This window comes from Bufo gargarizans, chromosome 6 (assembly GCF_014858855.1).
Source record: "Bufo gargarizans isolate SCDJY-AF-19 chromosome 6, ASM1485885v1, whole genome shotgun sequence".
Classification (NCBI taxonomy): Eukaryota; Metazoa; Chordata; class Amphibia; order Anura; family Bufonidae; genus Bufo; species Bufo gargarizans.
The window spans coordinates 39,581,691-39,870,048 of NC_058085.1; the positions used below are offsets into that span (position 1 = coordinate 39,581,691).

The 288,358-nt window shown below is 44.8% G+C and overlaps 4 protein-coding genes, 4 long non-coding RNA genes and 1 pseudogene across 11 annotated transcripts; all 9 read right to left on the bottom strand.

Annotated features, from left to right (window-relative positions):
• Nucleotides 1-2,786: 2,786 nt before the first annotated feature.
• LOC122941953 (oocyte zinc finger protein XlCOF6.1-like) lies at nucleotides 2,787-23,224 on the bottom strand. The gene is made up of 3 exons (XM_044299448.1): nucleotides 23,200-23,224; nucleotides 22,579-22,635; nucleotides 2,787-5,756 (listed from the first exon to the last, which is right to left on the bottom strand). The coding sequence occupies exons 1-3, from the start codon at nucleotides 23,222-23,224 to the stop codon at nucleotides 4,654-4,656; spliced, it is 1,185 nt and encodes a 394-aa protein (XP_044155383.1). The 3' UTR covers nucleotides 2,787-4,653.
• A 230-nt stretch (nucleotides 23,225-23,454) lies between these two features.
• Nucleotides 23,455-23,823, bottom strand: LOC122939882. The gene is made up of 3 exons (XR_006390202.1): nucleotides 23,781-23,823; nucleotides 23,575-23,698; nucleotides 23,455-23,495 (listed from the first exon to the last, which is right to left on the bottom strand). It is a non-coding gene; the product is annotated as an uncharacterized LOC122939882 (long non-coding RNA).
• Nucleotides 23,824-24,184: 361 nt separating this feature from the next.
• On the bottom strand, nucleotides 24,185-28,584 carry LOC122939877. Its single transcript, XR_006390198.1, has 3 exons — nucleotides 28,536-28,584; nucleotides 24,437-24,557; nucleotides 24,185-24,239 (listed from the first exon to the last, which is right to left on the bottom strand). It is a non-coding gene; the product is annotated as an uncharacterized LOC122939877 (long non-coding RNA).
• Nucleotides 28,585-49,605: 21,021 nt separating this feature from the next.
• Nucleotides 49,606-58,241, bottom strand: LOC122939864 (annotated as a pseudogene).
• Nucleotides 58,242-61,742: 3,501 nt separating this feature from the next.
• LOC122939876 lies at nucleotides 61,743-79,928 on the bottom strand. 2 transcript variants are annotated; one of them, XR_006390196.1, is made up of 4 exons: nucleotides 79,882-79,928; nucleotides 79,548-79,668; nucleotides 74,111-74,235; nucleotides 61,743-61,887 (listed from the first exon to the last, which is right to left on the bottom strand). It is a non-coding gene; the product is annotated as an uncharacterized LOC122939876 (long non-coding RNA). The 2 variants fall into 2 exon arrangements; XR_006390197.1 differs by lacking the exons at nucleotides 61,743-61,887; nucleotides 74,111-74,235 and adding an exon at nucleotides 75,632-75,798.
• Nucleotides 79,929-90,257: 10,329 nt separating this feature from the next.
• LOC122941954 (zinc finger protein 436-like) lies at nucleotides 90,258-125,842 on the bottom strand. Its single transcript, XM_044299449.1, has 6 exons — nucleotides 125,770-125,842; nucleotides 124,960-125,016; nucleotides 121,489-122,582; nucleotides 96,883-96,979; nucleotides 96,107-96,235; nucleotides 90,258-91,213 (listed from the first exon to the last, which is right to left on the bottom strand). Exons 1-6 carry the CDS (start codon nucleotides 125,840-125,842, stop codon nucleotides 90,363-90,365), a joined length of 2,301 nt encoding a protein of 766 aa, XP_044155384.1. The 3' UTR covers nucleotides 90,258-90,362.
• A 16,453-nt stretch (nucleotides 125,843-142,295) lies between these two features.
• On the bottom strand, nucleotides 142,296-145,942 carry LOC122941955 (oocyte zinc finger protein XlCOF7.1-like; the record flags this gene model as incomplete). Its single annotated transcript, XM_044299450.1, has 4 exons — nucleotides 142,296-142,960; nucleotides 143,081-143,118; nucleotides 144,987-145,224; nucleotides 145,306-145,942. Coding segments are annotated over 4 exons (1,578 nt in total), but the record flags the coding sequence as incomplete, so codon positions are not given.
• A 15,635-nt stretch (nucleotides 145,943-161,577) lies between these two features.
• Nucleotides 161,578-164,192, bottom strand: LOC122939881. Its single transcript, XR_006390201.1, has 3 exons — nucleotides 164,079-164,192; nucleotides 161,755-161,889; nucleotides 161,578-161,625 (listed from the first exon to the last, which is right to left on the bottom strand). It is a non-coding gene; the product is annotated as an uncharacterized LOC122939881 (long non-coding RNA).
• A 63,451-nt stretch (nucleotides 164,193-227,643) lies between these two features.
• LOC122939850 (oocyte zinc finger protein XlCOF22-like) lies at nucleotides 227,644-261,925 on the bottom strand. 3 transcript variants are annotated; one of them, XM_044296039.1, is made up of 7 exons: nucleotides 261,785-261,925; nucleotides 251,065-251,214; nucleotides 250,756-250,935; nucleotides 250,550-250,673; nucleotides 250,351-250,466; nucleotides 233,335-233,437; nucleotides 227,644-229,478 (listed from the first exon to the last, which is right to left on the bottom strand). In XM_044296039.1, the coding sequence occupies exons 2-7, from the start codon at nucleotides 251,140-251,142 to the stop codon at nucleotides 228,229-228,231; spliced, it is 1,851 nt and encodes a 616-aa protein (XP_044151974.1). In that variant the 5' UTR covers nucleotides 251,143-251,214; nucleotides 261,785-261,925; the 3' UTR covers nucleotides 227,644-228,228. The 3 variants fall into 3 exon arrangements, with proteins under 3 accessions (XP_044151974.1, XP_044151971.1, XP_044151972.1); XM_044296036.1 differs by having other exon boundaries at nucleotides 227,644-229,481; XM_044296037.1 differs by lacking the exon at nucleotides 261,785-261,925 and adding an exon at nucleotides 253,254-253,375 and having other exon boundaries at nucleotides 227,644-229,481.
• Nucleotides 261,926-288,358: the final 26,433 nt, after the last annotated feature.

The following is a 288,358-nucleotide window of genomic DNA, read 5'->3' on the forward strand; positions in this document are numbered from 1 at the left end:
GTAAAGCAACAGGTAGAATAAAGAATAAATAGGTGGAGTCAGCAATAGATGGTTTATGCCTATTTATTAATAGTAATTATTAATATTAACTCCAAATATTAATAATTACTATTTCCTTTAACACAGGATATAAAAGCAACACATTTTGAGGCCAAACTGGCCCCTTTATCAGGCATATACCATATACAAACTAGAGTTGTCACAATACCAACATTTTGATTCGGCTTCGATACTAAGAAAAAGTTTTGGAATACTCGATATCATACAAAAGAATAAAAACCTTTGAAAAAAAAATTACATTTTCTTTGCTTCGCCATCTGGGATAGCCAAAACGTTTTAATTTTTGGTCTACAGAGCGGTTTGATTTATTTTATTTTTTTTGCGGGACAAACTACATTTTAAGGGTACATACAACTTTTGATCAACTTTTTGGGGCAAAGTGACTAAAAAAAATGGCGAATTGCCTGAATAGCTTACAGCTATCAGCCTACAGCAAGGCATGGTGGGAGTTGTAGTTTTACAACAGCTGGAGGGCCGCTGGTTGAGCATGTCTGATCTATATGATGCATGGTGTATTATCATCTTATCGGAAGCAACTAAAGCTACCTCCATATCATCCTACTCACAGAAGCACACAGCAGCAAGTCGGTGTTCCCATGTAGTGATGGACGAACATCTGCCGGGACGGTTCGCGAACGCGATCACGTGAACACGCTCAAATGTTCGCGAACAGCAAGTTTGCGGCGGGTCCCATTCATTTTAATGGCAGGCGAACCTGAAAAACCTTCAGCTCATATTTGCAGCCAAGAAATAATTACTAGAAGTGCACAAATAGTCGCACAACATGGACAGTGACATACCAGATGTATTATTCAAATTTGCGATCTCCATTCATTATTTTTTCAATGCGAAATATCAGCAATATAATTTTCACGTACACACAAATGCACTATACAGTACTCAAATGCACTATAAAGAAAGTATATAGGTATATAACACCCCGCTTCAATCTGTTTTTTTGGGGGGGCGTCTGGTATATCACACCAGTAGAAATTATTTGTCCCAATAACGCTTGTCCCTCTATATACCTGCAGTATCGCAGCAGAACCGCACACAACTGCCGCACAATACAAATGCACTATAATATACCGTATTTTTCGCCCTATAAGACGCACCGGCCCATAAGACGCACCTAGGTTTTAGAGGGGAACAATAAGAAAAAAAAAATTTCATTACACCTCAGGTCAGACCACCAATCAGACCCCCAATGTTAATAAGACCCCAATAAGACCTCAGATCACACCCTCATGCCTCATATAAGTCCTCCATGCCTCTAATCAGCCCCCAGCCATATATGTAATCAGCAGCCCCCAGCCATATATGTAATCAGCAGCTCCCAGCGATAGATCACAAAATGAATAAACCCCTTACCTCTCCTGCTCCTGGACGCCGCCGCTCCTCTCCTCCAGCACGATCCTCTTCCTCCTCCGTCGGCTGTGCTGTGAACTGGTGCACACAGCGTGAGGTCACAGAGAGCCCTCACACTGTGCGCAGAGCCTTCACCGCTTCCTGGTCCTCCGGTACTAATAAGCACTTCCATTATGGATTTGCCCCATAAGACGCAGGGGCATTTTCCCCCCAGTTTGGGGAGAAAAAAGTGCGTCTTATGGGGCGAAAAATACGGTACTTTCTAACATAGAAAGTATAATATAATATTGCACAAGGAAGGCAATCCATTAGAATATACATAAAGATAAAACGTAACCTTTAATAATGTTACTATGAGGGTCCATTCACACGTCCGTAAGTGTTTTGCAGATCCGCAAAACACGGACACAGCAATTTGCGGACCGCACATCGCCGGCACTATGATAGAAAATGCCTAATCTTGTCTTCAATTGCGGACAAGAATAGGACATGTTCTATTTTTTTGCGGAAACGGAAGCGCGGATGCGGACAGCACATTCCGGCCCCATTGAAAAAAAATGCGGAACGGATGCGGACCCATTTTGCGGACGTGTTAATGGAAAATATATCCCTCAAAATGAAAATAAATTTCATTATTAAAGTTAAGCAAAAAGCGAGATGTGGTCGGCAATAACAAGTACTCGGCGGCTCTAAATCAGGTGCTCGGCGGCACCAAATCAGAAACCATATCTCCTACCACAATCCGGGGGGTTCCAGTGCACATCCATGAATCCCGGAGGGAAAGCAAAAACCATCCATCCCTGGGCTACATGATGATGTGGTATTGAAGGACAGGGTGGGCAAAGAACTGTCCCTGATATTTCCATACAGGGGGGGCTATTCTGGCCCTGATAGCCTAACCACAGACCACCCACCCTGATAAGAGCGACCCCTCCCGGAACCTTACCATATATAAAAATGGCCCTTGTAAGCCCCTAGCCCCCTGACTTCCAGGTGATCACTATATAGATCTATGTGTTTTTGACTCAGTATAAAAGTATATTATAAGTATATCGCACCCCTCAGTGTATCACATATATCGATAGCACACCTATACTGGTGCTTAACAGGACTTGGGTGGCCCTATTAGCTAGCGTTTGGTGTCCCTAACAGCCTGTCCCTGCTCCACACAGCAACCTCTCCCTACACTGGCAAAACACTGAATGTAAAATGGCGGCCAGATCAGGTTTATTTATAAGGTAGGGGGTATGTCCATGTGCTGGAACGTCTCAATTGGCTGTCCTGTCCCACCTGATGGATGTGTCATGGGTCAAAGTTCTTCATAATGTAAAAGAATATGGCGGGTGTGAATATCTCCATATGTTCAGCGAACGCGCAAAAGTTCACCGCGAAATGAACGCCAGGTAAACCGCAAGGCCATCTCTCTTACCATGCTCCCATTGTGCATGCCGACACACAGGAGAACAGTAAGAACGAACGTTGCTGTGGGAGCAGAGGTGAACGAAAAATAACATTGCCAAAATCTCTGCACATTGAAGCTAAACTGTATTGGAAAACGAGACAGTGGGAGCTGCTGAGAATTAATGCTCCCAGATAACGCATGCAACAAGTCTAGTTTAGACATCCATCTCAGTATTGTCTATCAGCATCGACATTTAAGATAAGGAAAGCACGGTGGTGGATTGTAGCCACCGAACACTGGCCAATATAAACTGGCTCTATAGCATAAGGAGGAAAAAGGGGTAATTTCACCACTATATTAATTATTGCTAACAATATTTAAGCTAAAAATAATATAGAAGTGGAAAGACAGTCACGACAGTTCTGGATTAATAACCGAATATGAACCAGTAGTGAACTGGATATATTTTTATACCGCATTAATGAACAATTTTTTAAATTCTATTTGCGTGAGCTCCGCAATTAGATATAAATTAGGGACCATGATTGTGAATCATTGATGTTTTTATATATATTTTTAATTTGGGCAAATATTTGTAATCTAAAATTTTTTTTGTTTTCTATGGACCGTGAGCCAGCCTTTTGTATGTAATGTCATAATTCATGTTTTTATGATTTGGTAACTTAGTTCCAGGATTTTCGGCCTTAGGAAACTCTCGAAATAACATAGTGGTTGAAATAATTGTCATATTTGTCTTTCGTACACCTGGTTTGATAAAAATATATTGTACAAGTTTCCAGTCCTATTAACCCTCTACGCGTTAGAATTGTGTCATACAACTTTCCATTTTTGTATGTAGTTAGCCAGCCTCTGGAGGATGAAATGGTGCGGCTAAGACATTTTAAATATCTCATACTGTAAAACATGTATGGTTAGATTCAGGACATGCAACACATGTTTTGCGGAGAATCTGGTTATCAGATCGGTTATTCTTTTATTTTACCCCTTATATTTTTATAACTGTTTCATAAAATTTGGGATCCATGGTGGCTTCACAGGTTTTGAGGCAATATGTTAAAATCTAAAGAATAAACAAAAAAACACAGCGATATACATTATATCTGTCTATTAAAAATAGAAAATGTCTATTAGTGATAGGCAAAAAGGTTACAGATGGAAGAACAGAGAACAGACCGTTCCCCCATCTGCGCCTCAGGTTTGTTGCAAGAATTTATCTAAAAAAAAAATAAAGATTTTTAGAGGCTGCTGATTAGGGATGAGAAAACTTCTGTCTTAGAAGTTCGGGTTCCGTTTACCACAGAATTGCGTTACGGATCCCCGTGACCACGGTCCATAAGCTATGGTCCATGGTCACAGGATCCATAACGCAATTCTGTGGTAACCGGAAGCCTAACTTCTAAAACAGAATTTCGCTCATCTCTACTGCTGATAGCTGACAAACCTCACCAACTAAAAACAATATAACCAATCAAATGTACTGTCATGCTGTTATATAAAGCCCCACCACTGGTTAAACCTTCATTTTGTTACATTGCACAATATTCTAATATTTGAGAATATTACTCATTACTTATTTTCACTTTTAACTGTATTTGTCTGTTGATCATTCAATACATCAGATCATGTGCGCTCAGAGACCTCTCACAGTGGCCCCGATCATTGCTCCAAGCCTTTAGCTACCTCCGGTAGCTGAAACCAAGGTGCTGTTTTACCTGCCTGGGCTATTTTATTCTAATACAGCACTATAAAATGGCATATCTATTGGAATAAAGAAATTTAGTGACCACTGTAAAGACACGTCACTAACAGGCCAAATATGAAAATGGCTTCTCCCCTGTGTGAATTCTCTGATGTCTAACAAGAGCTGATTTAAAGTTAAAACATTTCCCACATTCTGAACATGAGTAAGGCTTCTCCCCTGTGTGAGTTCTCTGATGTACAACAACAGCTGATTTCTGGTTAAAACATTTCCCACAATCTGAGCATGAGAATGGCTTCTCCCCTGTGTGAGTTCTTTGATGTGTAACCAGATATTTTTTTACAGCAAAACATTTCCCACATTCTGAACATAAAAATGGCTTCTCCCCTGTATGAATTCTCTGATGTTTAACAAGAACTGATTTATCATTAAAACATTTTCCACATTCAGAACATGAAAACGGCTTCTCCCCTGTGTGACTTTGTTGATGCTTAAAAAGATTTGAACTATTTATAAAACATTTCCCACATTCTGAACATGAATATGGCTTCTCCCCTGTGTGAATCCTTTTATGTATAACAAGATATTTTTTTACAGCAAAACATTTCCCACATTCTAAACATGAATATGGCTTCTCTCCTGTGTGAGTTGTTTGATGTCGAACAAGATATTTTTTTAAAGAAAAACATTTATCACATTTAGAACAAGAAAATGGCTTCTCTGCTGTGTGACTTTTCTGATGTTTAAAAAAATTTGAACTGTCTACAAAGCATTTCCCACATTCTGGACAAGAAAATGGTTTCTCTCCTGTGTGAATTCTCTGATGCGTAACAAGATCTTTTTTTACAGAAAAACATTTCCCACATTCTGAACATGAAAATGGCTTTTCCCCTGTGTGCGTTCTCTGGTGTGTAACGAGTTGTGATTTATAACTGTAATATTTCCCACATTCTAAACATGAAAATGGCTTCTCCTTTATGCGAGTTGCTTGAGGTTTAACACCTCTTCTGTGACTTTTATTTTGAGTTACAGTCTGTGATGAATCAGAAGATCGGACCCGTTTAAAAGGATCACATGAAAGATCTTTGCTGTGAAGGGCTGAGGGTATATCTTGATTATTGACATGCTCTTCATATATATCTTGTGTGACACCACAATCATCATCTGAACTTATGAGATGTTCCTTTGAGTTCCTGATACAGTCATCTGTCAAGAATGCAACACATTTTATGTTTGTTAAATCGTAAAACCATAACATTTTATGAATATTTTATAACATTTCTACATAAAACAAACCTTCCATACAAATTACAAGGTATCAGTTGACCAAAACAGTGGTGGCCAAACAGATCACAATCTAATAGTAAACCCAGGGTAGCAACTAGAAAAGGCTGGCCCCAACAGCAAATTTTTCAACAGCCTCCCCAAGCAATCTCCCCTCCTGCAGCTAGTCAAGACTGTCTTTGCTCACCATATCACCCTGCACCCACTCATTCAAGTAGAAAATATGAAAATAAAACACTTACTGACGCTAGATAAGAAGAGGAGTAAAGTGTTTACTTGACAGTGTGCCGCCTAGGTCCTGTGTGGCCTGTTAGTGCCCCACACACTAGTTGTTCCCCCACACAATAATTATTCCTCCTTAGTGCCCCCACACACTAGTTTTTTCCCCTTAGTGCTCAACACACTAATTATTCCCTCTTAGTGCCCTATACAGTAATTATTAGTAACACAGTACATAAGGCCGAAAAAAGACATTTGTCCATCCAGTTTGGCCTGTCATCCTGCAAGTTGATCCAGAGGAAGGCAAAAAAAACAACTGTGAGGTAGAAACCAATTTTCCCCACTTAAGGGGGAAAAAATTCCTTCCCGACTCCAATCAGGGAATCAGAATAACTCCCTGGATCAACGACCCCTCTCTAGTAGCTATAGCCTGTAATATTATTACACTCCAGAAATTAAGCCAAGCCCCTCTTGAATTATTTTATTATACTCACCATCACCACCTCCTCAGGCAGAGAGCTCCATAGTCTCACTGCTCTTACCGTAAAGAATCCTTTTCTATGTTTGTGTACAAACCTTCTTTCCTCCAGACACAGAGGATGTCCCCTCGTCACAGTTACAGTCCTGGGGATAAATATATGATGGGAAAGATCTCTGTACTGACCCCTGATAAATGTATACATAGTAATTAGATCTCCCCTCAGTCATCTTTTTCTAAAGTGGATAACCCTAATTTTGATAATCTTTCAGGGTACTGTAGTTGCCCCATTCCAGTTATTACTTTAGTTGTCCTCCTCTGAGCCCTCTCCAGCTCTGCTATGTCTGCCTTGTTTACAGGAGCCCAGAACTGTACACAGTACTCCATGTGTGGTCTGACTAGTGATTTGTAAAGTGGTAGAGCTATGTTCTCATCACGGGCATCTATGCCCCTTTTGATGCAATCCATTATCTTATTGGCCTTGGCAGCAGCTGCCTGACACTGGTTTTTCTGCTTAGTTTGCGGTTTATTAAAATTCCTAGGTCCTTTTCCATGTCAGTGTTACTGAGTGTTTTACCATTTAGTATGTACTAGTGACTTGCATTTTTCCTTCCCATGTGCATAACCTTACATTTGTCAGTGTTAAACCTCATCTGCCACTTCTCTGCCAAAGCATCTAATCTATCCAGGTCCCTCTGTAGCCGTATATTATCCTCTTCAGTGTTAATTACTTTACACAGTTTAGTGTCATCTGCAAAAATGTATATTTTACTGTGCAAGCTTTCTACACGGTCATTAATAAATATATTGAAGGGAATAGGGCCCAATACTGACCCCCTGAGATTGTCGGTATAACCAGGAAAAAGGGAGGGGTGGTAAACTCCGTTCTCCTTCTGTTCCTTTACCAATACCAAGAAACCCGTTCAAATAAGGACACTGACACTGCTTTTCTTTTAACCACTTTATTGTTGTTGGTTGGTAATCGGACACAGCTAATTATTCAAACGGCAAAAACCATAAACACCAGAACCGTGCAATCTGCCAGCCGCTGGTCTCCCAGCGGGCAGTTCCGCCCATTTGCCGCCAACACCTCTCCGTTGTATTAACCTGCCGCCAGCTGTGACTTACAAATTTAACCAGGCATGTACCTTGCCCACATAAAAGATTCCAACCGAAACCACATATGAAGCCCCGAAAAATTGAAAAAGTATAAACATAACTGCCAACTTCAAGGGAGGGACACAGTGCTCCCACACACTAATTATTCCCCCTTAGTGCCCCCACACATTAATTATTCCCCCTTAGAGCTCCCATATTGTAGTTATTCCTTCTTAGTGCCCCTATACAGTAGTTATTCCTCCTTAGTGCCCCTATACAGTAGTTACCCCCCCCCTTAGCACCCCTACACAGTAGTTATTCCCCCTTAGAACTCCCTTATTGTAGTTATTCCTCCTTAACGCCCCTATACAGTAGTTATTCCTCCTTAGTGCCCCACACACTAATTATTCCCCCTTAGTGCCCCCACACATTAATTATTCCCCCTTAGAGCTCCCATATTGTAGTTATTCCTCCTTAGTGCCCCTATACAGTAGTTTTTCCTCCTTAGTGCCCCTATACAGTAGTTACCCCCCCCCCCTTAGCACCCCTACACAGTAGTTATTCCCCCTTAGAACTCCCTTATTGTAGTTATTCCTCCTTAACGCCCCTATACAGTAGTTATTCCTCCTTAGTGCCCCACACACTAATTATTCCCCCTTAGTGCCCCACATACTAGTTATTCTCCCTATCCAGTAATTATTCCCCCTTAGAGCTCCCTTATTGTAGTTATTCCTCCTTAGCACCCACACATACTAGTTATTCCCCCTTAGTGCCACACACACTAGTTATTCCCCCCTTAGTGCCCCTATACCGTAATTATTCCCTCTTAGATCTCCCTTACTGTAGTTATTCCTGCTTAGTGCTCCCACACACTAATTATTCCCACTTAGTGCCCCACACACTAGTTATTCCTCCTTAGTGCCCCACACACTAGTTATCCCCCCTTAGTGCCCCCACACACTAATTATTCCCCCTTATTCCCCCTTCTGGGGGGTGATCACCAGACTGTGCACTCTCCCACTCATCCCAGTAGGTTAAATTACATCACTGCTGCTGGGGAATGAGGCCTGAGCTCTAATGGATGACAGACAGCAGCCGAATTTGAGTCATAGATTGTAAGCTTTTTGTTGAGTAGGTTGCATTGATTTTGTCTGCGCTTGTCCCCCCTGAAATCCTTCCTTCCTAATCCACTCCTGGCTTTGGCTAAACATCTGGATAAAAACAGCAGCCGTGAAAATAGCATTATATAATTTACTAATGATGCTGCCATCAATAACACGGGGGCACAGGGGGATGTGACAAAGGTATGTACATATAGTAATTCCAATGTCAGCAAGGAGACTATTTTTCTTGAAATGTAATTGCTATTGATAACAAAGTGCTGGTGATTACTTACTTGGGTCAGGATATCTTGATGTCTTTATTGACAGGCAGGGAGCAGCTAATGCTGAGTAGTGAGAGTTTATTTTATTAATCCTTTAGCCTGCAGCTCTTCCCGATTACATAGTACCCAAAAAATAATCCAGTGACCCAAACGCCAAAATCATTACTGCAGCTAGAACACTGTGCACACCAAGGTATCACGTCTGGTATGGCAGGTACCAGACGTGCGGCGCAGAGGGAAGGGAAACCGGGTGCCCTAACACAAGGGAGAGGGAGGAGTGGTGACCCCTAACTCACCTAGCACCGGCACCTGGCTACCCTGACGTCCCTAAACGGGTTGCTCACCCGTACGCCGATCACGTGCCTTGTCCCTGACTTACCCTGGATTAAGCCCTAGGTAGTGAGTAGGGCGGTAGGAGCACTAGTCCTCACCACTGACACCTAGGATAACAACAGGGAGTGGACAAACACCACATATAACCCAGAAGGGAGACAATAAACAGTATACAAGGATAACAGTTTTACCCACAGATACAGGTAGGTCAGTGATAAAGTCCATCGATAGGTGTGTCCACGGCCTGTTGGTAACAGGGACCCTGCCAGATGAGTATGAGAGACTTTAGCGTATGCACAGGTTGTACAGGTGGACACAAAATCAACTACATCCTGATGCAATTTTGGGCACCAAAAACGACGAGACAATAGCTCCGAGGTTGCCCTACTACCTGGGTGCCCAGCGAGTGCAGAGTTATGATGTTCTCTTAATATTTTAAGGCGCAAGTTCAAAAGGCAAAAACAACTTTCCTGCGGGGCAGGAGACTGGGGCGTCCCCCTGAGCCTCCAACACCTTCCCCTCCAGGTCTGAGTGTAACGCAGAGACAACCACCCCCTTTTGTAAAATCGGAACCGGATCAACAACCTCACCCCCTCCAGGTAAACTTCGGGATAACTTATCAGCTTTGGTATTTTTTGCCCCCAGACGATAGGTGATAACAAAATTAAACCTGGTATACCTTGTCTAGGGGTAAGAGGTTTAGCAGACTCAAGGTACAACAGGTTTTTATGTTCTGTAATCACCGTGACGGTATGCGCTGCCCCCTCCAAAACGTGATTCCTCAAATGCTAATTTAATAGCTAAAAGTTCCCTGTTGCCTATATCATGATTTCGCTCAGCTGTCGACAATAAAAAAAAAAAAGAAAGCACAAGGATGCCATTTACTTGGAGACGGACCCTGAGACAGTACAGCCCCCACCCCTACTTCTGATGCATCAACCCCCACAATAAAAGGTTGAGAAACATCCGGCTGGATCAGTATGGGTGCCGTGGTGAACCTCTCCTTCAGAGAGGAAAAAGCCAGTTTAGCAGCGTCAGACCATTTTAAAAAATCAGTCCCCTTTTTAGTCAAGTCAGTAAGGGGTTTGACAATCACCGAATAGTTCTGAATACATTTTCTGAAGAAGAACCCTGCAGCCACAGGTGAAACGAGGGTCTGATATGTCCTTTAGCCAGACTCTTGGAAATATAATCCTTTATGGCTTGTCTTTCGGGGCCAGAAAGATTATATAACCTGGTCTTAGGTAACTTTGCTCCAGGGAGCAGGTTAACCGGGCAATCATACGGACAATGGGGTGGTAACTCTTGACAACCTTTCTCAGAAAAAACATCTTCAAAATCGTTCACGAATGTTGGTAAGGTTGTAATGGAGGTGGCTACTTAAGCAGTTGTCCCTACAATGCTCACTTGACTCCAATATCTCTCTGGCCTGCGTAGGCAAGAAATAACCTCATTATGTAAGGCCCCCACCTGAAGACAAATGTTATGTACAATGTGTGTCAGGTTCCCCTGAGTAAGAGAGGAGCAGAGTCAATAGCAAATATTCTGATAGATCTAAGTAATGGACTAAAAGAAAAACCCAAAGTCCAAGCAATCTGAGCTTCTACCAAATTGATCTTAAAAAAAAAATATTATATATATATATTTTTTTTTCAAAAATAAGGGCCAGATATAATATCACATCTGGTACAGCAGGTACCAGCCATGCAGCACAGAGAGAAGAGAAACCGGGTGGCCTAAGACAAGGGAGAGTTGTGACCCCTAACTCACCTAGCACTGGCAACTGGCTACCCCGACTTCCCTAGATGGGTAGCTCACCCGTATGCCGATCACGTGCCCCATCCCTGACTTACCCTGGAAGAAGCCCTAGGTAGTGAGTAGGGCAGTGGGAGCACTAGTCCTCACCACTGACACCTAGGGTAACAACAGGGAGTGGACAAACATCACAAACACCATATATAACCCCCGAAAGGAGACAACAAACTGAAGAGGACCGGAGATCCAACCGCACTGGTTCCAACTGCTCCAGCAACTCCACAGCAACACCACCTGAGGCCAGAATAGATAATCTGAAAGGAAGGTCTATATTTGGCAGCAAGGGAAGTAGGAAGAGAGACTAAATAGTGGCTGGGAGTGGCAGACCAAGAACAGCTGAAAGGAAAACTACCGATACCTAGATAGGACAAAAAGGATAGTAAACCAAAACAGGAAAATCTGGACCGGAATTCATTCCCACAACTAGGTCATGGAGCGATCCCTTAAAAATCGGGCTAGTAGCCACACGCTGCGAGCTTCTGACCACAGGGTCAGCAATAGGTTGTGACACCCTCGTGACACATGGTCTCTCCAAATCTCAGTCCTGTCATGGCCTGCAACAACATATAGTATTGCTGTTTCCTGGATTTATAGCAAGTGCTTGCAATTTATATATACAACCCATCCAACGATAATAAACATGCATCACTAGAGATGAATGAGTTTCTTGAAATTCAACACAGGTGTAATTCTACCTAAAAAGTCAGAAGATTTAATTAGGGAATGAAAAAGTTTAAACAAACTGACTGTTGGGTTTGTAATGCTTTTTAAAATTAAATAAACGTTTCGAAAATTGTCCCTTATTGGGAGCAGATGGCTGACCATGTTTATGCACACGGTGATATTGTAGAAAGCAGTGGCTTAAAAAATTCTCCCTTTTTTCGGGAGCAGCAATACAGTGTGAAACATGATGAGCAGGCAGACAGCAACAGTGGCATCTTTCGGCAGCTCTGGCTTGTGAATAAAGGAAACTATAAATGTGGCCATGGCAAGTGCCTCTGCTGTGACCACACAAACAGACAGACATCAGGTGTGAAAATGGCATCTATGGTGCAAGTATTTGGAAGTTCAATGTGTCATGAGGAAGGACCGCAAATTACTGATGGTCTGAAACGCTTAACTGAACTTGTCCTGTGTCTGGAAGATTTTAAAAACCGCAAATAAAGCTACGATTTTCCCCTATTCTGGAGCTGGATTTTTCTTCATTTTTCTTGCTACATTATTACCAGATCCAGGTGTGCCATCCGAGCTCAGCTAGTGGAGGAGAAGGTGAGAGCTGCCTCACGTTTTTCTTATAGATGGCAAACTGGGCCAGTTCTGGCCACTGTTCCAGTTTGCCTCCCAGAGGTTAATGAGGTTAGGTAACAGGATTTGCAGGAGAAAGTTCAGGTACAACCTGGTTGTTCAGGCAATGCGTATCCTTCTGCTTACATTCGTCAGGTTGGCAAAGAACAAAATCAAACCTGTTCCAATTGGCTACTGCGGCTTGTTTTAGCTGTAGCGCCAGCAGAAAGGGCAGGAGGTTGGTGACTCAGAGAGAAGCGGAGAGGTTCCTCCAGGAGAGACATGCGAGTGGCAGATAGCGTAAAACTTTTTCCTATTTTGCTTTGACAGCGGGAATCTAAAAGCACAGCTACCCAGTAGTCGTCACTTTGATTGATGCTAATGATAAGCTTGTCAGCAAGTAAGCAACCAAAAATAGCTTGGTTCGTTCATGTCTAAGGGCTGTATTACACTGGCCGAGGCTCGGTCAGATAATTGCTAACAAGCATTCGTAGGAATTCTCGTTAGCGATGATCTGCCAGTGTAAAGGTGCCACCGATTACCCGATGAACGAGCAAACGCTTGTTCATCTGGTAATCGCATCTTTTATGCAGTCACAAAAATTATAATTTTCTGGTGACAGATCATGCTGTCTAATCACTTTCTGCTGCCGGCGAACAATGATTCTGTATCAGGATGAGCAATGGCAGTAGCGATCGCTCCTTCCCATACAGTTTTTTTTTATTAATTATCTTTATTAATCAATATATCAAAACATTACAAATAGAAAAAAGGATACAATTCCCCCCCAACCCCAATTCCCTAACCCCCCCTATCTGTGGTGCGTCAAAAAAAAACAACATTTTTTTTTATCACAACTAATCAAGTCCTCCAACCACCCCATATCTTAATCCACTTCTCCTCAGCTTCCCTCTGTTTATACGTGATTTTCTCATAATTTTTTACCTTATCAATTAGATTTATCCATGTATTTATATCTGGAGTATATCGAGCAAACCAGGTCCGACTGACCAACACTCTGGCCAACATCAGTATCCTACTCAGGAGGATCTTTTGATACTTATGATTATTTAGTTTGGAAAGATCATTAAGCACGAATACTTGTAGTTCAAAAGGGATTCGTATTTTTAGTTTATACATAATACAGTTATTTATAGTATTCCAATAGTTTATAAGTTCTGGACAAGTCCATATCATATGAGGAAAATCCGCTCCTACAGTGTCGCATTTAGGGCAGTTAGACGTGTCTCTTAATCCACATTTATTCATCCATAAAGGAGTGATATATAATCTATGGCAAATATAGAATTGTACTAAAACATGGTTGAAGTTCTGGGATAGTGAGCCTAAGTTCCCAAAAATATTCTCCCACCCTTCTAGTTGTAAATTCGGACAATCCACCTCCCACGCTCTTTGTCCTGGTGACTGTGTGTCACTAAACCGTGCCTTAAGTAATAACTTATATATATTTGAAATCTTTATTCTAGACAATGTACCCCCTATCCAATCATTCAAAAAAGATGAATTATCTATATCCAACACCTTGGATGATACTTATTAACTAAAACTACTTTACCATCTTAAAACACATTTAAGGCTTACTGTTACCCATCTTCGTTTCTGAGGAAAAAAGTGAGGTGGCTACAAATATAAAAGGAGTAAACTATAAAGTATAAGGTGGAAAGTGGAAAAAGAGAGAAAAAAGGGGAGAAAGAGCATAAAGAAGAGGAAAAAAAAAAAAAAGGGGGAAAGGAACACAAAATAAAAAAAATAAAAAATAAAAAAGAAAGGAAGGGGGGAAAGAGGGAGAAGGAGTAAAAAAGGGAAAGGAAAAGAAAAGGAGAACAAAGAAGAAAGGAGAGGGAAAAAAAAGAAAAAAGAAAAAGAAGAGTTACAAATATAAAAGGAGAGAAAGAGGCGGAAAAAAAAAAAGGGAGGAAAAGGAGGAGAAGAAAAAGAAGGAATAAGGAAAGGAAAAAAAAAAAAAGAAGAAAAAAAGAATACAGAAACAGGGTATGGCTCCAAAAGCTAGTAGGCGCTCGGTTGACCTCTCAAGTCAGAAATTGGGGTCCAAAACTTTTGAAACAACAAAAATAGACCAGTTCTTGAGGTCTCCGAGGGTTAATACGAGGGGCGGACAAAAGGAACTTGTCACAAAAAAAAACGACGATTCAGAGGTGACCGAAATAGAACCACAAAAAGCCTCCAGATACCCCGAAGAGGAAGACGGTATAATGGGGGAAGTTATCCCTAATGACAACTCCTCTCCATTAGAAGAAATACTGCTAGCGGTCAAACAAAATGGGGATTTAATACAGGCTGTTACAACCCAACTTGGGTTTATCCAAGCTGATGTGGGACTAATAAAAGATGATTTGTCAAAAATGCGAGACAGAGTTAACAACCTCGAGAGCTCCGTTGCCCTGATACAGAATGAATCCAAAAAAATAAACACTGAAGTCTCCACACTTAAACTAGAGTGTAATCTTCTGAAGAAAAAGGTGGTGGACCTTGAGGATAGGTCACGAAGATATAACGTGAGAATAATAGGGATTCAAGAGGTTGCGGAAGAGAAGAACCCAACCCAATTTATACAGAAGTTAATTTTTGAGAATTTTGGGAAAGATTCTTTTTCCCCTTTTTTTATGATAGAAAGAGCCCATCGGGTCCCAGGGGGTAAACCAATTCCAGGGAGACAACCTCGGACATTTCTTGTTAAGTTACTGGCCACAGGGGATAAAGATATCCTTTTGAGAAGGGCGAGGGAATGTTCACCGGTTGTATATAATGGTAATAGATTGGCCTTTTTTCCAGATTTCTCAAAAGACATACAAGAAAAGAGACGCACATTTATGACTGTCAAAAAGAGGCTAAGAGAAAGGGATATTAAATATTCTCTTATGTTCCCAGCACAATTGCGGATTATTTTCAATGACACCTCGGAAGAAGCCGTCAATTGGCTTGAACGAAATAATCTATGATTTAATTGTTTGGGATGTGGTGGGAACAATAATTGTTATAAGGGGCCTATACCCCTAAATTTCTTTCTCTTCGCTTCCCAATAGGGGTGGCCGAGTGGGGGGAGTGTGGGAGGGATGGTCATAGGAGAGAAATCTACTACAATGTGGTGGATTACCTGTATGGGGGGTTGGGGGTGGGGGTTGGGGTTGGGCTGTGGTGCGTCAAATTATATTTTTTTTATGTTTTTCTTTTTTTCCCATTTAACCGCTGTTGATAATGTTGACTAGAATTATTGCTTGGAATATACGCGGTTTGGGGGATAGAGGAAAAAGACAAGCGGTTTTTGACTTGAGTCAGGTCCACTTACCAGCAATAGTATGCTTGTTAGAGACCCATCTCACTGAAGAGACCTCTAGGGTGGTCGACAGGGGATGGGCTGCGCACACGTATCATTCTACCTTCTCCAATTACTCGAGAGGTGTTACTGTCTTGATACATAGACTTATTGATTTCGTTTGTGAGGCATCCTCTGTTGACCATCAGGGGAGATTTATCTTTTTATATTGTAGGTTAAGGGGGAAGATATGTATTTTGGCCTTTGTCTATATTCCACCGCCATTTTCCTTTTCGGTTCTTAATTCTTTGGTATTATTTATGGATAAATGGCCAGAGTGTCCAACACTGATTATTGGTGATTTCAACTGTATCATTGATCCTCTACGTGATAGGGTCTCTACGAGTGTCAGGAGTGATAGTCCGGTTCAGGGGTCTCCCCTGGCACGGTTTTGCCTGGAGGCTGGTTTTGAAGATGTTTGGGAATATCTAGGACAGGGGAAAAGGGTTTTTTCATGTTTTAGTAAAGCAGGTAAATCGATGTCTAGAATAGATCTTGCATTGATAAGTAGTAAACATGTGAAATTGGTAAAGCGAATGAAATATGAAACGAGGTCAATATCGGATCATTCTCCGTTACTACTTGAACTCTGCTTGTCTCAGGAAAGATACACACAAAAACCTCCTTTTAGACTAAATCCTTATTGGCTATCCGTTATAAAGACACATGAAATAATCCAAAATGAAATTGGCCGATTTTGGGATAATAACTATGGCTCAGCAAAAATTCAAGTGGTATGGGATACTTTCAAGGCGTATATGAGGGGATTGATGGTTAGTAACATCGCGAACCTCAGAAAGGAGTACGGGAAAAAACAGAAAAATCTAGAAGAACGTGCATCACTGGCGACAGAATCCTTTTATATGAATAAGACGGAGGAGAATAGGGAAAATATGCAAAGAGCCACACAAATATACTCAAATTTTTTATTGGACAAGGCCCAACAGAGCCTTTTTTTTAAAGGGCAAAAATACTTTACGGAGTCAGGGCGACCTGGTAAATTTTTGTCCAGAGTAATCTCAAGCCAACAATCTAAAAAATATATAGATAAGGTTCGATTGATTGATGGTAGGATGGTCACTAGACAGGGTCCGGTAGAGAAGGCCTTTGTTGACTATTTCCTTGATTTGTATAAAGCTGAATCCAAGATCACAGATGATAAGATAGATTTTTATCTTGACGGGATCGTCTTTCCAACTATTACTGAGGCACAAAAGAGAGCACTTGAACTAGAAGTCTCAATTCAGGAACTTGAGGGAGCTATTAAATTATGCTCAGCCAACTCCACTCCTGGTTCAGATGGACTCCCATATGAATTCTATAGTAAATATGGGGACTGTATTCTCCCTAGACTGTTGGAAGTCTTTTCTGAATCAATGGAGGATGGGAAGTTGCCAGATTCAATGATGGAAGCTGTAATAACATTAATTCCAAAAAAAGGCAAGGACCCTTTAGATCTAGAATCTTATAGACCAATCTCACTGCTTAATGCAGATGTAAAGCTTCTTGCGAGGGTCCTGGCTACAAGGCTTTCTAGGGTCATTTCCTCTATTGTCCATCCGGATCAGAGTGGCTTTATTCAAAACAAGGGCACACATCATAATTTACATCGGCTCTTTTCTAATATTCAGGCCCCTGGGGGGACCGCTCGCTCCATCCTGTCATTGGATGCCTCTAAGGCTTTTGACAGGGTGGAGTGGCGCTTCCTCTGGAAGGTCCTGGCAAGGATGGGCTTTGGGGAAAAGTTTATAGGTACTCTCAAGCTATTGTATAGATCTCCAAGGGCAAAATTGAGTCTTAATGGAATCCTGAGTAGTAGTATTGATTTAAATAGAGGCACGCGGCAGGGCTGTCCACTATCCCCCTTGTTATTCGATATTTATATCGAACCCCTTGCGATGGCCATCAGGCAGGACGATCAGGTTAAAGGATTTGGTACGCTAGGATCACAAGACCGTATCTCTTAATATGCGGATGATGTTCTTTTTTTTATAGACCATACGGAAATTACTCTCCCTAGGATTATTCAAATGGTTAAAGCATTTGGTGAGGTATCCGGTCTTATTATAAACTGGGCCAAGACCAGTTTGATGCCAATAGACCCCCTGCCACAGAAAGAGGTTCTTGTGACACAGTTGGACATTGTTGACACTTTTCAATACTTGGGTTTGACTATATCACCCCGGGTTGAAAATTTTGTACAACTTAATTTGATCCCCATAATGGTAAGGAGTAGAGCTAAAATAGGGATCTGGCTGAGACTTCCCCTATCCAGAGCTGACCGAGTTTCACTGGTTAAAATGGTGATATTACCACAATTTCTTTATGTGCTCAGGAATACACCTATTTGGATACAAGATACAGACGTGGACAAAATTGTTGGTACCCTTTGGTCAATGAAAGAAAAAGTCACAATGGTCACAGAAATAACTTTAATCTGACAAAAGTAATAATAAATTAAAATTCTATAAATGTTAACCAATGAAAGTCAGACATTGTTTTTCAACCATGCTTCAACAGAATTATGTAAAAAAATAAACTCATGAAACAGGCATGGACAAAAATGATGGTACCCCTAGAAAACACAGAACATAATGTGACCAAAGGGACATGTTAATTCAAGGTGTGTCCACTAATTAGCATCACAGGTGTCTACAACCTTGTAATCAGCCATTGGGCCTATATATATGGCTCCAGGTAATCACTGTGTTGTTTGGTGATATGGTGTGTACCACACTCGACATGGACCAGAGGAAGCAAAGGAAAGAGCTGTCTCAAGAGATCAGAAAGAAAATTATAGACAAGCATGTTAAAGGTAAAGGCTATAAGACCATCTCCAAGCAACTAGATGTTCCTGTGAGTACAGTTGCACATATTATTCATAAGTTTAAGATCCATGGGACTGTAGCCAACCTCCCTGGACGTGGCCGCAGGAGGAAAATTGATGACAAATCTAAGAGACGGATAATCCGAATGGTAACAAAAGAGCCTAGAAAGACTTCTAAAGAGATTCAAGGTGAACTTCATGCTCAAGGAACATCAGTGTCAGATCGCACCATCCGTCGTTGTTTGAGCCAAAGTGGACTACATGGGAGACGACCAAGGAGGACACCATTGTTGAAAACGAATCATAAAAAAGCAAGACTGGAATATGCCAAACTACATGTTGACAAGCCACAAAGCTTCTGGGAGAATGTCCTGTGGACAGATGAGACAAAAATCGAAGTTTTTGCCAAGGCACATCAGCTGTATGTTCACAGACGAAAAAATGAAGCATATCAAGAAAAGAACACTGTCCCTACTGTGAAACATGGAGGAGGCTCTGTTATGTTCTGGGGCTGCTTTGCTGCGTCTGGCACAGGGTGTCTTGAATCTGTGCAGGGTACAATGAAATCTCAAGACTATCAAGGAATTCTAGAGAGAAATGTACTAGCCAGTGTCAGAAAGCTTGGTCTCAGTCGCAGGTCATGGGTCTTGCAACAGGACAATGACCCAAAACACACCGCTAAAAACACCCAAGAATGGCTAAGAGGAAAAAATTGGACTATTCTAAAGTGGCCTTCTATGAGCCCTGACCTCAATCCTATTGAGCATCTTTGGAAGGAGCTGAAACATGCAGTCTGGAAAAGGCACCCTTCAAACCGGACACAACTGGAGCAGTTTGCTCATGAGGAGTGGGCCAAAATACCTGCTGAGAGGTGCAGATGTCTCATTGACAGTTACAGGAAGCGTTTGATTGCAGTGATTGCCTCAAAAGGTTGCGCAACAAAATATTAAGTTAGGGGTACCATCATTTTTGTCCATGCCTGTTTCATGAGTTTATTTTTTTACATAATTCTGTTGAAGCATGGTTGAAAAACAATGTCTGACTTTCATTGGTTAACATTTATAGAATTTTAATTTATTATTACTTTTGTCAGATTAAAGTTATTTCTGTGACCATTGTGACTTTTTCTTTCATTGACCAAAGGGTACCAACAATTTTGTCCACGTCTGTAAGTATTTTAAACTCATGGAAAGAATAATTAATGATTTAATATGGGGAAGAAAGCGAGTTCGAATAAAGTTGGAATATTTGTATAAATCAGTGGAGTGCGGGGGTTTAAATCTCCCTTACTTTAAATGGTATTTTATTGCAGCCCAGTTATTGATGTGCTATGAATCAGAGAACAGCGCATTGTTGGGGAAGTTGGTAACCAGTCACGCTCACAATAATATTTTTACCCTGTTGGAATCCGGGCTATTGAAGAGCTATGAGCGAGGCTATAGAGAGACTATAAAACTACTCCTGAAAGTGTGGGCTATAACGAGGACATGGTTGAAGGTTAAGGGTTCACTTACATTTACGCCTCTCTGGCATAATGTGTATTTACAAAGGCTAGATGATATTGCAGCCGACACATTTTGGCAGAAGAATAAAATTCCTTCCCAACAATGGTCTAAAATAGTTAAAGGGATTGTCTGGGTTCAGAGCTGAACCCGGACTTGCCTCCATTTTCACCCCGGCAGCCTCCCCCCCCGACTTGAGCATCGGAGCAGTTTATGCTCCGATGCTCTCCTTTGCCCTGCGCAAAATCGCGCAGGGCAAAGGCATTTTTGGGAGATCCGGTGATGTCCCGGGGCTCTCCATGGGGCTGCCAGGAAGCCCGATGACATCACCGGCACTGATGGGCTGGATTCAGCACTGCCCTAGCCAGTAAAATAGCTAGGGCAGCGCTAAATCCCGCCCATCAAAGCCAGTGACGTCACCGAACACACTGCCGGGCGGAAGTTTCCGCCTGGCAGTGTGTTATTGAAAACAAAAGAGCCTGTGCAAGGGAGTGCATCGGAGCATGAGATGCTTCGATGCTAGGCTCAGGGGGGCTGCCTGGGTTAAAAAAAAAGGGTATGTCTGGGTTCAGTTCTGAGTCCCTGAGAGCAGGTAACAAGGTGAACTTTAACAACTGTTCACATGGTGCAGTGCTGGGTGGTGGCCGTTATTGCTGTGGCCCTGCGCTGGTGAGTTGGTGGGACCCAGTGCCAGGGTGGCATTGCCAGACAGCAGGGGTGCTGCCTGATAAGAAAAAAGTGGGGCACTCCATCAGTGGATCTATTCACATCTCAACAGAATCAATAGCAACCAATCAGATTCCACCTTTCATTTTTCACAGCTCCTTTGGAAAATGAAAGGTTGAATCTGATTGGTTGCTATGGGCACCTAAGCCAGTTCTACTTTGCACTAATTTGATAAATGACCCCATTAGTCCTTAGAGAGTTAGCAAGGGAGCTGGCATAGATTTAAGCAAGTTGCAAGGACGGTAAAGCGCCGATGCCTTGACATAACTGAGTCGCATCAAGCGGCAGTGGACATGGACTAAGACCGGTGTCTAAATTGCTGGTCCTAATAAATGTCCCCCTTAGCTTTTAGGCGTAAAATCCTTCAAGCAGTAGTCCCACTCTAAATTGTGAATCTTTGTTAGATCTCAGGCTTGACGTCGTGGAGACGACTGGGGAAAAGAGTTAATAGGTTTCCGGAAATCTCCACAACGGCACCTGGCATCCCCCCGCCACCGAAAAATAAATAATAACAATTTTTGATTGTGTATATATGAGATTAATATGTAGGTGTCACAGGTGAAGTTTGCAGATAGCTGGAACTAATGAATAAAAGAGCGACAGGCTTGATCCTAAACTAAGGAGCATATAGGTGAGCCCTATAAAACCCTAAGAGCTTTCCCTGACTGCTATGCACATGCAAGAGTATCGATGGTAGACGATTGCATGCCCACGTACCTAAGTCTGTGTGACACCTGAAAATCCTATAATAGTGAGGGGACACGACCACCGCCTCCCTGCACTTAATACGGACGGAGTCAGGGTCACCTAGAATCAAGCCAGCAAGGAAACACAAAAAAGTAAAGGACTTATCTGAGCAAACAGTAGAAGCAGCCTCCAGCAGTAAACACTTCATCCAGGAAGTAGTATAAACCGCAAAGTGAGGCAGTATGGGAGGGAATATAAAGGAAGACCATTAGTCTAAATAAGTGACACCTGGCAGAAGGAAAGGAGATGAGAAAGTGAAACCAAAACAAAGAACATCATACAAGAGGTAGAGAAGAACGTCTGCCAGAGCTTCTCACAGAACTGGCGGTGACAGTAGGTTATATAAGATGGGCTGGTCTCCTACCGGGTTCTTGGTAAAACACTGATGGTGAAGGGAAATTTTAACCTTTCTGCATGTTTTTCCTGTCCCTGGCAGGGCGCAGCCATCTCTCAGGGGTGCCATCATGGAGACTTCCGGAAACCTATTGCCGGTAAATGTGACAACACGTTTTACTTTGTTGGGAAACTGCTCCCAAGTGCCCGGCTGTGCGTGCTTTGGGCACTTGGGTGTACCTGTACACAGTGCAAGAAACCTGCACCAAAACCGCACAAAAAAAGCACATTAATCCCCAATATTTATCACGGTTTTGTTGCGTTTTTTTGGGTGCAGATTTTCTCTTTAAGTTAATAACTCCAATGAAGTCTGCAGAATTGCACAATTCACATGCTGCAGACATCTAAATCTGCATGGCAGGTCAAATACCACGTGGAAGAAAAAAGCAAAGTTTACACGAGGGTTGTCAAATCTCTAATCTGATTCACTCTAATCTGATACTCTGAATCATATTTAATTAGAATGTTAGCTGAATCAGTAAATATAAAAAACTGACAGAACACACAGTCTAAAAAAAAATCAACATAAAAGTGAAGTAGAATCTGTGACTCTTCTCTGCTTTACTTAGTGGTCACTACTCACCTGGGCGGTTATCTGTAGGAATGTCCTCTGTGCTCTGCTCATCACCCCTCACATATGTCTCTGTAACATATATAATGTTCAGATCTTCACCCGGACTCCCAAGCTGTGAAACAAAAATTGTAGAAGTCATCAGACGGTTGGAAAAGTAGTGTGGATAAGTCATCAGTACCTGATCGGTGGGGGTCTGACATCCAGGACCCTCGCCAATCAGCTGTTTGAAAAGGCACTGATGCTCCTGTAAGCACCCTGGCCTTCTCTGTGCTCACCAAGCTCAGAGGCTGTGCCCCATTCACTTCTATGAGGCTGAGCTTAGCGTAGGCCATGTGACCGATTAACGTGTCGTCACTCAGCCTAAGAAAGCAGCGAGAAGGCTGCAACACTACCGTCAGCGCTGGTGCCTTCTCAAACAGCTGATCGGTGGGCATTGCCGGCTGTCGGAACCCCAAAGATCAGATAGTGATGACCTATACTGAAGGTAGGTCAACAGTATTTAAGTCTCGGAAAACCCCTTTAAAGAAACTGAATCCATTTAAGAAGGACCTGAACTGGAACTGTGTTGACCACCTGGTGTCATTATTGTGTGATATTCAAACTGCGTGTTTGCAGGCATGGGCAGCTTACCAAGCGATGGAATGATCTGTAGCATCGGCCACAAAGAACCATGAATACACACAGTAGCATCTGAGTGAATGGTGCAACCCTATGTGACATTCCTAAGCAGGGCACGCTATGCCAGGGGGTGGTCTCCTAGAGACCTATAGATGCATTGTAGGACAGGCAAAAGCTGACAATTTGGGCACAACACAATCCCTCTACATGTACCTGATCATCCTGTGGTACATAGTGATGTTCTTCTGAACCATCCTGTGGAAGAAGAGGACTGGGACATCTCTCCGGTGTTCTTCTCTCTTCCTTAACTGTAGGAAACACATCCAGTGACTGAATTCATTCCTTACATAAAGATAATGAGAGGACGCCTTTAGTCATGTCTATTACCTGGTGATGTGAGGGGCCAGTGATCCTCCAACAAGATGTCCTTGTACAGATCCTTGTGTCCTTCTAAATACTCCCACTCCGAGATGGAGAAATAGACGGTGACGTCCTGACACCTTATAGGAACCTGACAACAGAATGATAGAGTCATCACCCAGATCCCTTCACAGCGTTCCTGTATAATGTCCCAGCATTCCCAGCAGAGTCACCTCTCCAGTCAGCAGCTCAATCATCTTGTTGGTGAGTTCTAGGATCTTCTCTCTATTGATTTCCTCGTGTATCAGGGGGTGAGGTAGAGGCTCCATGATTGGGCTCAGGGTTCTTCCCCATCCTTCAGACACAGGGGCCTGACAGCGCTCACTAGAGGTCTTCTTCACTACTGTGTAGTCCTGGTTATGGAGAGACACAGTAATAAATATCACTCCATACATCTCCAGAGTCCCTCCCCTCTCCAGTCATGTCCATCTGTTAGTAACATAGATAAGATGATATAATGTGACATCATCAGAATCTCTCACCTCTCCAGTAAGCCGGAAGAGGATCTCTAGGGTGAGATTTATTATACTCTCCACCATCTTGTCCCTGTCCCTATCCATCCTTGACAGGTCAATCAGGAGAAGGATCTTATATAGAAGATATCCACTGAGCGGATCCTATATTGTAGGAACCTGAATGGAAAGACGATGGGAAATCTTACAAAATCTCATGTAAAATACAATTACTGGAGATAATAAGAGGAGACATCGGAGGAGATAATAAAGTGTAGATGTTGTGTTCTCTTCTTTTATATGGATGAGAACATAATTTCAATAGTTTGTCAAGGCTGTTCATGCATGTTTGTGGTCAATGTAGTGTCAAAGCATACCTAACCTGTAGGCAAACACTTGTCCATCACGGGTCACAGCGGTAATGCCAGCATAAAGCAGTCATCTGGTAGATCAGTTCACAGATATAGCGATCAGACCCAGACCTCAGAAGTCTTGTCACTTAGGATAAAGCATAAATACAAATCATCTTGGAACTATTCAATAGAGAAGGTGGCAACACCAACCATCTTTATACAATAGATGCTACATACATCCCCAAATCCCTGTGTTTTTTTTACACCTCTTGTTCTCCACTGGTTCACAGTTTATCTATCTGGGTGCTGGATTTGAATTTCAGAATCCATTTGAAACGGATTTGTCACGCAAATGAAAGAAACCGAGGGGAACGGAAATCATTTAAACTGATCTGTTTTAATGGATTCGTCTGTAAAGCGGAACCGTTGTTCGCGTATTCTTTTCTATTCGAATGGATCCGCTTTAAAGGTGTGAGGCGTGTCTATGGTGTATTTAAGCAGTGAAACCTCCATTTAGGCTCTTTGTGTTTTGGGACCATGTTGCCTGCACACTTACTTCGGCGATTGAGGTTCTACTCCTTAGGCTGAGTTCAGACGGGCGAAATTTCCGCGCAGGTGCAATGCGGGAGGTGAACGCATTGAACCCGCACTGAATCTGGACCCATTCATTTCTATGGGGCTGTGCACATGAGCTGTGATTTTCACGCATCACTTATGCGTTGCGTGAAAATCGCAGCAAGCTCTATTTTGTGCGTTTTTCACAATACGCAGGCCCCATAGAAGTGAATGGGGCTGAGTGAAAATCGCAGGCATCCGCAAGCATTTTTCACACGATTTTCACGCACGGTTGCTAGTAGACGATCGGGATGGAGACCCGATCATTATTATTTTCCCTTATAACATGGTTATAAGGGAAAATAATAGCATTCTTAATACAGAATGCATAGTATAATAGCGCTGGAGGGGTTAAAAAAAAATATAAAATAATTTAACTCACCTTAATCCACTTGATCGCGCAGCCGGCATCTCTTCTGTCTTCTTCTTTGCTGTGTACAGGAAAAGGACCTTTGGTGACGTCACTCCGGTCATCACATGATCCATCACCATGGTGAAAGATCATGTGATGGACCATGTGATGACCGTAATGATGTCACCACAGGTCCTTTTCCTGTACACAGCAAAGAAGAAGACAGAAGAGACGCCGGCTGCGCGAGCAAGTGGATTAGGTGAGGTAAATTATTTTAAAAAAATTTTTAACCCCTCCAGCCCTATTGTACTATGTATTCTGTATTAAGAATGCTATTATTTTCCCTCATAACCATGTTATAAGGGAAAATAATACAATCTACAAAACCCCAATACCGAACGTCTGTGAAGAAGTTCGAGTTTGGGTACCAAACATGCCGATGTTTACATTACAATGTTTTGCACTCGCGCGGAAAAATCGCACATGTTCCCGCAACGCACCCGCACCTCTTCCCGCAACGCCCGTGTGAACCCAGCCTTGAAGAGAGATGGCAAACACGTGCCCAGAAAAGAAGACTACCCCGGTATTGGGTCCACCTAATTACTTCCAAACAGATGACCAGAGGCGTATTTTCCGACCTGTATTCGGAGCATTGTGCGCATCCAGAAAAAATGTTCAACTATATGCACATGACCATTGAGAGTTTTGACAAGCTACTGCAGCAAATTTCTTCACGCATAGAAAAACAAGATTTCCGATTCAAAAAGGTCAATTTCTCCTGCAGAGCGGCTGATGGTGAACTTAAATTAAGGATTGTCCTAATTTTTTCGGTACAGCAGTTTGTATGATTTCTTTATACTTATTAATCATTTTTCTTTTTTTTTAGCAGATTTCTTGCTACGGGGGAAAGTTTGTCAACTCTGCATTATGGGAATTTCAACCCTCTACTATATATAATCCGTGATATTTGTCACGCCTTGTGGGAGGCATTGCGTGAGGATTACATCCCACATCCAGCCACAGAACCGCCTACCACACACTTTATTAACCCACCGAGGGATATGTGTGCAGACAGCCTATCACACACCTTATATACCCACCGAGGGATATGTGTGCAGACAGCATATCACACCTTATATACCCACCGAGGGATATGTGTGCAGACAGCCTATCACACCTTATATACCCACCGAGGGAAATGTGTGCAGACAGCCTATCACATATTATATACCCACTGAGGGATATGCATGCAGACAGCCTATCACACACCTTATATACCCACCGAGGGATATGTGCGCAGACAGCCTATCACACCTTATATACCCACTAAGGGATATGCATGCAGACAGCCTATCACACACCTTATATACCCACCAAGAGATATGTGTGCAGACAGCCTATCACACCTTATATACCCACCGAGGGATATGTGTGCAGACAGCCTATCACACCTTATATACCCACCGAGGGATATGTGTGCAGACAGCCTATCACCCCTTATATACCCACCAAGAGATATGTGTGCAGACAGCCTATCACACACCTTATATACCCACCGAGGGATATGTGTGCAGACAGCTTATCACACACCTTATATACCCACCGAGGGATATGTGTGCAGACAGCCTATCACACCTTATATACCCACCGAGGGATATGTGTGCAGACAGCCTATCACACCTTATATAACCACTGAGGGATATGTGTGCAGACAGCCTATCACACCTTATATACCCACCGAGGGATATGTGTGCAGACAGCCTATCACACCTTATATACCCACCGAGGGATATGTGTGCAGACAGCCTATCACACCTTATATACCCACCGAGGGATATGTGTGCAGACAGCATATCACACCTTATATACCCACGAGGGATATGTGTGCAGACAGCCTATCACACCTTATATACCCACTGAGGGATATGCATGCAGACAGCCTATCACACACCTTATATACCCACCAAGAGATATGTGTGCAGACAGCCTATCACACCTTATATACCCACCGAGGGATATGTGTGCAGACAGCTTATCACACACCTTATATACCCACCGAGGGATATGTGTGCAGACAGCCTATCACACCTTATATACCCACTGAGGGATATGTGTGCAGACAGCCTATCACACCTTATATACCCACTGAGGGATATGTGTGCAGACAGCCTATCACACACCTTATATACCCACCGAGGGATATGTGTGCAGACAGCATATCACACCTTATATACCCACCGAGGGATATGTGTGCAGACAGCCTATCACACCTTATATACCCACTGAGGGATATGCATGCAGACAGCCTATCACACCTTATATACCCACCAAGAGATATGTGTGCAGACAGCCTATCACACACCTTATATACGCACCGAGGGATATGTGTGCAGACAGCTTATCACACACCTTATATACCCACCGAGGGATATGTGTGCAGACAGCCTATCACACCTTATATACCCACTGAGGGATATGTGTGCAGACAGCCTATCACACCTTATATACCCACAGAGGGATATGTATGCAGACAGCCTATCACACACCTTATATACCCACCGAGGGATATGTGTGCAGACAGCCTATCACACCTTATATACCCACCGAGCCTGCTCAGCACAATTAACTTCCTTCATAAGCTACACGCTGCTGATATCGAAAGTAGCCATTTACCACCGGCTCCCATCCATTTATCCACAGCCATACATGTCCCTGCCGCTCTGACATCTCTAATGCTGCCTTACTGTTAAAGAGATTGAAATGGTTTGGATACAGTCCTAGGAGACCCCAGGGCGTCTCATCTCTACTCATCTCCACTTCCCAAAAATGGAATGAAAGGTGATCCAAAAATTAAGCCACAAAAAAGATAGCCCCCCCACCCTCTATCAACAAGGAAAAAATATTAAATTAGGGCTCCTAACATACATATTTACAAAAACTAATTATTTTTTTGTTAAAAAAGTGTTATTACTAACACAGTGAACGATGTAAAAACAAAACCTAAAATCCAATTATTGTCTACTTTTCCCAGATGTGATTCATACGACTAATATCTGCTGCCTCGTATGCCTCTCACTAATATTATTGTGATTATGTCCTAAATGAATGCTGTACCCCAGTAATCCTGACAGACAATGGCGGTGACTGTACACATACCTCCACTGGCACCGCTGTACACTGCATGTATCGGGGAGTGGAGAGAGAGACTAGTAGGCTAAAGGACCTTTCATGACTTCATGACCATGTGACTGTGTGTGGGAGGAGTCAAGCTCCAAGGTGTGCTGTTTTAGGTAAAGGACCTTTCATGATGTCATGATCATGTGATGTTGTATGGGATGAGTCAGATTCCAGGCTGTGCTGCTAGAGGTGAAGGACCTGTGATGATGTCATGACCATGTGATCATGTGTGGGCGCAGTCAGGCTATGGTTAGTAGTATCATACTCCGCTGCGCTTTACAGACGTCAGCATTAAATTGGGGCTCACAGTCTAAGTTCCCCATCAGTATGTCTTTGGAGCGTGGGAGGAAACCGGAGAACCCGGAGGAATGGAAACCCACGCAAACATGGGAGGAACATACAAACAACAACACAGCTCTGCACTGTACATTATACACACACAGCTCTGCACTGTACATAATACACACACAGCTCTGCACTGTACATTATACACACAGCTCTGCACTGTACATTATACACATAGCTCTGCACTGTACATTATACACACAGCTCTGCACTGCACATTATACACACACAGCTCTGCACTGTATATTATACACACAGCTCTGCATTGTACATTATACACACACAGCTCTGCACTGTACATTATACACACAGCTCTGCCTGTACTTATACACACAGGACTGCACTGTACATTATACACACACAGCTCGGCACTGTACATTAAACACAGAGCACAGCTCTGCACTGTACATTATACACACACAGCTCTGCACTGTACATTATACACACATAGCTCGGCACCGACATTCTACACACAGCTCTGCACTGTACATTATACACACAGGACTGCACTGTACATTATACACACACAGCTCTGCACTGTACATTATACACACAGCTCTGCACTGTACATTATACACACAGCTCTGCACTGTACATTATACACACAGCTCTGCACTGTACATTATACACACACAGCTCTGCACTGTACATTATACACACAGCTCTGCACTGTACATTATACACACAGCTCTGCACTGTACATTATACACACAGCTCTGCACTGTACATTATACACACAGCTCTGCACTGTACATTATACACACACAGCTCTGCACTGTACATTATACACACAGCTCTGCACTGTACATTATACACACACAGCTCTGCACTGTACATTATACACACAGCTCTGCACTGTACATTATACACACAGCTCTCACTGTACATTATACACACACAGCTCTGCACTGTACATTATACACACAGCTCTGCACTGTACATTATACACACAGCTCTGCACTGTACATTATACACACACACTGCACTGTACATGCTTTACCACACGCTCTGCACTGTACATTATACACACAGCTCTGCACTGTACATTATACACACTCTGCACACATACACTGCACTGTACATTATACACACAGCTCTGCACTGTACATTATACACACAGCTCTGCACTGTACATTATACACACAGCTCTGCACTGTACATTATACACACAGCTGCACTGTACATTATACAGTACATATATACACAGCTCTGCACTGTACATTATACACACAGCTCTGCACTGTACATTATACACACAGCTCTGCACTGTACATTATACACACAGCTCTGCACTGTACATTATACACACAGCTCTGCACTGTACATTATACACACACAGCTCTGCACTGTACATTATACACACAGCTCTGCACTGTACATTATACACACAGCTCTGCACTGTACATTATACACACAGCTCTGCACTGTACATTATACACACAGCTCTGCACTGTACATTATACACACAGCTCTGCACTGTACATTATACACACAGCTCTGCACTGTACATTATACACACAGCTCTGCACTGTACATTATACACACAGCTCTGCACTGTACATATATACACACAGCTCTGCACTGTACATTATACACACAGCTCTGCACTGTACATTTACACACACAGCTCTGCACTGTACATTATACACACAGCTCTGCACTGTACATTATACACACAGCTCTGCACTGTACATTATACACACAGCTCTGCACTGTACATTATACACACAGCTCTGCACTGTACATTATACACACAGCTCTGCACTGTACATTACACACACAGCTCTGCACTGTACATTATACACACAGCTCTGCACTGTACATTATACACACAGCTCTGCACTGTACATTATACACACAGCTCTGCACTGTACATTATACACACAGCTCTGCACTGTACATTATACACACAGCTCTGCACTGTACATTATACACCACAGCTCTGCACTGTACATTATACACACAGCTCTGCACTGTACATTATACACACAGCTCTGCACTGTACATTATACACACAGCTCTGCACTGTACATTATACACACACAGCTCTGCACTGTACATTATACACACAGCTCTGCACTGTACATTATACACACAGCTCTGCACTGTACATTATACACACACAGCTCTGCACTGTACATTATACACACAGCTCTGCACTGTACATTATACACAGCTCTGCACTGTACATTATACACACAGCTCTGCACTGTACATTATACACACAGCTCTGCACTGTACATTATACACACAGCTCTGCACTGTACATTATACACACAGCTCTGCACTGTACATTATACACACAGCTCTGCACTGTACATTATACACAGCTCTGCACTGTACATTATACACACAGCTCTGCACTGTACATTATACACACAGCTCTGCACTGTACATTATACACACAGCTCTGCACTGTACATTATACACACACAGCTCTGCACTGTACATTATACACACAGGACTGCACTGTACATTATACACACAGCTCTGCACTGTACATTATACACACAGCACTGCACTGTACATTATACACACAGCTCTGCACTGTACATTATACACACACAGCTCTACACAGTACATTATACACACAGCTCTGCACTGTACATTATACACACAGCTCTGCACTGTACATTATACACACAGCTCTGCACATTATACACACACAGCTCTGCACTGTACATTATACACACAGCTCTGCACTGTACATTATACACACAGCTCTGCACTGTACATTATACACACAGCTCTGCACTGTACATTACACACACAGCTCTGCACTGTACATTATACACACAGCTCTGCACTGTACATTATACACACACAGCTCTGCACTGTACATTATACACACAGCTCTGCACTGTACATTATACACACAGCTCTGCACTGTACATTACACACACAGCTCTGCACTGTACATTATACACACACAGCTCTGCACTGTACATTATACACACAGCTCTGCACTGTACATTATACACACAGCTGCACTGTACATTATAACACACAGCTCTGCACTGTACATTATACACACACAGCTCTGCACTGTACATTATACACACACAGCTCTGCACTGTACATTATACACACAGCTCTGCACTGTACATTATCACACAGCTCTGCACTGTACATTATACACACAGCTTGCACTGCACATTATACACACACAGCTCTGCACTGTACATTATACACACACAGCTCTGCACTGTACATTATACACACAGCTCTGCACTGTACATTATACACACAGCTCTGCACTGTACATTATACACACAGCTCTGCACTGTACATTATACACACCGCTCTGCACTGTACATTATACACACAGCTCTGCACTGTACATTATACACACAGCTCTGCACTGTACATTATACACACAGCTCTGCACTGTACATTATACACACAGCTCTGCACTGTACATTATACACACAGCTCTGCACTGTACATTATACACACACAGCTCTGCACTGTACATTATACACACGAATCTGCACTGTACATTATACACACAGCACTGCACTGTACATTATACACACACAGCTCTGCACTGTACATTATACACACAGCTCTGCACTGTACATTATACACACAGCTCTGCACTGTACATTATACACACAGCTCTGCACTGTACATTATACACACACAGCTCTGCACTGTACATTATACACACACAGCTCTGCACTGTACATTATACACACAGCTCTGCACTGTACATTATACACACAGCTCTGCACTGTACATTATACACACAGCTCTGCACTGTACATTATACACACAGCTCTGCACTGTACATTATACACACAGCTCTGCACTGTACATTATACACACAGCTCTGCACTGTACATTATACACACAGCTCTGCACTGTACATTATACACACAGCTCTGCACTGTACATTATACACACAGCTCTGCACTGTACATTATACACACAGCTCTGCACTGTACATTATACACACAGCTCTGCACTGTACATTATACACACACAGCTCTGCACTGTACATTATACACACAGCTCTGCACTGTACATTATACACACAGCTCTGCACTGTACATTATACACACAGCTCTGCACATTATACACACACAGCTCTGCACTGTACATTATACACACAGCTCTGCACTGTACATTATACACACAGCTCTGCACTGTACATTATACACACAGCTCTGCACTGTACATTACACACACAGCTCTGCACTGTACATTATACACACAGCTCTGCACTGTACATTACACACACAGCTCTGCACTGTACATTATACACACAGCTCTGCACTGTACATTATACCACAGCTCTGCACTGTACATACACACACAGCTCTGCACTGTACATTATACACACACAGCTCTGCACTGTACATTATACACACAGCTCTGCACTGTACATTATACACACAGCTCTGCACTGTACATTATACACACAGCTCTGCACTGTACATTATACACACACAGCTCTGCACTGTACATTATACACACAGCGCTCATCCCCCTGTACATTATACACACAGGCTCTGCACTGTACATTATACACACAGCTCTGCACTGTACATTACACACACAGCTCTGCACTGTTACATATACACACAGCTCTGCACTTTACATGATACACACAGCTCTGCACCTGTACATTATACACACAGCTCTGCACTGTACATTATACACACAGCTCTGCACTGTCCATTATAAACACCAGCTCTACACTGTACATTATACACACAGCCCTCTGCGACTGTACATTACCCACACCAGCTCTGACACTTTACATTTATCACACACACAGCTCTACACTGTACATTATACACACATGCTCTGCCACCTGTACCTTATACACACAGGCTCTGCACTGTACATTATACACACCAGCTCTGCACTGCACATTAACAACAGCTCTACACTGTACATATACTACACAGCTCTGCACTGTACATTATACAACCACAGCTCTGCACTGTACATTATACACACAGCTCTATCACTGTACATTATACCACACAGCTCTGCACTGTACATTATACACACAGCTCTGCACTGTACATTATACACACAGCTCTGCACTGTACATTATACACACAGCTCTGCACTGTACATATACACACAGCTCTGCACTGTACATTATACACACAGCTCTGCACTGTACATTATACACACAGCTCTGCACTGTACATTATACACACAGCTCTGCACTGTACATTATACACACAGCTCTGCACTGTACATTATACACACACAGCTCTGCACTGTACATTATACACACAGCTCTGCACTGTACATTATACACACAGCTCTGCACTGTACATTATACACACAGCTCTGCACTGTACATTATACACACAGCTCTGCACTGTACATTATACACACACAGCTCTGCACTGTACATATACACACAGCTCTGCACTGTACATTATACACACAGCTCTGCACGTACATTATACACACAGCTCTGCACTGTACATTACACACACACAGCTCTGCACTGTACATTATACACACAGCTCTGCACTGTACATTATACACACAGCTCTGCACTGTACATTATACACACAGCTCTGTACATTATACACACAGCTCTCACTGTACATTATACACACAGCTCTACACTGTACATTATACACACAGCTCTAGCACTGTACATTATACACACAGCTCTACACTGTACATTATACACACAGCTCTACACTGTACATTATACACACAGCTCTACACTGTACATTATACACACAGCTCTGCACTGTACAGTATACACACAGCTCTGCACTGTACATTATACACACAGCTCTGCACTGTACATTATACACACAGCTCTGCACTGTACATTATACACACAGCTCTGCACTGTACATTATACACACAGCTCGCACTGTACATTATACACACAGCTCTGCACTGTACAGTATACACACAGCTCTGCACTGTACATATACACACAGCTCTGCACTCGTACATTATACACACACAGCTCTGCACTGTACATTATACACACAGCTCTGCACTGTACATTATACACACAGCTCTGCACCGTTACATTATACACACAGCTCTACCTGTACATTATACACACAGCTCTGCACTGTACATTATACACACAGCTCTGCACTGTACATTATACACACACAGCTCTGCACTGTACATTATACACACAGCTCTGCACTGTACATTATACACACAGCTCTGCACTGTATTATACACACAGCTCTGCACTGTACATTATACACACAGCTCTGCACTGTACATTATACACACAGCTCTGCACTGTACATTATACACACACAGCTCTGCACTGTACATTAACACACACAGCTCTGCACTGTACATACACACACACAGCTCTGCACTGTACATTATACACACACAGCTCTGCACTGTACATTATACACACAGCTCTGCACTGTACATTATACACACAGCTCTGCACTGTACATTATACACACACAGCTCTGCACTGTACATATATACACACACTGCACTGTACATTATACCACACAGCTCTGCACTGTACATTATACACACAGCTCTGCACTGTACATTATACACACAGCTCTGCACTGTACATTATACACACAGCTCTGCACTGTACATTATACACACAGCTCTGCACTGTACATTATACACACAGCTCTGCACTGTACATTATACACACAGCTCTGCACTGTACATTATACACACAGCTCTGCACTGTACATTATACACACAGCTCTGCACTGTACATTATACACAGCTCTGCACGTACATTATACACACAGCTCTGCACTGTACATTATACACACAGCTCTGCACTGTACATTATACACACAGCTCTGCACTGTACTTATACACACAGCTCTGCACTGTACATTATACACACAGCTCTGCACTGTACATTATACACACACAGCTCTGCACTGTACATTATACACACACAGCTCTGCACTGTACATTATACACACAGCTCTGCGTACATTATACACACAGCTCTGCACTGTACATTATACACACAGCTCTGCACTGTACATTAACACACAGCTCTGCTCTGTACATTATACACACACAGCTCTGCACTGTACATTATACACACACAGCTCTGCACTGTACATTACACACACAGCTCTGCACTGTACATTATACACACAGCTCTGCACGTACATTATACACACAGCTCTGCACTGTACATTATACACACAGCTCTGCACTGTACATTATACACACAGCTCTGCACTGTACATTATACACACAGCTCTGCACTGTACATTATACACAGCTCTGCACTGTACATTATACACACAGCTCTGCACTGTACATTATACACACAGCTCTGCACTGTACATTATACACAAGCTCTGCCTGTACATTATACACACAGCTCTGCACTGTACATTATACACACAGCTCTGCACTGTACATTATACACACAGCTCTGCACTGTACATTATACACACAGCTCTGCACTGTACATTATACACACAGCTCTGCACTGTACATTATACACACAGCTCTGCACTGTACATTATACACACACAGCTCTGCACTGTACATTATACACACAGCTCTGCACTGTACATTATACACACAGCTCTGCACTGTACATTATACACACAGCTCTGCACTGTACATTATACACACAGCTCTGCACTGTACATTATACACACAGCTCTGCACTGTACATTATACACACAGCTCTGCACTGTACATTATACACACAGCTCTGCACTGTACATTATACACACAGCTCTGCACTGTACATTATATACACACAGCTCTGCACGTACATTATACACACAGCTCTGCACTGTACATTATACACACAGCTCTGCACTGTACATTATACACACAGCTCTGCACTGTACATTATACACACAGCTCTGCACTGTACATTATACACACAGCTCTGCACTGTACATTATACACACACAGCTCTGCACTGTACATTATACACACAGCTCTGCACTGTACATTATACACACAGCTCTGCACTGTACATTATACACACAGCTCTGCACTGTACATTATACACACAGCTCTGCACTGTACATTATAACACACAGCTCTGCACTGTACATTATACACACAGCTCTGCACTGTACATTACACACACAGCTCTGCACTGTACATTACACACACACAGCTCTGCACTGTACATTATACACATAGCTCTGCACGTACATTATACACACAGCTCTGCACTGTACATTATACACACAGCTCTGCACTGTACATTATATACACACACAGCTCTGCACTGTACATTATATACACACACAGCCTGCACTGTACATTATACACACACAGCTCTGCACTGTACATTATACACACAGCTCTGCACTGTACATTATACACACAGCTCTGCACTGTACATTATACACACAGCTCTGCACTGTACATTATACACACAGCTCTGCACTGTACAGTATACACACAGCTCTGCACTGTACATTATACACACAGCTCTGCACCGTACATTATACACACAGCTCTGCACTGTAGATTATACACAGACAGCTCTGCACTGTACATTATATACACAGCTCTGCACCGTACGTTATACACACAGCTCTGCACTGTACATTATACACACACAGCTCTGCACTGTACATTATACACACAGCTCTGCACCTACGTATACACACAGCTCTGCACTGTACATACACACAGCTCTGCACTGTACATTATACACACAGCTCTGCACTGTACATTATACACACACAGCTCTGCACTGTACATTATACACACAGCTCTGCACTGTACATTATACACACAGCTCTGCACCGTACGTTATACACACAGCTCTGCACTGTACATTATACACACAGCTCTGCACTGTACATTATAAACACACAGCTCTGCACTGTACATTATACACACACAGCTCTGCACTGTACATTACACACACACAGCTCTACACTGTACATTACACACACACAGCTCTGCACTGTACATTATACACACATAGCTCTGCACCGTACATTATACACACAGCTCTACACTGTACATTATACACACAGCTCTACACTGTACATTATACACACAACTCTGCACTGTACATTATACACACAGCTCTGCACTGTACATTATACACACAGCTCTGCACTGTACATTATACACACACAGCTCTGCACTGTACATTATACACACAGCTCTACACTGTACATTATACACACAGCTCTACACTGTACATTATACACACACAACTCTGCACTGTACATTATACACACAGCTCTGCACTGTACATTATACACAGCTCTGCACTGTACATTATACACACAGCTCTGCACTTTACATTAGTTTGTGGTTGTGAACTTGATCTGTACCTGATCTTACATTGTCAGGAGGAAGTAACCCCATGAGATGATTTCTTTTCTGTGCGTCCCATTACTTTGGAGTATTATTTATTGGCTCCCCATAACCCTGGATTTGATTGGAGATCTGAAAAATCAATACCATGGGAAAGGGGTCGCTGTCATGTATGGAGACCGCCCAGTGAGGTGACTCGGGTGCGACTGCCAAGGGCCAATCTATTTCACGCACGCTCCCACACGCAGGCCAATCATTAAACATAAGAGTTGAGAATGATGGACCGCATCAACTGACGTGCGATCAATGGATTCTTTTTATTGCGAAAAACAACGCGTTTCGGCGATATAATTGTCCTTCTTCAGGTTTACATGAAGGAGAATTATATCTCTGAAATTGTTTGTTTTTCTCAATAAAAAGAATCCGTTGATCGCACGACAGTTGACGTGGTCCTTTGGGCCTTGCGGTCCATCATTCTCAACTCTACTTATCTCCTTGGAAGACTGGACACCTGTCCTTGAAGTTCGTGTGACTGCGGCTTTATGCGATGCTGATACACACACATTAAAGTTGTGCCTAATCGAGCAGGTGAGCCTCCAATTTACGGGCGTCTGACGATACATAGTCCTGACGTACTCATCCTATGATGCGCTGCTGATTTCTGTACTTCCTGCCTTCCGTTTTGGACTCATCGAACAGAGATCACACCCCAACACAGCCTTTCATGCAGCCCAATTAGTATACCAATTAATTAGGTGCTCATAGAAAGCTCCAATCACTAGCACTAGCCAGACTTCTAGCAGCCCCACGTAACACAAACTGCACTTATACACTTACAGTGCAGGTTAATGGCTCATTTCAGGCCAAAACCATTAAACATGTAGTTTTAATGTAATAAAATGTACAGTAAAAATCTGAAAAGAAATAACAGACATAAACAGGCGTGCAAAACAGATATAATAATAAAAGGATTAAAATAGAAAGGCTTGATAAGAGCCCATTTTCTGGTCCTGGGGCTCGGGGAACGTGGGACATAACCCAATGTTGGTGGGATCCCAGAATTGTGTCAAGGAAATGTCGTAAATCCCTAATTTTTACCCCAATTAAGCACAAGGTGTAGCTGAGAGGGTTCTCCTTCCCATTATTGGCCCAGTCTTCTGGCATTCCTTACATGTGCATACTCCACCAATCTCACTCAGCTGGCAGATATGAAATATCTATAAAGTATGTCTTCCCGCCCGCTCTGCCGGACATACGGAGGCCAACATGGTTTCAGAACACGTTTCATCATGCCGATTGTTTTAATACTATAGATGGCCGGTGTGGGGGTCCCAGAATGTGAGTTGCTCATTATGTGGGAAGGCCGACTGTCGGGGGTTCGGTGTCACTCCGTGACATACCTCCCAACTTTTGAAAAGAAGGAAGAGGGACACTATTTTTCCCGCACTAGGCCACGCCTAAACATAACTAAACACCTAATCTCACCCAGTGCCCTAAATTATCCCACATAGTAATTATTCCCCCTTTATGCCACCGCACAGTATTTATGCCAACATTGTGCCCCCTTCACAGATTATGCCCAGTTATGTGCCTCCTTTAAAGTAGTTATGACAGATATGTGCCCCCTCACAGTAGTTATACCCAGATTTGTGCTCCCTCACATTAGTTATGCCCAGATGTGCCCCCTCACAGTAGTTATGCCTAGATATGTGCCCCCTCACAGTAGTTATACCCAGATATGTGCCCTCTCATAGTAGTAATGCCCAGATATGTGCCCCCTCACAGTAGTTATGCCCAGATATGTGCCCCCTCATTAGTTATGCCCAGATGTGCCCCCTCACAGTAGTTATGGCCAGATACATGCCCCTTCACAGTAGTTATGCCCAGATATGTTCCCCTCACAGTAGTTTTACCCAGATATGTGCCACCTTACAGTAGTTATGCCCAGATATGTGCCCCTCACAGTAGTTTTACCCAGATATGTGCCCCCTCACAGTAATATGCCCAGTTATGTGCCCCCTCAAAGTAATATGCCCAGGATTGTGCCCCCTCACAGTAATATGCCCAAGATTGTTCCCCCTCACAGTAATATGCCCAGTAATAAACTCCACATACTCACTTCGTTCCCCAGCAGCAGGACACATGGAGCTGCCCCCCCCCCCCCTTTTTCCCCTCCTAGACCAGAATTACAGAGTACAGGCAGGGGGAGGAATGATGGAGCAGGGAGACGACGCGGACGGCTCTCTGCTTCATCATTACAGGCAGCTGTGTCTGTATCCTATGGAAGCAGGGACAGCTGCCTAGAGCAGAACATACTCCCCCTTACCGGGACAGCCACTGAAATCCGGGACTGTCCCGCCGGATCCGGGATGGTTGGGAGGTATGCTGTGATGCCCACATTATATACACTGCAGACAAAGTACCAGCCTGCAGCCTGGCATGTAGAGAACAGATCAGCGCTACATTTTAGGTCACTTCTGCTATGTTACAAGACCAAGCTCTGAGGAAGCATTAGTCTATTGGTTCAAAATTCACAGGTATCTTTTTCAGGATTTTGTCTTGGTCCCAGCAGGCTTTAGCATTAAAACTGGCAGGCAAACTCGTCTCTGCTACATCTGTTTCTCTCTGGCCCTGCTGTACTGACAGGCTGGCTGTATAACTCTACTTTTCTGTCTGCTGCACCTTCTCTCTGTAGACTGACTCTTAAGTTATGCCAGGGAACTATGCTTCTGAGGCTTTAAGCTTTGACCTCCATGGCCAGCAGAGCTTAAGGTGCTCTGGCTGGCTTGGGCACATCCAGCAGAGACGTGCCCAGCACGCCATCCCTTAGCAGGGGGTGCGCTGGAACTTACTAACTCTGGTCCCCACCCTTCCTGATGGAAGTGGGACTCGCCCTGTCCTTTTCCAGAGGATGGAATCAAAGGTTCCATTCTACCTAATTGTAGCTCTGCTGTGTTTGCTGCCACCTGCTGGTGAACCAGGCATATTGCATTTTATACATAACAGTTACATTAGAAATAGGAATTCACAGTGTAGTGGACCTGAAATAAATACCGTATTTTTCGCCCCATAAGACGCAATTTTTTCTCCCCAAACTGGGGGGAAAATGCCCCTGCGTCTTATGGGGCGAATCCATAATGGAAGCGCTCATTAGTACAGGAGGACCAGGAAGCGGTGAAGGCTCTGCGCACAGTGTGAGGGCTCTCTGTGACCTCACGCTGTGTGCACCAGTTCACAGCACAGCCGACAGAGGAGGAAGAGGATCGTGCTGGAGGAGAGGAGCGGCGGCGTCCAGGAGCAGGAGAGGTAAGGGGTTTATTCATTTTGTGATCTATGGCTGGGAGCTGCTGATTACATATATGGCTGGGGGTTGCTGATTACATATATGGCTGGGAGCTGCTGATTACATATATGGCTGGGGGCTGCTGATTACATATATGGCTGGGGGCTGCTGATTACATATATGGCTGGGGGCTGCTGATTACATATGGCTGGGGGCTGATTAGAGGCATGGAGGACTTATATGAGGCATGGGGGTATGATCTGAGGTCTTATTGGGGTCTTATTAACATTGGGGGTCTGATTGGTGGTCTGACCTGAGGTGTAATGAAAAATATTTTTTTCTTATAGTTCCCCTCTAAAACCTAGATGCGTCTTATGGGCCGGTGCGTCTTATATGGCGAAAAATACGGTACACAAGATGACATTATATTAGCCCATAGTAGCGGGGTGAAGAAGTGGTAATGCCACTCTGGGGCGTTACAGGGCCTGCTCTGTCCCTCCACACAGGCTGTTTGCCATCAAGGCCTCGCCTCCTCTGCCCGTAAAGTTAATGCTTCCTCGGCTCCTAAAGGACCAGAGCGAACGCACCCTAATCTACACCAACCAATAGTTGGCAACCCTCAGGTACCTAAGGCAACCTTCCCCTGTGGGCAATACATTGTCTTGCTAGTTCCCTTCAAAAGGTGTGCTATATTCTGTTGTCTGCCCATGCAACAAGTTTCTGCCCGTTTACTGGATTCTGATTCTCCAATTCCTGACCCGACCTCTGTATTGACCCTTCACTGCCTGCTCAGACCGTTTACTAGATAACATAAACTATCCCTGCCCTGACCTTGGCCTATTCTTGACTACAATTTTGCCTGACCCTTTGGTGCCCCTGTGAGCTTTCAATCACACAGAGAGTGCTCCAGGAGGTAGCGGCCTAGTGGCTCCCCTGCACCGAAGTCTAGATCCTTCTACAGGGGTTAAGGGGGGAATACCAGAAGACTGACAGTGCAACTGCTTTACGTTTAGCCCAAAGTTAAATCTGGTGGTTGACACATTGGTTCCACAATCACTGTCCTAACAATTTGCTCAGGCCATTTAACCCGCTGACCCACTTAAGATGGGCCTGTCTGAAGTATATAAGGAGTTAACTAATCAGTCTGGTCAATAAGAGCAACTCATACAGTACCTCTATACCATTTTGGTGTGCCTGAACAACTTGACTACTAACGCGTCTTTAGCCAAAGTGTCTGCACCATTATCTCCGGTACTGGTGGGCTACAGGCATATCCAGGTTCCTACTGACCGATACGCTATGCTAGCTACTCAAATGGCTTTGACAAGAAGCAGGCTGAGACTCCGCCACCACATCGTCCCTATGACTGTCCAATCAGCCTGATGCCAGCAGCTACTCCTACATGTGGTCATGACCACACATTGTTTCTACCTGAAACACAAGTCTGATTATATCAGGGTTTCTCAACTCCGGTCCTCGGGACCCACCTACCAGTCATGTTTTCAGGATTTCCTTAGTATTGAGCAGGTGATATAATTAGTGCCAATGCATCAGGACTTACCACAGGTATTCATTCTGTGGGATAGTCTCAAATCCAGACTGGTAGGTGGGTCCCGAGGACCGGAGTTGAGAAACCCTGGATTATATTAAGGAGAACCTTGATATGGGCTTCATTCTGATGTCTCTTCACAGGCAGGCAAACGTTTCTTCTTTGTAAAGGAGATCGTCAGGTCTCTCCGGTCATTTATTGATTAAATCACTGTGAAAAATAAATACCCTTTGCCACTAATCGTGGAGCTCTTTCATAGGATTTTTGGAGCCATGATCTTCACTAAGTTGAATCTCAGAGGATCTTACAATCTCACCCGGAATCGAGAAGATTAGGAGTAGAAGATCATTTTTAACACCAGAGACAGTCACCATGGATATCTTGTCATGCACTCTGGCCTCTGTAATGCTCCTGTTGTTTTTCAATAATTTGGTATTATGATGTATTATGTGATCTCCTCTATAGATGTGTAGTGGTCTATATGGATGACATCCTGATCTTCTCACATGACCTAACTTCACACTGGAGACATGTATGCACGGTCCTGTCCTCCAGCACTTGACAGAGATTAACCTTTATGCTAAGCTTGAAAAGTGCATCTTTGAAAAAACTCTACCCTTCTTGGGCTGCATTATCTCTGACTGTGGCATGGAGGAGGATCCCATGAAGTTGCACTGGACTGGCCCTGCCCTACTGGAAAGCCATGGAAGAAGCCAAATAAAGACAAAACCCTAGATGAGGCATTGTGGCTAGGACTAAGCACATTGTGAGTGTACGGAATAATGCCCCTGTTTAAAAAAAAAAAAAAACTGCAGAAATCTGGACTAAAATGAGAGAGCATAAGGAGGATACTGTTACACGCAGTGGCTCGTGGCCGCCAATGTCCTGTTTACCTCGCCAGCGGCCGGGACCCGCCTCATGCTAATGCTAATGGATTGTACCCCTGTTGTATCTAAGACTACCTGAGCAATAGTTTTTTTTAGCTTGCTAGTTCCCTGCAAAGTAGTGCTTTCTTCTGTTATCTGCCTGTGTACTGACTTTCTGCCTATTTACTGGATTATGATTCTCTGCTGCCTGACCTGTGCCTGACCTCGTTATTGTTCCTTTGCTTCCTGCCTTGACTTCAGACCACATATTCTGCCTAACCTGACCCTGACCTGATCCCTCAATGCCCTGCACCATTGTCTCTGGCTCCCGTGGGTCAGCTGTCACACAGACTACTCCAGGAAGTTACGGATTGGATAGGTTCTACGCAGAGTCTAGATCCCTATTACAAGATACAAGCTTTTTGAAAGAACAAGGTATCACTTATTTGGAATGTCTATTTCCATAGGGAACCCTATTATCATTTAAACCGTGTCATATCAGATGCCTTACAGAAATGTATATAGGTTGGCTTTATGCTTTGAATGCTCAGTGCAACAATGTAGAGAAAGTAACCAAAAGAACATGCGGCACTCACCGAAGTAGCAAAAATGTATCTCTTTATTCTTCCTTCATTCAGGACGGGGTAGGTGGGGTAGGTGGGGTGCTGGGGCGGACAAGCTCTTGCAGGTGATCAGCGGCTACGGACGTTTTGCACGTACCATCGCGCTTCTTCTGGCCGCTCTAGTCATCATCGCGCAATACTGCGCATTATAAAGGCGACGCCCCACAGCCGGAGTCATCAGCAACAGCTGTACGCCGCAGGTAAGTGACGTTAAAAACACACATGTGAAGAAAAAGAACTACATACAAATCATCACCAAAGGTTAAATCAGTCTCCATAGTTATACGGACATATTCATGCACTGTGTATCGCTGCACAATGACATTACTAGTTTGTGCAACGTATAAAGATGATCGCTATGCAAGAGAGGGTCTATCTCTTAAGGGGCCCAGAAACCTTTTATCTGACAGGGCTCAACACAAACAGGTTTCCTAGTTACTCACTTCCTCTCCTAAAGGAATACGGACATGTCATTCCTATCGTTCAGCCCCGCTGCTCCAGTGGCCCTAGTGAGTAGAATCCACCTTGCTTCCCTCTGCAGGAGCAGCCGGTGTCCCCTGGGGATGGGTCGAACCTGTTCCACTCCTGCAAAGGAAAGACAACGCGGGCGGCCGCCATGCGCGGCCCTGATATGCTCAATCAAGCGGGGGCACCCTCTGCCTGAACGAATAGAATGTTCTCGTATTCGCTCAAAAGGTGGGCGAATTGTTTTGCCAATATAAAATCTCTTACACGGGCAAAATACAACGTAAACAACATAGGGTGTACGGCACGTTATAAAATCCCGTACCACATGTTTAACTCCTCCTATTTGTAACCACTTGCCACATATTTAATGCACAAAGGGAACAATGTCCACACTTGTAGTTTCCTTTAGACTTTTTACTAGTAAGCCAAGTCTCCACCTGTGGTTTGTGGAGTACACTATTGACCAACTTATCTTTAAGTGCACTTTCTAAATGAGACCAATGGTCGCTGGCTGGAGAGGTTGCTCAAAGCTAGATCCCCTTTCAAGAGATCCCAATTCTCATTAATAACCCGCTTAATGATATCTGCAGCGGGGCTATATTTAAATGCAAAGGCGAAACGGGGTTGTTCAATGCTTCTATCTCTCCCAGCCAGCAATATGTTTCGATTGAGTGCAGCTGCCCTGCGTAGGGCTGCTGAGACTACTCCCGGTTGCTGAGCTCTTCAGCCTGCCTGTGAAACCCGGCGTCAGTGTCATTGATCCTCCTCAAACTGACAAATTGTCCGTATGGGACGGCTCTCTTCACCGACGGCGTATGAAAACTAGTCTGGTGAAGCAGCGAGTTAGACGCTGTGGGCTTGCAAAAACCCGTAGTGTGTAATACACCATCCTTCACTGTGACGCGCACATCCAGAAAGTCAAGCGACTCACCCCCGTAATTGAGGGTGAATTGCATGTTCATCCTGTTGTGCGCGTTAAGGTAGTCCACAAACTTGCGGCACGACTCCTCGCCGTCTGACCAGACCAGAAAAATATCATCCACATAGCGCAAAAATAAATGTATGAGCCGCAGGAAGGGGTTACCCACCGAGAATATATATGTCTCTTCAAATACCGCCAGGTACAGGTTTGCGAATGTGCACGACACAGGCGTGCCCATTGTGGTACCTAGTACCTGGCGGTACCACTGACCATCGAACTGAAACACATTGCTGGTGAGGACCAGGTCTAATGCTTCGAGAATGAAGCTATTGAACGTAGTATCCTTATCACTCCTGCTAAGTACAAGGTTGACAGCCCGGAGCCCTAAATCATGAGGGATCCTGGTATAGAGGCTCTCGACGTCCAAGCACACTAGGCAGAACTCCCTCCGCCACTCAAAGAGCTGGAGTGCCCGGAGGAAGTCCCCGGTGTCCTTGAGATACGTCGGAGTACTAACAAGAAGTGGCCTGAGGAGCCAGTCCACGTAGCCAGATAGTGGTTCTGTCACTGACCCAATCCCGGCTACTATAGGGCGGCCTGGGGGTTGGGTCAGTGACTTGTGAATACCATACGGGAATTTTGGGATAGGCAGGAATGGGCCGGTTGGCCATACCTCTGGGTAAGAACCCGGCCACTATGTATTTCTCTATTAGTGCATGAAGTCTTAAGGTTATCCCCTGCACTGGGTCTCCCTTCAGTTTAAGATATACTGTGCCGTCTCCCAGTTGTCTACCTGCCTCCTCCATGTAGTACTTCCTGGTCATCAGGACCACATTCCCTCCCTTGTCATGCTTTGAATGCTCAGTTCCTAATTCCAAGTCCATTCATTTTGTCATATCCATTGACAGGCATATTACACATACAGGGACCTATAAAACTCATATTCTCTTTATATGCTCACCTTATATTCCCCAAATTAGCTCATTTTCAGTGTAGATGGAGGATAGACGAAGGACCCTCATACCGTTAAAAGGAATTAGGATACTTGAATCCCATTAGTTGTCTATCCTGCAGTGAAAAATAAGCCTATTTGCCTATAGTTTGTGCACCAATGCTGCCTCACACCTGTAAGAATTTTTGGATGGATAAAGTTCCTACATCACAATGACATAGATGCACAGAGATAAACCTTCTTTCTGTGGTGATCCGATCTCCAGTATCAGTTACCCGGAGGTATAGCTGTTGGGTCTTCTTGATGAGGAGCAGTAGCATCATCATCATATATATATATATATATATGACATTCTTTTCCGAGCATACAGAACTATAATGATGAGATGGATGGACTGTGTAGAGCAATCACCTATAAGAGGATCATTTATAAAAACAGAACATCTCCTAACGAATTCCATAGTGTCTGGGTTCTGTGGTGACTTCATCGGTTCTGAGGCAATAAGACAACATCTAAAAAAAAATAACTAAAAATAAGCCCAAGTACAAGTATAGACATTTAAAAAAAAAAACTTTATTAATGATTGGTGACAACAAGTTATGAGACACAAGAACAGAGAACGGATCATTTCCCCATCTGCGCCTCAGGCTTGTTACAAGAGTTTATCTAAAAAAATAATAATAATTTTTTAGCGGCTGTTGACAACCTTTTACCAACCAAATATAATGACTCAAATGTAGTATCATGCTGCTATATACCCATTATAAGTATATGAGTATATTATTATCTGTCTGTACCGTTCCTCCAAAGAAGGCTTATAGTATAATCTTACATAAGTGAATTGACTAGCTGATCCATACCTGCCGTAGTCCTGTAGGGTCATGGATGAACATACTATCTGTCCTTCTGGAGAACATAATCCACTGGTTGTAGTATCCAAAAAGTTAGTGATGAATATTGTCTCTGTACCCCAGCCATTGGCATTTCACACGTAGTAATAGTGACATCACTGCTGACAAAGTCCGCTTTCGCGATGGTACACAAGTCTATTTGCTTTTAAATAACAGGTTTCTAGTTTATTGTTAACTAGCAGAAGGACCCGGCTTTGCACGGGTAAATTTCATGTAATGTTTGTGTGTGTCATCAAAAGATATCAACAGTATCCCCCATAACAATGACCTTTACAGCACCCCGCCCCTTTAACAGTGAACTCCACAGTTCCCCACCCCTTAACACTGACCCCCCCAAAGTGCCACACCACTTTAAAATGGGACCTCCACAGTAGTCCATCCCCTTAACTTTGACCTTCACAGCAGCCCACCCCTTTAACAGTGAGTTTCACAGCACCCCACTTCCTTGACAGTGACCTCCACAGGGGCCCACACCCTTAACCGAGACCTCACAGTACCCTGCTGCCTTAACAGTGACCTCCACAGCAGTTGCCCTTTTAATAGTGGCCCCTGCCCCCTTATAACAGTGAGCTCCACAGTGTCCACCCCTTTAACAGTGACCTCCACAGTGCCCTGCCCTTTTAATGCTAGGGCTACACGATGACATGTGTCGCGCAACATTTTGTCTCAACTATTTTTATAATGAGAGGCTATGGTGTCGTACTGCAACATGTTATCCAAGATGGATTTTTCTGCGACTGTTACGTCGCAGTCGCAGCATGTCAATGTCGCAGTGTAACCCCATAGACTAGCATTCTAAAAAATTGTTGCGTGACATCGGTGCGGCATCAATGTCGTGTGACACATGTAGCAGTGTAGTTGTGCCCTATGTGTCGTGCGACTTATTGTCGCGCAACACATGTTGTCGTGTAGCCCTAGCCTAAAGCTGACCAACAGCAGTGAAGAAAAATGGAAACCTGGAGTAAAACTGTGTGTATGTAGAGACTAATGGCCTCCGAGCTTCTATTGGCTGATAAGGGACATGTGACCATGTGTATGGCAGTTGGAATATGAGGAGAAAGACTTGCAGGCTAGTATTGGCTAATGCAGGTCATTTTTGGGGAATATCTCAAGAATGGTACGTCCTAGAGATCTGTGACCCCCACAACATTTCTTTCCAGGTAGCAAGGGATGTGTATACCAAGTTTCGTTGAAATCTATGGTTGCGTTTTTGAGTGATCACGGAACATACATATACACTTGCCTAAAGAATTATTAGGAACACCATACTAATACGGTGTTGGACCCCCTTTTGCCTTCAGAACTGCCTTAATTCTACGTGGCATTGATTCAACAAGGTGCTGATAGCATTCTTTAGAAATGTTGGCCCATATTGATAGGATAGCATCTTGCAGTTGATGGAGATTTGAGGGATGCACATCCAGGGCATGAAGCTCCCGTTCCACCACATCCCAAAGATGCTCTATTGGGTTGAGATCTGGTGGCTGTGGGGGCCATTTTAGTACAGTGAACTCATTGTCATGTTCAATAAACCAATTTGAAATGATTCGAGCTTTGTGGCATTATCCTGCTGGAAGTAGCCATCAGAGGATGGGTACATATTGGTCATGAAGGGATAGACATGGTCAGAAACAATGCTCAGGTAGCCCATTGCATTTAAACAATGGCCAATTGGCCCTAAGGAGCCTAAAGTGTGCCCAGAAAACATCCCCCACACCATTACACCACCACCACTAGCCTGCACAGTGGTAACAAGGCATGATGGATACATGTTCTCATTCTGTTTATGCCAAATTCGGACTCTACCATTTGAATGTAGTTCAGGAGATTGTCTTGACCAGGACCACAACCCTACATGCATTGAAGCAACTGCCATGTGATAGGTTGACTAGATAATCGCATTAATGAGAAATAGAACAGGTGTTCCTAATAATTCTTTAGGTGAGTGTATATGTCCTTTATATATATAGATTACATACATCTCTTTGCTATCACTTACCGCTCTCAATTGTCTTCTCTTATTCTTGTATGACTTGCGACTTTATTTTTCATGTACTGTCCTACTTTTTAGTGTACTACTAAATAAAACAGAAGGAAATAAAAATAGGCTACTTCTCTTTGTGAGTTTTCTGATGGTCAACAAGAGATGGTTTCCAAGTAAAACATTCTCCACAATCTGAACATGAATATGGCTTCTCTCCTGTGTGAGTTCTTTGATGGTCAACAAGAGTTGATTTATGAGTAAAACATTTCCACATTCTGAGCATGAAAATGGCTTCTCCCCTGTGTGAATTCTCTGATGTGAAACAAAAGCTGATTTGTGGTTAAAACATTTTCCACAGTGTGAACATGAAAATAACTTTTCCCCTGTGTGAATTTTCTGATGATCAACAAGAGTTGATTTATGGGTAAAACATTTCCCACATTCTGAACATGAAAATGGCTTCTCCCCTGTGTGAATTCTCTGATGTGTAATAAGAGTTGATTTCCAGTTAAAACCTTTCCCACATTCTGAACATGAATATGGCCTCTCCCCTGTGTGATTTCTCTGATGTATAACAAGACCTGATTTCCAATTAAAACATTTCCCACATTCCGAGCATGAAAATGGCTTGTCCCCTGTGTGATTTCTCTGATGTACAACAAGATCTGACTTCCAGTTAAAACCTTTTCCACATTCTGAGCATGAAAATGGCTTCTCCCCTGTGTGAGTTCTTTGATGCGTAACCAGATTTTTTTTTAAAGCAAAACATTTTCCACATTCTGAACATAAGAATGGCTTCTCCCCTGTGTGAGTTCTTTGATGAGTTACCAGATTTTTTTTTAAAGCAAAACATTTCCCACATTCTAAACATGAAAATGGCTTCTCCGATATGTGAGCTCTTTGAACTTCAACAAGCATAGTTTGACTTTCATTTTGTGTTACAGTTTGTGATGAATCAGAAGATTCGATCTGTTCAAAAGAATCTGATGATAAATCTTTGCTGTGACTGGAAGAGGATATATCTTGGATATTGGCATGTTCTTCATATGTATCTTGATCATCTACGTTAAAATCTGAAGATATCTGATGTCCCTCTGAGGTCCTAGCACAGTTATCTGCCAAGAATAAAATTTAGTTTGTTATTTTTGTAAAGTATATATGAATAATTTAAGTGTCAGTGAGAGGACCATTAGACAGAGCTTCCATGAGATATTTTACAGGAGGGTGGTGCATATAGTGTTAGATTCTCTAGCAGACAGGAGGTGAGTAGAATGGCCAGTAGGAAACATAGAAAGCCAATCACCTCCAGCGATGTTCCTTAATGTTTTTATTTGTTACTGATAATGTGCAGGGTACCGGTGATTACATACTTGGGTTGAGATATCCTAATTGACAGGCAGGCAAGAACAGCTAGTGTTCATTGGTGGATCTTTTTATATTAAAGGGGTTGTTCGGAATTATTTTTTAAGTATTGGCCTATCCTCAGGATATGCAATCACTAGCTGATTGGTAGGGCTCTGACACCCTGCATAGTCACCGATCAGCTATTTTTTGCAACACTGTAGCTGTAGGGACTCGCTGCTTCCATTGAGATCAACATGAGCAGCACTGTACTAGCGAGCTCCTGCCACTATATTTTCGATGGTGCTGTGTAGCTCTGTCGACAGTAGTCGCCGGAGCTACACATCGGATAGACGGGGGTGCAGGATGTCAGACCCCCACTGATCAAGTAGTGATGGCCCATCCTGAGGATAGGCCATCACTTAAAAAAAAGAAACCTGGAGAGTCTCTTTAACCTGCCCTTATGGCGGCTCTTCTGAATTAGACAAACTACATGTAGTGCCAAAGAATAATCTAATGAGCTACACATCACAATAGTTACTGTGGGTAGGACACTGTACACACCAAGGATCTCTCTGAGTCTCAGTTCTGTCACTCACAAATGAACAAACTGCATGGTCCACATGATAAACTCATGCTTTTTGGTGGATTTATAGAAAATGTTTGCACTTCAAACATAGAAAAACCCCAAAGGTAATGAAAAGTGTTATCACTAATCTTAAGAAAGTCCATATTTGTCTATAATTGAAATGAACGTGGCTTGAGCTAGTCCAATAAGACTTATGGAAAGCTGCTCAAAGAATACATTTTAGCACACCTCTGATGTTTCGGGGGCATATAGAAGGAGAAGGATCACAAAACATTGCAGCTATGCTAAGTAAGACCCGCAGCAGTAGCGTCTGGATGGATCCTAATGGACTAGTTCTAGCCAAGTTCATGATAATTACTGGAGTATGGACTCTGAAGATTGGCAATACTCTTTTAATATTCTTTAAATGTTTTGTATAAGGGAATTGCAAGCATTTGGTATAAATCCACAAAAAAGCAGGAATTTATGGCATCCCCTTGCAGTTTGTTCATTTGAGGACTCTTTGGAATCTATTAAAAACTGATAGGATAGAACAGGTGACAATCCAAGCCTTCTGATCAACACTATGGATGTCAGGCGTTTCCTGAACATTGCAACACAACTTTACTTTGAAACCATTACAAAAAACAATATTTACTGTATTTTTCACATTATAAGACGCACTTTTTACTTGAGAGGAGCGTGAGTGAGTGACTTTACGCTGCCGGCCTGCCTGCTAACTTGATAGTCGGTACTACTACAGACGATTACAGTACTTTAACAAAGCAGAGCCACTTGTTGAGGGTTACATGACTAATCTTTACAAATGAAGACTGCTGTAAGAGGGGCCCGGTGTAATGGGGGGGGGGGGGGTCACTATTTACACAGGGACATGAGAAGACACAGAGGGGACCAGCATAAGATGCGATATACCCTCTGTGTCATCCACAGATCTCCCCATAACAGTGTCATCCAAAGCTCCACCCATATCAGTGTGTCATCCACAGATCCCCATAACAGTGTCATCCACAGATCCCCCCCATATCAGTGTGTCATCCACAGATCCCCATAACAGTGTCATCCACAGATCCCCCCATATCAGTGTGTCATCCACAGATCCCCATAACAGTGTCATCCACAGATCCCCCATAACAGTGCCATCCACAGATCCCCCCCATATCAGTGTGTCATCCACAGATCCCCATAACAGTGTCATCCACAGATCCCCCATAACAGTGCCATCCACAGATCCCCCATAACAGTGCCATCCACAGATCCCCCATAACAGTGCCATTCACAGATCCCCCCATAACAATGTCCTCCACAGATCCCCCATAACAGTGTCATCCATAGATCCCTCATAACAGTGCGTTATCCACAGATGCCCCCATAACAGTGTGTCATCCACAGATCCCATCCATAACAGTGTCATCCACAGATGCCCCCATAACAGTGTGTCATCCACAGATCCCATCCATAACAGTGTCATCCACAGATACTCCATAATAGTGTCATCTACAGACCACCATTAGTTCAAAACCCACCAAAAGCACACCTTTTGGTTAAAATAAAAAAAGTTGTCTTATTTTCCTCCTCAAAAACCTAGGTGCGTCTTATAAAGTGAAAAATACGGTAATCCATGTCTTTAATATCCTATTATTTTATAATCCACTCAGAAATTAAAGGAGTGAATTTACTGTCAAAAATTACAAATTTCAACTCTAAACAAAGCAGACAAAGCTTTGGCGATTCAGATAAATTATGCAAACCCACGATTTTACATTTCATTCAGTACAGAAATGAGGGCAGGGAAGAAGATGGAGGATCACATGACCCTGGGCGGGTCCCTGGCTGGCTTGACCACAATGCCTTGCAGTCAGAGTGTCTTGGTGACTGGGAGAACAACGACAAACTGGCAAAACAGGAAGAGGTGCAGAGGAGAACATGGGTAATGTGTTGTTTACATGGATGAATTGTTTGATTAGAAGAATGGCACGTAATGATTAATTCCGGTCTGCACTGGACGTGTGAAGCAACACACTGCACTGGTTGACGATCTGGGGAGCCATCACATCCAACAGTCAGTCACCTCTAGTACGAGGGACACAACAGCTCAGTGATATGTGCAGGACATCCTGTGGCCACATGTGTTCCTCTCATGGCAGGGCTTCCAGCTGCCATTTTTCAGCAGGATAATGCTCACCCGTGCAAGGGTTTCCCTGGAATGTCTCCACCAGATTACATCTGTTGGCAAGTGTGCTGCAGGATACCATAAAGGACCTGTATGCCTCCATGCCCAACTGTATCTCATCTTGTATCCAGGCTACAGGTGGCCTAACAGGGTCCTAGGACATCAATTGTACATTTTTTCCCAATAAACTTTTCCCTTTGCTTGAATATTGACATCATTTACATGTATCGTCTTTACATTCACACATAGAAAGTTTTATTTGATTCCAACAACTCCTTCTTGGGGAGTAATTATTTTGTGCATGTTTGGGGAGACTGATAGATCTAGGAAATGATTCATGAGAGTTAGGGTTAGTTTCTGTCTATTTGTTCATCTCTGGTTATCATTATCCATCTGATTCCTGTCATCTATTGGCGAGTTAAAATTTTATTGCATCTTTGTTGTTTCCTGGTATTGTTTGTCCTTACACAGTTCTTCCGTACAGTAAGTCCTGAAGGTTTCCAAGTACTGGGAGAGACTGATAGAACCTAGGAAGGGCGACTGCTCTAGGTGAAGTCCAGTTCTGAGGTCTACTTATCCAGCCAGGATCATTAAACACCTGAAAGAATGCTTCTAAAAGCTACCTCATATCTGTCAACCATCTCATTTATCAGAGACATGTGCTGAAGGTGCTGAATGGCTGTTTGCTACACTTTTGAAGCCTACTGATACATCCAGAGAAATAAGCCACATCTCTGCTCCACCCCACTGCTGACCGGACTATAAACAATTATACCCAATGACTCACAGGCAGGGTCGGCTCCAGGTTCATGTGGGCCCTTGGGCGATAAAGTCTCAGTGGGCCCCCTCAGTGGGCGCTTACAGCAATGAAACTGCATGTATTATAGATGAAATACCTTACACAGAGCATGCTACAGAGCGGATATATGAGAATCAGTCCTTATGTGCCTACATTTATTTTCTACCCAGTGTTTCAGTCTCTCAGGTCTACTCACAGATATGTGCCCCCTCACAGTAGATATGCCAAGAGTTGCCCCCTTCATAGTAGATATGCCAAGATATGTGCCCCCCTCACAGTATAGAAAATTAGAATAAGAGCAGCACAGCAGTGTAAAGGTGTAGGCGGAGTGCCAGCGGCTGTGAAGGCGATCCCCCTTCAATGAAGTAGCAGGAAAAATTCCACAGCACATCCAAAGTGTAAAATAAAATTAGGCTTTATTGGCAGCCTGGTGAATAAAGCCTAATTTTATTTTACCCTTTGGATGTGCCGTGGAATTTTTCCTGCCCCCCTCACAGTAGATATGCCAAGATATGTGCCCCCTTCACAGTAGATTTGCCAAGATATGTGCCCTCTTATAGTGGATATGCCAAGAAATGTGCCCAGTGCCCCCTTCACAGTGGTTATGCCCAGATTTGCCCCCTTCACAGGAAGTGAAAAAAAAAACTGCTTTGCATCGCTGCCAGCCTCATGGAGGTAAGTATTAGTGTTTTTTTTTTTTTATATGGCACACAATGAAGGAGAGTAGTGTTAGAACCCAGGGTCTATACACCTAGGCACGTCATACCGTTCTTTCGATTAGTTAGTCAAGTTTGGTCGCAGTCATAGGGGATATCTTATTTTACTGTGCATGTAGTGGAAACTCCCTTATGATGTAACCTAGGCCTCTCTCCTCTAACTAGGATATCAGATACTCATTTTTGGAAATCCCTAGGATTACACACGATGTCTCACATGTTCACATCTACTGGTATTCTAAAAGCTATTACAGAGACTCTGGTTTCATTTGCGGCATCAGATACCATTCGAATGTATTCACTTACATCACACCCTTCTTTCTCAATTCCCACCCCCATTTGAAGAAATTTCCTCTTATCCTTTGATTGGGCGTTTGGTGTCTTTCATATACAACCACTTGCTATTGGCCAAGTTGTGTGAACCCTAGTGCAGCTGAATCTAAAAGGAAGTCACTGATCCCCTCTCTTCTTGGAGGACTAGGCAACGTATCAACGGTCTCACATTGGAGTATCTCCTGCCGCGAAGAACAAAATGATAAAAATTTGTATTATTCACACGCTATCTGACCCCAATGCGTCTGTTTTATATGGACAAGATATCCAATAATGCTTGCCATAGATGTGCCGTGGTTTGTGCGGACTTTTGTCCATCTTTTTTGATTGTTCCCTTATGTTTCCTCCTTTCCGATAGAGATACTGGGTAAACCTGTTCCACAATTGTATAAGATTTGCCTACTTGGTATTATTCCAGAAAAGTTGTGGTCTTACTATGAACAGATCCTACTGCGAGGTGCTTTATTTTAAGCCAGGTAAGCTACAGTGATGAGCGGCAGGTGCAATATTTTGCAAATATTTGGGTGAATATTCGTCATAAATTCACGAATTTGAGAATTAATGATCTCCAGTCATTATTTTCTTGATTGCAAAAATCGGCAATCGAAAAATTTGGCATACAAATTTGGCATAAAAAAATTAGCATTACGAAAATTTGCGATCAACACTACTCCTAAAATTAAAGATATTGCAGCCTTCTCATTGGCCCACAAGCAAGAAGCAGTGAGGGATCATGGGTACTGATAAAAAAATTATCTAGAATTAGGGCTGCAGTAAACGATTATTTTAGTAATCGAGTATTCTATCGATTATTTTTTACGATTAATCGAGTAATCTAATAAGAAAAAAATAATAGACTGTTTTCCTTTATAAAAACTCATCAGACCCCCTGCCATCAGTCCCCAACACCCTTTGTTCCCCACTGTGCGATCAGCCCAAGTGCATCAGTTCCCCCCAGTGCCATCAGCTCCACTATCCCCAGTGCCATCAGCTCCACTATCCCCCTAGTGTCACCAGCTCTCCCCACCCAGTGCCATCAGCTCTCCCCACCCAGTGCCATCAGCTCTCCCCACCCAGTGCCATCAGCTCTCCTTCACCCCAGTGCCATCAGCTCTCCTTCACCCCAGTGCCATCAGCTCTCCTTCACTCCAGTGCCATCAGCTCTCCCTCACCCCAGTGCCATCAGCTCTCCCTCACCCCAGTGCCATCAGCTCTGCCCCCATTGTGCCATCAGCTCTGCCCCCATTGTGCCATCAGCTCTGCCCCCATTGTGCCATCAGCTCTACCCCCATTGTGCCCTCAGCTCTGCCCCCACTGTGCCATCAGCTCTGCCCCTATTGTGCCATCAGCTCTGCCCCCATTGTGCCATCAGCTCTGTTCCCTTGTGCCATCAGCTCTGCCCCCATTGTGCCATCAGCTCTGCCCCCATTGTGCCATCAGCTCTGCTGCCATGCTCCTCCTGACACCCGGATTGTACAGCGTCACTGGTTTCTAAGACGTTGTGCACTCCAGGCGCCTGGCCTTAGTTGCGCCCCACCCCCTCGGTTTCACCAACTTACCTTTCCAGCAGGGGTGCTGCCGACACTACATCGTTCTGCGCTGCTCTGTTCCTGATGTCACACAGTGCGTCAGGTCACGGCATGCGTACGTCAGGAGGTCAGAGCAGCGCGGGACCATGGACGTACTGTGGAGTGTCCGGAGGCCGCCTGCTGGAAAGGTGAGTATTCCAAGCGCAGCGGGAGACCACGGAGCGGGAGTAATAGCAAGCGCTTCACTCCCGCTCCGTGGTCACATGACACAAACGAATCTTTGATGCCAAAAATTGGCATCAAGGATTTTTTTGTGTCGAATTACTCGATTTAATCGAGTAATTGTTTCAGCCCTATCTAGAATATTTGCGATTACGAACATATAGCACTATATTCTAGATATTCGCAAATTCTCAAAGTCCCAATGTTCGCGATAAAAATTTGAGATTAGAATATTTGCAATCAACACTAGTAAGCTATAGCTATGAGATGGAGTGTGGAAAGAATAGTCTACAAGAATTGTGGATGAGTTGATAAATTCCAGAGGTTGTGGGCTGTTTGGTGCACTTCTTCTGAGATCTTTAATGTTCAAAAAGCTTAATGCACACATCTTGAATACTTAATGTTTCTCTTGGACGATTAAATGTCTTGCCTTACTATTTACTCCCTAGAACTGATGTCAGCTGATAAATGTCTGATGGAATAATACTCACAGCTAGTAACATTATGGTACACCGTAATTCTTTATACCTACACAACGACATGGTATTGGTTATGGTTTGTTATGTCTTACTCTCATCTATGTCCTCCTTGGAGGAATCTGAACTCATTTTTCGCATTAGAGTTGTTTTTAATAAAAAGGAGTTTAAAAAATAAATAAATTCCCGAGTGAAGTGTAGAATCTGTGAGTCTTCTGTGATTTGGTTATTGGTCGCTACTCACCTGGGCAGTTATCTGTAGGAATGTCCTCTGTACTCTGCTCATCACCCCTCACATATGTCTCTGTAACATATATAATGTTCAGTTCTTCATCCGGAATCACAAGCTGTGAAACAAATATTGTAGAAGTCATCAGACGGTTGGAGAAGTTGTGTGGAAGGTTGTATATGACCAGAAAAGATCAGTAATTAGAATGATGATCAAAAAATTACTAGAGAGCAGGAGTGTGATGCATCTGATGCAAATATTGGGTGTCTTTCAATTTATCTTGTTGATGTTACAATGTTGTGTGCCTCCTGTTGCCTTATGTAGTCGTATATTGCCCTCACTGGCCACCTCTTTATATGGAGGTGGTCCCACACAATGTGAAGTAGCTGAGGAGCCGGACCATAGTGGTGTCACGGACGTTCCAGTGGCAGGTACCAGGAGATCAGAGAGACTGGCAACTCATAGGTTAAATTGACAAGTTCACTGTGGATCTCACTGTGTCTGTGTTTTGGTGAATGCCACACCCCTTGCTTCAAGTGTTACTTGTTGGTAATTTACCTTTCCCATAAGTAGCCGCTTCTCACTCATGGAGGTGCAATTTATAGATTTTCTTCCTGCCTTCTAACTAGCTGGTCGGCTGTACTCTGTGGTGCTTCTGGGGTTGCCAGTTGTCTACTTTCAGATAAGTCTTGTCTTATTGTTTTGTGTTTGCTATATTCCCTGTTTGTATCTTGGCCTGAGACAGGGACTTCCATTCGTCCTTCTGGGGAGGAATGGGTTGTCTCTGGTCCTAACCTCATTCCAGGGCCTTATAGGAATATAAGGGCCTAGGTATCCAGCATATGAAGATTCCTACCTTCAAGATCTATTCATATTGATATGTAGTTAGGGCCCGGATTATGGTTGTTTAGGAGGTGACCTGTTCCTTCCCTAGTTTCCAGGCCCAGTTACTGTTCCCCTTCCCTCCTGTGTTTAGTGAGTAGTTTTTCCCCCACACTGATCGTGACAAGTGGACTAGAGACAGAACAACAGGAAGCCTAAGTAAAATAAAGCTGCCATGAGACTGCCAGTAGGCCAGAGAAAGAGATTCCTAAGTGCCTGAGGGATGCTGCACAACCATGCCCAAGATATGTTACTGGGAAAAATGGCAGACAATGGTGAGAGAGAATCTATTACACTCTGGGTCAGACTGGGCCATGGAAGTGCTAGCCTTGAGTCGGAAAGAGTGATCAGCGGGTTGTGGGAGACTGGCTGCACTGAGGTCTATTGAAAGACTTGTTCATCCAAGTCTTGCAGAAAAGGTCGGCTTCTGTGCTCAATAGAGAGAATGATAAGCCCACTGATAGAGAAAAGTCCCTCCTCCTCTGTAAAGTGACGGTTCACATGTTGTCCTATATACTGCAAGGTGAAGATACTGTTGTTATTGCTGATGTTACAAGTTAAAGAAGCACTCCAGCAATATGTGTTTGCCTGTATAGTGCAGTGTAGGCTATTCATAATAAATTATGTGGTACCATTGTGTACTCCTTGTGCATACCTGTTTTAGCTGTTGCATAATTTATGGATTGCTTGCAGTCTTAATTGCTTCACTGATATGATTCTCCTAATGGAACCTACATTTCCCACCATGCCTCTGCAGAGACATTACACTACACTTTCTCTGTTCTGAGCCTTGCGTAAGGGCAGCTAGTGATATCTCCTAGCTCAAACTGAAGAGTCTAAGTATAATGTGAGGCAGCTTCAGTCTGCCTTCCCTGTCTCCTGCTTGTGATAGGTTTCGCTCTAATACTGTAGCTCTTACAAGCAGGTGGGAGAGGAGAACAGTGCGAAGCTATCTCTCATAGAAATACAATATATATTCAGCACATACAGATTGTATAGGTAGCATAAGTTAGGGGAGTGTTATAATTTAGATTGATCATTTAAGAGACTCTACTGGATAATGCAGAAATGATATCTTCAGTAGCATTCTATGCATACAGGGCATGGAAGAGGAGTTAAGTAAGGAGATTTGAGAGGGCTCCCAGGAAGGAATTCTAAAATGATTCTGTAATCTTGTGGTTGACAGGACGTCAGTCACACAGGACATATTGATCTCCCATGTGTGCAAAAGAGCAAACTCTGGAATGGTGGTCAAATGAAAGTTCACGCGACCAGGTATCCATAATGAAAAGGTTAAAAATGTATGGCTGCATCTGAGCATCTAGAATAACACTGGTGATATAGCATTATCAGGCAAAAAAAAAAAAAACTCCTGGAGTGGTTTCTGTAAAAGACTGTAACTAAACATGGACTGGAATGTGTAGGCCATCTTCTGGACGACAGTTAAATGCTATTTACTTGGGAACAACTTATTACTAGTTGACCCATTAGAGTACCATATGGTTCCCGGGTGAGGACAGCTCATACAATTGTTATGATATTCTTTTTTTTTTTACCACAAAAGATTTGCAACAATTCTCAAAAGGGCCCATCTTAAAAATTCCCATAGGCAGAAAATAGTGAGAAGATCCAGACAACATGTAATGTCTATGGTCAGCTGTAATCTTGCCATCTCCACCTTACTCATTATACAAGGATAAAACATATAATACTGGTGGATAAAACAAGACCGAACACAATATCTTCACAGCCTTCTACAGATCATAGGGGACATTTCATGAGACCTTATCTCCATCTACCTGATCATCATGTGGGATATTGTGATGTTCTTCTGAACCATCCTGTGGAAGAAGAGGACTGGGACATCTCTCCGGTGTTCTTCTCTCTTCCTTAACTGTAGGAAACACATCCAGTGACTGAATTCATCCCTTACATACAGATAATGAGAGGACGTGTGTATTTAGTCATGTCTATTACCTGGTGGTGTGAGAGGCCGGTGATCCTCCATCATGATGTCCTTATATCCATCTACCTGATCATCCTGTGGGACATAGTGATATTCCTCTGAATTATCCTGTGGAAGAAGAGGATTGGGGCATCTCTCCAGTGTTCTTCTCTCTTCCTTAACTGTATGAAACACATCCAGTGACTAAATTCCTTCCTTAGATAATGAGATAATAAGAGAGGACGTGTGTATTTAGTCGTGTCTGTTACCTGGTGATGTGAGAGGCAACCGATCCTCCATCATGATGTTCTTGTATTGATCTTTGTGTTCTTCTAAATACTCCCACTCCTCCATGGAGAAATAGATGGTGACGTCCTGACACCTTATAGGAACCTGACAACACAATGATAGTCTTAACCCAGATCCCTTCATAGCGTTCCTGTTTAATGTCCCAGCATTCCCACCACTGACCTCTCCAGTCAGCAGCTCAATCATCTTGTTAATGAGTTCTAGGATCTTCTCTCTATTGATTTCCTCATTTATCAGGGGGTGAGGTGGAGGCCCCATGATTGGGCTCAGGGTTCTTCCCCATCCTTCAGACACAGGGTCCTGACAGCGCTCACTAGAGGTCTTCTTCACTACTGTGTAGTCCTGGTTATGGAGAGACACAGTAATAAATATCACTCCATACATCTCCAGAGTCCCTCACCTCTCCAGTCATGTCCATCTGTTAGTAACATAGATAAGATGATGTAATGTGACATCATCAGAATCTCTCACCTCTCCAGTAAGCCGGAGGAGGATCTCTAGGGTGAGATTTATTATTCTCTCCGCCATCTTGTCCCTGTCCCTCTCCATCCTTGTCGGGTCAATCAGGAGAAGGATCTTATATAGAAGATATCCACTGAGTGGATCCTATATTGTAGAAACCTGAATGGCAAGAAGATGAGATGTTGTAAAATCCTACAAAATCCTATGTAAAATACAATATCTGGAGATAATAGGAGACATTGGAGAAGATAATAAAGTGTAGATGTTGTGTTCTCTCTTTTTCTATAGATTGTTGAAAAGTTTGTCAAAGCAGTTCCACCATGTTTGTGGTCAATGCAGAGTCAAAGCATACTACACCTTTACACAGCCACTATAGTCAATGACAGCAGTGATGATCACAAGAAAGTCATCTGGTAGATCACTTCAGAGACCTCAGAAGTCCTGTCATTTAGCATCAGGCACAAATACAGATCATCGTTGCTTTTGCAAAAGAGCAATGGCTATCTGGGCTCTGATGCTTCTCATATTTCCTGAGGAACTTGTAGCTCATAAACCTATTTATAGTCAGACATTTACAAGGGCTTCCTAGATTGACAAATTAATGGCTTATCCTTGGGATAGACCTTAAATATTAGCTTGCTGGGGGTCTGACTCTCAGTACCCCTGCAAATCAAGTGTCTTAAGGGGTCATGAAGCTCATGCGAGTACCTCACCTCTTCTTTGTTTACCTTGGTTCATCGATCTGCATGCCATCTACTTAGTATCCTTACTATGTGTATAACTTGCAGGTAGAAGGTCTGAAAAACTGAAGAGTCTGCAACACTGATATGGACACCAGTGATGGTCAGTTTGCAGTAAGCCCTTACCTGTGCTGGTCTGAAATCAAATGCGGTCACCGGGAGCAGGCAGTTCCGAGAACAGTCGCCAGGGGCCTTCTTCGGGCTGTTCTCGGAACTGCCTGCTCACGGTGACCGCATTTGATTTCAGACCGGCTCGCGGCACAGGTAAGGGCTTACCTGTGCATCGCCGGACAGGTAAGTCTACCTTACTAGAGATGGCAGCCTGCATGTGTTCGCTGGCGAACACTGCGAACTGACCATCACTGATGGACACCATGGCGCCACTAAATATCTTATTGATAGAGTCAATGAGAACTGGAACCCCCTTCAAATTTAATATTGATAACCTACCCAAAGGATAGGCCATCAATATGCCCTGAAACCCGCTTTGTGCTATTACTTTGTAACTGTACTTGTTGCTGACCGAGGCTTGGTATTCTGGCACTTCTCTTATTTTAACCTTTGGATTGGTTGGCCACTTGTAGTTTTTCTCTTGCATTGACTTTGGCTTGCTTCTGGCCTCGCTTTCTCTTGATGTTTCTCTTATTTCTTAGACTCATTTCTTCACTTATCTGTGAATGACCACTGGCTAGCCCCTGATAATGCCTCCTGGTACATATTGCTACTGCCAAGACGACTTGAGGGACAAAAAACTGGGGATTTCCTGCAGTGAAGCCAATGACAATGGAAAGACAAAGCAGAAGATTGTTGGGAAGGAAGTGTTCCTTCCCGACAATCTTCTTACTGGTGGAGGAGACTGCTTCTTCTCCAGAGTATAGGGAGGCGCAATTGATAATGCCATCACTCTTCCTCATTCTGACTTAGTGTTTGTCAGCAGCAGATTGTGGTCACAAAGCAGGATCTGACACCGTCAGGCTGTCAGGAATAAGGACCGCCTTATTCCTAGTTATTATGTTTGCTGTGAAAATATATGTTTTATGGTTATGTGTTGTGGTGTAACATGTTCCGGTGTGATTCACATATATATATACAGTATGTATTTATGTATTTGTATTGCCAGGCCAGCAGCCTTTGATGAATTGGTTTAAGGCTGCATGTAGGCCGAGATGCCTGCCTCATACCTGGGAAAGCAGCAGCCTGCTCCCCGGGGGGTAGTTAGCACAGAGATGCTAATCAGGATGGGCTTGTTTGCTGGTCACACTCGCGACAGGGGACAGCGAACTCTCCGGCGCCGTGTGTCAGCATGGGGGCTTCCTAACCAGAGCATGAACCATAATCCGTAATCCTTCATAACAGGAGGGATCGGATGTCCCCGAAATCTGGCTTATCATCTCTGGTATGATAGGGACATTGCATTGACACCAGACATGGTATATCAACTGGCCTTCATCTTCTTAAAATAAGGATCTCATCTTCCGAGCGTCCTGGACGTGTAGTGCTCGGAACAATAAGATATGAATTATGAAGAAGGGCTGGGGTCTGTATCTTCACCAGGGCAACTGGCAAACTATCTTTTTGATATTTTCATACCTCTTCCCTAGATGGGAAGGCTGCATGGGTGATGTAGCTTGGCCCAGTGGGGCTGAGCCAGAGGTGGGATTGAGAGCCCCCTCAGGCCTGCCCCTGGAGGAAAGGCATAAAAATGTAATCCCTGGATATTTGGGTATCACAAAGTGGGAGATCCAATCAAATTGGTTTGTGCACCATTACTCTGCCCAAATCTCCTGGGAGGAAAGGACTTTTACCACACAACTGCTAAGTATCGGAACTTTCTATGTTTTCTCCTGTTTATTTTACAATTGTTTGCCATTTATGTATGTCTCTTGTTAATCATTTTTTGTAACCAAGTGCTGCCTATTTTTTATATATTAAACCTAAATGTTTGATGGTTTGTCTTGTAACCTTAAGAACCTGTTAGCTCGATGAAGAGTGTGTGTGCAGTTGGAGGCTGTATGTTGTTTTTCCGTGAGGCTTGCTGTTTTCTAATCATGCACTTTGGGTATCTAGCTCTGAAATCATACTTCAAAATCATGCTATTCATATCTGCTTTACTAATTTATTCACTTTACTTTAGTGGTTAACCTCCTTCTTCTATTAGGTATTCAAGCATTTTTACATGTGATCCTCCTCCTCTGGACCGCGGGACGGGCATTCATTCGTGGGCAGAGGTTCATGTGCCATATAATTAGCGGCGCCTGTTATTAGTTTATACACAGGTGAGATGCGGTCAGTGCATTAATACTCTACCTATCCTGTGCCAGTGTTAATTGTGCTTAGAAGCCTGGGCCAATCAATGACTCTCATTTTGATCCGTTTTGCATAATGTGTTTCCTATATATACCCAGCACCAGCAGGAGTGTGGCCACTACCCCTTGAGAAAGCAGCACGCGAAACGCATGTTGGGCAGTGGACTGGTAGTGCTTATACCTTGCTGTGGACTATATTGTGGTCAGTATAACTTGTAATGATGTCCCTCTCTCTTATTTTTGGGAGATCTCACTAACTTTTGGTGATTAATATTAATCTGTATTGGCTCTTCATCTACCTGATACTGTACGCCCTCATGCTCCATGTGTGCCACAATAGTGGCGCTGGTGATAATTTGTTTGATGTACGAACTCTTCTTGGACCATTTATTTTGTAGCCGGTTGCTGTTGGCGCCAGTATCCATTTATTCATTCTTGTTGCTGACCACGCATTTTCACTTGCACTTTTTTTTTTTTTTTTTTTTTTTTTTTTATATAAATATATCTTTATTGGTTTTTTTTCCAAATATAAACAAGATAAAACAGATATCTAATCACAAAAAATACACACGTATATCGAATCATTTAAAACAGTGTATCACTGCCATACCAGAGAACATGCATATGTGGAAACACATCTATAATCAGAATAACTCAATTTTTGCGTCAATTCTCTGGCATGAATGTCAAAACCCAGGAGCCCATCCCCCCCCCTCATCATCCCCCCACCCGTCCCGTCTGGCATTGGTGCGGCCGCCACGTGGGGCGGCGAGGTCCCCCTACTCCTTTCTGGGGTATTTCTCCGAGCATTTTATCAACTCCATCTAGTGTGGACAGTGCCGATAGAGTTTATTGTATAAGGATGCAAGTAGTTTATTAGATTATGGTGAGGTAATAGTAATAGTCACAGCAGTAGATGGTCATTGGTTTCAGTCAGGGTGTTTCCTCTCGCCATTTCCCATCTGTATACGCCCATTCATATGGCATTTCTCACCCCGCGTCGTTTCATGTCCTCAAAGTGTGTTATTCTCGTCATTAAGCTTTGCCATTCATTTATTATAGGAGGTCTATCTTTCACCCACTGTCTCAGAATTATCACCTTAGCCAAAAGAAGTCCCTTCAACCAGTACGCCTGTTCTTTTTTGGTGGTTCTATTTTTGTACTCGGGAGGAAAGAGTCCAAGCACAGCTACTTGGATAGTAAAGGGGGGATTATTCCTACAATTTACCGCCATGGTCTGGAATATACTGCCCCAAAAGGTCCTAATGGCAGGGCAGTCCCACAGCATGTGTACAAACCCTGCGGCTACAAGAGAGCATTTCAGGCAGCTAAATTCCTGACCCTTATTACTGTACATTTTGGATAAGAGACTCGGGGTAACATATAGGCGATGTATTATTTTAAATTGTATCAATCGGTGTTGTCGTGAAAGGGAAGCCTTCTTAATGTTTTGGTATATTTCCCGCCATTGTAAGGGGTTACAATCCCCAATGTCCGTCTTCCATTTATCTACACTTTTAAATTTAGTGATGGAGCTTAATTCCTCAATAAATCTCCTATATATTAGTGAAATCTTAACTTTATTCCCAACGATGTTGTAGCAAAATAATAAAAACCCCTGCGTGAAACTTGTAAAAGGTGTTTTTTTGAGTGTGCTTACTAATGCGTGTTGTAATTGGCAGTATCTATAGTGCTCTAATGCAGTTATTGGTGTCTGTTGTGTCAATTCTCCTATTGATTTAATTTTCCCTTTCGTGTATATATGTGAAATTAATGTGATACCTCTACGAGTCCAATATTCATTTTCGTTAAGTGTCCGGAATTCTGTTAACACGGGGTTATCCCATAGCGGGGAAAAGTCCAGAATTTGGGGGGCCTGAATAAGTGCCTTAATTTTATTCCAGGATTTCTGTAGCGCGGCCCCGATGGGGCAGAAATAGTCTGCGCGCTGAAACAGCCCAGTTTCCAGTATACTAAAAATATTGTTTACATGCTGTTGGCGTTGACCTAGGATATGGGATAGTAGTGCTCCGTCCCCGGTATTAACACACCATTGTAGCTGTGCACACAGGTAATAAATTTGGAAGTGGGGTAAGCCTAGGCCACCATTACTTGGCACCATTTGCAAATATTGTAATTTAATGCGGACCCTCTTTCTGCCCCATATCAGGTCATTTATCAAGCGATCAATCAAATTGAAAACACTGTCCTCAATCCAAGCTGGACAGGAGCTAACCGTGTACAGTATCCAAGGCAACAGAACCATTTTGATTAGCGCAATCCTGTTAATCTGCGAGAGCGGAAGTTTCTGCCATACCCTTATTTTTCTTTTTATCTTCACAACTAAAGGGGTAATGTTTAGCTTATTATAATCCATAATGGTATTACTGATTTTTATCCCAAGGTAATCTAAATGGTCTGTAGGGGCAATGATTCTGATCCTAAGATCATTCAGGGGAGGCATCCGGTTCAGGGGGAAGAGTACAGACTTTGTCCAGTTTATCTCATATCCGGCAATTCTGCCGAATTCCTCTGTTATCCGCATAACATCAGGGACGCTTCTCCATCCGTCATTCAGGTAGAGTAAGACGTCATCTGCGTATAGACAGATCTTATCATCTGTCCCTCTCCCCCCGAAACCCACTATACCGGTTTCAGCCCGTATTCTGCAGGCGAGGGGTTCCATAAAAATTGAGAAGAGAAGAGGAGAGAGGGGGCATCCCTGGCGTGTCCCCCGCTTTAGGGAAACGGCAGGTGTGAGCACCCCATTAACCTTAATTCTGGCTGTTGCTTCACTATATAGCAATTTAACCCATCCAATAAATTCCTGGCCCAGATTCATCATATGCATAACACGCCAGAGGAAGGGCCACTCCACCCGATCGAACGCCTTAGCGGCATCCAATGACAGGATGGAGCGGTCCTCCCCCCCTCCAATCTGAATATTCAGGATGGTCCGGCGTATGTTGGACTGTATCTGTCGCCCGGGGATGAACCCGGTCTGATCTACATGGACCAGGCGGGTTATTACTTTTTTTAGCCTGTTGGAGAGAACTTTTGCAACTATTTTATAGTCTGCATTAAGCAACGATATAGGGCGATAATCCTCCACTTTATTGCCCATTTTCTCTTTCTTAAGGATCAGTGTGACCGTTGCTTCAGTCAGAGAGGGGGGCAACCTTCCACATTTGCTAGATTCATTTAGGACCTGTAACAGTCCGGGCAGAAGTATCTCCGCATGGCACTTATATATGCCAAATGGGAGCCCGTCCGATCCGGGCACCGAGGAGCCCCGGGTCTCGTGCAAGGCCACCTGTAGCTCCTCCAAAGAGATGGGGGCGCTCAAGGGGGCAGAGTCCGAGTCCGACAGCACCGGGATCCTAACCTGTTCCAAATAGTCATCTATTTCAGTCACTGTATCTGTCACGCTAGATCGATATAAACTGTCAAAGTACTTAACAAACTCTCTCTCCATCTCCACTCCTCCTTCCAATCTACGCCCGTCACCCGTCAGTATTTGTCTAATTCTTTGGGGGGGCTTTTGGTTCGCTATAATGGAAACCAGTAGTTTACTCGGGGTGCCTCCCTCACAGAAATCTTTATAGCCCCTAAAAAATAATTGATTCTGCGCTTTTTTCCTCATAAAGATGGTATAGTGATCTTTAGTGGATTTTAACTTAGTGCGCGTATTCGCATCATTCCGTACACGGATACAACCCTCCAGATATGAAATATTTGCCTCCAATTTTTTTTGCTCAGCAAAAAATTCATTTTTTTTCTTTTTTATTCTGGAGAAATAGAGCCCGCGCATAAATGCCTTCATGGCATCCCAAACAAAGTGGACATGTGCTGTGCCATTATTCTCTTGCCAAAATTGCGCAAGTTCTCTATCTATCCCTGCAGAGTCATTTAGTATAGTTAACCAATGTTCATTCAATCTGAACGGTCTGCTAATCCCAGCTTGTTGTCCGGTCTTCATCACTAGTAAGATCGGTGAGTGGTCGGATATGCCGTGGGCCTCATATGTCATTTTTAAAACGGAATCAAGCATCTGCTCATTAGCCAAGGCCATATCAATCCTGGACATAGCACTGTACGCTTTACTAAAGCAAGAGAACACCTGTTTGTTACCATAGAGCCATCGCCAGACATCTATTAATCCTATCTCCTCACAGAACCCGCGAAGTAGGGCGTGCTTTCCCTGCGCACTATTCCGAGCAGCTGAAATTCTATCCAGCGCCGGATCCAGTACGCAGTTAAAATCACCACATATTAATATCGGCGATCGCTCTATATTATGCATAAAAAGCGCCAGCTGTTTTAGGACTGTCATTGTAAACGGAGGCGGGATGTACAGGAAAGCAAGAACGCACTTTCTGCCGTTCCATTGAGCATAGAGGAAGATATATCTCCCATCTATATCAATCAATTGGTCCAGCAGAACAAAGTCAATGCTTTGATGTACATACACACTGATCCCTCGGGAGTATGTCGAGAAGCCGGAATGGAACTGGTGCGCCGCCCATCTTTTTATTAGATATCCGGGGATATTAGGTGTCGCGTGCGTTTCTAATAGGGCAACTATTGCAGGGAGGTGTCGAATAATCAGATCAAAAACCACAACCCGTTTTATTCTATCGGCCAGTCCACGCACATTCCATATCATAACTCTATTATTGGTCATATTATGAGTTATAGAGGAGGCGTCCATCGCCCCCCAGGGGCAACCGCAACCATGCCAGAATCCTCCCCCACCCACTGCCCACCCACCCCGTTTGACCCCCACCCCTCATCCCCCTAACTGGTTCACTGATGCGAAGCATCATTGTAAACCTCTTACTTATTCGCCCATCCGTCCATGGGCAGCCCCCTCTATTCTCACACCCCCTTCATTGGGCAGGTCTCCTGCCACCAAGACCCGACGTCTAAATCCTGACAGAATCTAACCATTCTAGAGTTTCTCTAGGTGAATGGAAAAACATTACAGTATCTCTGTACACCACTCTTAGCTTGGCAGGGTATAACATAGAGTATTTGATATTTCCATCCCGTAATCTTTTCTTGATATCAAAATACTCCCTACGCTTGCTTTGAGTATCCTTAGAGAAGTCGGGGTATATCTGTATCTGGTGTCCGTCGAGGGTAGTATCACCTAAATCCCTCTTGCGTCGAAGCACCCAATCTCTGTCACTGGAGGATAGTATCCTAATTAAGAGGGCACGAGGGGGGCCACCCGGCGGAGTCTTTTTTGTAGGAATTCTATGTGCTCTCTCCACACATAGTGCAGGAGTATCTCCGTCTGATCCTAGCATTTCAGTCAGCCATTTTTGCATATACGCCGCAGGGTTCCCCCCCTCTACCCCCTCTGGGAGGCCCACTATTCTAAGATTATTGCGACGTGCTCTATCCTCCATATCGGTTAGTCTTGCATTAATCCGTTTGTTTTCTTTGTCCAATTCTTCTATTTTTTTTGTCATCTGTCGCTGTTCTATTTGAACCTTAGATAACCCAGTGTGTACAATTGAGATATCGGCCCTAATTTTATTCATATCTTCTCTAATAAGAGTAAGCTCAGTCTGCAGTGTCTGTACGGTGGTGGAGACATCTAAAACTGACTGATTAGTGATCTGCGCAACTGATAATATATCTGCTAATTTATTCTCAATGATGTCAAATCTCGTACATTGTTCAACCAGTACTGGTGGGTCGGTCTGTGTTTCCACCAGTTCGGGTATTTTTCTCCCCCCCCTCTGTTTAGGTGGAGGCGATTTCAGATATTTATCCATTCTAGCCTGTGGGCTATTACCATCGCCCGCCCTGGGGGATCCCGTGCCCCCGGATCTCCTACTATATTTAGGAGGCATATTATCAAATCTCTCAAAACGGGGGTACACCGTATAAGGCGAGTAGGGGATGGAGAGGAGGAAAAGGAAAAAAAAAAAAAAAAAAAAGGAGGGGTAGACTATCCCAGTGGCAGAAGGCTCTCGCTATATAGCCCCCAGTCACAAGTATCCTAATACTGTTTCTGCATCTGATATTTGTAGTTGTATCTATCCAATAGCGAAATAAGAATTCATATGTATACCTGGCATTAATTTGTCTAAGCCCGTCTGTATGGATATATAAACATATACATAGCTATATAAACGTATACATATACAAAAGCAACAGTGGTTATTTACATAGCATATAGATCAATCAGTCAGTATCAGCGGCTTGACAACGGCAACATATGAAAACAAGTGTCAACGAGGGCAAAGCGCCTATTCCAGACAGTGGTGCGAGCGGAGTCAGTAATAGAGAATACGGGTCACAAATACCATCGCCGCTCACCACATATACCCTGGTTGGACCCAGTGACAATTAGGACCCCAAATTGACGTCGGCATATAATATCCTTCCCGTAGATTCCGGAGTGGTGGGAGGTAGCCCCTCCTACGGATTGCCGTGGGGGTAGTTCAAACAATCCAGTCAAACTGAGTGCTAAGACATGGAAGTAACCCCTGTTAATTAATTATAAAGAGGAGTATCAGGTAATAAATCCCCATGGTCCCGTTGTATATTCCCTGTAGTTTCACTCGTTCTGTGGCCACATAGTCAATACGCAATCACCATAGGGGAATATATAAATGCTACGACCGTTGAGAGGTTAAATTAACATCAAATAAGATCGTGGCAAACTGCCACGTGAAGGCAGATCACACAGTAGAGTCGCACACCTGTATCAGGATAATGTCAAAGTTCCAGCCCCCTATCACCAACCATCAACTTCGCAGGGGAGTAGTCGCGAGGTAATCGCGGGGTCGTCTCGTATAGCCGTAGACAGTATATGCCGGAGGCCTGCTCCCAACTGGCCAGGTAGTCAATGATCAACAAATAGATCGAAGTTGGACTAGGCGGACAACAGCCACCTTTGCACACAAGGTTAGAGACGTTGAACATGAGACGTTGATTAGTAGGGGGGGGGGATGACGATGGATAACTTTGACACAGAGGCGATCTCACCCGTCTTCAGCAGCCGTCAGATGTATCAAGTATGTCACTGCCGACCGATGTATACCTCTCCGCCACCGCTCATCTGTAATCAGCGATCCCACTTTGCAGCGATCCCACTCTGCAGCAGGCAACATCCGATGGTGTTTTTTCCTTTCTTTTTTTTCTTTTTTTCTCCTCCTTTCCCCTTTTAGGGTCTGCTACATGCGGGCGTCAATAGGCATCAGCTGGGCGCTATTCCAGGAGCCACCGCAGTCCACATCGCTACCGTTCCTTAATTCAGCAGGACAGAGAGCTCCCTGTCTCGGTAGCCGATTTCAAATAGACCGCGCTGCAGGCTGCCGAGCAGGGCAGGTGAGGAGGCCAAGACGCCGAGACGCCGGGCCGAGGCGGGTGGGTAAGGGGGCGGCACCCATGCGGACGTGCGGTACGCCCACGCAGCTGCTCCGCTACGTCATACCGTCTCCGCCAGAGTTACCGTCTCTGCAAAGTGCACTTTAATAAAAAATTATAATTTTAGTCCACCAATCATGCACCACCAGCCCTAGTGTTTTTTTATTTTGTTTTTAACCTTGTGTTTTGTCAATCATGTGTATTACAGTGATTATAATAAAATTTTGTATGGTTTGATTATATCTTGTGTTGGTACATTATTGTCACGGTAGGTAAGATAAGGGAAGGAAACAGAATCTGGCAAAGCAAACAAAATAACTGACTAGGCCCCAAATGCTAGGGAACAAAGGGGTCACCTACTAGCAATCCCTAAAACACTTTCCCTAAGCTGCTATGCCCATGTGCATATCTCGATGGTAGATATGCACATGCCCACGTACCTAAGACTATAACACACTGAACCAAACCCTCAGCTGTAGGGAAGAGGGAAAGAGACACCCAGCTCCTTCAACAAATGAAGGAGCTAGCATTCCCCTAGAGGCCTAGTAAAAACAGACACAGAAGGAAAAAGGACTTATCTAGAGATGTGTTGGAGCAGACGATCCCCCAAACTTCCAGAGCTCACACAAGGTAGAACTATAACCCGCAAAGGCTATAGGGAGAGGGAGGAATAAATAGCCTCACCAATTACCTAAAGAACAACACCTGGGAGGAGGTGGGATTCTGTTCAAACCCACAACAAAACAAACTGTCAGATCGAGTCACGTGCAGGAACTCTGACAGATCTCAGAACACCCACAGGGCAGCACGTGACAATTATTTTATGTGATTTAGTTAGTATCCACATATTCTTTTTGGTATTGATAATTTGACTATATATGGGTCAGATATATTTATATGGGAATTAGTTTTGGTGAATAATTTTTTGTAACCAAGTACTGTCTAATTTTTATATATTAAACCTAAAAGTTTGATGGTTTGTCTTGTAACCTTAAGAACCTGTTAGCTCCTATGAAGAGTGTGTGTGCAGTCTGAGGCTGTATGTTGTTTTTACGTGAGGCTTGCTATCATGTGGGTGTCTGCTTGCGAGTGGAACACTCAGGGGTGCCCTGTCGACCTTATAACTGATGGGTGGTGGCAATGAAAGTTTTGTGTTAGTGCGTGGGTGTGCTTGCAGGCTTCAGGTGGCGATTTATGCTCGAGTTACGGCCCGGCACAGGGCATAACCGCATGTGAGGGCTTGAGGTGATTCGGCCTGAAGGGTTTGGGCAACCCTTGTCACGTGACGCGGTGGGATGATCTGGTCCCCGGTACGTGACACAGACGAAGATTTTTGTGTGCGCACAAATTATCGAATTACCTGATGAACAAGCGTAATTAGCGATACATTTTCCTATGAACACCTGTTAGCTATTATCTAGTGTTCATAGGAAAATCTGCGATTCTTGGCCCATGATTACCTCATACCTTATGATCAGTTCAGAAATGTTCATGCACACATGGCACCATAAAGACGCATAACTCAAAACTGCAGCACTGGGTATGCACCAGGAAATCACAAACGGAGGTTAAGAATTGCAACGGCTGTCTGGCACCTACTTCATCGCCCTGATGCGGTGGCATTCTGGCTTGCTCAAAGCTCCATACACTGAGGAGCACATTGCAGGTTGCTTCTTTCAGATTGCTTCGTCCTAGTCCTTTTTTGAGTGAGTCTCCTTGTACTGTACGAAGTTCTGAAACTCCCAGCTAGCTCACCTAATGTGGCCCCTAACCTTGGCACAGCATGGGTGTTGTACTGTGTTTGGGGCACAGGAGGAGGCATTATACCGTGTGGGGGCACATCATGGGGCATTATACAAAAAAAATTTGCTTCAGAAAAAAAATGGCAAGTATGAAAAAAAACACACTCCCAAAATCCCCCCCCCCCTTTATTTACCCATATAAACTTACCAGTACTTTTTGTAGGGAAAGGTAAGAGCCCTACCAATGACTGAGGGCGAAATCCCTGAGCCAACAATGAACCACCAATGGTATACAATTATAGCCTATAGCATAAGTGATCCAGGGAAGGAGGGCTAAAAATAAAGTTAAAAAAAAAAGTGTTACATTTATTTTATTTTTTTAAAAGCAAGATAATTAAAAACTGATATCATGCCGTTATCTAATTTTACTAATAAAAAAAATATATATAAAGAACATTGGCATTGCCGCATCTTAAAATACCCAACCTATCAAAATATAAAAGCATACGGTGAACGTCGAAAAATCCAAATGGCTGAAATTACCGTACCCCCTAACCCCTCAATAAAAATGAATCAAAAAGTCATAGACACCCTAAAAATTGTATCAATCAAACCTACAACTCACCCTCAACAAAGAAACATAGAAAGAGATATAAAAAAAAACGTTATAGCTGTAAAAAAAAGAGCAATGTAAAAAATGGTCAAGCTTTTTTATTTTCTTGAAGTATTAAAACATAATAATAACAACGATATAAATGTAGTATTGCCATAGTCGACCACACAATAAAAGTAATTTGTCATTTTGGGGGGGCGGAGTCTGACCGCTGAGCGTGATGGAGGGCTGATTCAGAGCTCCCGCTCCACAGACCCACACTTCTAACCATTAAGACGCCTGAATCCCTTTGGAAATGGTAAAAATTAGGAAGGATAGGTCCAAAGAGCCTCCCATGTCCCCCAAATACAAAAAGGGACAAGCGGACATGGATCGCTTTCACCGGCGCGCATGGACAAGATGGCGCTGAGAGCTATTCGGTCTGACTCAGAAGAGGAAGAAGACGTCGGGCCGGAGCTGTGCACCGAGCAAGTGGTGACTATCAGGTAGAAGAGGGCGCCCACCTAACAAGGGCTTTTTAAAAAGAATCTCTCACCCAAGCAATAGCTCCTGTATTACAGGGATAACGAGAGATGATATGCACTCTTTAGGCCTCTGGGTTGACTCTCTGGAGAATAATCAGAGCCTCCTCTCCGACCACAGCACAGTTATGTCTAAATATATTCATGCTCACATTAACTCAATAAATAATGCTTACCTCCTCATGGAGGATCAAGAAAATAGGAGCAGGAGGAAGAACATTCGGTTCAAGGGCTTGCCTGAGTCCATAGAGTCAAACGCATTGCGTTCTGCTGCCCTGCAAATATTCACCGTCCTTCTGAGCTCAATCTGTGGTCACTGAACGGATCCACAGGTGCCCTGAGACCTACCTCCAGGGAGCGATGACCCGCCAAGAGATGTGGTCTGTGGTCTCTTAAGTTTTTGTGACACAGCAGTCTTATTACAAGCAGCAAGGGGCCAGAAAGATTTGCAACATGAGGGAACTCCTATACAGTTGTTCTAGGACATAGCACCTTCAACACTTAACAAACGTCGCACTTTGAAACCTCTCACAGATTACCCAAGGAACCACAAGGTGATGTACAGATGGCTTTATCCCTTTGGCCTTACCTTCAGCAAAGAGGGGAAATGCTATAATGTTCGTGAGCCGTCAGATCTGCTTATGGAGATCAATCCCTTACAGATAGACTCTTGGCTACTCTTGGACAACTCCAAGCTAAAGATACCTCAGTTGCCAAGATTGGATCCTTGGTCGGTGGTTTCCACGCATAAGCCAGCAACTGCTAGGAAATTCAAGAAACAAGTGTTCTTAGTTATAGAGCAGTAACTGACAGGTCGTTATTATTTCTAACTATCTGGCTTTACTACAAAGCACTAATTATCAATACCTGTGTTCCTTTTATGTGTATTCAGTGGGGTCTGTCACTATTGGTGGTTTAATACCCCTTGGTAGAATGACGGATGGTGTCCTTTCCTTAGGGGGAGGGGTGCCATTTGCTGTTTATAGTTAATGGGCCCTTACCTACCAGGCGTATCTATGTGCATTTATATTATCAGTTACTTCCACTTACTGTTCTCACAGCATATTTTGCCTTTTCTTATGCCATATTACATGGTCATCTCCTGAGGAATATATTTATTGTAACTTCAACAAGGAGATGGCACCACCTGGGGGCAATAAGGGTTTAAGTTTCAAATGTTAGCTATTATTTCATTGAGGGCGTGGGTTTGTGGTCCCAGATCAGGATGTACATGTACCATTTAGCTTGTACACTACAGCTCCTGTGAGGGCCTTAAGTCTGTCGGGGAGCTCGCTAGGCTTATCTGTCACCTTCACATGATTATAGTTCTTTTGTTTAAGAGTTTAATTATGTTCAATGTGTTTTACATACTTGCTCAGGTCGCTCCAGGGATCATCCGTCTCAGAAGATACGATACCTCATACTCTACATTGCTATGACTACTATAACCACTAAATCTTTCAACAGTTAGAGGATTCAATACACCTCAGGTAATCACTCTCCTGAAGAAGAGTAAAGCAGCAATTTGCTTTCTACAGGACACTCACCTCAAGACTAATAGGATACCTAATATTTCTCAGACACATTATAATCAATGGTTCCACTCAACTTTTGGCTGTAGCAGCAGGGGAGTTAGCATAACAATTGCTAGGTCGATCCCCTTGGTACATGTTCTAACCCAGACAGATTTAGAAGGGCGTTATGTATTTGTCAAAGGAAAAATAGGTCACATTATGGTATCATTGGCCAGTATCTATGCTCCTAATACTAAACAACACAACTGGTTCAGATCTACCTTTTTCTAAATTCCATGCTTTTGCTGAGGGAGTCAGGATAGTGGAGGGGATATAAACATTCCCCTGAACCCGATTGTCGATACTTCCACAGGAACTTCAACTGCTTCACAAAAATCGGTTGAAGGGATCCAAAAAATCCTCAAGGAAACTCATTTAGTGGACACATGGAGGGCCCTAAACGCATCAGTTAGGGACTTTACATTCTATTCAGCTGTACACCAAACTTTCCAAAGATTAGACTACTTGTTTATCTCAGAGAATCAGCTGGATACGCTAATCAGCTCCAATATAGGCCCTATGACTGTGTCAGACCATGCTCCGTTCTCTGCTACTTTTTCTTTCTTGTCTTTCCCAGCTAGAGAGTGGACCTGGCGTCTTAATGAGACTCTGCTAGACCCAAATGAAGCTTTAACCAGCATCCACGACAAACTATCCCACCATTTTATAGATAATAATCCGTCTGATACTTCCCAGGCCATAGTTTGGGAAGCACATAAAGCATTTATCAGAGGACAAGTTATAGCGCTGGGCACAAAAGGTCAAGAGAGAGAGACAGAAGCTATTAAACTCTTTGCTGTCACAGATAGCTTCTTCAGAAAAGATTCCAAAAAGATCTAAAACAGGAGGAGCTACTACTAGCACTAAGGAAGAAGCTAAAAAAAATAGTTAAATGTTAGATGCGCCAGAGAATACCAGTACACGAGATTTAAATATTACGCACATGGAGACAAGGGAAACAATCTGATGTCTCACTTGGTCAAAAAACGAAGAGAAGCCCAATTTATAAACATTAAAACCCACTCAAGCTCTCCCACTGCTCATGAATATATTCGAGAACTTTGGTACGCTGGCTAATTTCAAAATTAACTATTCTAAATCAGAGGCATTGAATATAAATCAGGTAAAGCACTTGAGTTCCTCTTTCCCCTTCAAGTGGCAATTGGAAAAACTCAAATACCTTGGGATCTTTCTAACCAGAAAATTCTCTACTTTCTATCCAGCCAGTTACACTCCTTTGTTACAAAAGCTCAAGGATCAGCTGAATTCACTGTCTCTACCATATTTTTCCTGGTTAGGGAGAAAAAACCTTTTACAGACGTATATTATGCCAAAATGTCTTTACTTACTTCAAATGGTCTCTATATACAGTACCTACCCCACTCCTTTTTTGCAGCCTGTTCCCTATGGTAGGGTAAAAAAAACCAAGACTAGCGTATGATAGAATGATTAAGGACTGTAATCTCCCAGATCTAAAAACATACTATAAGGCAATCCAGATGAAAAGATGGCTTCAAATATGGGTTCCAAAATTTAGGATCTTAGGTTCCAGTATAGAATTAGCTAATAGCTCGAGCAGACAATTAGCGGGTCTTTGGGGAGTTCCGGGGTTTGACAAAAGGGGTATACCACACCATCAATGCCTAACACACCAGCAGGACTCTTTTTTCAGACTTTCCGAGTAATTTTCCTTCATCTCTAACCCCTTTTATACTTTACTCCAACACCGCCAGTCATCCCTCTTACTGGAGCCTGCGCAAAGAAATGACTATCTCCAAATTAGCAGAGCGTACAAAAACAACGCAGGAAACAGACAACTTCAGCGCCCAATATATAAAAGAGGGCAATTTCATTAGTCAGTCAGCCCTTCGATCTAGATACGCAGCAAAGTCTGCAATGACTTGGTTCGAGAAATTGATATGCAGTAACAAAATTCCTGGGCATGCCATATCCCTCTAAGACTTTAAGACTTTAATATCTCAGAGCGAGGGGACCACTCCTGCCTATACTAAACTTTGGGAGAAAGATTTGCGTAGGTCTTTTTCTGCAGCAGAGATCGACCAGATACATCTAAGCTCTCATAGCTTTTCAAGGTGGATTAAAATTCAGGAACACTCTTATCAGACAATGACCAGATGGTAAAATGACCCGAGGAAGCTTTTTAAAATGGGACTTCGAGAGACAGGTTCTTGCTGGAGATGCCTAGATGTGGAGGGCTCGTTGTATCCTATTTTCTGGTCATGTCCGCTGATTGCAGACTACTGGGATCAGATAGAGCGCACAATAAATACTATATGCCACACTGATATCCATCTGTCACCAAGACTAGATGGGCCAAATAGTTCTTATCTGCTGACACATTCTATGTTTCTATGTTTCCTCAGTTCTGTGGTGGCTTCCTTCAGAGAGCTGGACCCCGAAGGCTAATGACCTCCCTGCATGGTTGGTTCAGACAGCTAGACTGCTGATACCTATCCTCTGGCTCAGTACAGTACCCCCTTCTCTTAACCAGTGGTGGGAGAAGGTAGGTCAGCTCTGCCTTGTGGAGGAACTGGCCAGTTGGGCGAACAGATCTCACTCCAAATTCCAATGTGTCTGGGATCCTTGGAAGGTTTTCAGAAACACTGTTCTGAACCTATGAGTGGATATCTTGCATTGCCTCTCCAACTGTTTGGGATCGTTTGCTTGTTATAATCCTCTATCAGTTGATCTATTACTCAGTTTCTCATATTTATGATAATTATTATAACAACACAACCATACTCGTTACTAGAGGAGAGATCCCGGGAATGGTCTCATGTGTCAGGGCTATGAGCCATCCATTCGAGCACTTTGAATGTCTCTTTCATTCATGTAATAGAATGCGTGTTCTTGTTTCTTGTTCTTATCTCTATTTGCTCTTCCTAAAGGAGTCAGATGGATACAGTATATACTTACCCCAAGTTGCAAGGAAGAGAGTATGTCTATCCTCTTTGTACTGAAGGACTTCATAAGGAGCATCTGCGTACGCTCATGTCTTTATTTCTGGTTTTCACTGGTTTTCTCTATGAACCTGTGACTAGCATACACATAAATGTCAATAACAAGATATTTGTAAAAATAAAAAAAGTCATTTGTCATTTTTACCACCCCATGAATGCTATAAATAGGAAACCCATAAGACAATGGCAGAATTTTTTTTTTTTTTCCAATTCCCCCCAGTTAATATTTTTTTTAGCTTTACAATACATCATTGTGCCTTTAGAAAGCATAGGACTGACCGTACACGTACCTGCACCTGCACCGCTGGACACTACGTGGATGGGGGGGAGAGGGGGGATTGGTGGGCTAAAGGACCTTTCATGATGTCATGAACATGTGACCATGTGGGGGCGGAGTCAAGCTAGTACCGTAGTTGTGCTACTTGGGTAGTTAAAGGACCTTTGATGATGTCATAACCATGTGATCATGTATGGGAGGAGTTAGGCTCCAGGCTGTGCTGCTGGAGGAAGTAAAGGACCTGTGATGATGTCATGACCATGTGATTATGTGTGGGAGGAGTCAAGCTCAAGGCTGTGCTGCTGGAGGAAGTAAAGGACCTATGATGATGTCATGACCATGTGATCATGTGTAGGAGGAGTCAGGCTCCAGTAGGGTGGCCAATTTTATTATAACCCCAAAAAGGAGAACATCATAACTGGGAGAGTGGGTCACTATACTACAATACACATCATATAGTGCCCTTATAGCAGTCCTCCTTAATAGACATCTCCAGCAGAAACAGAGCAGAGTGTTGCTTCCTCTCCACTTCCTTCCTTTCATATGTGTAAACTGAAGGGTTGCTTGCTGACTTACAACTGATGATCCATACATAGGATCACTTGCCATTCCCCACGAAGCAGCACATTTCCTGCTGACTGTCTCCCCGTCAGTTATGCTGGAGCGTCTGTACAAGCAGCGTAAAGCTGTCAATCATTACATCATGCACCAGACCACAGCAGGGAACATGATGTGTTATTCTGAGTTCAGCAGGGACACGCAGAGCCTGCTCAGGCCCTTTGAAGAGGAGACCAGATTTGTGAGCAGGGACAACACCAACATCAACAATGTCACCCCCCCCCCTCCCCCCCTCCCCCTGATATTTATATTAGAGCAAATGCTCATGCTGATGTAACAGCTTCTGCTTTTTGGTTGCAGCCCCGTAGTTGTTGGAGACCCACTCGGACAAAGTTGCGTGGAGGAGGATGAGGAGCTACAACTGGAGAAGGAAGTGGAGGAGGATGAGGAGCTACAACTGGAGGAGGAGGAGGAGTTGATGGTGCAGAGAAACATAGAGTTTTTCCAGGCACAAAAAGGGAACGAAGCTTAAAACAACTGGGCCTCAGGTGGATGCCAGTGAGGATAGCAAGCTGCATGCTTGGTTGCTTACGTGCTTCAATGAGAATATTATTAGTATGAAGCAAATTGATTACTGGATAGGCTTGTTGTTAGACCATTGCTGTAATAGCAAATGGTGGGAATGTTATCAGATATCAGAGCAGACCCCCATATCAGATGAAAAATAACTAAATGAGCCTGACTCCTCCCACACATGGTCATGACATCATCAGAGGTCCTTTACCTCCTCCAGCAGCACAGTCTAGAGCCTGACTCCTCCCACACATGATCACATAGCAATGACATCATGAAAAGTCCTTTACCTCTTCCTACAGCACAGTCTGGAGCCTGACTCCTCCCACACATGGTCAAGACATCATCAGAGGTCCTTTATCTCCTCCAGCAGCACAGTCTAGAACCTGACTCCACCCACATAATCACATGGCCATGACATCATGAAAAGTGCTTTACCTCTTCCTACAGCACAGTCTGGAGCCTGACTCCTCCCACACATGATCACATGGCCATGACATCATGAAAAGTGCTTTACCTCTTCCTACAGCACAGTCTGGAGCCTGACACCTCCCACACATTATCACATGGTCATGACATCATGAAAGGCCCTTTAGCCTACTAGTCTTTCAGCTCCCCGATACATGCAGTGTCCAGTGGTGCAGGTGGAGGAATGTGTACAGTCACCATTGTATTTCAGGATTACTGGGGCAGAGGGGTCATTAACCCTTTCACTGCGAGCTTCGGTCTTATCGGTACAAGAGGCAGCGACATCTCCTGACTAGTGAGCTCAGTAACCTTCCATTACTGGGACAGGGATTTCACCGTCACTCATTAATCAGGTGATGTGTCAGTCTGCCATTAGTGACCAATCAGAGTTCCCCTTCAGCCTTCCCCCCAACAACCTACCAGCAGTGACCTGCAGGGGGCAGGATCAGGAGTGGGAGGACAGAGCAGGACACTGGAGGCTCCTGTGGTGAGTGATGGGACGGCAGCCGGACGGGGACTCGTATCTATCGCTATCCCTGCGGTCTGTATGCAGGGTTAGTCCAAGCCATTTCCTGAATGTTGACCCGAGACCAGAAAACCCAATTAACCCATCCAGGATATCTCTGTAGTTGATGTTGCTGCGGTCTTTCACAACCATCTGAAGAAAGTAAATTTCACCCTTTCTCAAAAAAAAAAATTCTCTCCTGCCATGAGGAATGATTCAGTCGGTGATGATGTGAAGCTCGTTTTTAAGAAATGGTGTCCTCTCCTGAAGAAATCTAAATCTCCTGCGACAGTATTTCGTAACCACAGAAATCTCGAGCCCCTTCAATCAGCCAAATCCCCACCAGGAACAATGGGCAGTAGATCTGGCGCTCTTTCCTTTGTCCAGTGAGACCCCCGATTCTTCACCTGAAACCTTTTGGCAGCTATTAGTAATATTCCTGATGAATCTCTGAACATGTCCTTTGTGGATTGTGGTCCTTACGGATCTCCACTGAAACATGTTGTTATCTCCCCATCCTGATGTTAAAAGGGTAACTGTCATATATTTTTTTATTTGCGAGTTTATTAGAGCTAGTCGTGTATACTTGAGTTAGTCTGTCAATGATTGCCAAAAGATCTGTAATTACCTTATAATAACAGCTTTCATTAATGTCCTCTGTCCCTTTCCACTGCTCCCTTAAAAGACTGTTGCTAGGGCTTGTCTGTCTTTCTTTTAGTGTAAACAGAAGACAGAGGAGCGGTCCTCCACAGTGCATGCCTGCATTAGGCTTCAGAGTGAGGAGGCGTGTCTCTCAGTAATCCAATCTGATTGGCTGGCAGGGAGCTGCTGACTACAGCAAGTTTTCATGTGAAGTGAGGGAAAGCAGTTTTGGCCTCAGAGAAGTGGCAGAGAAGCCATCTTGAGAAGGTCCTCATATTGTAAATGTTTAAACAGCCGTAACTAAGGGAAACAGTGGTATGTGAAGAAACTAAAGATTGTGCAGCAGTAACATATGCTAAAATAGTTTTTTTTTTTATAGAAACATGACAGTTACCCTTTAATGAACGTAAGCTACAGTAGAGTACTTCTGGTGGCCAAACTGGAGATAAGACAGCACTCAAATTGAATCCTCTAAGCAGGAACATACAAACAACAGTCAATAGACCCAAAAATATCCATTTAGGGGTCTCTACTAAATAAGTGTAGAATAAAAACTTAAATCTTTATTTCTTCATTTAAAACACTGTCAGGGAAAACAAGGGAGGATTTCTTTAAAAATATCATTATCAGGCTCCCCGAGACCAGAAGTCCCTTTGTGGGGTTGCCATTCACATTAATTGTACAAAAAGGGAGTCCTCCCTCAACATTAGGAACCGCACTACACGCAAACAGTGAGGTTCGTCTCCCCACAGAACAGTCCATTTGTTCTGGGCTGATGGGATATTGGGCTGCCATATGTCCCAGGCCACGGCACCTCCAGCAGATGACCTCTCCTAAGGACGGTCGTGGCGTTGGTTCTGATAGACTCTTGGCCTCATAACGTCCACCCCGGGGGGGTTTTAGTCCCTTTTTCTGCACTTCAGTGTCAACCCATGCCTTCTAGTAGGGGGAGTTCAAGGATCCTGAGGCAGCTATGGTTGGCTCTACGGCATAGTACCTCTCTATCAAACCTATTAAGTCATCTGCAGTCTGCAGATTTTCTTGTGCAACCCAGCACTGTACCGGCTTAGAGAGAGCATGCAGAAATCGGTCCATTACGACCCGCTCCACCATTTTGGCTGGGGAACAGACATCCGGCTGTAGCCATTTTTGGATGAGGTGCAGTAGATCAAACATTTGGGACCTGGGAGGCTTGCCTCTCTGAAACCCCCACTGGTGCACCCTCTGAGCTCGGACGGTGATGGTTACCCCCAGACATGCCAATATCTCTGCCTTTAGTCGGGAGTATTCCCATGCATCCTGCAATGATAAGTCATAATACGCCTTCTGGGGTTCGCCTGAGAGGAAGGGGGCCAGCACCTCGGCCCATTGCTCAGCTGGTAGTCTCTCACGCTCAGCGACCCGCTCAAAGACGCTGAGGAAGGCTTCTACGTCATCCTCTGCGGTCATTTTTTGTAAGGCAGATTGCACGTTTTTTCTTCCGCCCACATTCTGTTCAGCCACATACCCCGCTGGTTGTGCAGCCACCCTCTCTCTTAGGGTTGCAATTTGCTCTGCCAGTAGGCAGTTCGTCTCCTGCTGATGGGCATTAGCCTGCCGTTGTTGCTCCAATGCCTGTTGCTGCTGTAGATTGCTCTGCACCATCTGCTTGATAAGATCCTCCATTTTCATTGACTCTTGTTGAAGCTCCGCTGCTGCTTTAACCCAGGACATCAATTGAAAAACTTCCTTTCAACAAAATAATCCATTCAGTAATTTAGGCTACTGGCCCTTTAAGAGTCCAACCAGAGGGGAAAAAAAACTGCTTCTGACATTTAAGGCTGGGTTCACACGGGCGTGTCCGGATTAGGTCCGAATGCGTCCCGGTGTATTGCAGCAAATCCGCGGGATTAGGTACGCAATTGCAGTCAGTTTTGAAATGTGTTTTGCACGCGCGCGATAAAAAACCGACTGTGGTACCCAGACCCGAACTTCTTCACAGAAGTTCAGGTTTGGGTTCGGTGTTGTGTAGATGTTATTATTTTCCCTTATAACATGGTTATAAGGGAAAATAATAGCATTTTGAATACAGAATGCTTAGTAGGTGATCAATTGAGGGTTAAAAAAATATAAAAAAATTAACTCACCTTCTCCTCTTGATCGCGTAGTTCCCGGTCTCTTCTTTACTTCTTTAATGATGAGCTGCCGGCTAAAGGACCTGTGGTGACGTCAGATCACATGCTCCAATCACATGGTCCATCACCGTGATTGGAGCATGTGATCTGACGTCACCACAGGTCCTTTAGCCGGCAGCTCATCATTAAAGAAGTAAAGAAGAGACCGGGAACTACGCGATCAAGAGGAGAAGGTGAGTTAATTTTTTTTTTTTTTAACCCTCAATTGATCACCTACTAAGCATTCTGTATTCAGAATGCTATTATTTTCCCTTATAACCATGTTATAAGGGAAAATAATACAGTGAATAGACTGTCACCTAGCAACCATGCGTGAAAATCGCACCACATCCGCACTTGCTTGCGGATGCTTGCGATTTTCACTCAGCCCCATTCACTTCTATGGGGCCTGTCCGGCGTTAAAAACGCAGAATATAGAGCATGCTGCGATTTTCAAGCATTGCAGAAGTGATGCGTGAAAAAAAACGCTCATGTACACAGCCCCATTGAAATGAATGGTGCCGGATTCAGTGCGGGTGCAATACTTTCACCTCCCGCATTGCACCCGCGCGGAAATCTCGCCCGTGTGAACTCAGCCTAACTTGTTGCTGCTTCAAGCAATCCTGGGTGTGCCCGCATCCGACACCAATTGTAGGGATTTCCCAAATGGTAGCCTTCAGATAAATACACAGTAGCCTTTTAGTGGTGGAAATCAAAGTAATAAATGTATTTTATTGTTGGCACACCACAATTCAATAGGCGGTAGTGATCAGCTTACTTCAGCCAACACTTAAAGAAAAACAATTCAGTCTTGAATCTGAAAAATCACATAGAAAGTTTTAGGGCACAGTACCGTACTCCCCACGGAGTGGATGGGAACCTTGCTTTGTCCTTTGTCTCTCAGCAGAGACCCTCTGGTTTTCACTCGGCTCCAAAAACACACAGCTACACAGAGCTCCACCATCAGCCAGGTAATCCCACCACTGACCCTGCTGGCTGACTTTTTGTAAGCCCGTCAAAACCCGGCCTGGACCATGGGGAACAGCCACCCACCCTGCACTTTGGCTGCTCCCAGTAAGAGCCGGCCCGGATTAGCTTTTCACAGCTATGCTAACTATCAAAGTGTCCATCAGCAACTGCTGCGGAAATATACACTACTGGCTCCTACTTCACCGAGGCCAGGAACCTCGGTGACACATATCTTCCATCTATGATGGTCCCTTGTGCCTTTCTACAACATATATATGTGCTGTGCCCCTGTCAAAGACTCCACCCTGAAGTAAAGAAAACCTTGCTGATGGTTGCGGGGTAAATAGGACAAGGTGAAGGCAAACCCGAAAGGGAATTGAGGGGACCTGGTGAAGCAATAAGGAAAGTCCAGCTCTTCGCTGTTTAGGGAGTTGGGAGAGTACCTCACTTTGCCTGTTCACCTTTGGACTATTTCCCGCAAAAGGAGGGATTTGTGAGAGATGTGTATCTGGTTTGAACATTATTCTGTAGTACACATTTTTGTCCACAAGATGGCCGCAAACCAGATGTTTGAGCTATGTGTGCATTCTTTTGTTTAAAGGTCAATAAGGGAGGGGGGAAATGGGGATTACATTACAGTTTTCAAATATACCTATGAACTTGCTGAAACCACTCCTATCAGGTTAAAGGGGTTGTCCGAGTTATGAAAAAAAATAATATAGCACTTAAAATCTGACATATAACTGAGCTAAGCAAGTTTTATGCCAAAAAAAAAAATATATTTCCTCATTTCCCTGGTTCTTGTCTGGCCCTTTGTTTACATGCAATAAAAACAATCTCTGCCCCTTCCCCTGCTCTGCTAAGGGAGTGAATACAAGAGCTGCCCTGAGTGACATGTCTGCCTGCTGGGAGACTCTGCAGCATGTTGTATGTGTAGAACTACAAGTCCCAGCTGTATAATGACACTGCTAAGGGAGTGGATACAAGAGCTGCCCTGAGTGACATGTCTGCCTGCTGGGAGACTCTGCAGCATGTTGTATGTGTAGAACTACAAGTCCCAGCTGTATAAAGACACTGCTAAAGGAGTGGATACAAGAGCTGCCCTGAGTGACATTTCTGCCTGCTGGGAGACTCTGCAGCATGTTGTATGTGTAGTACTACAAGTCCCAGCTGTATAATGACACTGCTAAGGGAGTGATTACAAGAGCTGCCCTGAGTGACATTTCTGCCTGCTAGGAGACTCTGCAGCATGTTGTATGTGTAGGACTACAAGTCCCAGCTGTATAAAGACACTGCTAAAGGAGTGGATACAAGAGCTGCCCTGAGTGACATGTCTGCCTGCTGGAAGACTCTGCAGCATGTTGTATGTGTAGTACTACAAGTCCCAGCTGTATAATGACACTGCTAAGGGAGTGAATACAAGAGCTGCCCTGAGTGACATTTCTGCCTGCTAGGAGACTCTGCAGCATGTTGTATGTGTAGGACTACAAGTCCCAGCTGTATAATGACACTGCTAAGGGAGTGGATACAAGAGCTGCCCTGAGTGACATTTCTGCCTGCTGGGAGACTCTGCAGCATGTTGTATGTGTAGAACTACAAGTCCCAGCTGTATAATGACACTGCTAAGGGAGTGGATACAAGAGCTGCCCTGAGTGACATTTCTGCCTGCTGGGAGACTCTGCTGCATGTTGTATGTGTAGAACTACAAGTCCCAGCTGTATAATGACACTGCTAAGGGAGTGGATACAAGAGCTGCCCTGAGTGACCTGTCTGCCTGCTGGGAGACTCTGCAGCATGTTGTATGTGTAGAACTACAAGTCCCAGCTGTATAATGACACTGCTAAGGGAGTGGATACAAGAGCTGCCCTGAGTGACATGTCTGCCTGCTGGGAGACTCTGCAGCATGTTGTATGTGTAGGACTACAAGTCCCAGCTGTATAATGACACTGCTAAGGGTGTGGATACAAGAGCTGCCCAGAGTGACATGTCTGCCTGCTGGGAGACTCTGCAGCATGTTGTATGTGTAGAACTACAAGTCCCAGCTGTATAATGACACTGCTAAGGGAGTGGATACAAGAGCTGCCCTGAGTGACATTTCTGCCTGCTGGGAGACTCTGCTGCATGTTGTATGTGTAGAACTACAAGTCCCAGCTGTATAATGACACTGCTAAGGGAGTGGATACAAGAGCTGCCCTGAGTGACATGTCTGCCTGCTGGGAGACTCAGCAGCATGTTGTATTTGTAGGACTACAAGTCCCAGCTGTACAATGACACTGCTAAGGGAGTGAATACAAGTGTTGCCCTGAGTGACATGTCTGCCTGCTGGGAGACTCTGCAGCATGTTGTATGTGTAGGACTACAAGTCCCAGCTGTATAATGACACTGCTAAGGGAGTGGATACAAGAGCTGCCCTGAGTGACATGTCTGCCTGCTGGGAGACTCAGCAGCATGTTGTATGTGTAGGACTACAAGTCCCAGCTGTATAATGACACTGCTAAGGGAGTGGATACAAGAGCTGCCCTGAGTGACATGTCTGCCTGCTGGGAGACTCTGCAGCATGTTGTATGTGTAGGACTACAAGTCCCAGCTGTATAATGACACTGCTAAGGGAGTGGATACAAGAGCTGCCCTGAGTGACATGTCTGCCTGCTGGGAGACTCAGCAGCATGTTGTATGTGTAGGACTACAAGTCTCAGCTGTATAATGACACTGTTAAGGGAGTGAATACAAGAGCTGCCCTAAGTGACATGTCTATCTGCTGGGAGACTCTGCAGCATGTTGTATGTGTAGGACTACAAGTCCCAGCTGTATAATGACACTGCTAATACACACAGGATCTTCCCCCTACCTTCTTGTGCAATGCTCGCTCTAGTATATCAGCTCCAGTGCCCAGCATTGTCTCCTCACTGCCTGCCGAGCTGTGCAGCTGAAGGGGTTAAGAATCCTAGCAGAGAGTAGACGGCAGTGAAGGGGGGCGTGGCCAGCACAGTGACGTCTCGTTTACAGGTTTGTAAACAACCTTTATCAGAGCAGGGAGAGAAGCTGACATCACAGGTCATGTGACCCTCTGTGAAATCTGAGAAACCAGCCCCTGGAGATAAAGTGAGTGAATTGGAAAGCGGTTACATTTGCTTAGTTAGGAACATAGAAAGAACAAACAAATAACTTGGATAACCCCTTAAAGGAGCCAATAGTCTCTTTTTAAGGAACACCCCTTTTGTGATGTCATGTCTGCTATATATGTGAATGTATTTTTAAATAAACGAGGGTCTTGCTCAGGGGGATGAGGAAGTACTTTCCCATGAAACCACCTAGTGTGTCTGGTCTCATTATGAAAGCTATATGGCATGCACATACTAATACTTCTAATTGATTTGGTACCACACAAAGAAGAAGGAGAAATGCTATGTATAGAAAATCGGGTCCTTTTCAAGCTGACAATAAAACAGAGGACACAAAAATCCATGTTCACAGAATTTAGTGTAATGAAAAATAAAAGGTAGTGAAAATACAAGTTAGACTGGGCTCTCTGGAGATCACATCACGCTTCTGGACAGAATATCCATTCACCTTTTTTATTGCTTTTTATAACAGCTGTTCCTTGGTAATTATAACATATATTTCTTAATCACTTTACCTTTTCATAACTGTAACCTACCGCATTTTTCGCCCTATAAGACGCACCGGACCATAAGACGCACCTCGGTTTTTGAGGAGGGAAATAAGAAAAAATATATTTTGAACCAAAAGGTATGCTTTTGGTGGGTTTTCAACTAATGGTGGTCTGTGGATGACACTATTATGCGGGATCTGTGGATGGCACTGTTATGGGGGATCAATATAGGGGCATCTGTGGATGGCATTGTTATGGGGGCATCTGTGGATGTCACTGTTATGGGGGCATCTGTGGATGTCATGACATTGCTATGGGGGGATCTGTGGATGACACATATATAGCATCTTACCTAATGTGTTATCCACAGATCCCCCATAACAGTGTCCCTGTGTAGTGAATGGGGGCTGGCATCTTGTTTTGTAATGGCAGCAGGGCCCGGTGCAGTCACTGTATTCTACTACACCGGGCCCCGCTCACTGTAGTATAATCATATCTAACGTGTAGGTATTGTTAAACTATTCAAATCATCTGAAATCCAGTGCATGTACTAATTACTACTAACTTCGTAGCAGCCAGGAGGTGGGGCAGCCGCCGGAAGCGCGACTCACTACACCACGCACCTGCGCCGCCTGCTTCATTCATAAAGTGGGCGGAGAAGGCACGTGACGTAGTGAGTTACACTGTCGCCCGCCCAGCCTCCTGACTGCTACGAAGTTAGTGGTAAGTACTACAAGCAATGGATTTCTGATAATTTGAATAGTTTAACAATACCTACAGGTTTTTACCTGTAGATCATACTACAGTGAGCGGGGCCTGGTGTAGTAGAATACAGTGACTGCACCGGGCCCTGCTGCCATTACAGAACCAGATGCCGGCCTCTAACCCCTCCTCCCTCTCAGCCGATACACCTGATGGCAGCAGCATTCGCCCCATAAGACGCACTGCTATTTTTTTCTTATAGGGCGAAAAATGCATATTTTTTTTCTGGCATTATATTATTTACAAAAAAATTACGAAGAAAATGGATGCTTTCCTGCATGAGTTCTATAGTGGGCAATAATATTTGATTTTTTAGTAAAACACCTGCCACATTCAGAACATGAAAATGGCCTCTCCCCTGTGTGAACTCGCTGATGTTTAACAAGATCTGATCTAGTGTTAAAACATTTTTCACATTCAGAACATGAATATGGCCTCTCCCCTGTGTGAATTCTCATATGTCTATTAAAATATGATTTATCTGTAAAACATTTCCCACATTCTGGGCATGAATATGGCTTATCCCCTGTGTGAATTCGCACATGTTTAATAAGATTTGATTTGAGTTGAAAATATTTCCCACATTCTGAACATAAATAGGGCTTCTCATGTGTGTGAGCTTTTAGATGTTTGACAACGGTTGATTTCAGGGCAAAACATTTGCCACATTCTGGGCATGAAAATGGTTTCTCTCCTGTGTGAATTCTCAGATGAGTAACAAGTATTGATTTCTGTCTAAAACATTTCCCACATTCAGAACAAGAAAATGGCCTCTCCCCTGTGTGAATTCTCCCGTGAGCAACAAGTGATGATTTCTGAGTAAAACATTTCCCACATTCTGAACATGAATATGTCTTCTCCCCTGTGTGAGATCTCAGATAGTCACTCTGTCTGTGACTTTTCTTTTGGTTAATAGTCTGTGATGAATCAGAAGATCTGACCTGTTTTAAAGGATAAGATAATATAGATTTGCTTTGAATGGCTGATGGTATATCTGGGGCAATGGCATGTGCTTCATATGTATCTTGTGTGATACCCCGATCATCTGCATTAAGATCTGAAGATATCCGATATCTCTCTGAGCTTCTGGTACAGTCATCTGCTAAGAAGAAAACAGATTTTTATCATTTTTGAATAAACCTATGAGGTCAAACCTATGGAAAAGCAAGGCCCATCTAGCTCCCCACACCAACAACACCTCATTGTTGGACCTCACTGCTGAGCTTGATTCTCCTGCTGTCAACATCCAGATTGACACTGCAGTAATGACCTGTATCCCTTGTCTCACATCAATTGGCCACATGGTGCAAGGGGGGCATATCACTGCTGCGGCCAATGATAGGCTACAGTGTCATCAAACTACATTTTGATGAAAGCGGGACAGCGAAAGAGCTGGGACCCAGAGAAGGGGAGTGGGTAAGTATGCTTCCAGGCTTGAGGGGGAAGCCTGTCAAAAGACCCCCAACCCTTTTGCCTCTTTCAAACAGTACATCTATTTTTAAAACCCCATTTTATTTTTAATAAACTACGATTACCCACATTTAAACGCTATGTACACTTTCAGGGGCCTTTTTTATATTGTATTGTACTCAAATTGAGTTTACTAGAAAAATCCTGGATGGCCTGCACCTTAACTGGTTCCACTAAAAATCTCTTAGAAGAAGTTTTGTATCTCAAACGGGAGACCCTCTCCATCTTAAACTCACATTTCTCCATCTTAGGCTAGTTGCACACTAGCGGTATGAGAACCGGCCGCCACCCGACAAAAATTCTGAGAATCAGCCGGACAAAAAACACTGTAAATATTTGCTGGGTTGCAGCTACATGGTGCAGGACACCATTATAGTTAATGAGGCTGGAGGGCATTCAGGTACAGTCTGGCAATGCCAGATCTAGAGAGTTCCTGTAGGCTGTTCGCTACTGGATCTCGTTAAGCTAGTGTGAAACTAGCCTAAGCAACAAAACTAAAAGTGGTTGAGAGGGTGAGGACTATGACGATGACTGTGTATTGTATAGGACATAGGAGCCAAATAGGGACGCTGAGGAGTAGGAGCAGAAGGGTGAGGGTCATAGAGGCAATGTACAGGCAAAACCTCTAAAGGGGCAGACATGCTTCTATTGTGGTTAGCTCAGGAACTGGTGATGCTGCTGATATTGTGGGTGCAGGCTCAAAATGTGCCAAACCTAGGCCATGCTCCGCTGCCTCTAGCTTTATGTGAGTAACTTCTGGATGGTGTTTATTTCTCCATAAGGCCAGAACATAAAACCACAGCCGTGTGCAAGATCTGCAGGACTGAAATAAGCCCTGGGCGTTCAAACACATACATAGGTTCTAGGGCTCTATTGCAGCATATTTGGCAGTATTACTGCACCCTGTGGGAAAATAGAACAAACTAGAATTCAAGTCTTTCTCTTTTCCTGGCCTTCTTTTTGGCCACCAGCCTGTATCCCCCTGCAGTGCTGCATCCTTGTCATCATCATTATCAGCTGCTTCTTCTTCTGCTCAGACTCCATCTGCTCCTTGCTCTCCACTTCATCGTGAGACTTCCTAAACAGAAATGTGTGGCTATGAGAAAAGCTGAACTCCCATCTGGCCAAGTTGCAGGCAGGTTCAGTTGCTGCCATACCACTTGGTTGGGGAGTGGTCCCGGTGGTGTGGTGGGACTCTGCTATACAATCAAGAGTACCACTCCTATATGGAAAATTTGACTCAGTCTGCAAATGTCATGCACTTCCATGCCTTTGCTGATATTTAATTTGAATGGGGTGTGGCCTGGGTTGTATGCTGCCACTTTTGGCCAAGCAAGAGCACTCCTGCTATCTGGAAAATTTGACTTTTCAGTCCACAAATACGGCACACTTCCTTGCCTTTGCATAAACTTAATTTTTCTGGGGTGTGACCAAGATGGTGCATAGTATTGTAGTATGGGACAATTTTTTGAAGCTTTGTAAATAAAAGTAATGACAGCACAGTGTGTGGCATGGTTAATGCCAGAAGTATTTTTACAAAAAACATCAGAAAATTCTTGATTTTCAGCAGGCAGACCTCGGAAACTAGTGGCAGCGATTAGAACCTGGGAATTAAAACATCTTCCTGTATAAGGTTTTCCCAATTGCATTAATTCAGCTCAATAATTTACTGCATCTTGGAGGGTAAACCAAGGATACCCCAAAATAACTGGAGAGGAGGGAGAGTGAACTGACAGAAAAGAAACTGTCCCACAGTAGATATTTTTTTGACAAACCTTACTGAAATTACGAGAGTGCAGCAGTGTTTCTCAGAGTTCTCAGCACCTTTGGCTTTCATAAACTCTACTCTCCTTTTCAAGTGAGTGGAGTACAGATCCATATAAAGTATATTGGATCTGTAGTCCTCATGCTGGAAAAGCCTAACTCTGAGAACCACTGCTGTACCTTCATGATTTCAGTAACCATTTAGATCTCCTTTAAGACCCGAAGTATGGAATCTTAGTGACTCTCCAGATAAAGGAGTGCCATCTAAAGAACAAATGCCAATTCCTCTGGAGTCACAGGGTTAATACCCAATTTTTGGACCAAATCACATCTAAAAAATCTGCTGCAGTGCCAGAATCAACAAGAGCCTGCAATGACGAACATATACCCTTCCATTTAATCTTAAGGCTGTATTACACTGGCCGATATTTTGCCCGATAATCGCTTACAAGCGATCGTTGGCGATCATCTTGCAGTGTAATACTGCCGCCGGTTGCCCGATGAACGAGCTGCACTTTTGTGATTTCAGTAAGGCTTAAGTGCCATTTAAGTTTTCAATGGGAATTATCTGTTATTGTCACTGTGCTGACCGATGAGCTGTGGTGATGTATGGGGAGGGTGTTACCAGGTTGTATTATTGCAAAAGTACTTCCAAAACAGGTTCAAGCTTGCCATGAGATTATGACCAACCATCTACATATCTTTCTCCTTGTCCCTGGTGACCATCATCCCATCATCCCTGACACTCGTAGCTATGACCTTCCATCCTCCTGGGTGTACGTCTCCATATTGTGTATTCTATTAGCACACAGTGACTTGATAAGAGCCTAATAGGAGCTAATGGTTCCTAGAGGTCCCTTTACACAGGCCAAGAGTCAGGGGAAATTAACTAGGAATGATCGTTTCCGATAATGGCCCTGTGTAAAGATGCCACCCATCACCCAGTGAAAGAGGAAACACTTGTTCATCCGGAGAAAGCAGCTCGCGGTTGCAGACGCCCAAATCATTTCTTCCGGGCAGCAGATTGTGCGGTGTAAACAGGTATCTGCTGCTCACAAGCAATTCTCCATGGGGAGAAGTTATTGCAGCCACGAACACTCATCCCCTTACAGAGCTGACGAATGCTGCATGTAAGCGCAGTTCTCACATCCGCTGATGAGTAGGTGCAGTGGCCGGGTTTAGGGAGGCCCCAACGCTACACCGGGCCCCCTGGACAACGTTGAGGCGTCACCACGTGTTGCTGCTCTCCGGAAGGGATGGTAAGGCTTGTTGCACCTTAATGGGAAATAAGTCCAGAGAGTCAGCCTCTGCAGTAAACCAGAGTGCTTCTTTACTGGAAGAATTCAGGTACAAAACAATACAGGCGAGGCATTGGGCTGGCTTCTCCAGTAACCTCCCTGGCAGAAGAAGGGTTTGATGCTGAGGAGAGGCCTGAGCTAGCTGTCCCTCTTTCTCTTCAGAAGGCTGGTAATCCAAGGTCTGTGGCAGTATATCCCGTCTCAGCATCTTCTTCTGGTCAATCAAGAGTCTTGCAGAGTCTCCTCTTCCAACCACTGTTCCTAACTGCAGCACCCTAGGGGCTCTGACTGCTCTCCTTATATACAGTTTTTGCTAGACTAGAATGTTCTAGTGGGTGGGGTGGAGTGGAGAAACTCAAAACAAACAGATACATTGTTTCAGCTCCTGTCTGGTATAGACTTACATTAGAGCTTCAATGATACTCAATGGCAAGACACAGCAGGTTTTCCAGACAAAAACTACATTTCCAAACATAACAACAGAGCTAAAACCAGATATTTAAAAGGTCAGGCTGTCTGCTTTTTGGTGGTAAACAAGTCTGGAGTTTTTCCCTCCAAAACATTGTCTTCTTTAAACCCTATGGCAGCTGTGGAAAATTACCAGCTTCTTAATCAAAGCCCTAACAGTCTCTCAGTATTCTTTAACCCTTTCCACAGAGCCTTGTAAATAGAGTGATAATGAACAGGATATATATATATATATATATATATATATATATATATATCAGTGACACAGTATTAAACAGTATAAGTTAACCCTTTCAAGAGAAGTAAAGTAAGAAGTTTTAACTTTGCATAGGGAATATAGGCAAATGTCCAAATGTCAAAGTACTCCCTGCTCCACGGCACTACACTGGCAATTAGTGAGTTTATTTATGATAACTGCCTGCTAACTTGATCCAAACTGGGATACTTTTCTCTGATCAGCAGATAATGAAGAAATAGTCCTCGGTCACATATATATACAACCACGGTCCCAGGCACCGTGTTCAGCGGTGATCTGCAGCCAGTGCATCCCATTCACCGCTGCAGTCCTAGGCTCTGTCTGTGTAGGTACTGTTGTTTCCTGCAGAACTTCCTTAAGGGCCGGCGCGTGTCACTTCCTGAGCTTTATGGGTTAGGTCATGTGACCTCACTGACCAAGACCTAGACCTCCTGCACATATATAAGTGGCTCTGCCCCCTTCCCAGATGCCTCAGTGTCAAGGTCCTTGTGTCCTGCTAAGATTCCTGATATCCGCTTGTGTTCCTGACTCGTACTTGTGTTCCTGAATTCTGCTACCCATATGATCCCTGCCTGCTTGCCTTGACTCTCCTGTTTCCGATCCGGATTGCCTGACCTGAACCTGTGCCGCGTGTCCTGACCTTTTGCCTGTCTGACTTCGCCTCTGCCTCATCCTTCGCTCCTGCACTGTTGCTCCTGGTAACGACTCAGCCTGCTGAAAAAGTTTGTGCCTCTGGTACCTTTCTCAGATACCTCCTGGTCCGCCTGACCCAGCTGCCTTGCTTGCATATCCTCCTCAAGAGGTAGCGACCTGGTGTTCCCCTCGGGAAAGTCTATCCCCACCATCAGGGGTCCTGTGAAGATCTTTACTGTAGGAAACACATCCAGTGACTGAATTCATCCCTTACACACAAATAATGAGTAGGACGCGTGTATTTAGTCATGTCTATTACCTGGTGATGTGAGCGGCCGGTGATCCTCCATCATGATGTCCTTGTACAGATCTTTGTGTCTTTTTAAATACTCCCACTCCTCCATGGAGAAATAGACGGTGACATCTTGACACCTTATAGGAACCTGACAACACAATGATACAGTCATCACCCAGATCCCTTCATAGCATTCCTGTATAACGTGCCATCATTCCCAGCAGTGTCACCTCTCCAGTCAGCAGCTCAATCATCTTGTTGGTAAGTTCTAGGATCTTCTCTCTATTGATTTCCTCATGTATCAGGGGGTGAGGTGGAGGCTCCATGATTGGGCTCAGGGTTCTTCCCCATCCTTCAGACACAGGGTCCTGACAGCGCTCACTAGAGGTCTTCTTCACTACTGTGTAGTCCTGGTTATGGAAAGACACAGTAATAAATATCACTCCATACATCCCCAGAGTCCCTCACCTCTCCAGTCATGTCCATCTGTTAGTAACATAGATAAGATGATGTAATGTGTACATCATCAGAATCTCTCACCTCTCCAGTAAGCCGGAAGAGGATCTCTAGGGTGAGATTTAATATACTCTCCGCCATCTTGTCCCTGTCCATCCTTGACGGGTCAATCAGGAGAAGGCTCTTATATAGAAGATATCCACTAAGCGGATCCTTTATTGTAGGAACCTGAATGGAAAGAAGATGAGACGATGTAAAATCCTACAAAATTCCATGTACAATTCAATTACTGGAGATAATAAAAGAAGATGTTGGAGGAGATAATAAAGTGTAGATGTTGTGTTCTCTATTGTATGGCTATTGCTTGCATATGAGTTGAATAGTTTATCAAAGCAGTTGCTCCATATTTCACGTCCTACCTTCACATGACCACTGTAGTCAATCTAGGGGAACACAGGCAATGACAGTACGAAGTGGAAAATATCCATCACTCAAGAATAAAATCTGATAACTTTATTTAGGATACATAGAGAAATTCTAATCCAAATTATCTATATGTTTAGAGCGTGCAAGACGCTTAGTCAATCTCTAATACGGATATCCTCTCCTTCAAGTCTCATCATGAATCCAGCAAAACTTAAGTGGGTTCAGACGCCTCGGAAAAAATATTGATCTTTCACTAGTTCACGGCACAAACGATCAGATTATCTGATGAATGAGCATTTCACTTGTTCATAGAAAAATCGGTACCAACTTTACAGATTGTCATACTGAGCGTTGGATTTATATCCATTTAGAAGTTACGTTTTAGAACGGCGGATAGTTCCGTAATTCTGACATATAAAGATAGTGGTGAGCGAGAGATGACGATACGCACTGCGTGGCTCAGTACTTAATTCACTACCAGGAATCGCCTGAACAACATGGAATAAACCCTGTAGAAAGATCTCTAAAATGAATCTTTTTCTTAGGCTCCACTCACATCTCCGGCAGAAGAACAGACTGCCAGGGGTCACCCAGAGTGATCCGCCACTACACCTGGTACATAGTGTACACACTTAAATGTATATATATTGTATATACACAGTGAAAGGAATTAATGATCCCTCTGCCCCACAGACAATGGCGGTGACTGTACACATACCTCCATCTACACTGCTAGACACTACATGTATGTGGGAGGGGGGGAGACTAGTCGGGATAAAGGACCTTTCATGATGTCATGACCATGTGGGGGAGATGTCAAGTTTGTAGTAGTTGTGCTACTTAGGTAGTTAAAGGACCTGTGATGATGTCATGACCATGTGATCATGTGTGGGAGGAGTCAGGATCCAGGTTGTGAAGTGTTGTACCTGGAGATATATTATTGATGTATAATCCCCCAGTGCCTATGAAACGACGCATATCGTGGCGCAGCTGACCAATTACATGTGCAGTGATGTGGAAAGGCAATCACCTAAAGATGTGCCAGATTTTAGGAAGAACAAGCATTGGTTCTAGTTGTCCAGGAATGATGTGAAGGGTAAAGATTAGCAGACGCGCTCTCAAACATTCGAAACAGGGGCACTCAGTGAGGCGGTCAGTACGTACACGGATACGCGATACGATCCAACTCTGAGATAAATTGAAAAAGATGAAGAATGTAGGGGAATTGCAAATTTCTCTGTCACAACTCGCAATTTTTCACTGGCCCTGAAAAGTGGGTGTGGAGAGGACAGGGCCACTGGCCCCAGAACATTTACCGTTATTTATGCCAGAAACTGGTGTAAATAAGGACTGAAATCGATGCCAGTTATGAGCTGGAATAGATTAACATCTGGCACACAGGCGGTCGGACGAGGCACTTCCTTTATGATGAGGCCAGAGCAGGACCCATCAAGACCAGTGTAGCTCACGCTGGTCTTGATAAATGAGGGCCATAGTCTTTAGTCTGAGTTGAGATATTCAGTGGTAAAAAAACGGATTTAGGCCTTATGCACACGACCATTGTTTGGTTCCGAATCCAAGCCACATGTTTTGCTTCAATGGGTCCTCAAAAGATGCAGACAGCGCTCGGTGTCCTGTCCGCATCTGTTGCTCCATTCTGTGGCCCCGCAAAAATAAATAAATAAATAGAACGTATCCTATTCTTGTCCATTTTGCGGACAAGAATAGGCATTTTTATCATGGGCTGCCCATTACATTTTGCAAATTGCAGAACATACATGAGCGGCTTCTGTGTTTTGTGGATCCACAATTTGCAGACTGCAAAACATGGCCTTAGTCATATTCTGCTTATAGTAAGAAGTAGTGTTGGTCGAGCACCAAAGTGCTTGGGTTCTCGAGTAGAACACCTCGGGATGCTCGGGTGCTCTACCGAGCACCCGAGCACAATAGGAAGTCAATTGGGGAACCCGAACAATAAACCAGGCACCCCCTGCTCTAAAGTGGGGAGGGTGTCTGGTTTATAGTAAAAGGTCAGAAATTGATTAAAACACCACTGAAATGGTCCGGGAACAGCATGGGGAGGATGTCTGGATGCATCTTGGACTCCCAGGTCGCTGCTGGGAATGATGGTGTCCGAGTAGTGCGCCACTTTTACAGATTGACAATAATACTCACTAAACCGAAGATAAAATCGATTTTAGAGCAAAAATTGTTAGGAAACATTCTTTTCTGTATATTTACTTGTATAAAAAGTGCAAGTGCTGCCAAAAATTACAAGGAAGAGGCACTCCGATACAACCTGTATATCACATAAAGGAGGGCCTCATTGATATTGTGGTACAATTGTTCAGGTAGTGGGACTCCTACACTCATAAAGCCTATGCACTAAGTGAAAGGGCTGCCAAAAATTACAAGGAACCGGAACTCCAATACACCCTTTATTACACATAAAGGAGGGCATCATACACACCCTTGAAAAATTATGATTGATGGCCAGTTGGTAACCCTCGAAAACATTAGGAGCAGGGGCCTGCTGATGACCCTCTAAAACATTACAGACGAGGGCCTGCTGCTGATCTGACCATCTAAAACATTAGGGGTGAGGGCCTGCTGCCGAGTTGACCATCTAATAAATTGTGTGGGTGAGGGCCTGCTGCTGAGCTGACCATCTAAAAAAATTGTGGGTGAGGGTCTGCTGCCGAGCTGATCATCTAAAAAAATTTGTGGGCGAGGGCCTGCTACCAAGCTGAACATCTAAAAAATGTTGTGGGCGAGGGCCTGCTACCGACCTGACCATCTAAAAAATTTTGTGCGCGAGGGCCTGCTGCCGAGCTGACCATCTAAAAAAATTGGTGGGCGAGGGCCTGCTGCCGAGCTGACCATCTAAATATTTAGGTGTGAGGGTCTGCTGCTGAGCTGACTCTAAAACATTATGGTTGAGGGCCTGCTGGTGACCCTCTAAAACATTATGGGTGAGGGCCCGCTGCTGAGCTGACCCTGTAAAACATTAGGAGTGAGGGTAGCCTAATAAGCATGTTGATATGATGGAGGAGGAGCATGAGAAAAGGGATATTAAACCATATACCCTTTTTAGTGGTGGAAGGGGTGCATGGGAATACAGTGCATTCAATACACCATAAAAGCCACATTTAGGCCTCTTTCACATGGGTGTCATGTTTTTGGCCCGGATAAGATGCGGGTGCGTCGCGGGAAAATGCACGATTTCTCCGCGCGAGTGCAAAACATTGTAATGCGTTTTGCTTGCACGTGAGAAAAATCGGCATGTTTGGTACCCAAACCTGAACTTCTTCACAGAAGATCGGGGTTGTGTAGATTGTATTATTTTCCCTTATAACATGGTTATAAGGGAAAATACTAGCATTCTTAATACAGAATGCATAGTACAATAGGGCTGGAGGGGTTAAAAAAATAAATAAAATTAAACTCACCTTAATCCACTTGCTCGCGCAGCCCAGCTTCTCTTCTGTCTTCATCTTTGCTGTGCACAGAAAAATGACCTTTGATGATGTCACTGCGCTCATCACATGATCTTTTTTTACCATGGTGATAGATCATATGACGGACCATGTGATGAGCGTAGTGACGTCATCACAGGTCATTTTCCTGCACAGCAAAGAGAAGACGGGCTGCGCGAACAAGTGGATTAGGTGAGTACATTCTTTTTAACCCCTTCAGCCCTATTGTACTATGCATTCTGTATTAAGAATGCTATTATTTTACCTTATAACCATGTTATAAGGGAAAATAATAATGATCGGGTCTCCATCCCGATCGTCTCCTAGCAATCGTGCGTGAAAATCGCACCACATCCACACTTGCTTGCGGATTCTTGCGATTATCACGCAGCCCCATTCACTTCTATGGGGCCTGCGTTGCGTGCAAAATGCACAAAGAGGAACATGCTGCGATTTTCACGCAACGCATAAGTGATGCGTGAAAATCACCGTTTATCTGCACAGCCCCATAGAAGTGAATGGGTCCGGATTCAGTGCGGGTGCAATGCGTTCACCTCACGCATTGCACCCGCGCAGAAATCTCGCCCGTGTGAAAGGGGGCTTAGAGGGCTTTCATGTTCAGCCACTTTCCTCTGGTGGAGTAGAGAAGTCAGGGGCAATCCAGGTCTTGTTAATTTTTATAAGAGTCAGCCGCTCAGCATTTTCAGTTGACAAGGTCTGTGCTTACCAGTTATTATGGCCCCAGCAGCACTAAATACACGCTCTGACAAAACGCTGGCGGCAGACCAGCACCTCCAAGGCGTAGAGCGCCAGTTCGTGCCACGTGTCCAGCTTGGACACCCAGTAGTTGTAAGGTACACAGGGATCATTGAGGACACTGACACGGTCTGCTATGTTCTCCTTCACCATCTACCAAAATTTTTCCCTCCTTCTGACACTAGGCAGCACATCAGGGTGAGGGTGCTGGCGAGGTGTCATAAAACTGTCCCAGGCCTTGGAGAGTGTTGCCCTGCCTCTGTTGGAACTGCTGTGTGTTCCCCTCGTCTTCTCTCCTTGATTGGCCAAGGAACTACGTACTCTGCTGCCAGCGTTGTCAGCTAGAAATTTTTGGAGCAATTTTTCCACAAGGACCTTCTGGTATTGCACCATTTTGCTCGTCCTCTCCACCACAGGAAAAAGAGATGAGAAGTTCTCTTTGTAGCGGGGGTTGAGAAGGGTTAACAACCAGCAATCAGTGTTGGCCAAAATGCGTACAATGCGACTGCGAGGGTCACGGGAAAGGCAGCTTAACATTAAGTCAGCCATGTGTGCCAGAGTCCCAACAGACAAAACTTTGCTGTCCTCATCAGGAGGATGACTCTCAATCTCCTCTTCCTCCTCTTCTACCCATCCACGCTGAGCAGATGGAATAAAACTTTCATGGGTACTACCCTCTGCAGCGGCGAAAAAAATTACACTGAACATCACTGATATTTCGGATGCTCTAACGTTATACTGGAGATGTAGCGCAGGTAATGTCGCTGCCACCAGCAGCAAAAAAGTTTGATTGAATGTCACTGATATTTCGTATATGCAAACGTTATACAGGAGATGTAGCGCATGTAATGTAACTGTCCGCAACAAACACCATCTGCAGAAAAAGTACACTGGATGTCACAGATATTTTTAGGCTGCGCACACGTTAGACAGAAGATGCAGCGCAGATAATGCCGCTGTCTGCAGCGGCCAAACAATTGCAAGCTATTTAGCGCAGGTTGCGCTAAAAATATATAATGCTGCCAGATACAACTATATTCCTTAAAAGGACTTTTGGGTCTCTAATAAGTTCTAGCAATTTAGTGCAGGTTGCACTAAAATATATATTGCTGCCACACACAGTAGTGCATAGTCCTAAAAAGGACTTTTGGGTCTATAACAAGTATAAAAACTAAAATATTGCTATTTCAATCCCTACACTATCTCTCCCTTCTGCTCTCCAGCTCTCCCTGACTAATATATAATATATAGCACCCGATGACACGTTCAGGGCCAGCCAATCACTGTAATGCCAGCAGCCAACATTGCTACGGCATTACAGTGAGGGCAGTACTTACCTGCATGTTTATTGGCTGCGTAGAAGCCAACAAACGCGCGGGGAGGAGACTCGAGCATCGTGCTCGAGCAAACGTGGTATTCGGCCGAACACCACGATGTGCCGAGCATGCTCACCCAACATTAGTAAGAAGTTGAGGAAAAAATCAGCAAGAACACTGAAAACCTGGGTGAAGAAGAAGAGACCATCCATTAAAGACAACAGAACACCATCTATCCTATAGTGTGAGACTGGGACCCAATGGACTCCCCTTGTATCTCCAAGCGTGGAAATATTTTCTCTGTCAGTAGACTCCAGGGAGGCATGTTAAATAGTTTAGAGAAAAAACACAGGTCAGGACCTATGCCATGATTTAAGCCCCCAGAAATCCAAATTCACACATGGGTCTTAGTTTAAGAAGTTGTTGTTATGTCATGTACTTTATGCTGCTCCACTCTGTGTGTGTGCCTGTGAGACCCTGCAAAAGTTTGGTGAGCCACTATACATGGCGGCAGCACCAGAACCTGCCATGATCTCAGAAGGATGTGCTAAGAGTCAACAGAGACGCATGCTGACATCAAGGTGAGCACTGTGGCGCTAAGGTATGCACAAAAACGCTAGCTAGGAGGAGCCAGGTGAGAAAAGGTTTGTATCTGAAACCTAGGACCCCCGCTGATGGGTTGTTTGAGAAGGCACCAGTGCTTGTAGTAGCACCTCGTCCTTCTCTCTGACTACCATGCACAGTGCTGTACATTGTATACCTGCTGTGCTTAGTATCGTGCTCAGCCTCATTAGTTTCAAAGGGGCTGAGCTGCATCTAGGCCACATAACTGAGGAACGTAAAGTCACACGGCCTTGGGAAAGCTAGAGAAGACTGCAGTGCTACTGTGTGCCTTCTCAAACAGCTAAGTGTGGGGGGAGTCCTGGGTGTCAGACGCCACCAATCAGATACTGATGACCTATCCTGAGGATAGGTCAAAAGTAAAAACACTTGGAAAACCTCTTTCAAGACTTGAACTATGTTGGCAACCTGGTGGCTTAGATCCATACTCTCATGTACACAGAGTATTATGTGACATGCACACTGCATTGTCAGCTGTGGGTAGTTGGTAAATCTGTGAAAAGTAGTGAGGTAGGCCACAAAGACTCATAGAGGCACACAGGAGCATCCTTACTGACTTGTACAAACCTGCCTGAAATTCCTAGGTGAGGCAGGCTGTGAAAGGGAGAAGCTTCATAGAAACCCATAGCTATAGATACCAAAACTTTGATGGACCCACTGTCACAAACCAGTGAGTGTGAACCCACTGTGCCATGTGTCCTACCTCCTCTAAGAGCATTGTCTAAGTGAACCCCTGGATCTTCACAGTACCCCTGATGGTGGGGATAAACTTTCCTGAGGGGAACACCAGGTCGATACCTCTTGAAGAGGATAGGCACACGAGTCAGCTAGTCCAGGCGGTACAGGAGGTGCCTGAGAAATGTACCAGAGGTACAGGACCGAAGGATGAGGCAGAGGCGTAGTGTAATGACCGGCATCACGCAAAGGGAGGGAAAAGGGAAGGCCCTGCCCAAGGGAGAGGGAAAGGTGGTGACCCCTGACTCATCTTGCGGCTGGCACCTGACTGCCCTGACGTCCCTAGACTGGTTCCTCACCCGTACGCCAATCACGTGCCTAAACCCTAGCTTTCCCTAAGATGAGCCCTAGGTAGTGAAAGGGGCGGTGGGATCACTAGTCCGCACCACTGACACTAAAAGGAAAACACCAAGGAGAGGACAGACAATAGAGACAAACATATAATCCCAGGTGGGCGACAACAGCAGACCACAAAGGCCCAACAGGGATCCGGAGGGTAACGTTCTGGAACAACAACCAGGGAACGCAGCAACACAGCTCCAGTGGGTCAGTATAGAAGTCCAGGCAGGAAGCTCTATATCTGGCAACCAGAGAAGTGGGAGAGGGTAATTTAAGGAGGTTGGGCGTGCTGGACAAGGAACAGCTGAGGAGAAGGAGCTATGGATCCCTGAGTGAGCCAAAAAGGGTTGCAAAGCAAACCCAGAAAGCTACCATAAAGAAACAGCCCTATCTTTCTACATAGAGCGCGCAGCCAACCGCTGCGACTTCCTGACCCCGGGTATAACGGAGTCAGGCGTGGTTCTTGACACCCTCGTGACAGTACCCCCTCTCTACGAGGGGCCTCCGGACACTCAGGACCAGGTCTCTCAGGATGAGAGGCATGAAAAGCCCGAACTAGCCTGTCGGCGTTTACTTCAGACGCAGGAACCCACATTCTTTCCTCGGGACTGTAACCTCCAATGCACCAGATATTGAGGAGAGCGGCGGACCCGACAAGAATTAACAATTTTGGATATCTGAAACTCTAGATTACCATCCACAACAACAGGAGGGGGTGGCAGCGGTGACGGTTCTAGAAGTGGAACATATTTCTTGAGTAACGACTTATGAAAGACGTTATGGATTTAAAAAGTCTGAGGTAGCTCCAGGCGAAAAGCCACGGGGTTAATGACGGCTACAATTTTGTAAGGGCCAATGAACCTAGGACCCAGTTTCCAAGAGGGAACCTTTAATTTAATATTCCTAGTAGATAACCACACATAGTCATTCACTCCTAGGTCCGGACCTGGCGACCATCTCTTATCAGCCATGCATTTGTATTTACCTCCCATATTTCTCAAGTTAGCTCGCACCTTCTGCCATACCAATGAAAGAGATGATGAAAAACGTTCCTCTTCAGGAACCCCAGAAGACCCCCTCTCTTTGAAAGTACAGAATTGGGGATGAAAACCATATGCACCAAGAAATGGTGACTTTCCAGTGTATTCCTGACAACGATTATTTATGACAAACTCAGCTAACGGTAAATATGATGGCCACAACTCTTGGTTTTCAGACACAAAACATCTTAGATATGTCTCAAGGTTTTGGTTGGTACGCTCAGTCTGTCCATTCGACTGAGGATGGAAAGCTGAGGAAAATGACAAGTGTACCCCCAAACGGGAACAAAAAGCTTTCCAAAATTTAGAAATAAACTGGGTACCCCGATCCGAAACAACATCGGAAGGGACCCCGTGAAGCTTCACGATTTCACTGATGAATACCTGAGCAAGAGTCTTAGCATTAGGTAGTGCGGGTAACGCAATGAAGTGTACCATTTTGCTAAACCTGTCCACTACTACCAAAATGACTGTTTTACCTGCAGACAAAGGTAAGTCAGTGATAAAATCCATTGGCAGATGTGTCCATGGCCTATTGGGAATGACAAGTGGTAATAAAGACCCTGCAGGACATGTATGAGAGACTTTCGCGCGCGCACAAGTAGAACAAGAAGACACAAAACCCATTATATCCTGACGCAACCTTGGCCACCAAAAACAACGAGACAATAGCTCCAAGGTTGCTTTACTACCCGGGTGCCCAGCAAGTGCCGAATTATGATGTTCCTTCAATAATTCGAAACGCAGGTTCAACGGTACAAACAATTTCTCTGAGGGGCAAGAGACCGGGGCGTCCCCCTGGGCCTCTAACACCTTCCCCTCCAGAGCAGAGTGTACCGCAGAGACAACCACTCCTCTTTGTAGAATGGGTACCGGATCACTCACATTACCCCCTCCAGGGAAACAACGAGATAATGCATCAGCCTTGGTATTTTTTGCCCCAGGACAATATGTAATAACAAAGTTAAGAGACGCTTAGCTGATTCGAGGTACAGAAGGTTTTTGTGGTCCGCAATCACAGTGACGGGGTGGATTGCCCCTTTAAAAAGTGACGCCATTCTTCAAACGCTAGTTTAATAGCTAATAGTTCCCTATTGCCAATATCATAGTTATTTTCTGCTGCAGATAGGAGACGGACCCTGAGACAGCACAGCCCCTACTCCACCTCTGACGCATCGACTTCAACAATAAAAGGCTGGGAGACATCAGGTTGGACTAGTACAGGTGCCGAGGTAAACCTCTCTTTTAGAGAGGAAAAAGCAATTTTAGCGGCGTCAGACCATTTAGAAAAATCAGTCCCCTTCCTAGTCATGTCAGTAAGGGGTTTTACAATAACTGAATAATTTTTAAAGAATTTCCTATAGAAATTTACGAAGCCCAAGAACCGTTGCAGTGCTTTGAGGTTCTCAGGAAGATCCCAATCTATAATTGCCTGGACCTTCATAGGATCCATACGGAAACCTGAAGCAGATAATAAATAACCTAGGAATTGTATCTCCTGAACGGCGAAGACACACTTTTCAATTTTAGCATATAATTTATTCCTCCGTAGGACCTGCAGTACCTGTCTGACATGCACCTCATGTGTTTTCAGATCAGACGAATAAATTAAAATATCATCTAGGTATATTACCACAAACCTGCCGATAAGATGACTAAAAATGTAATTAACGAAATGTTGGAAGACAGCAGGAGCATTGGTCAGACCGAAAGGCATGACTAGATTTTCATAATGCCCCTCAGGGGTGTTAAAAGCTGTCTTCCACTCATCCCCCTCCTTGATACGAATCAGATTGTAGGCCCCCCTAAGATCAAGTTTGGCGAACCACCTAGCACCCGCAATCTGATTAAACAGGTCAGGAATGAGAGGAAGAGGGTATGGGTCTCGGATGGTTATCCGGTTTAATTCGCGAAAATCTAGGCAAGGACGCAGGCCCCCATCTTTCTTTTTAACGAAGAAAAACCTTGCAGCGACAGGTGAAGAGGAGGGTCTGATGTGTCCCTTAGCCAGACTCTCGGAGATATAATCTTTCATGGCTTGTCTCTCCGGACCCGAAAGATTATATAACCTGGTCTTGGGTAATTTTGCGCCGGGAATAAGGTTAACCGGGCAATCATAAGGACGGTGAGGTGGTAACTTCTGACAACCCTTATTTCAGAAAAAACGTCCTCAAAGTCCGAAACAAATGTAGGTAGGGTAGCTATGGAGGCGACTAAGCAATTGCTATTTAAGCAATTTTCTCTGCAATGCTCACTCCACTCCAATATCTCCCTGGCCTGCCAATCCACCACTGGATTGTGCGCTACCAACCAGGGAAGGCCCAGCACCACCGGAGTGGGAAGCCCCTCCAGAACATAACATGAAAGCATCTCGTTATGGTGGTCCCCTACCCGAAGGTGTCATTTATGGACAATGTGGGTGAGGTTTCTCTGAGACAGAGGAGCAGAATCAATAGCGAAAATGGGAATAGGTCTCTGTAGCGTACAGAGAGACAAACCCATAGTGTGGGCAAAATGGGCATCTATCAAATTTACTCCTGCTCCATTGTCTAGAAAAAAAGAAATAGTCTCCGTCTTAGTGCCAAAAACAACAACCGCTGGCAACACAAATTGCGATGTTCATATGGAGGAAACATACCCCCCGGCTGACATCCTCCACACAGCATGGGGTTAGTAGTTTTCCGACGGTCTTTTGTTTTTGAGGAAAGAAGGACAGACATTAATGAAATGACCCCTCTCCCCACAGAAAAAACAAAACCCACGCCAACGGCAAACCTCCGGAGGATGGACCTGACGAGTAGTTCCTCCTAGCTGCATAGGCTTGTCTAAGTCCGTACAGACTAACTGCTGCTTGGGAGGGGTTACCAATTGCTCCGGGTCTTTCAATCTGTCCCTAAGACGTCTATCTATTTGGATAGAAAGGGACATAACCGCATCAAGGGAAAAGGGGGTCTCATATAGCGCAAGCGCATCCTTAACCCTTTCGGATAACCCAGAGTAGAACTGACTCCTGAGAGCCGGGTCGTTCCACTGGGTATCCGTAGCCCACCTACGGAACTCAGAGCAATACTCCTCTACTGGCCGCTCTCCCTGTAGGAGTCTCCGTAATTTTGATTCAGCCAGTGCAACTCGGTCAGGGTCGTCATATATGAGACCCAAGGTCCCAAAAAATTCATCCATTGACCGGAGAGCCTAGGAATCAGTGGGTAAAGAGAACACCCAGGATTGCGGGTCCCCCTGCAGCAGGGAAATAACAACCCCCACCCGCTGTTCTTCATTACCAGAGGAGTAAGGGCGCAGCTTAAAATATAATTTACAGGCCTCACGGAATGTCACAAACTTGTACCTTCCCCCAGAAAATCTGTCAGGGAGAGCAACCTTGGGTTCCGCAACAACCTGGTTACCTGTAGCAACCGCTGGGCTTGCGGTCAGTTGTAATTGCTGCTGTTGCTGGAGGACCGACGCCTTCAATCCTGCCACCTCCAAAGACAGGCCATGAAATTGCTTTGACAAAGCAGCAATTGGATCCATACTGGGGCCAGATATAATGTAATGACCGGCGTCACGCAAAGGGAGGGAAAAGGGAAGGCCCTGCCCAAGGGAGAGGGAAAGGTGGTGACCCCTGACTCACCTTGCGGCTGGCACCTGACTGCCCTGACGTCCCTAGACGGGTTCCTCACCTGTACGCCGATCACGTTCCTAGACCCTGGCTTTCCCTAAGATGAGCCCTAGGTAGTGAACGGCCGGTGGGATCGCTAGTCCGCACCACTGACACTAAGAGGGAAACACCAGGGAGAGGACAGACAATGGTGGGCGACAACAGCTCCAGTGGGTCAGTATAGAAGTCCAGGCAGGAAGCTCTATATCTGGCAACCAGAGAAGTGGGAGAGGGGAATATAAGGAGGTTGGGAGTGCTGGACAAGGAACAGCTGAGGAGAAGGAGCTACGGATCCCTGAGTGAGCCAAAAAAGGTTGCAAAGCAAACCCAGAAAGCTACCATAAAGAAACAGCCCTATCTTTCTACATAGCGCGCGCAGCCAACCGCTGCGATTTCCTGACCCTGGGTATAACGGAGTCAGGCGTGGTTCTTGACACCCTCGTGACACGTAGTCAGACGGGCAAAAGGTCAGGGCAGGCGGCACAAATACAGGTCAGGCAATCTGGATCAGCAACAGGAGAGTCAAGGCAAGCAGAAAGGGATCTAACAGGTTGCAGAGTCTAGGAATACAGATACGAGTCAGGACTACAGGAACACTAGTGGAAACTAAGAACCTTAGCAGGACACAAGGACCTTGACACTGAGGCATCTGGGAAGGGGGCAGAGCCACTTATATATGCGCAGGAGGGCTAAGATAGGTCAGCGAGGTCACATGACCTAACCCATAAAGCCCAGGAAGTGACGCGCACCGGCCTTTAATAAATTGCTGCAGGAAACAAACAGCAAGCATATTGTGGCCAGGGCTGAGAGGAAACTGTGGAGCAGATCCCCGCTGAACACAGGGCCCGGGACCACGGCGGTAAGCAGGAGAACAGCGGCACACAGCAGCTGCTGTTACACCCACTGAGTATTGCACAGTCCCTCACCCAGAAAAAAGCTCTCAAAAAATTCTCATGCCAAATGGAATGACAGGGGAGCCCATTATACAGGTCTCCATATCCAAAATATTGTGAGAAGGTCCATACAACATGTAATGTCTACGTTCAGGTGTAATCCTGCCATCTCCACCTTTCTCATTATACAAGATAAAACATATGATACTGGTGGATAAAACAGGACTGAGCACAGGATCTTAACAGCCTTCTACAGATCGTAGGGGACATTTCATGAGGCCTTATGTCTATCTACCTGATCATCCTGTGGGACATTGTGATCTTCTTCTGAGCCATCCTGTGGAAGAAGAGGACTGGGACATCTCTCTGGTGTTCTTCTCTCTTCCTTAACTGTAGGAAACACATCCAGTGACTGAATTCATCCCTTACACACAAATAATGAGAGGATGCGTGTATTTAGTCATGTCTATTACCTGGTGATGTGAGCGGCCGGGGATCCTCCATCATGATGTCCTTGTATAGATCTTTGTGTCCTTTTAAATACTCCCACTCCTCTATGGAGAAATAGACGGTGACATCCTGACACCTTATAGGAACCTGAAAACACAATGATACAGTCATCACCCCGATCCCTTCATAGCATTCCTGTATAACGTGCCATCATTCCCAGCAGTGTCACCTCTCCAGTCAGCAGCTCAATCATCTTGTTAGTGAGTTCTAGGATCTTCTCTCTATTGATTTCCTCATGTATCAGGGGGTAAGGTGGGGGCCCCGTGATTGGGCTCAGGGTTCTTCCCCATCCTTCAGACACAGGGTCCTGACAGCGCTCACTAGAGGTCTTCTTCACTACTGTGTAGTCCTGGTTATGAAGAGACACAGTAATAAATATCACTCTATAATTTTCCAGAGTCCCTCACCTCTCCAGTCATGTCCATCTGTTAGTAACATAGATAAGATGATGTAATGTGACATCATCAGAATCTCTCACCTCTCCAGTAAGCCAGAAGAGGATCTCTAGGGTGAGATTTATTATACTTTCCACCATCTTATCCCTTTCCCTGTCCATCCTTGACAGGTCAATCGGGAGAAGGATCTTATATAGAAGATATCCACTGAGCGGATCCTATATTGTAGGAACCTGAATGGAAAGAAGATGAGACGATGTAAAATCCTACAAAATTCCATGTAAAATTCAATTACTGGAGATAATAAGAGAAGACGTTGGAGGAGATAATAAAGTGTAGATGTTGTGTTCTCTATTGTATGGCTATTGCTTGCATATGAGTTCAATAGTTTATCAAAGCAGTCGCTCCATATTTCACGTCCTACCTTCACATGACCACTGTAGTCAATCTAGGGGAACACAGGCAATGACAGAGAGAAATTCTAATCCAAATTATCTATATGTTTAGAGCGTGCAAGGCGCTTAGTCAATCTCTAACGCGGATATCCTCTCCTTCAAGTCTCATCATGAATCCAGCAAAACTTAAGTGGGTTCAGACGCCTTGGAAAAAATATTGATCTTTCACTAGTTCACCGCACAAACGATCAGATTATCTGATGAATGAGCGTTTCGCTTGTTCATAGAAAAATCGGTACCGACTTTACAGATTGTCATAATGAGCGTTGGATTTATATCCATTTAGAAGTTACGTTTTAGAACGGCGGATAGTTCCGTAATTCTGACATATAAAGATAGGGGTGAGCGAGAGATGACGATACGCACTGCGGGGCTCAGTACTTAATTCACTACCAGGAACGGCCTGAAAAACATGGATTAAACCTGTAAAAAGATCTCTAAAATGAATCTTTTTCTTAGGCTCCGCTCACATCTCCGGCAGAAGAACAGACTGCCGGGGTCACCCAGAGTGATCCGCCGCTACACCTGGTACATAGTGTACACACTTAAATGTATATATATATATATATATATATATATTGTATATACACAGTGAAAGGATTAATGATCCCTCTGCCCCACAGACAATGGCGGTGACTGTACACATACCTCCGTCTGCACCGCTGGACACTACATGTATGTGGGAGGGGGGAGACTAGTGGGATAAAGGACCTTTCATGATGTCATGACCATGTGGGGGAGGAGTCAAGCTTGTAGTTGTGTTACTTAGGTAGTTAAAGGACCTGTGATGATGTCATGACCATGTGACCATGTGTGGGAGGAGTCAGGCTCCAGGTTGTGAAGTGTTGTACCTGGAGATATATTATTGATGTATAATCCCCCAGTGCCTCTGAAACGACGCATATCGTGGCGCAGCTGACCAATTACATGTGTAGGGATGCGGAAAGGCAATCACCTAAAGATGTGCCAGATTTTAGGAAGATCAAGCATTGGTTCGAGTTGTCCAGGAATGATGTAAAGGGTTAAGATTAGCAGACGCGCTCTCAAACATTCGAAACAGGGGCACTCAGTGAGGCGGTCAGTACGTACCCGGATACGCGATACGATCCAACTCTGATATAAATTGAAAAAGATGAAGAATGTGGGGGAATCCTTACGCCAAACAATTGTGAATTTCACTGTCACAACTCGCAATTTTTCACTGGCCCTAAAAAGTGGGTGTGGAGAGGACAGGGCCACTCGCCCCAGAACATTTACCGTTATTTATGCCAGAAACTGATGTAAATTACAGAGTTACGAGCTGGAATAGATTTCCGTCTGGCACACAGGCAGCTGGACAAGGCACTTCATTTATGATGAGGCCAGAGAAGGACCCAGCGCACACTGGTCTTGATAAATCAGGGCCATAGTCTTTATTCTGAGTTGAGATATTCAGTGGTAAAAAAAAAAACTGATTTAGGCCTTATGCACACGACTATTGTTTGGTTCCGCATCCGAGCCACATGTTTTTCTTCAATGGGTCCGCAAAAGATGCAGACAGCGCTCGGTGAAAAAAATAAAAAATAGAATGTATCCTATTCTTGTCCATTTTGCGGACAAGAATAGGCATTTCTATCATGGGCCGCTCATTACATTTTGCAAATTGCGGAACATACATGGGCGGCTTCCGTGTTTTGTGGATCCACAATTTGCAGACTGCAAGACATGGCCTTCTTATAGTAAGAAGTAGTGTTGGTCGAACACCAAAGTGCTCGGGTGCTCGAGTAGAACAGCTCGGGATGCTCGGGATGCTCGGGTGCTCTACTGAGCACCCGAGCACAATGGAAGTCAATGGGAGAACCCGAGCATTAAACCAGGCACCCCCTGCTCTGAAGAGGGGAGGGTGTCTGGTTCATCATAAAAGGTCAGAAATTGATGGAAGCACTACTGAAATAGTTTGAGAACAGCATGGGGAGGATGTCTGGATGCATCTTGGACTCCCAGGTCGCTGCTGGGAACGATGTTTTTCTGAGTAGTATGCCACTTTTACAGACTGACAATAATACTCACTAAACCGAAGATAAAATTGATTTTATAGGAAAAATTGTTAGGAAACATTCTTTCCAGTATATTTACTTGTATAAAAAGTGCAGGTGCTGCCAAAAATTACCAAGAAGAGGCACTCTGGTACAACCTGTATATCACATAAAGGAGGGCCTCATTGATATTGTGGTACAATTGTTCAGGTAGTGGGACTCCTACACTCATAAAGCCTCTGCACTAAGTGAAAGGGCTGCCAAAAATTACAAGGAACCGGAATACACCCTTTATTACACATAAAGGAGGGCATCATACACACCCTTGAAAAATTATGATTGATGGCTAGTTGGTGACCCTCAAAAACATTAGGAGCAAGGGCCTGCTGGTAACCCTCTTAAACATTACAGGCGAGGGCCCGCTGCTGATCTGACCATCTAAAACATTAGGGATGAGAGTCTGCTGCTGAGCTGACCATCTAAAACATTAGGGGTGAGGGTTTGCTGCTGAGCTGACCCTCTAAAACATTGGGGGTGAGGGCCTGCTGCTGAGCTGACCATCTAATAGATATTGTGGGCGAGGGTTTGCTGCCGAGCTGACCATCTAAATAATTTTGTGGGCGAGTGCCTGCTGCCGAGCTGACCATCTAAAAAATGTTGTGGGCGAGGGCCTGCTGCCAAGCTGATCATCTAAAAAATGTTGTGGGTGAGGGCCTGCTGCCGAGCTGACCATCTAAAAAAATTTGTGGGCGAGGGCCTGCTGCCGAGCTGACCATCTAAAAATTTAGGTGTGAGGGTCTGCTGCTGAGCTGACTCTAAAACATTATGGTTGAGAGCCTGCTGGTGACCCTCTAAGACATTATGGGCGAGGGCCCGCTGCTGAGCTGACCCTCTAAAACATTAGGAGCGAGGGCAGCCTAATAAGCATGTTGATATGATGGAGGAGGAGGAGGATGAGAAAAGGGAGATTGAACCATACACCCTTTTTACCCCTTCTAAATCTCGCGCCTGCGCTGCACCGGTCTTCAGTCGGCGCAGGCGCACTGAGAGGATGACGCTCGCTCGGCCGCTCCATCCTCAATGCGCCTGCGCCAGGTGTAGATGTGACGTCATCGGCGCAGGCGCATTGAGGATGGAGCGGCTGAGAAAGCGTCCTCCTCTCAGTGCGCCTGCACCGACTGAAGACCGGTGCGGCGCAGGCGCGAGATTTAGAAGGCAGACAGGGCTAGCCAGAGGACGAGAGCGCTTGCTGGCCCTGTCAATCAACAGGAGGAGGGGGTGTTTATTTGAAAGGAGGATGCGGCTGCTACCAGCAAGTAGCCGCCCTACTTGCTGGTAGAGAGGTAATTTACATATTATAAAAGTGCGTTTTTTGAAGAAACTACTGAAAGAAAAAGAGTAAGAGGACTATATATTGATAAATCGCAGTATAAGGATTTTAAGTAGCCAAAAAATGAAAAATGACAGAAGCCCTTTAAAGACAACAGAACACCATCTATCCTATAGTGTAAGACTGGGACCCAGCCGACTCCCCTCGTATCTCCAAGCGTGAAAATATTTTCTCTGTCAGTAGACTCCAGGGAGGCAGTGAGATGTTAAATAGTTTCGAGAAAAAACACAGGACCTACACCATGATTTATTTAAGCCCCCAGAAATCCAAATTCACACAGTACCGCCTCCAGAAACCCCCAATGGCCCTATCAAATGGTTTTTCAGCATCCAATTAGAGAACATTGCTGGTCCTGGAGAGTCCTGGAGGCTTCATTACGTCAAATATCCTTTTGTCCCATCTTTAGGCCTCATGCACACGACAGTTGTTTTTCTCGGCCTCTGTTCCATTTTTTTTGCAGATAGGATGGGGACCCATTCATTTTAATGGGTCAGCAAAAAAATGCTGATAGTTCATCCGTTTGTGTTCCGCGTCCGTTGTCCGTGTTTCCTTTCAGCCCAAAAAATTTTGCATATCCTACTTTTTTCACATTTGCGGACAAGGATAGGCATTTAATACAAGGGATCTGTGGAAAAAAACAGATCCTCCCAAAAAAAAATGAATGCCGCGTCCGTTTTTTTTAGCGGACACACAATTTGCGGATGCAAAAAACAACTGTCGTGTGCATGAGGCCTTACTCTGGAGAATACTGAAAGCGCCCGCCTGATCTGGGGAAATGATGGAAGGAAGTATCACATGAACTTTGGAAGCCAAGACTTTCTAAAATAGTGTAAGTTCACTATTCAGTAGAGATATGGACCTATAGTTGGCAGGACAGTCTAGGTAAATAAATCTTGGAGTTATTATTATTATTATTATTATTTATTATTAAAGCGCCATTCATTCCCTGGCGCTGTACATATGATAAGGGGTGCACATACATAATACAGACAATAACATTTCTTTCTGGATCCGACCAGTGCTCAATGTAGAATTAAACAGACATTATGGAATAGGGGAGAGCTAAATGTTTTATCATATTCCCCAAAAACCCCATCAGGTCTAGGTGCTTTATGAGATTTTATGGCCCAAGACAATTCCATGTAGGAAATATGGACATTGAGAGAATCCAACTCTTCTTGTTAATAACAGGTAGAGACAGAAAACTTAAAAAAAACGCATACTAAGGAGTAGCTAGGTCAGGGCGTATTTGGATCCTCCCTCAAGTTATACAACATATAAAAGTAGTCTGCAAAGGAGACCGTTACTTTCTGCAGATGAGGGACTGTGGTGCCATTAAGAGAACATATGGAGTCCATTTTCTGCCAGCCCTTTATTCAGGTGCCATGCAGATCCTGCTTCTGATCTGTCTCTCATATTGTAAAATTTCACCTTATTTCACCTACGTATTGAAATCATAGGGAAGTCGGCTTATCTTTGGTGGCCACTTTTTTATATGTTGATATATCTGCCACAATGTCTTGCAGTTGTTGATCTCTTTGCGTTTTAAGTGTTGCCGCGGACTGCAATGGCATACCGCTAATATACGCTTTATGTGTGCCATAACAAAAGAACAGACACATCTCCCGTATCATCACATCAGAAGAGTTATGAGGCAGGAGTCATACGCACACACGCTGGCAGGATTCTTTGGGGGAATCAAAAGGATTTTGGAGGTCATTCACAAACAGATATATGCCGCTTTTTGGTGTATATCTGTGGCAGATTGCTGAGCAAAGTTTTTTTTTACTACAACAATTCTATTTAGCTCAGACTAGTGTACCTAACCTGACTTATTGGTCTTCATCACAGTTGTTGTATTTTGTTGTAGTGGACTCTGTTGGTGCAGTCTCAAAAGCTGGGTCAGACCTGGAGAAAGCTTGGGTGGTGGCAGAAATTATGTGGTTTTTGCTGGTGGAGGCTGTATGGGTATCTCTCATGTAGTCATTTTTCTCCACAGTGCCGATTGTTATTGTATTGGACTTTTCCTTCGAAATGATTGCTGAAAATTGTCTTGTCTACAAAAAATTTCGAAGTTTCTTATATTTAACAAAATTGTTTTAAATTTTGTTTTGGAACACAAGAATCTGTTCAGTAAAGGGTGCCTTCATACCAAACCATTGCTGTCTCAAAGCTCTACTTTGATTTTTTTTCCCCAAAAAAAATTATTGAAAATTGTCTTCAAAACCATCTGTTTTCTTCACTGTGCTTGCATACAAAACCATTGCTGTCTGCAAGCTCTGCTAGATAAATATAAGCTGTGGGCTTTCAAGCAGGAACATAGGCACCAGGGCTCTACTGCAGCACATGAGGTGGCATCACCTGATCAGATAGAAAAATAAAACTGGCCAGCAATCACATCAAAACCATCCTAATTCTCTCCATTATCATGCTAGCAGATAGTCAACATCCACCAGCAGTACAATGTCATTATCATCATCAACTACTGCTTCTCCTGCTCAGACTTCTCCATAACAAAATGTATGGGGAGAAAATAACTTTATGTGCCTAGTTCTCCAATTTTTTGCCATGTGATCTCCCACCTGGTAAGTTGTAGCTGGTGCAGTTGCTGCCATATCACTTTGTGGATTCCACAGGTTGATGGCATGCAGTCAGACTTAATAGAAGCGCTAAAAAAGAAATAAAAGCGCTGTCTGTATCTTGTACCCAGGTGGCGAAGAATGTGGGCTGTGCCTTCGAACTGTCGCTGTATGGTAAGGTACATGCAACCATTGACAACCTGAAGTAGCTGTTACGGCCCACTTGGTCAATCTGTTGCATGCCAGGGGTGAGACATTATATCACAGCAACGAGCTCAAGTCTTATTGACACCAGATGCTTATCAACCTCCTCCACGTCCTCCTCAATGGACATCCTCTCATCCCTAACAGAAACAGGGCAGAACATTGCTTCCTCTACATTGTCTTCCAACCATATGTGTTTTTTCAACTGCTGAGCATGGGTGATAGAAGCCACACAGCAAATCATTTGCTATTCTGAATCAAGCAGCAAATTTCTCACTGAATCTCCCATCGTCAATTATGCTGGAGCATCTGCATGAGTAGCGTAAAGTAGTCAATGACTACATCATGCACCAGACCACCACAGCAAGACAGTGTGTGTTCTTTCAAGATCAGACAGTGGCAGCTCATCAGGGATGCGTGTCACGTACTTAGGTCCTTTGAAGAGGCCACCAGATTTGTGAGTAGGGCAACACCAGGATCAACTATGTCACCCCCCTCCCCCTTATATATTATATCGGAGCAAATGCTCAGGCTGATGTAACAGTTTCTGCACCTTGGTCACTGCCATGTAGCTGTTGTACATGCACATGGTTGAAGTTGCATGGAGGAGGATAAGGCTGAGGAGCTACAACTGGAAGAGTTGATGATGCGGGGAGACATGGAGTTTTCCCAAGCACAGCAAGGGGACAAGGCTGACACTCATTATGGCAGACATGATCCTGCTGCTGATGACGACACAGGCCATGACCAACCATCAAAGTGCGGGATAGAGCCTGAAACAACTCAGTTCTAAAGCTAGCTGGTGAGCATGGCAAGCTGCATGATTGGTTGCAAAGTGATGACTAATGGTTAGCCATGCTTTTAGACCCTTGCTATAATAGCAAAATGCGGGAATGTGTTCCTACTATGGGAATGGAGGCAAGACAGAAACGCTGATTGGAATTAGGAGCTTACACATTATCAGCGTGTATCAGTACATGCTTGCAAAATCCACTATGGATGGTTGAGCAGAAAATACACAAGATCCTTATACTCCTATGAAAAAAAAGCCAGCCTTTTTGTTAAGAGCAGGAGAGTGAAATGTTATTGCACAGTCTACGTTGAGATCTATCTATTCCTGCATCATGAAAACATCACATTTATTTTTACGTTAAGACTAAAGAGAAGCTAAAATGAGTTTTGTGGTAGCCTCAGTTAACGGCTGTGGTGACACATTAGGTCTAGGAGAATCTGACACCAGTTGTGTCGATTAAGGGAACTAGTTAATTTTACAGGTCCCTTTTTTTTTTTTTTTTTTCACTCTGCACATAATGAGGAGCACGTAAGGAGTTGTTAGAAGCATTCTGGAGCAGGGGCATACATAGAAATCATGGGGCCCAATAGCAAAACTTAGAATTAGGACCCCCTTCCTGCAATAAGAAATATAATTATTGTAGCTGATCAGTTGGGGAGTGGGGTGTCACCACTACACACACACATACTGTAATCTGATATTGATGAGAAAAAAAGGTTTAATTGTGAAGTTGTTTTTTTTTATACTAAAATACCATACTTTTAATGAAATTGTACGTGTATTATGTTTGTTATACCTGCACGCAGGTTAAAATGGCAGAACTGGAACTAGCTCCAGTCCTGCCAGCTTCAGCAATGTGTCACATATATGTTATAGCTGACACCAACATCTAATAGTGCAAGCTCAAAATATATATATACACAATTTGTAACACCTATAGGTTGGGACAGACACGGACAGTGAGCCCCAACCCAGAACCTAGACCGGTTTCCCTACCTACTTGCAGTACGAGCCCTAGGTAGCAAGACAGCAACTGGTCAACTGCCCCTGTGCTACTTATGTGCAGAGACAGACAAACCCCAAGGGACAAAACAACACAAAACAGGGTTGTACGTAAATGGGTCGGAACCAAACAGGCTATGTAGTACCAAACAAGAGACAGAGTGGTCAGAAGACATGCCAGGGGCAGAGGAAGGGGCAATCCAATTAGCACAGGAACCAGGAACACAGCTATTGGGTCAGAGACTATCACTGGCACCGTTGTATGGCCAGAAAGGGGTTTAAATAGAGTACCGAGTTCCAGGATCAGAATCTGATAGGTCATGACTCGGAGCTCCATTAGTGAAAAGTAGTGTTGAGCAAATTGAAGTATCTAAAGTGGAAAAATTCTATTTACAAGCCAAATCTCCTCGTGCTTTGTGGTAACAAATCTATTATTCCTGAAATGGTGGTAAAAAAAACTAAACAAAACATACTCACCTCATTCATTTGCATGCAAAGAGGTTGTCGCGGTCATCTTGATTACAGAAACCGTGTGAAAACTCCTGCGGGGTGACGTGTGCGGCACCGAGCTGGCCGGGTACGAAATACTTCAATCAAGATGGCTGCAGCGGCCTCTCTGTGATCAAATGCATAAGGTATGTTTATTTTTTTTAAATACTGGATTAGCCCCTGATCCGTGATCAGCTATGAACACGACACCCGAGTTGTTCAATGGCGGAGGCGGTGCAATTGCTGTTCCCCACCATTGCGCCCGCTACCTACAAAGGGATTCGCTTTGGCACTAAGTAATTCATCACAAATCGAATTTTTCATAACTTTGCTTGTCTCTAGTGTAGGGATTTTCTCTGGTAGGCAGGGTAAGCGGACGCAATACAGAGGCACGACCACGGTTGAAAAGCAACAGTTCAGTGTTTATTCACACAAAAAGGCAGAAAGGAAAACCAATACTTTGCAAGAGTCCTGGTGTTAATTCACACAGCAAGAGTCCACAAAACGAAAACATGTCACCTGGCAGTCCACAGCAGGCTTTCGGGCGCCTGACTCCCAGCAGGCGTCTCTCTGTGAGATGTGGCTTCTTTTCACTCCCAGGAAAGTTCTCAGTTCCCAATCACACTGACAGCGACTCCACTACACTGACAAGAGACTGACAGCGCTCCACTGTCAGAGAGGAAAAAAAAACACAGCCAGCTGAGCTGGGTTTTTAAATCCCAGCCCAAAACCTGGCCTGGAACGTGGGGAACAGCCACCCACCCTGCTCTTTGGCTGCTCCCAATAAGAACCGGCCTGGATGGGCTTTACAGCCACACTAAGTAAAAAACACAGTGTCAGCCAGCCTAGCTGCTGCTAACACACTAAACTACCGGTTCCTATCTGACCGAAGCCCGGAACCTCGGTGACACATAACTTCCATCAATGACAGACCCCTGTGCCTTCCTACACTAGTCAGAAACACTAGCAGATAGGAATCAAGCAGCTGCTAATCTCCTCCAGGACACGCCCGCTGTGAGGAGAAACAAAGCATTGCATCCCATTGCTAAGGATTCTGTTGCATCACCAGTGGGTGTGGCTCAGCAGCGCATCTCTCCTGGCGAGGCAGTGCCGAAGATCGCACCGCTGGAGCCTGGACAGGTAAGTTTGTGACCACTTTCTATAATTTTCAAGAGGGGTCCAGTCTCTGCCCCTCATTGCTCTAATATAATTATGCTGTTACTAATAGGGCAATAAGGGGCAGGGACTGGACCCCGCTCAGAACTTGAAGCATATGTCTATGGGGGGTTGTCTATGGTTGTATATATACAGTAAACACCACCAACACGTTCCCCCACCCCTCCACATTGCAGGATTGTGTGTCTTTTTTCACTTACAGTCATTCACACAATGTGATGAGTGCTGCAGCTGTCGTTCAGCCTCACTTCCAGGTCACCGTGGTTCAGAACATTGGACTCTTGGATTAAACCTGTTACACGGCACTGGAGCAGGTAGAGCACAGCACTCCCATTACTCCTGTAATAGTGTCAGACTGAGGCAGATCATGCAAGAAGAGGCCAGAGTGGAGGTCGGGTGGTGATGCCTACAATTCAGTATCTAGCTAAGGTATTTTGTCTTTTATTATCAATTTAAAAAAAGAAAATTACTGCTTCACTGTATGACTTTTAACATGCTCAATAAGACTTGCTTTTCGATTAAAACATTTCCCACATTCAGAACATGAAAATGGCTTCTCTCCTGTGTGAATTCTCTGATGTGTAACAAGAGCCGATTTATCTGTAAAGCATTTCCCACATTCAGAACATGGAAATGGCCTCTGCCTCTCCCCTAAGTGAATTCGCTGATGTAAAACAAGATTTGATTTCTGGTGAAAACATTTCCCACATTCTGAACATGAATATGGCTTTTCCCCGGTGTGTATTCTCTGATGTTTCGCAAGATCTGATTTCTGTTGAAAACATTTGCCACATTCAGAGCATGAAAATAGCCTCGGCCTCTCAACTGTGTGATGTCTCTGATGTATAACAAGATCTGATTTCTGATGAAAATATTTCCCACATTCTGAACATGAAAATGGTTTCTCCCCTGTGTGAATTTTTTGATGTCTTAAAAGGTCAGATTTTTGTATAAAACATTTCCCACATTCTGAACATGAATATGGCTTCTCTCCTGTGTGAGTTTTTTTATGTAGAACAAGAGCTGATTTACAGCTATAACATTTCCCACATTCCGAACATGAAAATGGCTTCTCCCCTGTGTGAATTTTTTGATGTCTAAAAAGGTCTGATTTCTGGTGAAAACATTTCCCACATTCTGAACATATAAATGGCTTCTCTATCATGTGAGTTCTCTGATGAATAACAAGAGCTGATTTCGAACTATAACATTTCTCGCATTCTGAACATGAAAACGGCTTCTCTCCTGTGTGAATTCTCTCATGTCTAACAAGAGCCGATTTATGGTTAAAATATTTTCCACATTCTGAACATAAATATGGCTTCTCTCCTGTGTGAGCTCTTCGATTTTCATCTCTGTGACTTTTATTTTGAGTAACTGTCTGTGATGAATCAGAAGATAGAATCTGCTTGCAAGGATCAGATAATAGATATTTGCTTTGAATGGCTGAAGGTAGATGTGTGGCAATGGCATGTTCTTCATATGTATCTTGTTTGATACGTTGATCATCTACTCTGAAATCTGAAGATATCAGATGTATTCCTGAGCTTTTGGTACAGTCATCTGTCAAGAAGAAAACAGATTTTTATCATTTTTGATTAATTTAGCCTGTATGGAACATAATAATAAAATCAAACCTGGAGAAAAACAGAATTATTATCATTACCAGAGACTAGGGGTGTAACGATGACGGTTCAAGAGGGTGTGACCGGGCACGACGTGGGGGGGGGGGGGGGCTCGATCCAAAGTCTGCCCTGGGGCCCATAGAACTCTAGCTACACCACTGGTTCTCCTTGACGCAACTACTACCATCTCCAGGGTCTCTGGAGCAAAAAAGGAGTAAATCATCCCTTTTTGAATCTTGGATCTGAGAACAAGGTCAAAACACAATAATTTGGGGAAAACAATCCCGAGAAACACTCCACCCATTAATATCGCTGTATAGTATTTATATTAGCCCAAATAATACAGCAGAAGCAGCGACATGCAGCGCGCAGGTAGAAGGGTCAAAAACTGTATAAATAATAGAACCACACATAGTATAAAGTACCCTAGAGATGATGAGTATCAGGGCCCTTCAACCAGCATTTCAGAGTGTCACAGATTAGACCATGTACATACATCTCTACAGTATATACTCCTGTAAGTGGCAGGGATAGCGTTTTCCACCCTTGTGTCTGATGCTTTCCCCTTGTGTTTGTTTGTTTTCCCTTTGCGTACATTTAGCAGCTGCTTTGTGCGGGTTACCGCCAAACATTTACAGTGTTCCTACTTGCTTGGAAATAGGGTTCTCCAACTTTCGGGTGGTGGAGGATCTAAACATCAGTATTGGACCAGGCAGAGCCTGACACTGACTCATAGATAATGCACTGAGCGAAGAGCTGTGGTGCTGCACGTGGAGAGATGTTAAAATGAGGTTTTATTAATGTTGCAAAAGTAGTAGGCCTGACCTACCCCCCTGCCAGAAATGTTAAAGAGAAAGAGAGACTTGTATAATTCAAGCTTGGCATGAGGTTTTGTTTTGAAGATGATCTACCATCTAGGTCTCTTTCTCCTAGACCTCATGAACATCATTCCTGACGCTCGTAGCTCTGACCATCCATCCTCCTTCTCTTATTTGAGTGTACGTCTCGATGTTCTGTATTCTGCTAGCACATGGTGACTTGATAAAAGCCTAATAGGAGCTAATGGTTCCTAGAGGTCCCTTTACACAGGTCAAATGTCGGGGCAATTAACAGAAAGGAGTGTTTCTAGGAATGACCGTTCCCAATAATGGCCCTGTGTAAAGATGTCGCCCATCACCGATTGAAAGAGGAAACAGTTGTTCATTGGGAAATAGAAGCCCACTGCAGCAGACACCCAGATCATGGCTTACAGGCAGCAGATCGTGCTGTGTAAACAGGGATCTGACACCCACAAACAATGATTCTCTATGGGGACAAGTGATTGCAGCAGTCATTGCTCATCATCTCCTATAAATCACTAGTGATGAGCGGCAGGGGTCATATTCGAATTCGCAATATTTCGTGAATATTTTTTAGAATATTTGTCAAATATTCGAAAATTCAAAAATCGGGAAGGTAATGACTGTGTAATATGCAAATTTTCATAATTCGAATTCGAATTTTTTTTGCAAATTTTTCAACTTACAACTATTAGACAAAGAAGATTATAGCACTATATTAGCTAAATAGATTTTTTTCGAATATTTGCTATATTGCTATAACTTTGTTTTTTCGAATATTTGTAATATTCTAAAACAAGAATATATAGCAATATAGCGAATATTCGAAAAAAACAAATATAGAGCAATTTAGCTAATATAGTGCTATAATCTTCTTTGTCTAATAGTTGTAATTTTTTTCTCATCTGAAGTTCAGATTGGAAAAAAATTACAACTATAAAAAAAAGATTATAGCACTATATTAGCTAAATTGCTCTATATAATTTTTTTTGAATATTCGCTATATTGCTATAACTACGTTTTTTCGAATATTTGTAATATTCTAAAACAAGAATATATAGCAATATAGCAAATATTCTAAAAAACGCATATAGAGCAAAATTCGCAAACACTTCTACTCCTAAAGTCAAGTATATTGCAGCCTTCTTATTGGCCCACAAGCTAGAAGCAGGGAGGGATCATGTGTACTAATTTAAAAAAAAAAGGAAAAAAAAAAAATCTAATATTCGAAATTACTAATATATATTTAACTATATTCAAAATATTTGCGAATTTTCGAAGTACCTATATTCGCGATAAAAATTCGAAATTCGAATATTCGTGATCAACACTATAAATCACATTTTCACCCATATATAATTTGTATAATTTTAGCTAAAAGTACTGACACAGAATTTAAAGAAATCAACATAAAATTGTATAAAGTGAAGTAGAATCTGTGTGTCTTCTCTGCTTTACTTAGTGGTCACCACTCACCTGGGCGGTTATCTGTAGGAATGTCCTCTGTACTCTGCTCATCACCCCTCACATATGTCTCTGTAGGATTAATATTGTTCAGATCTTCACCCGGATTCACAAGCTGTGAAACAAATATTGTAGAAGTCAGACGTCGGAGAAGTCATGTGGAGGGTTTATCGGACCCAAATATCTACAGGTCTCCTGTATAAATCCAACCTGATGATACCTCATTGCAACCAGCAGACTGTAAGGGGGTTCATCTGTATATAAATTGTGTGTCTTAGGGTACTTTCACACTAGCATTTTTCTTTTCTGGCATAGAGTTCCGTCACAGGGGCTCTATACCGGAAAATAACTGATGAGGCATATCCCTATGCATTCTGAATGGAGAGTCCTTTTGACTGATCAGGCAAAATATAAAACCGTAGCATGCTACAGTTTTATCTCTGGGAAAAAAAACTGAAGACTTGCCTGAATGCCGGATCCTTCATTTTTCCCCATAGGAATGTATTAGTGCCGGGTCGGCATTTTTCCCCATAGGAATGTATTAGTGCGCAGACTGGTAAAAATGAGATGACAAGCGGAGAGACGGATACGTTCTTGCAATGCATTTGTGAGACGCATCCGCATCCGGATGCGTCTCACAAATGCTTTCAGTCACATCCAGATCAGTGGATTCCGACGAAGGAACTGCTTGCCAGATCACACTGCCGCAAGTGTGAAAATAGCCTAACTCTAAGTAGTTGTTGTTATGTCATGTACTTTATGCTGCTCCACATTGTGTGTGCACCTGTGAGATCCTGCAAAAGTTTGGTGTGACCACTGTACATGGTGGCAGCACCAGAACCTTCCGAGATCTCAGGTGAATGTGCTGAGAGTCAACGGAGACCCATGCCGACATTGATATGATGGTGACCACTGTAGTACTAGCGGATGCACAAGAACGCTGGCTAGATGAAGCCAGGTGAAGCAATAAAAAGTAAGAGTTTGTTACCAGTATCTGTGTGCGGTCAGACCGCATGGGATGCCTGAAGAGATCGATCAGAGTTTGTAGGGGAAGCAGGCCTTAGCAAAGCCACCAGTAAGTACACCAGTGGGCCATACTCAAAGAAGAGCAACAAGTCTGAGTGGAGTTGTAGAATATTTCCCTGAGACTGTCAGTGAGCCAGAGCAAGAGACTCTAGAGGATCTAGGGTGCTTGATGGGTGCTGCACAAATAAGCCAAAGTGTTGCCACTGCAAACATGCTAGTGAATGGAGGAGGACGTTTGTAATTGCTTGGGAACCATTACAGGGACAGAGTGGGCTGTTGAAGTGCCAGTGTAATATAAATGATCAGCTGTGATCCTGCGATCTACACCTTTATCATTATACAAGGATAAAACATACAGTATAATACTGGTGGAAAAAACAAGACTGAAGACAAGATCTTCACAGCTTTCTACAGATCATAAGGAACATTTCATGAGACCTCAACTCCATCTACCTGATCATCCTGTGGGACATTGTGATGTTCTTCTGAACCATCCTGTGGAAGAAGAGGACTGGGACATCTCTCCGGTGTTCTTCTCTCTTCCTTAACTGTAGGAAAAACATCCAGTGACTGAATTCATTCCTTACATACAGATAATGAGAGGAGGTGTGTATTTAGTCATGTCTATTACCTGGTGATGTGAGGTGCCGGTGATCCTCCATCATGACGTCCTTGTACAGATCTTTGTGTCCTTCTAAATACTCCCACTCCTCCATGGAGAAATAGATGGTGACGTCCTGACACCTTATAGGAACCTGACAACACAAAGATACAGTCAGCACCCAGAACTCTTTATAGCTTTACTGCATAATGTCTCAGCAGAGTCACCTCTCCAGTCAGAAGCTCAATCATCTTGTTGGTGAGTTCTAAGATCTTCTCTCTATTGATTTTCTCATGTTGCAGGGGGTGAGGTGGGGGTCCTATGATTGGGCTGAGGGTTCTTCCCCATCCTTCAGATACAGGGACCTGACAGCGCTCACTAGAGGTCTTCTTCACTACTGTGTAGTCCTGGTTATGGAGAGACACAGTAATAAATATCACTCCATACATCTCCAGAGTCCCTCACCTCTAAAGACAGGTCCATCTGTTAGTAACATAGATAAGATGATGTAATGTGACATCATCAGAATCTCTCACCTCTCCAGTAAGCCGGAAGAGGATCTCTAGGGTGAGATTTATTATCCTATCTGTCATATTGTCCCTGTCCATCCTTGACGGGCCAATCAGGAGAAGGATCTTCTATAGAAGATATCCACTGAGTGGATCCTATATTGTAAGAACCTGAAGGGAAAGAAGATGAGCCGATGTAAAACAAAATCCCATGTAAAATACAAGGAGATAATAAGAGGAGACATCGGAGGAGATAATACTTTAAAGTGTGGATGTTGTGTTCTCTATTGTATAGCTATTGTTTGAATATGAGTTGAATAGATTGTCAAAGCAGTTGCTCCTTATTTGAGGTCTATGAAGTGTCAAAGCATGTCCTGCCTTCACATGACCACTGTAGTCAATCTAGGGTAACACAGGAAATGACAGTACGAAGTGGAAAAAATCCAGTACTCGGGAATAAAATCTGATAACTTTATTTAGGACACAAAGAAAAATTATAATCCAAATTAACTACATGCAAGATGCTTAAGGACTTATTACACCTACAGATAATCTCTAAGATTATCGCTAACAAGCATTCGTATAACAAGCATAATTGCCTGCTCGCTAGAGGAGAAGATAACTGCTATTACATGTAGCAATCTCCTCCTCAGTATAGGGACGGGTGATCGCTAATGCATCGCTTGTCCCTATACTGTCTCATTGTTTGCCGGTAGCAGAGTGCCTATTACACAGCACGATCTGCTCCGGCAAACCAGGTTCTTTTAATATGTTAAAAAATCCCGATGAACAAGCGTTTGCTCGTTCATCTGGTAATCGGCAGCAGTATTACACATTCAGATCATTGCTAACAAGCGTTAATACGAACGCTCGTTTGCGATCATTTTAACAATAATCTGCCCGTGTAATAGGGCCTTTAGGCCCCTTGACATGGCCCGATGTAGTAAGCAATTGTTGGGAAGGAAGTGTTCCTTCTTAACAATCACCTGCTCGTCAGTGGAGGAGAAAGCTGCATTTCCATGTAGTGATCCACTGCACAGTATAGGGAGGAAGATCACTAATGTCATACAGAATCCTTGTTTGTCAGTAGACTGTTTAGATGATCTGCTGCCGGCAAACTATGGTTAAGGTGACCACACAAACGTTCTTATTACTATATGAACGAGCGCTTCGCTCATTAATTAGGTAATCATTAATTGAGTAATCAGCGTCACTTTTACACTGCCCGAATATCAGGCAGTGTAAAAGGATCTTTAGTTTCTCTCCTAATTTTAAAAGTGTTTAATTTTCTGTTTTAACCTATTTCAATCCTACTTGAATTGCCCTGGTTCAAACTTCACTCTCCAGTCCCTGGCTGCCCACTGGGGTTCATTTTCATTTGAAAATTACTTTAAAAAAAAATAATATAATTTCCAATCTCTTGCTGGTCTTCTCAGTCCCCATCGTGTCCCATTACATGGGCCAATGAACGAGGCAATTATTGGGAAGGAGCTTTCCTAAGAATACTCCTTCCTGATAATTGACTGCCTATCACCCGAAGAACAAGCAAATGCTTTTTTGTTCGGATGAAAGCATTGCCGATGTGATCACCATATCATCATTTCTGGGCAGCAGATTGTGCTTCTCAGAAATAAATGTGAATGGGGACATAATTGCCTGCTGTGTCGGCCCATATAAAGGGGAGTTAGGTTTACATGGCCTAAATATTAGACAAGATTAGTAAATCAGACCCATTGTTTCATGGTGTGCAGTTTGTCTAAAGCTTTACCATACAGCTATCTATTTGCTCAGCACGCACACGTAGGGAATGGGAGAGGGGTGAAAGCCACCAATAGATTCATCATCTTGTCTCCCTATCATGCAATTAAAATCCAATATGCTCAATCATTATCTCCCCTGACATCAGGCATTGGGGGAAGTTGGGAGGCCCCATACACTTGATTGTGACCAAATCTAACCTGAAGACTAATGTATATGACCAGCCTGAATACTGTAGAGCATTGGATAGAGCTATGAAAATGGATTTATGATTCTCAGAGTAAGAGCTCATGCACACAAACGTATTTTAATTCCATGTCCGTTCAGTGAACCACTCTGTTTGACCATTAGGGCTCATGCACACAACATCAAATTGCAGATATACACCACAAATAAAGATAGTCCAGACGGCACCACTCCCCTTATAAAACGCTGAGTAATAATATATTGCTGTACGGAGGTGCCTGCTTTCCAATAGCGAATGTAAATGTGTAATCGAGAAAATAGATAAAATCTGCGGCACTCACCAGTTGCAGATTTTCAACATATCATCACTTTATTGTGACAATAGGTGCGTGCTTTTACAGGGCTGAGGCGGACAAGCCTTTCACTGAAATAAAAAACCGCCTAGGCGGTGTGTGGCAGCAACGGCCGTTTCGCACAGTGTGTCCTTCTTCCGGCTACCTGAATGACGTGCACAGGTGTGCCAGCCCATTTAAAGAGGAGCGTGAGAATTAACCCTATATGGGGTAACTGGATCTCAATTGCAATTAAAGGCAACACCTGTGTACGTATACAACTGAAACAAAATCAAAAGCCATCAGTACATTCAAATGAATACATTAAGGTCATTCCGATCGTTCAGACCTAGGGGTCCCATGGCATCTGTGCGGATTCTCCACCTTGCTTCTTTCTGTAACAGGAGGCGATGTCTGTCGCCTCCTTGTTTTAAATGTGGGACCACCTCAATTCCTGCAAAACCCAGGCATTTCTTGTTACCCCCGTGTTTCTGCCATACATGGTCTATTAAACTAGACCATAACCACCAGACTACGGAGAGGCCAGGAAACAGGAGCAGTGCACACACATGCAGAAACAACACATTGCCCCAGGCAACTGCATGCACGGCAGACATGTCACAGCAAACTACACCGGGACCAAGACATAGCCGTGACATCAACCTACTGTACTGATGGTCGATGGTAGATGTCTCCCCGGGGGGTGGCCAGAAAATCCTGAGGGACCCTATATACACACAACCATCCTCTCCCTGACCACACAACATGTAGTCAGTGCCTGAGGCTTATCTGCTAAGAATCATAGAGCGTTACATTTATAACCATTTAGAAGCTACGTTTTAGAACGGCGGATAGTTCCGTAATTCTGACATATAAAGATAAAGGTGAGCGAGAGAAGATTATACGCGCTGCGGAGCTCAGTACATAATTTACTACCAGGAACGGCCTTAAAAACGTGGAGCAAACTTGTAAAAAGATCTCTGAATGATTTTCTTAGGTTGCGTTCACATCTCCGGCAGAGGAACAGACGGCCAGAGTCACCGTATATGGCATGACCGGTCACCGCCGCTTTTCCATCCACTATAACGGGATCCGACAATGATCCGCTCTGCTTCTGCCGGACAAATACCGCTACCCGTGGCACATAGTGTACACACTATAGTGTTTAGCACGAGTGCCTTGCAATTCTGGGGTCTTAGGTACAAATTCAGCCAAGGGCAATGCCTGGATGGATGTCTATGAGTATGATAGCTCCACTATTCTGTATAGCGCTACGGTATATGTCAGCGCTATATAAGTGAGTGAAATAAACGGATACATGTACACTGACAATATCCACAACCCAGCTGCCGTCCTATTACTTACCACAGGAGCCTCCAGTATCCTGCTCTGCCCTCTCACTCCTGATCCCGCCCCCCTGCAGGTCACTGCTGATAGGTTGCTGGGGGAAGACTGAATTGGAACTCTGATTGGGTGATAGTGGGCTAAAGGACCTTTCATGATGTCACGACCATGTGATCATGTGTGGGAGGGTAGAAGCTGGAATGGAGTTGTTAGAAGGAGGTCTGTGACGTCACATGCTCCTCAATGGTCACATGACCAAATGTGTATAGGAAACTCTGGCAGACACATACTGTCGGAGCTTGCAGTTAGTGATGAGTGAAGGAAGCTTTGGATCCTAGATCCGAAGTCGCTTCGCTAAAAACTGCAGTTTAATGCTGTAATCCATCTTTGTACAGCATTAAAATGTATGGCCTCCGATGAGTTGAAAAACTTCTGAATTAGATTTTTCAGCTGGAAAACCATTTTAAAACTTGGATCCGAAGTTGTCCTTGGAACCGAGGTACCAGTCAGTACTGAAGCCGATTTTGGATACCTGTTTGAAAATGGTTTCTCTGTTTAATAATCAAATGCTGAAGTTATAACTCATTTCACCTCATCAGAAGCCATACATTTTAATGCTGTACAGAGACGGATCTCCGTACAGCGTTAGGCTCCATTCAGACGTCCGCAAATGGGTCTGCATCCGTTCCGCAATATCGGGAACGGAAGCGGACCCATTTATTCTCAATGGGGCAGAACGGGATTCGGAGAGCAGAACGGGATGTGATCTCCGCATTTCAGGAGCACGGCCCCGAACTTCTAGGCCGCGGCTCCGCAAAAAATAGAACATGTCCTATTCTTGTCCGCAATTGCGGACAAGAATAGGCAGTTCTATGGGGGGTGCTGGCCGGGTGTATTGCGGATCCGCAATACACCACAGACGTGTGAATGGACCCTTAAACTGAAGTTTTGAACTAATCTACTTAAGATCCAGGATCTGAAGCTCAATTCGCTCAACACTACTCAACCCTGTGATGATGTCAGCAGGCAGCGCTCAGGAGTTGAAGGACCTGCGATGACATCGCAGCCACGTAATCAGTGGATGAGGAAGCGGAACCCAGAAGTGCAGAGAAGGAGTCAATGTAAAAGGCTGATAGCCTGCGATATGCTGGGGGTTGTAGTTCTCCACATGGAAGGAGGGAGTAATGTTACTTACCTAGCACTGTAGGTTTAAAGGGAAGGTAGTAATGTTATTTACATGGGACTGTATATTGGAGGCAGCTGGATGGAGGGAATGATACTACTTACATGGGATTATATGTTGGGGGGGCGGGAGAGAGGGAGTGATGTAATTTACATAGGACTGTACTGTACATTGGAGGAGGTTGTAGATAGAAAGTGATGGTATTTACATGGGACTGTACATTGGAGGTGGCTGGGAGAGGGAGTGATGTTATTTACATGGGCCATAACTACAGTGAGCGGCCAAATCTGGCCATAGCATCTGTGAAGGGGGCACATGTCTGCGGCATAACTACTTTGAGGGGGCACAAATCTGGAATAACTACTGTGAAGCGGGCATACATCTGGTCATAGCAACTGTGAAGGAAGCACATATCTGGGCATAACTACTGTGAGGGGGCATAACTACTGTGAGAAGCCACATATCTAAAATAACTACTGTGAGGGGGCAGATATCATATATCTGGAATAACTACTGTAAGGGGGCACATGCAGGGCATAACTACTGTAAAGCTAGCACATATCTGGGCTTAACTACAGTGTGGGGGCACATCTGGGCATAGCATCTGCGAAGGAGGCACATGCCTGGGGCATAACTACTGTGAGGGGGCACAAATCTGGAATAACTACTGTGAAGCAGGCATGTATCTGATCATAGCAACTGTGAAGGGAGCACGTATCTGGGCATAACTACTGTAAGGGGGCACATACCGGAGGCATAACTACTGTCAGGGGCCACATATCTGGAATAACTACTGTGAAGCGCCATATATTTTGACATAGAAACTGTAAAGGGGGCACATATCTTGGCATAACAACTGTGAAGAGAGCACATATCTGGGCATAACTTCTGTGAAGGGGAACAAATCTGAGCATAACTACTGTGAGGTGGCACATATCTGGGCATAACTGTGAGGGGGCACATATCTGGGCATCACTACTGTGAGAGGGCACATCTGGGCAAAGCAAATGTGAAGGAGCATATACCTGAGTATAACTACTGCGAGTTGGCACAATGTGTATTCCAATACTGTGAATGGGGCACATACCTGGGCATGACTACTGTGAAGGGGGCACAACTACTGTGAAGGGGGCATATATCTGGGCATAGCAACTGTGAAGGAGGCACATACCTGGGCATAACTACTGTGAAGGGAGCACAATGTGGACATTACTACTGTTTGCTGGCAAAAAGGGGGAATAATTACTATGTGGGGGCATTAAGGGGATACTTATTATTTGTGCTTTTCAAAAGTTGGGAGGTATGAGAGAGTGTTATTAGGCATGGCAGGTGGTGTTGGCACACAGAAAACGGACAACATTGTCCTTGATATGTGTTGAAAACATTACATTTGTACAAATGAATGAGGCAAGGATCTGAGGATTTTTATACACCTCTGGCTGATTCCAGTGAATAGATCTGCCATTGCTGACAGTAAATTTGGATCGGCCCAATGATGCCACTGCTGACTTCATAATATGCTCATCATGTACTGTACTATACTGCTGCAGCAGTTACTTCCCCTAAGATTACTACTGCTACGTCTCTTGTCCATCGGATTCCGTACTGTACTGTTGTTGTATCACTTACTCCTGCCGCTTTTAGATCTCCTGCTTTGTCCGTGAGGTTCAACATTGTACTGCTGCTCCCAAAAAAGGGAGAATTTTTAGACCGCTAGTTCAGAACAAGACGTTGCTTCTTCTGTTACTACCTTGTGTGTAGAATAGAATTAGGACCTGACCTGGGTAAGGTAATTTCACTAGTTTATTTACAAATGCCTATCCAGGCAATAGAACCTTTCTTGACCCAGGTATAAATGAATACTTCACTTTTATTTGAATACAAGTAAAACCTAAATGCTAAGTGTGTGCAAGGTGCACTCTTTAATTGAACTTAAACAGAACCAAAAAATTAAGTGGTGTTAAAAACACATTACACCACTTCACTGGTAGGTGTATTGCTTTGACAATTAAGCAGGGTGAAGAGATGTGCACTATCTTTCACCCTTACCACTGAAAGGGCAGAACACTACCGTACCACGGTCCGCGGTCCAGCTGAGAATGGTCTTAATAACAGCCATATAGAGTGGTGGGAGAAATGGAAATATCAACCCACTATGTGAATGGCGCATAAAGCGTCTCAGTTGATCTCAGACTGGGATTAGTGGCAACTAACACCGCAACACGGACTCGGTGCACAGTAGCCAAAACCACAACTAACTCGATTGCTAAACCAAACCAAGCAACGTCATCCAGCCTGACCGCTAGTTGCTGGTTAACAGTGGAGTGGTGAACAGCGATTGAAAACTAACACTGCCCCCTGAAATGTTTCGCCAGTATTCTGGCTTCTTCAGGGGTTAATGGCCATGATGGCTGCCCATTAACCCCTGAAGAACTATCTTTGACCACTTCACATAAAACTTGGTTTAATGAAAAAATTTTCAATTGCACTTGATAGTGATGGAAATGGTTTCCAGTATTTGGAGAAGTTTAGCGCACTGAAAACTGATACCAAAATAAAGGACAGAATTTTTATTGGCCCCGAAATCAACAAACTAATGCATGATGACACATTCAGAACAAAACGCAACCCTCTGGAACTTGCAGCTTGGGATGCATTTGTGCTAGTAGTGCAGAACTTCCTTGGGAACAGAAAAAGCTGCAAACTATGCTGAATTTGTAGACAACCTGCTTACAGCATATAAACAACCTGGCTGCCGAATGTCATTGAAAATGCATTTCTTAAATTCCCATTTTGACTTTTTCCCACCCAATTTGGGACACGTAAATGACGAACATGGAGAGCGGTTCCATAAAGATATTTCTACAATGGTATCAAGGCTGCTGGAATCCCAACATGATGGGGGACTACTGCTGTTTTTTGCAACGGTAAAATATGACCGTTCACAAATGCAAAAGCAGATGCCTGAAGCATTTTTAACAGTACTGGGCCTTGCTCAAGTAAGACTTTTAAACTGAAAAACTTTTAGAAATTGTATTATTTTATTATATTTTCATACACTGTTTGCTATGCAAACTTTGATGTAGATCAGGTAATTGCTGGAGTAAAACGCGTTCTGTTCAAAATTATTCAACGCTTTCCAAGTGCTTAATTCATTTAGGCATACTAATGCATAGCAGAATTTTGTGACGTGTTACAACAATTCTGACTTCGGATGTGTAATCCGCACACTCGATTTAGTATAGAACAAATGGTTTTTGCCCAGTAGCAGACGAAAAGTTTTTTGTTGTTGCTTGTATCGATGCGTGAAGCGTCAAGTTTTGTACATTATAGAAAAAGGGTTGGTTTATTATTTGGGTAGTTTCAACCCTATATAAAGTTGGCATCATTTAAATACACAATTCCTAATTGTGGGTTGGTATCTATTTGGGGAGGGATAAATGTAATAGTCTACCATCTAATTTGCTGGGTATGTATTGGTTTGGAACGCAGGTGTGTCGCAATATTGTTTCATCTGCTATCTATGTGACCTTCCTTAGCTCCTTTTTCATACTCTGGTGTTAGTTAATATAATGTTTTTTAGATGGGTGTTAGGTAGAGATACAATGGGCGTATCTTGTACTAATGGTATATTATCTTTTATCAGCAGGTAATTGTGTCTTTCTGACACTTTATCAAGTGGTTCATCACATGAGTGTTCCTGTCATTCCGCGCATGTGATTTATCACATGATCTATCATGTGACTTTATTCTACTCATCAGCATGTGATTTATCACATGGTGTATCACATGATTTGTGATTCTTATCAAGAATGGCTGTGTTTACATCGACCCATGGTGCATCATCGTTCTAACCCCTCCCCAAACAAGTATTTAAACCCAAATGTGGACGTTTTAAGGTAGCGGTTATCCTGCTCAATGGAGATCCTTACATCCTGAGGAAATTAGCGCACATGAGTGGTCCACATGAACCTTGCTATATTGTATTGGTTTGTTATTGGTTCTCCACGGCGCCGATTGTAAATAGCCTACATTGGTAATTTTTGGAGCCCACATGTATCTTTTTACCCTAGGTTGTTGATCCATATTTTTTATGCTCAGGTATTGCTCTGTAAGGTCTTCAATAAGTTAATTATCTTATCAATTGTTTATGTTGTATTGCCCTCTTTGCCCCCTCATGAACCTTTATCAATCTACCTTACCTGGGGAAACGTGTCGGGATTTAGGGTATTATTTCTTTCGCAATTTTGTTAGGGCCTCTATGGGCATTTTAGGCTTAGGTACGAGGACCGAAGGCATCCACCATCAGGGTGTGCCTCTGGGCTGAGCCACTATCTAGGGATCCGACAGGGTCAGATTTCCCGCTATGTAGCCCTTATTTGCCCCTGATGCCAAGTTTATCATTGATTATCAGTATAGCTGTGCTATGTGGGGATATACATTGATAGCCCTAATTGGGCTCTTTTTATTTAATATATATTAAAAGCTATGTTTTAATTGTTTCTTGCTTTCTGTGATAATAATTAAATTTTAAACTCTATACCTTTATGCTCTAAATATGCAAAAGAAATGGTTCCCAGTTTTGTTCATTTTGATTGTTTCATGTGAAAAGGGCGACTGTGATGGCTTTGGATGGCATGGACTGCTTTTTACTATTTTATTCTCACTTGCATTTTATTATATATTTTGATACTTTTAAAATAGATTTTGGCAGGTTTGAACATTTAAAGTTTTTTTATTTTACTTTTCTCTGTAACAGGGGCATGCAAATGTGGCAAGTGATGCTTGTGCACTGTAACGGGCCCTGCCTGGCAAGGTAGAGACTGCTGTGTGTACATTAGCTGTTATAAGAATCTACCTCTATTTTTTGGACTTTCCAATAGGCCCTGTATTTACCATCAGAGACTGGGTTTTGCCTTTGGGAAACTTTTTTTTTTATTTAATTTTTTATTTATTTCCTCTCACCAAGCAGATATAAAAAAGGAAAACATACTTTCACATTTAAATGTATCTGTCCTTTAATCACCAGTATTCATTCAATACCAATAGATTAACAAGTGGCTCAAGAACTGGTGTAGGAAGGAGGGGTTTGGGTTCCTGGAGAACTGGGCCGATTTTTCTATCGGCTACAGGCTCTATCGTAGGGACGGGCTGCACCTCAATGGGGAAGGGGCAGCTGTGCTGGGGAGAAAGATGGCTAGAAGGTTGGAGGAGTGTTTAAACTAGGGACTGGGGGGGAGGGTAATTACGTTATAGGACGTGAAGATAGCGCAGATAGAGACCGGGGGCAAGGTAATGGGACTGGGGGAGGAATGGAAGGAGGGACTAAAACAGTTCAGAAGGAAAGGTGTAGGGTAAAAAATATACATAAACCTCTCAAATGTATGTATACTAATGCCAGAAGTCTGACTAATAAAACTGGTGAACTGGAATTAGTGATGTGTGAGGAGGACTATGACATAGTGGGAATAACTGAGACATGGCTGGATGATAGCTATGACTGGGCGGTTAATGTACAAGGTTACAGTCTGTTTAGAAAGGATCGTCAAAACCGGAGAGGGGGAGGGGTCTGCCTTTATGTAAAGTCCGGTCTAAAGCCCACACTCCGCGAAGATATAAGTGAGGGACATGAACATGTGGAGTCAGTGTGGGTAGAGATACATGGAGCTAAAAACAACAATAAATTACTAATAGGAGTTTACTATAAACCACCTAATATACCAGAGTCCACAGAAAATCTATTACTAAACGAGATAGACGAGGCGGCAAATCATAATGAGGTGGTTATTATGGGGGACTTCAACTACCCAGATATAGACTGGGAAACTGAAACTTGTATATCTCATAAAGGAAACAGGTTCTTGGCAATAACCAAAGACAATTACCTCTCCCAACTGGTTCAGGACCCGACTAGAGGGACGGCCATACTGGACTTAGTATTAACCAATAGGCCGGACAGAACAACAAACGTGCAGGTTGGGGGACACCTGGGAAATAGTGACCACAAAGTAATAACCTTCCAATTATCATTCAAAAGAGCGTTTCTACAGGGAGGAACAAAAATACCAAACTTCAAAAAAGCTAAATTTAGCCAACTAAGAGAGGCCATAGGCCAAACTAACTGGGACAAAGTCCTCAAAAATAAAAATACAGCCACAAAATGGGATATCTTTAAAAACATCCTAAAATCTCATTGTGAGAGGTACATACCGTATGGTAATAAAAGGTTAAGGAACAAAAAGAAACCAATGTGGATAAATAGAACTGTAAAGAAAGCAATAAATGACAAAAAGAAAGCATATCATTCACTGAAACAGGAGGGGAGCACGGAAGCACTGAAAAACTATAAGGAAAAAAATAGAACATGTAAAAAACAAATAAAAGCGGCCAAACTAGAGACCGAGAGATTAATTGCCAAAGAGAGTAAAACTAACCCTAAAATGTTCTTCAATTATATAAATGTTAAAAAGTATAAATCTGAAGGTGTCGGCCCTCTAAAGAGTAATGAGGGGGAAGTCGCAGAGTGCGATGAGGAGAAAGCAAAGCTGTTAAATATTTTTTTCTCCAATGTATTCACTGAGGAAAATAAATTGTCAGATGACATGCAGAATGTAAAAATAAATTCCCCATTAAAAGTGTCCTGTCTGACCCAGGAAGAGGTAAATCAGCGACTTAAAAAGATTAAAATAGACAAATCGCCAGGACCGGATGACATACACCCCCGTATCCTAAAGGAATTAAGTAATGTCATAGCCAGACCCTTATTTCTGATATTTGCAGACTCTATACTGACAGGGAATGTCCCACAGGATTGGCGCATGGCATATGTGGTGCCAATATTCAAAAAGGGGCCAAAAACAGAGCCTGGAAACTATAGGCCGGTAAGTGTAACATCTGTTGTGGGTAAACTGTTTGAAGGTTTTCTGAGAGATGCTATGTTAGAGCATCTCAACAGAAATAAGCAAATAACGCCATATCAGCATGGCTTCGTGAGGGATCGGTCATGTCAGACTAATTTAATCAGTTTCTATGAGGAGGTAAGTTCTAGACTTGACAGCGGCGAATCAATGGATGTCGTATATCTGGACTTCTCCAAAGCATTTGACACTGTACCACATAAAAGGTTAGTATATAAAATGAGAATGCTCGGACTGGGAGAAAACATCTGTATGTGGGTAAGTAACTGGCTCAGTGATAGAAAACAGAGGGTGGTTATTAACGGTACACACTCAGATTGGGTCACTGTCACTAGTGGGGTACCTCAGGGGTCAGTATTGGGCCCTATTCTCTTCAATATATTTATTAATGATCTTGTAGAAGGCTTGCACAGTAAAGTATCAATTTTCGCAGATGACACTAAACTGTGTAAAGTAATTTACACTGATGAGGACAGTATACTACTACAGAGGGATCTGGATAGACTGGAGGCTTGGGCAGATAAGTGGCAGATGGGGTTTAACACTGATAAATGTAAAGTTATGCACATGGGAAGGAAAAATGCAAGTCAACCGTACATACTAAATGGTAAAACACTCGGTAACACTCACATGGAAAAGGATCTAGGAATTTTAATAAACCGCAAACTAAGCTGCAAAAACCAGTGTCAGGCAGCTGCTGCCAAGGCCAACAAGATAATGGGTTGCATCAGAAGGGGCATAGATTCCCATGATAAGAACATAGTCCTACCACTTTACAAATCGCTAGTCAGACCACACATGGAGTACTGTGTACAGTTCTGGGCTCCTGTAAACAAGGCAGACATAGCAGAGCTGGAGAGGGTCCAGAGGAGGGCAACTAAAGTAATAACTGGAATGGGGCAACTACAGTGCCCTGAAAGATTATCAAAATTAGGGTTATTCGCTTTAGAAAAAAGACGACTGAGGGGAGATCTAATTAATATGTATAAATATATCAGGGGTCAGTACAGAGATCTCTCCCATCAGCTATTTATCCCCAGGACTGTGACTGTGACGAGGGGACATCCTCTGCGTCTGGAGGAAAGAAGGTTTGTACACAAACATAGAAAAGGATTCTTTACGGTAAGAGCAGTGAGACTATGGAACTCTCTGCCTGAGCAGGTGGTGATGGTGAGTACAATAAAGGAATTCAAGAGGGGCCTGGATGTATTTCTGGAGTGTAATAATATTACAGGCTATAGCTACTAGAGAGGAGTCTTCCTCTGGATCAACTTGCGGGATAACAGGCCGAACTGGATGGACAAATGTCTTTTTTCGGCCTTATGTACTATGTTACTATGTTACCAGAGACCATGCATGTTTCGGGACCTCTCACGGTTGCCCCAATCATCACTCCAAACCCCGTACCTACCTCTGATAGCAAGGTGCTCTTTGTCTCTCTATAAAAAAAAATTATACTTACCTCATACACTTGATTGTGGAGAGGCTGTCCGCTCCAGTCTTGATGGAGGAAAACCCGCCAAAGGACCTGCATCGAGCGTGAAGACGTCACCACGTGATCACGCAGGCTGTGCGCGGTGATGTCAACAGTCATGCGACCAGCGTGATCATGTGGTGACGTCTTTACGCTCGCTGCAAATCCTTTAGGAGATGTTCTTCAAATAAAGGAACGGACTGTCTCTCCGCCATCTAGTGGATGAGGTAAGTATACAGTGGATATAAAAAGTCTACACACCCCTGTTAAAATGTCAGGTTTCTGTGATGTAAAAAAATTAAACAAAGATAAATCATTTCATAACTTTTTCCACCTTTAATGTGACCTATAAACTGTACAACTCAATTGAAAAATAAACTGAAATCTTTTAGGTAGAGGGAAGAAAACTAAAAAAAAACTAAAATAATGTGGTTGCATAAGTGTACACACCCTCTTATTACTGGGGATGTAGCTGTGTTCAGAATTAGGCAATCACATTAGAAATCATGTTAAATAGGAGTCAGCATACACCTGCCATCATTTAAAGTGCCTCTGATTAACCCCAAATAAAGTTCAGCTGTTCTAGTTGGTCTTTCCTAAAATTTCTTTAGTCGCATCCCACAGCAAAAGCCATGATTCTCAGAGGGATCTCACTGTTAAAAGGTATCAGTCAGTAGAAGGGTACAAAACAATTTCCAAGGCATTAGCTATACCATGGAACACAGTAAGGACAGTCATCATCAAGTGAAGAAAATATGGCACAACAGTGACATTACCAAGAACTGGACGTCCCTCAAAAAATTGATGAAAAGACAAGAAGAAAACTGGTCTGGGAGGCTACCAAGAGGCCTACAACAACATTAAAGGAGATGCAGGAATATCTGGCAAGTACTGGCTGTGTGGTACATGTGACAACAATCTCCCATATTCTTCATATGTCTGGGCTATAGGGTAGAGTGGCAGGACGAAAACCTTTTCTTACGAAAAAAAACCCATCTAATCCAGGCTATATTTTGCAAAATTACATCTGAAGTCTCCTAAAAGCATGTGGGAAAAGGTGCTATGGTCTGATGAAACCAAGGTTGAACTTTGTGGCCATAATTCCAAAAGATACGTTTGGCGCCAAAAACAACACTGCACATCACCAAAAGAACACCATACCCACAGTGAACCATGGTGGTGGCATCATGCTTTGGGGCTGTTTTTCTTCAGCTGGAACTGGGGCCTTAGTTAAGCTACAGGGAATTATGAACAGCATGACCTATTGGCACAAAACCTTCAGGCTTCTGCTAGAAAGCTGAACATAAAGAGGAACTTCATCTTTCAGAATGACAACGACCCAAAACATACATCCAAATCAACAAAGGAATGCCTTCACCAGAAGAAGATTAAAGTTTTGGAATAGCCCAGTCAGAGCCCACACCTGAATCCGATTGAAAATCTGTGGGGTGATCTGAAGAGGGCTGTGCACAGGAGATGCCCTAGCATTCTGACAGATTTGGAGTGCTTTTGCAAAGAAGAGTTGGCAAATCTTGCCAAGTCAAAATGTGACATGCTGATAGACTCATACCCAAAAAGACTGAGTGCTATAATAAAATCAAAAGGTGTTTCAACAAAGTATGCAATGATATTATTTTAATATTTCTTCTTCCCTCTACCTAAAAGATTTCAGTTTGTTTTTCAATTGAGTTGTACAGTTTAGAGGTCACATTAAAGGTAGAAAAAAGTCTCATTTTTTTACATCACAGAAACCTGACATTTTAACAGGGGAGTGTAGACTTTTTATATCCACTGTATATATATTTTTTCAGCCACCATATTAGAAAAAAATAAAATATTTACCAAGAAGAGCGAGGAAATTTGGATTTGTGGCAAATCTAATTTTTCCGAAACTTCGGATCAAATTCCACTTCAATACGCTCAACAATAGTGGCCACCGTAAAAACACATAAGTCACTAATGGGCTAAGCATGAAGGTGGCTACTCCCCTGTGTGAATTCTCTGAAGTACAACAAGAGCTAATTTCTGGTAAAACATTTTCTATATTCTGAACGTGAAAATAGCTTCTCCCCTGTGTGAACTTTTTCATGTCTTAAAAGGTCTGATTTCTGGATAAAACCTTTCCCACATTGTGAACATGAATATGGCTTCTCTACTGTGTGAGTTTTCCGATGTAGAACAAGAGCTGATTTACAGCTATAACATTTCCCACATTCCAAACATAGAAATGGCTTCTCCCCTGTGTGAATTCTCTGATGTACAAGAGCTGATTTCTGGTTAAAACATTTTCTACATTCTGAACGTGAAAATGGCTTCTCCCCTGTGTGAACTTTTTGATGTCTTAAAAGGTCTGATTTCTGGATAAAACCTTTCCCACATTCTGAACATGAATATGGCTTCTCTACTGTGTGAGTTTTCCGATGTAGAACAAGAGCTGATTTACAACTATAACATTTTCCACATTCCAAACATAAAAATGGCTTCTCCCCTGTGTGAATTCTCTGATGTACAAGAGCTGATTTCTTCTGAAAGCATTTTTCACATTCTGAACATGAAAATGGCTTCTTACCTGTGTGAATTTTCTGATGCATAACAAGATCTGATTTATACAAAAAACATTTCCTGCATTCCAAACATGAGAATGGCTTCTCTCCTGTGTGAATTCTCTCATGTCTTACAATATCTGATTTAATCATGTTAAATAGGAGTCAGCATACACCTGCCATCATTTAAAGTGCCTCTGATTAACCCCAAATAAAGTTCAGCTGTTCTAGTTGGTCTTTCCTAAAATTTCTTTAGTCGCATCCCACAGCAAAAGCCATGATTCTCAGAGGGATCTCACTGTTAAAAGGTATCAGTCAGTAGAAGGGTACAAAACAATTTCCAAGGCATTAGATATACCATGGAACACAGTAAAGACGGTCATCATCAAGTGAAGAAAATATGGCACAACAGTGACATTACCAAGAACTTGACGTCTCTCAAAAAATTGATGAAAAGACAAGAAGAAAACTGGTCTGGGAGGCCTACAACAACATTAAAGGAGATGCAGGAATATCTGGCAAGTACTGGCTGTGTGGTACATGTGACAACAATCTCCCATATTCTTCATATGTCTGGGCTATGGGGTAGAGTGGCAGGACGAAAGCCTTTTCTTACGAAAAAAATAAACATCTAATCCAGGCTATATTTTGCAAAATTACATCTGAAGTCTCCTAAAAGCATGTTTGAAAAGGTATTATGGTCTGATGAAACCAAGGTTGAACTTTTTGGCCATAATTCCAAAAGATATGTTTGGCGCCAAAAACAACACTGCACATCACCAAAAGAACACTATACCCACAGTGAACCATGGTGGTGGCATCATGCTTTGGGGCTGTTTTTCTTCAGCTGGAACTGGGGCCTTAGTTAAACTACAGGGAATTATGAACAGCATGACCTATTGGCACAAAACCTTCAGGCTTCTGCTAGAAAGCTGAACATAAAGAGGAACTTCATCTTTCAGCATGACAAAGACCCAAAGCATACATCCAAATTAACAAAGGAATGCCTTCACCAGAAGAAGATTAAAGATTTGGAATAGCCCAGCCAGAGCCCACACCTGAATCCGATTAAAAATCTGTGGGGTGATCTGAAGAGGGCTATGCACAGGAGATGCCTGTCATAACCAGATAGCTGAGAAGCTCTGACAGAAGCCTTTCAGAACCTCCTCCTTGAGTTTTCTTTGTTTTGAATTTCAGTTCCTCATCTCGTTAGCCTCTCTCAGCTGTCATGTAGTTGGACTGATTGCATCTCTTTAAATTCCTCCCCATAATGCATTAGTGTGCGGCTTATACAACTTCCTGGAGTGTGTGTGCATGCTGATCCTATTTTCCTGCCTTCTACAAGATAAGTGCTGTACATTTATTTGTGATTTTCTGTTTGCTGGATCCCAGGTGACCCTGACTCCCTCCGTGTCTAGTGTAGGGAGCCGGTGGTCGTGTCCCCTCACTATTGTAGGGTGTTCAGGTGGTATATAGTCGAGGTATATGGATATGCGATCATCCACCATTGGGATTTTCGCATAGGCTGAGCAGTAAGGGAGAGAGCCAGGTCTGATGCAGGGGTCTCCCTTTTGTTCCTTAGTTTTGGATCCAGTGAGTCATATATTCATTAAGCATTGTCTTGTTTCCTGTACACCTTCCGTAACAATGCCCTAGCATTCTGACAGATTTGGAGTGCTTTTGCAAGTCAAAATGTGACATGCTGATAGACTCATACCCAAAAAGACTGAGTGCTATAATAAAATCAAAAGGTGTTTCAACAAAGTATGCAACGATATTATTTTATTTTAATATTTCTTCTTCCCTCTACCTAAAAGATTTCAGTTTGTTTTTCAATTGAGTTGTACAGTTTAGAGGTCACATTAAAGGTGGAAAAGTCAAAATTTACATCACAGAAACCTGACATTTTAAACAGGGGAGTGTAGACTTTTTATATCCACTGTATATATATTTTTTCCGCCACCATATTAGAAAAAAATGAATATTTACCAAGAGGAGCAAGGAAATTTGGATTTGTGGCAAATCTAATTTTTCCGAAACTTCGGATCAAATTCCTTTTCAATGCGCTCAACAATAGTGGCCACCGTAAAAACACATAAGTCATTAATGGGCTAAGCATGAAGGTGGCTTCTCCCCTGTGTGAATTCTCTAATGTACAACAAGAGCTAATTTCTGGTAAAACATTTTCTACATTCTGAACGTGAAAATAGCTTCTCCCCTGTGTGAACTTTTTCATGTCTTAAAAGGTCTGATTTCTGGATAAAACCTTTCCCACATTGTGAACATGAATATGGCTTCTCTACTGTGTGAGTTTTCCGATGTAGAACAAGAGCTGATTTACAACTATAACATTTCCCACATTCCAAACATAAAAATGGCTTCTCCCCTGTGTGAATTCTCTGATGTACAAGAGCTGATTTCTGGTTAAAACAATTTCTACATTCTGAACGTGAAAATGGCTTCTCCCCTGTGTGAACTTTTTGATGTCTTATAAGGTCTGATTTCTGGATAAAACCTTTCCCACATTCTGAACATGAATATGGCTTCTCTCCTGTGTGAGTTTTCCGATGTAAAACAAGAGCTGATTTACAACTATAACATTTCCCACATTCCAAACATAAAAATGGCTTCTCCCCTGTGTGAATTCTCTGATGTACAACAAGAGCTGATTTCTTCTGAAAGCATTTTTCACATTCTGAACATGAAAATGGCTTCTTACCTGTGTGAATTTTCTGATGCATAACAAGATCTGATTTATACAAAAAACATTTCCCGCATTCCAAACATGAGAATGGCTTCTCCCCTGTGTGAATTCTCTCATGTCTTACAATATCTGATTTATAGCGAAAACATCTTCCACATTCAAAACATGAAAATGGTTTCTCCCCTGTGTGAACTTTTTGATGTCTTAAAAGGTCTGATTTCTGGATAAAACATTTACCACATTCTAAACATGAAAATGGCTTCTCCCCCGTGTGGATTCTCTGATGTATAACAAGAGCTGATTTTTGCGGAAAACATTTTCCACATTCTGAACATAAAAATGGCTTCTCCCCTGTGTGAATTCTCTGATGTACAACAAGAGCTGATTTCTTCTGAAAGCATTTCTCACATTCTGAACATGAAAATGGCTTCTCCCCTGTGTGAAGTTTCTGATGTGTAACAAGATCTGATATCAGGTTAAAACATTTTCTACATTCTAAACATGAAAATGGCTTCCCTCTTACGTAAGCCATTTGATGTTTAACACCCTTTTTGTGACTTTTATTCTGTGTTACAGTCTGTGATGAATCAGAAGATCGGACCTGTTTAAAAGGAACAAATAATGCATTGTTGCTGGGATTAAATGAAGATATATCTTTGATATTGGCCTGCTCTTCAAATGTATCTTGTATGATATCATGATCATCTGCTTCAAAATCTGAAGATATTAGATGTTTCTCTAAGTTCCTGGTACAGTCAACTGCCAAGAATAAAACACATTTTATTATTGATAAACAACATACTATAAAATTGTATTGAAATTTTATAACTTTTCCCATATAAAAAAATCCACAGAAAGTACAAGACATGGTGCAAAATTCAAGTATCAATTGATTAAGGCTACTTTAACACTAGCATTTTTACTAGATCTGGCAGGGTTCAGCAAAAACGCTTCCGTACTGATAATACAACCGCCTGCATCCGAATCCGGTTGTATCATCTTTAACATTGCCAAGAGGGATCCGTCATGAACTCCATTGAAAGTCATTGACTTGCATTAGAGGTCATGCTGGATCCGTCTTGCTCTGCATCCCAGGACAGAAAGCGAACTACAACATGTTGCAGTTTGCTCTCCGGTATGGGAATGCAACTAAACAGAATGGAATGCATTTTGGAGCTTTCCGTTCAGTTTTGTCCCCATTGACAACGGATGGGGAAAAACTGAAGTTTTTTTGCCGGTATTGAACCCCTACGGCGGATCTCAATACCGAAAAACTAAAACGCTAGTGTGAAAGTAGCCTAAAACAGCAGTGGCCAAACAGATCACAATCTAATAGTATACAGAGGGGCATAACTAGAAATGGTTGGGCCCCCACCTTGAGCAACTTCCCTGCAACACCCACCCAATCAGTCATTAAAAAAAATATATATAAATAAAACATTTCCTAGCGCTGGACATGAGATGATGAATGTCCCCTTAGTGCCCCACACAATAGTTATCTCCCTTCATATGGTTAGGAGTAAGGGCGAGGTTTAAGGAAGCATAGGAGGTGACCTGCTACCTTTTTCCTGCTTCCAGGCCTAGTGGCATATCCCGCAAACTCACATTGTACAGTGGGGAGTTTCCCTCACTCCCCATCGTGACAGTATGAGTTGGCATAATATGCCACTAGGCCTGGAAACAGTTAAAAGGGAGCAGGTCACCTCCTATGCTTCCCTAATCCTCACCCTGACTCCTAACCGTATGAGCGGACCTGGATGGTAGGACAGCTCATACCCAAGAATCTCGGACCCCGAGTCATCCTGATAATCCCTGGAATAGGGGCAGGGGAGAGACGACCTGTTCTTCCAAGAAACGGATGAACAGGAGTCTCAACCGGCCTAGATGCAAGGAAGGGAAAGGCAGTGAACAGCCACTGGATCGGCAGGTAAGAGCCAAGAACAACACGCACTTACCTGCAACTGCAACAACGATGACTGGACCCCATGCAACAGTACTAGAACCCGTACACCTCACAGGACACAGTACAAACAACACACACAGGTATTCAGCACACATGTCACTGCCTAGACCCCCCATGCGGACAGGATGAATGGCGGCCCCCGGTAGAGCTGCACACTGACTTGTGGTTTCCCCTCCGGGGAACCCCAGACACCCCCTTCCGGAGGTAATGCGACTCACAGGGGAGAATGTCTAGCAAACATGCTGAAAGACAGACACCACATGCCAGACATGTAACAACAACTAGACATACAACAGACCCCGCACATAACCCACACCAAACATAAATACAAGGGAAGGTAAAGACATAGTGAACATAGAGGAGACATTGATGGCTAGCTAGGAGGCCCTCCCACTGGACAGAACATTGTGAGAATAGTGTTCTTTGATTTCTCCAGTGCTTTTAACACCATAGAGCCAGCGCTACTAAGAGACAAGCTGGATCTTGCGGGAGTGGACCAACACCTCTCCAATTGGATCCTAGACTACCTGACAAACTGACCTCAGTATGTGAGAGCTCGGAACTGTGCGTCATAAATGGTGATCTGTAGTACAGTGGCACCTCAGGCTACAGTTCTTGCTCATTTCCTCTTCACACTGAACTTCAGGTACAACTCATCTAGCTGCTTCTTACAGAAGTTCTCTGATTTGCCGAGTTCTCCGACTCAGCAATAGTAGGCTTCATCACAGACGAAGATGACATGGAATACAGAGAACTGACCCGGAAATTTGTGGATTGGTGCCAGCATAACCACCTTAGGATCAATGTCAGAAAGACTAAGGAGATGGTTGTGGACTTCCGCAAGCACAGACATCCTAATAAACCCGTGCACATCCAGGGTATGGACACTGAGATAGTCAACACTTATAAGTACCTGGGTGTACTCTTCAATAATAAAATGCACTATCCAGAAAGGGCCACAGCAGGTTTTACCTGCTTAGGAGGCTGTGAGCATCTTCTTCAGAGTGGCCTGCTGGGGTAGCAGCATTTCAAGCAGGGAGAGGAAGAGACTTGACAAACTGATTAGAAAGGCCAGCTCCGTCCTGGAGAGCCCTCCTAGAATCAGTGCAGTTGGTAGGTGAGATAAGGATACTATCCAAGCTGATCTGCATGCTGGAGAATAACTCCCATCCCATGCTTGAGACGGTGATAGCATTAGGCAGTACAGTCAGTGATCGACTGCTTCACCCCAAGTATGATAAGGAGCTCTATCGGAAGTCATTCCTCCCTGCTGCTGTTAGGCTGTACAACCAACACAGAGCCAGGCGGAGATAGACTGCACTCATTGCCTACGGGTTCCTGTGGATATCATTCCACCCAGAGACTGAATTCTATGAATTGCGATATCTATATCCCTAATTTTTTACATTTATCTGTAATCAGTCACTGTAATGCCTTCATTTTGGAGTTGTTGTATTCTCTTTGCTGCTGTAAAACTGTGAATATCCCCATGGTGGGACTATTAAAAGGATTATCTTATCTTATATATACTGCTTAAAGGGAGTCTATCACCAAAATGTCACTGCTTACATAATGCTGTAGCACAAATAAACATTATTTAAAATGGACCTTTGTTCTTTTCTTCATATACAGCAAAAACTTGGTTTTATTGATATGCAATTGAGGGATTGCAAGTACCCAGGGGCACAGTTCTGCCAGCAAGTGCCCAGGCTGCTCTGGCTTTTGTGTGCATAACTCCTCCCTAACTCCTCGTTTGGCCTGCGCTGTTATCCCTGCGTCATGCTGTTGAGTGGCAAAGATCCCGCACGCAGTTCACCGCCAGGTATTCCTAGCAGAATGCCGTTAGCTGGCGCATGCATACTGCTGGGAGCAAGGCCGATGCCAACAGTGGCCAAAACAGTGTGCATTCCCGGGCCTGGCGGTGAACTGCGCAAACACAGCATCTTCAGGGATTACAGGGCAGGCCAGACAAGGCGTTAGGGAGGAGTTATGCACGCAGAAGGCAGAGCAGCTTGGGCACCTACTGGCCAAACTCTGCCCCTGGGCACCTGCGAGCCCTCATTTCCATATCAATAAAATCCTGTTTTTGCTGTTAAACAACAGAAGAAAAGAACAAAGGTACCATTTAAATCATGTTTATTTTGCTTCAGCATTATGTAAGCGGAGCAGACTGTGATATTTTAGTGACAGACTCCCTTTAATAAAATGCAACACCCAAAAAAATTCTGTGGAAACGAAATATATGGAAATGGATGATTGAGGCTTGACACTCAATTTCACCTTAATACACAGGTAGCCTCCATTGCTGCCACACCTTGGATTTCTGTGAAAATGGGGAGGGGGAATAAATTAAAGTATTTGCTTGAAGGTAGCTGCTTTTGAGGTCTGCACGGCAGCCCTTGCACTTCTGATGGCTGGCACAGCCATCCACAGCTCCGTTCTTCTCTCTGCCTGTCTATAAGCTGCCTTGCTTGTCCCTATTCTACACATTTCTTCTTTGGAATCCTAGCCTTTCCCTTAACTCTTCCTGACAATAAGCTCTGTCAGCCCGGGAGCCAATCAGGGCAAGCCCTCCCCCCACTTCCTGTCAGGGTCATGTGAGACCCCTTCTTCTTCCTCCCTAGTGCTTTTTCCCGCCGACATATGCAAAGAAATCACGCTGCGTGCTGCACAAACCCGTAGAGATTCAGGTTTGTTTGCCGTCCGAAAATAGCAAAGTTCGGATCAAACCTGGTTCGGTCCGAACTAATTTAGCTCATCCTTAATTAGAAGGCATTTGCATGACATTGACATTACAGGTCAGGGTTCAAAAGCTATCATGGTGCACAACAAGACAGCAATTGAGACTGCAGTACTGGTCTTTTCCTTTCAGCAATGTGTCCTGATTTTGTCTCGGATACTGTTAAGGAAATCAAGATATCCGACGTAGACTTCGATCCGAATTTGAGGAAAAATTTGATTCGCCACAAAGCCGAATTTCATTGCGCTTTGTGGTAACTAATCAATTTTTCCTAAAATAGTGGCTGAAAGTGAAAAAAAATAATATATACTCACCTCATCTAGTTGATTGCAGAGAGGCCATCCGCTCATATCTTGATTAAAGAAAGAAAACCCACCAAAGAACCTGTGGCGGGCGCGTATCACTGATGACGCCACTGCACGCACCCAGCATGACATCACGTGTTGACATCGTCATGCTCGCTGCAGGTCCCCTGGTGGGTTTTCCTCAATCAAGACGGGAGCAGACGGCCTCTCCACTTAACCCCTGAGGAGCTCTATACAATGGAAAGCGATTGATGATGAAGTAGTTCGAAATGAATTGAAATTTCTTGTGGAGCTGCCGAATGGAATTTTTCAAAACTTAATTCATCTCTAGTCTCAGATACAATGACAGCTGAAGACCACATGGGCAACACCATGAAAAAGCTTTCACAAGGGATTGGCACACCGGTCCTACTCCTGGGATTATGGTGTGGGGTGGCATAATGTACAGTAGCCAGTAGTCATTTCGGGTACACTTACAGCTTGGCATTACACTAATTTGGTTGTGGACCCAGTGGTACAGTCACTCCTCCAAAATGTCCAAGGAGCCATATTTCAATAGGACAGCACAAGGCCGCATGGTACTCATGCTACTGTGAGCAGCCAGTATGGCCTAAATATGCTACCATGGCCTGCAGTGTCTCTGAACTTGTATCCCATTGGTCAGCAATTACTTCATTCAGCATGGCAGAACATTCCTCAGACATTCATTAGTAACCTAATTGGTAGCATGCCAAGGCGTGTAAGTGAATGTATTTATGCACGTGGCTCTCTTACTCAATACTGAATAAAGCAAGGCTTTGAATATTTTGTCTCCATTTTTTATCATTTGCAAATCATTAAAGGGGTTCTCCAAGATTTCCCTCAGCATAGGTCATCAATATGAGATCAGTGGGGGTCCAACTCCCTGCACCCCCACCAATCAGCCATCTGAGAGACTCAGGGCTCACAGGAACTTTAATGCATGCCGAAGCCTCCTCACAGCTTACCAAGCACAGCGCAGTCTATTGAATAGCGGCTGTACTTGCCATTGTAGCTCAGACCTAGAGATCAGCGAACCAATCTAGATTCATTTCGGGTCTGTTTCACCCAATTTTTCAAAGTTTGGTTCGGATCCAAATTGCCCTGAAAGTTGGTATATAACCACCTCTGGCCTTCTAAAGGTCACCTTCATCATCATGATCCTCTTTATCGCCAACTCCAACTCCTCTTCCTCCTGCTCAAGTGGAAGCACCTCCTCCTCGGAGTAGGGCCACCTGTTGCATGAGCATCACCGTCTCTTCAAAAATGCATATGATGCGGATGAGGAACAACTGCAGCATGAACGGCATGAGCGGCCACTGCCCGACCTAGAAACAAAACACATGCTCCCTGCTGAGGGGGTCTGATGAATGATCAAATAGTTCACTGCTTTATGCTGCTTGCAGGCCATGGATCTTACAGAGAAAGTTCCCGGTGGGCCGATGCCCAGGGGGCCAGCCAGTGGAAGGTTTTGGGGATGTTTTTTGTGCTGCTGGCAGTATTTTGTGTTGCACTGCTGTATTTGGCTGGTATAATGTGCCAAAATATGGTATAGCTGCCCCTGCCTTCCATCAATTTGGACCCAGTTACAAAACAGGGCACTTTAAGTTTTTTTTTCCAGGGCCACTTTAAGTTCCCAGTTCGTCGCTGGCTGCTTGTACAGACGCTTGAGCATGTGCAATGTTGAATTCCAGCGAGTTGGGACGTCAAAGATTAAGCAGTGTAGCTGCATACCATTCTGATGCTGCAAGTCCAGCAGAGCGTTCCTCACCACGTAAAAAATGGCTGAACATTGCCTTGCACAAGCCAGTGCATTATTATTATTTTTAAAGGCCATGCAGGGAGCATACGTTATTTCCCCAAGATTCAGGGCAGCCAGGATGTTGTGCCCATTGTCACTGACCAACTTGTCCAGTTGGAGTCAGCGAGGCGACAGACAGCAGGATGTTTGCTGCTTGATGTACTCGAGCAAGCGTTCAGGGGCATGGATGCTTTCTCCCAGGTCGATCAGCTCCAACACAGTGTGGCAATGCATCATCCGACACGTGATGGGAAGGATAGGTAGTGTTAGTGACGCTGTGCCCTGCTGCTGTTGGGGACAAGATCGTGTCCATGTAGGAGGAGGCAGATAAGTGCCTTCTGTGGGAGCCTGCCCCATGATATAGTGGGAGAGGGTGAAAAGAACCTGGCTATGGTGCTGCTGCTCCGTTGGTGCAAAAAACATAGACCCAGTGGGCCGTGAAAAACATGTACTGTCCCTGCCCATTACAGCTGTTCCAGGTGTCCACCGTGGCATGAACTTTGCCACACAGCAAGAATTGCAAGAAGTGGCCCACATTCTCCGCCACATGAGAGTACAAGGCTATAGGGTATAAGGTATATATGGATGCTGCAGAGGGCTATCAGTATAGCATCCAATAAATCTAGATTTGAACTGTTATTCAAAACTAAATCAGTGAAAAATAGCGATTGCATACTCAGAACCATACAGGGAGAAACATAATACATATACAGTATGTCCAGCTGAATTTATAAATATATTATAGAGGGATCATAGAGTCTAATGTGTTCCAGCAAAATTGTCCTTTTAAAACATAACTTTTACTAAATTATACTCATCAAATAGCACCACGTTCGTGATTCACCAGTGAAAAATTGTGAGACAGAAGATAGTCAAAAAATAATAAATGCTTGAACAGGGTAACCAACCATTGATGTGGTTGTGAAGGTTGGTGTACACAGGGCAGTACTGGGGAGTATTGGAGTGTCTATCCTATCCCTGCACTCACCCTTTATAAATCCTCAGCCCAGGGACGTCCCCTGATGGTGGAGACTCCCTGTCCTCGAACCTGGACTGGCTGCCCTACGTACACCCTCCTCTCAGTAACCAATATCCCGGTACCCCGTAAAAAACGACGGGTATAATCTGTGTCACAGGTAGGTTATCACCTGTATAGACAACAGCCCATGTAGATGATAAGACAAAAAAAATATGGTGTGGAGGTGTAAGTCTCGCCTAAAACACCATACAACAAGCCCCTCTAGGGGCGTCAAGATATCAATACGCTCCAAGGCTTATTAACATAAAACCCCGACCCGTTTCCCCTATTTTTAGGTTCATCAGGGGGTAAATAAACAGTCATGGGTAAACCGTCATAGTGAAATCAAGATAATAATGATATACTCATGATACAGATGGAGGATGCAGGATCAGATAACGCAGACAATGATATGTGTACAGGACCAAAGGGACCAACAGATACATCCTACTTAGTATCCTAAGCGGTCAGAAAAACCAGGAAAAACCATCTGGAGGAACAGGACGGTACTAGAGCGCAATTCATCTTTGGACACTGTGTTGGCTCTCATCTGAATGGGCTCCTGGTCATTGTTCCGGTCCACAAAAGCTGCACGGGACACTTGGATTAAATATAATGGCTTCACCAGGTGTGGAAGCCATCCTTGCAGAACGTGCAGCTTTGTCAATGTCACAAAAACTTTTCACAATGCTGACCATTCACTGACATTCCCGATCAAGAAATACATTAATTGCAACAGTGTCGGGGTTATTTATGTCATTTATTGCAATATTTGTAAGGATTCTGTTGAGAGAAGCCTACTGGATTTTTCGACTGAACACTAGAATGCCGTCAGGTTTAAATCAAAGAAAAGAGTTGATGTATTTTTATCAATGATCTGATTGCATCACTTATGTTTTCTTTTCGCCTTTTGTACTTTGTATTAGAGGTTGTATTTAAATGCCATTTAGTGAATACATTTTGGATTTTATTGCCATTATATGTATGCCCACATTATTTTTATGTCTTTTATGTCTTCATTCACACCATGCAGGTCTGTTTGTGTTTGAGGACGGCTTGTCTTTGCTTCATGCTGGGTAACTGCGCGCTCCCGGCACCACACCTGCATGCAATTCACATCAGGTGGTTGATGCTGGAGAGATGATTTTCCTCCTTTTTCCGCCTCCATTTTTGGGGGAGTGGATTTTTGGTGGATTTATAAAATCTCCCATTTCAACATCAACCTATGTTACGACTAGGGACATCTGTCCGAAACGCGTCAACAACCGCTTCATGCGAGGTCCTGTTTGTATTTGGATTTATGTTACGTTTAATAAAGAGGAAGTTTTTACTGAATATCATTCCAGTGCCAGATATTTTTCCTTTCTTCATATTACCTGGATAACCTGTTTCTTTCCCTGCATGCGGAGTTCCTATACAAGGTGAGCTGGATTTGTAACATTTTGGATATGCTGCTAGTTTGAATATAATCAACATCCCCTCCCTTAAAAAAAATGATTAAAGGAAATGTGTCACCAAAAATGTTATTGTTTCCTGAACATGATTATGAGGGCGGCCATCTTGCCTAAACTTTTCTTAACAGCATTTAGAAAGCTTTAAGAAAATTGCTTTATGGCAGCCCCGTGGTCCATAGACACCATGGTCAGGAGGGGACTTACATGGAAGAGCTTTCTAGGCATGCTCTGTGACCGTTGTAGAGGTCATTGTACAAGGGAAGAATAGACAAACTGTGACAATCACCTATTGTGAATGGAGGATCCTGTCTTATCTGCACACAGAGGTGATATCATTACAGGCAGGATTAGAATGCGTTAACTGCAGTAAAGTGCTCTGTACAGACCAAGAAGTGATGCCAATTATTAAACATAGTAGACAATGCGAAAAATGCAGGAATTTATCTTTTTTGTATAAATATATTGAATACATGGAAATTTAAAAATTTAAGAACACTATCAAAAAATCTTTAAAGGGAACCTGTCACTAGGATTTTGTGTATAGAGCTGGGGACATCGGCTGCTAGATGGCCGCTAGCACATCCGCAATACCCAGTCCCCATAGCTCTGTGTGCTTTTATTGTGTTAAAAAAACGTTTTGATCCATATGCAAATGAACCTGATATGAGTCCTGTGTCCAGAGAGGAGTCCAATTTTCTGAGCGCAGCACCGCCCCGCGTCCTCCGAATCTCTTCCTTGCTGGCTGATGTCACAGAGTTGGAGCGTCGAAATCAGCACAGGGAACGAACTACGCATGCGAGATTTCGGCGCTCCAGCTCTGTGACGTCAGCCAGCAAGGAGGAGATTCGGAGGACGCGGGGCGGTGCTGCGCTCAGAAAATTGGACTCATTTCCAGACACAGGACTTATGTCAGGTTCATTTGCATATGGATCAAAACGGTTTTTTAACACAATAAAAGCACACAGAGCTATGGGGACTGGGTATTGCAGCTGTGCTAGCGGCCATCTAGCAGCCCATGTCCCCAGCTCTATGACAGGTTCCCTTTAACAACATGTTAAACATAAAAAAGTGATTTAAACAACAGGTCTTTTTCTGATGACACTTTCCCTTTAAAAATGTGTGAAATAGGGAAACGGATTTGGGCTTAAATTCATTATCACTCCCAGATACTTTGGTGTGCTGGCCTGTGTATTGATGCTGATCACCTATACGCTGGTATAATTAAATCAAACAAGTCCCAAAAAAAATTCTATTCCAACCGTGTGGAAATAGAATTCACGGAAACGGATGACAGTAGCTTGACGCTCAATTTCAACTTAATACACACAAGAAGATTGCTGCCACACTGTGGGTATTGCTGCAGTAATGATGTACAGTATATATGCTGCTTAATTAAATGGAACCCCCCCCCCAAGTAAAAAATGTAAATTGTGACCGTGTGGAAAGTGATACATAATACATAAAAGGATGACTGTGGCTTGATGCTCAATTTCAACTTAATACACAGAGATTGATTGCTGCAGTAATAACAATTCCTCTTTGGAATCCCTAGTCTTTCCCTTCACTCTCCCTGACGATAAGCTTGATTGACTGATTTCTGATTTTCCCTGACTCCCTAAGATCATTCTGGAAGATACCATCACACAACCAGCCTCTCTCACAGCCCAGCACAGAATGGTGTTCTGCTAGGGCACCTCCCTGCCTGCTGCAGCGCTGATTCTGTCTGTCAGCCTGGGAGCCAATCAGGGCAAGCCTTAACCGCCACTTCCTCTCAGGGACATGTGAGATCCCTTCTTCTTCCTCCGTAGTGCTTTTTTCCTACCAACATGTGTCCCGAAATGGTGCTATGTGCCTTTTTTTGTGGATTCGAGTTTGTCTGCCGTTCGAAAAATAGCAAAGTTCGGTCCAAACTGGTTTGCTCATCCTTAATTAGACCCATTAACTTGAAAGGGACTGAGCTGTGTCTAGGCCAGGGGAGTAACTACCAAAGTGGCAGACCAATGGACTACTATGGGGCCCAGTCTTAGTGGGATTATCTCCTCTTCTACTAGAGGTGAAAACTTGGTCAGGACTCTACCCTCTAGTCCAGTGTTTCCCAACCAGTGTGCCTCCAGCTGTTGCAAAACTACAACTCCCAGCATGCCTGCACAACCAAAGGCTGTCTGGGCATGCTGGGAGTTGTAGTTTTGCAACAGCTGGAGGCACACTGGTTGGGAAACACTGCTCTAGTCTAAAGGAACAACTTTTAGCAAATGAGGCACTGGAATAAATGGTCCAAGGATCATTGAAAAGTTTTTAGGCAGAAACCATTCTGTCCTGTTTGGGGAGGCCTGGTTTGTTCCTTGCTATGTGGCCCTTACTTCTCTATGTACGCCACTAATCTAGGCCATATGACCGATCACCTATAACATTTTCATCCATATTTCATTAGAATTTTAGCTGAATCGGTGAATATAACACTGAAAAAAATGACAGAAGACAGAACCTAGAACTTTAATATAAAATTGTAGCAGTGAAGGAGTAGAATCTGTGAGAATCTCTGCTTTACTTAGTGGTCACTACTCACCTGGGCGGTTATCTGTAGGAATGTCCTCTATACTCTGCTCATCGCCCCTCACATATGTCTCTGTAGGATTAATATTGTTCAGATCTTCACCCGGATTCACAAGCTGTGAAAGAAATATTGTAGAAGTCACCAGACGGTTGGAGAAGTCGTGTGGAAGGTTTTATATGACCTGAAAAGAGATGGCAGAAATGACCATAGAACAGGACTTATCTGACCCAATTATCTACAGGTCTCCTGTATAATGTAAAACACAGAGAAAGAATGCACCAAACAGATATAACACTGACTATACTGGCAAGACACAAATGAAGGTATTAAAAGCTGAGACTTTCGCCAATATATACCAGTGATGGATATATCGGAGCCCATCATGCACCACGTCACGGCTCTCAGCATGGCAAGGGGTCCTAACCGCTGCTCTAACTATGGTGTGAACACGGTCTGGGGGTGATATAGTTCAGCTCGCAGCAAAGCTTCCCACAAACGCCCAGCATGAATGCTGCGGTTGTGCGATGTGAATGAAGCCAGGCTGCAAGCCACACCCACACCAGACCATGTGATGGAGGTTACCAGGTGCAAAGGAGTGTTTAAATGCCAGGTAAAGGCAGACACACTCGAATCTAGCAAAGCAGAAACCAAAAAAATTTATTAGTGGCAATTTTAGAGGAGCTGCTCAACCCCTGACACAGTGGCGTGTCCTCAATTAGGGGGAGCAACCCGACCGCATGTGGACCGCGGTAATCGACTAACCCCAGCAAAATATGCATACAATGGGGGACGTCGACGCGGTCCACATGCACCACAAGAGCAAACTACACAGAATGTAGCAATCATATGAAACACAGAGAAAGAATGCACCAAACAGATATAACACTGACTATACTGGCAAGACACAAATGAAGGTATTAAAAGCTGAGCGGTCCACATGCGGTCGGGTTGCTCCCCCTAATTGAGGACACGCCACTGTGTCAGGGGTTGAGCAGCTCCTCCAAAATTGCCACTAATACATTTTTTTGGTTTCTGCTTTGCTAGATTCGAGTGTGTCTGCCTTTACCTGGCATTTAAACACTCCTTTGCACCTGGTAACCTCCATCACATGGTCTGGTGTGGGTGTGGCTTGCAGCCTGGCTTCATTCACATCGCACAACCGCAGCATTCATGCTGGGCGTTTGTGGGAAGCTTTGCTGCGAGCTGAACTATATCACCCCCAGACCGTGTTCACACCATAGTTAGAGCAGCGGTTAGGACCCCTTGCCATGCTGAGAGCCGTGACGTGGTGCATGATGGGCTCCGATATATCCATCACTGGTATATATTGGCGAAAGTCTCAGCTTTTAATACCTTCATTTGTGTCTTGCCAGTATAGTCAGTGTTATATCTGTTTGGTGCATTCTTTCTCTGTGTTTCATATGATTGCTACATTCTGTGTAGTTTGCTCTTGTGGTGCATGTGGACCGCGCCAATGTCCTCCATTGTATGCTTATTTTGCTGGGGTTAGTCGATTACCGCGGTCCACATGCGGTCGGGTTGCTCCCCCTAATTGAGGACACGCTACTGTGTCTGGGGTTGAGCAGCTCCTCCAAAATTGCCACTAATAAATTTTTTTGTTTTTTGGTTTCTGCTTTCTCCTGTATAATGTAGTTGCATCCGTAACATTAACCCATTCCTGACCGCCTTACGTATATATACGTCAGCAGACGGGACTTTAAATATGGCGCCACTATCCACTGGTATAAAAAGCAGGCACTCGGAGCTAATGTACGCGACTGGTGGTAACACCAATCGTGGACTTTTAAACCTCCAGACGCTGTGGTCAAATGTGACCACAGAATCTGGGAGCATAAAAACTGGGAGAACTGGGGGAAAAAGGATTCAAAAATATACGGTAATATATATTCAAATAAAAAAACATCATAGGTATCCCTGCATGCAAAAATGCCTGGACTATAAAAATATTACAATATTTATCCCATATGACAAACAGCGAAATGGAAAAAAAAAGTCAAAATGGCCGATTAAGCTCTGCAGATATAAAAATAACAAAGTTATGGGGGTAAGAATATGATGCAAAGACAAAAAAATAGTTTTTCCAAAGATTTTTTTCAACATTAAAACACACATGGTATCGTCGTACTTGTACTGACCAGGAGAATTATAATAACAGGTCAGTTTTACAGCATAGGAAACACTTTAAAAATAAAATCCGCTTCCCATTACACTGTATGCAACCGTAAATGGCCATTGGAAAGTACAACTTGTCCCACAAAAAACAAGCCTTCATACCACTATGTGAAAGAGTTATAGCCTTGGAAAGAACAAAAATGAAAAAAAAAAAGGAAAATTACCCATTAAGGGATTAAATAGTGCGTGTATATAACATTGTTTGTGCACCTGTTTCCGTTGCTAGGAGAACACAGGAGAGGTGAGAACCGATTATCTATCACCACTAGAAGACCCTGCTTATCTCTGCTTATAGTATAAGGACAGGAGAGAACACAGGAGAGGTGAGAACTGATTATCTATCACCACTAGATCACCCTGATTATCACTGTATATAGTATAAGGACAGGAGAGAAGACAGGAGAGGTGAGTCCTGATTATCTATCACCACTAGAAGACCCTGCTTATCAAAGTATATAGTATACAGATAGGAGAGATGAGAACTGATTATCTATCACCACTAGAACACCCTGCGTATCTCTGCTTATAATATAAGGACAGGAAAAAAACACAGGAGAGGTGAGAACTGATAATCTATCATCACTATAAAAAAAAAACATATTATCCCTATATATTTAGTATATGGACAGGAGAGATTAGAACTGATTATCTATCACCACTAGAACACCCTGCGTATCTCTGCTAATAATATAAGGACAGGAAAGAACACAGGAGGGGTGAGAACTGATAATCTATCATCACTATAACAACCTTCTTATCCCTATATATTTAGTATAAGGACAGGAGAGAACACAGGAGAGATTAGAACTGATTATCTATCACCACTAGAACACCCTGCTTATCAATGTATATAGTATACGGACAGGAGACGTGAGAACTGATAATCTATCATCACTATAACAACCTTCTTATCACTATATATAGTATAAGGACAGGAGAGAACACAGGAGAGATTAGAACTGATTATCTATCACCACTAGAACACCCTGCTTATCAATGTATATAGTATACGGACAGGAGAGGTGAGAACTGATTATCTATCCCCACTATAACAGCCTTCTTATCACTGTATATAGTATAAGGACAGGAGAGAACACATGAGAGATGAGAACTGAATATCTATCACCACTAGAACACCCTGCTTACCACTGTATATAGTATTACAGCCTTCTACAGATCATAGGGAACATTTCATGAGATCTTATCTCCATCTACCTGATCATCCTGTGGGACATTGTGATGTTCTTCTGAACCATCCTGTGGAAGAAGAGGACTGGGACATCTCTCCCGAGTTGTTCTTTCTTCCTTATCTGTAGGAAACACATCCAGTGACTGAATTCGTTCCTTGCATGTCTATTACCTGGTGATCAGAATCGAATCAGACAGCTCACGATCCTCCTGTTACACTGCACGGGAAAGGGCCATCCCCATATCACAGATCACTTTGATTATACGCCTATGTCATTTCCTGTTTGCTTAATTAATGAATGATGTCATGACCAGTTGATTTTAATTTGTGTCTATAAAATGTTACATGGTGTCATTTAGCATCATGCAGTTCAGGAAGGCTGGACGGGCCGAAACGCGTCCTGTAATTTTGATTATGAAATAAAGCATACTATAGACTGGAAAAAAGCATGCCTGCTGGGATTATCCTTTGAACTATTACCTGGTGATGTGAGGGGCCGGCGATCCTCCATCATGACATCCTTGTACAGATCTTTGTGTCCTTCTAAATACTCCCACTCCTCCATGGAGAAATAGACGGTGACATCCTGACACCTTATAGGAACCTGACAACACAATGATACGGTCATCACCCAGATCCCTTCATAGCGTTCCTGTATAATGCCCCAGCATTCCCAGCAGTGTCACCTCTCCAGTCAGCAGCTCAATCATCTTGTTGGTGAGTTCTAGGATCTTCTCTCTATTGATTTCCTCATGTATCAGGGGGTAAGGTAGAGGCTCCATGATTGGGCTCAGGGTTCTTCCCCATCCTTCAGACACAGGGTCCTCACAGCGCTCACTAGAGGTCTTCTTCACTACTGTGTAGTCCTGGTTATGGAGAAACACAGTAATAAATATCACTCCATACATCTCTAGAGTCCCTCACCTCTCCAGTCATGTCCATCTTTTAGTAACATAGATAAGATGATGTAATGTGTCATCATCAGAATCTCTCACCTCTCCAGTAAGCCGGAAGAGGATCTCTAGGGTGAGATTTATTATCCTCTCCGCCATCTTGTCCCTGTTCCTCTCCATCCTTGACGGGTCAATCAGGAGAAGGATCTTATATAGAAGATATCCACTGAGAGGATCCTATATTGTACGAACCCGAATGGAAAGAAGATGAGACGATGGAAAATCCTACAAAATCCCATGTAAAATACAATAACTGGAGATGTTAGGAGACATCGGAGAAGATAATAAAGTGTAGATGTTGTGTTCTCTCTTTTTATATAAATTGGAAGCAGAGTTGAATAGCTTAGTCAAGGCTGTTACTCTATTAGTGAGGTCAAAGCAATTTTATGGTATGTCATACCTTCCTACAGCGAATGAAAGGAGACCACAGGAGCCTCAGTGCTGGATAGGGCTGCAGCTATCGATTATTTTAGTAATCAAGTATTCTATCCATGAATCCAATGATTAATCGAGTACTTTAATAAGAAAAAAAACTAATTAAAAGAATGTTTTCCTTTATAAAAACTAATCAGACCCCAGTGCAATCAGTCCTCAGCGCCATCAGCTCCCCCCAGTGCATCAGTCCTCTGTGCCATCAGCTCCTCCCAGTGCATCAGTCCTCTGTGCCATCAGCTCCCCCCAGTGCCATCAGTCCTCTGTGCCATCAGCTCCCCCCAGTGCCATCAGTCCTCTGTGCCATCAGCTCCCCCCAGTGCCATCAGTCCTCTGTGCCATCAGCTCCCCCCCAGTGCCATCAGTCCTCTGTGCCATCAGCTCCCCCCAGTGCCATCAGTTCTCTGTGCCATCAGCTCCCCCCAGTGCCATCAGCTCCTCCCAGTGCCATCAGTCCTCTGTGCCATCAGCTCCCCCCAGTGCCATCGGCTCCCCCCAGTGCCATCAGTCCTCTGTGCCATCAGCTCCCCCCAGTGCCATCAGTCCTCTGTGCCATCAGCTCCCCCCAGTGCCATCAGTCCTCTGTGCCATCAGCTCCCCCCCAGTGCCATCAGTCCTCTGAGCCATCAGCTCCCCCCAGTGCCATCAGTCCTCTGTGCCATCAGCTCCCTTCAGTGCCATTAGTCCTTTGTTACGTTGGCTCCTCCAAGTGCTACCAGTCCTCTGTGCCGTCGGCTCCTCCCAGTGCCACCAGTCTTCTGCCATCTTACCTTTCCTATAGGGGCGCTGCCAACACTCCACAGCTCTACTTGCCTCCTCTTCACATGCTGCACTGTCCTCCTAATGTCACACAGAGTCAGGTCATAGTGCAGGCCGGCGGGTGACCACAGAGGGCCATTTAGACAGGACTGCATCCTTCTAACAGCCATTAAAAAAGGGGTACACTGTGGGCTCTTAGGTATTAAAAAAAACAACTAAGGAATACCTCACCCACTTACATGCGCAGAACCACTTGCTCTTCACTTCAGGCAGCAGGACCTGTGGATGATGCCACCATGCTGGTAGTGCAGGTCCTGTGAGGAGACAGTGTCCCTGCGCATGCACGTGGCTGAGCATTAATAAGACGGTATTATTCCTACTGGGAACACTAAGAGGCGGCATTATTCCTATCAAATTACTCATCTTCTTCTGTTATTCAGGTTTCTCATCTGCGGCAGAGGCCTCCAGCAGAGAAGAGCCTGACTGAGTTCTCTGGAATCTGCTGATTATCAGCGGGTAGAGCTGCAGATCTTTTCCGGATGTGGAGTGTTAGGGTCTGGTCACATGGAGCGGTCATGATACGGTTAGGAAACGCATGCGGTCAGTTACCAAATCCATCATCATGCGTTTAGTGTGCCCTTTTTTTTTTTTTTTTTTGTCTGCTGTGAATGTTCCTGTTTTTTCAGCTTTCTAATTAAGGCCTCATGCACAGGACCGCAAAAAACGGAAGCCACCCGTGTGCCTTCCGCAATTTGCAGAACGGAACGGGCGGCCCATTGTAGAAATGCCTATTCTTGTCCGCAAAATGGACAAGAATAGGACATGCTATATTTTTTTTTACGGGGCCATGGAACGGAGCAACGGAGTGCTGTCTCCATCTTTTGTGGCCCTATTGAAGTGAACGGGTCCGCACCCGAGCCACAAAAAACGCGGATCAGATATGGTCCCGAACAACGGTCGTGTGCATGAGGCCTATCCTCAAATAGGAGGCTACTCGGCTCTATACCACGTATAGTAAGCTTACAGTAAGCTGCAGGACTTGTTTCATGTGCCGCCAATCAGGTTCTTTCACCACAATTTTGATAGTGCCAGGTCTATCTGAGAAACCTAGTTTCCCATTGACTTCTACCAGAAAATGAGATGCTGCGTTTCCTAAATGCAACCTGCATCCTTACCTGGGCGGGGCGTGTCCTCTTCTAAAAATCCATCACTGCGGAATGCTCTGTGTTTTCATTTCTTCCAGCATCTGAAGCTGGAGGGATTAAAGGACCTGTGGTGATGTCATCAACACGTGATCATGTGTGGGAGGAGTCAGGCTGTAGGCTGAGAAGCGGCAGGAAATACAGGACCTGTGATGATGTCATGACCATGTGATCATGTGTGGGAGGGGTCAGGCTGAGAAGCTGCAGGAAATACAGGACCTGTGATGATGTCATGAACATGTGATCATGTGTGGGCGGGGTCAGGCTGCAGGAAATACTGGACCTGTGATGATGTCATGACCATGATATTGTGTGTGGGAGGAGTCAGGCTCCAGCATGTGAAGCTTAAGGGAATAAAGGACCTGTGGTGATGTCATGACCATGTGACCATGTGTGGGAGGAGTCAGTCTGTAGGCTGAGAAGTTGAAGGAAATACAGGACCTGTGGTGATGTCATGACCATGTGATCATATGTGGGAGGGGTCAGGCTGTAGGCTATATGAAGCTGCAGCAAATATAGGACCTGTGATAGTGTCATGACCATGTGATCGTGTGTGGGAGGAGTCAGGCTCCAGCATGTGAAGCTTGAGGGAATAAAGGACCTGTGGTGATGTCATGACCATGTGATCGTGTGTGGGAGGAGTCAGGCAGTAGGCTGTGAAGCTGCAGCAAATATAGGACCTGTGATGATGTCATGACCATGTGATCGTGTGTGGGAGGAGTCAGGCTCCAGCATGTGAGGCCTGAGGGAATAAAGGACCTGTCGTGATGATGTGATCATGTGTGGGAGGTGTCATGGAAATCACATGACCAGGTTTAGCTAGCCCTTATGTCGGTGTTATTTGCCATGCTCAGTAGAGCGCAGTATGAGGGCTATGCTGCTCTACATTGCACATATTGCTGGTGGACTGGTGATTTGTTGGACATATTGTCTGATATCATATATTGAGATGCTGTTTAGCAGCCAGGGTTACATTCACTCATTTGGCGACAGCTCTGTTACATTTTACAGCCAATAGTAGGAGGGTTTTTAGGGCTATGCCGTATTTGTATTACACTGCACTTCAGAGAGCCAGTGCAGTGTAACGAACAGCGCTGCCCGCAGGGGGCGCCGCCTCCTCTGCAAACAGCTATAGGTCCTCAATATTAACAACTGGACGGCCCCTTTAATCATGAGATACGGGGTATCCCATATTATGTACAAACAATTATTAAAATCACATAGAAAAGTTGTTTTCTTCTTCTTTTTCTTTGCACACGCCGCACATCCTCCCTGAAAGGTAAGAAACTAAATCCTTAATCTTCGCTCCGTCTCTTCTTGTGTATAATCTGCACTAACTAAAGTTAAGACAATTCACCATCAACATTACAAGTCTTAATCACTTCCTTCATCCCTACATATTCACCTACTTTCCCATCATTGTGTCACAGCCTTCCACTGCTGTTTCCCTGTTCATGCGCTCGACCACGTTACATGCTTGGATGAAAGTGGATACACTCTCCGGGCGCAGGGCACTCGCGAGGAGATTCTTTGTTCAGGGCTATCTTAATACGGGGTATCCTCTTAATTGTGTCATCCATTTTCTTCAACTTCCATCTTCTGGCGTCCCAGACTTCTTCACCAACTTGCTGCACCTTTCACTGCATCTCTACCTGCCCTTTCCATCACAATCTGTCTGGCAGGTTTCCCTTTTGGGTTCCTGCCCAGTCCACCCGGCAGATTTCCCATCATCTGCTCCGTGTAATTCCACAGTCTCCACGACTGGCTCTCGGTCACTACCACACCCTATGAACTGGAACACGTTTCCTCACCGACACCTTTCGAGCGCCTCCTACCTCAGATAGGTCTTGCTCTCAGGCACTTCAGGTTCAGCTCTCTAGCGCCTCCTCCCATGGGTAGGTCTCGTTCTTGGAGCACTTTAATACCCTACCCGTCTGGTACAGCGAGTGTTTCTTACCTCGCATCTGCTTATTTATTCTGCCGCTTCCTGTTGTCTCTTCCCCTCGAGTCCCAGATGGATGCAGTCCGGTCCCAGCTTGGGTGAAATCAACCCCTTCTATGTAACCCCGGTTCTGAATTTAGTAAGGCCCCTTTCACATCAGTTCTGCGTTGCGTGAAAAACGTAGCATGTTCTATATTCTGGCCCCATAGAAGTGAATGGGGCTTCAGTGAAAAACGCATCGCATCTGGAAGCAAGTGCGGATACAATGCTTTTTCACTGATGGTTGCTAAGAGATGTTTCTAAACCTTACATTTTTTATCACATGCGTGAAAAAACGCATCAAAACGCATTTCACCCGCGCAGAAAAAAGTGAACGCAATCGCAGACAAAACTGACTGAGCTTGCTTGCAAAATGGTGCGAGTTTCCCTGAACGCATCCGGAGCCAATCCGCCACGCTCGTGTGAAAGAGGCCTAACAGTGTGCATACGGAATACGGGCAGCTCGGAGAATCAGACAATCACAACAGTCGCTCTACTTAAAGTCAGGGTGGGCTTATATACCCCTCCAAACAAATAAAACCTGTGTTCATAAAAAGAAGGGCGCTGTCCATGCAAACTCCGTATAGAAGCTCATCCTTAAAGGGGTCGTCTCACTTCAGTAAGTGGCTTTTATCATTGTGTTTCAAGAGAAAGTTAATACAAGGCCCTTACTCATGTATTGTGATTCTCAGGGCCGTCTTTAATATTGCAAAAATGTACTTGGGCCCCCTGGATCCCGCCTTCCCACACCTTAGCAAGCAATCACGCCCTCCACCACAACACACACACAAAAAGTCCACACATCTGGTAGAGTCCAGTGAGTGACTGTAAATACTTCCAGTTCTGAAGACTCCAGCGGCTCAGGATCAGTGCTCTGGGCAGCTGGGCTCAGGCTGGAAGTGGGCACCGCTCTGCAGGAAGGAGACCGGGGCTCGGCTCACCCTAGTGTTACAGTGCACCCCAGCACCACACAGTATGCAGTATAGCACCCTATAGTATACAGCACCATACAGTATGCAGTATAGCACCCTATAGTATACAGCATCACACTGTATGCAGTATAGCACCCCACACTATACAGTACCCCACAGTATATAGTAGAGCAGTATAGCACCCCACAGTATACAATAGCCCACAGTGTATAGTAGAACAGTATAGCAGCCCACAGTATACAACACCTCACAGTATACAGTAGAGCAGTATAGCACCTCATAGTATACAGCACCCCAAACTATACATGATACAGCACACCCACTATACAGCCCCCCACACTATACAGTACAGCACTCCACAATATACAGCACCCACAGTATACAGCCCCCCCACAGTATACAGTCCAGCAGTATAGCACTCCACAATATACAGCACCCACAGTATACAGCCCTCCCCCCACAGTATACAGTCCAGCAGTATAGCACTCCACAATATACAGCACCCACAGTATACAGTATACAGCCCCCCCCCCACAGTATACAGTACAGCAGTATAGCACTCCACAATATACAGCACCCACAGTATACAGTCCCCCACAGTATACAGTACAGCAGTATAGCACTCCACAATATACAGCACCCACAGTACACAGTATACAGCCCCCCACAGTATACAGGCCCACACAGTATATAGCCCCCCACAATATACAGCACCCCACTATACAGTAGTTTACAGTATATTAGCATAACAGCCCCTGTCACCTTTTTCTGATGTAATCTTCACAAAAAAAGCTCCACAGATAAGGCAAACTTCTACCGCAACACTCCTGGTAGAGAGAAAGGACCTTGATGACCTCATAGCCATGTGACCAGTAATATTGCTAGGTCATCTAAGGGCCTAGAGAATCACAGCTCTCACAGTACACTGCCTGGAGTGCCGGCAGGCATGGCATGGCAGCACCCCTGTGTAGCTGACAGCCTGACACCAGGGGCAGTGGCTAGCAGGGCTCAAGAGGCAGCTGCCTTGGGCCCCCCAGGAGCAACTGGGCCCGGGGCAGCTGCCCCTTTTGCCCCTTGTTAACCTCCTCAGGACCGCCGTACGCAGGATTGCGTCCTGGCGGCGGCCCTGCTCTTCTGGGTGGACGCATATACACGTCCTCCCGCGAGAGCCGAGATTTCCTGTGAACGCGCGCACACAGGCGCGCGCGCTCACAGGAACGGAAGGTAAGCGAGTGGATCTCCAGCCTGCCAGCGGCGATCGCTCGCTGGCAGGCTGGAGATGTGATTTTTTTTAACCCCTAACAGGTATATTAGACGCTGTTTTGATAACAGCGTCTAATATACCTGCTACCTGGTCCTCTGGTGGTCCCTTTTGTTTGGATCGACCACCAGAGGACACAGGCAGCTCAGTAAAGTAGCACCAATCACCACACTACACTACACCCCCCCCCCGGTCACTTATTAACCCCTTATGAACCACTGATCACCCCATACAGACTCCCTGATCACCCCCCTGTAAGGCTCCATTCAGACGTCCGTATGATTTTTACGGATCCACGGATACATGGATCGGATCCGCAAAACACATGCGGACGTCTGAATGGAGCCTTACAGGGGAGTGATCAATGACAGGGGGTGATCACCCATACAGACTCCCTGATCACTTCCCTGTCATTGATCACCCCCCTGTAAGGCTCCATTCAGACGTCCGTATGATTTTTACGGATCCATGGATACATGGATCGGATCCGCAAAACACATGCGGACGCCTGAATGGAGCCTTACAGGGGGGTGATCAATGACAAGGGGGTGATCACGCATATAGACTACCTGATCACTTCCCTGTCATTGATCACCCCCCTGTCATTGATCACCCCCCTGTAAGGCTCCATTCAGACGTCCGTATGATTTTTACGGATCCATGGATACATGGATCGGATCCGCAAAACACATGCGGACGTCTGAATGGAGCCTTACAGGGGGGTGATCAATGACAGGGGGGTGATCAATGACAAGGGGGTGATCACCCATATACACTCCCTGATCACCCCCTGTCATTGATCACCCCCCTGTCATTGATCACCCCCCTGTAAGGCTCCATTCAGACGTCTGTATGATTTTTACGGATCCACGGATACATGGATCGGATCCGCAAAACGCATACGGACGTCTGAACAGGGCCTTACAGGGGGGTGATCAATGACAGAGGGGTGATCACCCATATACACTCCCTGATCACCCCCTGTCATTGATCACCCCCCTGTCATTGATCACCCCCCTGTAAGGCACCATTCAGACGTCCGCATGTGTTTTGCGGATCCGATCCATGTATCCATGGATCCGTAAAAATCATACGGACGTCTGAATGGAGCCTTACCAGGGGGGTGATCAATGACAGGGGGTGATCAGGGAGTCTATATGGGTGATCACCCCCCTGTCATTGATCACCCCCCTGTCATTGATCACCCCCCTTGTAAGGCTCCATTCAGACATTTTTTTGGCCCAAGTTAGCAGAAATATATATTTTTTTTTTGTTAGTTTTTTCTTACAAAGTCTCATATTCCACTAACTTGTGTCAAAAAATAAAATCTCACATGAACTCACCGTACCCCTCACGGAATCCAAATGCGTAAAACTTTTTAGACATTTATATTCCAGACTTCTTCTCACGCTTTAGGGCCCCTAAAAAGCCAGGGCAGTATAAATACCCCACATGTGACCCCATTTCGGAAAGAAGACACCCCAAGGTATTCCGTGAGGGGCATATTGAGTTCATGAAAGATTGAAATTTTTGTCCCAAGTTAGCGGAAAGTGAGACTTTGTGAGAAAAAACAAAAAAAAAATTTCCGCTAACTTATGCAAAAAAAAAAATTCTATGAACTCGCCAGGCCCCTCATTGAATACCTTGGGGTGTCTTCTTTCCAAAATGGGGTCACATGTGGGGTATTTATACTGCCCTGTCTTTTTAGGGGCCCTAAAACGTGAGAAGTCTGGGATCCAAATGTCTAAAAATGCCCTCCTAAAAGGAATTTGGGCCGCTTTGCGCATCTAGTCTGCTAAAAAGTGTCACACATGTGGTATCGCCGTACTCAGGAGAAGTTGGGGAATGTGTTTTGGAGTGTCATTTTACATATACCCATGCTGGGTGAGAGAAATATCTTGGTCAAATGCCAACTTTGTATAAAAAAATGGGAAAAGTTGTCTTTTGCCGAGATATTTCTCTCACCCAGCATGGGTATATGTAAAATAACACCCCAAAACACATTCCCCAACTTCTCCTGAGTACGGCGATACCACATGTGTGACTTTTTTTGCAGCCAGGGTGGGCAAAGGGGCACATATTCCAAAGTGCACCTTTCGGATTTCGCAGGTCATTTTTTACACATTTTGATTGCAAAGTACTTCTCACGCATTTGGGCCCCTAGAATGCCAGGGCAGTATAACTACCCCACAAGTGACCCCATTTTGGAAAGAAGACACCCCAAGGTATTTTGTGATGGGCATAGTGAGTTCATGGAAGTTTTTTTTTTTTGTCACAAGTTAGTGGAATATGAGACTTTGTAAGAAAAAAAAAAAAAAAATCATCATTTTCCGCTAACTTGTGACAAAAAAAAAAATTCGAGGAACTCGCCATGCCCCTCATGGAATACCTTGGGGTGTCTTCTTTCCAAAATGGGGTCACTTGTGGCGTAGTTATACTGCCCTGGCATTTTAGGGGCACATATGCGTGAGAAGTAGTTTGAAATCAAAATCTGTAAAAAATGCCCTGTGAAATCCGAAAGGTGCTCTTTGGAATGTGGGCCCATTTGCCCACCTAGGCGGAAAAAAAGTGTCACACATGTGGTATCGCCGTACTCAGGAGAAGTTGGGAAATGTGTTTTGGGGTGTCATTTTACATATACCCATGCTGGGTGAGATAAATATCTCAGCAAAAGACAACTTTTCCCATGTTTTTATACAAAGTTGGCATTTGACCAAGATATTTATCTCACCCAGCATGGGTATATGTAAAATGACACCCCAAAACACATTCCCCAACTTCTCCTGAGTACGGCGATACCACATGTGTGACACTTTTTTGCAGCCTAGATGTGCAAAGGTGCCCAAATTCCTTTTAGGAGGGCATTTTTAGACATTTGGATCCCAGACTTCTCAATTTTTTTTGTTTGGCATAAGTTAGCGGAAATTGATTTTTTTTTCTTTTTTCTCACAAAGTCTCAATTTCCGCTAACTTGGGACAAAAATTTAAATCTTTCATGGACTCAATATGCCCCTCAGCGAATACCTTGAGGTGTCTTCTTTCCAAAATGGGGTCATTTGTGTGGTGTTTGTACTGCCCTGGCATTTGAGGGTCTCCGCAATCATTACATGTATGGCCAGCATTAGGAGTTTCTGCTATTCTCCTTATATTGAGCATACAGGTAATGAGATTTTTTTTTCCGTTCAGCCTCTGGGCTGAAAGAAAAAAATGAACGGCACAGATTTCTTCATTCGCATCGATCAATGTGGATGAAAAAATCTCTGCCAAAAAAAAAAAAGAAAGGAGGGGAAAGGCGTCTGTCAGGACATAGGAGCTCCGCCCAACATCCATACCCACTTAGCTCATATGCCCTGGCAAACCAGATTTATCCATTCACATCAATCGATGTGGATGAATAAATCACTGCCGGGATTTATTTTTATTTTTTTTATATACAAAGTGTTTGCCAAAGCATATGAACACCGCCGCCTCCTCAGCTCATATGCCTCGGCAAACGTATCTGTCACTGCAGAGGAGAAATCTCATCTTGCAGCGCCGCATACACCGACTTGTGTGTGATCTGACAGCAGCGCAATGCTTCTGTCAGAATGCACATCAGTGCTGCAGCTAGTTGATCAGTTGTGTGACAGACCCATCCGTATGGACTACAAAATGGTACCCAGATAGCTAATTTTATTGTATTTGTTTACTCTGAGTGCAATTCACCTAATGATATGCACTCAGACTTGAGCTATCTGGGGATATGGTAAATGTCTGTGTTTGCTGGGAGGGTGTGACATTGTGCGTTTGGGTGGTGATTCCTGTCCTGTTGTTCCCACATGTGTGTTGGTGATCTCCCTTTGTCCTGAGAGATAATTGAATTACTCTTCGGGTGTCTCTGGGGCAGAGAGGAGGAAACCATGATGCATTGTGGGGATGTGTTGTGTCTGTGTATCCTGAGTGCTACGTATCTGTCCTGTGTCACAGTCTCCCTTCTGGGCCCCTAGGGGCATGTACACCAGATGGGGGACCTGTATAAATACGGGCGGGTAGCCCTCAATAAAGTGTTCGTGTTTTACCCTCAAGGTGGAGCTTGGTCTCGTTATTGGGGGGGGGGGTGCAGGTACCGTAACAACTTGTGGCAAGCGATGGGATGATCCTCAGCGCCCAAAGAGACCACTACAACCAGGATCAAATGGAATTACAATACCAAAACCTGAGAAGAGCTACCCTAAAAGATTTATTAGAGCAAAGAGGCGGACAGGCCAGTAACCTCAGGAAGAGGGACATTATTGCGTTATTGCTGGAAATGGATGGAGTACCAGCGGCAGAGGGAACCAATGGACCCAGCACAGCTGACAGAACCCCCGAGGAGGCAAGCTTTGACCAGGCGGTGAGAATTAGGCTGGCCCATTATGGTCCCAACCCATCTGCAGAGATCATCACCCAGGTCATGGCCGCTGTGGAAGCCAATCTGCTACGCCAAAACGGGGCTGCAGCAGCCCCAGTCACAGCACATCCGGGGGAAAGAAAGAAAGTGACGTTTACCGCATTTAAAGCCTTCAGTGAGAGAGAAGGAGAGATTGATGGGTACCTTGCTGATTTTGAGCGGCAATGTGCCCTACACAAGGTATCCCTGGAAGACAGGGTTACTATATTGTCCGGCAAGTTATCCGGCCGGGCCAGCGAGGCTTTTCGGGCCATCCCTGATGAGGAGATCGGGGATTATTTGGACGTCAGGGAAGCTTTACTCTCCCGGTATGCCGTTACAACCCTAACCCTAACCCCACACTATACAGTACCCCACAGTATATAGTAGAGCAGTATAGCACCCCACAGTATACAATAGCCCACAGTGTATAGTAGAACAGTATAGCAGCCCACAGTATACAACACCTCACAGTATACAGTAGAGCAGTATAGCACCTCATAGTATACAGCACCCCAAACTATACATGATACAGCACACCCACTATACAGCCCCCCACACTATACAGTACAGCACTCCACAATATACAGCACCCACAGTATACAGCCCCCCCACAGTATACAGTCCAGCAGTATAGCACTCCACAATATACAGCACCCACAGTATACAGCCCTCCCCCCACAGTATACAGTCCAGCAGTATAGCACTCCACAATATACAGCACCCACAGTATACAGTATACAGCCCCCCCCCACAGTATACAGTACAGCAGTATAGCACTCCACAATATACAGCACCCACAGTATACAGTCCCCCACAGTATACAGTACAGCAGTATAGCACTCCACAATATACAGCACCCACAGTACACAGTATACAGCCCCCCACAGTATACAGGCCCACACAGTATATAGCCCCCCACAATATACAGCACCCCACTATACAGTAGTTTACAGTATATTAGCATAACAGCCCCTGTCACCTTTTTCTGATGTAATCTTCACAAAAAAAGCTCCACAGATAAGGCAAACTTCTACCGCAACACTCCTGGTAGAGAGAAAGGACCTTGATGACCTCATAGCCATGTGACCAGTAATATTGCTAGGTCATCTAAGGGCCTAGAGAATCACAGCTCTCACAGTACACTGCCTGGAGTGCCGGCAGGCATGGCATGGCAGCACCCCTGTGTAGCTGACAGCCTGACACCAGGGGCAGTGGCTAGCAGGGCTCAAGAGGCAGCTGCCTTGGGCCCCCCAGGAGCAACTGGGCCCGGGGCAGCTGCCCCTTTTGCCCCTTGTTAACCTCCTCAGGACCGCCGTACGCAGGATTGCGTCCTGGCGGCGGCCCTGCTCTTCTGGGTGGACGCATATACACGTCCTCCCGCGAGAGCCGAGATTTCCTGTGAACGCGCGCACACAGGCGCGCGCGCTCACAGGAACGGAAGGTAAGCGAGTGGATCTCCAGCCTGCCAGCGGCGATCGCTCGCTGGCAGGCTGGAGATGTGATTTTTTTTAACCCCTAACAGGTATATTAGACGCTGTTTTGATAACAGCGTCTAATATACCTGCTACCTGGTCCTCTGGTGGTCCCTTTTGTTTGGATCGACCACCAGAGGACACAGGCAGCTCAGTAAAGTAGCACCAATCACCACACTACACTACACCCCCCCCCCGGTCACTTATTAACCCCTTATGAACCACTGATCACCCCATACAGACTCCCTGATCACCCCCCTGTAAGGCTCCATTCAGACGTCCGTATGATTTTTACGGATCCACGGATACATGGATCGGATCCGCAAAACACATGCGGACGTCTGAATGGAGCCTTACAGGGGAGTGATCAATGACAGGGGGTGATCACCCATACAGACTCCCTGATCACTTCCCTGTCATTGATCACCCCCCTGTAAGGCTCCATTCAGACGTCCGTATGATTTTTACGGATCCATGGATACATGGATCGGATCCGCAAAACACATGCGGACGCCTGAATGGAGCCTTACAGGGGGGTGATCAATGACAAGGGGGTGATCACGCATATAGACTACCTGATCACTTCCCTGTCATTGATCACCCCCCTGTCATTGATCACCCCCCTGTAAGGCTCCATTCAGACGTCCGTATGATTTTTACGGATCCATGGATACATGGATCGGATCCGCAAAACACATGCGGACGTCTGAATGGAGCCTTACAGGGGGGTGATCAATGACAGGGGGGTGATCAATGACAAGGGGGTGATCACCCATATACACTCCCTGATCACCCCCTGTCATTGATCACCCCCCTGTCATTGATCACCCCCCTGTAAGGCTCCATTCAGACGTCTGTATGATTTTTACGGATCCACGGATACATGGATCGGATCCGCAAAACGCATACGGACGTCTGAACAGGGCCTTACAGGGGGGTGATCAATGACAGAGGGGTGATCACCCATATACACTCCCTGATCACCCCCTGTCATTGATCACCCCCCTGTCATTGATCACCCCCCTGTAAGGCACCATTCAGACGTCCGCATGTGTTTTGCGGATCCGATCCATGTATCCATGGATCCGTAAAAATCATACGGACGTCTGAATGGAGCCTTACCAGGGGGGTGATCAATGACAGGGGGTGATCAATGACAGGGGGTGATCAGGGAGTCTATATGGGTGATCACCCCCCTGTCATTGATCACCCCCCTGTCATTGATCACCCCCCTTGTAAGGCTCCATTCAGACATTTTTTTGGCCCAAGTTAGCAGAAATATATATTTTTTTTTTGTTAGTTTTTTCTTACAAAGTCTCATATTCCACTAACTTGTGTCAAAAAATAAAATCTCACATGAACTCACCGTACCCCTCACGGAATCCAAATGCGTAAAACTTTTTAGACATTTATATTCCAGACTTCTTCTCACGCTTTAGGGCCCCTAAAAAGCCAGGGCAGTATAAATACCCCACATGTGACCCCATTTCGGAAAGAAGACACCCCAAGGTATTCCGTGAGGGGCATATTGAGTTCATGAAAGATTGAAATTTTTGTCCCAAGTTAGCGGAAAGTGAGACTTTGTGAGAAAAAACAAAAAAAAAATTTCCGCTAACTTATGCAAAAAAAAAAATTCTATGAACTCGCCAGGCCCCTCATTGAATACCTTGGGGTGTCTTCTTTCCAAAATGGGGTCACATGTGGGGTATTTATACTGCCCTGTCTTTTTAGGGGCCCTAAAACGTGAGAAGTCTGGGATCCAAATGTCTAAAAATGCCCTCCTAAAAGGAATTTGGGCCGCTTTGCGCATCTAGTCTGCTAAAAAGTGTCACACATGTGGTATCGCCGTACTCAGGAGAAGTTGGGGAATGTGTTTTGGAGTGTCATTTTACATATACCCATGCTGGGTGAGAGAAATATCTTGGTCAAATGCCAACTTTGTATAAAAAAATGGGAAAAGTTGTCTTTTGCCGAGATATTTCTCTCACCCAGCATGGGTATATGTAAAATAACACCCCAAAACACATTCCCCAACTTCTCCTGAGTACGGCGATACCACATGTGTGACTTTTTTTGCAGCCAGGGTGGGCAAAGGGGCACATATTCCAAAGTGCACCTTTCGGATTTCGCAGGTCATTTTTTACACATTTTGATTGCAAAGTACTTCTCACGCATTTGGGCCCCTAGAATGCCAGGGCAGTATAACTACCCCACAAGTGACCCCATTTTGGAAAGAAGACACCCCAAGGTATTTTGTGATGGGCATAGTGAGTTCATGGAAGTTTTTTTTTTTTGTCACAAGTTAGTGGAATATGAGACTTTGTAAGAAAAAAAAAAAAAATCATCATTTTCCGCTAACTTGTGACAAAAAAAAAAATTCGAGGAACTCGCCATGCCCCTCATGGAATACCTTGGGGTGTCTTCTTTCCAAAATGGGGTCACTTGTGGCGTAGTTATACTGCCCTGGCATTTTAGGGGCACATATGCGTGAGAAGTAGTTTGAAATCAAAATCTGTAAAAAATGCCCTGTGAAATCCGAAAGGTGCTCTTTGGAATGTGGGCCCATTTGCCCACCTAGGCGGAAAAAAAGTGTCACACATGTGGTATCGCCGTACTCAGGAGAAGTTGGGAAATGTGTTTTGGGGTGTCATTTTACATATACCCATGCTGGGTGAGATAAATATCTCAGCAAAAGACAACTTTTCCCATGTTTTTATACAAAGTTGGCATTTGACCAAGATATTTATCTCACCCAGCATGGGTATATGTAAAATGACACCCCAAAACACATTCCCCAACTTCTCCTGAGTACGGCGATACCACATGTGTGACACTTTTTTGCAGCCTAGATGCGCAAAGGTGCCCAAATTCCTTTTAGGAGGGCATTTTTAGACATTTGGATCCCAGACTTCTCAATTTTTTTTGTTTGGCATAAGTTAGCGGAAATTGATTTTTTTTTCTTTTTTCTCACAAAGTCTCAATTTCCGCTAACTTGGGACAAAAATTTAAATCTTTCATGGACTCAATATGCCCCTCAGCGAATACCTTGAGGTGTCTTCTTTCCAAAATGGGGTCATTTGTGTGGTGTTTGTACTGCCCTGGCATTTGAGGGTCTCCGCAATCATTACATGTATGGCCAGCATTAGGAGTTTCTGCTATTCTCCTTATATTGAGCATACAGGTAATGAGATTTTTTTTTCCGTTCAGCCTCTGGGCTGAAAGAAAAAAATGAACGGCACAGATTTCTTCATTCGCATCGATCAATGTGGATGAAAAAATCTCTGCCAAAAAAAAAAAAGAAAGGAGGGGAAAGGCGTCTGTCAGGACATAGGAGCTCCGCCCAACATCCATACCCACTTAGCTCATATGCCCTGGCAAACCAGATTTATCCATTCACATCAATCGATGTGGATGAATAAATCACTGCCGGGATTTATTTTTATTTTTTTTATATACAAAGTGTTTGCCAAAGCATATGAACACCGCCGCCTCCTCAGCTCATATGCCTCGGCAAACGTATCTGTCACTGCAGAGGAGAAATCTCATCTTGCAGCGCCGCATACACCGACTTGTGTGTGATCTGACAGCAGCGCAATGCTTCTGTCAGAATGCACATCAGTGCTGCAGCTAGTTGATCAGTTGTGTGACAGACCCATCCGTATGGACTACAAAATGGTACCCAGATAGCTAATTTTATTGTATTTGTTTACTCTGAGTGCAATTCACCTAATGATATGCACTCAGACTTGAGCTATCTGGGGATATGGTAAATGTCTGTGTTTGCTGGGAGGGTGTGACATTGTGCGTTTGGGTGGTGATTCCTGTCCTGTTGTTCCCACATGTGTGTTGGTGATCTCCCTTTGTCCTGAGAGATAATTGAATTACTCTTCGGGTGTCTCTGGGGCAGAGAGGAGGAAACCATGATGCGTTGTGGGGATGTGTTGTGTCTGTGTATCCTGAGTGCTACGTATCTGTCCTGTGTCACAGTCTCCCTTCTGGGCCCCTAGGGGCATGTACACCAGATGGGGGACCTGTATAAATACGGGCGGGTAGCCCTCAATAAAGTGTTCGTGTTTTACCCTCAAGGTGGAGCTTGGTCTCGTTATTGGGGGGGGGGGTGCAGGTACCGTAACAACTTGTGGCAAGCGATGGGATGATCCTCAGCGCCCAAAGAGACCACTACAACCAGGATCAAATGGAATTACAATACCAAAACCTGAGAAGAGCTACCCTAAAAGATTTATTAGAGCAAAGAGGCGGACAGGCCAGTAACCTCAGGAAGAGGGACATTATTGCGTTATTGCTGGAAATGGATGGAGTACCAGCGGCAGAGGGAACCAATGGACCCAGCACAGCTGACAGAACCCCCGAGGAGGCAAGCTTTGACCAGGCGGTGAGAATTAGGCTGGCCCATTATGGTCCCAACCCATCTGCAGAGATCATCACCCAGGTCATGGCCGCTGTGGAAGCCAATCTGCTACGCCAAAACGGGGCTGCAGCAGCCCCAGTCACAGCACATCCGGGGGAAAGAAAGAAAGTGACGTTTACCGCATTTAAAGCCTTCAGTGAGAGAGAAGGAGAGATTGATGGGTACCTTGCTGATTTTGAGCGGCAATGTGCCCTACACAAGGTATCCCTGGAAGACAGGGTTACTATATTGTCCGGCAAGTTATCCGGCCGGGCCAGCGAGGCTTTTCGGGCCATCCCTGATGAGGAGATCGGGGATTATTTGGACGTCAGGGAAGCTTTACTCTCCCGGTATGCCGTTACACCCGAAGCATACCGGAGGAGGTTCCGAGACACTGTTAAAACAGCTGGGGACTCTTTTGTTGAATGGGCCTGTAAGGTGCACCGCACAGGCGCCCACTGGATGGTGGGGTGCCAGGCTGGGTCCGGAGAAGAGGTGCTACAGATGTTTCTATTGGAACATTGTTTTGAAAAATTACCAGCAGGGGTCAGAGAGTGGGTAAGGGACCGTAAACCCTTCACTCTACATGAAGCAGCTCGCCTGGCGGATGAGTATACAGATGCCCGCAAACTGGACATTTCCATGAGCAAGGCTCCTGCCAGAGTGGAATACAGGCCAGCAGCTACCATCTATCAGCCTCCAATGAATCGGCCATCAGCACCCCCTCCGTCTGCCCAGTATCAACAGCCACCCCGGTTTAACTCACGGGAGTACTCCCAACCCATTCGGTGCTACCTATGCAAGCAGCTAGGGCACAAGCGACCGGAGTGCCCGATGAACAGTGCCAACCAGAACCAGTCCTGGAGGAGACCCGCAGGGGGCAATCCACGACCACCTCTCCCAGCAGCTCACTGTGTAGAGGAAGAGGAGTGCTGGGGCATCCTGCATGAGGCAGACCCCGTTCAGGCTGCCCACCGGGATAACAGACAGCACCACCGGCAATGTGTAAAGGTCAACGGGAAGGAGGTCAGTGGTCTACGGGATACCGGTGCAACCATGACTTTGCTCCAGAAGCACCTGGTATCCGAAGCCCAACATACTGGGGACACGGTCGCAGTGCGAGTAGCCGGGGGTGCCGTGTTTCATCTACCCGTTGCCCGGGTACATTTGGATTGGGGAGTTGGCGCTGGACATGTAAATGTGGGGGTCATGAAGGATTTACCCGCAGATGTCCTCCTTGGCAATGACTTGGCGCCCCTCATTTCAGCCTTCGCTCCCATGGGTCCCGCTGAAGTGGACGCGGTCACGACCCGTGCCCAGACCCGTGCCGCCGAGGCCGGCCCACCTGCTGCTGAGACCCAGATAAGACTCTCTACCCCGACTTGTACCTTAGATCAGGCCTCTTTAGGCTGGGATACCCCATAGATGTACGGGAAGGAAACTAGGGAAGACCCGACGTTAGCGAAGTACAGGGCCAGGGCCGACTCTGGGGGAGAAGGAGTAGATGGGGAGCACTACGAGTGGGTGGGGGATAGGCTGTACAGGATCCCGAAACCGCCCCAGAAACCGAGTACCCCTCCGCAGAATCGACAGCTAGTGGTACCTGCAAAGTACCGGCAGGAGATTCTGCGGATTGGGCATGATGTGCCGTTAGCGGGCCATCTAGGTTCCCGCCGCACAGCTCATAGAATCCCCCAAAACTTTTTCTGGCCCAATTTTAACCGAGATGTGCGGGTTTATTGTAGCACGTGTGACACCTGTCAACGGGTAGGTAAGCGGGGGGATCACCCAAAGGCTAGGCTTCAGTCGATGCCTATCATTGGAGAACCCTTTTCCCGCATAGCCGTTGACATTGTGGGTCCACTGGCCAGGGCTAGCCCATCAGGTAAGAAATACATTCTTACCGTGGTGGACTATGCCACACGTTCTCCAGAGGCAGTAGCGCTGTCTAATATAGAGGCAGAGATGGTTGCTGATGCCCTGGTTAAAATTTTCACTAGGGTCGGGTTCCCTCAGGAGATCCTCTCTGATCAGGGAACTCAGTTCACCGCTGTGCTTACCCAGCAACTGTGGAAGGTGTGCGGCATTAAACCGCTGCTGAGCTCACCTTACCACCCACAGACGAACGGTCTCTGCGAACGATTTAACGGCACCCTCAAACAGATGCTGAGGACCTTTACTGACACTTGCAGAGACTGGGAGCAATTCCTGCTTCATCTGCTATTTGCATACAGAGAGGTGCCCCAGGAATCTACTGGGTTCTCCCCCTTTGAGTTACTCTATGGGAGAAGGGTCCGTGGACCCCTAGATCTCATTAGAGCACACTGGGAGGGGGAGACAGAGCAAGAAGGGACCCCCATAGTGCCATATGTCCTGGAACTCCGGGACCGCATGGAGAGACTATCCTTGATGGTAAGGGAGAATCTCCAGGCGGCCCAGGGGAGACAGAAGCGGTGGTACGATCGGGGTGCCCGCCAGCGGGTCTTCCAGGTTGGGCAGAAGGTTCTAGTGCTCAAGCCTGTGAAGACAAACAAGATGCAAGCATCTTGGCAGGGCCCGTATAAAGTGTTAGCTTAGGTATGTGATACTACCTATCTTATAGCCAGCTGTGCAGATGAGAGGATTTAGCGATCCTTTCATGTGAACATGCTGAAGGAGTATCAGGAGAGACCAGAGGATGTTGCGGCAGTATGTGCCCCAGCTACTGACGACCCCGAGAACTTACCTTTACCTGACTTGTTAGAGAAGGATCCCCAGACTGACCTTACTAGTCTTGTGCAGCTAGGGGACCGGCTAAACTCGGCAGAGAAGGTACAAGCAAGACAGCTTCTGTGGGAGAAGCAGGCGACGTTCTCCCAAGAACCCGGGTACACCACCCTGGCTGTGCACAAGGTCGAGACACCCGGACAGAACCCCCTACGACAACCCCCGTACCGTATCCCTGAAGCAGTCCGAGAAGGAATGCGGAAGGAAATACAAGAAATGACCAGGCTGGGGGTTATCGAGCACTCAGACAGCCCTTGGGCCTCACCTGTAGTCCTGGTGCCTAAGAAAGATGGGACCACCCGGTTCTGTGTGGATTACAGGCGGCTCAACGAGCGGACCACCACTGACGCCTACCCGATGCCCCGGGTAGACGAGTTATTAGACCGCATTGCCAGGGGGCGCTATCTGACCACCATTGACCTGTGCAAAGGTTATTGGCAGATCCCCCTGGCCGAGGATGCTATCCCTAAGTCGGCATTCGTCACCCCATTTGGCCTGTACCAGTTTAAGGTTATGCCATTTGGGATGAAGAATGCTCCGGCTACCCTCCAGCGTATGGTGGATAGGCTCCTCGATGGCTTCCAGGAATTTGTCAAATGCATGTGCATACCTGGATGACATTGCGGTCTACAGTGAGTCCTGGGAAGACCATTTAGTACACGTGGGGGTGGTGCTGGACAAGATTAGGGCCGCGGGCCTGACCTTGAAGCCAGACAAGTGCCATTTAGGCATGGCAGAAGTGCAGTACTTGGGTCACAGGGTAGGATGTGGGAGCCAGCGACCAGAGCCAGCCAAGGTAGAGGCTGTAGCTAACTGGCCCACACCTATCATCAAGACCCAAGTGCTGGCCTTCCTGGGGACGGCAGGGTATTACAGACGTTTTGTCCCCGACTACAGTACGGTTGCCAAGCCCTTGACTGACCTGACTAAGAAGAATTTACCTAAGCAGGTCCTGAGGTCTCCAGCTTGTGAAGCCGAGAACTTTCAGGCCCTGAAGCAAGCTCTTGTGAATGCCCCTGTCCTGGCTGCCCCAGTCCCTAACAAACGTTTTCTTGTGAATACAGATGCTTCCATGTATGGACTGGGGGCTGTGCTGAGCCAGGTCGGGGAAGATGGAGGAGAGCACCCTGTCGCATATCTCAGCAGAAAGTTACTACCTCGGGAATTGAGTTATGCGGCAGTGGAGAAAGAGTGTTTAGCCCTGGTCTGGGCACTGAAGAAGTTGAGCCCTTATTTATACGGACAAGAATTTTCCCTCATCACAGACCACAATCCCATTGTCTGGCTTAACCGGGTCTCCGGAGACAATGGCAGACTGCTGAGATGGAGTCTGGCACTGCAGCCTTGCAACTTCACTATCAGCTACCGACCCGGTAAGCAGAATGGGAATGCGGATGGGTTCTCCCGGCAAACAGACGTCCCTACTCCGTCCCAGTCCGGTCATCCACAAGTTGACCCGCCAAAGGGTCAAGCCGGGTCTGCCGGAGTGTTCCACAAGGGGGGAGCTGTGTGACAGACCCATCCGTATGGACTACAAAATGGTACCCAGATAGCTAATTATTTTATTGTATTTGTTTACTCTGAGTGCAATTCACCTAATGATATGCACTCAGACTTGAGCTATCTGGGGATATGGTAAATGTCTGTGTTTGCTGGGAGGGTGTGACATTGTGTGTTTGGGTGGTGATTCCTGTCCTGTTGTTCCCACATGTGTATTGGTGATCTCCCTTTGTCCTGAGAGATAATTGATTTACTCTTCGGGTGTCTCTGGGGCAGAGAGGAGGAAACCATGATGCATTGTGGGGATGTGTTGTGTCTGTGTATCCTGAGTGCTACGTATCTGTCCTGTGTCACAGTCTCCCTTCTGGGCCCCTAGGGGCGTGTACTACAGATGGGGACCTGTATAAATACGGGCGGGTAGTAGCCCTCAATAAAGTGTTCGTGTTTTACCCTTAAGGTGGAGCTTGGTCTCGTTATTGGGGGGGGGGGGGGGCGGGGGTGCAGGTACCGTAACAGGTTGGTCTACCTGGAAGGTAAAAAAACAAAACAAAAAAGAAAAAAACAGGCTGCAACGCAATAATTTTATTAACTTTATAATAACCTTTGAACAGAACATATAAACTTTATTTAACTTTTGGAACTGAACGTTAACTTTTTTGCTTACTGGTGTTTTTTTGTTTTGTTTGTTTTGTTTACCTTTATAGGACAAACCTCTCCTTCCCCATGGGACAATGTGCAAAGCGCAAATCGCCCAAAGATGTGGCGAAGTGCGTTATGCACTTTGTCCCAGGTGAAAGGAGAGGTTTGCAGCAGCTCTGTGTGTGAATGGGCCCTAATAGCCCTGTGTGCCTGTCCTCTGAGATGCAATCCCTATGCTAGGTGTACCTGTGTGTGGTACTTCCGGAAACACTCTCCAAAGCATAGGGCAGGGTGGTCAGGGCAATCAGGACAGAAATAGCGGGTGTCACGCCTTATTCCACTCCTGCTACAGACACGACATCTTTTTCGGGGTGACGGTTGGGTTGAGGTATCAGGAACGGCACTGGGGAAATGTTGCTCGTGTAGACGGCTAACTACACTGGTAGATGGGGCCACGGAACCTCCAGGATACAGGAGGTTCTCGATGATCTCTTCCTGAAATTTGCGGAAGGATCCTGTTCTCCCAGCCTTACTGTAGAGAACAAAACTATTATACAGAGCCAATTAAATTAAATATACAGACACCTTCTTATACCAGCGTCTGGTGCGTCGGGAAACTAAATACGGAGACAACATCTGGTCATTGAAGTCCACCCCTCCCATGTGAAGGTTATAGTCGTGGACTGAGAGGGGCTTTTCAATGACACGGGTTGCTCGCTCAATTTGTATTGTCATGTCTGCGTGAATGGAGGAGAGCATGTAAACGTTACGCTTGTCTCTCCATTTCACCGCGAGCAGTTCTTCGTTACACAAGGCAGTCCTCTCCCCCCTTGCAAGATGGGTGGTAACAAGCCGTTGGGGGAAGCCCGCGCGACTAGTTCGCGCGGTGCCACAGCAGCCAATCTGTTCTAGAAACAAATGCCTGAAGAGGGCCACACTTGTGTAGAAGTTGTTCACATAAAGATGGTACCCCTTGCCAAATAAGGGTGACACCAAGTCCCAGACTGTCTTCCCACTGCTCCCCAGGTAGTCAGGGCAACAGACCGGCTCCAGGGTCTGATCTTTACCCTCATAGATCCAAAATTTGTGGGTATAGCCTGTGGCCCTTTCACAGAACTTATACAATTTGACCCCATACCGGGCACGCTTGCTTGGGATGTATTGTTTGAAGCCAAGGCGCCCGGTAAAATGTATTAGGGACTCGTCTACGCAGATGTTTTGCTCAGGGGTATACAAATCTGCAAATTTCTGGTTGAAGTGGTCTATGAGGGGCCGAATTTTGTGGAGCCGGTCAAAAGGTGGGTGGCCTCTGGGACGGGAGGTGGTGTTATCACTAAAGTGCAGGAAACGCAGGATGGCCTCAAATCGTGCCCTGGACATGGCAGCAGAGAACATGGGCATGTGATGAATTGGGTTCGTGGACCAATATGACCACAATTCATGCTTTTTGGTTAGACCCATGTTGAGGAGAAGGCCCAGAAAATTTTTAATTTCGGTAACTTGGACTGGTTTCCACCGGAAAGGCTGGGCATAATAGCTTCCCGGGTTGGCGGTTATAAATTGAGTGGCATACCGGTTTGTTTCAGTCACGACTTTGTCCAAGAGCTCCGCAGTCAAGAACAGCTCAAAAAATCCCAGGGCCGAACCGATCTGAGCTGTCTCAACCCGAACTCCAGACTGGGCGGTGAAAGGGGGAACTACAGGTGCGGCTGAAGTTGGGGACTGCCAATCAGGATTTGCCAGCACCTCAGGGATTCTAGGGGGTCTACGGGCCTGTCTGTGCGGTGGCTGCGACAGGGTAATTACTGCACGTGCCACCGTACCAGCTTCAACTGCCCTTCTGGTGCTCGCCACTTCACCATGTTGTATGGCAGTGCTGGTACTAGGTCCAGGGAGGGCTGCGCTGCTGGTGTATGTCTCACCACGTAATCCGACAGCACCAGCCCCACTCTGCTGCCCTTGAAGCGGATCCTGCGCAACCTGTGGTCTAGCAACACGGGGCCGGGTATGCCTGGTGCTATCAGGGACCTCAACCTCCTCATCCGAACTTTGGGTCAGACTGCCACTGCTTTCTACAGGTTCATATTCTGACCCGCTGGATTCGTCAGATGAGGGTTCCCATTCCTCATCCGACTGGGTCAGAAGCCTGTAGGCCTCTTCAGAAGAATACCCCTTGTTTGACATTTGGGCAACTAAATTTAGGGGTATTCCCTGAGACTACCCAAGAAAAAAAGCAAGCCTGTCTTACAAATGGGAGGCTAGCGAAGTACCGGAGGCCGCTGCGGTTGATAAAAAATATCCAAACTGATTTTTTTTATCGCCGCAGCGCGTGTAAAGTGATTGTGCAGTGATAAAAAATATATATTTTTTGTCACTGCGGCAGGGCGGGCGTGGGTGAACGCACGTGTGGGCGACCGATCAGGCCTGATCGGGCAAATACTGCGTTTTGGGTGAAGGGCGAGCTAGGGTGACACTAATACTATTATAGATCTGACTGTGATCAGTTTTGATCACTTACAGATACTATAAAAGTTCAAAAGCTAATTAGCGATGCGCTAATCAGCGAATAATTGACTGCGGTGCGGTGGGCTGAGCGCTAACTGATCCCTAAACTACCTAACCAAGGGGCCTAAACTATCCCTAAAACCTAACAGTCAATACCAGTGAAAAAAAAGTGACAGTTTACACTGATCACTTTTTCACTTTCACTAGTGATTGACAGGGGCAAGAAGGGGTGATCTGGGGCTAAGTGTGTGGTGTTTGGTGCTACTCACTGTGAAGCCTGCTCCTCTGCTGGAACCAACCGACGAAAAGGACCAGCAGAGGAGCAGGGAAGCCATTTAACACATCATATTTACTAATATGATGTGTTAGATGGCTTGTGATTTGTGATTTTAAAAATCGCCAGCCTGCCAGCGATGATCATGCAGGCTGATGATGTAACCCCTGTGGGGGGTTAGCTCTTCTCCAGGGGTCATTCTCACAGATACGCCTTTAGGACACCAAGTTTCAGGTCCAAACAGTGTATTTATTGTTCAACACCAGCAACAATAAAATAACAAAATAATAAACACTCGCCCGTCCAGGCTCTAACTAAACATAAAGTTTTCTGACTCACCTAGGTCCCAGTTCACACCCTGTGAACTCGTGCGGCTTTGTCAGCCAATGTCCCACAGCCTCCTGGCTGTACAGAGCACAGTTCACCGACTGTCTCCAGTTCAGTATTTCTTGTGGGGGATTGGGGCTCAGTAGTCTGCCTGACTATGGCCCTGCGACCCTCCCAGGCGTCGCTGCGTCCCCCAACTCCAGGCTATCGCCCAGCTTTGTGGTCCCTCAGCCTTGCCCAGCTGAGACCACACAGACAGAGCCTCCAGGCCTCTGTCCACAGGTAACACACTCCCCTTTCTGACACTCTGGGAGGTGCTTTGTGCTAGGCTGATTACCTCCAGCTTCTCTCACCTGTGGTGGAACAGGGGTGTGGACCGAACTATCCACCCCTTCCTTGCCTCTAACCTGAGTGAGACCTGTCACTGTCTCACACCCCCCTCTAACTTTTGCCGGCCCGCGATGCGCATGCGCGGGCCGGCTAAGTGCAACTATAATACTAGATGACGCGTATATGCGTGACTCTGCGCAGCGCTGCCGCCTCCGGACCGCGATCCTGCGTTAGGCGGTCCGGAGGCGGTTAATGACCCCTGTATTTCGTCATGCCGCTTGTTAAAAATTTATCTATTAAACTACAACATCTGTGTGGTCGCGAGGAGCTGCCAAAAACCAAATCTGCCAACCCAATGTATGTCTAGATAGTAATAATAATCTTTATGTATCGCCAACATATTCCGCAACGTTTTACGATTACCCTGATTGGACCTGTAGAATCCTCCACTGCTCCAGCACTGAGGCTCCTGTGGGCTCTTCAGTCTGTTTACATCACTGCAGCGACAATATTGGTTGGAGCTCCGATGGCCGTATGTATGTGACCTGACCATTGAGGCCTATGGTGGTCACGTGCTGTGGCATCACTGATGACGTCTTCTATTGGCTGTAGGGCCATTGAAGGTGTGACTTACCATGAAACTGCCTTGACGTCACACATGTTTCGATCACTATAAAAAGAGAAAACGCAACATCTACACTTTATTATCTCCTCCGATGTCTCGTCTTATTATCTCCAGGAATTGTATTTTACATGGGATTTTGTAGGATTTTACACTGTCTAATCTTCTTTCCATTCAGTTTCCAACAATATAGGATCCTCTCAGTGGATATCTTCTATATGACATCAATCTCCTGATTGACCCTTCAAGGATGGATAGGGACAGGGACAAGATGGCGGACAGTATAATAAATCCCACCCTAGAGATACTCTTCAGGCTTACTGGAGAGGTGAGAGATTCTGATGATGTCACATTACATCATCTTATCTATGTTACTAACAGATGGACATGACTGGAGAGGTGAGGGACTCTGGAGATGTATGGAGTGATAGTTATTACTGTGTCTCTCCATAACCAGGACTACACAGTAGTGAAGAAGACCTCTAGTGAGCGCTGTCAGGCCCCTGTGTCTGGAGGATGGGGAAGAACCCTGAACCCAATCACAGGGCCTCCACCCCTTGATACATGAGGAAATCAATAGAGAGAAGATCCTAGAACTCACCAGCAAGATTATTGAACTGCTGACTGGAGAGGTGACACTACTGGGAATGCTGGGACATTATACAGGAACACTATGAAGGGATCTGGGTGATGACCGTATCATTGTGTTGTCAGGTTCCTATAAGGTGTCAGGATGTCACCGTCTATTTCTCCATGGAGGAGTGGGAGTATTTGGAAGGACACAGAGATCTGTACAATGACATCATGACGGAGGATCACCGGCCGCTCACATCACCAGGTAATAGACATGACTAAATACACACATCCTCTCATTATCTGTATGTAAGGAATTAATTCAGTCGCTGGATGTGTTTCCTACAGTTAAGGAAGAGAGAAGAACACCGGAGAGATGTCCAAGTCCTCTTCTTCCACAGGATGGTTCAGAAGAACATCACAATGTCCCACAGGATGATCAGGTAGATGGAGATAAGGTCTCATGAAATGTCCCCTATGATCTGTAGAAGGCTGTGAAGATCTTGTCTTCAGTCTTGTTTTATCCACCAGTATTATATGTTTTATCCTTGTATAATGAGAAAGATGGATATGGCAGGATTACAGCTGACCATAGACATTACATGTTGTCTGGATCTTCTCACAATTTTCTGCCTATGGAGACTTTTAATATGGCCTCCTCTGTGAACTGCTGCAGACCTTTTGTGGCTGCACAAGAGTGGCACAACAGTTTTCTGAGATTTCCTCGGCCGGGGCCATTGAATAATACAAATGGTCAATCATAGTTGTGCTCGGATTGTCAGCTTGAACATGAACATCAGGAGATAAATGCATCATTATCTTCAAGGGTTTTGTAGTCTAGGGTGGCAGTACCAAGGCCATACCACGGATTACATTCTAGCACATCTAGATACAAGTCACCCTTCTTACTGGTATAGAGTATAATATAATATTGGCAGTTGAGTATTCAAAATGCTGTATATGATTATTTTCATCAGCACATATTCTGTATTTTCTGCTTTATAAGACGTACTTTCCTCACCCAAGAAGTGGGGGGAAAATGGCCGTGCGTCTTATAAAGCGAGTACAGCAGTATTACATGGCCGGCACATCGCGTGCTGTGCTGCATAGGCATAGCGGCCTGCGATGTACCAGTGACATGTAAACAGGGGCGTTATCAGGGTAAGAGTAGCCATCACATATAAACTAGCAGTAATCCCTTATCTGTAAGCAGTACTCGCCATGCATGCAGCGGGCAGACCGGCAGCGCACGTCACTTACTCAGTCACGCTTCGGCGCCGCACACTTCATTAATGAATGGCGAGTACTGCTTACAGATAAGGGATTACTGCAAGTTTAGCAAAGCAGCACTGCTGGGGGCTTCTGTATACACTTTTATGACTAGGGCCCAATGTTATGGGGTCAGATCCCCCTATGACACTGTCCTCCACAGATCCCCCCCCCCCCCATAACAGAGTCCTCCACAGACCCCCATTTAGTTCAAAATATTTTATTTTCTTAATTTCCTCCTAAAAAAACTAGGTGCGTCTTATCAGTTACGTCATATTAAGCGAAAAATACAGTAATTCTAACTTGCCAGCAGTCTGTTTGTTAGTAAGCACTATCTCATGCCAGAGGTAGAATAGCGTTCCCTGCCTAAAAAAAAGATGCCCAGGAGGAAACCCTCCTACATGTTTCACCAGGGCACTGGCTTCATCAGGGGAGTTTGGGTTGTGCTAAGGGGAAGCTCAAGGACCTGCCACATTTTATTGTAATCCTGCTCCCGCCTTTTGCTTTCTCAGCCAATAGTGAAGCCCCCAGGACCAGGGAACCATTGGGAAAGCAGTATAGGATTATTTGTATCAGCACATAGAACCTCAACTCACCAGCAATTTTCTATATGCTCAGATGCATCCGTACATTTGAGACCCTTTGATTAGGGACATCTGGCCATGTGATCTCCAGTCTGACCACCAGTCCGAGGCTTGCTGTCCTGTCAGACAGGAGATCAGTCTGTCCTGTGTGGCTGACGTCCTGTGAACTACAGGATTACAGCATCATGTATCAGATCCCTCTGGAGAGCTCCCTCCCCACCAGCTACTCCTCCTTGTCTTCTCTATGTCCCTAAACATAGCACGCTGCTGAGGATCTCATCTCTACATTATCCAATAACCTGGGAAAGCACATATTTAAACGAGAAGTCCCTGAAATTATTACTAATCTGATTCGGTAAGAATTTCACAAAAAATCCTCTGCTTAGGGATGTAGGAAAAGAGCAAGAGAGACCCCATCAGTGGAGGAGATCTCTCTCCAGACCTAGGTTCTGATAGCAGTGTGTATGTGTGATCTGAACGTACCTACTTCCCCTCTCTCCTTCCCCCGCTTAGGGGTGTAGAAAAGGAGTAAGGGGAGACCTCAGGAGTGGACACTCTTCTCATCTATGTATGACTCCTCACTAAAGCGAGTATTCAGAAAATTGAGTGCTCCTCCACTATTTTGGGAGAATCCAGTAGGTAGCCTGCAGCCAGACCACAGAGACCACTAGACCTGGGACATATTGGGTAATCTAGATACCTATAGATTCACCCTAAAATACTTGTGGATCAACCCCCTCCCCCCTCCAGAATTTCATGTGCACTTTGAGCCAACTCCTCACTCCAATTTCTATCAGATGATAGACGTGATCATAGTTTTAATGGTTCACACTTGTAATTCCTTTTAGCATAAATCGTAAAAGTTATGTTTTATCTAAATAAGGGTGACCCTGTACAGGGACTATTTTTTGGGTTATAAATCCTCTCATTCAGTTTTTGTCAAGATCCCCTCTACCATGGAGCGCTCGTCCCCGCTGCGGTCACATGTTATACCTGGACTGCTTCAACTGTATCTATACCATGTGACCGCATGGAACTGGAAACATGTGACCATAGCGGGGACGAGCCCTCCACGGTAGAGCCACCGACACTAGTTTAAAAACCGTCTACAGAGTCCTTGGTGACGGAGACTAAATGTATTTGGGAACGGGCAGTGGATGTCAAGTTTTAGGGACCCATGCCTCCCCTTATTATGGGGTGGGGGCCCTATCCAAAGTTTGCCCTGGGGACCTTAGAACTCTAGTTAAGCCAATGTGTCCTTATACTATATACAGAGATAATCAGGATGATCTAGTGATGATAGATAATCCGTTCTCACCTCTCCTGTCTTCTCCTCTGTCCCTTATACTATATACAGTATCTTCATGCCTGCAGTCATTCCATAACTGGTAGACAGAACAGGAAGACAGTATTAAAGGGTTTGTTCAGGAATAAGTGACTTTTCACATGTGCCCGCAGCCTCCATATGGAAAGAGTCATACGTACCTGCTACCCTCAGCTCTGGTTATGTGTGCCAGCTCCTGTGTGTCCATCTTCCAGTAAATGTTGTTTGCTTCCTCGCCGGTACAGGCATGGTCACCTGCTTCTAGTCATTGGCTGCAGCAGAGCAGATGATTATGTCCATTCCGAGGAGGTAAACAAGCCATGGACCGAAAGAACTTTGTCTTACCGGCTTCACAGTCCTGGGGCGGCCAGCAAGGGTAACAGGTGCACAAACAATGTAATGGTATATACACACAATGTAATGTTAGGGATGGAATATAAGGGCTCCTCTCCCTGCATTGCAAACTGGTTGTAATAACGAAGCAATCGGATTGGATTTATACAGGAGACCTGCAGATATTTGGGTCAGATAACTCCTGCTGTCCGGTCATTTTTGGTTGTCTTTTCAGGTCATATAAAACCTTCCACACGACTTCTCCAATTGTCTGGTGACTTCTACAATATTTCTTTCACAGTTTGTGGATCCAGGTGAAGATCTGAACATTATATGTGTGAGGAGTGATGAGCAGAGTACAGAGGACATTCCTACAGATAACCGCCCAGGTGAGTAGTGACCACTAAGTAAAGCAGAGAAGACCCACAGATTCTACTCCTTCACTGGATGATATAATTTTATGTTACATTTTTAGTTTCGGTCAGTTTTTTCAGCGTTATTCACTGATTCAGCTAAAATTCTAAATAAATATGGATGGAAATGTGACAGCGTTATAGGTGATATACAGTATGTATATGATACATAGTCCATCCTCAGGAGAGGTCATTAATATCAGATCGGCAGCCTTGTCGGTCAGATGTAAGGAGAGGACACAGTGCTCTGCGCTCTCTTAGGCCTCTTCCTGGCCATGCAATGTGACTTTCATCGGTCATATGGCCTAGGCACAGATTATTCCCATTCGAGTGAATGGGTCTGAGCTGCAATGCCAAGCACAGCTACTATTCAACAGACGGCGCTGTGCTCGGTAAGCTGTGAGGAGGCTTTGTATTAACTGGACCTCCGGTGAGCACTGAGGCTTCCTCAGACAGCTGATTGATGGGGGTGCAGGGACCGGACTCTGCTGACCTCATATTGATGACCTATGCTGAGGAAAATCTTGCAGAACCCCTTTATCTGCAAATGATAAAAAACAGAAACAAAATATGCAAAACATCTCGCTTTATTCAGCATTGAGTATGAGAGCCACATGCATAAATACATTTACTTACACGCCTTGGCATCCTACCAATGAGGTTACTAATGATTGTCTGAGGAATGTTCTGCCATGCTGAATGCATTTGGGCAAGCAAATCATCAAAGTCTGCTGCTAGTACCTACAGTATCTCACAAAAGTCAGTCCACCCCTCATATTTTTGTAAATATTTTATTCTACCTTTTCATGGGACAACCCTGAAGATCTGACACTTTGATACAATGTAAAGTAGTCAATGTACAGCTTGTATAACGGTGTAAATTTGTTGTGCCCTCAAAATAACTCCTATCACACTGCCTGAAGAACGTATTTAAAAGAAAATAATAGAGTATTTATTAATGTCTGGTTAAAACGGGAAATTGCTGTACATCACTTTCGTGAATTTCAGGCTCCAGACTGAAGTAATGTAGTTCAGGAAGGTAATAGACCCACTACACAACATACAGTCTGGACTAGACCCTAATCCTGCTGGCACGTTTGTGCTAATGTCTGCTGGAGAAGGAATCAGGACACGGTTCTTATATTTGAACTAGGCGCAGGTGCGTTCGTTTGCAGTCCTACCTAGCGCTCAACAGCAGAGCAGCTGATAGTGAATAAAAAGCTGGAGGCCCTGTTGAGAGTGGAATCAGTGTTGTCTTCCGTCATAGCGCCGGAGCCTTGACACGCAAAAGTGTGGGGCACTTTTTCCTCTACAGGCTTACCTTATTGTGAGACTTTCGCTTCTTATATCCTGCTTAATTTATAATAATAATAAAGTTATCATTCTCATGCTTTTCCTCTATTTTATTTTTATTTTTTTGTTTTTACCTTTGATGTATGTTGTGTGTGTGTGTGTTTATATATATGTATATATTTGTGGTCGTGGCTAATAATTCGGACTCGGGCATGCGTGCGCGCCTTGAACCTAAACCGGCTGAGGTGTGCCTGGAGCCGGGTACGAGAGCAGCCTATAAGGGGGCAAAAAGGAAACCAAGACATTTTATTAACTCATAACACCAGAGACTGAAAGGCTTGCGAAATTTCTACCTGCGGGTTAGGTATATACCTGGTGAAACATGACGAGCGCCACCTTCCCATTCTCCGGATGACATGAGCGGGGACCCGGTGCTGGGAAGCCGCAGAAGCAGCTCCAATGCGGAAGGAATGGCCAGATATAGAGCTGGGGTCAAACCCTAAGCCAGAGGCAAGAGTACGGATATGGCCGATGAATTGCGCCGAGGTGAGAGAGCCATTAAGATGTGGTAGCAGTGGGCTGTGAGGGGGAGCTTCATGGATGGCGTGCATGAGCTGCCCGAAGACTTGTACCGGGCACCATTTATTGCCAGACTGGAAAAAATTTACCTCAACCGGGGGACCTGTTTGGCTTCTCTTAGTAGATGTTAACTTAAGCGTATAATGGTCCCGGTTCCGCACCAGCTGTTCCCTGGACAGACCACTACGCCCCGCAGAACTGCAAGTGAATTCGCCTGGCCTATGGAACCCGTAGAAGCCCAAGTACATAGCAGCTTTAATGACTAAGCTGGAGAAGGGCCCAAAAGAGGCACCATCCAGGGCTGAAGACATCCTCCGGAACATCTCCCCTGTGACTGCCTGTCTACGGGACGGGGGATTGACCCTACCTTTCTGGACCCCACCCAAGGTGGCCTTGACCGCATACGCAGAAAAAATTGAGCCCCCCCTCCCCTGGGTTGTGGAGCATGGTGTGGAGTTGGACGCCCGCAAGGTATAACTTGATGGTGTTGTATGAGAGATGCAAATGGTGATGACAATGGATGATGAAGGCCATGAAGTATGGGATGTCCGCTAGGCCACCCTGCGGGTGCAGATTAGAGAACTCCCGGTAGGTTCTCAGGCCTGATTGATAATTCCTGGCTGTATTTGGGGCGAGGGACTGCTGTGCCAGGTCCGTAGCTGAGGAGACGAGTGCATTTAGCCCATTGTCAGGGAACTGAATGCCGAGGTGGGACATCTGAGTGGATCGGCTTCTGGCATGACTAAAAATTAGGGTGAAATTAAACCGGGATAGTGCGTCAGCGGTGACGTTTTGCTGGCCCGGAATGTGGCTGCAGTGCAAATGGAAATTGTGGGACAGGGCAAGCCATACCAGCTGGCACAACAGCGCCATGATCTTTTGGGACTTAGCCCTACCCTTGGCCAAGATGTCAACTAGAGCCTGATTGTCTGTGACAAACATCACGGCGAGTTAGCCCACAGATGACCCCATGCCTGAGCGGCTGCGAAAATGGGGTATAACTCCAACAGGGAGGAGGTGCAGATGGACTCGGCATCCTCCAGGATGGACATGGGCCAACGGTCAACCAGCCAATGGGGACCCCAAATGGCTGCGTAACTGCAGGATGCGGCGGCATCCGAAAAGATAGTCGGGAAGGAGGATGACCACGGAGGGACGAAGAGGGAGATGCCGTTCCACCGAGAGAGGAACAACTCCCACATGGCTAGGTCTGCCAACGCCTGGCCGTCCAAATGGATGACTCTGTCCTGTTCGGGTGCCGAGGTAAGAAGCTGGAGTAGCCTCAACACGAACGTCCTTCTCTGGGGCATGATCCTCAAGGCGAATTTAAGCCGGCTCAGAAGAGATTGTAACTCGACCCTAGTGAGGTACCCGGAGGAGGCAGCGTGGGAAATGACCTCTTGGCACTGAGTGAGTTTCTCTTCCGGGAGGCTGGCCTGCAGGCTGACAGAATCCAGGATGATGCCCAGGAACGAGACCCTAGTGGCGGAACCCTCAGTTTTGGCCTGGGCGACCGGAACATCTAGACTAGCGAACATCTCAAGGAGGACGGCAAGAATGCCAGATCCGCCCTGCGGGCCCTCAACGATCAGGAAGTCATCTAGGTAATGGATGACCGTCTAAAGGCCACCGTGATAGACCAAGATCCAGTGAAGCGCCTTGGCAAACTGGTCAAATAACCAGGGGCTACTTTTAGAGCCGAACGTGAGCCTGTTTGCAAAGTAATATTGGCTGGCCCACTCAATGTCATAGTACTGTCACAACTGCGGTTGGATGGGAAGGAGCTTGAAAGCATCGGCGATGTCCGCCTTTGCCAACCAAGCGCCCCTGCCATGCAACAGAATGGCTCTTATGGCGTCGTCTATGGAGGAGTACCTCATGGCGAATTCTTCCGACGGAATGAGAGAATTAAGGCTGGGAATAGCAGAAACGTGAGGGGCGGACAGGTCATAGATCAAACTTTTTTTATTAGTGTTTTTCTTGGACACTAGGCCGATTGGGTTGATGCGCCATTACAGAAAAGGGAATTAGTGGGAAAGGGCCTATGAGGAAACTTTTCTCCACCTCAGACCGGATCAATTCGCTCGTTGCTGGTGGGTCCATGGTGGCCGATAGAAGATTCCTGCCCTCCCAAGGAACCTATGGTAGTGCAATGAGCCCTGTGTGGAACCCCTGCAAGAAGCCTGTCAACAGGAACGCCACGAAGTTCTGATCGTGGTGGTCCCGAAGGAGAGCCACCAAGAGGTCCACATTAATGTCGGCTAGTCAGGATCCTTTGGCTGCCTTTTTGGGACAGGCGGAACGCAGGTGGGCTCTAAAACACAAGGAGCAAACGTGGAGAGATCTGCAGCTGGCATAGGAGTAACCACCCAAATTGAAATTATTGCAGATCTGACTCCTTCCTAAGTAGAAGATGGGTCGGCCGAGTTTGTCAGTGGAGGGGTTGGTCTGCTGAGACCCGGAGGTTCCCGGGAGAGCCCTGTCCTGAGCCGAGTGAGCGTTATTTGGGCACCATTCAGACGTGTGAAAGATAGATTGGCACATCGCGCAGGTGGGTGCACTGAGAAGAGTTTTGTGTCAATGGAGGCCCAGCTGGTTACATATTGGAACTGTGCCAAGGCTGCTGCCGCCTTAGCCGAGAAGGAACGATGGTAGTCGTAGAAGGCTGAACCACCATACTTGTGACCCAGGTCAGTGACCAGGTACAAGTAGCTGTCCAGCTCTTCCCTCCTCTCTGGCTGTGCGGTGCAGACAACGTCTCTGAAGAGGCTAAACGCTAGGACAAACTCAGGGATAGACAATTTGCGATTAAGCCGAGAGTCTTTGGCCCTGAGAACCACAGACACATCCCCACAATTGATCACCCTGTTCTCGGGTACATCCTGGGCGGCAATGAGGATCGATGCCAGAGTAACGTCCTTCCCTGCCAGAATGTCCCTCTTGAGATTGTCAGGGATGAAATGCGAGGGGGCCACCTGGGGAATGGGCCTGGGCATACCTGGTGTCAGCCAAACTGAAATGGATGGTGCGGTCAGGGAGACGGGTGACGGGGGCGCCACGGGTGGCCGGGACTCTAGCTCTGACACTCTTTCCCCCGGACATCAGCCACAGAGTCGACCAGCGAATTCAAAGTGGACTGCAGCTGTACCAGTGAGAGCTGGATGGAAGATGTCTCCGGTTGAACCACAGAAGTGCTAGTGTTGACCATGAGGCGCTTGTATAGCTCTGCCTTTCTGGCGGTGGCCGGATGCGGGATGTCTCTTCGGTTAAGCTCCTCCAGCAACTTCGGAATGGTCCAACTCCTTAGGGACGATGGACCAGCTTGGCCTGACATGACTGTTTCAGAGACAGGCTGTCATCAATATCCGAGGCCCGAGACATAGTTGAGCTGTTGAAACATAAATGACGTGACAGATTAAAAAAAAAGAAAAAAAAAGGTGACGGAGTAACGGGACCGAAGAGGTGCAAGGCGAAGATAAACACGTACCCGAAACAGAACCCGTAACACGGACTAGCAGAACCTGACCTGGCCGGATAGATAAAGAATCAAATTAACTGTGAACATTGACCCGAGGGGTACGCTGACAGTGTCAGTGAGAACTTACCTGTACCGGACCGATAGGAACCTGGGAATAGGGAAAACCCTGAAAATAAAAACAAAGAGCAACAGGCGAATTTGAGAGTGCAGAATAAAGGATGACCCCATACCTGTTTGAACCAGGCGAACTGGCCAGGATGGGGCGCACCCCTGGGTCAAGTAAACAATCTGATTGGTTATTGACAGAAGCGTCCCAGGTGGGTGAGTTATTGAGCGTACTGGGTGGGTGAAAGGAGCAATGGCGCGTTGCTATGAGACAGAGGCTGCGCGTAGCAGCGGCCCGCGAAGGGCGGAAGACTTAAATGGGGAACCTGTGAGTCAGGGGAAAAAGAGCATAGAACAACTTAAATAGCGGCCGGAGAATAGCCCCTTAGACAGTACAGAATAACCAGGACGAGTTGTTAGGCTGAAAGGTGCGAAGAGACCCACGTAACAGAGAAGAAGAAAAGCAGGAGGACCTGGGCGTACCAGGAATGTACCGTGCCCTGGGTGATCCAGGGGATGACACTGTGACGAGACAAGACCACTGAGCGTGCCCTGGTGAACAATCAAAGACCTAAGTGGCTATGGACACAAAGACAACAGTGGCCTGGGCACACCAGGTAGATGAGAACAGGCCTGGGCGCAACCAGGTAGAGAACATCAGAAAAGTAGCAGGGTGAATCCTGCCAAAGGAGGGCAACCTGAGCGTTTCAGGCGGAAGGTTTATTTATTTATTTTTTTATTTTTTTTACAAATGGCCCCCGAGAACATGGCAGAAGGCCCTGCCGCACCCCACCTGGGATGCCTGCATGCGGAACCCTGGCGCAGGAGATAGTTAAATTGGTCTAGAACATTTACTGCATGCAATAAAAAAATAAAAAAACATGACAACAGGACTCATGTTGTGGGGGCAGGAAACAGCAGCCCCGCACTCATGTGCCCGAGCCGTCAGGGAGCCTGCGCCATGACCCCAGCAGGAGGGTGCGATTCCCCTCACCATACCCTGAGCCAACCGCAAGGAATGGGCCAAACTATGTAGCCAGCCAGGGCCAGGAGCCGCGTGCGTTCCACGCTGGAATGCACACCGCTGACCGCTGCATAGGCGCCTGTTGGAGGTGGGCAACCACATGTCGCCAGACAGGATGAGGGGCCGTGTGCGTTCCACGGTGGAATGCATGGTGCTGCCGCAGTACCGGCGACTGCTATGGGGGTGGGCCAAACCATCCATGCCGCCTGCCAGGACAAAGGAGCCGTGCGCGTTCCATGCTGGAACGCACGCCGCCGATCGATGTAAGTGAACGCCATGGGGGTAGGGCTGCCACCGTCACCTCGCTCAGCTTGGGCACAGAGCGGATTCCCCAACTTACCCACTTGAAGCGGAGCTGCAGCGTGAGGCGGCCGGACGATCGAGGGAAGCACACACGAGTCTCCTACCCGGAAGTTGAAGACCGGAACGCCTACCAGGTGAGGGAGAGAGGGGCTGATATAGGCTCAAGCCCCTCCCACAAATGCAGGCTGAGCTTCAGCCTTACTAACTTGTTTATGTTTTTTTAGGATTAATTGTATCTTATTACTAATATATATTGAATAAATATTTTTTATGTCCATATATGTACTGCACATGCCCAGTGCACTCTCCACGATTTTTGGGGCTCCTTTTAGAAGATAGGTGCGGGTCCAAGCGGTGGGACCCACACCTACCAGACAATAGTGGCATATCCTAGCGAATTTCCCCCATTGTCTCAGATGAAACAACCCCTTTAATATACAGTGAGGAACAGAAGTATTTGAACACCGTGAGATTTTGCAAGTTCTCCCAATTAGAAATCATGGAGTGGTCTGAAATTCACATTGTAGGTGCATTCCCACTCTGAGAGACAGAATAAAATAAATAAATCAGGAAATCACATTGTATGATGTTTAAAGAATGTATTTGTCTTGCACTGCTGAACATAAGTATTTGAACACCTGAGAAAATCATTGTTAATATTTGGTACAGAAGCCTTTGTTTGCAATTACAGAGGTCAAACGTTTCCTGTAGCTCTTGACCAGGTTTGCACACACTGCAACAGGGATTTTGGCCCATTCCTCCACAGAGATCTCCTCTAGATCTGTCAGGTTTCGGGGCTGTCGCTGAGCAACATGGAGTTTCAGCTCCCTCCAAAGAAGTTTTATCAGATTTAGGTCTGGAGACTGGCTAGGCCACTCCAGAACCTTGATATGCTTCTTACGGAGCCAATCCTTGGTTATCCTGGCTGTGTGCTTCGGGTCTTTGTCATGTTGGAAGACCCAGCCACGACCCATCTTCAATGCTCTGACCGAGAGGAGGTTGTTGCTCAAAATCTCACAATAAATGGCTCCATTCACCCTCTCCTTAATACAGTGCAGTCGTCTTGTCCCCTTCGCAGAAAAGCACCCCCAAAGCGTGATCTTACCACCCCGTGCTTCACAGTCGGGATGGTGTTCTTGGGATGCAACTCATCCTTCTTTTTCCTCCAAACACGACGAGTGAAGTTTAGACCAAAAAGTTTTACTTTGGTCTTATCTGACCACATGACTTTCTTCCATGCCTCCTCTGGATCATCCAGATGGTCATTGGCAAACTTCAGACGGGCCTGGACATGTGATGACTTGAGCAGAGGAACCTTCCGTGCAATGCATGATTTGAAACCATGACTGCGTAGTGTTCTACCGAAAGTGACCTTTGCAACTGTGGTCCCAGCTCTCTTCATGTCATTGATGAGCCTCTCCCTTGTAGTTCTTGGCTGATTCCTCACCTTTCTTATCATTGGTGATATCCCACGAGGTGAGATCTTGCATGGAGCCCCAGTCAGAGGGAGACTGACAGTCGTCTTTAGCCTCTTCCATTTTCTAACAATTGCTCCAACAGTTGATCTATTTTCACCAAGCTGCTTGGCAATTGCCCCGTAGTCCTTTCCAGCCTTGTGGAGGTCCACAATTATGTCTCTCCGTGGTAGAAGTTCGCGTATGACTGACTGTGGGGTGGACAGGTGTCTTTAAAGAGCTCAGACAGGTGCTACTAAGTTAGATTAATGAGTGGAGTGAAGGCACAGTAACAGGTCTTTGAGAGCCAGAATTCTTGCTGTTTCTCAGGTGTTCAAATACTTATGTGCAAGACAAATAAATTCTTTAAAAATCATACAATCTGATTTCCTTATTTTTTTTTTATTTTTTTATTCGGTGTCTCTAAGTGGGAATGCACCTACAATGTGAATTTCAGACCCCTCAATGATTTCTAAGTGGGAGAACTTGCAAAATCGCAGGGTGTTCAAATACTTCTGTTCCTCACTGTAAATTTATGAAAAAAGGAAGATGTCATGGTGTGTGCCATGCAGTTTGTTTACTTGACAGTGACAGGACTGAGATTAGGAGAGACCGCAGTGTGCACAGTGTCCTAGCTGCAGTGGTGATGTTCGGGTCACAGGATTATTCTTTGGCGCTATATGTAGTTGTGTAATCGGTAAAGGCTGCAGGATAAGGCTACATTCACACAACAGTGAAAAATGGCACACAGCTGTTTTTAGAATGAATTGAAGTCAATGGCGCTATTCACGTGGCCATTTGTCTTTCAAGGCGAGTGAATAGTGGTTGTGAAAAATAGGATATGTCCAATGTGTGGCTGTTTTCACTGCCAGATGGACCCCATGTAAATCAATGGGACTATTTTTAATGGCCATTTAGACAGGAGTACATCCATGTAATTGCCGTTCAAAATGGGTACACTAGTGGAAAATGGCCTTTTAGGGGTTAAAATAAAAATAAATTGCCTTATCCTCTTGCGCACACACAAGGCAGTCTCTCTTGGTGCTGAAGGACCTGTGCTACCAACGTGATGTCATCACCATGCTCTCCCAGCATTATTGCTTAGGAGCGCATGATGACATCATCCCACTGAGAGTGTAGGTCTTTTAGCACCAAATGAAAAGCGACTTTTTTTTTCTTTATGCGTGCAAGTGGATGAGAAGATTAATTCCCCCCCCCCCCCCCTAAAAACAAAACCCTGCACATTATTAATTATTTCTGATGGGGGCCACCCTGGGGAACATTAATACTAACTGGGGCCACTATAGGGCACATTATGTATACTACAGGGATTGGTAATTAAATAATAAAAGCAAATAAAAAGCATCTAAATCATTATCAGTTAAAAGTTAATGCAAAACATCCAGATGACCAAGAAAGGGATGCAAAAAATGGTTGAAAATAGGCCATGAAACACTGAGCGTGTCAGTTTTTTATGGCCTTTTTTTCACATGTGAATGTAGCCTTAAGAGGTCATACAAAAAAGTCTCACAACTGAACACCAGATATTTGTCTGCTGCTGGGAAGAATGTGATGTGCTCGGTATTACTTTAACTTTATTCACAGTACAGGAGCTTGACTGATATAAAGGGGACACTACTGTGTGGGGGCACTTAGGGGCCATAACTACAGTGTGGGGGCACGTAGGGGGCATAACTACTGTTTGAAGACCTCAAGAGGACATTCTGCTGAGTGGGGCACTTAGGGGCCATAACTACAGTGTGGGGGCACGTAGGGGGCATAACTACTGTTTGAAGACCTCAAGAGGACATTCTGCTGAGTGGGGCACTTAGGGAGCATCAGTACTGTGAAGAGGGCACTAAAGGGGAATTCCACTGTGAAAGGGACACTAAGGGGAGATAACTATTGTGTGGGGCACTAAGAGGGGATTCGTAACCTCTTGTCCAGCGCTAGGAAATGTTTTATTTATATATCTTTTAAATCACTGATTGGGTGGGGATTTCAGGGAAGTTGCTCAAGGTTGCCATTGTAACGGATCCCCTTCCGTTAATGGACGCTTCCTAGCTTGCGCCGAGGACCACAAGCACCGCACTGGACACCACAACCACCGCAGACTCCACAACCGCCGTAGCTTAACTGGAGCCGCGCCGTCTTCCTTCCACCCTGAATGAACCTCCAGCATTCAGGACCGTGTGGGAAAGATCTCTCCTCCAGGAGAGGGTATCCGGGACACAAAGAAAGAGATTAAAGCTCCAGGGAATATGCAGAGCATAGCAATCCCCAGCGTGATACAGCAATTCCCTCCAATAACGAGACAAGGCTACGTTTTGAGGGATCAAGAAGAACTGACTGTACTTTATGTACAGCCTCTTTTATTCACACACAAGAAAACATAGTGCTGCCCACAGGGTTTTGAAATACAACCAATCAGTATTTTACAACACATACACAGCAACCAACCGTTCACGCCCCTAGGGGCCCAGAAGGGAGACTGCGACACAGGACAGATACAACACATCCCCACAATGCATTATGATTTCCTCCTCTCTGTCCCAGAGACAACCGAGAAGTAATCCACTTATCTCTCAGGACAAAGGGAAATCGCCAATACACATGTGGAGACAACAGGACAGACATCACCATTTAAACACACAATATCCTCCCTTCTGTCTGTGATATAATTATGGATTAACATAATCATCACAGACAGTAAAAATACAGTTTTTAAACATACACTGTAACTTTAAAACCATACATTCCATCTCCATAAAAATTACATATTTAAACTCAGCATACATCAAACATAAACACTTCCAAAAATCACACAAATCCCTCCAGCGGATCAAAAGTTAAGTAGAAGTCCTTTATGACCGACCGCAAGCACAATTTCCTGCCCAAAACAGTTCCATAGATTTGGGCTGTGCGGTCGGTCAATTTCATGCAGAAAAACGACTAAGTCCCATCTTCGAACGGGACTTAGTCTCTGGAGCTGAACGTTCAGTATGGAAGAAGGTAAGGGTCAGCGGTGTTCGTGTATTTGCGCATCCGATTTTAGTTTCACAGAATCTTTAGTATACACCGCTGGCCGCGTTTGGTCCTATTAACAGTCCAGACATGCGGCATAGTTCTGTTACACGGTTCTTGAAGGGTAATATGTCCCGGGGCCATAGTCGTAGGGCAGGAGGCTAGCCATAAGTTTTCTACAATGCCCAGTGGCAAATGGCAGTTTGTCACAGCCATTATGCCCCTTGGTCTACTATTAGATTGTGGTCTGTTTTAATCAATTGATACTTGTAATTTCTGTGAATTTTTTTATTTTATTGGAAAAAGTATAAAATGTTAATACAATTTTAAAGGGACACTGACAGGTCCAATAAGCATAATTATCTCTCTCTCTCTATATATATATATATATATGCACAGGTCTTCTAATGTAAGTATAACCCCTGTCCACCTTATAAATACAGCAAACTCATGTTTTATAACCTGAAGTAATCGCTCTTCTTTCTACCCAAGGGGCGGCGTTTCAGCTTCACTACTGCCCAGCCAGCTGCCCCCCAACCGCCGTTTTGAAGCGGCGCCCAGCTCATCAATATTCACTTCGCTGGGCGGCTTCTGCTGTCCCCGACGTTCCAAGATCTGGCGCATGCCCAATAGAAAGCTATGGGCATTGGACTCACTTTCTGCTTCTGCGCATGCGCCTGGCACCCATAGCTTTCTATTGGGCATGCGCCGGATCTCGGAACGTCAGGGATAGCAGAAGCCGCCGAGCGAAGTGAATATTGATGAGCTGGGCGGCTCTTCAAAACGGCGGTTGGGGGGCGGCTGGCTGGGCAGAATTGAAGCTGAAACGCCGCCCCTTGGGCAGAAAGAAAAGCGATTACTTTAGGTTATAAAAAATGAGTTTGCTGTATTTATAAGGTGGACAGGGGTTATACTTATATGTTTTTAATACACATTAGAAGACCTGTGCATGTATGTATGTGTATGTTTGTGTGTGTGTGTGTGTGTGTGTGTGTGTGTGTGTATATATATATAAGGGAAAAAGAGAAAAGAGGAGGCAGCACCTCGTGTGTAGAACCTTACAGCACTCGGTATAGGCACAAAAGTTACTGATTATGCTTACCAGAAGGGGTTGTGAAAGGTCACAACGCCTCCGAATCGCCTTTCTGGAAGATTACCCGTCCAGTTTGCGGGAGAAGAGAAGACTGCGTCTGCTGCCCCTGGTCCGTATCCCTTGCCGTGGTTCGGTTATCAGGATAAGGTATGTGCAGAGAAGTGAAGAAAAAAAATCAGACCATTCTCAGTGGTGCTGGTGCAGTAAGGACTCGATACTCAAAAGGAACCAATCAAGGTAATCTTTTTATTAAAGTTGGTCTACGCGTTTCGGGGGCAGAACATCCCCCTTCCTCAGGACAATAAAACGTATTACATTTAAAACACAGTGTTTCCAGTTCTTTTATGCACTCAGTGTGAGCGCAATGTGTGCAGGTCACATGGGTGGAGAGGAGGCCGGGGGCGTGAGTGTTTGTCCTGTCTCTAGGATACCAGACACTCCCCCAGGGGCAGGTGGCCAATCGTTTTCCCTTTAAGGTTGCACTGGTATCTTATGATTCCTCCTCCAGGCGTGTCATGGGCGGTGATTGTGCCGATTGGTCCGGCATCTGTATGACGTCTCTAGGGCGGTGCTTGGATGACGTGGCTGGGGCAGCCCATCGATGATGTCAGTGGGCCGATCTTTCAGTGCAGCATCTGGATGACATCGGGGGGGGGGGGGGGGGGGGCGTTACTCAGCTGACTTATTGGTTCCAGCTTATCGCTGGTTCAGGTGGGCTGGTCTTTCAGTGATGTAGTGTCTCCTATAATTAATCCTTATAGGGCAGCGTTCCGATGACGTAACAGGCCAGGCCCATTGGTGATCTCAGTGGGCTGGTCTTACGATGAGGCATCTGGATACTATTATAAGGTGTGCGGTGACTACATGTGGTCATGTGATTTTCTCTCTTTATATATATATATATATATATATATATATATATACATATAGTCAGGTGACTGTTGTTATGTTTTTTTGAAAGGTGTATGCATATGAGAGACATGCCGCATTATCACTAATGATAGCGGATGTTTGTATTTTGATGGTGGAATCGGTCAAAAACCGGGAATCTTTAAAGTTAGACCTATATACACGTGTGTATGTGTATTTTTGTTACCAGCCTGGGTATTCAATATATATATATGGCTTGGTGAAGTGGTGATTAAATAAATAAATAAATGAATTAAAATAAATTGCTGGATAAATAGCTAAAACTGCGGATATATGTATATACATATACACACATATATATACATATACACACCCACACAGGTATATGTGAAAAACGCACACACACATACACACAGCAATTGATGGTCAGTGGTGGTCTTCATGTATATAAATACGGATGAAAATGCACAGAATGGTATCCCTCTCTGTATATACGTGTATGCTCGTTTCCATCTATGCAGCGTAGTGATGTTTCTGTTACTGATCTAATTTTTTATCATTGTGTGGATCCTTGATTCTTTCTGTTCTATAGTCATGGCTTGTGTTAGGGATTACAGGATGGTCTCGCTTATTTCGTTAAGCCCGTATGGGGTCAGTGTGTGTAGTTGATAGATCTAGTATACCTCTCTTCTCTGGAGGCTGCTGAACCTATTATAAGGGTTGTCTGGGATGTAGTCTATGGGTGTGATTTTTAGTGTATGTGTGTTTTTTTCTGGTGTTGTGGCGCAATGCCGTGAAATGCTGTGTTTTGGGCATAGTTTCTGTATGTTGTGTCTGTGTTGGTTAACTCTACAATGTAGCTCTTGTGTTGTCCGCCCCACATACTGAAGTCCACATTTGCATTCTATAAGGTATGTTACATAGCTGCTCTTACAGTTTAAGTGATGTTTTATTGGGAAGGTGGCGCAGTTTTTTGTTGAGCTAAAGTACTTACTGTTGTGTACGATTATGTTACAGCAGAGGCACCGTTTTGTCCCACATTTAAAGCTGCCTGCTGGCTCTTTTTTATTTTCATTTGGGATTTTTATATTCTTTTTCCCTTTGCTGGGGGCTAGGGTATTTTTTTTATAGTCGGTGCTCTTCTGTAAATCACAGCGGGTTTTGTTGGGAGGTATTTTTCAAGGTAGGGGTCACTTTTTAAGATGTGCCAGTGTTTGGACAAAATGTTTTGGATGGCTTTATTTGAGGTATTATATTGTGTGATCAAATTTAGGTGTTTAGGGTATTTTTCTGTTCCTATATTTTTTTCCTCTTTTTTGGTATTTGTTAGGCACTCCCTCTGTGTTGATTTCTTGCTCTTTTGGTCGGCATTTTTTATTATTTCTTTTGGGTAGCCTTTGTCGGTAAATCTTTTCTGGATAATTTTTGCCTGTTGAATAAAATCAATGTCCTCTGTGCAGTTTTGTCTTATCCGCTTATATTGGCTGTAGGGAATGTTATGCAGCCATTTTTTATGGTGAAAACTTTTGTAATGTATGTAACTGTTAGTGTCTACTTGTTTAAAATATGTTTTAGTTATAAGGGTATTGTTTTTGGTAGTGATGGAGATGTCTAAGAAGTCTATTGTGTTTTTGTTATAGTTAGGGGTGAAGGATATTCCCCAGGTTGTCTTGTTTAGATCATCACAGAAACTTAATGCAGATTGTTTGTCCTCTTCCCAAATGATAAAGATATCATCGATATATCTTTTATAATACACAATGTGTTTGAGTTTCTCTGTATTCCCGTAGATGTGTGGTCCTCGAATTGGCCCATGAAAATATTTGCGAAGGCCGGTGCCACTTTCGTACTCATCGCGGTCCCCTGGTATTGGTGGTATGTGGTGTTATTGTAAATGAAAAAATTATTTTCCAGGACAAAACGTAAGCTCTCTAATAGAAATTGAATTTGTGGTAGTTTTAGGGTGGTGTGATTTTTTTAAGGGTGGTTTCTACGCACTTAATGCCTAGCTCGTGTTGGATATTTGAGTATAGTGCCGTTACATCCATTGTCAGTAAGGAGTATGTGTCTTTCCACCTTATTTTTTCGATTTCTTGAATTAACTGTCTGGAGTCATGTAGATAGCTTGATAGATTGCGGACATACGGTTGGAGGAACAGATCAAGATAGTGTGATATATTGCTTGTGGATGAATTTGGTTGCAGCATTTTTTGACATTTGGATCCCAGACTTCTTCTCACGCTTTCGGGCCCCTAAAAAGCCAGGGCAGTATAAATACCCCACATGTGACCCCACTTTGGAAAGAAGACACCCCAAGGTATTCAATGAGGGGCATGGCGAGTTCATCGAATTTTTTTTTTTTTGCATAAGTTAGCGGAAATAGATATTTTTTTTGTTTTTTCTCACAAAGTCTCACTTTCCGCTAACTTAGGACAAAAATGTCAATATTTCATGGACTCAATATGCCCCTTAGCGAATACCTTGGGGTGTCTTCTTTCCGAAATGGGGTCACATGTGGGGTATTTATACTGCCCTGGCTTTTTAGGGGCCCTAAAGCGTGAGAAGAAGTCTGGAATATAAATGTCTAAAAAATTTTACGCATTTGGATTCCGTGAGGGGTATGGTGAGTTCATGTGAGATTTTATTTTTTAACACAAGTTAGTGGAATATGAGACTTTGTAAGAAAAAACAAACCAAAAAATATATATATATTTCCGCTAACTTGGGCCAAAAAAATGTCTGAATGGAGCCTTACAGGAGGGTGATCAATGACAGGGGGGTGATCAATGACAGGGGGTGATCAGGGAGTGTATATGGGTGATCACCCCTCTGTCATTGATCACCCCCCTGTAAGGCTCCATTCAGACGTCCGCATGTGTTTTGCGGATCCGATCCATGTATCCATGGATCCGTAAAAATGATGCGGACGTCTGAATGGAGCCTTACAGGGGGTGATCAATGACAGGGGGTGATCAGGGAGTGTATATGGGTGATCACCCCTCTGTCATTGATCACCCCCCTGTAAGGCTCCATTCAGACGTCCGCATGTGTTTTGCGGATCCGATCCATGGATCCGTAAAAATCATGCGGACGTCTGAATGGAGCCTTACAGGGGGGTGATCAATGACTGGGGGGTGATCAATGACAGGGAAGTGATCAGGAAGTCTATATGGGTGATCACGCCCTTGTCATTGATCACCCCCCAGTAAGGCTCCATTCAGACGTCCGCATGTGTTTTGCGGATCCGATCCATGTATCCATGGATCCGTAAAAATCATGCGGACGTCTGAATGGACCCTTACAGGGGGGTGATCAATGACAGGGAAGTGATCAGGAAGTCTATATGGGTGATCACGCCCTTGTCATTGATCACCCCCCTGTAAGGCTCCATTCAGACGTCCGTATGCGTTTTGCGGATCCGATCCATGTATCCGTGGATCCGTAAAAATCATATGGACGTCGGAATGGAACCTTACAGGGGGGTGATCAATGACAGGGGGGTGATCAGGGAGTCTATATGGGGTGATCAGTGGTTCATAAAGGGTTAATAAGTGACAGGGGGGGTGTAGTGTAGTGTAGTGTAGTGGTGTTTGGTGCTACTTTAGTGAGCTGCCTGAGTCCTCTGGTGGTCGATCCAAACAAAAGAGACCACCAGAGGACCAGGTAGCAGGTATATTAGACGCTGTTATCAAAACAGCGTCTAATATACCTGTTAGGGGTTAAAAAAATCACATCTCCAGCCTGCCAGCAAACGATCGCCGCTGGCAGGCTGGAGATCCACTCGCTTACCTTCCGTTCCTGTGAGCGCGCGCGCCTGTGTGCGCGCGTTCACAGGAAATCTCGGCTCTCGCGGGAGGACGCGTATATGCGTCCACCCAGAAGAGCAGGGCCGCCGGCAGGACGCAATATTGCGTACAGCGGTCCTGGAGTGGTTAATAAAGAACCCCTATGTGATATGTAAAAACAATAGCAAAAATTTGTTGGGTTGCACAAGAAGTAAAAATGATGCTCTAAATGACAATAATGCCTATGTCATTAAAGAGGTTTTTCCAGTAATGTGATCTCGATGGCCTGTTGTCAGGATAGGCCATAAGTATCAGAAAGGTGGGGGATCTGACACCTGGCACCCCCACCAATCAGCAGGTCTACAGTAGCTCTGGCACCAGAACTCCAGAGATCCATCCATTGTGCCTTAGACCGAGGTAGTGACCAATCTCTTCAGTTGAAGCAGCTCCGACATAACCGTATTCATCCACTACACCATGTTGGAAATTTTTTTGACATTCATATCATTTTAAGGGATAACAAAGTGATTTTTGTAAAGACTGTTGACTTGGGTAATAAAGCACAACTGCAGAGAACATCTTGATTCTTGATCAACTTTATTTTTATTTTTTTGAATCAGATCTTTTTTTATTAACAAATAAATTGTTACAGATACATACTTAGCACAACAAATCATAACAGAAAATAAAGTTATTTGGTACTGTCCGTTGTGTTCTGTCAAGTTATTTTATATACATAAGTATTTGTACGCACAATCTAATCACCCAACCCACCCTCTCTTAACCCCTTCCCAAACTCTTACCCACTCTGGCAATGATTCTCCTCCTGCTTTTTTTCTCCAAATCAGGATGCAACTATGAGACAACCAGTCACTCCATATTTTATCAAATTTTTGTGGCCATCCTCTTTTGAGGAATATGCGTATTTATCCGGTGTCGGAGGACTCTCCTGTATCCAGTGCAGGGCTATAAATTTTCTGACTACATACAGCAACCTCCCCACTGCAACCCTTCTATATTAATCTGTCCCAATATTAGAGACATAGCCTAATACACATAGTTTGGGATCTCTATCAACTCCCACCAAAAATGCTTGATGTATTGTATCCAATACATTATTCCAGTACCTGTCCAGACTCTGAAACTGCCACAGCATGTGAATCAAGTCAGCTGGCTCTAGTCAACATCTTGGGCATCTCGCATCAGTCCTGGCTTCAATGTGATGTAAAAATATTGGCGTTTTGTACACGCTATGAATAATAACCAGCTGGGACAGTTTCCCCTGTTCACTCAATGACACCAGCGGGACTGCTTCTAGAATATCTTTCCATTGATTCTGTGATAGCTCCCCCAAATCTCTCTCCCATCTCTTCATTCATGTCAACGGATGAGAGTCCAAAAACCTATCCATTAGCAGTGCATATATTGCAGATATCAGGCCTTTCTTATGACCCCTAGTGAGCATTAATTTTTCACCCGTCTCTAATTTAATAATGTTAGTGCCTTTTTTCAGCATGGTATCATACACATGGCGCATTTCTCCTGTATATCTGTGAAGGACCTAAATATTCCATTATCTCATAGATCACCTATCCTAAGAATCCCCTTATTCTTCCAATCCTGCATTTCTGACAGAGTGAGAAATTCTGGTAGAAGGGGGTTGCTCCATAACAGAGCTAGTTCGCTAATACCCAGGGCACCTCTCGGCTGCTTAACCTTGGCCCCCACTTTTTTCATAAGTTCTATCAAGGGGAGATTTCGCTCCAGACTCTGGATCCCTGCTTCCTCCAGTATCCACATTAGATCTCTCCCCCCTATTTTGTGCTGTAGAATCTGGCTAGTCATATCCCCCAACATATATTCCTTCCACTCTTTAAAGTGCTGACATTGTGCTGCTAGATAATAGATCCAAGGGAACATGCAAAATATGTTCTCACCACCAGCCATCTGCTGTCATCTAGCAAGGGAGGAAGCCCCAGGGGTCCAGGCTTCAAGGAGGCCCCAGGTAGTCACACCTCAACCAGCCAGGTTGAAGGCAAGCTAATCCTGAAAACGCCCAGCAGGAGGTCTCAGCCCTTGCCCAGGATCAATGATACCTTCCAGACATGTTGGCACCTACATTTCATAAGGAATTTTGAATTGTCCATCCATCCCAGGCATAATTCGGTTATCTTTTTGTGATCCTGGGGCAAAGCCAAACATCCATGTAGTCTTTGGCTTGATGCAAGGATGCCCGGGAGGGGAGATATACGTATCTCCCCACAGAAACGAAATAACAGTAACATGCGTGGACTCTAAGTGTAGCTGGAACACAGGCAGATCAATTGGGCCCAGAACCATCTTCCTGCGACATTCTGGTCTGGGGCTATGAGCACTAAGGGGTTTTATGGGTCATTTTCTGCCGGCACCAGAGAAAGAGGAGTGGACCCTACCCATAGGCGGGGAGGCGAGCGGCCGGCTACAGGTCATAAGCCCATGCAAGCCAGCGGGCGGTGTCTTTTCTGAAGGGGATCACATTGTGCCTATGTGTTTAGAGAGACCGGGAACCAGTTGACATCACTACCCCCACGTCACTGCAGCCAAGGACTATTCCACCATTATAACCCAAAGGAACTTTCATCTACCCGGTAACTGACTTTTGCTCTGCTTAACCCTGTTGTACCTATATCACCTGTATCTGTAACCTCAGACCACTGTATATATTCTATGTGTATATTGTGTTATATCTAGTGTGCCCATAAGGCGATTAAATATATAATTTAACCTTGTGCTATCTTGTATCTCGATCACGAATCCCCACGTCCGTGTTTTGGCCTAGTTATAAGCTACCCTGGATTGGTTTCTCACCCTATATAATCCCGTTAGTGGACCGGGCTTATATCAAATGAGAAGCTGGTGGCAGAGGACGTGCTGTTTCGCTGCGGCAGTGAAAAGGCTCTCTTAGCTTGTTGCCTCTCTGTGCCCGCTTGGACAAGAGGTGTCTGTGTAAACTGTACCAAGCTCACCTTACCCGCTCCTCTGGAGGGCGTAACGTCACGCTTTAGTAACAAGTGACCATACTGCATCTCGTGAGCTCGACGTAGGTGATGTCCAGCGGATGCGAGGCGTGGTATTCATCACAGGGCCGATAGAAGATGATGTATCACCCAAGAATAAAAGAGTATCATGAGCATATAACACAATATTATTATGTACCTGATCGTATTTATTAAACCCTTTAATATCCAGAGATTTACGTACTGCTGCTAAAGGTTCGATGGCTGTAGCAAATAGCAGGGGCGATAGCGGGCAGCCCTGTCCAGTTCCCCTAGGGGTCAACAGTTTTTAGAACATCCTGTCATATTCTATAGAAACATCCTGTTATACAGTCAGGTCTATAAATAGTGGGACATCGACACAATTGTAAGATTTTTGGCTCTTTACACCACCACAATGGATTTGAAATGAAACTAACTAGATGTGCTTTACCTGCAGACGGTCAGCTTTAATTTGAGGGTATTTACATCCAAATCCGGTGAACGGTGCAGGAATTACAACAGTTTGCATATGTGCCTCCCACTTGTTAAGGAACCAAAAGTAATGGGACAATTGTCTTCTTAGCTATCCCATGGCCAGGTGTGTGTTATTCCCTCATTATCCCAATTACAATGAGCCGATAAAAGGTCCAGAGGTCATTTCCAGTCTGCTATTTGCATTTGAAATCTGTTGCTGTCAACTCTCAAGATGAGATCCAAAGAGCTGTCACTATAAGTGAAGCAAGTCATCATTAGGCTGAAAAACACAACAAACCCATCAGAGAGATAGCAAAAACATTAGGCGTGGCCAAAACAACTGTTTGGAACATTCTTAAAAAGAGAGAATGCACCGGAGAGAGCTCAGCAACACCAAAAGATCCGGAAGACCACGGAAAACAACTGTGGTGGATGAGCGAAGAATTCTTTCCCTGGCGAAGAAAACACCCTTCACAACAGTTGGCCAAATCAAGAACACTCTCCAGGAGGTAGGTGTATGTGTGTCATAGTCAACAATCAAGAGAAGACTTCACCAGAGTGAATACAGAGGGTTCACCACAAGATGTAAACCATTGGTGAGCCTCAAAAACAGGAAGGCCAGATTAGAGTTTGTCAAACGACATCTATAAAAGCCTTCACAGTTCTGGAACAACATCCGATGGACAGATGAGACCAAGATCAACTTGTACCAGTGATGGGAAGAGAAGAGTATGGAGAAGTAAAGGAACTGCTCATGATCCTAAGCATACCACCTCATCAGTGAAGCATGGTGGTGGTAGTGTCATGGCGTGGGTCTGTATGGCTCCCAATGGAACTGGTTCTCTTGTATTTATTGATGATGTGACTGCTGACAAAAGCAGCAGGATGAATTCTGAAGTGTTTCGGGCAATATTATCTGCTCATATTCAGCCAAATGCTTCAGAACTCATTGGACGGCGCTTCACAGTGCAGATGGACAATGACCCAAAGCATACTGCAAAACCAACCAAAGAGTTTTTTAAGGGAAAGAAGTGGAATGTTATGCAATGGCCAAGTCATCACCGGACCTGAATCCGATTGAGCATTTCACTTGCTGAAGACAAAACTGAAGGGGAAATGCCCCAAGAATAAGCAGGAACTGAAGACAGTTGCAGTAGAGGCCTGGCAGAGCATCACCAGGGATGAAACCCAGCGTCTGGTGATGTCTATGCATTCCAGACTTCAGGCTGTAATTGACTGCAAAGGATTTGCAACCAAGTATTAAAAAGTGAAAGTTTGATTTATGATTATTATTCTGTCCCATTACTTCTGGTCCCTTAACAAGTGGGAGGCACATATGCAAACTGCTGTAATTCCTGCACCGTTCACCTGATCTGGATGTAAATACCTCAAATTACAGCTGACAGTCTGCAGGTAAAGCACATCTTGTTTGTTTCATTTCAAATCTATTGCAGTGGTGTAAAGAGACAAAAATGTCAAAATTGTGTCGATGTCCCAATATTTATGGACCTGACTGTATATATATTAAAAATCTTTATCAGAAATATATTTCCATCTGCTCAGTTTTATTTTAAATATCTATCAATTGAGGAATTAAGTCATCTGAATCAAAAGGTAGGCAATCTTTATTTCCTGCCGACAGTGAGACAACCAAATTAGGGTACTTTCACACTAGCGGCAAGACGAATCCGACAGGCTGTTCACCCTGTCGGATCCGTCCTGCCGCTATTTCGCCGTGCCGCCCCCCATTGACTATAATCGGAACAGGGGCGGAATTACAAAAGTCATAATAAAGAGAATACTCCAGCACTATGCGTCAAGGCTTGTTTATTTGGAATGCGGCGTCGTAACAATGTGACGTTTCGACCAGAACGGCCTTTATCAAACTATGTGACAAAAATTCAAAGAAGCAACAAGTACAATAGTGCATAAAATCCAACATATGGTGAAAATTCTAAATCATAGTAGTGTTGGATGATAGAGAACACAGATGTCCTCGAAGGCAACATGTACAAGAAAAAACTGTAAAACAGACAGAAAAAGGCAAAAAGAAAAATCACTTACCCCATTGATCAAACAAACCAAATCATTTGTGATAGACACATCAGATTTTTTACACATAATTCTTAATCTCCCACCACTTCCCCCGGATACGTTACTCGTTACTTGGGACGTTTCTAGTCTGTACACATTGATTCAACACCACAAGGGACTACAGGCCGTCTCCAAATGTCTCATAGCCAATTTAAACAACCCAGACACCATATCCTTCTATATGGATATCCAAGAGCTTGTTCTTACTAACAACTTGTTTCTTTATGAAGACACCTTCTACATACAATGCCGGGGCCCCTCCGTATGCAAATTGTTACATGGCTGAATTTGAGGAATCCTACATTTACCCAGATTATATTGATGACGTCTTTTGCATATGGAGGGGCCACAAGGATTCCCTGATTGACTTCCATACCTATCTCAACAGTATATACCAGGAACTACAATTCACTATCCACTTTGATCCTACTTCCATCAGCTTCTTGGACACAACAGTTACCAGAACCTCATCTGGTACGCTTTCAACAGACCTTTATCGAAAACCGACTGATCGCAATAATCTTGCATTACATAAGTTTCCATGCACAAAACACCAAAAAATCTCTCCCAACCTCACAATATATGCGGATTAAACGCATTGTCACATCCAGTGAACAATTTCAAACCCGTCTAACCGAAATGAAAGTTAGGTTCAAGGAGAGAGGATACCCAGAACACCTCCTCAGAGAGGGGATTCCTTTTTCTTCCTAAAACAATACCTCAGTACCACCATTAGCTCTAATGCTCGGACTACGTCTGCGCTATCTAGACTTATTCTAACACACTGAGCCTGCGCACCAGCAGCCTGGGAGAATCCTTGACACGCAAGTGGTGGAACGCACCACTTCCGGATCAGAATAGAGACCAAATACTTTCCTGACATGCGCACTGTACGTCACATCCGCCCCACACCAACCCAGGAGACGTCTGACACGCAAGTGGTGGAACGCACCACTTCCGGACCGGAAGAGAGCCTCAGCGCTCTCCAATCGTATCACCGTGAGCCACATCTGCCCTTTCGACCCGCCCCCCACCCTATTTAAGGGCGCCATTTCCACATATGGATGCGCTTCTCCATCCAGAATGTGGATACACGCTACGACATTACAGTGCAGTATCCATTGGCGTTTTTCCTTACAGCGGCACTTGATAATATGCTATAAGCTTACCATCTACTGATTCCGCTTCTCATACATATAGTCACTATGGTTACTAGGGACTCTATTGAGATATACACCCACTATAGCCCTTCTTCATAGACGGACACTCCCACCTACTTTGGCCAGCCTGATACTACCAGCAATCATGCCCTCCATAGCACCATGCAGTATTTTTCACTTCTATAGGCCTTCCCTGATCCTATGTTTTATAGATACTTAGTGTGTGAGATATACTCATGATGCCAAATACATCAAATTTGTCCTTAACAACAATATACCGATTCCACCCCCACAGGCCTCCCTTGACTCTATGAGTATTATACTCACCCTGCTATGGAAATTAACTTGTTTTTTAAGTTTTTTCTTTCTTTTTGCCTTTTTCTGTTTGTTTTACCGTTTTTTATTGTACATGACGCCTTCGAGGACATCTGTGCTCTCTATCATCCAACACTACTATGATTTATAATTTTCACCATATGTTGGATTTTCTGCACTATTGTAATTGTTGCTTCTTTGAATTCTTGTCACATAGTTTGATAAAGGCCGTTCTGGCCGAAATGTCACGTTGTTACGATGCCGCATTCCAAATAAACAAGCCTTGACGCACAGTGCTGGAGTATTCTCTATTAATATATGGGGTGGGAACCCGACTCCAAACAACATTCTCCAGAGTGCCAGGAGGTTCACAGCTCAATCGATTTTTATTACAAAAGTCAACAGTCTTTACAAAAATTACTTTGTTATCCCTTAAAATGATATGAATTTCAAAAACTTTTCCTACATAGTGTAGTGGATGAATCCGGTTATGTCGGAGCTGCTTCAACTGAAGAGATTGGTCACCACCTGTCTAAGGCACAATGGATGGATCTGTGGAGTTCAGCTGATTGGTGGGGTGTCAGATCCCACACCAATCTGATACTTGTGGCCTAACCTGACAACAGACCATCGAGATTACATTACTGGAAAAAACCCTTTAATGACATACGCATTATTGTCATTTAGAGCACGGGGTGGTTTAATCGTCGGTGGTGCAAAAGGGCTTCGATGTGTTCCTAACAGGAATACATTGGCTAAAGTCTCAGCTCTTAACATCAGCTGTAGGGATTAGCCAGTGTTGTCAGTTGCATATCATTGTGTTGCACCTTTCACGGTGATTTATGTATTTTTATATTTGCATCCACACATTATCCCATCTTGTGTAGGATGCCATTGTGGTGCATGTGGTCTGCTGCTGACATCCTCTATTGTATGCATTTTTGCTGGGGATTGCCGTTAGCAACGGATCGCATGCGGAGGAATTGCTCCCCCGGTTATAAACACGCCACAGTGTTTATTTTTTTTTGGCGTTTCCTCCGATTTAGGCCACTTTATTTCAGTGATTTTTCTTGATATGTTTAGAATGTGCCATTGCGTACTGCTGGTAGCATTTTGTTGCACCTGCTAGCCTGTGTCACATGGCCTGTTATAGGTGGGGCTTACAGCCTTATCTCTCCCACTACATGAGTGATTTCACTATGGAGGTATGTTGGAGCTTGGCTGTAAGTTGTATCTTAGTACTAGAGATGTCGCAAACATAAAATTTTCCGTTCGCGAACGGCAAGCGCAAATTTTTGCAAATGTTCGCGAAGGGGCGAACCGCCATTGACTTCAATAGGCAGGCAAATTTTAAAACCCACAGGGACTCTTTCTAGCCACAGTAGTGATGGAAAAGTTGTTTTAAGGGGATTAACACCTGGACTGTGGCATGCCGGAGGGGGATCCATGGCAAAACTCCCATGGAAAATTACATAGTTGACGCAGAGTTGGGTTTTAATCCATAAAGGGCATAAATCACGCAACAATCCTAGATTTTTTTGAACAACATGGTTTAAAACATCCAGTGTGTGTATACGATCAGGTATGATGTTGTATCAATCAGGTAGTGTAAGGGTTACGCCCGCTTCACAGATATTAACAGACCAAACTCCCCTTTTAATGCACCGCAAACAGTCCATTTGCCCAACCGCAAACTCTCCATTTGCATAAGGTTGTATACTAAGCTAGCCATGTTCCGTTGATGTCATTGAAGGTTTCTTCCTCCACCCAGCCACTTATAACACCAAGGGTCCCCGAAAGGTGAATTAAATTGATTTTTCGAACGGGGAGATGGTTAAAAAAAACGCTGGCTCCCTCCCCTTTGTTTGAATCCACGGTCACTGCGTCTGCGCCGTGCAATTTACTGTCACACCCGATATGAGTGTTATTTTCTGTACTACTATTCTCATCAGTTTAATCCCTGTTACGTCCCCTATCAGGATGTGTATTAAATGGATTTTAGACAACCGCAAACAGTTGTCAAACTCCTTGCAGAAATGTGATTTATCTGTGTGCGTCCTTCTTGTTACTGCCAATTTGGGACACTGCGCATGCGCCGCGCAATGTGCTCTGCCACACGGTAAGAGTGGTGTGTTAACTAGTACTATTCTTATAGTTCTTTTATAGTTTAATCCCTGTTACATCCCCTATCTGGCGACTTGTGTTGAATTGATTTACTCCCAACTTGGGGCACTGCACGTGCATGGAGCAATGTGCTGTGACACCCTATATGAGTGATGTCTTAACTAGCACTATTCCTATCAGTTTAATCACTGTTACGTCCCATATCAGGGATTGCCTTTTGTGAAAAAAAATTTAGGCCGGGCCTTCACAGTGACAGACCAAACTCTGATACACCAAACTGAATTGATTTTAGGAACCGGGAGATGGAAAAAGCAGCTTGGTCGGTTCTCTTACTCCCAAGTTGGGGCACTGCGCGTGCACGGAGCAATGTGCTATGACACCCTATATGAGTGGTGTCTTAACTAGTACTATTCCTATCAGTTTAATCCCTGTTACGTCCCCTATCAGGGGACGTGTTTTCGAATTGATTAAAGGGAACCTGTCATCAGTTTTATGGTGTCCTAACTAAGGGCAACATAAATAAGTGACTGATTCGCTTAGCAAAATGCTGGGTCACTTTCTTTAATTGACCCAGTCAATCTGCCAACATCTTGTATTGAAAAGCTCCAGCTGATAATGATGAGTCATGAATATTCATGAGCTCTCGACTCTCCCCGCCCACCTGCTGCTGAGTGACAGTTTGTTGCCATAGGAATCAGCAGCAGGTGGGCAGGGGAGTGGCTATTTCTCTGAATTAAATATACGCTGGACTCGATGACCTCACGCCGGACTCGAAACAGCTCATTAGCATGCGGCATCTTTGTGTGTATATTATGAAGTAACCATCTGTCACACCAGTAAGTGGAATACATCTAAGGTACATTTTAGTAGTTAATGATTGTATATAATTAGTTAGATAATAATCAAATATCCACATGACAGGTTCCCTTTAACCATTGTCGAATTAACGAACCATTAGGAAATCCTGAAATAATTTAGTTCTGAAAAAGCTATGGGTCGAATTAGAACACGCTCTAGCCCCTGGTCTAATTCCGGGCGTTTTCTGGTTCCCGACAAGTACCCTGAGCCAAATGTCTATCCAAGGGCTATCACCATTCCTATCCTCTCTAGTAGATATATGGACCAGGTTCGCCTCCACGGCCCGATTGGCCACGATCCCTGGCCCTCTCACAAACATATCTGGTCATCCGTTGATGCCAGCCACACAATCAGCCCTACCAGCTCTCGGGTTACACTCCAGGCCTCAGATCAGGGTCAAAGACATATACTCAGTCAGAGGGATTAAGGATCTTAAAGACCTAGGGCATCTTATCCCTGACTCACCAGGGCGATAGTTCTACTACTTACAATTACGCAGTTTCACTGGATCTCTGGCACCCGGTACGCAACTTCAATCCTCCTTATCTGACTTTGAGAAACTGTGCCTGGCTACTTCTGCTCCTGGGCATTCCATTTCTCTTATTTATGCCATTCTGAACTCGGGAGAGATCGGGGACGACACAGAGGAATTCCCTGCCCCGGCTAAGAAAATTATCCAATCATGGGAATCTGAGTTAGGATACCCCCTAACGCCTGATCAGTGGAAGAGATCTCTTTTATTCACACATAAGTCCTCGATTTCCTGTAAGATTCAGGAACTCAATTACAAGATCTGGTCTAGGTGGTATAGGACCCCGGTTAAGCTTAACCAGTTCTATCCTTCAGTGCCGGACACATGCTGGAGGTGTTCGGAATCTAGAGGCACTATGTTGCACATTTGGTGGGAATGCACAGGGGTAGCAACGCTATGGCGTGACATTTTTGCGCTATTTGAACCCGTATTCCTATGTCTCCCCAGTTAGCTCTTCTTTCAGTTTACCCAGGCAGAATCAAGGTGGTCAGGAAGGGCATCCTCAGATTTTTTGTCATAGCAATGCGCCAAATAATCCCTCGAGTCTGGCGCTCAACAGAAAGTCTCCTCAGAGTCACTTGGGTTGGAGCTTTGGATTCTCTGGCGCGCTTGGAAGAGTTAGGTGCCGAAGATAGGGGTTCTGGAGTTGCCCACTCTAAACAATGGGAGGCTTGGTACCAGTTCCGTGCATCGCCAGGTTTCTCGGGTTGGTTGACCTCAGGATCTATTACTTAACTTACTATGCTAGTCTGACTGCAACAAAATCTGGTCTGGACATCTGGGACAGTCCCCCCCCCCCCTCTCCCCTTGATCCTTTGTCCTGTCTTCCCCCTCTCTCCCTTTCATCTTGTATTGATGATTGTTGATTTTTTTCTCTGTACGCTGATATGATATGTACTTCAGTAACTATATTATATTGCATAGGTCTATGTTTACATGGTTTTCAATTAAAACAAATTGAATCATAATTTAGTTCTGAGCTCTGTACTTGCTCTGTATTGGAATTGATAGGGATTTTTTTTAATTGACTGCATTATTTCTAAAAAACTATTAAGAGACTATGATTTTTTTTATTATTTGTGACTCACACCCTGTAACGGTATAAATGGAGGCCTAGCCAGTGGGCACAGTACAGTCTGTGTGGGCCTGACACACACTGGCTTGCAACTGGGATTATATCACAGAAAAATATTAAATATAATTTTTTTTATTTGCAAGGTATTTGAGTGAGTGACACCCTGTAACGGTATGAGTGGAGGCCTAGCCACTGGCCAGTGGCCACAATACAGTCTGTGTGGGCCTGAGACACACGGGCTTGCAACTGTGATCATATCACTGAAAAATATTAAATATATTTTTTTTTATCTGCCAGGTATTTGTGACTCACACCCTGTAACGGTATGAGTAGAGGCCTAGCCAGTGGCCACAGTACAGTCTGTGGGCCAGACACACACTGGCTTGCAACTGGGATTATATCACAGAAAAATATTAAATATAATTTTTTTTATCTGCAAGGTATTGTCTGTGACACCCTGTATGAATGGTGTGCATAAAGTACTGTGACTGAGCCTGCAGCCTCTCACACACGGGCAGCCAGGCAACTGCAATAATATATATAAAAGCAGACTGATGTACCAGCCCTGAAAAGGGCTTTTTGGGGTGCTGTCTGGACGCTGTCCTTACAGCAGATGAGTCTGTGGACACAGAACAATGCCCTAGCTAACGCTTTCCCTATTGAATCAGCAGCAGCAGCAGCACTGTCCCTCCTCTTTCTGTGAATGCAGCTTCCAAATGAATCTAAAATGGATGCTGTCCAGGAGGTGGGAGGGTCTGCTGCTGATTGGCTGGAATGTGTCTGCTGACTGTGAGGTACAGGGTCAAAGTTTACTCAATGATGACGTATAGGGGCGGACCGAACATCGCATATGTTCGCCCGCCGCAGCGAACGCGAACAAGCGATGTTCGCCAGGAACTGTTCGTCGGCGAATAGTTCAGGCCATCACTACTTAGCACATCTCAGACCGTGTTCACACACCTTAGGTAGTCAGTTGCATATCATTGTGGTGCACCTTTTGCAGTGATTTATGTGGTTTAATACTCCAAGCATCATTTTTACTTCTTGTGCAACCCAATAACTTTTTGCTATTGTTTTTACATGTCACATAGGGGTTGTTTATAAATATGTTTTTAGAAACATGTTTTATACTTTTTTTGTTTTATTTGGGGGAAAAAGTTGTTTTATTTCAAACTCCAGCTGCTTATTCTTTAAATATGCAAATTGACACCAAAATAAATGGTTAAAATTGGTTCCCTGTTTTGGTCATTTGAATATTATTTTTTTTTGTTTAATGTGAAAAGACCGACTATGCTGACGGTTTCAGCAGGTGTGGACTGTTTTTCTATTTTATCTTCACTTGTATTTTATGATATATTTTGATACTTTTAAAATACATTTTGGGACATTTACACTTTTCATTTTTATTTAGCAATTTTCTTTATAACTGGGGCATCCAAATGTGGCAATTCATGCTTGTGCGGCATAACGGCCCTAGCTGGCAAGGTAGAAACCACTATGTGCACAAAACAAGCAATCACCGACAGAATATATTAAGGGGCAGCGTCCAAAACCATCCATAAGAACAGTAAAGAATCACTACCACCCTCCCCATCCAAGCTATTGTCATTACTTCTAGAAGTACAGATGTGGCAGGGTTACCACACAAACTCTTAACTCAAAATGGTCGCAAATGCAACATATCCAATGAATATATTTTATATCATGTCATCTTCAATTATAAAACTAAACAATCCAGAGCTGGTGGGACATATAATAAAAAAAATAACCAAGCATTCACCCACTGGTAAATTCATGTGAGATGAGTGAACCATATGACTTCTACAAATACTGGGGTGGCGGAGACCACACTTGTTGGATATATCTACAGGTACATTTTGGTCAGGGTGTGCAGATTAAGAAGATATTTCTCTAGGAAGACGAGTAATGGCTTCTATGTAATTAGGCAATCCTAGCCTGGGTCACCTTTTGGGAGAACTTGCACATTACCAATGATATGTGCCCAGAGCTGACAGTTTTTTTAAATGTTACAAATACTTATAGGAGTAGAACAGACCGGGTATCAAGTCTGCTATGGCAGGTAACAGACGTGCGGCGCAGAGGGGAAGAAAGGAGGGTGCCCTTTCACAAGGGAGAGGGAGGACTGGTGACCCCTAACTCACCTAGCACTGGCACCTGACGTCCCTAGACAGGTTGCTCACTCTTACGCCGCTCACATGCCTCGTCATTGGCTTACCCTTAGGTAGTGAATAGGACGGTGGGAGCACTATTCCTCTCCACTGGCACCTAGTGTAACAACAGGGAGTGGACAAACAACACAAACACCACATACAATCCCCAAAGGGAGACAAACAGTAGACAAACTGGAAAGAACTGGAGATCTGACAGCACCGTTTCAAACTGCTCCAGCAGCTCCACAGCAACTCCAACACCACCAGAGGTCAGAATAGATAACCTGGAAGGAAGGACTATATTTGGCAACAAGGGAAGTAGGAAGAGAGAATATATAGTAGCTGGGAGTGGCAGACAAAGGACAGCTGAAAGGAAAACTACCACTACCTAGATAAGACAAAAAAGGATCATAAAACAAAACAGGAAAACCTGGACTAGAATCCATTCCCACAACTAGGTCATGGAGTGATCCCTAGAAACCGAATGAGTAGCCACCCACTGCGACCTTCTGACCCCAGGGTCAGTGATAGGTAGTGAAACCAGGGCTGGAATAGGCAGATTGTTATCCTGTTATATCAGGCCCTGGTTTTGTGCTGCAGGTATTGCACGACTTGATGTTACATTATTGAATTTTTGATCCATGATTTGTGTGTGTTCTTTTGTTTTAACCTATCATGCCTTTTAGCATGTGTTGTCAATTTCATTTAAAGGAGGAGCTTGTAGTTAGTGTGTCCACCTGCTCCTAGGTGGAGGCGTTATATATCCAACCTCCTCCTCAGTATGTGTATGTCATGAGGAAGGATAGCTATTGTCCCTGATCCAAAACATGTAGACTGGATTGTAACTGGCTTTTATCTGCACTGAAAAATAAAGGTAACATTTTAATCGAGCTGGACCCTTTTCTCTTTTTACTGTGCTGCAGGTATGGTTGAAAGATACACTACTCCCATAGATTTATGATGTGTCATGCAGACAGGCTTACTCTTATCAGTGGTGGCCCCTCTCTCTATTACTACCCCTGTGCTGTCCCATGCTCAGTTAGAGGTAGGTGGAGTGTCCTTAAAAATCATTTTAGGGATTTAGGTCACAAACTTAGGGAAAGGACCTCAAACACAGTGTTTTCCAAAATACTACCTTTACCACGAGCCACACAAGAAAGGCAGCGCGAGATTAGGGAGATTAACAACTGGCTCAAGAACTGGTGTAAAAAGGAGGGGTTTGGGTTCCTGGGTCGACTTCTCTGTCGGCTACAGGCTCTATCGTAGGGATGGGCTACACCTCAATGGGGAAGGGGCAGCTGTTTTGGGGGAGAAGATGGCTAGAAAGTTGGAGAAGTGTTTAAACGAGGGACTGAGGGGGGGGTAATTACATTATAGGAGGGGGAGATAGTACAGATAGAGACCTGGGGCAAGGTAATGGGACTGGGGGAGGAATGGAAGGAGGGAGGAAGTAGAACAGTTTAGAAGGAAAGGTGTAGGGTAAAAAATATACATAAGCCTCTTAATTGTATTTATACTAATGCCAGAAGCCTGGCTAATAAACCGGGGAACTCAAATTAGTGATGTGTGAGGAGAACTATGACATAGTAGGAATAACTGAGACATGGCTGGGTGAAAGCTATGACTGGGCAGTTACCATACAGGGATACAGTCTGTTTAGAAAGGATCACCAAAACCGGAGAGGGGGAGGGGTCTGCCTTTATGTAAAGTCCTGTCTAAAGCCCACACTCAGGGAAGATATAAGTGAGGGACATGAACATGTTGAGTCACTGTGGGTAGAAATACATGGAGAGAAAAAAAAACTATGATAAAATACTAATAGGAGTTTATTATAAGCCACCTAATATACCAGAGTCCACAGAAAATCTACTACTAAACGAAATAGACGAGACGGCAAATCATGAGGTCGTTATTATGGGGGACGTCAACTACCCAGATATAGACTCAGAAACTGAAACCTGTACATCTCATAAAGGAAACAGGTTCTTGGCAATAACCAAAGGCAATTACCTTTCCCAACTGGCTGAGGACCCGACTAAAAGGATGGCCACACTGGACTTAGTATTAGCCAATAGACCTGACAGAATAACAGATGTGCAGGTTGGAGGACACCTGGGAAATAGTGACCAAAAAGTAATAACCTTGTAATTGTCATTCAAAAGAGTGTTTCTTCAGGGAGAACAAAAAATACCAAACTGCAAAAAAGCTAAATTTAGCCAACTAAGAGAGGCCATAGACCTAACTAACTAGAACAAAAGTCCTCAACAATAAAAATACAGCCACAAAATGGGATATTTTTAAAAGCATCCTAAAATCTAATTGTGGGAGGTACATACCTTATGGGAATAAAAGGTTAAGTAACAAGAAAAAAAACAATGTGGATAAATAGAAATGTAAAGAAAGCAATAAATGACAAAAAGAAAGCATTTAAATAACTAAAACAGGAGGGTGGCGAGGAAGCATTAAAAAACTACAAGGAAAACGATTGAATATGTAAAAGACAAATAAAAGCAGACAAACTAGAGACCGAGAGATTAATTGCCACAGAGAGTAAAACTAACCCTAAAATTTGTTTTCAAATATATAAATGGTAAAAAGTATAAATCTGAAGGTGTTGGCCCTTTACAGAGTAATGAGGTGGGAGTTGCAGAGAGCGATGAGGAAAAAGCAAAGCTATTAAATATTTTCTTCTCCATGTATTCAGAAGATAATAAACTGTCAGATGAAATGCAGAATGTAAAAAGTAAATTCCCCATTAAAAGTGCTCTGTCTGACGCACAAAGAAGTACAGTGGCATCTTAACAAGATTATAATGGACAAAATTGCTGGGACCAGATGGCATACATTAAGTAATGTCATAGCCAGACCCTTATTTCTGATATTTAAGGACTCTATACTGACAGGGGGTGTTCCACAGAATTGGCACAGAGCAAATGTGGTGCCAATATCAAGAAGGGTCCAAAAACAGAGCCCAGAAACTATAGGCCGGTAAGTTTAACATCTGTCGTGGGTAAACTGTTAGAAAACCTTCAAAGAGATGCTGTCTTGGAGTACCTCAACGCAAATAAGAAAAAATGCCATATCAGCATGGCTTCATGAGCGATCGGTCATGTTAAACTAATTTAATCAGTTTCTTTGAGGAGGTAAGTTCTAGACTTGACAGCAGCGAATCAATGGATGTCGTGTATCTGGACTTCTCCAAAGCATTTTACACTGTACCACATAAAAGGTTAGTATATAAAATGAGAATGCTTGGACTGGGAGAAAATGTCTGTTTGTGGGTAAGTAACTGGCTGAGTGATAGAAAAGAAAGGGTGGTTATTAATGGTACACACTCAGATTGGGTCACTGTCACTAGTGGGGTACCTCAGGGGTCATTATTGGGCCCTATTGTGTTCAATGTATTTATTAATGAAGGCTTGCACAGTAAAATATACATTTTTGCAGATGACACTAAACTGTGTAAAGTAAAGTAATTAAGGCTACTTTCACACTGGTGTTTTGGATTCCGTTTGTGAGATCCGTTCAAGGATCTCACAAGCGGTCCAAAACGGATCAGTTCTGAATTGATTAGGATCTGCTCAGAATGCATCAGTTTGGCTCTGTTCCGCCTCCATTTTGCTTTGGAGGTGGACACCAAAACGCTGTTTGCAGCGTTTTGGTGTCCGTCTGACGAAACTGAGCCAAACGGATCCGTCCTGACACACAATGTAAGTCAATGGGGACAGATCAGTTTTTACTGACACAATAGAAAACAGATCCGTCCCCCATTGACTTTCAATAGTGTTCAAGACGGATCCGTTTTGGTTATTCTAAAGATAATACAAACGGATCCGTTCTGAACGGATGAATGCGGTTGTATTATCTGAATGGATGCGTTTGTGCAGATCCATGACGGATCCGCACTAAACGCGAGTGTGAAAGTAGCCTAACACGGAAAAGGACAATATACTGCTACAGAGGGATCTGGATAGATTGGAGGCTTGGGCAGAGAAGTGGCAGATGAGATTTAACACTAACAAATGTAGGGTTACACAGGAATAATGCAAGTCACCCGTACATACTAAATGGTTAAACACTGGGTAACAATGACATGGAAAAGAACCTGGGAATTTTAGTGAACAGCAAAGTAAGCTGTAGAAACCAGTGTCAGGCAGCTGCTGCCAAGGGCAATTAGATAATGGGTTGCATCAAAAGGGGCATAGATGCACATGATGAGAACATAGCCCTGCCACTTTACAAGTCACTAATCAGACCACACAGGGAGTACTGTGTACAGTTCTGGGCGCCTGTGAACAAGGCAGACATAGCAGAGCTGAAAAGGGTTCAGAGGAGGTAAACTAAAGTAATAACTGGAATGGGTGGACTGCAGTACCCTGAAAGATGATCAAAATTAGGGTTATTCAGTTTAGAGAATAGACAACTGAGGGGAGATCTAATAACTATGTAAAAAATATACCAGGGGTCAGTACAGAGATCACTCCCATCATCTATTTATCCCCAGGACTGTGACGAGGGGACATCCCCTGCGTCTGGAGGAAAGAAGGTTTGTACACAAACATAGAAGAGGATTCTTTACGGTAAGAGCAGTGAGACTATGGAACTCTCTGCCTGAGGAGGTGGTGATAGTGAGTTCACTAAAAGAGTTCAGGAGGGGCCTGGATGTTTTTCTGAAGTGTAATAATATTACAGGCTATAGCTACTAGAGAGGGGTCGTTGATCCGGGGAGTTATTCTGATTGCCTGATTGGAGTCAGGAACAACTTCTACCTCAGTTTTTTTTTTGCCTTCCTCTGGATCAACTTGCATGATAACAGGCCGAACTGGATGGACAGATGTCTTTTTTCAGCCTTTTAAACTATGACTGCAAATAACTGGCCATTTACAAGTGTGAATGACGCCACTTTTTCCACATGTCTGGACACCAGCTCTTGTGGGAATCCAGCTCTATTTTTTGGACTTTCACATACAGGCCCCTGTATTTGCAGTTTTACAGGAATGGAGGGTCCCCATACCGATCACAGGCAGGGTGGTACCTTTGGAAAACTAGTATTTTTTTTTTCTTAATTTTCTCTCATCAAACATTTGTCTTTAGAGATATATATATAAAAAAAAAAATTGTTTAACTTTTACCTGGATCTGTCCTTTGATTACAAATATTTATTCAATACAGGAGACCATGTTTGTTTGGGAAGCTCTCACAGCGGTCCCAATCATCACTCCATGCCCTCAGCTACCTCTGGTAACTGAAAGCAAGGCACTGTTTTATCTCCCTGTAAAAAAGAGTATCTGAAGGAATAAAGCCAGTTAGTGACCACCATAAAAACACATAAGGGTGGTCACTAACGGGCTAAGCATGAAGATGGCTTTTCTTATATGTGGTTTTTTTGATGTTTAACAAGAGATGATTTATGGTTGAAACACATATCACATTCTGAACATGAAAATGGCTTCTCTCCTGTGTGAATTCTCTGATGGACACCAAGAATCGATTTATACTCAAAACATTTCCCACATTCTGAACATGAAAATGGCTTCTTCCCTGTGTGATTTCTCTGATGTTTAAATAGAGATGATGTATTGGTAAAACATTTCCCACATTCTGAACATGAAAATGGCTTCTCCCCTGTGTGATTTCTTTGATGTATAACAAGAGCTGATGTCTGCTTAAAACATTTCCCACATTCTGAACATGAAAACGGCTTCACCCCTGTGTGATTTCTTTGATGTATAACAAGAGTTGATGCCTGCTTAAAACATTTCCCACATTCTGAACATGAAAACGGCTTTTCCCCTGTGTGATTTCTCTGATGTATAACAAGGTGTGATTTTTGTTTAAAACATTTCCCACATTCTGAACATGAAAATGGCTTCTCCCCTGTGTGATTTCTCTGATGTGTAACAAGAGCAGACTTCTGATTAAAACATTTCCCACATTGTGAACATGAAAATGGCTTCTCTTCTGTGTGAATTCTCTGATGGGCATCAAGAACCAATTTATACTCAAAACATTTCCCACATTTTGAACATGAAAATGGCTTCTCCCCTGTGTGATTTCTCTGATGTATAACAAGATTTGATGTCTGCTTAAAACATTTCCCACATTCCGAACATGAAAACGGCTTCTCCCCTGTGTGATTTCTCTGATGTATAACAAGGTGTGATTTTTGTTTAAAACTTTTCCCACATTCTGAACATGAATATGGCTTCTCCCCTGTGTGATTTCTCTGATGTGTAACAAGAGCCGACTTCTGATTAAAACATTTCCCACATTGTAAACATGAAAATGGCTTCGCTCCTGTGTGAATTCTCTGATGGGCATCAAGAGAGGATTTACACTCAAAACATTTTCCACAATCTGAACATGAAAATAGCTTCTCTTTTACGTGAGCTGTTTGATGTTTAAGACCTCTTCTGTGACTTTTATTTTGTGTTACAGTCTGTGATGAATCAGAAGATCGGACCTTTTTTAAATAATCAAATGATGCATTGTTGCTGTGATTGGATGAGGGTATATCTTGCATATTGGCATGCTCTTCAAATGTATCTCGTGTGATACCACAATCATCTACTTCAAAATCTGAAGATACCAGATATTTCTCTAAGTTCCGAGTACCGTCATCTGCTAAGAATAAAACACATTTTATTGTTTATGAATGAATAACAACATGAATAACATAAAAATTGCTTTGAAGTTTTATAACTTTTCCAATAAAAAAGAAAATCCACAGAAATTACAAGGCATTGCACAAATTTCAACTATCAATTGACTAAAGAAGTAATTGCAACCAAAAAAGCCACCTTATAAGACAGGAAGCACAGCGACACCTGCTGCAAAGGCTCAAACGGAGAAGATTGGAGAGCGTTGAGCACTAGATTAGGATCCCAAGGATCCGATGGAGGGGGGGCGCAGCATAAAAGTCCGAACCTTCAAAAGCGAAGCTAAATTTTGCTGAAAAAGAATGGACAGAGCTGACACTTGCTCTTTGAGAGAGCTGAGAGCCAGCACCAAGTCCACACCCGACTGCAGGAAAGCCAAAAGTCACGGCAAAGAAAAACGAACGGGAGACAGCGGTCTCTACTCGCACCAACTAAAGTAGGACTTCCAAGTCCGGTGGTAGATTCTGGAAGACGACGGCTTCCTGTCACGAATCATAGCCTGGACTACTGCATCCGAAAAACCCAGAGCCTTCAGTATAAAAGGCATGGCTGATGAAGCCGCAAAATGTAGCGACCCTAAATTTGGGTGGAAGATCGGCCCCTACGACAGCAGGTTCACCCGGAGCGGAAGACGCCAAGGTTCTTCAGCGAGAAGGGCGACTAGGGATGCGTGCCACACTCTGCGCGGCCAATCTGTGGCCACGAGAATGACGGGCAGTCACTTGGACCTGATCTTCCTGAGAAGCCGCAGAATGAGCGGAAGAGGCGGGAACACATAAGGAAATGTGAACCGACTCCACAGGATCACCAGTGCATCGCATGCCAAGGCCCTGGACCGTGCAACAAAGTCCTCGACCTTGTTGTTGAAGGCCATGAGATCCACATCCGGATGACCCCCACCTCTCACAGATGTCCCAAAAGACCTGTGGGTGAAGAGCCCGCTCGCCGGGATCGAGACGCTCCAAGCTGAGAAAGTCCGCAATCCAGTTGTCTACGCCTGGAATGTGAATTGCCGATAGCGCCGGAACATGTTTCTCCGCCCAGCTGAAAATCAGCGCTGTCTCCTCCATGAAACCTGGGCTCCAGGTGCCGCCCTGGTGACTGATGTATGCCACCGCCTTGGAGTTGTTTGACTGCACCCGCACCGGACAACCCCTGAGATGGTCGGCCCAGTGTTGCAGAGAGAGACGAATCGCCCTCAACTCCAGAACATTGATTGGAAGGGAGCGCTCCTCGCATGACCATACCCCCTGGACCGAGAGATTTTCCAACACTCCCCCCCCAACCCCTGAGGCTTGCGTACGTTGTTAACACCTTCCAACGGAGAGGGAGAAACAAATGCCCCAATGTCAAAATTGGAGAGGCCATCCTCCATCTGAGGGCCCGGCGCACTGGGGCAAGGAGACGCATTGGCAGATCCAAGGAGTCTGGGGAGCGATCCCAGCTGGACAGAATGGCTCTCTGAAGCGCTCTGGTATGGAACTGAGCATAGGGAACTGCTTAGAAGGCAAAAACCATGTGCCCCAGAGCCCGCATGCAGCGATGAATGGGAACCGGAGCTGGCCGCAACAATGAGCGAATCTGAAGATGGAGAGCAGATAGCTTTTCCGGAGGCAAGAACACCTTGGCCTGACAAGTACCATGCCCAGATAAGTCAATCGCTGCGATGGATAAAGACAAGAATTCTGTCTGTTCACAATCCACCAGAAGCGCTCCAGGGTGTCTAGAACAATGTTCAAGCTGTCCGCCGTCCCTTGGAACGACGGACCCTTCACCAGGATGTCGTACAAGTAAGGGATCACCACAATCCCCCTGGCATGGAGCAGGGCCATGACTGCCGCCAGAACCTTCGTAAAGACCCTGGGAGCCGTGGCCAGGCTGAACAGGAGGGCTACAAATTGGTAGCGAAATGAACCCTCTGCGAATCAGAGAAACCTCCGATGACTGACGCATATGGGCACGTGAAGATAAGAGTCCTTGATGTCTATCGAGAACAGGTACTCCTCCGGTTCCATGGACGCAATGACCGACCTCAGTGACTCCATCCGGAATCTGTGGACGCAAAGGAAACGGTTGAGCGCCTTGAGGTTTAGAATGGGATGGACCATCCCCTCTTTTTTGGGAACCACCCACAAAGAGATTGGAGCAAAACCCCTGAAAACAGTCTTGCGCAGGAACCGAAACAATCACACCTTGCTGCAGCAGCGTGTGTATTGCCAGAAAAAAAGAATTTGCGGCTGTGGGAGCGGCCGGAGGAGACGACCGAAAAAAAAAAAGGATGGAGGGGAGGATTTGAAATCCAGCTTGTGACCCTCTGCAATGACCTCCCTCAGCCAGCCAAACATGCCGAAACACATGAAGCCGCCCCCCCCCGCCCGAACGGAGGGCGCCGGGAGTCGCCCGTCATGTAGTGGAGCTCTAAGGATTAAAGAACTTGGATCCCTGTTGACGGGAATGCCAGGAAGGCCACGGCTTAAAGGAAGGCTGGCGCTTTCGGCCCGCGGCCGACTTATCGGACGCTCCCTTGTGCCTGGAAAAACTCTGAAAGGGACGAAAAAAAGGCTTTTGCTTTATTGCATTATTAGACCGCCCCCTGTTCTGCAGTAAATGGGTGCTCTTACCACCTGTAGCGTCCGAAGTGATCTCATCCAGACGCTTACCAAAAAGTCTGCTGCTGGTAAATGGGAGCAGACTTTTTAAGTGGCAACCTGTGACGTTGTAGTGAACTCCATGCCCAAGAGAGTTAAGGCAGTGCAGGAAAATAATGGTGGCCACACAAAATATTGACACTTTGTCCATTCTCACTTAGGGGTGTAATTACGTTTGTTGCCAGCGGTTTAGACATTAGTGGCTGTGTGATGAGTTATTTTGAGGGCACACTAAATTCACACCGTTATACAAGCTGTACACTGACTACTTTACATTGTATCAAAGTGTCAGATCTTCAGGGTTGTCCCATGAAAAGATAGAATAAAATATTTACACAAATGTGAGGGGTGGACTGACTTATGTGAGATACTGTAGGTACCAGCAGCGATTATTTGCTTGCCCAAATGCATTCAGCATGGCAGAACATTCCTCAGACAATCATTAGTAACTTCATTGGTAGGATGCCAAGGCGTGTAAGTGAATGTATTTATGCTCGTGGCTCTCATACTCAATACTGAATAAAGCGAGAGGTTTTGCACATTTTGTTTCTGTTTTTTATCATTTGCAGATCATTAAAGGGGTTCTCCAAGATTTTCCTCAGCATAGGTCTTCAATATGAGATCAGCAGAGGTCTGGTCCCTGCACCCACACCAATCAGCTGTCTGAGGAAGCCTCAGTGCTCACCGGAGGTCCAGTTAATACAAAGCCTCCTCACAGCTTACCAAGCACAGCGCCGTCTGTTGAATAGTAGCTGTGCTTGGCATTGCAGCTCAGATCCATTCACTCGAATGGGAATAATCTGTGGCTAGTCCATATGACCAATGAACGTTACATTACATGGCCAGAAAAGAGGCCTAAGAGAGCGCAGTAGACTGTGTCCTCTCCTTACATCTGACCGACAAGGCTGCCGGGAGTTGAATCTGCTGCCGATCTGATATTAATGACCTCTCCTGAGGATGGACTATATATATCATATACATACTGTATATCACCTATAACGCCATCACATTTCCACCCATATTTAATTTGAATTTTAGCTGAATCAGTGAATATAACGCTGAAAAAACTGACAGAAGACAGAACCTAAAAATGTAACATAAAACTGTATCATCCAGTGAAGGAGTAGAATCTGTGAATCTTCTCCGCTTTACTTAGTGGTCACTACTCACCTGGGCGGTTATCTGTAGGAATGTCCTCTGTACTCTGCTCATCACCCCTCACATATGTCTCTGTAGGATTAATATTGTTCAGATCTTCACCCGGATTCACCAGCTGCAAAATAAATATTGTAGAAGTCATCAGACTGTTGGAGAAGTAATGTAGAAGGTTTTATATGACCTGAAAAGATCAGCAATTAGAATGATGACTAGGGTTGAGCGAACACAAACTTTTGGACCCCGGACCCGAACTTTTCAGTAAAAGTTCGGGTTCAGTGAGTTAATGGCGCTTTTTGAAAGGCTGCAGAGCAGCCAATTAACAAGCGTTTAACTTGTGTGCCCTTAGAAGCCATCACAGCCATGCCTACTAATGGCATGCTGTGATTGGCCAGTGCAGCATGTGACCCAGTCTCTATATAAGCTGGAGTCACGTAGCGCCGCCCGTCACTCTGCTGTGCTTAGTGTACGGAGAGGATGATGCTGGTGTGAGGGAAAGAATAGGACAGAATCTTTAATCTGAAGTGCTTGTTAACTCAGCGATCTACCTAGATTTTGTTGTGTGGGTGCAGTGCACAATCTTTTTACCCTGCCCTGAGCCCAGTGACCCAGAAAAATTACTTTTATCCGTCTGTTAGTTAGGTGGGCGGCGGCGGCCATTTTATGCAAGTTCTTTGCACCAGCACAGCATATGTGCATTTGTGACAGTCAAATAGAAGCTTGAAATACAGCAATAATTTTCTGGGTTTAAAAAAGCACCCCTTTTTGGCAATACCTTCCATCTGGGGCCTATGCCTCATTTGTCAGTGTGCAATTTAAGCTAGAAATGCAGCAATTTTCTGGCTTTTAAAAAGACATAAATTACTCTTACTGGTAATTGGATTTTCCTTTAGCCTCCACAACGGCACTTACCTGGAGGTTGGCCCGTCTTCTTAGTGACAGGAAACAATTAGCGAGATCAGCCAATAAAGGGCCCCCTCCCTCTTACCTCTCCAGTTAATAACCTAGGACTCAGAATAGGCATGAAAACAAGGAGTAATTTAATGAGGTATAAACATAAACAACAGAGATAAACTCACTCAAAATAGAAGCACTCAAAACTTCATAGTGTGCTCCAAAAAAAAAAGAAGGTAACTACTCCTATTTCCTCAAAGAGTATAAAACAAAAACATATGTAGAACTATCTACATACTGAACACTTTTTCGGGTGGGAATCCCGTGCCGTTGTGGAGGCTAAAGGAAAATCCAATTACCGGTAAGAGTAATTTATGTCTTTTCCCCACGCCTCCACAACGGCACTTACCTGGAGGAATAACATAGGATACCTAACTAGGGTGGGACTACTGCAGATAAGACTTTGCGGCCAAAGGACAAGCCTCTATTGGTGGAAAGGTCCAGCTTGTAATGCTTAAAGAAAGTACACGGGTTGGACCACGTTGCTGCTCGACAGATCTCTTCCAATGAAGCTGAGGCACCTTCAGCCCAGGATGCTGACAATGCTCTGGTGGAGTGAGCTTTCAGTGAAGGAGGTGGAGCGATCCCCTCAGTTTCGTAGGCTAACGTAATGCATGCCTTTATCCATCTGGAGATGGAGGTTTTGCTGGCTGCTTTGCGTCTGTGAAGTCCCAGATATTGTATTAGCAACTGGTTCGACTTCCTCAAGACTTCCGTTGCACTCAAATACTGAAGTACGCACCTTCTAACATCCAAATTATGAAACAATTTTTCCTTATCTGATGTCGCCTGGGAACAAAAGGAGGGGAGAGCGATTTCCTGTTGACAGTGAAACCTGGATACTACCTTGGGAAGGAACTCTGGAGCATGTTTTAATATAATCCTGTCGTCTAAGACTGTGAGATATGGAGGCAAAATAGAGAAAGCCTGGATTTCTCCTACTCTTCTTGCAGTGGTGATTGCTAATAGGAAAACTGTTTTGAGTGTTAATGTTCTCAAGGAAATTTCCCCGAGGGGTTCAAAGGGTGGATGCATTAGCCTAGATAGGACCAGATTCAAGTCCCAAGGAGGGACAGAAGATCTAAGCCTAGGGCAAATTCTACTTGCCCTTTTAAGGAATCTTTTGACTACACTCAAATCTGAGTGTAGTCAAAAGTTTGATATTTAGAAAAGCACTCAAAGCTGCTACTTGGACTCGAATGGTACCTACGGATAGACCTTTATCAAGCCCTGTCTGAAGGAAGTCTAAGATCAGGGTCACCTCTGGCTCGCTGGAGGGATCCCACTTGTTGTTCCCAAAACGTAGAAAGGTTTCCCAGGTCCTTAAATAGATTTTAGACGTTACAGGTTTCCTACTCTGCAACAGCGTGGAGATTACCGACTCTGAGAACCCTTTCCCTCTTAGGATGCTTCTTTCAGTTTCCAGACCGTCAAGCGAAGCTGGCTGACTCTAGGATGCATTACTGGTCCCTGGAGAAGCAGATCTGGTCGGGGTGGTAGCAACCAGTACTCTTCTCCTGCTAGGTTTTTCAGTGTAGAGAACCACGTTCTCCTGGGCCAGTAGGGTGTGATCAGGAGAACCTGAGCCTTCTCTTCCAGGATCTTGGAAATGACCTTGGGTATTAGAGGAAAGCGTGGGAACGCATAAAGAAGATCCTGAGGCCAGGGTGATGACAGGGCATAAACTGCAAGGGGTCGGTCTAGAGAGGATAGGGAAAAGAAGCCCGCGAATGGTCTGTTTCTCCTTGTCGCAAATAAATCGATTTTTGGAGTGCCCCATCTGGCACAAATCTGGGCAAAGATCTGATGGTTCAGGCTCCATTCCCCCGGCTGTAGTCGATCCCTGCTTAGGAAGTCCGCCAATTGATTTTCTCTCCCTCTTACATGGGCTGCTGATAGAGAGTTTAGGTTTTTCTCGGCCCAATCTAGAATCTTCCCTGCGACTAGGGACAGGGAGCAGCTTCTCGTTCCCCCTTGCTTGTTTAGGTAAGCTACCGTGGTAGAATTGTCCGATAGGATTTTCAAGTTTTTCAGATGGATATAAGGGGAAAATTTTATTATGGCTTCCCAGACTGCACTTAGCTCCCTCATATTCGATGAAGCTTGTTGTAGCTTTGTCTTCCAGGACCCTTGTGTCATTTTCCCATTCATGTGGGCCCCCCAGCCCTGTTGACTGGCATCGGTGGTGATGACTAATAAGTCCGTCTGTCTCCACTCTAACCCTCGGGATAAGTTTGACAGTTTCGTCCACCAGGTTAGGTTCATCTTTAGATATGATGGGATTTTTATCTTCTTGTTCAGAGATAATAGATTTTTGTCCCAATTCTCTAACAGGAAGGCTTGGAGTGACATTGAGTGTTGCTGAGCCCACTTTACACATGAAATTGTTGACGTCATGAGTCCCAATATTGTCATTATTTCCCTGAAGGAGGTTATCTTTGGAAACTCTTGATACTGGAAATTAAATTGCTTTGTTTCTGTTCCGGCAGAAAAGAGATCATATGTCGTGAGTTCAGCAGAACACCCAGAATTTTTTTTCTAGTGAGGGGAGAAGACCTTCTGGTGATTTATTATTCAACCCAGGTCGGCTAGGGTAAAAAGAGTAAAAATAATTGTTTGAAGGTGGCACCGAAGAAGACTTTCTGACGGGGCTGTAATTAAAAAGAATTTTGCTACTTCCGCCATGACTTTTGTAAACAATCTCGGGGCAGAGCTGAGGCCGAATAGGAGAACTTGAAATTGATAATGATGGAGAGATCCTTTTAACCAAACCGCTATTCTCAGAAACTTCTGGTCTTTCTTCTGGATTGGGATGTGATAATAGGCATCCGCCAGGTCTACTGTCACCATATAGCAATTTTTTAGTAGAAGATTGATCACTGACCTCACTGTCTCCATTTAGAATTTTTTGTAAACCACGTATCCGTTTAGGGTCTTTAGATTTATTATTGCCCTGAAGGTACCGTTTGGTTTTCACCAGAAATATGGGAGAGTAGAAACCTTTCTTCTGTTCCCCGACTGGTACCGGAATAATGGCTCTTTTCTCCAGGAGAAGCAATATTTGCTGGTCCATTGCTTCCTGATTTTTTCCCTTGACTCTGGAGTTTTCCATGTAACGGTCTGGAGGGATGCGGATCAATTCCAGACAGTAGCCTTCTTTTATAACCCCCAGTACCCAAGGGGAGGCCTGAACTTTTACCCAAGCTGAATAAAAATGCATTAGCCTTCCCCCTACAGCTCTTCTGGCGTCATTGGGAAGTAGTGGCCCGGGAAGACTTTTCGGGATTAAATAGGAAGCCCTTCCCTCTTCCTTTAGATGACTGCCACGGCGCCCCTGATTCTTTTTTCTTTTGATCAGGTCTACTACTTCTCTGGGGCCGAAAGGAACGTCTCTGATGAAAGAACTTTGATTCCGTGGGAAAGCCTTTTTTCCTAGCCGATGCTTTCTCCAATATATCATCGAGTGCCGTGCCAAACACTCTATCCCCCTCGCAAGGTAGGGCACATAACTTATTCTTTGATGCCGTATCCCCCGACCAGGTTCTCAACCAGATGGCTCTATGAGAGGCATTGGACAATGCAGCTGTTCTGGCTGACAGTTTTACTATGTCTGCAGAAGCATCCGCCATAAGGTTTGCGGCCTGTTTCAACATGGGGATAGAGGCTAGAATATCTTCTCTTGGGGTGCCTGCCTCGATGTGTTCTTCCAACTGACCTAACCATAAGGACCAGGATCTGGCCGTATAAGTCGCCGAAATTCCGGGTCTTAGAATCGCAGTAGAGGACTCCTATGTTCTTTTAAGCAGACTCTCACAGGTTTTTGTCCATTGGATCTTTGAGTAAGCCCAAATCCTCAAAAGGGCAGTGCTGTCTTCTTAGAGATTCTTGCCACTGGTGCGTCCACCCTAGGGGTCTTGTCCCAGGTAGCTGAATCCTCTTCTAAAAAGGGATATTTTCTTTTAAAAATCCTTGATGCCACCTGTCGTTTCTCAGGATCGTTCCATTCGTTAAGGATTAAGGTCTTAATACTGCTGTGGACCGGAAAGACACGTTTTTTCTTGTCCGCCAAGCCTGCGAACAGCTGGTCCTGCACTGATAGTGGTTCCTAGTGACTTCCCCTTCGTCTACGTCCGAATCTTGCTCAATAATGGAAGTACTTGACGTAGAGTGTTTTGGCGGAACAGTAGTAATTTTTGCTTCTACTGCAGCCCCCACTTCCTCTTTAATAATGGTTCTGAGACTCTCAATAAGTGAAGGGGATTCTTTTGAAACCACCTTATCACAGCACTTTTGACATAAGGTCTTCTTGTGGGAACTAGAAAGCGCTTTTTTGCAGATAGAACACTTCTTTTTGATAGACGGTTCCTTTTTTGAGACGTCTCTCCCCTATGAGACACAATTTAAAGTGCCATAGTAAGAATTTGAGGGATATTTAAAAAAAAAAAACGCGACCAAAGAGAAGTGTAGGAGGGAGTCAAGAAAATTACACCTGAGAGTGTCCCTTAAGTAATACTAATAGTAATAGGGAGGAGGCTTACCAGGCTTGAGGGCCTGGGAGCATCTGTGGATTTTTCAGGGGCCTCGGATTCAGATTGCAGGGACATGCTGCCGGAGGACAGAGCTTGATGGCTGCTGGAAACGCCGGCAGCCCGCTATGTAGTTCAACTTCCTGGTTCCGGGTTGCGTCATAGCCCGGCCCCCGTGCGTGCCGCCGTAACTCTGCCCAATCAGCACGGAGGAGTCACATGGGGAGCATCTCTCAGACCAGGAATGCCCCCTGCTGCCCAGAAATCTGCCGGTCCGGAATCCAGGACACGGGAGAAAAAAAGCCCGGGGTCACCAGCGTCCGCCGGATTTACACCGAGAGGAGGGAGGGATGGAACAAGGCAACATCCCGTGAACCCTCCTCCTGCAACAGCCCTTACATAAAGGCCACGCGAGCTGCTGATCCGCGATCCCGACCTTCTGAGGGACAGGAAACAACTGGAGAGGTAAGGGAGGGGGCCCTTTATTGGCTGATCTCGCTAATTGTTTCCTGTCCCTGAGAAGGCGGGAAAACCTCCAGGTAAGTGCCGTTGTGGAGGCGTGGGGAAAAACACCCTTTTTGGGCAAAAGACTAAAATTTTACAGCCCTTGCTGCATCTGTCAGTGTGAAATACAAGCGTTAGATATTCTGTTCTTAAAAAAAACCCACCCATTTTGGGCAATACCCTACATCTAGGGCCTATGCTGCATTTGTTAGTGTGACATACAAGCTAGAAATACTGCAATAATATTCTAGGTTTAAAAAAATAAAAACTATTTTGGCAAAAATACTAAATTTGTGGCCTTGGCTGCATCTGTCAGTGTGAGATACAAGCTTGAAATACTTCAATAATTTTCTGGGTTTAAAAAAAAACACCCATTTTGGGCAAAATACAGAATTTGCAGCCTTTGCTGCATCTGTCAGTGTGAAATACACGTGTTAGATACTGGTGTTCTATTTTGTTATAAAAAAAACAGCCATTTTGGGTAAGATCACAAATTTGCGAAGAATGAGGAGAGCGTCGAATAAGGGATGTGGCCCCAGTCGTGGTGCTGCTGGTGGAGCTCCTGTTGCAGGGAGAGGACGTGGTTGATTTGTGCCAGTTACACGCACAAGTGAAACACCTTCTTCAGGTGCGAGTAGGCGACAGAACCTTCAGCATTATTTGGTCGGGCCTAATGTGGCTCTACGAATGGTGATTCTATCTGTCATTCTATCTGGCAGTACGTCGTGCCCAGCCGCCACTACTTTTCCAGGTAAGCCATCCCTTTCCTGCACAACCAAATGGGGGACAAAATCAGGTGTGCACTGCGCAACGCCATCTGTGGCAAGGTCCACCTAACTACGGATACGTGGACCAGTAAGCACGGTCAGGGACGTTATATCTCCCTAACAGCACACTGGGTAAATGCAGTGGCGGCTGGGCCTAAGGCGGAAAGCAGTTTGGCGTATGTCCTTCCACCACCGAGAATTGAAGGGCGCTTCAGTTTGCCTCCTGTTGCTTCCTCCTCCTACTCCGCCTCCTCATCCGATCAGCGTAACACCATCACCACTAACATCAGCACAGCTAGGGGTAAACGACAGCAGGCAGTTTTAAAACATATCTGTATAATGTGGAGAAAGAATCTGAATCGCACCTCCTCATTCCTATACTAATGACTACTGTACGTATTTTGCAGCATTTTGGGGGACAAACCCCACACCGCGCAGGAGCTGTGGACAGGCCTTGAACAACAGACCAATGAGTGGCTGGTGCCAGTGAGCCTCAAGTCCGGCCTGGTGGTGTGCGATAATGGGCGAAATCTCGTAGCAGCCCTGGGACTAGCCGGTTTGACGCACATCCCTTGCCTGGCGCATGTCCTTAAAAATGACCCAGATACAGTACAGACCAAAAGTTTGGGGACACCTTCTCATTCAAAGAGTTTTCTTTATTTTCATGACTATGAAAATTGTAGATTCACACTGAAGGCATCAAAACTATGAATTAACACAGATGACCTGGCCTCCACAGTCACCGGACCTGAACCCAATCAAGATGGTTTGGGGTGAACTGGACCGCAGAGTGAAGGCAAAAGGGCCAACAAGTGCCAAGCATCTCTGGGAACTCCTTCAAGACTGTTGGAAGACCATTTCAGGTGACTACCTCTTGAAGCTCATCAAGAGAATGCCAAGAGTGTGCAAAGCAGTAATCAAAGCAAAAGGTGGCTACTTTGAAGTACCTAGAATAGGACATATTTTCAGTTGTTTCACACTTTTTTGTTATGTATATAATTCCACATTTTTTGTTATGTATATAATTCCACATGTGTTAATTAGTTGTGATGCCTTCAGTGTGAATCTCCAATTTTCATAGTCATGGGCCTCCATGCGAGACCTGTGTTCCTTGTTGCACTGTTTTGAGTACTCCACCAACATGGCCAGTGTGGATAACGCCATTCTCAGCGTTACTATCCCACTACTATGCCTCCTTGAAAAAACGCTTCTGCCGATGAATGAAGAGGATATGGCACAGGAGGAGGAGGAGGAAGAGGGATCATTTCGTAGGGTTTCCGGCCAGTCATTCCCAAGTGGCTCCAAGGGTGGGTTCCTGCACCCACAAACCCAAAGGTACACAATTGTCCAGCCAGGGCACAGTTCTGGAGGATGACGAGGTGGAGGAGGAGGAACAGTGTTCACAGCAGGGTGGCACCGAAACCAGCTCATGGCCATCACTGGTTCGTGGCTGGGGGGGATACAGAGGACACAGACATACACCTTCCACAGAGGACAGCTTTTCGTTGCCTCTGGGCAGCCTGGCACACATGAGCGATTACATGCTGCAGTGTCTCCGCAACGACCGCCGAGTTGACCACATTCTAACTTGTGCTGATTACTGGGTGGCCACGCAGCTGGATCCCAGTTACAAGGACAACGTCCCGTCCTTAATTCCCTCACTGGAGCGTGATCGTAAGATGCGCGAGTACAAGCGCACGCTGGTAGAGGCGCTGCTGGCGGCATTCCCATCTGACAGCGGGGGCCCAGTGGAAGCACAATGCGAAGGCAGAGGAGGAGGAAGAGGTCGCCAACGCAGCTGGGGCACCACCAGGCAGGGTTAGCATGGCCGAAATGTGGAAAAGCTTTGTTAGCACGCCACAACAAGCACCACCAGCTGGAACGTTTTAGCAGGAGGCAGCATTTCAGCAACATGGTGGAGCAGTATGTGTGCACACGCCTACACGTACTGAATGACGGGTCTGCCCCCTTCAACTTCTGGTTCTCCAAATATATAAGGACAGGAGAGGTGAGAACTGATTATATATCATCACTAGATCATCCTGATTATCACTTTTTTATAGTATGTGGCTTAACTAGAGTTCTAAGGGCCCCAGAAAAAAACTTTGGATAGGGTACCCCCCTCCCCATAATAGGTTTGAATGGGTTGTAGTACCTTGCCACTGATCACTACACACAAACGTGCAGCATCTAAACCCCTATAGCTATAAAGCCCCCTACGGTGTCCTAGTAGTTAAATGTCCCCAGTATTAAAAATATCTCTGACAGTGCCTTCAGTAATAGTAATGCCCCCCCATACTTCCCTCATTCCACAATCCCACCCTCTTTGTCCTCAATAATAATTTAGCAATTTTTCATGAGCCAGGGAGAACTGTGGCCAAGTACTACTACTCCTGGCCGGTACTGATACCACTGCTACCACCCACATTCTAACTCTAGGAGGACGAGGCATGGGTCTTTCGTTTTGTACTCTCCCATTTTCCAGACATGTTATTATGAGGCCTATAAATGAAAAGTCAGGGGTTCTGTACACAGAATACTAAACGGTACTAGCAAAATTGCAAGTGTGTTTTCTGTAATTTAAAGACAAAGGCTCAATTATAGAGCAACTAAACTTTTTTCACTCAGATGCACTGTGTAAGTGCATAGTTATAACTTCTTTTTTAAAACCTCAAGTTGCTACATAGGCTTATTGCCAGCACAGCACCCCAAATAGCATTCTGCTGCTATGCTGAGCAATTGCACACTATTGGAAGGGCCTCATGTACTTCATTCACCGGTTCCGTTCTCTTCCCTGCGTAAATTCTGCACAAAGATCATGTGGTCCAGTCCCTGAACTTGACATCCACTGCCCGTTCCCAAATACATTTCGTCTCCATCGCTAAGGACTGTGTAGACGAATTTTAAGCTAGTGTTGGTGGCTCTACCGTGGAGGGCTCGTCCCCGCTATGGTCACATGATTCCAGTTCCATGCGGTCACATGGTATAGATACAGTTGAAGCAGTCCAGGTATACCATGTGACCGCAGCAGGGACGAGCGCTCCACGGTAGAGGGGATCTTGACAAAAACTGAATGAGAGGATTGATAACCCAGAAAATAGTCCCTGTACAGGGTCACCCTTATTGAGATAAAACATAACTTTTACTATTTATGCTAAAAGGAAATACAAGTGTGATCCATTAACTCTTTCCCGACCAGCATCGTAATAGTACTGCGCTGGCCGGTTCTTTAAAGATGCCGTCCGCTCCTGAGCGGAGCGGGTGCCATAGCCGCAGGTGGCTGCCTATTTCTTATAGCAGACACCCTCGGCTAACGTCCGCAACCGGCAGTAATGCCGATCGCAGATATTAAATCCCTCAGATGCCGAGCTCAATACTGACCACGGCATCTGAGCGCACTGAAAACCGAAAGCGCGCACTTCCGGTGATGCTCCGGCTCCCCCATGCGGCGATCGGAGGAGCCGGAGCTTGTGTGCAGCAGCCCCTGTCTTTGTGAATTAAAGGAGGCTGCTGCATAGCATTTCCTATGGAGCCCTTGCCTGTAATAGGCAATTTTCTCATATACTCCAAAGCTAGTGTATTGGGGTCTATTAGAATAGCAATTTAATGATTGCATGTTATTAGTTCCCTATGAGAACTATAAAAAAGTGCAAATAAAAAGAAAAAAAGAAAATAAATTTTATATAAATAAAAATAAAAGAACAAAAAAATAAAAGAAAAATACACATCATGGGTGTCACGATGTACGAAACCGCCTATAGTATAAAAATATATTCCCCATACAGCAAACAGCAAAAAACTTAAAGCGTCAAAATGGCTGATTCGCCGTTTTTGGTCGCTTCATTTTCTCCAAATTTTTTTTAATAAAAAGTGATCAAAAAGTCATACACAACCCAGAATGTTATCAATGAAAAGTTCAGATCGCCTTTCAAAAAATTAGCCCCCACCCAGTTGTACACAATTACAAAAAAGTTATAGGGGTCAAAATATGGCGACAAAATAAATATAAGGCTGGTTTCACACGGGAGTTGCGGATTGGGGCCGAATGCGTTCAGTGAAACTCGCACTATTTTACAAGCAAGTTCAGTCAGTTTTGTCTGCGGTTGAGTTTAGTTGTTCAGTTTTTTCCGTGTGAGTGCAATGCGTTTTGATGCGTTTTTCACGCGCGTGATAAAAAACTGAATGTTTACAAACATCTCTTAGCAACCATCATTGAAAAACGCATCGCACCCGCAGCCCCATTCACTTCTATGGGGCCAGGGCTGCGTGAAAAACGCAGAATATAGAACATGCTGCGATTTTCACGTAACGCAGAAAATCAAAACAACGCTCATGTACACAGACCCATTGAAATGAATGGGTCAGGATTCAGTGAGGGTGGAATGCGTTCACGTCACGCATTGCACCCGCACGGAAAACTCGCTCGTGTGAAAGGGACCTAACTGATTTTTTCCCAAATTTTTATTATTTTATCAATATCAAAACACAAGAAAAATGATACATATAAAAGGTATTAACGGATTCGTTTGGACCTGTAGAATAAAAGTAACCGGTCAGTTTTATCGTACATTGAACGTCGTAAAAAAAAAAAAAACGATAAAAACTGTGGTGGAATTGCTGTTTCTTTTGCAATTTTACCGCATTTGGATTTTTTTCCCACTCCCCCCTACATCATATGCAATATTAAATGGTGCTGTTGGAAAGTACAACTTTTCCTGCAAAAAACAAGCCCTCATATGGCTATGTAAACAGACAAATAAAAAAAAGTTATGGCTCTGGGAAGGCAGGGAGAGCAAAACGAAAACGCCAAACCAAAAAACCTCCGGGGTAGATAGGGTTCAAACTATGGGGGCCCCGCTGTCACTATTATGTAATGGTGTACAGATCACGTCTATCACCTGATAGGATATTGGAGTGAGGTGTTGGCTCAAAGTGCACATGAAATTCTGGTGGGGGGGGGGGGGGTTGATCCACAAGTATTTTAGGGTGAATCTATAGGTATCTAGATTACCCAATATGTCCCAGGTCTAGTGGTCTCTGTGTGGTCTGGCTGCAGGATACCTACTGGATTCTCTCAAAATAGTGGCGGAGCACTCAATTTAGTGAATACTCGCTTTAGTGAGGAGTCATACATAGTGGAGAGTGTCCACTCCGGAGGTCTCCCCTTACTCCTTTTCTACACCCCTAAGCGGGGGAAGGAGAGAGGGGAAGTAGGTACGTTCAGATCACACATACACACTGCTATCAGAACCTAGGTCTGGAGAGAGATCTCCTCCACTGCAGAGGGCAGTGTTATACGGGGGGATCTGTGGAGGGCAGTGTTATACGGGGGAGATCTGCAGAGGGCAGTGTTATACGGGGGAGATCTGCAGAGGGCAGTGTTATACGGGGGAGATCTGCAGAGGGCAGTGTTATACGGGGGAGATCTGCAGAGGGCAGTGTTATACGGGGGGATCTGTGGAGGGCAGTGTTATACGGGGGGATCTGTGGAGGGCAGTGTTATACGGGGGGATCTGTGGAGGGCAGTGTTATACGGGGGAGATCTGCAGAGGGCAGTGTTATACGGGGGGATCTGTGGAGGGCAGTGTTATACGGGGGAGATCTGCAGAGGGCAGTGTTATACGGGGGAGATCTGCAGAGGGCAGTGTTATACGGGGGAGATCTGTGGAGGGCAGTGTTATACGGGGGGATCTGTGGAGGGCAGTGTTATACGGGGGAGATCTGCAGAGGGCAGTGTTATACGGGGGGATCTGTGGAGGGCAGTGTTATACGGGGGAGATCTGCAGAGGGCAGTGTTATACGGGGGAGATCTGCAGAGGGCAGTGTTATACGGGGGAGATCTGTGGAGGGCAGTGTTATAGGGGGGGGGGGGGGAATCTGTGGATGACTCTGTTATGGGGGGGATCTGACCCCATAACATTGGGCCCTAGTCATAGCAGCCATCACATATAAAGTGTATACAGCAGCCCCCAGCAGTGCTGCTTTGCTAAACTTATCTGTAAGCAGTACTCGCCATTCATTAATGAAATGTGCGGGGCCGGAGAGTGACTGAGTAAGTGACGTGCGCTGCCGGTCTGCCCGCTGTGTGCATGGCGAGTACTGCTTACAGATAAGGGATTACTGCTAGTTCAGCAAAGCAGCACTGCTGGGGGCTGCTGTATACACTTTATATGTGATGGCTGCTCTTACCCCAATGTGCCGGCCATGTAATACTGCTGTATTCGCTTTATAAGGACGCACGGCCATTTTCCCCCCACTTCTGAGGAAGGGGGGGGGGGGGGGGGGTGTCTTATAAAGCGGAAAAAACCATATTTACAGCTTTTCCATTAATCAACTGCCAATATTATATTATACTCTATGCAAGTAAGAAGGACGACTTGTATCTAGATGTGCTAGAATGGAATCCGTGGTATGATCTGTGTTCACCGCATAGGAGATATTTTTAAATATTTTAAATATTTTGTTTATATATTTTATATGTAAAATTGGGCAAGGGGGTGATTTAAATGTAATATTTTGGGGTTTGTTTTTTTTTAACCTTTTTTTTTTTACTTTTTATTTAACCGCCTCTGGACTGCCTAACGCAGGATTGCGGTCCGAAGGCGGCAGGTTTATTCCTCCTTTACGCATCGGCGCGTCCTCTCGCGAGAGGCGAGATTTCCTGTGAACTGCCCAGGAACTGCAGGTAAACGAGCTGATCTACAGCCTCCCAGCGGCGATCGTTCGCTGGCAGGCTGTAGATGCGATTTTTTTAACCCCTAAAAAGGTATATTAGACGCTGTTTTGTTAACAGCGTCTAATATACCTGCTACCTGCTCCTCTGGTGGTCCCTTTTGCTTGGATCGACCACCAAAGGACACAGGCAGCTCTGTAAGTAGCACCAAACACCACACTACACTACACCCCCCCCCCCTGTCACTTATTAACCCCTGATCACCCCATATTAGACCCCCTGATCACCCCCCTGTCATTGATCACCCCCCTGTAAGGATCCATTCAGACGTCCGTATGTGATTTGCAGATCCGCGGATCCGCAAAACACGGACACCGCAGATCCCCAAAACATGGACACCGGCAATGTGCTTTCTGCATTTTGCGGATCCGCACATTGCCAGAACTATATAGAAAATGCCTTTTCTTGTCCGCAATTGCGGACAAGAATAGGACATGTTCTATAGGCTCTACAAAAAACGCAGTGTTCGCCCGATCAGGCCTGATCTTGTGTGCACACTTGCGTTCAGTCCGCCCCACCGCAGTGACAGAATTATTTTTTTTTCTGATCACTGCAAAAACACCGTAAAATCGCTGCGGCGCTATAAAAAAAGACCACTTTTGAGGGGCATGGCGAGTTCATAGAAGATTTATTTTTTTTGTCACAAGTTAGCGGAAATTGATTTATTTATTTTTTTCTTACAAAGTCTCATTTTCCACTAACTTGTGACAAAAAAATTAAATCTCACATGAACTCACCATACCCCTCACGGAATCCAAATGCGTAACATTTTTTTGACATTTATATTCCAGACTTCTTCTCACGCTTTAGGGCCCCTAAAATGCCAGGGCAGTATAAATACCGCACATGTGACCCCATTTCGGAAAGAAGACACCCCAAGGTATTCGCTGAGGGGCATATTGAGTCCATGAAAGATTGAACTTTTTGTCACAATTTAGCGGAAAGGGAGACTTTGTGAGGGGAAAATAAATAAATAAATTTCCTCTAACTTGTGCCAAAAGAACAAAAAACTTCTATGAACTCGCCAGGCCCTTCACGGAATACCTTGGGGTTTCTTCTTTCCAAAATGGGGTCACTTGTGGGCCATTTATACTGCCCTGGCATTTTAGGGGACTTAAAGCGTGAGAAGAAGTCTGGGATCCAAATGTCTAAAAATGCCCTCCTAAAAGGAATTTGGGCCCCTTTGCACACCTAGGCTGCAAAAAAGTGTCAAACATGTGGTATCACTGTACTCAGGAGAAGTTGGGCAATGTGTTTTGGGGTGTCCTTTTACATATACCCATGCTGGGTGAGAGAAATATCTCTCTATAATGACAACTTTGTATAAAAAAATAAATGGGAAAAGTTGTCTTTTAGAGAGATATTTCTCTCACCCAGCATGGGTATATGTAAAAAGACACCCCAAAACACATTGCCCTACTTCTTCTGAGTACGGCGATACCACATGTGTGACACTTTTTTGCAGCCTAGGTGGGCAAAGGGGCCCAAATTCTAAAGAGCACCTTTAGGATTTCACAGTGCATTTTTAACACATTTGGATTTCAAACTTCTTCTCACGCATTAGGGCCCAGAAAATGCCAGGGCAGTATAACTACCCCACAAGTGACCCCATTTTGGAAAGAAGACCCCCTAAGGTATTTCGTGAGGGGCATAGTGAGTTCATGGAAGTTTTTTTTTTTTGTCACAAGTTAGTGGAATATGAGACTTTGTAAGAAAAAAAAAAAAAAACATAATTTTCCACTAACTTGTGACAAAAAAAAAAAGTTCTATGAACTCACTATGCCCATCAGTGAATACCTTAGGGTGTCATTTGTGGGGTGTTTCTACTGTCTGGGCATTGTAGAACCTCAGGAAACATGACAGGTGCTCAGAAAGTCAGAGCTGCTTGAAAATGCGGAAATTCACATTTTTGTATCATAGTTTGTAAACGCTATAACTTTTACCCAAACCAATAAATATACACTTATTGCATTTTTTTTATCAAAGACATGTAGAACAATAAATTTTGAGAAAAATTTATATAGAAATGTAGTTAAAAAAAATTACAACTGAAAGTGAAAATGTCATTTTTTTGCAAAAATGTAGGTAAATTTCGATTAATAACAAAAAAAAATTAAAATCTCAGCAGCAATGAAATACCACCAAATGAAAGCTCTATTAGTGAGAAGAAAAGGAGGTAAAATTCATTTAGGTGGCAAGTTGTATGACCGAGCAATAAAACAGTGAAAATAGTGTAGTGCAGAATTGAAAAAAGTGGTCTGGTCATTAAGGGGGTTTAAGCTAGGGGGGCTGAGGTGGTTAATAACTATTTCCCCCCTTAGGGGCTAGAACCTGGGACCTTTTATCCCTTGTCCTATTCACCCTGATAGATCTCTATCAGGGTGAATAGGACCTCACCCTGTCCCTGCTGCTCTGTGCTTTGTGCACACAGCAGCAGGGAGCCGACTATAGCAGCCAGGGCTTCAGTAGCGTCCGGGCTGCCATGGTAACCGATCAGAGCCCCAGGCTTACACTGCTGGGGCTCCGATCGGAACTGCCACTGCCACCAATGATTATAATACTTGGGGGGGGGGGTTGGGGGCGCACTGCGCCACCAATGATTCTACTTTATAATTACTGGGGTTGGGGGGGGGTTTAGTGCCATGTTCTTCTCAACAGCACAGGGGAGAAGGAGGCAGTCCCTCCCCCCTGTGCCGCTGCCACCAATGGGCTGATAGCAGGGAGGAGGAGGGGAGGGGCTGTGGCCACTGCACCACCAATGAATATGGTTTATGCTTAATACAAACGCAGGCTGCGCTACGGGTGCCGGCCATATCCCATACCCGACACCCAGCCTCTATGACTGTGCGCTGCAATCCGCCGCTATTAACCCCTCAGGTGCGGCACTGCATTTGTATTAAGCATAAACTATATTCATTGGTGGTGCAGTGGCCACAGCCCCTCCCCTCCTCCTCCCTGCTATCAGCTCATTGGTGGCAGCGGCACAGGGGGGAGGGACTGCCTCCTTCTCCCCTGTGCTGTTGAGAAGAACATGGCACGCCCTGACAGCCACGCGTCCCATGTCAGTTCCTCGTGTGTGAGAGGCTTGTCACCATTTAACAATTCTAAGTCGCATTGGCGACCATTTTGGTCGCCATCTGGAGCCCTGCCTAGACTACAAAACCCTTGAAGATAATGATGCATTTATCACCTGATGTTCATGTTCAAGCTGACAATCCGAGCACAACTATGATTGACCATTTGTATTATTCAATGGTCCCAGCCGAGGAAATCTCAGAAACCTGTTGTGCCACTCTTGTGCAGCCACAAAAGGTCTGCAGCAGTTCACAGAGGAGGCCATCTTAAAAGTCTTCATAGGCAGAAAACTGTGAGAAGAACCAGACAACATGTAATGTCTATGGTCAGCTGTAATCCTGCCATCTCCACCTTTCTCATTATACAAGGATAAAACATATAATACTGGTGGATAAAACAAGACTGAAGACAAGATCTTCACAGTCTTCTACAGATCATAGGGGACATTTCATGAGACCTTATCTCCATCTACCTGATCATCCTGTTTGACATTGACATTGTCAAACAGGACATTGTGATGCTCTTCTGAACCATCCTGTAGAAGAAGAGGACTGGGACATCTCTCCGGTGTTCTTCTCTCTTCCTTTACTGTAGGAAACACATCCAGTGACTGAATTCATTTCTTACATACAGATAATGAGAGGACGTGTGTATTTAGTCATGTCTATTACCTGGTGATGTGAGAGGCCGGTGATCCTCCATCATGATGTCCTTGTACAGATCTTTGTGTTCTTCTAAATACTCCCACTCCTCCATGGAGAAATAGATAGTAACATCCTGACACCTCATAGGAACCTGACAACACAATGATACACTCATTACCCAGATCCCTTTATAGCGTTCCTGTACAATGTCCCAGCATTCCCAGCAGTGTCACCTCCCCAGTCAGCAGCTCAATCATCTTGTTGGTGAGTTCTAGGATCTTCTCTCTATTGATTTCCTCCTGTTTTAGGAGGTGAGGTGGAGGCCCCGTGATTGGGCTCAGGGTTCTTCCCTGTCCTTCAGACACAGGGTCCTGACAGCGCTCACTAGAGGTCTTCTTCACTACTGTGTAGGCCTGGTTATGAAGAGAAACAGTAATAATTATTACTTCATACATTTCCAGAGTCCCTCACCTCTCCAGTCATGTCCATCTTTTAGTAACATAGATAAGATGATGTAATGTGACATCATCAGAATCTCTCACCTCTCCAGTAAGCCGGAAGAGGATCTCTAGGGTGAGATTTATTATACTCTCCACCATCTTGTCCCTGTCCCTATCCATCCTTGACGGGTCAATCAGGAGATTGATGTCATATAGAAGATCTCCACTGAGCGGATCCTATATTGTAGGAACCTAAATGGAATAAAGATGAGACGATGGAAAATCCTTTAAAATCCCATATAAAATACAATTCCTGGAGATAATAAGAGGAGACATCGGAGGAGATAATAAAGTGTAGATTTTGTGTTCTTTCTTTTTATAGGGATCGAAACATGTGTGAGGTCAAGGCAGTTTTATGGTATGTCACACCTTCACATGACCCTACAGCCAAAAGAAGACGTCATCAGTGATGCCACAGCACATGACCACCATAGACCATCCTAGGCCTTAATGGTCAGGTCACATACATACGGCCATCAGAGCTCCAACCAATGTTGTCACTGCAGTGATGTAAACAGACTGAAGGAGACCACAGGAGCCTCAGTGCTGGAGCAGTGGTGGATTCTACAAGTCCTGTGTTATCCAGGTAATTGTAAAATGCTGCGGAATATATGTTAGCGATACATAAAGATTATTATTACTATATAGACAGACATTGGGTTGGCAGATTTGGTTTTTGGCAGCTCCTCACGACCACATAGATGTTATAAGTTTAAAAGATTTATTTTTAACAAGCGACATGACGAAATACAGCGGTCATTAAAGGGTTTCTCCGACATGTACTCAGGATAGGTCATCAATAAGAGATCAATGTAGAGGTCCAACTGCCAACACCCCTGAAAAATCAGCAGGTGGCGCTTTTACCGATACATGTATATGTGGTTACACAACATTTTTAATTACATGCTAATATGAAAGCATTCAGATCCAGGTGCTGGTTTGAAAAATTATACAATGTTTCCAAAAAAAATTGTATAATTTCTGTGCTTCTTTTTTGGGCCTCCCTAATGTATTTTGCAGACATATGATTCCCTGTTTTAGCTGCACAGCTAGATGCATTTCATTCAGAAGCAGGGATTGTATCACTTCTGTGAAATCTACCATCACTGTATTGCTGTGATGTCCATATCCTTACTTCACACTATGTTTGTTTTTAGCTTCGGACCTCACAAAAAAGAAAATGAGGAGTAAATCATACTTAAAAAAAAGGCAGGGGCAGGGGTGTTGGTAGGTTAAAACATTCGGGGCCTGGGCCCCAGATGTTTTGCCTCAGGTTCCGAATGTACTGCCTGCCAGATAGATACAACTGTATTGCTGTCCTCAGGACAGCAATACAATTGAATCTAATGTATTGGAAGAGCTGAAGGACCTGTTGATGACACAGTCCAAGTGATCAGTGATGAAGACAGTGGTTGAGTAGCTGCAATGATGTCACCATTATGTGACCAGTGCAAGAGAGGAAGGCGCTCTGCAGTGAAGGGCAGTCCTGGGGAAGAAGCTGTGTCAAGGTCTGCTACATGAGGAGATGTAAGTGAAGGGAAGGATTTGGTGTGAGAGCCAGAGGAATGTTGGGGGTTGTGGTTATTTAACTGAGACTGTATGTTAGGGCTGAACAGAGGGATGTTATTTACGTGAGAATTTATGTTGGAAAGGGGTAGAGTGATGCTATTTACATGGGACTGAATGTTGAGGGGGTTATGTTCTTTACATGAGATTGCATGTTGGAGGTGGCTGGGGAGGGAGTGATGTTATTTACATGGGACTGTATATTGAAGGGGCTGAGGAATTATAATTTTTGAGGAAACTAAAAAGGGAGTAATATAACTACTGGAGGCACTGTAGGGGGCATTATAACAGTAGGGGCAGTATAAATACTGTGGGTAGTTCAGGGAGAGTATGATAACAGTAGGGGGCAGAATAAATACTGGGGGGACTTCAGAGAGCATTATAACAGTAGGGAGCAGAATAAATACTGGGGGCACTTCAGGGAGAGCATTATAAGAGTAGGGGCAGAATAAATACTGGGAGCACTTCAGGGAAAGCATTATAACAGTAGGGGGCACTATAAATACTGGGGGCACTTCAGGAAGAGCATTATTACAGTAGGGGGCAGAATAAATACTGTGGGTATTTCAGGGAGAGCATGATAACAGTAGGGGGCAGAATAAATACTGGGGGCACTTCAGGGAGAGCATTATAACAGTTGGGGGCAGCATAAATACTAGGCTCACAGTGTATCCACAGTCCCTCGTGCACGGAACGAAGTCCTCCAAACATCAATGGTAGCACTTGAATATAGTTTTGTTGCTTTGTCTTATTTTCAGTAACAAATATACAGGTGTGGACACATCCTTAGACTCTCGCACACTTGATGCGTTTCAAGCTGTAGCGTTCTTAGTCGTAACCGTATGGACTGTCGAACCTTCGGGCTTAAGTAGATCTCCTCCACCAACAACTCAATACTCATGTGCTACACCTGTAATCTACATTCAACAATGTTGTGACACTAAGCGTAAAAGTACATTTCAGGACTATAGTTAAGTCTAATCGTAAAGTATATCGTAGATTAATGTCACGGTATCACATACTTTTACCTGGAAACAACCACATTGTGTGAATGAGATAAAAATGAAGAAAAACCTAAATTAGCAAAGTATCTTCATATAACAGTGAGACATAATAATGGCAATTAATCGCTGGTAGCACAGATCATGATTTATAGTAATGTCAGTAAAAAAAATATACAATTGTTCTTTTCTCAAGTTCAGACCGGAGGGATATCTCGTGTTCAGTCTGAATATCCAATATGCTTCCCTCTGCAGAATCATCTTCTTTATATTACTACCTCTGGGGGAGACCACTACTTTCTCCATCGCAAAGGTACAAAAACTAGTCAGACTGCGAATATGTTCTATTATAAAGTGTTTGGCTGCACTCGATAAGCCTACCGCTGATGGATTGGTGATATAACTGACCGGTGCCGCGAGCCGGTCTGAAAACAAGTGCGGTCAGCGGGAGCAGGCAGTTCGGGCTGTTCTCGGAACTGCCTGCTCCCGGTGACCGCATTTGTTTTCAGACCGGTTCACGGCACAGGTAAGGGCTCACCTGTGCCCCGCTGGACTTGTGAAAAAAGATGGCAGCCCGCATGTGTTTGCGGGCGAACAATGCGAACTGGCCATCACTGTTGACGACTGTATGTGAGGACCAGTGTAGGTTGTTCGGAATCAACGGTTTTTATTTTTATTTTAAACAATAGTTCTGCTCTAGACTTATTTTCTACTATATTCAAAGCTCTAGATAACATCCAATCTGGATATCCTCTTTTTGTCAAACGTATCTAAACTGACTGGCATTCACTAGAATAAGCAGTGTCTGTACTACAATTTCTAAGGCTCGAACAAATTCCCCCACCTGAATGGCCTTCAGGGTGTGGACAGGATGGTGACTATTGGCCTTCAACCCCTTAACGACCAGCGCCATAAATGTACGGTGCAACCTGCAGATCCCTGCGATGCGATTGGCCAATCACATTGCAGCGCAGGAAGCTATCATTGGCATCAGGGCGGGAGAGGGTCAGAGGGAGGTGGCAGGTGCTGAACTGGTCAGCACCGGTCACCTCCGAGGTGAGGCAGGGGGACACCAGTGTTTTTGGGTCCCCTGCCAGCGCTGCCATTGTCTGGAACAACGCTCCAGCTAATGGCAGTGCTATTGCTGCACAGGAAGAAGCAGCCATTCTAGCTGGGGACTGCATGAAGAGAGGTTCTGTGCCTTTCTGTTCTGCTTGTGGCTTGTGGTACACACCACAGCGATTTAACCCCTTTCCTGCTGAAAAGAAGAAAGAAGAACATCTGGAATAGCTGCACAGATTTTTTTTTTTTAATTGCTACTGTTCCAGATCCATAAACCACCCTCCGTCCCTGTCCTTTCCCCCGTTCCTGTCCTTTGTGTGAAAAAAGACCTGCAGTTAGTAGTAGTTAGTTAGAGATATATATACAGTTAGGGTCAGTTTAGGTTTTTGCACAAACGCACCATCTGCGTGTGTGCATGCAACCACTGAGCACCGATCTCAGAATGGCCTGGATAAGCAAAAGGGTTTTAAAGTTATCACTAGAGATGTCCCGAACTATTCGCCGGCGAACAGTTCCTGGCGAACATAGCTTGTTCGCGTTCGCTGCGGCGGGCGTACATATGCGATGTTCGGTCCGCCCCCTATACATCATCATTGAGTAAACTTTGACCCTGTACCTCACAGTCAGCAGACACATTCCAGCCAATCAGCAGCAGACCCTCCCTCCCAGATCCTCCCACCTCCAGGACAGCATCCATTTTAGATTCATTCGGAAGCTGCATTCTCAGTGAGAGGAGGGACAGTGCTGCTGCTGCTGCTGATTCAATAGGGAAAGCGTTAGTTAGGGCATTGTTCTGTGTCCACAGACTCATCTGCTGTAAGGTTAATCCGCACAGGATGCCGGCTGAAATCATTCAGCCGGCATCCTGTCACAATGCTGGGGGGGGGGGGGGGTCATGTGACCCCCCCCGTATCGGCGATCGCAGCAAACCGCAGGTCAATTCAGACCTGGGGTTTGCTGCGATTTTGGCTGAATCTGATCCCCGAGGTCCCTGACCGCGGGGATCAAACTTCAAAATGCCCCAAATAAAGTTTATTTCACTCCCCCTGCACCCCCTGATGGTTTTATGGTGGCGGGTGGTGCAGGGGGGGTGTTGCGGGCGCTGCGGCAGGCGGGATCGCGATCCCCCGCCCCCGCCTCCCGCCGAATAATCGTTGGTGTACAGTGGTATACCAGAGTGTCAGCACATTGCTGACGCTCTGGTATAAACGGCTGACATCTGTGAATGGATGTCAGCCGTTTAACCCTTTCCATACAGCCGTCCGTATGGAACGCTGTATGGAAAGAGTTAACAGTAAGATGCGGCTCCCTCCCTCTCCCATCGGGGGGCTGCTGTGCCTTTGCAGCCCCCCGATGGGCGAGAGCCCCCAGAAAGCCCCCCCGAGAGCCCCAGTCCTTACCCTTCCCCGTCTGCGAAGTTGTGGCCACAACTTCGCAGACTGTGAAGGTTCCCATGGCAAAAGGACGCCCCATGGTGATGAACAGATCTGTGCTAAAGGCATAGATCTGTTCAGACAAAGTGTAAGTAAAATACAGTACAGTACAATATATATTGTACTGTACTGTATTATACAGACATCAGACCCACTGGATCTTCAAGAACCAAGTGGGTCTGGGTCAAAAAAAGAAGTAAAAAAAGTAAAAATCAAAAAACACATTTATCACTGATTAAAAATGAAAAAAAAAAAAATCCCTACACATGTTTGGTATTGCCGCGTCCATAACGACCTGATCTATAAACCGGTCATGTTACTTTCCCCGCACGGTGAACACCATAAAAATAAAAAAAATAAAAACTATGAGAAAATTGAAATTTTGCCCACCTTACTTCCCAAAAAAGGTAATAAAAGTGATCAAAAAAGTCACATGTACGCCAAAATAGTACCAATCAAACAGTCATCTCATCCCGCAAAAAATGAGACTCTACCCAAGATAATCGCCCAAAAACTGAAAAAAAACTATGGCTCTTAGGCTATGGAAACACTAAAACATGTTTTTTTTTGTTTCACAAATGAAATCATTGTGTAAAACTTACATAAATATAAAAAAAAGTATACATATTAGGTATCGCCGTGTCAGTATCGACCGGCTCTATAAAAATATCACATGAGTTAACCCCTCAGATGACCACCGTAAAAAAAAAAAAAAAAAACGGTTTAAAAAAAGCAATTTTTTGTCATCTTACGCCACAAAAAGTGCAATAGCAAGCGATCAAAAAGTCATAAGCACCCCAAAATAGTGCCAATAAAACAGCCATCTCATCCCGCAAAAAATGAGACCCTACTTAAGATAATCGCCCAAAAACTGAAAAAACTATGGCTCTTAGGCTATGGAGACACTAAAACTTTTTTTGTTATAAAAATGAAATCATTGTGTAAAACTTACATAAATAAATAAAAATTGTATACATATTGGGTATCGCCGCATCCGTGACAACCTGCTCTATAAAATTACCACATGATCTAACCTTTCAGATGAATGTTGTAAATAAATAAAAAAACGGTGCCAAAAAAGCTATTTCTTGTTACCTTGCCGCACAAAAAGTGTAATATAGAGCAACCAAAAATCATATGTACCTTAAACTAGTACCAACAAAACTGCCACCCTATCCCGTAGTTTCTAAAATGGGGTCACTTTTTTGGAGTTTCTACTCTAGAGGTGCATCAGGGGGGCTTCAAATGGGACATGGTGTCAAAAAAACCAGTCCAGCAAAATCTGCCTTCCAAAAACCGTATGGCATTTCTTTCCTTCTGCGCCCTGCCGTGTGCCCGTACAGCAGTTTACGACCACATATGGGGTGTTTCTGTAAACTACAGAATCAGGGCCATAAATATTGAGTTTTGTTTGGCTGTTAACCCTTGCTTTGTTACTTCAAAAAAAATATTAAAATGGAAAATCTGCCAAAAAGTGAAATTTTGAAATTGTATCTCTATTTTCCATTAAATCTTGTGCAACACCCAAAGGGTTAACAAAGTTTGTAAAATCAGTTTTGAATACCTTGAGGGGTGTAGTTTCTTAGATGGGGTCACTTTTAGGGAGTTTCTACTCTAGGGGTGCATCAGGGGGCTTCAAATGGGATATGGTGTAAATAAACCAGTCCAGCAAAATCTGCCTTCCAAAAACCATACGGCGCACCTTTCACTCTACGCCCCGCTGTGTGGCCGTACAGTAGTTTACGGCCACATATGGGGTGTTTCTGTAAACGGCAGAGTCAGGGCAATAAAGATACAGTCTTGTTTGGCTGTTAACTCTTGCTTTGTTAGTGGAAAAAATGGGTTAAAATTTAAAATTAGGCAAAATAATGAAATTCTCAAATTTCATCCCCATTCGCCAATAACTCTTGTGCAACACCTAAAGGGTTAACGAAGTTTGTAAAAACAGTTTTGAATACCTTGAGGGGTGTAGTTTATAGAATGGGGTCATTTTTGGGTGGTTTCTATTATGTAAGCCTCGCAAAGTGACTTCAGACCTGTAGTGGTCCCTAAAAATTGGGTTTTTGTAAATTTCTGAAAAATTTCAAGATTTGCTTCTAAAGTTCTAAACCTTGTAACATCCCCAAAAAATAAAATATCATTCCCAAAATAATTCAAACATGAAGTAGACATATGGGGAATGTAAAGTCATCACAATTTTTAGGGGTATTACTATGTATTACAGAAGTAGAGAAACTGAAACTTTTTTTTCACAAAAGGCAATCCCTGATATGGGACGTAACAGGGATTAAACTGATGAGAAGAGAACTACAGAAAATACCACTCATATCGGGTGGGACAGTAAATTGCACGGCGCAGACGCAGTGACCGTGGATTCAAACAAAGGGGAGGGAACCAGCGTTTTTTTAACCATCTCCCCATTCGAAAAATCAATTCAATTCACCTTTCGGGACCCTTGGTGTTGTACGTGGCTGGGTGGAGGAAGAAACCTTCAATGACATCAACGGGACATGGCTAGCTTGGTATCCAACCAAAATGGACTGTTTGCGGTGCATTAAAAGGGGAGTTTGGTCTGTCAATGTCTGTGAAGCGGGCGTAACCCTTAGGCCTCTTTCACACGGGCGTTATATTTTTGGCCCGGATAAGAGGCGGGTGCGTTGCGGGAACACGCACGATTTTTCCGCGCAAGTGCAAAACATTGTAATGCGTTTTGCACTTGTGTGAGAAAAATCGCGCATGTTTGGTACCCAAACCCGAACTTCTTCACAGAAGTTCGGGCTTGGGATTGATGTTCTGAAGATTGTATTATTTTCCCTTATAACATGGCTATAAGGGAAAATAATAGCATTCTGAATACAGAATGCTAAGTAAAATAGCACTGGAGGGGTTAAAAAAAAAAAGTTAACTCACCTTCTCCTCTTGATCGCGTAGTTCCCGGTCTCTTTACTTCTTTAATGATGAGCTGTGGGCTAAAGGACCTGTGGTGACGTCAGATCACATGTTCCAATCACATGGTCCATCACCGTGGTGATGGAGCATGTGATCTGACGTCACCACAGGTCCTTTAGCCCACAGCTCATCATTAAAGAAGTAAAGAGACCGGGAACTACGCGATCAAGAGGAGAAGGGGAGTTAACTTTTTTATTTATTTTTTAACCCTCCAGCCTTATTATACTATGCATTCTGTATTCAGAATGCTATTATTTTCCCTTATAACCATGTTATAAGGGAAAATAATACAGTGAATAGACTGTCACCTAGAAACCATGCGTGAAAATCGCACCGCATCCGCACTTGCTTACGGATGCTCGCGATTTTCACTCAGCCCCATTCACTTCTATGGGGACTGCGTTACATGAAAAACGCAGAATATAGAACATGCTGCGATTTTCACGCAACGCATAAGTGATGCGTGAAAATCACCGCTCATGTGAACAGCCCCATAGAAATGAATGGGTCCGGATTCAGTGCGGGTGCAATGCTTTTAACTCACGCATCGCACCCGCGCGGAATACTCGCCCGTGTGAAAGGGGCCTTACACTACCTGATCGATACAACATCATACCTGATCGTATACACACACTGGATGTTTTAAACCACGTTGTTCAAAAAAATTTATCCGCATCCGCGGCGTCCCTCCCCCCACAACAGGGACATCCGCGGCGTCCCTCCCCCCACAACAGGGACATCCGCGGCGTCCCTCCCCCCACAACAGGGACATCCGCGGCGTCCCTCCCCCACAACAGGGACATCCGCGGCGTCCCTCCCCCCACAACAGGGACATCCGCGGCGTCCCTCCCCCCACAACAGGGACATCCGCGGCGTCCCTCCCCCCACAACAGGGACATCCGCGGCGTCCCTCCCCCCACAACAGGGACATCCGCGGCGTCCCTCCCCCCACAACAGGGACATCCGCGGCGTCCCTCCCCCCACAACAGGGACATCCGCGGCGTCCCTCCCCCCACAACAGGGACATCAGCGGCGTCCCTCCCCCCACAACAGGGACATCAGCGGCGTCCCTCCCCCCACAACAGGGACATCAGCGGCGTCCCTCCCCCCACAACAGGGACATCAGCGGCGTCCCTCCCCCACAACAGGGACATCAGCGGCGTCCCCCCCCCACAACAGGGACATCAGCGGCGTCCCCCCCCCACAACAGGGACATCAGCGGCGCCCTCCCCCCCACAACAAGGACATCAGCGGCGCCCCCCCCACAACAGGGACATCAGCGGCGTCCCTCCCCCACAACAGGGACATCAGCGGTGCCCCCCCCACAACAAGGACATCAGCGGCGCCCCCCCCACAACAAGGACATCAGCGGCGCCCCCCCCACAACAAGGACATCAGCGGCGCCCCCCCCACAACAAGGACATCAGCGGCGCCCCCCCCCCACAACAAGGACATCAGCGGCGCCCCCCCCCCCACAACAAGGACATCAGCGGCGCCCCCCCCCCACAACAAGGACATCAGCGGCGCCCCCCCCCCCCCACAACAAGGACATCAGCGGCGCCCCCCCCCCCCCACAACAAGGACATCAGCGGCGCCCCCCCCCCCCACAACAAGGACATCAGCGGCGCCCCCCCCACAACAGATGAGTGAATCGACTTCAGATGAAACATCCGAAGTTGATTTGCATAATACTTTGTTTAAATACTGTACAGAGTAAGCGCTCCGTGCAGTATTAGACTGTATTGGCTCAGAGGAGTGCTACCTTGGAACAGAACCCGAGTTCGGGAAATGGCTTTTTACAGTACAAATTCATTTATGAAGTTATTACCCGAAGTCTCATGAGTCTTCACGGAGTAATAACTTCGGCTCATCAGGGCCAGTACATTCTAATGGAGCTGCGGATCTTTCCGGCAGGTGGGGCCGCCGATCTCTCCGGCAGTTGGGGCCGCCGATCTCTCCGGCAGGTGGGGCCGCCGATCTGACACTGCCAGAAGCTGCCAGACAGACACCCACCAGCCCCATTCACTATAATGGGGAGCGACAGAGATCAGGACACAACCCGGAAAACATGCAGAGTAGCCGCCGGACGAAAACCGCTGATCCCAATGGGATTTGTCCGGCCACTTCTCTGCACATTTGTCAGGGTGCGGCTGGATCACCTCTGCCGGTTCCACTGGAAAGTATGCCTCCCAACCGTCCCGGATTTCAGTGGCTGTCCCTCTGTCCAGGTTTGGGGGGGGGGGGGGGGGGTTAGGGTGGCTGTTAGCCTCGACTCCGCCTCCTTCACAGCTCACAGCAGCCGATGTACAGCTGCTGGGAAGAAGGTAAGTATGTGATGTTTATTTTTTTTCATTCTGTGAGGGGCACAATGTGGGCACAGTGCCCTGGGGTGGCACAATGTGGGCACAGTGCCCTGGGGTGGCAATGTGGGCACAGTGCCCTGGGGTGGCAATGTGGGCACAGTGCCCTGGGGTGGCACAATGTGGGCACAGTGCCTTGGGGTGGCACAATGTGGGCACAGTGCCTTGGGGTGGCACAATGAGGGCACAATGTGGGCACATTGCCCTGGGGTGGCACAATGTGGGCACATTACTGGGGGGGGGGCACAATGTGGGCATAAACACTGTGGCATGAAGGGGGAATAATTACTATGTGGGGGACTGGTTGGGATTCGGAGTGCAGTGCTGCATCTCTATAACGCAGGTCTGAAACAGGCCTTCCAGGTGTGGAGCTGGTGAGTGTTCCTCTTACCTGGGCGGGGCGTGTCCTCCTCTTCCTCTGACAATCCTTCACCATGGAGCATCAGGTGTTTCTATTTCTACCACCATGTGCAGGAGTCAGGCTGCAGGCTGTGCTGCAGGAGGAAGCAAAGGACCTGTGATGATGTCATAACCATGTGTGGGAGGAATCAGGCTCCAGGCTGTGCTGCAAGAGGAAGTATAGGACCTGTGATGATGTCATGACCATGTGATCATGTGTGGGAGGAGTCAGGCTCCAGGCTGAGCTGCAAGAGGAAGTATAGGACCTGTGATTATGTCATGACCATGTGATCATGTGTGGGAGGAGTCAGGCTCCAGGCTGTGCTGCAAGAGGAAGTATAGGACCTGTAATGATGTCATAACCATGTGATCATGTGTGGGAGGAGTCAAAGAAATCACATGACCAGGTTTATCCGCTCTGTGTATGCAGGGCTCTGACTCTGCTGCTGCTCTTCTGTTTGTATTTCCAGTGTGTATGTAGCAGTGCTGTAGAGCTGTAATGTTTATATGGCTGAGCTGTATCCATGTAATGTTTATGTAGTTCAGCAATATGCGTAGAATCTTTATGTAGTTGAGCTGTATTGTGTAATGGCTGTATAGCTGAGCTGTATGTGTGTGATGTGTGAGTAGCTGGGCAGGGCTGTATAGTGTAATAAACAATTTGAGAAAAAAAGGAAATGGATCGCACATCCACTGCAAACGCTATGATCTCATCCCTGCACTTCTGCAGGAGACAGCACTAAATAGCGCATGTGTACCACCTCTATGCTACTCGCTAAATGAGGCATTAGTGTACATTTTGATCAAAAGGCGTAAGCCCACTCACCGCGTCAAGGTCGCCTCAATGAGTGGGTCCTAACCTAAAATTGGCGCGGCGCTGCACGGCGACCACCAGCGCTGTGGCGCCATCCCGGCCGGCGGCGGGACCCAGTGGCCAAACAGCACCCCTGCTGTCTGACCATGCCAGACCTAGCTCTGGGCACCACCAACCAGCCAGGAAAACAGCACAGTGGCCCCCCGCGCAGCACCGCACCATGTGAACAGTTGTCTAAGCTCACCTGCTCTGAAGCTCACAGGAACTCCAACTGAGAGCATGATAGGCTAATTTAACCCTTACTACAGGATACTGGGCTAATTAAAATCACCTGACTAGTGGACGGAGTGCTGATCCAGGGACAGAAGCTCTATATAATAATAAACAATTTGAGAAAAAAAGGAAATGGATCGCACATCCACTGCAAACGCTATGATCTCATCCCTGCACTTCTGCAGGAGACAGCACTAAATAGCGCATGTGTACCACCTCTATGCTACCACTCATTGAGGCGACCTTGACGCGGTGAGTGGGCTTACGCCTTTTGATCAAAATGTACACTAATGCCTCATTTAGCGAGTAGCATAGAGGTGGTACACATGCGCTATTTAGTGCTGTCTCCTGCAGAAGTGCAGGGATGAGATCATAGCGTTTGCAGTGGATGTGCGATCCATTTCCTTTTTTTCTCAAATTGTTTATTAGGGCTGTATAGTGTAATGACTGTATAGCTGAGCTGTATGTGTGTGATGTGTGAGTAGCTGGGCTGTATTGTGTAATGTCTGTATAGCTGTATGTATGTGATGTGTAAGTAGTTGGGCAGGGCTGTATTGTGTAATGACTGTATAGCTGAGCTGTATGTGTGTGATGTGTAAGTAGTTGGGCAGGGCTGTATTGTGTAATGGCTGTATAGCTGAGCTGTATGTGTGTGATGTGTAAGTAGTTGGGCAGGGCTGTATTGTGTAATGGCTGTATAGCTGAGCTGTATGTGTGTGATGTGTAAGTAGCTGGGCAGGGCTGTATTGTGTAATGGCTGTATAGCTGAGCTGTATGTGTGTGATGTGTAAGTAGCTGGGCAGGGCTGTATTGTGTAATGGCTGTATAGCTGAGCTGTATGTGTGTGATGTGTAAGTAGTTGGGCAGGGCTGTATTGTGTAATGGCTGTATAGCTGAGCTGTATGTGTGTGATGTGTAAGTAGTTGGGCAGGGCTGTATTGTGTAATGGCTGTATAGCTGAGCTGTATGTGTGTGATGTGTAAGTAGCTGGGCAGGGCTGTATTGTGTAATGGCTGTATAGCTGAGCTGTATGTGTGTGATGTGTAAGTAGTTGGGCAGGGCTGTATTGTGTAAGCTTTATGTAGTTCAGCAATATGCGTACAATGTTTATGTAGTTGTGCTGTATGTGTGTAATGGCTGTATAGCTGACCTGTATGTATTTGCAAGTAAGCTGTGTACTGAACCCCCCACATTTTTTTCTAAGCTGTGTAATATGCCTCTAGAGCACGGGTGTCAAACACAAGGCCCGCGGGCCGAATCCGGCCCGCCAGACCTTGTCATGTGGCCCGCCGCCGGCCGCCAGCCTTCACCTTTTATTATCACTTCCTGCAGGCGGCCCCTGCAGGAAGTGATAATAAAACTACAAGCGCTCGCCGAGACTGAGAGGAGGGAGGAGGCAGGCTGGGCGCTGGCAGTGTGAGTCATATGTCACGCGCCTGCGCCGCCCACTTTATGAATGAAGCAGGCGGTGTGGGCGCATGACGTATGACTTACGCTGCCAGCGCCTGTCCTCCCGGCCTGCCTCCTCCCTCCTGCCTACCGAGCGGCGAGCGCTTGTAGTTGTAAGTACCCACAGATCCCCCATAAGTGTCACCCACAGATCCCCCATAAGTGTCACCCACAGATCCCCCATAAGTGTCACCCACAGATCCCCCATAAGTGTCACCCACAGATCCCCCATAAGTGTCACCCACAGATCCCCCATAAGTGTCACCCACAGATCCCCCATAAGCGTCACCCACAGATCCCCCATAAGTGTCACCCACAGATCCCCCATAAGTGTCACCCACAGATCCCCCCAACCGGCCCTTTGACGGTGACCAAACTGCTGATGCGGCCCCCGATGAATTTGAGTTTGACACCCCTGCTCTAGAGAGTTGTATGGGTGTGTGCAGCAGAGCTGTGTATGTGTAATGTTCAGTTACTACAGTACCTGGAAGCCTAGTCATAGGTCCAGGGTGGGTAGTAGACAGCGAGATCCCAACCAAGCTGCGGGGGTTCGTGAGGTCGGCAGTGCTTATGGTGTCAAGTGGAGTGCTTGGAGCCCTCGGGAAGCACTAGGAGCATCCATCCACGGAGGTTCCCAGTCGGTGTGCCAGGAGATCCGTTACACCGACACAATAACTTAAGTGTGATCTCGGCCTTACAGGTCGATGTTAGCGTGAAGAAGCGCACTCCTTTTACACCGTCGTCAGCTGATTCCACATAGATGTCTACAGAACCTGTTCTATTACACGCTTATACAAGTAGAGCCCCCCGACAGAGTGGAGAGGGGGTCAGCAGTAAGTTTGTGTTGACGTCACTGACTATTTTGCCCTTCCTCTGATCCGTCAGAACAATAACCCCCAAAAAATGGCTCCTGTCTGTTGAGCATCCGCCTTCACTCGGTCAGCATTTGGTCAGTAATCCATCAGTATTGCTAATGCCCCCCAAAAAACTGTGGTGGATCCAAAACAGAGATGACACGTGAATGGAATATTTGCATGTCTTCTGTGTTTTGTACCCACTCCTGCTCTTGGCTACAAAATCACAAGCCAATTCTGATGGGACCACACAAGCCTTACAGCTGCCACTCAGACAGGATCTGTTGTGTGTCTCATTTTTCCTACCTTCCGACAGAAGAAGGGTCAAATTAATGATGATGTCAGCCAGGCCGAAAGGCAAAATCGTGGCCCAGTCATGAAGTGGGGAGGGTGGGAACAGCATGAGAAGTCCACAAAGTGGCCCTATGACATAGTGGTGAGGTGGAAGCAGCATGAGGAGACCACCGAGTGGCTCAATGACAGAGTCTGGAGGTGGCAGCAGCATTAGGAGGATGCCAAACAGTGGCACAATGAAAGAGTGTGGAGTTGGCAGCATCAGCAGCATCAGGAGGAGGCCACAGAGTGGCACAATGACAGTGTGGGGGTAGCAGCATCAGGAGGCCACAGAGTGGCAAGGTGACATAGTGTGGAGGTGGCAGCATCAGGAGGAGGCCACAGAGTGGCACAATGACAGAGTTTGGAGGTGGAGGCAGCATCAGGAGACCACAGAGTGGCATAATGACAGAGTGTGGAAGTAGCGGCAGTAGCAGCATCAGGAGGAGGCCACAGAGTGGCACAATGAGAGCGTTTGGAGGTGGCTACTGCATCAGAGCACCACAGACTGGCACATTGACAGAGTGTGGAGGTGGAGGCAGCAGCATCAGGAGGACGCCACAGAGTGGCACAATGACAGAGTTTGGAGGTGGCTACAGCATCACGAGACCATAGAGTGGCACAATGACAGAGTGTGGAGGTGGCAAAAGCAGCAACATCAGGAGTAGGCCACAGAGTGGCACAATGACAGAATGTGGAGTTGGCGATAGCATCAGGAGGAGACAGAGTGGCTCTATGACATAGTGGTGAGGTGGAAGCGGCATCAGGAGACCACAGAGTGGCACAATGACAATGTGGAGGTGGCAACAGCCGCATCAGAAGACCACAGAGTGGCAATGTGACATAGTGTGGAGGTGGCAGCAGCATCAGGAGACCACAGAGTCACCCGGTGACAGAGTGGGAGGTAGGTGGTACTAACAGTACCCGCTAACGAAGGTAGGTGTGAGAAAGAGCACACATCAGGCAGGTGGCAGCATCAGAATAGTAGCAGAGGCAGGTAAGGTTTGGGTGAGGCAGCATGGATGATCTAATCTGATTAATCAGGCATTGCTTGGTGGAAATCCTGTCTGATCCACGCCTGATTCATCTTGACAAAGGTCAGTCTCTCCACATTTTGGGTGGACAGGCGAGTTCTTCTTGGGGTAACTATGGCACCCGCCGCACCAAACACCAGTTCTGATGCCACACTACTGGCCGGGCAGGACAGCTTTTCCAGGGCAATCTCGGCCAGTTAGGGCCACAAATCCAGTTTGGCTGCCCAGTAGTTCAGCGGATCTTCAATGGGGGCTGGCAGGGTGCACTCCAAGTATGCCACCACCTGCTGGTTCAGGTTCTGCTCTATGTCTAGCTACTGATGAGTAGCTTCTTCACTATGCGGGTGAAGAAAGCTGCTCATCAGCGACTCTAGACTCAAGTTGCTGCTGATGGAGATGAAACTGTTCCTTCCCCCAACCTGCTTTTAATTAGAAAGATTGTATAGCTGTATTCTACTTTGCCCATATTGCAGGCTGACAGCCTGGGAGAGGCATGTGTAGGATATAGCTGGGTGCTACTTTGCCCAGATTGTAGGCTGTAAGCCCAGGAGAGGCATGTTAGAGTAGGCTCCATCTCATGAGAAGCCACCTTGTCGTTCGGTAGATGGGCCCAACATATGTTTGATCAATTATATGCGCAAAGAGCTTCTAACTGCCCTTGCAGTAAGTATGGCAACCAAGCAGCTTATTTTTCACACAGCAGCAATGGCAGAGGAACGTGAGCGCAGAGGGCCCCCCTGGTCAGGCCTGTGAGAGAATGGACAATGACACGGATAGGCTGCAGCCCACTGACTACATATAATGTCTCTGTAGTAGTTAAGTTTGTCCTCCCTCTCAGTGGGTGTAAAATAGCCCCCATTTTGGACCAGTAGTGAGGTTACAACATGGTGGAGGGCCAGAAGTCATCCCTCTGCCGAATGGTGACAATTTGGCTGTCACTACGCAAGCAAGTGAGAATGCATCGGGCCATTTGTGCAAGTGACTCGGAGGGACTCCCTGCCTCCATATCCACTGCATACTGCCATGGTGTGTTTGGGTCTTCTGCTTCGTCTTCCTCATCACCCTCTAGCTCCTCAGGCTGGTCTGCTCCTCCTGATCCTCCTTTCCTGTCACCTGAGTAGAAAAAACACCCATTTTGCTTCACATTTCCTGTGCTCCAATGTCCTCCTCCTCCAGTTCAGCCCCCACAGGGCTCATGTGGCTGCGAGATGTAGACACCACGTCTCCAGTTTCCTTACCAGCCAAATTTACCAGCATCTGTTCCAAGACATAAAGCAGTGGAATGATCATTCATCCCGTAGTCCTGGCGACTGACAAATAATGTGGCCTCCTCAAAGGGCCTGAGCAAACGGCAGGTGTCACGCATGAGTTGCCACTGGCTGACATCGAAGTTACACAGGGGAGTACACCTGTCCACTTGGATCATCAAGAAATCGTTCATGGCCTTTCTCTGTTCGTGTAGTCGGTCCAACGTATGTAGGGTGGAAACGTTGCATATCAGCCTATGTCGGGGAAATGCCGTTCTGCCACTGCAGCTCAAGACGGGTGTGCTTTGCAGTGTATGAGTGGCTGAAGTACATGCAAAGTTTCTCAGTCATTTTTACAATGTCTTACAGATGGGTGGAAGACTTCAGGAACCGCTTGACAACCAGATTGAACACGTGTGCCATGCAGGACGCATGGCTCAGCCCTCCTTGATGCAGCGCCAACACCATGTTCTTCCCGTTGTCGGTCACGATGGTTCCGATTTTCAGTTTTCTCTGAGAAAGCCAGGATTCGATTTCGAATAAGGACACAGAGCAGTTCCTCCCCTGTGTGACTCTGTGACACCGCCGTGCCCTGCACATGTGGTATGCTGGAGGGGCACTGTTAACTTTCCCTGCAGTGGAGGCTGAGAACATGGTGGAGGATGAGGAGGCAGAGATTGTTGTAGGACCAGCAGCTTGAGAATGTGGGGGCGGAAGCGGCGTCACTTGGCCAAGTGGCTGTGCAGTAACCACATTCACCCAGTGGGCTGTAAAGGACATGTACTGTCCCTGACAGTAGTTACAGCTCCAACTGTTGGCGCTGCCATGCACTTTGGCAGACATCGACAGGCTCAAGGAGGTGGGCGGCGGCGGACACTTTATGCAAGCTCAGTGCACCAGCACTGCACCTGAGCTTTTGTGACATTCAAATCCAAGCTGGAAATACTGCACTAATAATCCGGTTTTCAAAAAAAACAAACTTTTTTTGACAATATCCAACATATGGTGCCTTTGCAGGATTAATCAGTGTGCAATTTAAGCTAGAAATACAGCCATAATTTTCTGGGTTTTTAAAAACACAATTTTACAGCCCTTGCTGCATCTGCACGTGTGAAATTCAAGCGTTATATACAGCTTTCATATTCTGTTAGTAAAAAACACCCTTTTTTTGCAAAATACTTAATATGGCAGCCCTTGCTGCATCTGCGATTGTGAAAAACAAATTTAAAAAAATGCAATAATTTTCTGGGTTAGGAAAAAAAATGTTTTTGGGCAATAACATTCATTTTGGGCCTCTGCAGCATTAGTCAGTGTGCAATTTAAGCTAGAAATACAGCTATAATTTTCAGGGTTTTAAAAAACACCCTTTTTGTGCAAAATGCACAATTTTACAGCCCTTACTGCATCTGCACGTGTGAAATTCAAGCGTTATATACTGCTGTCATATTCTGTTATAAAAAAAAAAAGTTTGGACAAAAAATTAATTTTGCAGCCTTTGCTGTATGTCATTGTGAGATTCACCCTTTAGATACTGTGGTTCTATTCTGCTCTTAATAAAACAACCATTTTGGCAAAAAATCTTTAATTGCGGCCTAGTCAGGATCTGTACGTGCGAGATACACCCTTTTCATACTGTGGATCTATTCTGTTATTTGAAAAACAGCCATTTTGGGCAAGATCCTAGATTTGAGAAATATGAGGAGAGTATCAAATAAGGAACGTGGCCCAGGTCGTGGTGCTACTGGTGGAGCTCCTGTTGCAGGAAGAGGATGTGGTCGATCTGTGCCAGCTACACGCACAAGTGAAACCCCTTCCTCAGGTGCGATTAGGCGACAGAACCTGCAGTGGTATTTGGTCGGGCCTAATGCGGCTCTACGAATGGTGAGGCCAGAACAAGTACAGGCGATAGTAGATTGGGTTGCGGACAATGCCTCCAGTTCCTTCAGATGGTCTCCCACCCAGTCTCCTGCTGAAAGATCAGAGTTGGCACCTGCAGCCGATGTCCATCAGTCTTTCACCTCACCCCTTGAAAATCAGCAAAGCAGTCTGAGCCCCAAGTCATACAGAAGTCTCTTCTGCTTTTTGATGACTCTGTTGGATGGGTTTCCCTAGGCCATCCACCTAGCCCTGCCCGAGAAGTGGAAGAGATTGAGTGCACCGATGCCCAACCACTTTCAAGATGATTACATGGGAGGACCATTGCAGCACGTCTCGGATGATGACGAAACACAGGTGCCAACTGCTGGGGCTTTCGAAAGTGTACAGACTGACCAGGAGGGCAGGGGTGAAGACTGGGTGGAAGATGATGTGGAGGACGATGAAGTCCTCGACCCCACATGGAATCAAGGTCATGCGAGTGACCTGTGTAGTTCGGAGGAAGAGGCTGTAGTCAGCCATGACCAACTTAACCCGCACCTACTGTGTCCTTCTCCCATACATGTAGATTTTAAGCCCTCACGGGCAGGGCCCTCTCTCCTTCTGTACCAGTTTGTAACTCATCTTGTTTATGATTAGTGCAATTGTCTGTATTATGTACAGTGGAGGAAATAATTATTTGACCCCTCACTGATTTTGTAAGTTTGTCCAATGACAAAGAAATGAAAAGTCTCAGAACAGTATCATTTCAATGGTAGGTTTATTGTAACAGTGGCAGATAGCACATCAAAAGGAAAATCGAAAAAATAACTTTAAATAAAAGATAGCAACTGATTTGCATTTCATTGAGTGAAATAAGTATTTGAACCCTCTAACAAAAAAAGACTTAATACTTGGTGGAAAAACCCTTGTTTGCAAGCACAGAGGTCAAACGTTTCTTGTAATTGATGACCAAGTTTGCGCACATTTTAGGAGGAATGTTGGTCCACTCCTCTTTGCAGATCATCTCTAAATCCCTAAGGTTTCGAGGCTGTCTCTGTGCAACTCTGAGCTTGAGCTCCCTCCATAGGTTTTCGATTGGATTAAGGTCCGGAGACTGACTAGGCCACTCCATGACCTTAATGTGCTTCTTCTTGAGCCACTCCTTTGTTGCCTTTGCTGTATGTTTTGGGTCATTGTCGTGCTGGAACACCCATCCACGACCCATTTTCAGTTTCCTGGCAGAGGGAAGGAGGTTGTCGCTCAGGATTTCACGATACATGGCTCCGTCCATTTTCCCGTTTATGCGAATAAGTTGTCCTGTGCCCTTAGCAGAAAAACACCCCCAAAGCAAAATGTTTCCACCCCCATGCTTGACGGTGGGGACGGTGTTTTGGGGGTCATAGGCAGCATTTTTCTTCCTCCAAACACAGCGAGTTGAGTTAATGCCAAAGAGCTCTATTTTGGTCTCATCAGACCACAGCACCTTCTCCCAGTCACTCTCTGAATCATTCAGGTGTTCATTGGCAAACTTCAGACGGGCCTGCACATGTGCTTTCCTGAGCAGGGGGACCTTGCGAGCCCTGCAGGATTTTAATCCATTGCGGTGTAATGTGTTTCCAATGGTTTTCTTGGTGACTGTGGTCCCTGCTAATTTGAGGTCATTAACTAACTCCTCCCGTGTAGTTCTAGGATGCTTTTTCACCTTTCTCAGAACCATTGACACCCCACGAGGTGAGATCTTGCGTGGAGCCCCAGAGCGAGGTCGATTGATGGTCATTTTGTGCTCCTTCCATTTTCGAACAATCGCACCAACAGTTGTCACCTTCTCTCCCAGCTTCTTGCTAATGGTTTTGTAGCCCATTCCAGCCTTGTGCAGGTCTACAATTTTGTCTCTGACATCCTTGGACAGCTCTTTGGTCTTTCCCATGTTGGAGAGTTTGGAGTCTGCTTGATTGATTGATTCTGTGGACAGGTGTCTTTTATACAGGTGACTAGTTAAGACAGGTGTCCTTAATGAGGGTGACTAATTGAGTAGAAGTGTCTAACCACTCTGTGGGAGCCAGAACTCTTAATGGTTGGTAGGGGTTCAAATACTTATTTCACTCAATGAAATGCAAATCAGTTGCTATCTTTTATTTAAAGTTATTTTTTCGATTTTCCTTTTGATGTGCTATCTGCCACTGTTACAATAAACCTACCATTGAAATGATACTGTTCTGAGACTTTTCATTTCTTTGTCATTGGACAAACTTACAAAATCAGTGAGGGGTCAAATAATTATTTCCTCCACTGTATGTGCACCGCTTATCATATGTACAGCGCCAGGGGATGAATGGTGCTTTAATAATAAATAATAATAATAATAATAGTCGCACAGAGCCACCAGCACAGCAGAAGAGGGAGCAGGGTGCAAAAACGGAGCGGCAGTCCCCTAGACAGTAAGCAAGGGACCGAGCACACCAAAGCCAGCTCCAAGGAGTTCCCTGGCGTGGCAGTTCTTCAGACAAAGTGCTGACGACAGTAATTAGAGCCTGAAGCGAGGCATAAACGTTCTCAACCTGAGCACAACCTGAGCACAACCTGCATGACCAGGCATTTAAGTGCAAAGCACGAGCTGCAGTGGAGTAGACACCTCAAAAACCAAGAAAGGTCTCTGGCTCCTCCTGCTTCCTCCTCTGCTGCATTGTGGCCTCTTCATCCACCTCTGGAGTGACAGTGCCACCCCGCAAACAGAGGATCTGCCAGCAACACCAACACCTGGGTCACCAAGCATCTCCACAATGTCCCACGGAAGCGTTCAGCTCTACATCTCCCAAACACTGGAGCGGAAGAGGAAGTACCCCCCTACCCACCCGCGATCCCTGGCCCTGATTGCCAGAATTTCAAAATTACTGGCCTTTGGAATGCTGTCATCCCGTCTGGTGGAGACGGAGAGTTTTAAAGGCCTTATGGGGTTGGCTGTCCCACAGTACGTCGTGCCCAGCCGCCACTACTTTTCCAGGCGAGCCATCCCTTTCCTGCACAACCAAGTAGGGGACAAAATCAGGTGTGCACTGCGCAACACCATCTGTGGCAAGGTGCACCTCACTACGGATACGTGGACCAGTAAGCCCGATTAGAGCCGTTATAGCTTCATAACAGCACACTGGGTAAATGCAGTGGCGGCTGGGCCTGAGGCGGATAGCAGTTTGTTGCATGTCCCTCCACCACCGAGGATTGCAGGGCGCTTCAGTTTGCCTCCTGTTGCTTCCTCCACCTACTCCGCATCCTCTACCGGCTCCTCATCCGGTCAGCGTAACACCTTCACCACCAACTTCAGCACGGCCAGGGGTAAACGACAGCAGGCAGTTTTAAAACGTATCTGTTTGGGGGACAAACCGCACACCGTGCAGGAGCTATGGACGGGCCTTGAACAACAGATCGATGAGTGGTTGGTGCCAGTGAGCCTTAAGCCCGGCCTAGTGGTGTCCGATAATGGTCGAAATCTCGTAGCAGCTCTGGGAGTAGCCGGTTTGACGCACATCCCTTGCCTGGCGCATGTGCTGAATTTGGTGGTGCAGAGATTCTTTCAAAAATGACCCCGATATGTCAGAGCTATTGCATAAAGTACAGGCCATCTGTGCGCGCTTTTGGTGTTCTCACCCTGCTGCTGCTCACCTGTCAGCGCTGCAGCATAACTTCGGCCTTCCCGCTCACTACCTCATATGCGACGTGCCCACAAGGTGGAACTCCACCTTGCACATGCAGGCCAGACTGTGCGAGCAGCAGCAGGCCATAGTGGAGTTTCAGCTGCAGCACACATGGGTGAGTCGCTCTGCGGAACAGCACCACTTCACCACCAATGACTGGGCCTCCATGCGAGACCTGTGTTTCTTGTTGCGCTGTTTAGAGTACTCGACCAACATGGCCAGTGCCGAATACTCTGTTCTCAGCGTGACTATCCCACTTCTATGACTCCTTGAAAAAACGCTGCTGGTGATGATGGAAGAGGATATGGCACAGGAGGAGGAGAGATCATTTCGTAGGGTTTCCAGCCAGTCATTCACAAGTGGCTCCGAGGGTGGGTTCCTGCACCTACAAACGCCAGGTACACTATTATCCAGACAGGGCACAGTTCTGGAGGGTGATGAGGTGGAGGATGAGGAGCAGATGGAGGATGAGGAGATGGAGGAGAAGGAACCTTGTTCACAGCATGGCCATCACTGGTGCATGGCTGGGGGGATACAGAGGACACAGACGATACACCTCCCACAGAGGACAGCTTTTCGTTGCCTCTGGGCAGCCTGGCACACATGAGCGATTATATTCTGCAGTGTCTCTGCAACGACCGCCGAGTTGCCCACATTCTAACTTGTGCTGATTACTGGGTGGCCATTAAAATGAACCAGGCATGGATCCCACAGGACTTGTCCGTACCTTGTGCAGAATAGACAAGTATACTGGCCTTACCCAGCCATTGTTATACTACAGCGCAATTGCTCATTGTTGTATTTTGGATATTTCACACTCTTTTGGAGTGTACCCTAATAAAATAAAAAAAAGTAAATTAAAACCAAAAAACAGTGTTGGCTACCTCGTCCTCCTCCACCGCTGCTTCCACCTACACCGCTTCCTCCACTGCCTCAAACTCCTACTCCATATGGAACTCCACCTCATAAATCAATTTTTTTTTTTTTTTATTTGGGTACCCCTGCTCTGCATAGGTGACAGGAACAGAAATTTTTAAAAATAATCTGTTCCATTGGTGGGTGACATTAACCCATTTCTGGCGATGAAAAACCTGTCATAGGTGGCAGGGACTTAAATTTCTAAAATTCGTCTTTAATTGGCCCTTTCATTCGATCCTTTTACGCTTCAATAATTTGTCCCACATTTCCACTCTATCATATTTAATTTGAAACAATTAACCTCCCTTGGATGTGGTCTCTCTTTCTCACGCTCCCTCTCCGGCGTGGAACCCTGATTCACCGATACCGTAATCAACATAGTAAGCTCAGAAAAGAACATCGAAAGTTAATAAAGAAGATATCCAAATGGATGGTGGACGTCACAGGGACGTGCGATCAGGCAGAAGTTATCTAGAGTCAACAAAGCGGCAGCAGGGCCTCTCCTGGCTAACAATTCCAAATCCAAAATACCCCAGTGACATTCCCTATAATTTTTTATTAATCATTCCAATAACAGGGCATCTTAAGAGTCCTGTATTGTTATTTATCGTCACTACCTCCCCGAGTCGGGAGTGGGTAATTGCCGCGCGACCCCTCCTTAACTTGGAAGCTTATGCTTCAATACTTTGTTCCACATTGCCGCTCGATTACATTTAATTTCATCCATTGACCTCCCTTGGCTGTGCTATCCCCTTCTCAGGCTCCCTCTCCGGCCTGGAATCCCCGCCACCCGTGATCACCATGGTAAGCGCATAAAAGAACATCGAAAGTTAATAGAGAAGATATCCAATTGTATCGTGGACATCACGGGAACGTGCAACATGGTGGAGCAGTATGTGTGCACACGCCTACACGTACTGAATGATGGGTCTGCCCCCTTCAACTTCTGGGTCTCCAAATTGGGCACATGGCCTGAGCTTGCCCTTTATGCCTTGGAGGTGCTGGCCTGCCCTTCAGCCAGTGTATTGGCTGAACGTGTGTTTAGCACGACTGGAGAGGGTCATCACAGGTTATATTTCCAAATGTTTTGGGGTGTACCCTAAATTTAAAAAAATAAAAATAAATTTAAAACAAAAAAAGCAGTGTAGGCTACCTCCTCCTCCTCCACCGCCGCTTCCACCTACACCGCCACATCCACTGCCTCCTCAACCCCCCACTCCATATGGACCTCGTCTTCCTAATTTAAGATTATTATTTTTCATTTTTACGTATTTTATGTTATTTAAAGTCATTTCCCTATCAACATTTATTTGCATAGCACTTGCCATGCTCTTACCAAATGTTTATGCCATTTGCAGCCCTCTAGCCCTTTCCCTTACATTTTACAGCCATTTTAGTGCTCAAAAGTTCGGGTCCCTATTGACTTCAATAGGGTTCGGGTCCCGAACTCAAACTTTTTTGTGAAGTTCGGCCGAACCCGAACATACAGGTGTCCGCTCAACTCTAGTGCAGAGTCCAACACTTGGAAAGGGAGGGACTGCAGCACCAGCAACTTGGACAGGAGCACATTCAGCTTCTGCGCCGTTGGATGAATGCGTGCATAATATTGTCTCTTGGCAATCGCTTCAGTGATCTATTGCTGATGGAATTACTGATGAGGAGGAGGTGGAGCAGGAGCATCGGGACCAGCAGATGATGGGAAGGACAGACAGCTCCCTTCGGCTGAGGTTGTGGAGCCTTGACTGCCTGAAATTGGGTGCTGCGTGCCACTGGGTGATGCAGCAGACTGGACCACCACATCTGACCCACGGTTCTCCCAGGCCAGTTTATGGTGACGCTGCATATATTGACACAGGCCCATGGTGCCAACATTGGCACCCTGGCCACGCTTCACCTTCTGCCCACAGATTCTACATATGGCCATGCCAATGATTCAAGAACCGCTGGGTTGCTGGTCAAGACACAACCACTAGCTGTCACTGGGAGCTCAGGCCTCTGGAAGTGACCCCTGCTGCCATGCCCCCTTACTCTGCTGCGACCTGTGCCTGCGCCAAACGTTTACGCCTCTTTCCCTCCCCTGTGCAGGGCCTTGCACTTCTCTTTTTGACATCATGTTAGATGAAAGAAAGAAATAAAATAAAAAAGAAATTAAAAACACCCCAACTGCAAATAAATTTTTCTTTTGCCACTAAACACCCCAAAAAACTGCGAATATGTGATGTTTTGTTTTGCCACTAATACACAGCAAAAAGGGCTTTATTAGATATAACTGTACCGCTGAACGGCAATTAGACCCTAGTTTTTTTTCCACTTTTCCACTACACAAGGCTTTTCAACATATAAGTGCAACGCTGAACGGCAAATATATTTTTCATTTTCCACTGATATACGCCACTAAAGGCTTTCCAACATATAACTGCAGCGCTGAACGCCGAATATACCCTATATATTTTTTTGTACTTATATACGCCACTAAAGGCTTTTCAACAGCTAACTGCACGACGCAATGGCAAATAAAATATACTGTTGAAATATTTCCTTGTAACAATCCCTGTTAATGGCTGTAACAAACAGCACTTGCACCCCAATAACAAGAACAGTTTGCTGGAATTACAGAGCTGTATAATGGTTATTTGGATCCCCAGTCAGTGCAGCAAGGTGTGATAGTATTGTTCCTATTACCCAGGATGTAACCTCCCCTACTGAACCCTGTTCTACATAAATGCTGTGGAATAATTCCTCCCTATCCTTTCCCTACACCTTGAATACTCTTATGCCTCATTCACACAGTCAGTGTTCAGTCAGTGATTTCCATCAGTGATTTTGAGCCAAAACCAGCAGCGGTTCTAAACACAGAACAGGTGCAGGTCTTTCCCTTATTCCTTATGTCTGTGGAGGCTCCAATCCAGGTTTTGGCTCACAATCACTGATGGAAATCACTAACCGAACACTGACGTGTGAATGAGGCTTTACCCTGCTATTGTAAATCGCTTTTTTTAGCACAATAAGGTTTTTCCTAGCACTGTCTCTAGCACCTGCTGACGTCTCTCCCTGCACTAAGTACGCTGGAAAATGTCAGAATCAAAGATGGCTGAGGCTATTTATAGGGCTGTAACAACATTGGGTCATTTTAGTAAAAAAGACAAATGATTACCTTTACATGCCGCCAACACAGCCCCTAATATGTAGTCGGAAGACTCGGCCATGCTTCAGCAGGCACGACCACCACCATATTATCAGCCCCCTCAGTCTCCAGAGGGGTGGATCTGTGGAGTATGTCATTGCCAAAATCCCACAGGGAGGAATATCTGCTACAGCTGTGCCGCGGCAAAACCATGCCCCAGGCCCACCTCCTTGTACCTGGTTATCACACAGGATTGCACACCTTATGTACCAGCTTCCGCTCCAGCAGCCATCTTAACTAATCCCACTGACTCTCCGGCAGCCATCTTAACTGATCCCATTTTCTCTCTGGCAGCCATCTTAACTTAGGTAACCACTCCCTGCCCAGCGGCCATCTTAGCTACTGGTGTTTTTCCTGATACGGCTATAAGCACGAAACAATACACACCGATCGAAGTAGCACCACATAGGAGTACTCAACTCAGTAAGTGCAGGATACACATTTACCTATAATTAGTTATTAGGCGATTTTCACACTTGCGTTTTGGCTTTCCGTTTGTGAGATCCGTTTAGGGCTCTCACAAGTGGTCCAAAACGGATCAGTTTTGCCCTAATGCATTCTGAATGGAAAAGGATCCGCTCAGAATGGATCAGTTTGCCTCCGTTCCGTCTCCATTCCGCTTTGGAGGCTGCTTGCAGGGTTCTGGTGTCCGTCTGATGAAACCGAGTTAAACGGATCCGTTTCCACTGACACAATATGGCACAATAGAAAACGGATCCATCCCCATTGACTTATATTTAGTGCCAGGACGTTTGGCTCAGTTTCGTCAAGCGGACAGCAAAACGCTGCAGCCAGTGTTTTGGTGTCCGCCTCCAGAGCGGAATGGTGACTGATTGGAGGCAAACTGATGCATTCTGAGCAGATCCTTTTCCATTCAAAATGCATTAGGTCAAAACGTAACCGTTTTGGACCACTTGTGAGAGCCCATGATGGATCTCACAAACGGAAAGCCCAAACGCGAGTGTGAAAGCAGCCTAAGAGAGCCCTTTCCCTGCCCCAGTGAAACAGAGCCCTGCTAGCCCGGTAGACTGCCACCATTTCCTCGTTAGATATCAGCCCGGTCCATTAACAGGGTTATATCGGGTCAGAAACCAACCCAGGTAGCATGTAATGTAATACCGAGACACGGACGGACAGAACAGCGCAAGATTAAATTATATATTTAATTGCCTTAAAGGGGTTGTCTCACTTCAGCAAATGACATTTATCATGTAGAGAAAGTAAATACAAAGCATTTACTAATATATTGTTATTGTCCATATTGCTTCCTATGGTGGCTAGACTCATTCTTCCATCACATTATACATGTCTCGTTTCTATGGTTACGACCACCCTGTAATCCAGCATCAGAGGCCGCGCTTGCACACTAAAGAAACAAGGACTGGCTAATATGGTGGCCGGGACCATAGGAACGCACATAGGCCAGCACTTTTTCCTATAGTGTGCAAATACGGCCATCAATTCTGGCGGGCGGGCGGGCATCGGAACCCGGTGCCTGCTCAAATCATTGAGCAGGCGCCTTGGCTCAATGCGCCGGGGGGTCCTGTGACCCCACCCGCCCCCCATGTCGGCGATCGCAGCAAACCCCAGGTCAATTCAGACCTGCGGTTTGCTGCATTTCTGGGTTATTCGTATCTCCGGGGACCCGATGACCCAGAACAGGGTGGTGATCGGTGGTGTGATAATACACCACCAATCACCATCCTGCCATCCTAAGAGGTGATGGTGACATCACCTCTCAGGATCGCCCTCATTGGTCAGCTGGGCGGGAGGTTTAAATTACTGCAGCGCTCCTCTACTCATCCTTTTGCACGTCGGATCGCCAAAGCTGCACGGATCTCCAGCCAGCACCCCTATCTGTGCCCCAGCACCCAGGTAATTAGGGAAAGGTTAGGTTAGGCAGGGATATTTTAGGGAAAGTTAGTGAGAAGAAAATAAAAATAAACTTTTTTTGATTGTATCAGCACAGCTGTGTGACCCTAGACCCCCACCAGGGGTGCTGCAGTATGCCCCCCTGGCCCCCCCACAACTTTTCTTTGGGTGCAAGCAGTTTTTTTGTGCGTACGCTGACTGTGGTCGGCACTTTTAGAGTAGGCCACTGTTAGCGCATCACACACCCCACCGCTGATCAACTTCGGATGGTTGATCAGCGATTTTGAATTTATTCATTTTATTGTTTCACATTTTTTGCCCTTATTTTAGTTAGTCTTTTTTTTTATTTGTCTGTTAGGTTTAGGGTGAGTTTGCGAACACCCATGCCCCCACACACACCAAATACATTTTTTCACACACACACACACACACACACACACACACTCCTATGGCCCGCTGGATGTTGTGGTAGCCATGCTGGTTCAGTATGCCTTCAATTTTGAATAAATCCCCAACAGTGTCACCAGCAAAGCACCCCACACCATCACACCTCCTCCTCCATGCTTCACGGTGGGAACCAGGCATGTAGAGTCCATCCGTTCACCTTTTCTGCGTCGCACAAAGATACGGTGGTTGGAACCAAAGATCTCAAATTTTGACTCATCAGACCAAAGCACAGATTTCCACTGGTCTAATGTCCATTCCTTGTGTTCTTCAGCCCAAACAAGTCTCTTCTGCTTGTTGCCTGTCCTTAGCAGTGGTTTCCTAGCAGATCTTCTACCATGAAGGCCCGATTCACACAGTCTCCTCCTAACAGTTGCTCTAGAGATGTGTCTGCTGCTAGAACTCTGGGTGGCATTGACCTGGTCTCTAATCTGAGCTGCTGTTAACCTGCGATTTCTGAGGCTGGTGACTCGGATGAACTTATCCTCCGCAGCAGAGGTGACTCTTGGTCTTCCTTTCCTGGGGCGGTCCGCATGTGAGCCAGTTTCTTTGTAGCGCTTGATGGTTTTTGTGACTGCACTTGGGGACACTTTCAAAGTTTTCCCAATTTTTCGGACTGACTGACCTTCATTTCTTAAAGTAATGATGGTCACTCGTTTTTCTTTACTTAGAATTTGTATTATGGCAAGAAAAAAGCAGCCAACAGTCTATTCAGTAGGACTATCAGCTGTGTATCCACCTGACTTCTCCACAACGCAACTGATGGTCCCAACCCCATTTATAAGGCAAGAAATCCCACTTATTAAACCTGACAGGGCACACTTGTGAAGTGAAAACCATTTCAGGTGACTACCTCTTGAAGCTCAACAAGAGAATGCCAAGAGTGTGCAAAGCAGTAATCAAAGCAAAAGGTGGCTACTTTGAAGAACCTAGAATATGACACATTTTCAGTTGTTTCACACTTTTTTGTTATGTATATAATTCCACATGTGTTAATTCATAGTTTTGATGCCTTCAGTGTGAATCTACAATTTTCATAGTCATGAAAAAAAAGAAAACTCTTTGAATGAGAAGGTGTGTCCAAACTTTTGGTCTGTACTGTGTATATATATATATATTTATTTATTTATTTATTTTAATCTTTATCAGAAATATATTCCCATCTGCTTAGTTTTATGTTAAATATCTATAAATTGAGGCACAAAGTCATCTGAATCAAAAGGTAGGCAATCTTTATTTCCTGCTGGCAGTGAGACAACCAAATAACACACAATACAAATGTTGTCAAGCTCTGCTAAGCCGCTGTCCAGGCTTTATATAAGGTTCCTTATGTAAGCAATAACGAGGTAAGCTATATAATAATAATTGCTATAGCTAGGCAGGTTAGTCGATACTTTGCATAGAACATATAACAGGATGTTTCTATAGAATATGACAGGGTGATGAGGCAGGATGTTCTAAAAACTGTTGACCCAGATGTTCTCTGCAGTTGTGCTTTATTACCCAAGTCAAGAGTCTTTACAAAAATCACTTTGTTATCCCTTAAAATGATATGAATTTCAAAAACTTTTCCAACATTTCGTAGTGGATGAATCCGGTTATGTCGAAGCTGCTTCAACTAAAGAGATTGTGCATTAGACAGAGGTGGTGACCAATGGATGGATCTGTGGAGTTCTGGTGCCAGAGCTACTGTAGACCAGCTGATTGGTTGGGGGGTCTGACACCTGGAACCCACACCAATCTAATACTTATGGCCTATCCCAGGGTTCAGCAACCTTCGACACTCCAGCTGTTGTGAAACTACAATTCCCAGCATGCACTGGGAGTTGTAGTTTCACAACAGCTGGAGTGCCAGAGGTTGCCTACCCTTTGGCCTATCCTGACAACAGGCCACCGAGATCACATTACTGGAAAACCCCTTTAATAACATAGGCATTATTGTCATTAGAGCATGGGGTGGTTTAATGGTTCAAACATCATTTTTACTTCTTGTGCAACCCACCAAATTTTTGGTATTTTTTTTACATGTCACATAGGGGTTCTGTATTAATATGTTTTGAGATGATTTTTTTTAAAAAAAATTTAGTTTTATTTTGGGCGAAAAAATTGTTTTATCTCAAATTCCAGCTGATTATACTTTAAATATGCTAATTGACACCAAAATAAATGGTTAAAATTGGTTCCCTGTTTTGGTTATTTTAATAGTTTTTTTTTGTTTCATGTGAAACGGCCGACCGTGCTGACGGTTTCAGCAGGTGTGGACTGTTTTTCTATTTTATTCTAACTTGTATTTTAATATATATTTTGATACTTTTAAAATATATTTTGGCAGGTTGGACATTTACGCATTTTTGTTTATTTTGCAATTTTCTTTGTAACTGGGGCATCCACATGTGGCAAGTGAAGCTTGTGCGGCATAACGGCCCTAGCTGGCAAGGTAGAAACCACTATGTGCACAAAACAAGCAATCACCGACAGAATATATTAAGGGGCAGCGTCCAAAACCATCCATAAGAACAGTAAAGAATCACTACCACCCCTCCCCATCCAAGCTATTGTCATTACTTCTAGAAGTACAGATGTAGCAGGGTTACCACACAAAGTCTTAACTCAAATTGGTCACAAATGCAACATATCTAATGAATATATTTTATATCATGTCATCTTCAATTATAAAACTAAACAATCCAGAGCTGGTGGGACATACAATAAAAAATAACCAAGGATTTCCCCACTGGTAAATTCATGCGAGATAAGTGAACCATATGACTTCTACAAATACAGGGGCGGCGGGGTCCCCACTTGTTGGATTTATCTACAGGTACATTTTGGTCAGGGTGTGCAGATTAAGAAGATATTTCTCTAGGAAGACGAGTAATGGCTTCTATGTAATTAGGCAATCCTAGCCTGGGTCACTTTTTGGCAGAACTTGCATGTTACTGATGAAATGTGCCCAGTAAGACCAGAGCTGACAGTTTTTTAATGTTACAAATACTTATAGAAGTAGAACAGATCAGGGCTGAAATAGGAAGATTGTTATCCTTTTATATCAGGCCCTGGTTTCGTGCTTCACCAGGTATGGTTGAAAGATGCACTACTCCCATAGATTTAGGATGTGTCACGCAGACAGGCTTACTCTCATCAGTGGTGGCTCCTCTCTCTATTACCACCCCTGTGCTGTCTCATGCTCAGTAAGAGGTAGGTGGAGTGTCCTTAAAAATGATTTTAGGGATTTAGGTCACAAGCTTAGGGAAAGGACCTCAAACACAGTGTTTTCCAAAATACTACCTGTACCACGAGCCACACAAGAAAGGCAGCGAGAGATTAGAGAGGTTAACAACTGGCTCAAGAACTGGTGTAAAAAGGAGGGGTTCTGGTTCATGGAGAACTAGGCAGACTTCTCTGTCGGCTACAGGCTCATTCGTAGGGATGGGCTGCACCTCAATGGGGAAGGGACAGCTGTTCTGGGGGAGAAGATGGCTAGAAGGTTGGAGGAGTGTTTAAACTAGGGATGGGGGGGGGGTAATTACATTATAGGAGGGAAAGATAGTACAGGTAGAGACCTGGGGCAAGGTAATAGAACTGGGGAAGAATGGAAGGAGGGAGTAGAACAGTTCGTAAGGAAAGGTGTAGGGTAAAAATATACATAAACCTCTTAATTGTATTTATACTAATGCCAGAAGCCTGGCTAATAAAACTGGTGAACTGGAATTAGTGATGTGTGAGGAGGACTATGATAAAGTGGGAATAACTGAGGCATGGCTGGATGATAGCTATGACGGGGCGGTTAACGTACAGGGCTACAGTCTGTTGAAAGGATGGCAAAAACCGGAGAGGGGTCTGCCTGTATGTAATGTCTTGTCTAAAGCCTACAGTCCGAGGAGATATAAGCGAGGGTTATGAACGTGTGGAGTCACTGTGGGTAGAAATACATGGAGAAAAAACCCCAATAATAAAATACTAATAGTAATTTATTATAAGCCACCTAATATACCAGAGTCCACCGAAAATCCACTACTAAATGAAATAGATGAGGCGGCAAATCATAATGAGGTTGTTATTATGGGGGACTTCAACTACCCAGATATAGACTGGGAAACTGAAAGCTGTACATCTCATAAAAGGAAACAGGTTCTAGACAATAACCAAAGACAATTACCTTACCCAACTGGTTCACGCCCCGACTAAAAGGACGGCCACCTGAAGGACACCTGGGAAATAGTGACCATAAAGTAATAACCTTGCAATTTTCATTCAAAAAAGTGTTTCTTTAGGGAGGAACAAAAAAAAATCAAACTTCAAAAAAGCTACATTTAGCAAACTAAGAGAGACGTTATAGGCCTAACTAACTAGGACAAAGTCCTCAAAAATAAAAATACAGCCACAAAATGGGATATTTTTAAAACCATCCTGAAATCTAATTGTGAGAGGTACACACCTTATGGGAATAAAAGGTTAAGGAACAATAAAAAAAACAATGTGTATAAATATAAATGTAAAGAAAGCAATAAATGACAAAAAGAAAGCATTTAAATAACTAAAACAGGAGGGTAGCGAGGAAGCATTAAAAAACTACAAGGAAAAATATTGAATATGTAAAAGACAAATAAAAGCAGCAAAACTCGAGACAGAGAGATTCATTGCCAAAGAGAATAAAACTAACCCAAAAATTGTCTCAATTATATAAATGGTAAAAAGTATAACTCTGAAGGTTTCAGCCCTCTACACAGAGTAATAAGGGGGGAGTTGCAGAGAACGATGAGGAAAAAGCAAATATTTTCTTCTCCACTGTATTCACTGAAGAAAATAAACTGTCAGCTAAAATGCAAAAAAGTTAATTCCCCATTAAAAGTGCCCTGTCTGACCCACGAAGAAGTACAGCGGAGTCTTAAAAAATAAAATAAAAAAAATAGACAAATTGCTGGAACCAGATGGCAAACACTAACGTATCCTAAGAGAATTAAGTAATATAGCCAGTCCATTATTTCTGATATTTAAAGGGGTTGTCCAAGTTATATTTATTGATGACCTATCCTCCGGATAGGTCATCAATATCAGATCGGCGGGGGTCCGACAACCGGCACCCCCTCCGATCAGCTGTTTTAAGAGAAGGCGTGCGCGATGTCAGCGCTGCCTCCTCTTCGCGGTTTACCTTCTAGCCGTTGCATCTGCAGTGGTGAGCAGGTGTAATTACACCCAAGCCGTCCCATTCATTTCAATAGGAAGGCTTGGGTGTAATTACACCTGCTCACCACTGCAGATGCAACGGCTAGAAGGTAAACAGTGTAGAGGAGGCAGCGCTGACAACGCGCACGCCTTCTCTTCAAACAGCTGATCGGAGGGGGTGCCGGATGTCGGACCACCGCCGATCTGATATTGATGACCTATCCTGAGGATAGGTCATCAATAAATATGACTTGGACAACCCCTTTAAGGACTCTATATTGACAGGAAGTGTTCCACAGGATGGACACAAAGCAAATGTGGTGCCAATATTCAAAAATGGTCCAAAAACAGAGCCTAGAAACTAATGTTGTGGGTAAACTGTTTGAAGGTTTTCTAAGAGATGCTATCTTGGAGTACCTCAATGAAAATAAGCAAATAACGCCATATCAGCATGGCTTCATGAGGGATTGGTCATATCAAACTAATTTAATCAGTTTCTATGAGAAGGCAAGTATTAGACGTGACAGCGGCGAATCAATGGATGTCGTATATCTGGACTTCTCCAAAGTTTTTGACACAGTACCACATAAAAGGTTGGTATATAAAATGAGAATGCTTGGACTGGGAGAAAATGTCTGCATGTGGGTAAGTAACTGGCTCAGTGATAGAAAACAGAGGGTGGTTATTAATGGTACACACTCAGATTGGGTCACTGTCACTAGTGGGGTACTTCAGGGGTCAGTATTGGGCCCTATTCTCATCAATATATTTATTAATGATATTGTAGAAGGCTTGCACAGTAAAATATAATTTTTTGCAGATGACACTAAACTGTGTAAAGTAATTAACATGGAAGAGGAAAGTATACTACTACAGAGGGACCTGGGTAGATTGGAGACTTAGGCAGAGAAGTAGCAGATGAGGTTGAACCCCTTAAGGACTTAGGGGTGTACCAGTACGCCATATTTCCCGAATCCTTAAGGACTCAGGGCGTACCGGTACGTCCTAAGTTTAAATCGCGATTGCGGCGCCGCGGGGGTTAATCCGAACAGGATGCCGGCTGAAATCAATCATTCAGCCGGCATCCTGTCACAATGCCAGGGGGGGTGTCATGTGACCCCCCCGTATCGGCGATCGCCGCAAACCGCAGGTCAATTCAGACCTGCTGTTTGCGGCTTTCACCTGCGGTTGCGGCGGATGTAGGCAGTGCCATTGGGTCCCCATGAGGCTGTGGGGGGGGGGGGGGGGGAGACCCGATGGCATGGAAGGCAGCACCATGTCTAAGGAAGGCATCGCGCTGCCTTCCGGGGACGAGCCTGTGAGATCCAGCCCCCTGGATCTCACAGGCAGGAAGCTGTATGAGTAATACTCACAGTATTACTCATATAGCCAATGCATTCCAATACAGAAGTATTGGAATGCATTGTAAAAGGGATTAGACCCCCCAAAGTGGGACAAAAAATAAAGTGAAAATTTTTTTTTGAAAAAATAAAGTTTCCCCCCCAAATTTTTTTACGTTTCAAGTAAAAATAAACAAAAACGTCATTTTCCCCAAATAAAGTTAAATTGGTAAAAAAAATAGGGGGGGGGGGGAAAAAGGTATACATATTAGGTATCGCCGTGTCCGTATCGACCGGCTCTATAAACATATCACATGACCTAACCCCTCAGATGAATGTTGTAAATAACAAAAAATAAAAACGGTGCCAAAACAGCTATTTCTTGTTATCTTGCCTCACAAAAAGTGTAATATAGAGCAACCAAAAATGTGCCCTAAACTAGTACCAACAATACTGCCACCCTATCCCATAGTTTCTAAAATGGGGCCACTGTTTTGGAGTTTCTACTCTAGGGTAGCATCAGGGGCGCTTCAAATGGGACATGGTATCAAAAAAAGAAACAGTCCAGCAAAACCTGCCTTCCAAAAACCGTATGGCATTACTTTCCTTCTGCACCCTGCCGTGTGCCCGTACAGCGGTTTACGACCACATATGGGGTGTTTCTGTAAACTACAGAATCAGGGCCATAAATATTGAGTTTGGTTTGGCTATTAACCCTTGCTTTGTAAACGGAAAAAAATTATTAAAATAGAAAATCGGCCAAAAAAGTGAAATTTTGAAATTGTATCTCTATTTTCCATTAATTCTTGTGGAACACCTAAAGGGTTAACAAAGTTTGTAAAATCAGCTTTGAATACCTTGAGGGGTGTAGTTTCTAGAATGGGGTCATTTTTGGGTGGTTTCTATTATGTAAGCCTCACAAAGTGACTTCAGACCTGAACTGGTCCCTAAAAATTGGTTTTTTGAAAATTTCTGAAAAATTTCAAGATTTGCTTCTAAACTTCTAAGCCTTGTAACATCCCCCCCCCAAAAAAATATTATTCCCAAAATGATCCAAACATGAAGTAGACATATGGGGAATGTAAAGTAATACCTATTTTTGGAGGTATTACTATGTATTATAAAAGTAGAGAAATTTAAACTTGGAAATTTGCAATTTATTACAAATTTTTGGTAAATTTGGTATTTTTTTTATAAATAAAATTGATTTTTTTTACTTCATTTTACCAGTGTCATGAAGTACAATATGTGACGAAAAAACAATCTCAGAATGGCCTAGATAAGTCAAAGCGTTTTAAAGTTATCAGCACTTAAAGTGACACTGGTCAGATTTGCAAAAAATGGCCAAGTCCTTAGGGTGAAATAGGGCTGAGTCCTTAAGGGGTTAAGACTAACAAATGTAAGGTTATGCACATAGGAAGGAATAATGCAAGTCACCAGAAGATGCTAAATCGTAAAAACACTGGGTAAGGCCTCATGCACACAACAGTTTATTTTCACGGTCCGCAAAAACGGGGTCCGTAGGTCCGTGATCCGTGACCGTTTTTTCGTCCGCGGGCCTTCCTTGATTTTTGGAGGATCCACGGACATGAAAAAAAAGTCGTTTTGGTGTCCGCCTGGCCGTGCGGAGCCAAACGGATCCGTCCTGAATTACAATGCAAGTCAATGGGGACGGATCCGTTTGATGTTGACACAATATGGTGCCATTTCAAACGGATCCGTCCCCATTGACTTTCAATGTAAAGTCTGGAGTTCTTTAGTTCTTTTATACCATCGGATTGGAGTTTTCTCCAATCCGATGGTATATTTTAACTTGAAGCGTCCCCCATCACCATGGGAACGCCTCTATGTTAGAATATACTGTCGGATATGAGCTACTTCGTGAAACTCAGATCCGACAGTATATTCTAACACAGAGGCGTTCCCATGGTGATGGGGACGCTTCTAGTTAGAATACACTACAAACTTTGTACAAGACTGCCCCCTGCTGCCTGGCAGCACCCGATCTCTTACAGGGGGCCTTGATCAGCACAATTAACTCCGTCAGGTGCCGCACCTGAAGGGGTTAATTGTACTATCATATCCCCCTGTA

Bases quoted from the DNA above. Each gene is read 5' to 3' on its own strand.
- LOC122941953 (XM_044299448.1), bottom strand. From the start codon at position 23,224: ATGCTACAGATCATTCCATCGCTTG. The intron at 22,636-23,199 runs GTAAGCTGCCCA...ATGTTACAGAGA, and splicing joins ACAGATCATTCCATCGCTTG to CATATGTGAGGGGTGATGAG. The intron at 5,757-22,578 runs GTGAGTAGTGAC...CATTCTTGACAG, and splicing joins TCCTACAGATAACCGCCCAG to ATGACTGTATCAGGAACTCA.
- LOC122941954 (XM_044299449.1), bottom strand. From the start codon at position 125,842: ATGTCGGCATGGGTCTCCGTTGACTCTCAGCACATTCACCTGAGATCT. The intron at 125,017-125,769 runs GTACAGTGGTCA...ATCCTACAGAGA, and splicing joins GGTTCTGGTGCTGCCACCAT to CATATGTGAGGGGTGATGAG. The intron at 96,236-96,882 runs GTATATTAAATC...TGTTTCCTACAG, and splicing joins CAGGGACAAGATGGCGGAGA to TAAAGATCTTCACAGGACCC.
- LOC122939850 (XM_044296036.1), bottom strand. From the start codon at position 251,142: ATGGATAGGGACAGGGACAAGATGGTGGAGAGTATAATAAATCTCACC. The intron at 250,467-250,549 runs GTAATAGACATG...TGTTTCCTACAG, and splicing joins CCGGCCTCTCACATCACCAG to TAAAGGAAGAGAGAAGAACA. The intron at 229,482-233,334 runs GTGAGTAGTGAC...TTTTATTCTTAG, and splicing joins TCCTACAGATAACCGCCCAG to CAGATGACGGTACTCGGAAC.